Below are 236,076 nucleotides of genomic sequence, written 5' to 3' on the forward strand. Positions count from 1 at the left end.
TGCATATCTGGGTCCGTCTCCACAGCTGTGGCCAGACACAGAGCAGGCCAGCAGACGGCACAGGGCTGTAATGCTCTACTGAAAGGCTATGTAATAATGGTTTATTCTCTCTTGTGCTTAACCCTCAACCCCTCTCTCCTCCCTCTATACCTCTCACATAAATACATTTGTCCCTCACTACCTCTGCTGGTTTGTCCTCTTTAAGGTACTCCTGCCACCTATAGAAGAATGTCCATACCTCTGCACACAGGTTGAGTGCCCCACTGACCTTGAGGACTAATGAAAAAAACCTCACATTCTCCTCCATCCTCACTGCACCCTATTACTTGAAGAAAAGGCCTCACTCTCCTCCCTCCCTCTTGTCTTCTTCCTCCTCTTTTCGTCTTTACTACCCTCCCTCTTTCTTTAGTAGGCCTCCCGCTGCGATGCAGTTGGCTGCTTTGATCTGGCCCAGCGCTCTAATTAGAAGGAAGTGAAGTGTAGGCCAGTGAGGTCACCATTACCCGTGACCCCTCTCATCGACCACTCCAAATGTCGTTAGGGAGCGAGACGTTCTCACGGCGTTGACCCGATGGCCGCAGTGGCGGGGGGATCTGGATCACGTTAGGGACCCACATAAAAATCAGGCACAATTTACATCTAATTTGAGCTTCTGCAGAGGTCAGTGTGCAGCGTCTCGTTAGTGTCCAACTGGGGAGCGCTGGAGGAAGCCATATTCATGCTGGACCAAACTGGCAGGACCTTTGTTAGGCCTGCACGACTGGTTAAGTTTCGAAGTTCATCAAAAACAAAGCTACCAGGACTAAAGTTGACACTATGTCATGAATGTGCAAGCATTTTTATTGAAAAGCCAGACTGAACCTAACTGGAAACATCAGGTCTGGTGTTGAAGATTTATTATAAAAGCAATAAGTTGGATTTTAAGTTTGAAACTTCCCATAAAAGCAAAGATTGCCTTATGTTTGTGGCTAAGAATGATGAAACAAAATGTATGACTACTGTTTTTGATCATGGCTGTAAAGCAGCACGAGCTTACTCTGTGTGTGTTGAGGGATAATGTGTCATTACTTGAGGGATGTGAGTCACCAGAACAGACAAGCACACACTAACAGAATAAATGAAAGAAAATGGATGCTAATCACACTTTGACTCTGCTTGTTAAGGGTATTTCCTCTTGCTCACTCAAACTCCCTGGGCGGTTAAATCTCCCAAAGCCTTATGAATCCCTGTTGTAGAGACACTGGCAAGCAGCACAACCTCAGTCGCTGCATGTCCACGCATACCATCACACATGCGTGGAAACACACACCATTATCCTCATCCATGGCGTGTACATGGCCAGAAACCATGCATGTGTGGACACATGATCACCCATAGCCTCCCACAAGGAAACCAAGAGGGGGGAAGGGTTTTAAGGTAACACATCAAAGCTTGAATTTTACTTTGGATAGGGTAAGAACAGATCAAACGACAAAAGCGCTGCTCCTCTCCTCCCCCCCTCCCTGTATTGTATTATACTAAAATTAAGGGGGTTGGGCAAAGAAATCCATATATCTGGCAAGAAAATGGCTGCTTCCTGACAGTTCAAAGACACTGCCAGGGAGGGAGGGCAATGATTTAATGGGCAGTAAAAATATACATTCACTATATACTCATCCCTAAATTGGAGCTATATTAACAAATTGCTGGGTATCTTTCCACATGCTGTGCTTGCCCAAGGTGGTTAGTGAAGTTTAGGTGTATGCAGGTGTTTTCATATCTTAAAAGAAAGACAGACATGATTTACAACACACTTTAGAAGTGTGAGGGCAGTATGTGTAATTATCATGTCAAAGATTTTCTTGTATAAACTAAGAGGAGGGGAATAGGGGAAGAAAGTATGCATGTATACCGTTTGCTCATAGCACTCAGCGTCTGGCTGTCATCCAGAGAGCTGATTCAGGTGGATAATGTTAATCCATACCTGCAATGTGTTTGTCTCTGGATGATCTCTGAGCCTACTTAGGTCTAGAGCGGGGCCACCCTCATCTGAGAGCGGAAGTCCCCTGAAATCAAGCAACACGGGAGACTAATAGATTTGTGGGAGGCGAGATGATACTTCATAAATGTGTTGTTATTCAAAACCTGCTTGCAAACCCCAAAAAATTCACTATTGGTTAATGTTTTTGTTTTTAATTCATACAAAATAATGTATTGACATTTTGCTCTGGAACATAACCCTGAATAATCCAATAAGACTTTCATTTGATTGCAAAAATATCTACATAAAGTACCTATTGTATTGACACAAGATAACAAAGCTTCTCCTGGATAGGAACAAGCCCTCTTACAGAGAATGCAAAGTTACATTGTTTTGCATGCTCGGCTCACAGCATTGTCTTGTAAAGGTTACTCGACTGTTTCTTTTGCCTACTGCCATGGTTGCCTGGTTATTTTTTGCATCAAATCTGGTGGAGATAGGAAGAGATGGAGTAAAGCAAAGGAGAAAGAAGATGGATGTTACAGGGAGAAATTAATTCATGCAAGGCCTGATGATTAGCAAGTAGGTGTAGATGTGCTGATATCTGATCTCAGCAAAATCTGACTCCCTTTTTTAGCCAGTTTGTTAAAACAAACTAATTAAAATGCCTTACGAAGTGTGTTTATGCCATTTAGTTGCTTTAAAAGTCAAACTGATAACAAAGATGTGTTTTAAACATGAAACTCTTTAGAAACTCGTGAAAATGTTTAGCATGTGGTTATGATAAGTTGAAATGGTTAGAGGTATGATTTTAGTGGCTCATCCTGCAGTTTGGGCACATAAACACTTTTATGAAGATGGAATTCACCGTCGATGTATATAAAAGACACTCTCAGACCAACATGTTGTCTAAACAAACCAAATTTGTAATGTCAACTTCACATTCTCTCTTGGGCACACAAGTTCATTTAAATCAAATCCAGTTTGTCAGGATGTTTTTTTTGGGAGTCTAGTCCTGTGCACTACAACAGTACAGAATGGAAAATAACCAGAGGTTTGAGAGATGTTGGTACCCTGATGGAAAAAAAAGAAAAGAAAAATCAAATCCGAGTGTGAATTTTGAAAAGCTTTTATAAATAGGTTGTGTCTACCGGTGATGACAGTCAAAGTGCTTTTGAGCAAGCAAAGAAGGCAGCTTAGCTTGTTGTAGGTGTAGCGGGAGACTTTGTAGGTGAATTCCCATCATTAAATCCCCGCCTTAAAAGTTTTTCCTTGAACCGCCTATCTCTGCTGCTCCTGCTTTCTCCATGAATAGAATTATTATCCCCAGCAGATAAAAGAGCAGAGTCCTCTGCAGCTAATGCCTAAGCACTTGCTTGATCCTGATAAAACACCCGGGCTAGATAACAAATATACTTACACACCCACTCTCTCAGCAGCAGGAAGTTATTCATTCATTCATTCTCATCTCTCAATCAGGCCAATCCCTGCATCTCCCTTTCTGTGGCATGTGACAATAAGAAAACTAACTGTTAAAGAAAAGGGAAGTGGTATAAATAAATAAAGATTTCTTGATCGATGCAGCTGTTGTTAATTGTTTTATGAAAATCTTCTTGGCTGGTTCATACTTCCCTGACTTTTTACTTTCAGATTTGTGTTAAGATTTCTAAGTTATTGTCTTTTTCACATCAAACATATCTAATCTAATCTGTCAAATAACAAAATCAGAAATAAAAAAAAAAAAGATTATTTTGAACTTGAAGAAGCTGAATCCCTATTGTACTGTGTTTGATAGCTTAATCGATTTCTTTTACAAATTTCTATTTTTTTTAAGCAGGTTTTTTTTTGTGTCTGTGAAAAAAAAGGTTGTTTTTTGGGCTTCTTTTCTATGGCAGCAACGGTTGAAAATGTTCATTGAAATTCTCTTTAAATGTAACCAATTCAAACAGTTTATTTACTCAAGATTCCAATAAAGAACAGATTCAGAAGTCATTCACTGTTTGATAATTGATTTTTTTTCTGTCTCAGTTATAACTCTAACAGGTTGAGCATTCCAGTAACATTCCTTTTAAGGTCGGTATTTATATGTTTAGGGCTGTTTTGATGCTTTGTGTAATTGAATCCTTTGTTTTTCCCCATATAAGACCGCCAGCGACTGTTTTCTGAACTTCGACCCCCACCCCCTCCACCTGTCGCCTACAGGCCTGAGCAGCCTATCAGACCTACCCCCCCTTTCCTGAGATGTGGGTCGTTGCTAGGGGCATCTGTCACCTGACAGAGGTGAAGCCAATCAGCTCTGCAATGATGCCAGAGAGCCTCTCACATTCACTGCCACACACATACACAGCTTCTCACCTCTGATCTCTGCATACGCACATCTGAACATCTGATGCCACTGAGTCAGGGCATCATATTTTTCTCACCTTATCATCTGCTCATTTTCTTTTCCTTTTCTCTTTCTTTCTAAATGTGCAAATTTGCGGAGGCAAATCACAAACAGATTTCTGACGGATCTTTTGGTGTTTTTATATATTTTTTTTATGAGGCATAAACATAAAGACAGGTAGCTGCGTTTGAGAAAGCATGTACACACACACACACATAAATGCACACCCACACATGCGCATGCTTCAAACACACACACACACAAACAAAGCTACAGAGATCAAACACTTCTTGTTGCATCATAAACATTATGGCACCTTTGCAAATGAAGTCTGCTGGTTTCATTTCAAGCAAATAAACACACCTATTCAAACATCCGTTGCTCAGTACACAGGTATAATACAGACACACAAACACACACAAAGAACCAGGGAGACAAAGGAAAGAACTTTAAGCATAACTACAAGTAACTTACACTACTAATGGATCTGTAAGCTCTAACTGGCTCTCAGCTTTTTACTTGTAGCCCAGCTTTATGTAAAGCTTGCAGTATACAAGTAACAAATATCTTAACACACAAGCAGCAGCAAACACAATCCATTTGTGTGTTAATGATTAGAGGAGGGTGACATTTGCTTGCGATGGGAATGTGGGCAGTGGTTTCCTAAGTGGTACTATCTGGGTCACAGGGCCAAGGCTGCGAAGTGTGAATGTGACACTCATCTGCTTCACACGGAAAAGATGCTAACATAGAAGTCCGAATATTAACTTTAGTAAAGGCCTCTTTATTTCTAAGGGTAGCTTAATTCCAAATACCAGTGAATTCGCTCTGAATCGATGTATATCACTATAAATTTGATTTGAGTAAGTAAATTATAATTTGGTTGATTAAAAGATTTTCAAATAAAAATGTGTGCATTGCATGAAAACTAATGGGAAAAAAGTATTGACTTTTATTTATTGATTCTAAATTTGTATTCATTAACTGAATTTAATTTGTTGATATTTATGTGCTTTCACATCTAAGGCCTGCAAAAGGGTTCCCAAAAAATTGGATTGTGGAAAATCTAGGACCAGAAATAAAATAAAAAAATAAAAGAGATAAAAATATAAGAAATATATCATTTATTCATATTCAATTAGTTATAATATTAATTTCAAACAGGTGATTTTAACCATGATTTGGTACAAAAGCTGCGTCCATCAAAGGTTGAGCCTGGGGAGCAAAAATGAGCAGAAAAGTTTGTTTATAAATTTGTGTAAAAAAAGGTTTTTTAAAAACAATATTTCACAAAGAAAGCTTGGAAATAATTAGCATATTTCTCCCTTTACAGTGCATTATATCATTAATCTATTTAAGCAATTAGAGGAATTTCAGCGTGTAAAGGAGCCTAAGATCAGAGATCACATGCACCTGTGATCTTTGAGCCCTCAAGCAGCACCGCATCAAGAACGGTCATTCGTCAATATTTGATATAACCACATGAACAAGGGTTTACTGTGGGAACCTTTGCCAAGCACCACTGTATGCGGTTACATTCACCAATGCCACTTAAAACTCTACTGTGCACAAAAAGAAATCTTATGTTAACCTTGTCCAGGGGCAGCTTTAAATTCTCTGAGCTTGGGGGCATCTGGGATGGACCATCACACAATGGAAATGTGTGGTTTTGTGTCAGTTTTGTTGTTTTTTTTAAAAAAGAAAAAAAAAGAAATGCTGTGTGCTCTTGACAAAAGATGATATAGATCACAGATCAAAAAGCCAGCTCTGTAATGGTATGTGGTTGCATCGGTGCCCTTAGCAAAAGCTAATTTATTTGCTTTAGTGATGGCAGTATTAATGTAGAAAAGTACACTGAGATCTTAAAACAACTCGCAGAGAAATTAATGTAAAAGTAACTGGAAGAGGCAATGCATTTATCCTTTATTTATCCTTAATTTGGTTTGTATCATTCTAGTATGTCAAAAACAGCCTTACAAACCATATGAATATAATGTTTGGATGTGCACTTTGACAAAACAAAAACTAAATGCCTACCATATTCAAACATGTAAAGCTTATTTGGAGTATATAGTCTTTTCAGAAGTCATACTCAGTAAAAAGGCTGCCAGCAGAATGGCAAAGCAAACAACTGCTCTCACAAAGTTCCGATTTTGACCTTCATCTGCATTACCCTGAAACGTAGCCTACATACAGACACTACCTAAAATTCATCAATCAGCACTGTCTCCACTTCATCCTCGGCATAAACTGGAGCTACTTCCCCACCTTGAATTAGTAAGCATAGCTCACAGTGTCAAAGCCACACTGCTGAAGAACCTTACTAAGCTAGGCAGGATGTGTGTAGAACAAGAAATGAATGACAACCACCTGACATTTACCATTCTGTATGGGGACCTGTTGTCTGAACACTGGAACAGAGTGTCATCGAAGAGACCTTAAAATTTTAAAGTAAAACAAGGCCAGGAGGATTTTTCTATCTATTCATTGGATAAAAACTAACCTGCAAATTAAATTCAAATAAACGTAATTAAAATGATGTGTTTTATGTGTTTCATAGATACTACGGCTGCACTGGATTAAAACCTACCATCCAGAGATTGTCCAGAAATCAAACAAAAGTTACACCAAACATTGAATCCAAAGATTGATTTCATCTTAAAAGGTTCCACATATGATTATTAAAAAAAAAACACTGGCTGTCACATTAGATGGCAGAATATTGGTCAAAGACAAAAATAGCCAAAACTGAAATGGAAACCTAACTTGGAGCTTGTTAATCTCTCTATCTCAGATAAAACAGTGTGCACGTTCAGCTGAGTTTTGTGTCACAGGTGGTCAGCAGCAGGATTGGTTTGGCCGCCTCCTTCCATAAAATGATGTGGAGCAATATCAATGTTCTTCAGTAGAGAAAATAGTGACATATTAAACAACTGCCAGATGCAAAAGTGAAGTGGTGTAAACATGCACATTATAATGTTCAAATGAACCACCAAAAACTTATTTAGCTTTTAGTTGATTAGTTGATTCTGTGGCTCCATTCTGAGTAGCTTTAAGCTGAGCACGTCATATAAATTCCTCCACTAAACAGAATTCTCTAACCACCATCTAATACAGGTAAGTACTTAACAAAATCCCAGTAAGAAAAAAAAAATCAATTAGAAAAAATACATAAAATCTGTGTAGGAAAAATTTAAATAATTATTTTCCTTTATCACTGGCTAACGTTAAATTACAAGTAAAATAATTTGATCAATAAATATTCGGTCATTGTGTTTCTTTCAGAGAAAGAATGCAAAAAGAAAAACTGACACTGTCTGACATGCCAGTGATAAAAGTATGCCTCTGCCCGCAAGCATAGTTGTGCATATTCACAAGCACGTGAGTGACAGCTGTGTCAGGGGCGAGTGACAGCGACCCGTGTGAGTGGTGAATCATAGTGACAGTGCACTGGGGAGAAGGAGTGGAACGGCTCCTGTGTATGAGTGACCTCTGACCTGCGATGTTAGAACTGTGGCATCACTAAACAATAGCATGAAGGGACCGAGAGACCACAAAGAAGATAAAAAAAAAAAGAAAACAGCTTGAGGTCTCCTCTGTCTTTCCTGATCCAGCTTTGGAGCCATATCACTGAGTCCATCTCTGACACTAATGCTGTCCTAATGAGGCCACTGATAACATGGGTTTAAGCACAGGGAAGTGTAGGGAGAGGTGAAGTGACAGGGGTTAATCGGGAGGATGGAGGAAGGATTTGGGGAACATCAGAATGACAGACATTTCCGGCAAAGGCAACCACAGGTGTGTTCTACTGGTTTTTTTTACTGAAGCATGTGTCTGTGTGCATCAGGTTTGGGGTTTGAGATGTAAGCTTTGAAATGTTTAAAATATAAGACTCATTTCACAGGAACATGGGTATTTTTTTAAAACTTTAATCTTTTTTTTTTATCTTTTGAATATTTTTTTCTGTTTCATGCAGAAAACATGCAGACATAGTGTCAAGGTTCAAAGCAACTCAGTACAATGCAATAGCAATGTCATGGATATACAAAAGATCTATTGCAGTGATATTGCAGTAAATACGTATGTCAAGACTGGCATACAGCACACACTAATGCTATCACTTTAATACATAGTCTGTGTAGCAGCATATTTCGCACAAGAACTGTGCTCACTTTGTGATATACTGTAGACCGACAAGATTTGGTTTCTCTTGTCACCATACAGAAAGCAGTAATGAGAATGCAATAAGCAGAAACAAACAACCATGCCCACTTACTTCTACAATCAAAACAGAATTTCTAATTAACCTCACATGCATGTTTTTGGTACACTGAGGGAACACAAAGCATGCACGTGGAGAACATGCACCTTCCACACAGAAAGGTCCCAGAGTGAGACTTTCTTGCTATGAGGCGACAGAGCTGACCCCCACACCATCATAGTGCCAACCACAGTAATCCTGTCATGGTTAGTTAGTCATTCTAACCATGTACAGTAATTAGAGCAAAATATTTGCTGTAAGAAGAAGTTTGTATAGGGTTTTCTATATAGCTTCTTTCTCCAACGCTACAATGATTTAGTCTAAAGATGTGTTTGGGAAAAAAAATCAACCCATTCTTACTCACAATTCATCACACATTGATGTTTGATCAGGACTCCCTGACGTCAGCACACATGGTACTTCAAAAGAATTCAGAAACCACAGGTTAAAGTTCTCTGGTTGTGACATCACACTCGTGGCACACATCAAAAGCTTCTTGCTGAAGGACCTAGTTTTTGCTGGATTCCACATTCAAAATGCAATCTCTCATGCTGATTAAATTCACACTGTTTTGGAAGTGCAGCAAATCATCTGCCAGACTATACAAGTTACTTTCACTGGTTTATCCACTGCCTCAAAAATTGGCAGCTTGTGACAAAGCAGGAGAATGTGATGAGTTAGAAGTGAGAATGTGTTGAAAAATCTGTAACAGTGGAGTAAAACAATGATGGGTACATCAGACCTGTGTGACCTGCTGGTCATGTCTGCTTGAAGCTAGAAGCTCTAGTTCCCATTAGCCAATTATATCTTAACATGCTTAAATATTTTAGTGAACCATCTGGTTGAGTTGCATTGTGGGTAGTGGAGGTGTTCTCAGGAGTAACAATGCATGTATTTAGAAATATAAGATCTCTTTACAACTGCATATCATGATCTTGACAGTGTAATATATATGTATATCAGTGATTTACTCTGAAGTGGTGCTGGCATTTCTTTTTTTTTTCTCTCTAAAGCCAGACCAGTAGAGCAAGTAACTACTGAAAACAAATGCTATATGCATGGCTGCCATCATCTGCACAAAACACATTGAAGCCCAGATACCCAACTTCACAAACCAAGGTGAAACTAAAGCAGCATACCCTGTAAACTTTAACATTGTGGAATGACATCCAATAACATTGTGTAAAGGCCAGTTCCACCTGTCTGTCTTGGCCTCTGTGTACCTTAAGCAAACTCATTGCTCAGCCTGGAATCTGCTCTGTCCACACAGCGCCTCTTTAAGCAGGGAGAGGCTCATGAAGACAGACCCGAGGCTGGAGTATTGAGTCACCGTCCGGCACCTTATCACAGTGAGAACCTACACACATGAAATATGGTGAAGCAGATAAGATGGCAGGTAAGCGGAAGGGTCATGGATAGAGAGGGTAGACTGCCTCACTGTAATGGTAATATATAAGCTGAGCATATATATGTGCTTTGTCTCACTTTGGTTTAGACAGGGGTCAGCCAGAATGACTGACAGGAAAGGATGCAGAGAGGAAACTTAAACAGGTTAATCTGCCTTTTAAGAGTATGTTAACCACAAAGAAGCTGTCAAAAACACGTCCGGAGACTTGGTATATGACTGTGTGGAGAAAAAGACATATAAACATGCAAGATTGTGTATGCACAAACACACACACACACACTTTGAGTTCAGAGGGCCACTGAGTGCAGGGCAGTAGGTGTTAGATTACCACAGCAGAGCAATCCAAAGCGCCGCCTGGTCCTATCTTTATTTAACCGCTGATTAGAGCAACTCTTTGAAGGCCCCTTTAATTGCCGAAGTGATAGGGCTCTTAAAAGCGGGAGGGCTTTTCTTTCACCTCGTTTATTGATTTCTCCTCTCATGCAACCAATAAAAAAACGCCCACGCCTTAATCCACAGGGCTGGCAGTTTCTCTGTCATTTGCCTCCTTTCTTTCCCTCTCCCTTTTCTTCTGCTTGTTTCCTTGTGTGTTCTCTCACCACAGATTGTTGTGTTTCTGATTTAGGTTTGGCTGTCAAAAAGCTGAATTACCACTTAATACAAAAACGAGCAATTCAGTGAGGCCTCAGAAACATACTTCTTATTTCTGAGATTGATTTAAGGATTTTGATTAAACCAACTTGTAATGAGATATGCCATCCTTACCTTCCTTGCAAGAAACTTGGACTTAAACACTTTAACGGTTCAAAATTTCTAATTGAGCACTGCCTGCCCTCTCTATCAATACACAGATTTTAATTGGATGAAGTCAAGTCACAATTTTTTAAGCCATTTTGACAACATTCAATCCACTGCACAAATCATCTATTTTTTATTTTTACAGAGAAACAAATACTAAAGATAGAGACCCTGTAAACAATAAAAACAAAAAATAATCACATTGTTGCTAGCAAAGAAACTACAACAAAATGTGGCTGATTCACGTAAAAGTGGAAAAAGAAATCTGTCACGTCTTGAAAACAGTGATGTACAACATATGCTGATATGATCGGGCTCTAAAAGGAGAGGCATGCAAATGTCATATCTGGTCTTAAAGGAATGCAGATGCTCATGTGCATCCAATCATCGAGTTTATACTGTATTTCCTCAAATAAAGGCAGGGATTCAGTTAAAAGCTGGACTTCTTATAAAGGACGGGGGTGGAGCTGATGCAAACAAATAGAGCTTGGCCTCTACATGCAATTTCAAACATGCTGTACTGGATGGCCATTTGATTTCTTAATTCTAAACCATTTTGGATCAGTCCAGTGAGCTGTTACACATGGTCTGGACGCACACCATTCACATTAAAAAATCCCTGTTAATAAATTAAGGATATCTGTCTAGTTGAATTTAGAAGAGACTTTAATTTGATCCAGTGCAGAAAGTGTTAAGTTTGCTGTCCAGCTAATAGTTAATTAGCCCGTTCACTTTCTGGCACACAGCGCAGTCTCTCTTCATTGTTCGCTGCAAATGTCAAACGTACACAAAGCTAATTTTATCAAGGAGAAAAAACGACAGCAAAGTTTTACGTAACTACCGGGAGATTACAGTTTTCCTTAGAAATGAATGGATCTTCTGTTTAATCACAAGTAAACACAAAGTTAATTGGACACAAGGCACAAGTGTTATGTCCTCCGTCCCAGTCTTTGTTTAGAGACATTAAAATAAGGCATTGTAGAAAAATATGACAAATCATACTATTGACAATGCAAATTTGAAATAAAGGCCTGCCTCTAAATAAGGCCTTGCACCCTAAACTGTTGAGGTAAATAAAGACCTCACCCTCTATTTGAGGAAATGATGAGATGAGGTGTCTTTATTGTCATGGCACAGACACCTATCCAACTAGATTGCATTGATTGAACTAAGGCACATTTAAACTAAAACAATAGCTGCATAAAAAGTCATAAACAAACAGATAAGACACTAGAACAGAACACATTCAAAGCAGGGAATAATAAACAGACAGAAAGAAGGGGGTAGACTGGAGAGGGGAGACAGGGCTGTATTGCACATTAGCATGGAATGCACTTAGAATATTGCACTTGTGTATAATAAATAGAAAAATCTAAGTGGTATTGCAGGATAGTGTTGCATACATAGATAAGGAGATATGATAGAGGGAAAGGCAGGTTGTGTATTGCCCAAGTTATTGCACGTTACCTTCATTTAGTGTTCATTAAGAGTGCTGACAGCTCATGGAAAGAAGCTGTTTTTCAGTCCACTTGTTCTGCTTTTTTTTGCACCAGGTACCTCTTACCAGAAGGCAATAGGCTGAACAGGTGATGTACAGGATGGTGGTGATCTTGAATGATCTTTTCTGATCTGGAGAGGCTGCGGGAGCTGGCTATGTCATCTAGGGATGGCAGGTGACAGCCTATTGCTTTTTCTGCCGATTTTATCACCCTTTGGAGCATCTTTTTGTCAGCTGCTGTGCAGCTTGCGAACCACACAGTGATGGAATACACCAGCACACTCTCAATGTTGGCTTGGTAGAATGACACAAGCAGCATTTCCTCAAGTTTTTTCCTTTTTACGACTATGTGCTTCAGATACATGAATACCTAGAAACTTAAGAAAAGGGACCCTCTCTGCAGTCTCCATTGATGTGGAGAGGGGCGGTGCCAGCTTTATGACTCCATCCTCTTGGTTTTCTTAATGTTGAGGCTCAGGTTGTTTATGACACACCACTCTGTCAGCCACTGCACCTCGTCCCTGAAGGCCGACTCATCTTCCCTGATGATGAGACCTAGCATTGATCAGGAAGATGCTGGGCAGTGGGTGATGACCGCTTCCTTAGCCTGGCGAGTAGGCCTGCTATGCAACTCCACTGAAAATCCATTGTGACTGCAATATGACACTGGAACCCAATGCTTAAGAGTGTGTTCTGTGCTGGAGGAAGAGTAAACAACTGTTTGATGCAGAAGCGACAAACTGCAAATATTCGCAATATAGCTCTCACTTGAGCTGCTATAAAATCTTCTAAGTTCATTGAGATGGTAACTTTTACATTTCACTCACCTGACAGGAAAGCTTGATACTCTTCAACTTAGGAGTCCTCTGCTCTGACTTTATCCAGTAAAGTTTCAGAGAAAGTTATGTCAGCCAATGATGTAACTTTTTTTCATTCATGATCCATCAGCCACGTTACATTTTGCTTAAGAAACAGTTCAAATTCTAAGACATTAACATATAACCAATACCACCAAACAAAAAGCTGAAAATAATTTGATTTGAGAAGCTGGGAAATGTATTTTTGTTTGATAATAAAGAGAATGGGGATTTCTGTCACTAAACTAACTGATTACAAATTGCACTTGAACAAGTTCCTTTAGCTTCTGAGACTGTAAAGAAAATATAGGCTGACAGTCACTGCCACTTCACTCCTGTCATGTCCTGTTGTTGACAGTCATAGCCATAATAGGCAATACTGGGATTCTGCTAGAGAAGGACGTAGTAGTTTATGGCTGCCTTTAGATGGAAGAGGCACTGGACAAGGCCTTGATCTTTGACCTCTCACCCTGCCAGTCAAAACCCCCCCCGATTCAGCTGTTCTCTTCTGTCTGGCCAGTATTTCATTTGCCCATGACCTCTGTCACAGCTCAATTCCAAATTCATTAACTTATCCATGTGTCCGTACTCACATAAAATTGATACTAGAGGATTTTATTTGTTCAACTTTTTTTTTTTTTTTTTTTTAAATCGATTTTCCAAACCTGCAATAAAGCTTAGTGTTTGGTGCACCACTAACTGACAGGGAGAATTAAGGCTATGGTGCATCAGCAGGTCTATCTTGAGCTTCAACTCAATCTTTGTTTTTTAAAAATCAGCCAATAGTCCTCTGAGTTAGAGGTGTGTTTCAAAAAATGTTCCAAAGTGTGATATTATAAAATCAAAGACACATGGATTATGACATGAATTGCTACTCCTGAAAGAAAATTTCCCAATTTTGTCAGTCACAAGAGCTATAACCTTGAAGGCTCCAACAACGAATGGTTCTGATCCCATCACAAACTCATTGATCCTTCTCTGGCTCCTGTTCTGCAACATCAGCCCTGAGACTGTATTGATTGCATGTAGAATCAACAGAATCACTGACCTATCATCATTAACTGTCTAGGAGGCTAAATTCTAGGCGGCTGTGATGTTGAGAAAAACTCATTACCAAAGGCAATTTCACACTGTTGATTGCAAGCTAACGCTAATAATGTTATTAGGCCATTGAAAGTAAGTCGATGTAAGTAAGTAAGTGAATGTAACTCAGCAACCAATGCTGGCACTAATCTGTGTTTGGCAAGTGTTAACTGAATGTTTACTATTGCATGGCACAATCAAATAGAAACAAAAAACTCTGGTTTGATTATTTCACTCAAAACAAGCGCATCCCTCAACATGCTTTCCAAATTTTCTGTGTAGTTTTGTTTGCAGATTCCAACTCCTATCAAAATTTGAAATACCTCAACCTTAAAATCATTCTAAACTTCTAATACTCTTGCACTTTTTCCCCCACTCATTCTCCCCTAACTTCAAGGCATGTGGTGTGACAGCTAAGCTGGAGACTGGCACCCTGAAACAGATTAGAGGCATGTAATTAGGGATTCCTCATCAACTTATTTACAACGCAATCCCCTGCACACAGCAAGACCTCTGACCTGACCCAGAAAGCCCCGACATGCTTTTTTCAGCCGAGGACAGCGAGGCTACCTAATTGTGGTGGTCACAGAAAGGAGGGTCTGGGGTAAAAATGGGATATGGGTGGGGATTAGAGGACAGAAGACATACAAACATATTGAAGGGATCAAGAAGATGGTTGGGTTTGAGGAGGAGAAGATGGATGCGAAGAGTCAACCTTTAAAACGGGTCTGAATGAATGCTATGGCAGAAAGTGCTATTTAAGATGCTATAAAATTAGGAATAAAGGGAGGAGTGGCAATTACGTAAAGGTAGCCAACAGGCGGACAGAGAGAGTGAGTAAAAATGATTGGTTTAGTAATCCTTCCAATGACCTGGTTTTATAACAATGTTACAGGAGCTGACTGACTCATTCAAGACACCAACAACCCACCCCCGCCTATTCCTAACCCTGTCAGCTGATTGTCGTGAGCCCCTCCCCCATCCCCTAAATCAGCTGACGGACGCAGCCGCCTGACAGTTGACAAGATTCTTCATCCTCCACCGTCCCAGCCGACCTCAAATGAGTAATCCAATTCAATGCCACTGGCACATTGTGTGAGATTTAGACATTTTCCTAACAACACCACTCTGCCAACATATTTTTCATATACAGGAAGGTTTGTCGTGACGGCAAGACAGTCAACATCAAAATAAACCCCACAGAGTAATCTGCAAGTCGAGCTCAAGTGTTTTACTGTCGTAATCATCTAAGACGTAACCCCACCAAGCTCCAGTGTGAGACATAGCACTCATTTATCCATCTTGTTATCCCCGGCTCAGCCAGGTTAAAATCCGAATAGTCATTTGGCGAGCCACGTCCAGCATGCAATGTGGGCATTCTTGCAGTAGGACAGGATTAGGGGGATAGAATCTAGGTTACAGACACTACACAGTCCATCTGTTGTTTAGGTTTTTCCTTCACAATGACCACATGCAACATCACCCTCCCCCCGCCTTAAGTCATCTTTCATTTCTGCAGTATAAGCAGGCAGAGTAAATACAACAGCAGAGACAGACAAAGGGCATGTAAGCATGTAACTAATGCCATTGGATCGACTCAGTGAAACTGTGATGTAGTTGCAAATTTTGGGAAATAAAATATATATACGTGGCATATTTTTTTACCTAAAGCATTACATAAATCTAAAAGTGAAACATCATTCATTTATTTATCTTTTATTCCTCCTCTTATAACTGAAGAGTACTAATGATTGTTGCAAGAATTCTCTTCTGAGCCCATCTTTCTCTCCCTTTCTGTACCCCCTTGTATTTATCTGTCTTACTGTGTATCTCAGTCTGTTCCAGTTTCCCAGGCTCCTAAACCTGATAACCCAGCTTAGTGAATTCACACACACTTCAGCCCAAATACTGTCCCTCTCTTCACACAGTGACCTAATAACTACAAACACAGAAACACTTCTGTTGACAGGAATGCCATTCATCAGAAAGGCAAGAGCCTATCATTACTAAGCACCTCACTAGAAATAAACAGTCTCTCAAGTATCACCTCTCCTTCCCCCAATACACATTAAAATTCAGCACTTACAATCCATGCACAGTTAATTTTATTAGCCCAGGATTATGACAACACTTTCACCGTGTTTTCATGAATAATCTTATCTGATCTTTGAAATCTCATTTAACTAACTATAACTGATGTAAGCATGACATTAATGACTCATTCAGATGGATGTCACTGCACACAGGCACGTAAAAACATAATCGGATTCCATTCATTGTTTTAAATGTATGCATGTGCTAGAAAGGCCATAGAGTGCAAAACATACAGAGTCGTATTTCTACATAAAACAGCAACTTTGTAAGTAGTCTTGAGCAATCTGAATAATTAGTCATTCATCAATTTTCTATATCCACATTATCCAATTTAGGGTCATGGGGGAACTGGAGCCTGTCCCAGCTGTCATCAGGAGAGAGGTAGGGTACACCCAGGGCAGGTCACCAATACATCACAGGGCAAACACAGAGTCAAACAACATACACACTTTCTCCTACAATCAGTTCAGAATAATCGATTAACCACCGTTCAGCTTGACTTCCGTCCAATCATTTAAATCTGTTAATGATTAAAGATCTTTATAGGCATGTATAAGGCGATTTGTCAGTTATTCATTATTATCTAAACTGTAACTACCTTTTCTATATAAATGAACATCAAAGGCAAATGGTTGAATGCAAAAAAAGTAAAACTAAACTTCTTTTAACATTTCCTCTATAAAAGAAAAATAACTTAATTACAAGAAATACTTGATGCTATTTTTTTGTCTCAATGCTTTGTTTAATCCACACGAGTATGTTCTGTTCTATGGTAATAGTGTTTCACAAAGACAATTATCACCGTCATACCACATCCTTACATGCTGCATTACGTTTGTGTCAGGTTTGATTTTATGGTGCAATCGAAGCCAGAGAAAACATTGAGAATGAAAGTCAAAGAAAAAGACAAAAAATGTCTTAAGTTTGGGACCACATAGTGTCGTTTCTAAAACCGAATTAGATTAACACAAAAGCACAACATTTAAGATACAGCTTCTCGACAGAGAGCACCCAGTTTACTCATCCAGTCCACACATTCATCATATAACGTGAACTCAGTAGGCTTATCTCAAAGATTCCAACTGTTTTTAAGGATGATAAAAAATTTTAAAAGACTAATCCACAGACCAAAGTATCCTGGTTTAGGTCAGTCGATGATATTGATAGTTTTTCGTCTCTATGATTGTTGATTGTTTTTTCTTGAAGTGGAGCTTGATGTCAGTCACTTCTTACTCCTCTTAGTCCTCTTTCTTGTTGTCAAATGGACGCAAGTGACGAATGTCAAGCAGGGCTCTCAGGTGGTCATCCTGCACTAAACTATTTCAGTTCTGTAATAAGAGCATTAGGTTAAGTTAACTTAGATTTTATTGAGGTGGAAGAAAAATCAACCACAACCTCTGCATTTTTTCGAAACACTGAATTCATTCTCAAGCATGAAACAGACTTTACTGCAGGGATTACAATCTACTGTGTACCTATGAGAAACAAAATGTTCCCAGTATACCTTTTCCCATTTAGATTGGATGTAAAACTAGCTATTTCAATTAAGGTGAAAGGTGCAAACTTCGATGAAATGTATATTTAACCCCATAACTCAAGACAGTAATGCTACATCTGTGTCATTTTCAAAGTGAATTGCAGTCATGACACAAGAATGTTAAAGACGATGTAATATAAAAATTACTTACATCTGTGAACGTGTACCATAAAAAGGAATGTGTTTTTAGATATGGTCTTACACAGCAAAGCCACGCGGCCCTTGAAGAACCTTGGCCCTCCAGTGTGTCTGTTCAGGGACTGCCTTCTCAATTTTACACCATGAAGAAAAAAAAAAGAAAAAGAAAAAATATATAAGGAACGAAGGAGCAAGAGAAGGGAAGAAAGGATAAATCAAGCCTGAAGAAAGACAAACGCAACTGGCCAAGGGGGCCCAAAGTGTCATCTTGCCTCCACTTGGGGTGGAAATAAGGGAGGGGAAAAAGAAAAAAGGAAGTCTAGAATTTACCAGAAGAAAGTTCTCTTTCTTTTTCTGGACAGCTGAGTGTCTTATTATGGGATTAGATTTAACCAGTGTCCCTCTCGGAATGTGGAACAGAGGGCTGGTGGTAGTGGGTGGAAGAATTTTGGGGATGATGTGGGTCGGGGCTGCGGTGCCGCTGGGTGGTGGTGATGGGATGGGTCAGGGAGGCAACATGCGGGAGGGCTTGGCAGGGTGCCTCGGGTGGGGAAAAGCCACAGCACAGGGGCCCACATGGCCCCTTGCCAACAGTGCAATTACTGCACATTCTCAACAGCTGGCACATAATGGGTATTCAGGCACTTTAGTCTTTCGATAGAACATTGAGATCTCAGGTCGTCCCCCCCTCGCGTGCCTGAGTACAACATGGCAACCAGAGAGACCCCCCCCGTCAAGGTGCTGCTGTAAATGATGCCATCATGCCCCTTGTGCCAATCAAGGAGCTGTAACTGATCACACAAGGTAAAAGAAAAAAAACTAAAGAAAAGAAAATCAATAGTTTTTTATGCCTCTTTGGGTGTAAATCACCAGTAGGTACCAATCCACTCCAAGCGCAGGCACACACAAGTGCATCAAAGTATAAATATCGTCCTTGCTTGCGTTTGATCCACTGTAATACGCTAGCAGGCTGAGACCCGTGAGTTGAGTGTGGGGGAATTCTTTGTTTATAACTTCAGTCTGTTTGAAACTCGGTCCAAGTTTATAATCCACCCACTGTGTGGCGGCTTTGTGCTTTCCCTCAAAGCGCTCACACAATGTAAACACAGTGTTTAAAAGGGAGATCTTTTTTATATTAGCTCTAAAACAAAGGGAGCACAGGAAATGGACTCTGTCTTGAAGATGAAAACAAACAGACCGCCTGTCTGTCAAACTCATATGGTGCTGTGATGTCATGAGGGACGAGATGTGAGACCGAGGTTAACAGTATCGGTAGCCGAGCACACATGTTGAGTGCATGTGCGGTCGTGATGAATGCTACATCCGTTAGCAATACAGTTAACTTCCTGTGTGCAAATTCCTCCTCTTTGTCAGATGGTGATGAGGATGATTGATATCCTGCGTCTGGTGACGGAACATTGAATCATCCTGGCTCCTGTACTGCAAGGCCACAACCGCTCCAGGAGTCTTTGTGACTTGCAGAAAGCCTCCTCAGTTCCACCCTCAGAAGATCACGCACAGGACGTGTGCAGCCCATCAAAGGGGATGTGTAGGTTGAGCAATAATATCAATACTATTGTGTGCACGCATGTGTGCCTATGCAACTGTGTGGGGTAACAAACAGATGAGTGCCTTATGCTGAACATTATAAAGCACTCAGCCCATCTGATAGAGTTTAACTAGCATGTTCCACTTCACTTAAGGAGCAGCAAACAAGGGGATCTCTATGTGCTCCTAAGTCAACACAGGCTTCAACCCTTTGCTCTTTAAATGTGATTAAAATATTTGTTTGTAGTTTATTTGACTGCCGTTCATTTTAGCTTCTCTGTCATTTGTATATCACTTGTATAATAAACCTACTGTAGTTATTCTGTAGCACAAGTATGTGTTTATCTTTTTTTTTCTTTGTTTATTCAGAGAAGAATATAATTGGCAAAAAGAGGGACTACTTTCCTAAACAGCCACTCATAGCCACTGACAGGTACAGTACATATCGACTTAACTTTTCTCTTTTGGACCAAAATCTCTCAGTAGGTCTTAGCTGTGTAATTTCATCAGTCTGTTAAGATGAGAAGCTACGGTTATATTCTTATATGCAAACTGCCACATATCTAGCTAAAACACTCTTGTACATCAATAAAAAAAAAAAGAATAATATATTCTTGTTAGTCTTCTTGATCCTGTCTTATACCTACCTTTGTTGTACACTGATATCATATGGACGAACTGGAGGAGAGAAAAACTTTACTTTTTCTTCCATTAGGCCTTCTGAACAAAACCAAGGGTGTTTTGACAGACTAATGATTCCCCTTGTTTGTTCCCTTCCAAAAAAGAAAAACTGGTCCACCCAATACTACAAAGAAATCTCCATCCACGGAGAAACACAAAACACAGGCCGATAAAACAGTGACTGCTAACTTATCTATAATCCAAATGTGTTGGTGGTCATACGTGATGTTTCCCCATCTACTAAAAGGTTCAGTGTGCACATAATTTCTACAACAGCACTGACAGGGGATAGCATTACAGTTATCTCAATGTTTGCTGTTGCCACATCAACAAAAGACTCGTGTTTTGATGTCAAATCAAGGAGATTGGTGATGCACAATAAGATGTGGCAAGTCTTCCACCTCATCCACATGACAACACTGTAACTGGAATCTTCACTTTGGCCAGTATTTTTTAAATTATTTGTTTACGAGAGATAAAAACTACACTTGCACGTGGATGATGGGCACAAACGCAAATTAAATATCTATATCTAATATATCTAATATAATGTACATTAAGACAACAAATGTGTTTCTCATTTTAATGCAACTGAACTTCCTCATTCAGACTTGGATCACGCCTATGCCAGCATCAGTGTTGGATTTATTTTATTTTTATTTTTTAAGTCTTTCAGTTCTTGCTGGAAAGAAGACTTTCCATGAACAATCAGCTCTTTGTGTGTAATAAAAAAGGAAAGCAACACTATCATCTCACTAGACTGTAAAACAAAAGAAGATGACAACAATCTTTCACAATTTGATGAGCACCATCCCAATGCAGAGTGTAGGCAGTCCACTGCTGAGGGCTGACTCTAACATGCATATCAGCAGTGAGCGCGCCAAGAACTTCAGCTTACGGCTGAGTGTAATATCATTAGATGCAGACAACATAAGTCACCACCTTCCTGGGAGCATAACCATGACTGACATGCTCATGGGTAGGATTATGATAATATGAGGTAATTTGTATATGTGTGTATATGATAGAGCAGCAGCGAAAAATGCTTGCACCAAAACAAAACAATCATTGTCTTGATGTTTTTTCCACATATCTGGTCCGAACACTATTGTTTTTGTCACCTTCATCCTCTATTGACTTCCCCCCTTCTTTTTCTCTTTTTCTTCCTGTTCTCTTGCTTTACAGACTTTTCCTTCAGTATCAGGTGGCCGGGCCTCAGCATCTGCCCTGTTGGCACAAACCCGTGTGTGAGGCTGCCAGCAGAGGCTCAGCCGCCCGATGATGTCAAAAGCACCTCTTTTATCTAAACCTACCTCATTCACCAACTCCACTTTCTGGCCTGTATTTTATTCTGAGGCTTTTTTTGTGTGTATCCATGTGTGTAGATGAGCAAAGATGTCCTGTCAGAGTAGAAAAACAGGTTTAGAAAGCTACTCAAGTCTCTTAAGAGAGACAGAAGTAGATACAGGAGTAGGACAGATCTACGTAAATGTTAGCTTTTACACATTCTCCTTTTGTGTTTGTTCTTAAATTATACATCTAAAAATGACTATAGGGAGACTTTAATCAAATGGGCTTTGTGCCAAACAACGCTTGCTCATCAATTAGAATTTGATGGATATCCAGATGTGGGATTATTGTTGCAATAAACAGTTATGTTTTGTCAATAAAAACAAAAACAAATAAGTAAATAAATACTTAATATACAGAGAAAGATGTGATAATCTCACTGCCAAATTTATTCTCACAGAGTTGAGAAAAAAATCAATTCAAACTTGAGTGTTTGGAATTATTTCTTATCTGGTAGCTTTTTAATTTGATAATTAATTACCTAATTCTAAGCTGACAGAGTGAAACTCCACAATGACATGACTCAAGAAGCTCATCATTACAATGTTTGTCTGAGTCATTAAGACTCTTTAACTGGGCCAATATTAACATACATCAATGATCATGTAGGATAAAAAAAGCTGAACTCTTAATGACTTACTGCCATTGTCCTTGATTAGTGTTATTCAAGGACATCCCTGTTGTTTAAGGTCCCACTTCTAGATAAGGTTGAGTCAAGGGTGTGTATACACCCAACCATGCCCCAGACATCTGTTATTATTCACAGAGCACGTCTCTGGTCTCGCTGTCAGAAATCGTCATCTAAAACAAAGAGCTGATGCTCTTTAAACACTCGACGTGATACAAACAAAGACTAACCTCAGCAGCTGGAGGGCTAAAAATCGAACTACCCAGGGGTCAGAAAGGCCAAGCTCGACACTGGCTCTTGGTGTCTGGGGACATTTATGACGTCTGGTCTCTGAGCAGCAGTGGCTTCCATGACTTACTGCACTAATCTGAGAGGTTATTCAACCCCTCTGAGCTTACAACGGTATAGGCTTTGATGTCGTATATTGTTATGGCATCTGACCGCATTCCATGGCTCAAAGACGTGATTGGATTGTGTTGTTCGTTGCACATCTGTGTGTTTGCCTGGCAGGATTAATGGCTTGTTGACTGTCGATCAGCTTGGGTGTTTTCTATTTCCAACCCGGTGGATTTCACATTATGTCAGTCAGACTGATATCGATACTGTAGTGACTTTATCATTTGCTATTCTACATCCATATAGATCAAATACTCCCCTCGACAGGCAGACTTGGGTCTGAAGGTGACACCAAGTCTATTTCAGAGCAGACAAACTGAAAGTGTGAGAGTCATTATTACTGTCGTCACAGGTGGCAGGATGCTTCCATCACATGTTCAATGTCAACTGCGTCAGCTGTTGGGATGTCCCTGGGTGTCTTGGTAAGTTTTTTTTCACTTAACTTCTGTGTTGCTCTGTACTGTCAGGCACAGAAACATGGAAGCTCATTTTCAGATCATTCCCCCCAGGAATTGTAATTAAGTTTCATAATTACTTTGGGGATCTTAACTCTCTCACTGTGGCTGAAGCAGTGGGAAAGTAGGCTACTCTGTGCGTGAATAAGACCACTGGAGGTGTTCGGTACACTATTTTCATAGCCAGTACCACCTCTGCTCCCACTTTCTTTTCCTCTCATCTGTTTGCCTTCCCTGTTTTTTCACCAACTTCTCTATTTCTCTCCCCAGCTCATAAACTCTCAGACCTTGGGGAGATCCACTACTTTACCATTTCCCTGGTGTTTCATTGCTTCCCATAGTGCATACACTCTGTAGGTCAAAGGTCACAACAAGAGGTCACAGCACAGTGAAAGTTTCCAGACAGCTCACTTTAACGTTTTTTATTGGAGATCTTCGAGCCTTTACAGGGCTAATGTCTGAAAACGATACGTATCATTTGTAGGATCAAATGGTTTTATTGCAATTACGACTCTAGGAAATTACCACACACTTCCGCAACATAAAAATGATATATCAATGTTGACAAGAGTTTAACAGTGGCAAGTTAAAACCACAAAAAAATGTGCTTAAAAGGATAAAAAGTAGTCTCTCCTTATTGCCTGTTTTAGAGGTGTACTTCAGGAAGACACTTCAGCCTCAAAACCCTCAGAGACCTATAGTCGAAGGTCCAAGAAATGTATATGCACTCTATGGAATCAAAAGATAATGGGCATGGAAAAGAGCAAGTATCCTTAGCAAAACACTCATCAGAACACAAAGATTGTCCATTCTTGCAGATGGGATTTGCCGTTGGATTAAGAATGTATAAACTGCTAACCAGCCAGAATCCCCAGTTGAAGTGCAGCTGGCGGCGCAGAGGTGGAAGCGAAAGGAAGGGGAAGTGCTGGCACAGTTGGGGCTCTGCTAGATTTCCCTGCATTGAAGAAGAAAGCAACAGGGAAGTGATATAATCCGCTACTGGACATCATCCAACATCGTCCATCCTGTGTACTGTGCCTCCAAAACCGTTCTGCAGTGTGCACGTGCATATTGTATGTGTCTGCCTGTGTCTTCCTCTTGCCTGTGATGTGCAGGGATCATAGGTTTATGTGAGAGAGATCATTTCATTTGGGGGATAGTGGGCGACAATGTGTATATGGGGAGGGGGTTAACCTCTAGGGATTGGGCTGCATTCCAGCACTTTTTCCTCCCACTCTTCCCCATCTCCTTCCCTTCACACACACTCACACAGAATCCTGCTTTGGGGCCAGCACGCGACAGGTGCTGACTTAAGAGCCCCTCTCCTTCCTCCTCACACATCCACTTGTGCCCCCTTCACAGCACACTCTGCCACCATCCCACCACTACCCAGACCAGGGGGAGGCACTTCTTCTTGACACACACATTCTTATGAAAAACACCTCCAGATGTAGGTGTGTTTTTACAATCAAACCTGAATAAACCATACACACCACACCCACACTTGCTTATCAAGGACAGCTGTTGTGAGCATTGTGTTATTGTGTTCTGCATTTTAAATTATTATTCATTTCCCAGAAATACAAAACATGGAATTTCAGAATCTATTGGTGACTGATCACATTGTCTCCATCTTTGTTTTCTTTAGCTTTTTTGCTTACTTCTCTTATTTCCTTCCAATGGTGCTCCTAATGTTTCTTTCTGTAAGCCACTTGTCTATGTTTTCCCATTGTAGTCTCTTTGTTCCTTTTTTGTCTCTCCCCATTCCCTTTCCTTTTCTTAAATTATTTTCCTAAACCCCTCAACATCCCAGAGCATCCCATTGTCTTTCTTCATCCTTCTCACTTACTTCATCATTCTATACATTACTTCCTCCTCCTCCTTTCTGCATTAAATTTTCCTTCTCTCCTTTTTCTTTGTCCTTTTTCCCGCAGTCTCTCTCCTTCCCCTCCCTCACTCACACTCCTTCTCTTTCTCTCTCTCTTCCTCCCTTGTGTGTGTTAGTGTTAGCCAGTGCCAGACTGTTGTACAGAGAGACTGCAGGCGGTTGGTCTTTCTGCCAGCCGTTAGACACACACACACACACACACACACACACACACACACACACACACACACACACACACGCTCACAGAGTCAATGAGGACAATGTGTCTGGGTTGAGAAGAGCAAAAAAAAAAAAAAAAATGCATGGCTGGGCTGCCACCCTGAGGCGATGACGGGTATAGCGACGGGGGGAGGAGGGGAGGGGGTGTCAGCGAAGGGGAGACAAGAGAGGATGATGAAATACTGGTAGCTTTTCAGTAACGGTTTAGCCCAGCCGAGGCCGTGTGGGCGGGGCAAGCGGCTGTGAGCTCACTGGTACTAGCTCACAGCAGCTATTATGCAAGAGAAAGAGGGGATGGGAGGGAGAGGGGAGCGACATGAACAACAGAAGGTTCAATAGGGATGGAGCACTCGGTGAGATGATGTACAGAATGTCATCAGCATCTGTGCCATAAATCCCTCAGACCCATGCACAGCCTTGAATTTTCACAGCTCCTTTGTCTCCAAAAGTGGTGGCTTTTTTCTTTTAGGTGGCATTCCAGTGAAGTCCAGTGAGCTTCTCCTTTCCGCCACAAACGGTAATCATCACAAAGACAAATGGTGATGTCCTGAGGCACAGCGGGGACCTTTAGCAGATAAATGGCTTTAATTAATCTCAGTGAACACAACTCCCAGATATGTTAATCAATGAAATATGATGAAAAACATCTTTAGCTGAATACATATGCAAATAGTCAACTGCGAGGCAAATTCATTCAAATTTGTATAATATCTCCAACAGTGTGGGTTCAAAGGGGGACAATTTTCTTGTATGCAAAGGAACACTTAAGAAAACCCAAGGTGACCCAAGCACGGTAACTCACATTTTATTCTAGGCTGTGCTTAACTTACAGCTTCTCACTCAGTATCCATATTCAAAAAGTCATGAGAATGACAGTCAAGTGCAAGCCAAAGCTGTCAGGGTGGGGGTTCCACAGCCTTGCAGAGACACTGATGGTAGGTTGGAGGGCTCAACAATGTCTGTCTCTGTGACAGTTTGTTCTGCCTCAGATGCACATAGGATCACCATGACACTCCTCTCAGGTCAGTATTGTTCTTCAGATTTTATATATCTGACATTACTGACATTCTTCCTCTGGAGAGATGCCATTTGAATTCTAAAACTGATGTGTGGAAAATATATTGACCCTGGAGTTGTTCCTGCAATCCTGTCTCCTTTGTTTGTGCTTACTCTTCATTTCTATCGCATCGCTTTGCTCTTTAGCAACTCCCCAACCTCCACCCCCCCTGAACACACCTGCTTGGATACATAGAATGCTGAGGTGACCTTCAGGAAAAAGAAAGTAGTGCACATGCAAATATATATTTCTTTATTTACATGCAGAAAAGCAAGCGTGAGATGTTTTACATTTTACTTGCAAAACTCGTACTTTACGTAGTAATTCAGTCATTTTCCTTCTTATTTAAGTTGTATTATCTCTTAAGTTGATGTGAAGTAAGTTTAACATTTCTTTGTGTCAGCACCTTCCCAGTGCCCTGTCTGTCCAATCAGCACACAGCCTGTGAGGAGCATGGGAAAATCAGTGATGAATATGAACCTCAAAGGACCATCAATTACAATACAATCAAGGACTGTGAGGACAAAAGGGCAAAGACAAAAAAAGAAGAGACATTTTTCTTTTCACAGCCCTCTGAGAAGACGGTTTAGATGTGTAAAATTTTGTGCAATTGAGGCCGACAGGCCTCTTCAAGCCCAGTGGGGTACTTATAATTTGTTGGGGGAGTAAGGGAGGGAAGGAGTTACAGAACAATGGCATTGTCCCTGTTGCACTAGAAGCCTGAGCTGTCGCCACTGCCTGCCTGCAGATTGTTAGTAGTAATTTGCTTTATGTAGAGTGGAAGTAGGATTAAGGATGAATTGAGGCGTGTATTAATTCCTCTGCGGGGATCACATGCTCTTATCAGTCTCCAATCACAACTCCATCAGTAGGGGTTACATAACCCTTATGGACCATCACGGCGACCACCCAGGGCTGGTTTGCACTTTTGCCAAGTTGTTGAAATCACAAGCAGCTGCCATTATACATGGTAACATGCCAGAAGAAACACAAGATCAATATGTTATGGAGGAACAGATTGGGTCAAATCTAGTCCTGGTTAGATCTCCTGAAATGTTCAAATTACTTATTTGCCTTTACCACAAAAACAGGAGTGCAAGGAATGAGTATGGTTCACTGGGATAAATAGCAGACAAACAACCATCTCAGCCTGAGCAAAGCAAAAACTTGATCCAGCATTCGGTTGGGAAGAGTTTGCACGCATTCCAAATAAATTCCCACAAGATCAATAACTGACGCCATGTCCACATGTGTCCAGTTATCTGACATCCACCAGCTTCATTCAGTACGACAGCAGCAAGGGGAGAAAGAGATCGAGAGAGCAAGCAAAATAAAAATTAGACACAGCTAATGCAGCAGGACAGTAGCTTTGTATCAGTCATTGTGAGGTCCGCTGTGTGATAGCTTCCCTCAGGCCCCTGTGCCCTTCGTTGGCGGTAATTTGCTGTTGTCAAATTCAGTTCATATCAAGACTGTTTTACAGGCCACAACACTGAAAAGACTTCTACAGTTTCCCTATGCTTCCCGTGGCTCCTGGTCAGAGGCCCTGTGGAGGGGCTCAGGATGAGGCAGCCTGGGGTGACAGCTTGGGGAGGGCAGCTTAGAGGAGCCCCCAAAAGGTTCTCAAGCCAGAGCCCTGTGGTACAGACAGCTGTGAGGGGCCTTGAGACAAGAGGGGAAAGGGAGTAGAGGTGCATATTTCGATGAAGGGTGCATTGTCACCACCCATCATTTCTCATTGCCCCGTTGAGAGATAAGGGCTCGACTCACGTTTCTCTTTTCAGTTAGTGAAAATTGGTGTTGTAGACCTGATAATATCTGAAGTAATCTCCCACACACACACAGCAAATGCTCCAATGGACTCATCAACTGCCTCTATTAAGAACATATTTGAGGAATCAGAACCTATGGGGATTTTCTTGTGTCTTGAAACATTAATTCTTCAGGCCAGACACACTTAGACTCAGCTGTCCATTTCCCTTCATCCGGTCAACTTTGATCTTCCATTTTCTCCTCTTCTGGGATAGATATTTACATTGCATTACCAGTGAAACACACACTCATGGGGACCCATATGCGCATATACCCCCCCCCCCATCACAGAGTGGTACTGAGACCTCCCAGTGGGGTCGTAGTGGTGGAAGACATCCTGCACAGCAGACCGCAGGGTCATCGTTATTATGCTCTATGTGGAAAAGAGCAGGCCCCATCACTCAAATTCAACTAACTGCGAGCAGACACAGGAAGATGAGAGTGATGTGTGTGCACAGGAGTAGAGGGATTAAGAGACCAAGGTCGAGGGGGGATATAAAAAAAAGAGGAGATGGTGGGAAATAAATAAAGAAGTGTGACACAAAAAGAAACAAAAGACAAGAGGCCAAGACAGGGTAGCAAAGAAAGGTGAGTTGCAAGAAATTGTCAGAAAGAGAGACGGGGTTAAGACAGTTAAAAGTCAGACAAAGGAAAATGATCCACTACCTATGCAGACTACAGCATAGGGCCCCCTCCCCAAGCAGAGCATGCAAGGCTATGACTGTAATGAGTGCAACTGCCTGAATGACGTCATGCATCTATAGTGCGTGCTGATGTATAGGACAAAGAGTGTGAAAGAGATAAACCAAGGATAGAAAGGGGAGCAGTGAGTGGGGCGTAGAGAAGAGCTGAGAGAGGGGGTGGAAGAACAAGAGAACTCATAACACAAGCATACGAAAGGGTTAAAGACAAAGAAAACAGCAAAGGGAAATTCATTTTTACACAGGCTCCTCCCTTAATTTAGTCTGCTGCTTTGTTACAGCTGCAGGTGGAAAAGTCATCTTTGTAGACCTGAGATGACATTTGTTGTAATTTGGCACTACATAAATAAAACTGAATTGAATTGAATTGAATCTTGAACATGTTCAAAATCAGGACACTTACCGTCCTCCTCCCACCACCCCCTCTCCCTCATCACACACACAATTCCTCTCCACAGTCCAGTTCACAAAAGCAAGAATACTCTTATCACACATATATGCAAGTTGCTGCCTCCTCCACCTGATATGATTAGGATAATGAAGGCAGTGACAAAATGAGACCGCCAATTATCTGTGTCTTTAATCCTAATTGACTGGAGATCAGTATCACTCCCTAATGTGATACACAATATTTCTAAACTGGAGCATAAGCTTCAAATAAAAGCTTGTACTTGAACAATTTGGTGCAGAAACCATGTGGCAATCAAGCTTATCCTGTTTGTACGTATGGGATGTCAATGAAGCAGTCTAATGCACATTCCCATAGTTCTATATGCACTGACAACTGGGACCTGTCCTATGCAAGCAGTCTTAATTTATTGGCCACTGAGCAGCTCTGAACAGCTGGTGGTTAAGGGCCTTGTTCAAGGGCACCTTGATGGCACACTGCAGAAAACATATCATCGCTTCAATTTAGCAAAATATTGTGGAAGTTTAAAATGTACAAAATAAGAGTCAGGATTTGATTGACCTCAAAACTATTTTACAAGTCTTAATTAAAAATATAACTGTTTAAAGACAGATATTCCGTATTTACTTTATCTTGCTAAAAAAAAAAAAGAAAAAAAGTTAAGAATAGCATATATTATTAACCGTATAAATCACTGAAACAGGACTAAAGTCATCTGGCTCATTACATATGAGGGATACATAGGCCCTCAAATAAAAAACAACATGTACGTTTGTCCACACTTTCTGCCGGTAGTGTATTTATACACATAGTTCAGCAAAAACTGCACTGTTGCTACATAGAATGCAACATAGGAATCCTGGCTGAAATACTGAATGTGTTAATTGGCAAGTTAATGGATTTATTCTATTACTTGCACTCTTGATACTTGCTTTTTATTTCTAACGTTGTCATCAAAGCACATAAAAATTATACTATAAGTTGGACACAGTCAGATATTTAAAAATCATCATTTCTTTGGCAAAAATAACTTAATTAATTTGACTGATTGAATAGTCTCTTTATTTAATAGACCGATCAGTTTTCTAATCTGTGCATAATGAATTAACGCTTAACAGTCTAACGTTTGGAATTGTTGTGACAGTCAGTCACAAGAGCAGGCGTGCAATCAGTCAGCAGTGAATTGATTGGCTGCTGCTTGAACTGAATAGCTGAACTGTTACTGAACGGCTTCAATCTTCTCTCTCATTTCCTCTGTTGAAACTATATTGCTCACAAAGAACATTATCAGGGCAAAGCTAGTGACAAAATGGTTCTTTAAACTGGCAACTCTTATCTGAAGTTCTGAGCACAACTTCCTATTAAGCTATCAAGTCGGTTACAGTCTGAAGCATAAATTATCACAATGATCTAGCTAGGTATCAAAAATTATAACCACATGTGCCTGAATTGCCATCCAATATTGATTATTAAGGGATAGTTCATCGATAACTAGAGAATAATAAGAGGCAGGTGACACTAACTCTTCAGGCAGAACTTCATAAGAGGACACTGCAGTGAGATGGCATAATCAAAAGAAATACAACCTGCGAATAAATTCAAATGATGGAAAGACAGGTGACAAACAATACGGCCTAAGGAATTTAGATTTTTGACAAACTAAAATTGCAACCGTGTTTTCTTCAAAGAGTACTCGTAACAGCCCTGTGTGCACATTCTTTATGTCATAATTTACACGCTGAATTTTGGCTGAACCTGTGGTTGATAGACCAACATGTCAATTAAGCTGTTTATGGAAAATATTCATTAAGACTGCTGAATGAAAAGATTGCTATTGACAATCAGATTTAACTCAATACTCTTTTTTTTGCAGTGTAACCCTCTAATAATGAAGAGTTTCACAGGAACATAATGCACCACACAAAACAACATCAGCATCCATTCAATTTTGTTGAGTTTTCTATCACTAGATTTCTGGGTTCATGTAATTATCTTTGAGAACTGCATTTTATTACCTTTGGTTAAAAAAAAAAAATAACGGAATCATAAAAATGAACCATCCAGGGATGTCAAACTCTGGTCCTTGAAGGCCTGCCCTGCAGGTTTTAGATGTTTCCCTGCTTCAACACACCTGATTCACATTAAATGGATCTCTTCAAAAGATTGTAAAGTTCTGCACAAACCAGTCAATGAGGCATCGATCTGAATCAGGTGTGAAACATCTAAAACCTGCCGGACAGCGGCCCTCAACGACCGGAGTTTGACATCTCTGATCCATAGCGTTTCCCTGCTAAAGTAAGTCTCAATATAAAACATGTGTTCAAAATCTATATTGGATAAAAAAAAGGGGTGGGGGGGGATTACACCATCCTGGAAGTCATAAGAGTAGCCTGTTATAAAATGTGCATTTTACGGTGGATACAACATGCTTACAACTATACTCTTAAGAATATTTTTCAGATATCTATTATTTATACAAATAAAAAAAATTTAAATTTGCAGTCAAACTAAAGAACTTTTAAAAACAGAAGCACATCTCTACAATTAAGTCTGTGTTAGCAGACGATACACAAACTACTTGGATGAAGTATATCATTGACATGTCTACAGCACATGGACACCAAAAATCTTCATTTTGGGCAGGCATGGCAGGGGGCGACCTGAAGAGCCATGAAAAAGGGGGCCTCTTCAGTGCGACCACCCCAAAGAAAGCCCCGCTGCCTGCGCTGACACTGTGAGAGCTGCACAGGAATTTACCATGACAGCGGAAACAGCCTCTCCTCAGGTGGACGTTTACAAAGACAGAGCCAGGGCGCACACACGCACAGATGCAGACCTTAGCAGTGAACCCTGCCAAGGCTCACCTCCCTCTAACCTTGATGGCAGGATTCTGTAGAAATGTAAGCCGTTCCTCACCTTTTGATCCTCAGAATGTTCACAGTCTGCCTTGCACAGGACCGCCCTGTCAGCACAGTGTCAAATTAACACACACACATTATCATATTTCTAAAAGGCTGAACATGTACCCTTATTTTTAAATCTGAAGTACGGCTTCTTAAATATTTGAAAATTAATGAAAACATTTTTGCAATGTGTTATATGAAAGCAACTACTTGGTTTCTAGATGCCTTGTTTCTCGCGGGCATAATTAGTGGAGCGGAGACCCTTACTATTGCAAGAGTAAGTATTTTAAGTCAAGGAATGGGACAGCCCCGTGACCCTGAATTGGATGAAGTGGGCAGAGAAAGTGGATGGATGGAATTGGAAAGCTTGGTACGGAACAGGATAGAGTCATTTAAATGCTGCTACCATCGCTTTTAGAGACTCCAAAAAAATGTCACGAAGCATTAGAATATCCAGTTGCTGTTGTCAAACTACAGACGGAGGTAGCAGCAGGGCCCCCTCAGCAGGACTCTAACCAGAGCACACCAGGTTGTATATTAGCCACAAAGTTGATCTGGTGTACATAAGGGTAGGACCACTCTTTGGTTCCAATCCAGACCAATCAGGAAGGCATGTCTGTGAAGAAAGCCTGAACTCCTGTGACCTGGCAGCGCTGGATAAAACAAAATGCATCCCGGCTCCACTTTCAGGTATTTCCGGAGCGTACCTTGCATTTCACAGTGAACCCAAGTATCAGCTTTCAGACTGAACGTAAGTGAATTTGTGTGCGTAAGATCACATGCATCTATACATGTATACATACATGGATGCTTATGCACGATCCTCACATATGCACGCATGTCGCTAACATGTGTTTCTGATGAGTCAATATAGATCTGCATTTCAAATAAAGATAATGGGAAGCAGAGCAGGAGTGAATGAAAGAGAGAGCGGGTAAGGAGGGGGGTAGAGTATGGTATCTATAGGTGGGAGGGGGTACATTCCTCAGGCCTGAAGTAGTAGGTAAATTAAAAATATCCCCGGCTGCTTGGAGGGGGTCCAGGCTGGCTGATACACACCGCTCAGTCAGGGAGCTCGCTGCCGATCCAGTAAGCACTCACTCATGGCCAATTATGCTTCCTGTGATGTGTGTTCAACCCCCCCTACACAGCCCCGCCACTCCACCTTTACCCCTCTAGCAACACCAGCCAGAGAGAGAAAGCTGTCAGAGAGTGGGGATCAAACCTCCAATCAAACACTGGCTGTCACACACCCAGGTGATGATTAATGGCTTATATTCTCTGACCCAGAGAAGAAAGGAGAACAGAGAGCAAGCTACAGATGGGAGTTTTCAACTCATTACAAAGCACAGTAACATGTGTTGAGAAGACCAAGCGTCCTCCCGGTGTTCGTGCAGCTCAGGAACTGGCACTGAATTTGGTGTTGGCAATTATGGTGTTGAGAGATGAAAGTTCAGTCCACTTAGAAAGCGAGGCTGTCAAGGTTTTCTTCGCTTCTGGGCAAATTAACAAATTAGATACATGGGGTTTGCCATTCACCTGTGTTCCGCTTTTTCAAAGAGGACCAGAGGTTCTCACTTCATCCCTCTCAAGCACACTCACACACACACACACACACTCACAGTAAGGGTCTTGCCACTGGCGTCCAACCGTGTTCTGCGGTGGAAACCAAACACTGGCCTGTTTTGACTGGAGGTGATCCTTGTTTCCGGGTAGAACGCAGCCAGAAGCGGATTAATGGCTCTCACCCAGAGGGGGACGTTTACAGGAAAATCCTCCTGGCTGGAATTCTCCTTTTTCTCATATTGGATTTGAAAAGCAGAGTCACAATCATGGCTGAGCCTGGGCAAAGTGTTCCCCAAGTGATAATGAAGAGGATGTGGATGTGCAGATCATCATACACACACACGTTTCACTTTAAAGTGCCTATTCTGGCCTCTAATCTTCACCGTTACATGTATATGCCCAACGCCAATTTGACTATAAGCAACACCTAAACCTGAAGAATAACAGTAGGTCTTTAAAACTTAGTTTTTGCTTTAATAGTTGTGTTGTTGCTGTTTCTTGTAATAGTACTGATAGGGACATTGGGTTTAAAAAAAAGTGAGGTCTATGTCGGAGGACCCGGAAATGTTGTCATTGCATGTAACATCACTATACAATCTATTAACAAAAGAAGCCATTTGGTATGTTTCTAAATAAGTTTGGGAATGGCTGCAGTCGCAGAAACCTATATCCAAAACCACTTTCATGTGAGCAACACAATGTAGGGTTCAGTATCTTGTCCAAGGATATTTTGGCATGTAGACAAGGGAAGTTGAGGATCCAATCAGCAACCTTCCAAATGAAGGACATTCTGTTTGCCTCTAAGCTACAGAGGTACTACTAGCTTTCTTATTGTTGGTATTATCTTGGTTAATCTGCATTCACAGATTGTGTGTAGTCTTCCTGTGATATCGACACGTATTAATCAACTAGAGCCAAAATGTCGATACTCATTCATTTACAAAAATAACAGATAAATCATCCTGTCCAGGGAATATCTCTGTCAGCTGATTAAATCTTTGTTTTCAGTTTATATAACATTAAATGCAAGTCTCCAAGCTCATAATTAATATTTTAACAGTTGTTGTTAATTACTGAGTTGCAACCCAAAACTGACTAACTAAAAAACAGTCAAAAACAGTCGAGATGAGCATTTTCCTGCTGCCTTGAAAATGAGCTTCCATAAATTTGGGAAGAGGAGCGCTGAAGTGAGTAGTGAGTTTGTTTAGCTTTTGCAGACTATTTTGCAGTTCGTATTGCACCCTGCCTTCGCATTATATTTCTTGTGTACCAGTGATATACAAACACACACTAGTTGAATCTGTGTGACAGGTAAAGCTTTTGTGCCACATTCCTCCCCTGTAGCGGGAAGACAGACCAGTTCCCTCAGTAGAAAATCAATAGGGCAGAAACACTGATATTAAAGTTACACAGGATGAAAAGTAGAAAGGGAAAGATGAGAAGAAGAGCGTAGGAAGAGGTGGGGCAGGATGTGGAGAGAACGCTAGACGCAATGAAAGATATTCATATTCATGCATTTTTAATGTGATCTTACACTGTATTATCAAATGCGTTACATAACAACCGCAGCAGCTGATTTAAATTTTTTTATGTTGTAAGTTAAGAGATATTGCCTGTGTTTTTGTGATAACTGTTGGCAGTATCGGGAGAATACTCAGTAGATTCAAAGACTGAAAGAAGGGAGAAGAAACTAGGGAGGGAAACGAGTAAAGAAGCGATATTGAGAGCAGACAGGGAGGAAGAGATGGAGACGGGGAGTGGTGACAATGATAGAGAATGAGCAAGCTCCTGGGACAGCACAAGAGGCGAGTCCATCGATCCAGGACAGTGAGCTGGCTCACATTTCACCTCCTCAGCATTAACACCGGCGCTCTGCCACGGAACTGAGCCCTATATCCCGTCTGGACAGGGTCACCTCCACTCTATATGTGTCTGTTTTGTGTGTATGTCTGCGAATCTGCATCCGTGGGGAGACAGGAAAACAGATATAGATATATCTCTGATCTGATTTCTCTCATTTTTTATCCCAGCAAAGACAAACAGTAAGCAGCCCCTTCTAACTGCACTGCTGTACAACCAAATGGCATCTATTTGTGTCATCCCCCAAGTCACATGCCGACCTCATCAGAGGGAACTGATAGCCTGAATGAATCATATCCATCCGTAAGTGGTGGGCTGTAAGGTTGGGTTTGGCTCAGCTCTCAAAGCCTTCCACTGTCATCTGAGAGGGGTAAACCATGTGACAGACGACCGAGCATGTGGCATCTCCATGACCCCTGACCCGGAAAACCTTTCCCCTATCGGGTCCTGCTGTGGCTAACGGATGGCCCATAACCTCAGTGACCACTGACCACTGGGACTCTTTTGTGTGGGCGGTCAATCACATCAGAAAAGGCCACGCAAGGGTCAGATCACAAACAGGTGAACTTTGACTCTACAGCAAGGGCTCTGGGTTGTGGTATTTGGGTAGGGTGTGTAGGGACACTGATAAGATTGAGACCTGCGGACAGACAACAGATAATGCTGATAGAACAATCGCAATGAGTATATTTATAAAAACAGACCAAACAGACAAGATAAAAGAAAACCAAACTACAAACTTGACAATGCAATTATCTTCTGATAACCTCATATCAAACTCAGCGCTCTGTTGATATGCCAAACTCATGAGCGGCTGCACACTTAGGACCAAAACTGTTTCACCAATGAAAGGCAGAGATTTAACTATAAGACAAACTCTTACCAGTGAGCCTTGAATATTCTAAAACTACTAGGCTGACATTCCTTAAACAATATATAGTTTTAATACAACAATGGCATCTAGTTGAAAGTCTTTTTTATTGATACATTTAACATTAGAGTCCAGAGTCAGGCATTTTAGTCCTTATTTGGTCCAGAGGCTCCAGGCTAAATGTTTGATGTTATTCACACTCCATGTGTTTATTTTGGCTCCCATTTCAAACTGGGCATTTAGTGTTAAAGTCACTAACAGAGAGGTTTTTGACTCCTAGTTTGATCACAAGCACTAGAAACCATTTTCTAAGGCCAATGAAGGGTTCACCAAGTTAGACAGAAGGCTTTTGTTGTATCAAAATCAATTTCACAGCCATGCTGTTAAAAAGATCAAAGATATCGAAGAGTAGAAACTGACCATTATTAGACCACAAACCACATACTCTATCACATCTAAAACAAAGTAAAAAAAAAAAGCAAAAAATAAAGTAAAACGGTTTTACCTACATGTGCAAAACTGTCCTCATAAGAGCAACTGCATGTGAAGTGTAAAAAAGAAGTCCATGTGGGTGATGGTCGTGTTGAAGTGACCCATGAGTGTTTTGGCCCCAACCATGATCGAACCCCAACCACTAAATAATGTTATTAACTAAACCCAACCAGGAAGTTACTAAATTGATTATGTAAAGTGTTGTCGTGTTTTTGACTGAATGTAATGTCCCCATCCTACATCCGCCTTATGAAGATTTGTGGCATCTTAGATAAAATACCTGAGAATGACATCTGCATGGATGGGGTGATATTTGTAGGAGGGATAATTCATAGAGCGCGATTATGGGTTGTACTTAAGTGTATGAACAAACGACCTATATAGGTGTTTTGATTGGAGGACTGTGCTCATCTCCAGTCCTCCTTCAGTGTTTGTCATAATTATCAAACGTTTTCAAGCTTGAATTAAGTCTTTTAAATGTCATCGTAATTAATAATAAAATCATAAATGTAAGCACGACACAGTTTGTTACAGCCAACATACCATATTCTCATGATACAAGAGAGAGAAGCCAGAGGTTTTTTTGTCGGAGCTAGAACTCCGGAGTCATCTGAGAATTTGCTATTTAAGCTACTGTTGAATCGACTTCATGTTTAAATTTGGTTGCTACAATAATCCTTCATATACAATCTATGGTCAGTGCATAAAATTCAATCACATTACAGATAACAGAGGTAAAGCTAGTCAGGACATAATCTAACAGATACAAACAAAAATCGAATAAGAGCAGACCAGTCAAGGGTATTATGGCAGGTTTTGACATAAGCATAAAAATTGCTCACAAGTTAAAATACATATTTTGTACAGTTTATACTGAAAATACATCCACAACATTTTAGCACACACAGGCTTCGTTGAGCATGGCAGGCTATTAACAGAAACACTTTTGAGATATGCAACTAAATATTTAAGACCCTTTTTGGAGGAACATAAAATCAGTGACAGGACGTAACTACCAGTATAACTATAACAACCCAAGATTCTGTTTAAAAATATTCAACTTCAATTCAATTTGCCATCTAAAACTTTTTATTTCACAGCCTTGGAGGAAACAAGAAACGAGATTTAAATTTTTTTTTTAAAAATTCCATGTTAAATCTTTAGCTTTCATTTCAAATGTCTGACTTTGCTTTATGTGTTTAAATATCTGAAAAAAATATCTTGTGTCATGAAAGCGTTGATGTGATACTCACTTTGACAGCTGAATTAGGCTCCAGACCCATGCCACCCTGAGCAGGATTAGTGGGTATAAACGTCGGATGGACAAACTTAAAGACCTGTTTGAGAGGTGTGAGATGAAAAAAAATATCTAAAACTTTTGCTCATCTTAGCTTAAAGGTGTTTGTTTAACATACTGCACCTGGATGTTCTTTAAAACACTCAAATCTGCCACTGCAGTGCCAACGGGCTTACCAAGAGATTAGAGAAAATCTACGTGCCCCTGCCAATCTTTTCATTTCTTTCCAGGAGGAACCTCAGGACCAGCTAAGAACCTCTGGACTTGTCCCAAAACCGTTTGGGTTTATACCACCCCCGACAAACTTGACCACCCAGCCAGCCAGTGACATTTACAGTGAACAGTTTCAGACCATTAGCCTGCATGAGATCCTCAAGCTGCAGCACCTCGTGAGCAACATCAGTAATGGGGTCCAGGATTTAACTGAACCCCAACGCTGGCACCATCACCTCCGCCTTTGCTGAAACAATAAATGCTTGGTACTGTAACAGGAAGAGGAAATATGGTTCCCCAAGGATTCTGTCTTGTTATTATTGCAACTTGTTCACATTATTTGACACATTTCACATCCACTACCTGAGATTCTATGTGTATGAGTGTGCAGTAAACACCCAGATGCCTCAGCATGAAAACACAAACATAAAGTTCATTCCATGTTTGTCTCGAAATGAGGCGCTGATTGAAACATTTAAGAGGAGGGAAAAAAAGGGCTCCTCATGAAATTCAAAAACATCTTCTAAAAAATATCTTAATCCTCGTGACGTTACTTAGTCCTGGACAGCACAGAAGACAGTTTCATGGACTTATTGCTTCCACTCCACAGGCTGAACTTCTGAACTCGCACTGATCCAAAGTTAGAGAGTAAAACCACAAAGGACTCATCACACATGTACCCTAAACCTGCAGTCCTCTTGTACTGGGATGGCCTCAGAGCTCGAGGGACACATATTCAGCACTGCTAAACTAACATCTTACTGGTCTCGGGTCAGAAATTAAACACAAGAGAAAAGAGAAGCCACAGCATGATTTCAGCCTGCGGCAGACGGCTTTCAGGGGCGGTTTATTTTTGCTCCGAGTCGCAGGACTCCCTTACAATCAAAACAACTTTGCACAGAGCTAGACGTGCGCACGTTCAAACATAAACACACACATTAGAAACAAAAAAAAAAGGTCATTCCTCTTTCATACTTGCATTATATACTTCATCTGAGATCATGTGTTTATATTTTTTGTTCTTTTTAAAATGAAAACATGTGCATCCGCTCCCTTCAGTATTCACAATCCAACTTTCTCCTGAGTGTCAAGTGTTTAAAAGTTGTTTCTGTCATTTTCACCAACCATCTGGCTGGTCAAATGGACAGTAGTCTCAAAGGTCACAGTTCGTCTTGACCCTGTCAATACCCCTGCTGCACTTATCTGTAATGGAAGACACTCTGTGAGGCTGACAGTCGCGTGGGGGGTCGTGGAATCAGTGCTCCAAGAGAGTATGTTTTTGTATTTGTCTTTATATGTGGGAGAGGTGACTGTGCTCAAATGACTGAAGTGTGATATGTGAGGATCACAATCAGGACTGTGCCCTTGAAACGCTAACTGGTCAAGGGTGCATCTGTCAGCGGTGTGCTGGTGTGAGTGTTTGAGTGCACAATGAAAGACGATGTAAGTGTGTCACCTGGTTCTGGGAACTATTGCACCCCATGTCTTTGACACACTGACTAATTAACACAATGTATACGGGAGTAGCATATCCTATAAAAAGCTTGCTGGAATGAGAGCAGGGTTGTCCTAGAAGTGATAGCATAGATGTTCCTGCTCTGGAGCCAGATAATAATGAAATGCTGGTGTCAGACAGGAGACGGGGGAAAGAATTGGGCCTGTGGAACAGAGGGCTAATAATAGCAGCTGAAACTGTGCTATTCCCACCACTGACTGGGAAGCCATCATCACACTTTTACACATGTACACACACACAGAGGCTCAGGCAGACACACACCAGCTTGGCAAAGAGTTTGAACAGTAACCTGATCAAGCCACCACAGAAACCAAAGCAATCAGAAATCAAAGCAAATCCAGCATGCGTACAGTATGTGCATGTGTGTGCATGTGCAGAACAAATGTCAACGCGTAAGGATTTGTGTGTGTGTGTGTAGGGTGGAGGGCTAGTGAGCCAAAGATAAATGGAAACAGAGTTTGGTGGAAACCACTTTTCCCTCAATAAAGCGAGGGAGCGCATGTCTCTAATGTGCCCTACCAGAGAGGATAGAGGGCCTTTCATTCAGCATGAGGAGATCTGTCTCTTCTCCTCCAGCCCCTCGTTTCCCCCCTCGTCTTCACTCCTAGAGAGCATCTGAAGCCCATTCTCTCCCTCTGCTCCCCTTTCCATCACCCACAAATATAACAAAATCTTTCTCTCTCCGACAAGACAAAAGGCTTTTTGCTCTTAATTGTACCCAGCTGTCACAGAGACGAAAGAGGTGAGGAGATTGGGAAAGGAGTGAATTTAGGGAAACGGAGTGTAGAGAAGAGGCTAAGAGGAGTAAGACAGGGAAGAGGAGCTGAAGCAGGGGAGAAAAAAGGAAGAAATGAAAGATGTGTTTGTTCAGTACCACAGGCTGACACATCTCTCTTATCTCTTGCCCAGCAAAACCATATGCCCCTTGGCCACAGAGGGAGGGCGGGAGGATAGAAGGATGAGGTGTAAGTGCGTGAGGAGGGAGTGGGGCAGTGAGTTGTGAGCTTATAATATGTCTTTGCAGGATACTGAAAATAATAAAAGAGGCACATGCCATGCGTAATATACAGAAGAGTTATTCAAGGTCAGCCAGGGATTGAGACAGAAATATAAAGATGAAAAGAAATGAAAGCACGAAGAGTGGACAGTGAACAGATACATGGCGAGGCACTGACTTGAACCAAAGGAGCTTCTGCCTCGACCCGCAGCCCTTGCGCTCCCCTACGGCTTCTCAGTTGCCCGTTGACCACACACGCCGCCTGGCACAACCTGGACGCCAACGCCACACGACACAGAGCCACCGTCAAAAAGCCTCAGACACTCCAGCAGCAGGAGCCATCAGGCCCGCCTGCATGAAAGGAGGAAAGAAACTGAATAATTGTGATCATACAGAGGCTTTTACGTCTTAGAAACAAAAGCAGACACAAATTGAGAATGTCAAACACCGTTTTGACTGCTACTGTATTCGGGAACAGTTCTGTTTGGTTAGTTTTGTGTTACTGGCCAGAACCAAAGGCTTGCCAAGGCATTTACATATAGCTAGAGGTTTGATGTGTTAAGTTGAATAGTGAGTTTTATATACACAATAGTATCCTGACTGAGTGACTGGTCCCACATGTTCAACTCTCACTGAACCACACGTACGATCTCCCTTGTTTATTGGCTGGAAACTGATACCTTTAAGGGCTTCATTCATGCTATATTACGTGAGGTAAATTCAATAGCTCAGACATCATGGCTGGGTCGTTCACCTTCCTGCCCTGGGTGATTTTTACATGTCAGCCTCCGTGAGCGTTTTTCCTCACAGAAGACATTGTGTTTCCCAGCACTCTGTTGCTCGGCAAAGTTTATCAGCAACACCTCCAGTTATAAGTGCCCAGAGGGCCAGTGAGGTTGGTTTTATTTAATTCAGTGTGAGTTTTACGTGCTTTTAATAGGGGCAGAAATGTATGCGTGTGGGGATTTTATCTGCTAGATTCCGATGTGTGAGTTCACATTACTGGGGCACCATTAAATGTAAACTCCTGGAAAGTACTCTGCTCCTAGGAATAGATCCAAGTGTGTGTGCATGTGTGTGAGCAGCTATCTGCAGCTCATGGTGTGGATTTACAGCGTGCCCCCTGAGTACACCTCCAACCCATCTCACTCACATACACAAACAAGCACAAACACACACGCTACTCGGTGCGGAAGGTGCGCTCTTTATCACTCTGACATTTCCATTTAACCCGCAGTCCAAGAGCTCTTAGATCCCCATCCATGTTTCCTGCGCCCCATGCTGCGGTACAATACCAGCCACTTAACATTTAGCAATAGCAGATCTGTCCCATATTCTTCCACTTCCCACTGCTTCCATGGGAAAGTTTGTTATTTATCTCTGATTTACAGTGGCAAGAGTTATGAAGGGAACACGGGCTTGCAACCAAGACACAAAGGAGGTGCAGGCCTACTGCTGTTTTACGGTGCATATTTAGGTCGAACTGTATCTTCTATGAGCTGGTGAATGCAGTTTATGAAAGGAACCCAAAAGGAATAAGAGAAGTTCCCAACCTCAAGATCAGGAACCTGCAAGCAAAGAAAAAATGACAGGGTCACAGGATCATAACAGGGTTAATGATGATTAAAAACACTTTGTTTTTCTGGCCTTTGTCTGAATCTACATCTATGCCTGCATGCATCTGAAATGGTTTTACAGCAATCAAGACGAGAGGGAGCAGCCGGCCTTTGCATGGCGTTGAACCATTGTGCACAGTATGGCCACATGGCTTGTGAAAATGAGTGCCAGTGCTCATTACTTTATTACTTCATGTTGACAAAGTATTGGGTACACAAATGCCAGGAAACAGCAAACAGAAAAAGTCAGGAAATCTAAAAAACCTGTCAGATAAAGACATCTTCACATTCTAGAAGCTTTAATCCTGCACCTTTTTTTTTGCTTGAAAAATATCTGACCCAAATGTCAAGGTTGCTTCAGCTGACTCCTCTTCTAACCAACAGTTATTCAGTTCAGTTTAAGATTTGCATTTGCAAATTGGTTAAGAGTGACTCCACAAGACAATCTGTTTCAGATGCCTTCAGGAGGCAAACAAACTTTGCAGAGAGGAGTCAGATTTAAAGTTAAATAGATGGAGCAATAGGACTGCTGGGATGTCGTCAGCATCATGACTTCCAAACCAGGGAAAAGGTTTAACTTCTTTTTTTGGTTGAGGGGCTTATTGAAATTCTTTTATATTAAATTTATGGTCATCATATGTCATTCTAGAGACCTCTTGGCTTAATCTGTCATTCACCACTTCCGTTTCCTAAAAGGAAATATCATGGAAAGTATGATGGACTTCTGTTCGTGACACCGTCTCACCTCTTGCCTAATGTGAACCAGATGGGACGGATGATGACTTTTCTCCACTCTTTCATTTGCTACCGACGGATGCTGACCCGGGGCGTCATGGCTGCCTCGCGGCGTTCCTGCCGCCCTCTCGCCGCCCCGGGGACGCTCAGCTCCAGGGTTTAACACGGTGATTAATCACACGCCGCGGCGGGCGTGCTGTGCTCAACACGGCCAATCACCTCCATTAAGGCGGGGGAGCTCCGGCGGACACAGAGAGCACTTTGTGCCGGGAAACACAGGTCATTGTCTGCCGCGCCGCCCTGGCCCGGTGAGGAGACATGAAGGTGGACTTTGTGCGGCTGTTTTGACAACCTCGGCCTGGTTTCCGAAAACCGCATGTGTGCCACATTTCCTATTTCATATCCTGATTTGGTTAGCAGGATTACATGGGACTTAAATAATATTTTACAGCTTATGCTATCCTTGGTGTCCCTCTGATCAGTTGAGGTTGCCACAAACTTCCATACAATAATAAAATAAGCATATAGGTCAACTTAAGCTCAGTTCACAGATAATTGCAAGCCCAGATTCATCAAGTTGCTCATTCTGCAGATCTCCCTAAGTGGTGTCCATCGCCCCCTATAGATTATCTCTTGTTACTGTCAACAGTTCAACACAATTCACATAAAAAGTCACAAAAAGTCTTAAAAGAGCAACATGTTTACACAACTCACCAGCAAGAGTCAATTATATCTTAATTTATTGCAATACAAAAGGCTCATGAGGCTGAGTTGCATTAGAATTCTGTGTTTTTATCATCCTCAAACTTAACTCCCATCTCCGCCTACGAGTTCCTTTCAAGGGTCTGGGTTGCATGATATACGGATGGCGTCTGCAAGCCGAGTTTCCTTTGTTTTAATAAAAATGGTCAAAACAACGGAGCGATCCAGTGAGTGGAGCTTGGGCTGGGGTCGCTTTTGTCAACTCGTATTTCCAAGGCCAAGAATGAACTGGAAACATGGACGCTTGCAATCACTGAAGGGCAAAGGGTCTTGTTCTCTGACAGCTGAATATATTTCATATACCGATGACGACTGGGTGATATGGTCAGAAGCATTATGTGGGAACAAAGGGGATCAAATAAAATACAGTGTAAAATAGTTCATAACGTAGTTTGTCACGGTCTTACAGCATAGGACAGACATGGTTAGTCTCCATACCAAATCGTGCCGGTAAGCCCTGCTGCTGCCTGACTGTTGACATTTGGATGGATACTGATGTGATCAATGCAGATAAAGTTCATAACCAGCAGACCAAATGCTTCGGGAGCCGAGCCGATCAAGAGAACTGTCAAAGAGGCTTTTCATTTGCCCAGCAGGAAACTGGACAGCAGTGCCCCTGATGGGGACTCTTAAGCCTGGCAGACATACAGGCGAGCAGCGCAGGGTGAGCGACTTGGCACTGGAAACGGAGCCGGCATTCTGGTGGAGCAGTGGCTGGCACCAGGAGCAAGCTGGCCTCTCCAGTGGCAAAGACACAAGGCACAAACAAACACGCACAGACAGACTCTGCCACACTCCTGCTGAGGAGCAAACAGAGGCTGGCAGGGAGGGCTGCTCTTCAAAAGCTGCTGTTGTCTGGAGATGGCTTTCATGTGAATGAGTGCCTTAATAGGCGTTGTGTGATGGCTCTCATCGCACACTGGGCACCCAGTGATCCTCTTCTGTTGGATTTTAATTAATAAACAATGTTTGAAGGGCACAATGCACTTGGAGGGACAACACAGTGACTTCTTGGTGGCCTTGATGCTGTTTGTTTTGGAGATGTACTCTAACTCCCACTGAGTTGACCACATAAGCTGGGAGGTGCAGGCTTTTTTCAAACAATTTTTACTAAACAGGAAAAAAAAAAAAGGTCTACCAGAGTGCTATGGTTTTCAGTTATGACAGAAAGTTCACAGTGATGACAGCATGTTAACATACATGTTTTCTTACTGAAAAAAACAGCAATTACAACCAAATGTGTGTCATAAATCATTCGCACTTGCAACAAAACTGTTAACCATCTAAAGAACAGACCTTTAATTGGAACCTTTCACTTTGGTAGTCCTGTTTCTGGAAGAAAATGCAAGTAAAACTGCAGTTAATGCAGTGATGTACAAGGATTTTTTTAAAAAAAAGGTTTGTTCTCACAGCAGTAATCCAGGACGATTATTAAGATCATCATCTTCCTGTCGACAAACAAAAAAAAAAAAGGTCTTAGGTGGGATAGAAGTGTTAAAACAGCAGCTGTGTGGAGAAGCTATTCAAGAACAACTGACTCAAATGCACAAAACATTATTTAACTCCGATTAAACTGCTTCAAGGTGAAGGTGAAACGACCAAAGTGGAGATGATTCAACTCTACAACAATTCACCTGTGGAGTTAGAGCACCACCTGGTGGATGGCGAGGACATTAGCTGCCATGAGTTTTCAGTGACATCTGCTTTTTTTTTTTTAATGTTACGGCATTTCTTTGTCCCACTCCATGAGGTGGGAGTGAGATAAACCCAAAAAGCACTAAGAGTAAATCAGAGCACAGAGCATGCTGTGTGGTTTCACAAGACAATGTGTTAAAGTTGCAGAAAAAGTTAAACAAACAGTTTGGAAATTGAATACTGATTTATTTTGAAGTCACTACTCAAATGATAGCTGCTGGAATATCAGATCAGTCTTCAGTTTTCAGAGGCATTTGGCTGCCGTAGAGTCTGTGGCATCGTGCTGAACTCAAGAACACCGATTGTGCTACCAAAGTTGGGCCATCTTCTTACGAAGGAAAGGAACCATGATTTATCAATAAGATGTTAGATGGAGCAAAGAAACATAGAAGTTATTAGGACAAAGGTAGTAGGACATCTTACAGCAAAGATCATTTTTAATGGTCCCAAATTTTCCAAACAACTAAGTGTACACTCATGAAAAAAGAAAAAAATGAGAAGATATGACAAAATTCATCACATCTAGAATTCCACTCAATCTTTAATCAAGATGGGATTACAAATTCTCCAAAAAATCTGCAGTTTCAAAGGGCAAAAAGGGTAAAACTAGCTCACCTACTGAGGTCTTTAAAAACCTGTTCAAGTGTGACTGAAAACGTCCTGAACATTTAAAGGCAGGTCTTTTTCTTGTAATTTACAAAAAACAGGTGAAAGATTGAGACAAAGAGAGAACAAAAAGAAAATGAAGAAACTGCTGGCTTTTTTCTCTTCAGAGAAAGAACATCCGCTGAGGAACGACGACAATGATGACATCATCAAACGACAACAAGGACAGCTCTTTGCCACATGCTGCCTCCCATCTGGTCCTATATACTAACTTAAAAGGGGACGAAAAGCAACAGACAAAGAGGGGAACAAGAGCAGAGAAGAAAAGTAGAAAAGAACAGTGGGGAAGTGGACTCTCAGGAGGGGATGGGGTGCGATTGGTGGTTCTGGGTCTGAATTGGCCGACCCATCTGGGCCGCTGTGATGTCCTTCCCTGAGTGGGGGGCAGGGGGAGGGGGCAGTGAGTTATGGTCCAAGCATGTGAGCTCTAAGGGATTTCAGTCTGCATGTACATGTGTATTAGTATGTGGTCTTTTCCCCCAGTTGCAAAATTACCAAACTCCAACCAGCCTCATGCTTTCCGAGTCCACTGAGGATCTTTAAGAGATCTTCTCTTCCCCCAAAACTGTCACTTGTCTGCTTCACTTTTCAGACAGCATTTCCACTCCTGGACTCCTGATTGGCACTTGTATGAATACGATGAGTCTGAGGAGGCTTCATATTCATTAGCAGTCTGCTCCTCCTTTGGCCACCCGCTGACAATGAGGGGTGGCTTTCATTCATTCAATTTGTGTACAAGTTTGATCATTCCTGTGAAAGCCTGTACTCTGAAACTGTTTGAGCAGAGCACAAGCTGCAAAAGTGATTCTTTACGAGCTCAGTTTGGACTTCTTTGAAGGTGGCAGAGGGTCCTCTTTACTCTCCCCATCCTCTTCCTCTTCCTCCTCCTCGTCATCATCAGGATAGTCCACCAGTCCCACTAAACCTCCCTGGGGCAAACAAAAGAAATAACATTAATCCAGTAATCATGAGCAGTTTGTGGAAGTATTGTTTCATTACTTTAATGCCACGTTACATTGGAATACATCTTTGTTATGCTGTTAGTAATCTGTCTATTAAAGATATGCTTTTTTGTCTTATGAACATTGTTTATTCTGACTTTCCACCGTCTAAATAAAAGCGTGCAAGTAAAGAGCGAGTACAGCCAATAACACATCAGCTGTGATGACAACTGTATGCAATGCAAAACAGGCTTGGTGTGAAAATCACAGAATAGTGTGATGTGAGTTTCATGGCTAAAGCTCTGCTTTCACAATTCTTGTTGTTTTTCAACTTGATGCTTAAAACTCAAGTCTCCATGAGAGACTTTGTGGGACTCTAAAGGGAGAGACTTCACTTCAAAAAGCTGACGGGTACCTTTGTGGTTACAGTTGTGGTGGGGGGTGAGCTCCGTGCCCCTGAGCCCGGAGAACCTGGTGACCCTGGAGAACCTGCGTTCAATGAGGCAGAAGGAGGAGGACTGGACAGGCTAGTTTTAGTGGATCCAGAGAAGGAAAGCTTGAAGCTTGGATTCTGCCTGCCTGAAAAGCTCGACTTCCCCATCACTTCTTTATCGTCTGTGTCTTTTACTGTGGGTTGAGATAGAAAGGTGGACAAAATATATATATATATGCGTTCAATAACAATAACGTTTTTTTACAGTAATTAATATTGTCCTCTGTAACCAGGACAGATTCTTGGAAGCCTGTATAAAACAATGCTTTCTGTAGGGAAAAGGGGAACACAGCTCAATTTATCAACATATCTTCATATCTAACCAGCATGTGACAATACTTCATTCAGAGTTCATTCTTAAAATTACAAATACACCGAACAACATCTTTGTACATGCTAGCACAAATCCAGATAAATGTATTTTAAATTATATGAACTTACATATATGGTCTTCAGTGGGGTTGGAGATAAACCACATACACTGGTAATTTATAATGACTAGACCTAGAACACGATCAGGTTTTAAATTCAAACCTAGGGGTGGGCGATATGGCAAAAATATAATTTTTTTATAAGATTTTTAAAAAATTAAATCACGGTTTCGATTTTATCTTAAATTGAAAAGTGAAAAACAGACAGTGTTGCAGGAGTATTTTCGGCTGGGCAGCTCGTACCGCGGGTCAACGACTTGAAGCAGACGTTTGAAACGGTACCATATATTTTGCAAGACAAAAGGTAACTGCTTCTGTTACCTCTTTCTATCACTTGCTTGACTTGTCCTAGGAGTGCCTTTGTCAAATGCCTGTGTTAGTGTTGTCTGTTTTGGTGTTACGCCAGCTGCTGCCTCCGCCTGCGGTGCAGGTGCCGCTCGCTGTTTGGCTCTCAGCATATTGTTTGGGATGATTGAACAGGTTTGTCGTGTTGCCACCCTACATGCAAACCGTTTCTGTGCAAACTTTGCAAATTACATTTGCTTGTGCTTGATCAGTTGTGGAAAATCCAAACCAATTCCATATAATGGAGGTGGAATTTTTTTAGCGACCAACTCCTCCGTTTGGCTTTCAGCCATAGCTCTCTGTGCAGCTACTGCTACACAAAAACAAGGAGGCGGGTAAGAAAGCGCGTCACTGCCCGTAATTCGCTGTGATCGGTCGGTCAGGTTGACGACGTACTACCTCTGGTGCGTCGGTACATCAGCATAGAACTTCAATTTATAGATTGTGCCCTATTCCACGATCTCTGCAGTTTGACAGATCGCTACCGATCGTCTTCACGTTGCAATCGTTCATGATTTAATATCGTTATATCGCCCACCCCTATTCAAACAGACTGTATTTTAGTATAACAGATTTATATACACAAAAACCTGCCATGTCATCACAGACACAAGTACGGACTACTCATTGATAATTGTCTGGTCCTGTAATAACTCCAGCACATGCGTCTCCCCGGCACATCAAACTCACACACTAAAAACAATGTGTCCCAAACGTACATTTCTTTCTCTCCATGAACTTGCTAATAGGCTCCATGAGGTCTTCCTCACTCTTCATCTTGTCAGAAGGCGGAACAACTGCCTCACCGTCTTCAAGGTCATCCTCATCCGTATTAAACCACATCTCCTCTTCGTCCTCTAGCGTCCGTGCATCGCGACGGAAGCGGTGGTTCCGCAGGATAGAGCGCATGCTGCGGAAGATAATGAGCAGCTGAGTGATCAAACAACAAAATATCGTATCTGTACATCATATAAGTCTTCTTAAACCACTTTTACACTTAATGCGTTTGTGTAATGTGATGGGAAACAGCTGGTAGCATGAGCAATGGTGTTTCTCCAACATTTGTGTACCATCAATCAGAGAAGTAACTGCTACATTACACAATCTCAATCATTAGTGAACTCAGTGTGTAAAACTGAGAAACCTGAGGTGCTTGTTTTTATAACAAAACATGTAAAAAAAAACTGTAAAAAAACTGTAAAACTGTAAAAAAAAAATACAGTATGTAACACTGCAAAATTATGTAACATTCCCATTACTTAAACACCTTATCAATGTGAGCTGTAAAACAAATATATCACAGAGATTTTCACTATTTACTGTCAAATTATAATTATTAGAACAATTCTAAGAAAAATAACCTTGCAGAAACTCAAAAATACACACTTACTCACAGAAATGTCCTAATTCTACAAAGTGCAACAAGATGTTTTCATCATTTTCAAACCAATCAATTAGCAAAATTACAATGTAAAAGGTTTTGTTCGTCTAAGTGTATTCCTTTTGCTCTTACTATAACATCACAAAGGTAAAACTGAGACATCTACACACACTTGCAATAAACACGTAATTCCAAATGGTAAATGTTCAGTTATGACAATCAACTAAAGGTTTTTTGCCTTGATGACAGTGAATGCAGCATGTCTGGGCTACTGCTGTGTGCTTCACTGGAACATACAACTTGGTCTATCACTGATTCTGAGGTGAGTTGCAGCTGATTTATTATCAGTGACATATTGAAACATAGCTTCAGGAATAAGTCTCTGTATTGATATGCTAAGTAGTCGTGTGCTAATAACCTCACATTGAAAGCCACTATACTATTGAGGTGTACTCAGTGAACCTGATATTGATCAGTCAATAAACGCCTTGATTGGGATCCGATCCTGTACTTGAGATGACTGAACTCAATGATGACTTCACTAGTGTCAGTGTAATAGAAGTAACAGTACTGTGCTTTGGTGTTCTCACCTATCCAGTTTGGGGTTGTCTTGTCTCTCTCGCTGCTGTTCATATCGTAGCTTTAGGCCCTTGAATGTCTGGACATAGTCCACATCCTCGAGAGCCTTCCAGTAGTTCTCCACTATATGAGCCGTGAGAGACTTCACATCCTCCTGGGGGTAATGGGAGGCGAAAGCAAAGGATAGAAATGCAGTAGGAGTGGGAAAGTGGGAAAAGAGAAACGAGAGATATTTTACAGTATAAGAAAAAGACCATACAGAGGAAGAAATGGAACGTGGTTAACGAACGAGATAAAAAATACAACACGTTTGTGTCATATAAAACTTCAGAAAGACAGTTCTGACAACTAGTAACCGAGTTAAGGAGACACTCACCACACGGATATATTCAAACATCTCAATGATGGCCGAGTTCATGAGATTGTAGCGTGAGCCGTTATTGAGGAAGGCCTTGATAACGGGCTCAAAGAGGAAGTTTCTCATGATGTAGCGATTGTAGAATTCATCCTTCAGACCAATAATCCTCCGCATGAAGCGCAGGGCACCTGTGTATGCAGAAACACAGACGTCCAAATTCCTTCCGTTATGTTCGAAATAACATACACAATAAGTTGTGTTCAAGTTCAAAAGTAATAGATGTCACTTACATAGTGCCAGGAAGGCATGCTGAGAGGCAGTGAGCACCAATACCCTCCTGAGAATGTCCTTGTTGATGATGTAGTTCTTGATGTGATATGTGTGGTGCTCAACACAAAATGTTAGCAGCTCCAAAATCAAGGCAAGCAACTGGGATGTCTGAAAGTCATCTACAGGAGGGAGAAAAGAAAGTAAGCAAAACAAAAAGCCCCCACCAGAAACAGAGCTAACACGTAAACACAGCTCAAGGACATTCAGCACCTTTGCTAGGCTTTTCTTCTGTGGTGTTGGCCAGTAGTGGAGCTGAGAGGACATGCATACAATGCTTGTAGAAAAAGCTCAGGAACTCAGTCTTTTCAGTTTTCTGGAAAAAAAAGAAAAAAGAAAAATAAGGAGGTTTTGCCAAATTGCAACATTTTGAAATGCAATGTGTAAATGGTTTTCCCAGTTCCCATAAAACTAAAAAAACAAGGCCAAAAATAGGGTCATTCAGTCTGTACTAATATCTACTGGAATGATGATATCTCTGTCTCTTTTTATTTAACACACCATTTCCCTGTTTTCTTCTCTTTTACATCCCTATCAAGAGGTATAGGCCCATGGTTGTTGTTTCTGACCAATACCATTCGACTCAACAGAACTGAGCCGGCAACACTGGAAGGATCCTGCTGAAGGTCACGGTCGAAACATCGTCCAAAAACAAAACAAAAAAAATTACTGGAGAAGTGTGCAAACTCACATTTGCAGTAGCCAACATGTTCTCTGGATCCACCAGAGTCCGTAGCAAACCCATTAGCTGCACTGCTCCACCAAGCTCTGGGTCTGTATCACAGATCATGTGTTCTATGATCAGGTTGATCAGAAGGATGTCCTGAAAGGTGAAGAAATATTATTTTAGGCCCACTTCTATGAGAAATTAGTACAACTTCCTTTCATTTCACTTTGTCTCTTTACATACTCACATCATCATTCTGCTGAGATTCCTGCATGACAAACTCTCGTACCATGGAGGGGTTGTACTCCACAAGATAAGAGAATATATCTGTGGCTGCACCACGCACCTGAACATCATCCATTCCCTGTTTGACAAAAATGCATTCTTAAATTCCAGGAATATGTTGAGTTGAATGCTAAAGGTGTCATATTTCCCTGATTTCAAGATGTATCTCAATGCAGAAATGAACTATTCTGCATCAATGCAATGACATAATAATCTCAACAGTTTGCAGCGGACACAAAATCATGGCATGCGACCGCTTACTAGCGATTTTCTAGCATCAACCCAACAATGAAATTGCACTGCAACGTTGCTGAGTTACACAGAACTACTGTAAAACAGACATAAAAGTAGAAGGAAAAGGCACATTATGTAGCTGTAACCGAAAACTAGATTAATTGTACACGGTGTGGAAAATCTTCATTGCAAATAAAATACTTGGGCAAGACAACCAATGCAAGAAACCATATAAGCTGCTTTCACATTTCCCTAATAACTGCAACCTCGGGGGATACAGTCAGCACCACTACTCGCCAACATTTTAAACACTGGAAGACAGTGTAGATTGTAAAAGAAAAAAAGAAACAATGTCATAGAGAGCTGGTCTCTCGTGATTCGTGGTTATCTTTTGGATAGTTTCTTCACTCCTCATGGCCATACTGCAGTGAAAAGTGCCCCTTGTTTTGCAGAAATTAAGATAACAAATGAGAACAGACGATCTGTGTCATGTTCAGTTAGCAGCTTGCTCTCCACAGTGATTCAGCGGGTTGAATCATCTGAAAAAACATCAATGAAATCTGACAGTGCCAATGGTGCATTATAAACAAAAAAAATACAACAGACGTTCACAGAAAGTCCAGACATGCCCAACAGCTGACGGTAAACCAAGTGTGAGGGAGCGAGAAGAGAATAAGAAAGAGAATAACGGTCCATGTACTTGTTCAGTAATGGACAATCCCAGCTTTCCCAAGCTGCTGAAGACCTTGGAGCCACAGTGTTAGCTATGGCTACACCTGTATTCTACAGCCAAACTAAATTCCACGTAAAGAACTGTATAAAGTTTGTCAGCAGCGGGTATATCCCATACTTCTACCCTTTTCGTTTTTTTTTTAATTAATCGACCTGTACAGCAGAGTCTAAACACTCCGTGTTCTAAACATGTAAAAATGATACAACAGCCATATTAAGCTGAGCCAAGACTGGTAGTATTTGCACAACGTCACTACCTTGTGCTGCTTCATATCAGTAAATAAGGAGCGGTGTGAACTTAGAGCCTCAACCTAATCAACCTATGTAAAGAGAGGAAGAGAAGACAAAAGAAAGAGAAAAGAAAAGACTTGCAGCAATCAACTTGGCAGTGGACATACTCCATGATGACTGAGAAATAAGTGGGTACACTCCATATAACCTGCACTAATCCACTCGTATGTAACCTACAGCTTCTAGTGCTGAGGTGGGTCAAAAGTTGCAACTTAGATATTTTAAATAAATATTTTTACAATTTATATAAGCAGATTTTTTTAATGCACTTACAATGGAATTCAGATTGATCTGACTACTTATATCAATGAAAATTAATTATATACGTGGTCTGACACAGGATGTATTAAATTAAATTTAATCGACTTTAAAGGGCAGTATAGACTCCCACCTCTATTGTATGCAGATGTGACAGGAACATGGTGAATAAGTTATCACTGGGTGCTTTTTCTGATAACAAAACGTACAAAATCAGTTCTGAGGGACTGCAAGATAATTCCGTCCGTTTAGGCTTAACTTCACACCACACTGCAGACACACACTGCAGACACATATTCATGCAGCCTGTGTAGCGTGGGACAGCTACACCTCTACTCCGCCATGCTGTTGTGTGTGAAGGGTCACGGACCAAATTTCTTTGGGGGGGGTTCACAAAAATTGCAAAGAGGCCGCTCTAGAGTATTTGGTTCATCCCTTTCAGCTACTGTAGTTACATGTCAGTGAGGCAAGTCACAGTGTTTTAGAATATAAATAACTTGTTCTAAGAGGATGAAAAATGCTATTACTGTTTTCATGCAAATCTACACAAATGAAAATTATTCAAAAAGATGACTAAATGTTACACACTGGAACTTTATCATTGCCGAGAGCTGGTCTTTGTGACAGATAATAAAACCAAGCATTATTAATCACAACAGTTTAAAGGTATCAGACAAGAAATAGGAGGAAAATCAAGCTACTACACAACTAAGCCAGAAAATGCTCCTTCCTATGGTGTCTTTCTCAGCCCTGCAGCAGCAACACTGATGACCATCAGCATCCTTACTCATACTCAGCTACTATAGTCAATACACTTCAAGCCTCTGAGCTTCACGTTGTACAGAGCAAACCAACTTTAGTAATGTTTCATTGTGGAAAAAGTTCTGACAAGTTCAAGAGAACAAATAGCTGAGTCATGGTTTGTAGGTGAAGGATGAAGCATAATCAATATCCAAACACCCAAAAATCTTAAATAACATTCTGTTATAAGAGCTGCACTGAAATAATAAATTAAAATGAAACACTATAAGGATGATATAAGAGTCTGATACTGTTTTACGCGTTGTGGTGTCGTGTGCGTTAACATTTATCGATGTCCATTAGTTCACTTTCAATTTATTATCACATTAGAAGTATATTTCATGATTCCAGTGCAAAAACAGGAGCGTCCAAGCCACTGACACCAAGAGCCAAATTCTTTATGTCTGTGCTGGTAATTAACTTAATTTTCTTGATAATCAATCAAACTACACTCACCAGTATGACCTCTAGTGCAGGTAGAATGCCCATGTTTGACAATGTCTTGAAGAAGGCGTCTCTGTTTTGAGGTTGTAATGTTTGTGAGAATGCACAAAACTCCTTTAGGAAGTTTACCTGTAAGGAATCAAAAGACATGGCTCTATGAAACTAGGGACAATAATAATGGAGTATTGACATATCACTTGGTAAATAATAATAAAATGATGACATACCAGTTCATGTCTTTTGTCATCATCGGTAGCCTCATCTGTTAGCTGTGCAAATAGATCTGTGAGGAACTTCTCATCATCCTGACATCAAAAGGGAAGGAAAAATTATGAAAGGGTTATTACAAAATATATAAAATCAAGACATCAGGGTACAACTGACCCTCACACTTCATTGTGAGCCTGCCAAATTTGTAACACAACAGCTGATTATCTACAATGGAAAGGTCTGATACAACTGAATAGAAAAAAACAACACTAAACAATTAAATAAATAGTTAATTTAATAAATTTCTCTCTTTATATTTAATCCATAAAACAATCTAAAAACATATGCTTTCTGTTTTTAAAAACACTGGCTGTCAATATGAGTACATGTGTGTATAAAACAGTTTATATTTTACACTGAAAACCCAGTGTCACCAGATATTATCAATAAAAAGTTTAAATGACTAAAACACTGGTTTAGTGATATCTGTATGTTAGCTTGACAAGAGCAGTTTGAGGTAAGAGAGGAAGGAAAGGTTCGTGTCAACGGTGCTCGGGTTCAGAGCACCACACAGCACAGTGCATCAGAGTAAACAGTGTGCCCGTTTTGGTTTTCCTCTAGCGCAGCATAACTGATTTGCACAACACTTTTCTATCTCTATGGAGACAGCCAAACATAAACACTGCTGAGTTGACATAGTACAAAAACACACAGGTCACATGACCATAAAAGACTAACAGATCATCTGAGGCTGGGTAAAACAGAATAACCCAAAAATAAAACTTCTGTACAGTCCTCAAATTACTGATATTTTAATCTCTAGATATTTAAACACCATTTAAAAAGGGAATCTCCTTCGCATGGATTTTTGATCTTCCAACAGGTTTGTCAACATCCAAAGACAGTTTGTAATGAGCTTACATACATTTGTATCATCTACTTTGAAATAATCTCTTTCAGTGAGAACATTCTTGGTCACAAACAAAAACACACCCCACCAAAATATTAAAGAACACTAATCAATCATAAAAATCCTTACACCTCACCTGTAGCATGCCCACAATTTCCACCTTGTTGAAGAAGATGAAGGAGTGCAGGGTGGACAGCATGTTCTCCTCAAAAACAGAGGGTGTAGGCAGCACCATGTCCTGAATATACTGCACGCGATACGTCTGGTGTATTTTCTGACGCAGTTCAGGATCAGAGATAGGGATCACCTCCTTAAAGCGGGCTGTCTTAGTGAGAAACTCTCGATGCCGCCGCGGGTTTGGCAATGCTGGGTCAAACTCCAGACAACCAATGACGTCCATGATGCACTCATCTGAGAACATAACCTCAAAGAGTGCAGTGCGATTCAGCAGGAAGATGCCTTTAATTATTTCATAGAGGTGGTGCAGTCCCTCTCTGTTGTCCAAATCCTCACACATATGAAACAGTTCCAGAAGCTTGCGAATGTAGCCTTCATTCTCCACAGCCAATGCCAGCTTCTCTCGTCGCAGTGGAGATGGAAGTGAGGAGTTCATCAGCTCAGCAAGGTCCTCCAAGCGATTCAGTTCACATGGCGGCAACTCCAGACCTGGCGATGACATGTCATCAAAGCGCTCCTCCTCAGACTCGTCCGGCAAATCCTGCGTGATGTCCACTGATGGGTCCCTTCCCTGCACCTTAACAACAAGACAAACAGCAGTGAGGTAGAATAGAGCTAAATATAGGGCATCTTACTAAAATATCTTGAGATCAACGTGATAGATGGCACAGACAAATAAATACATCCACTCAAGAACAGTTACCTGGCATATTTTCTCCCAGATTTCATCACATCCAGCCTTCTCTTGGAAGCTTAGTGCCAGATCATAATTTTCAGCCTCTGACCATACTATTAATGTATCCTTTGCGAAAAAATAAAATAAAAATAAACAATCAGACCGTTTCAAATTAATACACACCAGAAAGCAAGCTATTATTCTATACAAGTATACTTTCTCATACTTGCACCATACTGACCTGTTGTTTCTGGTAGGCTGTGTTTGGGTTGATTTTGGACTCCAACAGTAGTGAACCTGTTAGATTAAAACACAGTTGATGGGTATAGTAGCCATAAGGATAGGTAAAGTAAGAGGATCTGTACATATAGTAAAGCTGGATTGTTTACTTACCATCACTCTCAGCTCGCACCAGCAAAGACATGCCTTTCAATCTCTCCACATAGCCCGAGGAGACGTGTCCGGTCCCACGGTCATCCCACTGTCTGTCCTCATTGAGGGTATAGACTTTGACTCGTCGACGAGTGTCAGTCATCCTGGCAGGTGATTGTATTCGGTATCCCCTCCCGACCTTCTTGGCTCTTATATGGCGTCTGCCTCAACTAATAAAGCCACAACTTCAATTCACTTTTGACACTTGTTCACTTCTTCAATGCAATATTGACAACTTGGGAGGGATCAATCAGAACAGCTCTTTGAAGCAGCTTCAAAGTTAAACACCTGCTGTAAGATTCTCCGATTGACTCTGCACCCACAACTATAATATGTGATTAGATTTGACGGTCAGCCTCAAAACTTATCTAACCAGGGATACGGGAAGAGCGCTGGGCAGAAACAGCACAAAAAACGCTGAAGAAAGCTCACGACAGTGTAATTAACATCGCGGAGGACACGGACGTTCACGTTAATCGACTAAATCAGCGGTTGAAAGACGTGACAAAAGACAAAACACACAGCTGTGAGGCGAATATTCAGGAAAAAAAATCCTCCGTTATGATCACTGGCTTACAAAACAGGCTGCCTGCTTATTAGTACAGTTTGTACGCTTGCAGGTAACGCTAGCCAGATACGTTAGCAACGAAACCTAGCGAGCTAGCGCCTACGCTAAGTGCCTACGCTCCACATATTCAATGTAAAAACTACCAGTTGAAACAAACTGACTACAGTTGTGTATCGTTAACATGATATCATACTTGCGGACCACAGACACCGTTTTAATCAAGAATGTCGTTTATACTTTTCTTTAAATAATACGCCAGCTAACTAGCGTTAGCTGCTATTTCTTCCCCAAGTGTTCCGCCATGTTCTGGCTCGGGGCCGTGGAGAGACCACTCTCTCCTTACTCATATTCAAGCATCCCAAAAAATATACAAATCAATAAAATGTAGTTGTATAATTACTGAAAGTTTACGCTTTACATTATATTGCTATTTGCCATTCATTCCAGACGTCTTGCACAGATAATTGCTAAGTTCCCCCCGTGAGTATTCAGCCATCTTGGGTCCCTTCAGAGTCAATACGGGGTTTCCAGCACGGCAACAACGGGGCAGCCCGCCACATTTAAAGGGACAGTAACATGCCAAAAAAGCAGTCTGGATGACTGCGCTGAGCAGACAATGCTCTTACGTGAGTTGTAGCAATAAATCATATGACCATCAGATTCTGTGACCAAAACCATGTAAAGATTTCAGTGGAACCTGTCGATATTGAATAGATATTTCGTGTCGGTTTTATTGTGTTCTCTTATATAAAAATAGAAACGTCTAAGTAACTTATTTAACAGTTTTCCATATGGTTTTTTAATGCAAAAATTATATATAATATAGTTCTAGTTGAATATCTAACTAAGTAAGAGCATAACAGGTAAGTAAATTTGGAGCTACACAAACCATATTAATCAATACTTTTTAACAGAACTTACCATTCAGTCAGAGTAATTTCAATCATGAGACTAACCAGCAAAACAAAAAAAAGGAACACTTTGTTGTACTAACAATTGTATTTTCAAGAATAAAGGCCAGTCAGAAAACAACAGTTTATTTTGTTTAAATCAAAGATAACAGGGTTAAAAATCAGATGCAACACAAAACAATGGGTTTACAAAAAACAGAATTTCACATCATGACACTAAATCTATATGGTAATAACAACAACAGATGAAATGTGGAAATTTGACCTTCTGGGATGTGTTAGATAAATGGGAGCACAAGTCTCCACCTTGTTCCAAACCTGAAGTAAACCGGCTAGATTAAAAAATCCCACAGCATTTGCACAAATAAAAAAGTTGCAACCAAACTGTGGGGCATTTTCCCCCAGAGGGGCTCTCTTACGATCAAAAAAGTTAGTGCTTGCGGCCATAGTCCCCATTCTCATAACCATGTAACAAATTAGAAACAGATGAATGAGAATAAGAAAAGCTGCCAAGCGCTGAAATTGAAAAGCTATTTCAGTATAAAGCCCCAGATGTTTTCCCCATACCCTACCTTACAAATCTGCCCTTTTCACAATGTATAGTATAACAAATGTATACCATTATATGAAACCCCTCCCTTGTCAGACTGACAATGTTGTCCTAATACACAGATCTAGAAGAGCAGCACCAACTCCGTTCCAGTTTGTGTAGCAGGACAACACATCAAAGATGTCTTTACTTTGCTGCTTGCTGAGCCTGACGCCGCAGCAGGACGTATATCTTCTCCTTAATCCAGTCTTTGTTGTATGGTTGGTATGTTTGAGTGTCAGCTCTGTACCTGCATTAAAAGTTAAATGAATTTTAGAGGAAGTGATCCAACACAGAATGCAAGGCTGGTTGTCAGTCAAATCCATACTTACACAAGACAGCTCAGATCTGCCAGGTCGTCAATGAAGTCAAACAACTGACTAATGTCATAAGTAATGGAGGGACTGTTGGGATTCATCCTCTTCAGATGCTCTTCATACATTTTGCAAACACCTGGAAGAGAAGTGAAAGGTATATCTACTGAGAACAAAACGATTCAGAGCACTTTGATTTAAAAGAAAACAGGTCAAATTCTACAGATGATTGAAAAGAAAGCAGATTGCCTGTAATAATCTTATTAGGAACTTTTCCCAAAAGGGGAAAGCAAGATGAATTGAAAAGGATTACTAAAAGGAATACAATAATGAAACTAAGGTAATTTCTCTAACAATCAAACAATTGTTTTGAAGTCCAAGCATCAAAATAAAAAGTACAAAAAGTTCAACAAAGATCAACAAAACATTAATTAAACATTAGTAAGTAAGTAATCTGATGTGCCCGTTTTGTTTCCCACAACTATCAGGGAAGTGCTTTGTAGAAACCTGCTGAGTAGGCTGCACACCAGGGGTGTGACGATACACTCAGCTCACGAGAACGACATGAGATTTTAAGAAAACTACCATGACAAAATGTATGACTGGACCTACAGACTTTTATTTAACCGACTTGCACATTCATTTTTAAATGATTTATCATAACTCTTTACATGCATGATGTAAGCATGAGCTTTTATTAACTTCTTCTTTCACAAATTTAAACTAAATTGCTTAGGTGTACGGCATTATTTTCATACAATGCTTGCATATTGTCCGTCTTATCAGTCACTCAACTGTCATTTATCATTTCCGCCGGGTACCCAAAATGCTGCCAAACAAACGATTTAAAAGTGACGGGGACATCGTCAATGGTAATACCGGTATTTTCCAACATCATTCTGGCTGCTTGCTGCTTCCCCTCCTTCTCTTTCTCCTCCTCTTCATCTTTTCCTTCTCCTTCTTTAGGTTCTGGTAGGCTAGACGTAGCAAAGGCTCATTACTGCCCCCACAGGTCACAAATAGAAGTTTGGATAGCTCACAAATCTCGCCAGACAGATATTTAACGCGACCAGTGGCACGAGATCTCGTCGCACCCCTACTGCACACACTTCCATATAGCTGATATAAACAACAGATTTTTGATGCAATGTAGTCTTAAGTGGGTGAAAAACAAAAACAAATATGCTGCTTGAATATATTGGATTCTAAACTGCACCAGTGGATGATTGCGAGTGAGTTTTTTCCCCATGTTCGACATTATTTTGACAAGATTAACTAATCTTAATGGCTCTGACGGACCACCCGTCTTGAGGTGATGCTCCCTTTTACACTTTTCAATAAAAGTGTAAGGTTTAACCCATCAATTGCATCTTAACAAAGATGTTAAGTTTCTTTAGGGACTGAAAAATAAACTTTCATATTAGACAAGGAAAATTTCTTTCAAGGATTTCAGGAATACAGTCAGGTTTTGAGAGGTGGTTTTTAAGACATTTTTCTTTTAAAATCTAAAATATTTGAGTCTAATTTTTTTATAAACAATGTACTATTATTCTACGTTTTCGAAGACAGGTCTTGTTCTATCTCCATAAAGCTCACAGACTGAGCCACACTGTGTCATATTGATCAACTGAGTTCTAATGGTTTCAGACCAACAACATCAACAAAACTTGATGTAATTTTTTTTAAATCTACTTCCCATCAACCTGACAGTGACTGCTGTTGTTAGCAAACAAAACCACGTCAATTTAACTTAACCGATTCCTTCAAGAGATGCACTTTTTTTTCCTCGTTAGCTTCAATCTGTTGATGAGAACAGTGGCCTAAAAGAAAAATGGTTCTCTTTAAATTAGAGAAAAGGTGATGAAACATGATGACAAAAACAAAGTTGTCTTCACTCAATATCGTTGTCGCTTCAATTTACAATAAAGATAATAGAGACAAAAAAACCTGGCGTTTTTTTTGGGATTTATGGATAAAAACCTTACCTTCCATGCATTCATTCACTGACTCGTAGTCAGCATATGTGCGTCCCTCTGGTCTCTTGGTCGGTTGGACAAGCAAAATTGTGTGTGACTGTAAAGTACACATTAATAATATTTAAGACAGTAGAATGCAGTTTACTCTCTGGCAAAGCAAGGCATTTTCATGAGTTTTGCTGTCGAGGAGACAGTCTCTTTCAAATAAAGAACAGCGGGAAACCTTTTTCCCTGTCGTTATCAAGCTGGAACAACGTTGGTAATTTAGCAGACCACTGGACTTAAACTAACGTCACTTGCTAATAAAATGCAAATATTGCATTTTATCACAAGCATTCTGTCAGCAGACGTGACTTCAAACAAATAAACCCCTAAAAAACAGAAGTGATGTAGCAAGACGTTAATATTAAAGCAAAATAATACAGCACCAGAAGAAATGGGACAAAATACATCTTGGAAAACAGCAATAAACGTTAGCCCCTACGCTTGTTAGCTTAGCTATGACAGACTGCCCTGAGCTAGTGTGGCTGAGGTTATCTTTTTAAACTCTGAACAAAGCACACCTACCATATTTCTGCACCCCGCGGATCCTCTTTATTTACTGCGGTTGCAAAACTCAAACAAATTGCTCGTTTGTACTTCTCAAATCACCGTGCAAATTTAGTGGCTCCAGAAAAATACAAAGAGGAAATTACGTGGCCACTTTTCCGGTTGGAAAGATATTTGATTTCAAAATAAATGTTTTGATTCAAAATAAAATTTAGAAGGATACGTCGACTTTTTTTTATGTATACGCCACAAAAACAGTATGTTTATTTCTCACTTCAGATGGAGTGGCGAATCATTTAAGTAAAACCTCACGTTGGTAAATTATTCAAATCCTGTCAAAACGGTTAGGATTAGGGTTAGGGTGTTATGTTGTGTTGTCGATAACTATAGTTAGGAAACAGGCTAGGTTTTGTACATAAAATCAAATTTGCAAAATAATATGACAATAAATTTGTGAATAAAAGAACAATATTTGTCTTTGAGATGTAATAAGATATGTGGGTCAAATTGGTGACCATATATATATTCAGTAAGATCATGTCTTGTAGTAGTTGTTGTCGCTATGTTTTTCAAATAAACAAAAAATAATTTGATAAAATCATGTCACATAAAACTACACAATTAAAACATTGAAAGAAACAGATAAATGACAACATAACAGTTGCAAGGTAACCAGATAACAGAAACTTTATTTACTGGATTTCTTATTGAAGTGGGGTAGTCCCTCTGACAGTATTTGATAGAATTCTCACCCATGAGGAAAAATGTTCAAGTTCATATAATGAGCTTCACAAAGACTCCCAAAGACATTAAAAAAAAAGATAATAATGGAAGAATCAGAGCTAAGAGCTGTAACTATGTCAATCCTTTGCAATCAAAATTATTCTAACTGTTAGTCAGGTGTTTGTTTAAAACACAAAATGGCTAGTTTTAAGTCCATATTATTTTCTCAACACTGCACATAACAGACAGGTGTAAAATTAAAGAAAAAATTATCAAAAATGATTTAGTCTTACTAAAACACTTTATGTGCCCTCCAATGCTATCGGAACAGCTTCAGGGCTCAATCATGAACTGCAGAAGTTGGTGAAGCTCCACTTGAGAGGTTGTAAAACCATTTGTCCAAAAGATGTTCCCTAATTTAATGTCTTAAGCTGATTGTCAAACAGGTTAGTCTAAAATCTAAATCTAATCTGGGTTGAGATGTTGTCACAGTTAAAACTTGTGCATATGATTTACATGACTCTTGTACTCAACAAATTATTTGGTCCCCTTCGTGCCCTATGGCCTACAAGGATGGGAAGGATGGGACCCAAACCATACCAATAAAATAACTTCTACAGGATAGCATATATAGTAATAAATTCCTTCCCTGTAGGGGTCAAGCCTACAGGTTGTTCCTTAAATTTGTTATCCATCTATGCATGTGTGTGCAAGTATTGAGTGATTTGCTTCATGGAGGGAGCAGGTTGTCGGCTATGCCCTGTGCTGAAGACGTGATCGCTGAGCCCTTGCTCTCGCCATGCCACCGAGGGACCCTCTCACTGGGGTCGTCCTGCGAGGTGTAGATGCAGGCTCCCTCCTCGCACCTCCACACTCTCTCTGGCATGCTTCCATGGACATAAAGTTATTGGCATTGCCATGGCAGCCTCCATACCAGAACTCTGTACATTTTCCCATGACAGAGTCATAGGTGAACCGCACCATCCAGGTATCACAAGGTCCCTCATCTCGAGGCTGGGAGCATTTGTTACCAGTCAATGAATCTGCAGAGGGTGACGGGTGTTGCTGTTTTAAGAAAAGAAAAAGAAGACAAGTCAATTTTCAGTACTTTTGCTCAGGGAAAGAGATGCCAATTATAGGGTCATCTCTTCTTCACAATTTTTACAATTTACAAAATGTAAATTAACTTGCAAGAAACAGGTTGAACAAAAAATTATTATGAAATTGATAATAATGCAGATAAGGGAATCATGACATCATGAAGTTATTTTTTCCATCTTCCCTAAACCTTTACAGGACCACATAAGGACATTGTTAAAGCTTTTTAAATAGGCTGAGATGCATGTTCTTAAGTGGTTCATTTTAAACTTGTAAAGTCAGTTATTTATTTATGCTATTTAACAACTTGAATTAGTTCAGTATATTAAGTTGAAAAGCCGATTTGCTTCATACCACAGTTGTCTGATACTCAGGACATCCAGTCCTTCCAGCTCCTTGAGCCGGCGTCACTCCATCCAAACAACAGCCATACCTGAGGACAGTTTTGAGTGTGAGAAACCATTCAGGCATTAAGCCATTCATCAGTTTTAATAATGTCGTCTTTTGGTTTAAAGGATGAGATCAAGGAAGACTGTTACCTGCTGTGAATACAGTCATCTTGTGAGCAGCCCTGGTTCCTGGGCCCAGTTGCAGAGGTATGGCCATCAGGACAGCACCCAAATAATGACTGTGCACAGCGAGGACCCGTTACACGAGGGTAGAGATCATGTGATTCTGGCCTTGAAGCTACAGCAAGTAAACCAAGATAAACTCAAAAGTACTGCTGCTGTACACGTTATACACACGTAAAATACTGTGAGCAATTTGTTTATCCCTTTTTTTTTACCATGGTTTAGGAATACTTTTGGTAGAAGTTATGTTAATCTGCACTTATTTTAGAACATGAATATGTCATTTTTATGTAATATTGTAGTCAAGACAAAGAAAGAAAGAATAATGCTTTTAGTTTTTCACTGAAAAACAAGAAAGGAATGAAAATGCAGTGCAATCAACGTCTAGACAGCAACAATTATAACATAGTTTGAGTGTACTTTTCTCTGTTGCCTGCAGAGATATTCAATAAAAAAATAATTGGCCAACACCTACAATAAAATCACTAACTACACATCAATTTTCACATTCTTTGTGCATCCTTTAATGCTGCTTTTGCTACACATAATATACATATGGAATAATTGCACGCTTAAGTTTCATAATTGCAGGCTAGCAGCATTTCCACAAAACACTGCACAGAACAAGGCACTTTACATACCTGAAGATTCTCCTGAAGCATGAGGCACAAATCTCCTCATGGGGCTCCCGTCTGGTCCTGGCTCCTGAACACTTGGAACCACTATAGAGAAAAAGGGTTATAATTTCAAAAAGAGTAAATAATAATTAAACCAAAAGAGAAATGGTCACCAGTTTGGCTCACTTTGTGTTCTATGGCAGGGCTGGGGGTTGCATGTTTCCACAGATGTGGGTTTGATAGATAATCCACACTGGTCTTCAGGGTAGGGGTTAAGATCTGTATCAAAACAACCAACCCTCCTCTCCCTCACCCCACCACCACAGCTTCTAGAGCACTGCAGACACAGAAGGGGATAGTATTATGGATGTACTGCAACAGTAAAAAGTGATTTTGCAGTTCAGGTGACATTTTCTCTTCACTTACAAGTCCATACTCTGTCACATGCCAGGTTATGTGTGTGTGACAGGCAGGTCTGCGGCAGGCCTGCACAGAAGGAGGCCGGGCCAGACCTCTACAGGCATGGTCAGGCAGATGTTCCCCACTTGATCCCACACAGACCACCTCCCTTGTCTGCTGTCCTTCCCCACAAGTTAGTGAACACTGACAATCAAATGCAGCAAGACATTTCAGGTATTAATTCATTTGTTTTCACCAAATCAATTTGGATGCCACATCTTACTGATAAAAGATGAAGGAGCTGAATGCTAGCTGATGGTGTTGTGTTGTGCTGTTGAAAAGAGCTTGTGCCCATTCAAATCACATCAAAAGAGTACACTGATTACAATACCTTTGTTAAATTCTAGGCACTTTAAATGACACCTTTAGTTATATAAAACATAAGTAATAGTGTAACTTTGTCTTCATTCTGTTGAAAACTGCATGCTACTTCAAAAATGAAAGTTCCCTGTTGTAAGATACAAACCACACTGAAGCTGGAGACGCTGTACTCTGCAGCACAGGGATGCGTGTTGCAGGCTTGCTGACTCGCTGGCCTCTGCAGACTCTGGGCGATGCAGTAAGACTCGTCCACCACACGGGGGTTTGATGGGTCCTGAACCATACAATCCACACTGCGATACTGCATGCCTCCACTGCAGGTAGCAGAGCACTCGCCATAGACACCAGTCCTGTAGATGTATGTGAATGTCTGTTTTGGAAGAGGGGCAACAGGAATAGTGGAATAAACAGATATTGTATCATTATATGTGCCCATAAACTCTCTGTGGATTGATACCTTAAAAGGGACAGATGATAGAAATTTGTGTCATTTAGTCATGAAAACACCTTAAAACAAATCTTTGCACAGGAATTAAATAAGTCCTAAAAAATTCCCATGCAAGGGACACATTTACAAATATTCTGAACTGAATTATTTGTGCCCTTTGCAGCCCCTCATGTGCAGTACACTTCGCTAGTAGAGGAGAGTAGGGGGGCAATGAGAGCTGCTGTGTGGAACAAAGAGGGGGATAGTAAATCTATCTATTCACACACACACACACATGCACACACGCACTGGCGCACACTCACACACCCAAAGCCAATTTGTGCAACTAAGGCCCAGTTTTCCTTTTAGTTTTATCAACTGTAACAGTCCAAGACTGCTGGAACATAAACAAGATAATCTCAACTAGAAAATGATCCGAGACTCTCCCATTCTAGGAAAATGCACATCTTTCAAACTGAGCAAGCTTAAATCTATAATCTGGCTTTCTATTAAAATGCAAAACAATATTTTCAAAGCTTAGGCCAACAAAGAAAATCAGATTCCTACCCCAGCTGTTTGGTAATCAGGACATCCAGCCCGTCCAAATCCTCGAGCTGGTGTGACTCCATCCAAACAACAGCCATACCTTAGCAGGAGAGATATTATGTTTTAAGAAACACTTTCATTTAATTTTATGTTATGTCATTCATTGGTTTCAAGGATTTAGGAAGCATGTTACCTGCTGCGAACGCAGTCATCCGGTGTACAGCCCTGGTTCCTGGGTCCAGTTGCAGAAGTTTGGCCATCAGGACAACAGCCGTGTACTGACTGTGAACAGGGAGGAACCGTCACACGGGGGTAGGAGCCATGCACGCTGTTTGGGTCTAACCCTGAAGCTAAAGCAAGAAAACACATCATCATTTCTGCTCATGTTGTAGTCCTGTCAAAGTACTGAATTGAGGGCAATTTACTATAAAACAGATAAATACTCAATTTATTCCCAAAGGGAAATTTCATAGCTGAATTTAATATTCATCTTAAGAAAATCAACATAAAAATGTGCTGTGATTATAAGCTTGATATTTTTGTAAATATTTGTTAGAATATGGATTTAACTTAAGTAAACTGTATGGGCATTGTGTTTATGAATAAGGGATGCGAATGGAATGAAAAAGTGGTGCAGTCATGGTCTTGACAGCAATAATTACAACATATACTTTGTATACATTGTCTTTATTGCCTAAAGATACATTCACTCAAAAATTATTTTTAAGACAAAAGAACCAGGAAGTAGCTGCGCATTCATTTGTCACATTCTCTGTACATTTTTACTGTCTCTTCAGCTGTACATTGCAACGATTGCATGTTCAAGCATGCAAACATGAAAACAAAAAAGTAAATAACATTTCCACCAAACTTTTTTTAATGTACTGTACATACATGTATGTTCTCCAGAAGCATGAGGCACAAATCTCCTCATGGGGCTTCCGTCTGGTCCTGGCTCCTGAACACTTGGAACCACTATAGAGAAAGAGGGTTATAATTTCAAAAAGAGTAAATAATAATTAAACCAAAAGAGAAACGGTCCCCAGTTTGGCTCACTTTGTGTTCTATGGCAGGGCTGGGGGTTGCATGTTTCCACAGATGTGGGTTTGATAGATAATCCACACTGGTCTTCAGGGTAGGGGTTAAGATCTGTATCAAAACAACCAACCCTCCTCTCCCTCACCCCACCACCACAGCTTCTAGAGCACTGCAGACACAAAAGGGGATAGTATTATGGATGTACTGCAACAGTAAAAAGTGATTTTGCACTTCAGGTGACATTTTCTCTTCACTTACAAGTCCATACTCTGTCACATGCCAGGTTATGTGTGTGTGACAGGCAGGTCTGCGGCAGGCCTGCACAGAAGGAGGCCGGGCCAGACCTCTACAGGCATGGTCAGGCAGATGTTCCCCACTTGATCCCACACAGACCACCTCCCTTGTCTGCTGTCCATCCCCACAAGTTACTGAACACTGACAATCAAATGCAAGATATTGCAGGTATTAATTCATTTGTTTTCACCAAATCAATTTGGATGCCACATCTTAATGATTAGAGATGACGGGGCTGCATGCTAGCTGATGGTGTTGTGCAGTAAAAAACATAAGTAATAGTGTAACTTTGTCTTCATTCTGTTGAAAACTGCATGCTACTTCAAATATAAAAGTTCTGTGCTCAAAGATACAAACCACACTGAAGCTGGAGACACTGTACTCTGCAGCACAGGAATGCGTGTTGCAGGCTTGCTGACTCGCTGGCCTCTGCAGACGCTGGGCAATGCAGTAAGACTCGTCCACCACGTGAGGGTTTGATGGGTCCTGAACCATACAATCCACACTGCGATACTGCATGCCTCCACTGCAGGTAGCAGAGCACTCGCCATAGACACCAGTTCTGTAGATGTATGTGAATGTCTCTCTTGGATGAGGGGCAACAGCAACAGGAGTGGTGGAGTGAACAGAGTTTGTATCATTATCCAAGCCCATAAACTCTCCGTGTGTTAATAGCTGTAAAGGGACAAACGATAGAAATGTATGTGATTTAATAGTGAAAACACCTTAAATCAAATCTTTGCACAGGAACTACAAAATAACAGTGTGTGGGATTTAATCTAGAAAACAATGTATCATGAGAGTCTTAAACAACTCCAACCAAGAGGATCACACATGTTGTTATTTAGGATTTATGCAGTGTCTTCTGCTTTAGATGTTTGGAAAATAAAGGATTCCTCAAAACTCATTCATAAGGCAAAAAAGATACAAAACAGTAGTTGTTTAATTGATATGCAACAAGACTAACTTTGAGTGTTTTATCTCCAGATATTCAAAGAGTATCAGTAAAAAAACTAATGTGACAAATCAATTTTCACACACACATGCATTAGTGTGTAAATTTAATGTAAAGAAAATCAGTAAGTGTGGTCAATTTACTGTGTGAATTATAGCTATAATTTCCTAAATAAAATATTAAGGCACACTAATCACACAGTTCTAATTCTTAAAATCCAGTCTCACCCTGCAGATACCATCCACGCAGATATCAGTGCGTCCCACATAGCATGGAGTCCCATCAACCACTGCAGGTCTGTGTCGGTAGAAGAAATTTTGTCCCCTTGGTACACAGTTCAGCTCACATGGGTTGGATGCTAGAATATCACAAAACTTAGTCAGATGCTCTCTGCACACAGTGGATTTTACTGAGTCATGTTTGCAATTACAGCACCATATATCGTGGCAGGGTTTCACATATAGGCTCATGTGCAGTACAAAACTCTTAAGATCAGAAAGAGCGGACACCCTCACTGTCATTCTCTGCTTCAGTTTATAATTCAAATGCAACTTATTCAATTAGTAACTTGGTAAACTTTGAAATTTCCCCTTGATTCAGGTGATGTGGTGAAGAATCTCAAACAGATCGCATACCTCCGTAGTATGGCACCCACACGTGACGTTTTCCTTGAAAATCGATTCTATCAAATTCAGAGCACTGCTCCTCTCGAAAATCCTTTGATCCAACAGGGCATGTCTACCAAAACAGAAAATGTAATGTCATGTCTATTCAATATATGACACATCATTGCTGTGTGCACGTGATTATAAAAAGGATTAAGGATACTAACGTGTGTGTTACAGGTGCGGAAAGACTTGGAGGATCCTACACAGTTGTATCCTCCATCTGTCCTGCAGGCGAGTTTAGAATTCATATAAAATTAATGCTTTGGAAAAATATGAGGATTATCACTTGTAGATTAACTAGAGTGTCAGATGAATAATGCAAATTATATGATATTTATACCATGTGATTTAAAACTATTACATATTATGCCATATTATAGATGGGAGATCAAATCACCAGTGCCAACCACTGATAGTAGATAATATTATGTTTTAGATACATATATATATGTCTATATGTAATGTCCTACCTTGAAGTAATACACTTCCTAGTTCTCATGGCCACTCCTGTGCCACAGGTACGGCTGCAGGGCCCATAGGCCCCAAACTCTCCCCAGTAGTCATTAACAGGCCGTGTCAGCTAAAGAAAACAAAATCAAATGTAAAAGAAAGAAAGGCAATTGTAAAATGCAAAATATTCCCTCTGGAACACAAAGTCCTGTTATGCGCGAAACCATACCATCATCACCAACCACTAAGAAGCAGTAACGGCATACAAGAGACGTTGGAAGCTTGAAGAAGCTGGAACTTGTAGCCACAAACCAACCAACCCCTTTTTGTTGTGTAACATAAAACCAAAACTCCGTCACGTTTGAACAGCTTCTCCTCTGGAACATTAGTAGGGACACTATAAAACTTTAAATATGATCCTGCTTTCATTGTCATGCACAAAGTTCCTTGCAGTTTAGGATGCATGCATTACAGGATTTTTCTGTAAATCCTACTGTGAATACTTAAGCATTTTGCTAATTTGACAATCAATTATGGGATCTAAAAATTCACAAGTGAGCTCACCCAATAGGAATTTTTAAAATGCCTTCAAAAAAGATTATTTTGACATTTATCTCGTTGATCTCAGCAGGGGGGCTTTGATTTGCCTTGTGTGACCAGTGAGTCAGTACCTTGCCTGTCGCTCTTTTTTTTCTCTTTAGAAAAGAAAACACTACGTTGTTTGTGAAATTGTCACTGAATGAATTTAATTAATTTACAGTGAAAAGCTTTGCAGAGCATATATTGCATTTTTGTAGTGTCTACTTAGTGTTTTCTCTTGGCAGAAAAGTGCTGGTGAGGAGCTCAAGTGCCTCATTCAAGTACCGGCTCAAAAAAGCACTTCATCTACATTTGTGTTGATGGCACAGTGCACCACAAGCTTGATATAAGCACAACACTCGGAAGCAACGTTCAGTGTCCAAACAGTCTGTTTCCACAAAATTAGCTTTTTTTTAGCGACCACATTGGCTGCAAAACAAAGGCAAACATGCTGACAAGCTGAGTCTATGTACCTTCTGCTCACTGGGAAAAAAACTGAGAAAAGATGCTGCAGCTCAGAATAAAATGTAAACACAAGTATTCATAGACTGGTTTGACGATAGAAAACTAGAAGTATTGTGGTGTAATTCAGAAGAATACAGCAATAAACAGCACATTTATTTCTAGTGGTTATACAGTAGATATTGAGTCTGAAATGTAGCAGGAAACCCAAAAAGTACTAAACTACTTTGTTGGTGAACTGACATGGATGTGCAATGATGTTAACAATGCTAAAATGATGTTAACAATGCTAAAATAAGACTCACAGTAAAAGCAGGAACAGCCAGCAGATGCAGGAGGCCCAGGACTTCAAGGATGTTCATGTTCACCAAAAGCTGCTGAACTACTGACGATGATCACTATTGAATTACTCAACTTTCAGTGCAAAGAATTCTGTACAACACACACATATAATCAGTTATAATCAGCCCATTAACACGTTCATGTCTATCAGATGACCCCTGGAGTCCTCAGTGATTTCTTTCCTAATGTTTAAATAGATGCAGCAAATATGCAATAATGGATGAAAACATGCAAATAACTAATCTTTTGAAATCTTGATGCTGCCTTACCTTCCTCTTCTTTAAGGGAATCCTGGGCTGGTACCTCAGCAGCTCTGAGGGCTTTGAATCTCAGAGGAGAGAGTAGGCACTGACACCCAGCTTTCTATCTCCTCGCCCTCTCCACTCACCGAAACCACAGCCCAAGAAGTGTCAGATTTCAACCACACATTGAGACGTGGGTTTGCTTTTCCCCAGAAGAATTTTTTTTCTGTTTATCAACAATAGATATAAATTTAGAGAAGGGTATTTTCAGAGTGTTTCAAAGTAATTATCAGGAAAAGAGAAAATGTGATTTTCTGCAGAAATGGAATTAGTAATTAGTAATTGGTGCTCAGTCTGTTGAATAATACAGAAGAAGAGGAGAATCATAGCCTTTCAGGGAAACATATTTAATGGTAACTCTAGTAAGTTGCAAATCTTAAAATAATCATGAAGCATTGCATGAAAAGAATCAAATAAATTGAGATCCAGGGAGAAAGAAAGCCTAAAGCTCTCCATTGATTGTTTTTATTTTTTTCTGTTCTTTATTTTTACAGGCCACTGACCATTGATTGTCCCTGTCACCTTCCCATAACCACTAAATACAGACCAATAAGTCACAGCAGAGGAGCTGGTGGGAGGTAAACACCGCCTTTAGGCTCTGGTTGGGTTAATTTTAGGAAGCAACCGCAGTGGAGCATGCCTGGATGTGAGAAGAGCATGGATGATTTACCAAGGGTAGTCAAGAGGCAAGAGCAACATACTTGTGCCAGAATTACAGCAAGCCAGAGGAGCCATCCAGGCCAACAAGAGAAGAGATTTCTATCGTTGTCTAACTATTAATCCCTGAGTGACAGAAAAAATAATCACACAGCACAAGCTTTTTGGGTTCATTACATCATGTTTAAGATTTGATCACATGGCAAAAGCGGCAGTGCTATTGGTTTAGTTTCTTTGTTGAATTTGCTAAACTTTTTTTTAAAAAATGCATTTCTTTTTTAATTGTATTTCAAAATGACATTTAGTGATACAGAATCAATGATAATACAAACGTCTTTTCAGTAAACGTGGTTGCCAGATAAACATGTCTATAAATAACGATCTGTAAAACAAAAACATTCAAAAATATCACTAAAGCTTTGCTTCAGACCACAACTCCAAAAACTCATCCTGTCAAAATTGTATCTCGCACACCCAAAGCCAAAACCACCACCCCACACAATGCTTCTGTCCACAATTAAAAACAAAGTCTGCCTATTCCTCAGTCTTTCAGAGCTGTCGGTTCAGTTTCTGTGCTTGCTTCTCTTTGGCTTCAAAGGCGCTCTTGGTGCTGAACAGATCCTCCACTGAATCCACTATCTCCTGCATTTCTCGGGACAGTTCAGCGTAACTCTCTTTCAGCTCCTCCTGCTGCTGCCTCAGGCCCACCGCCGCACTCATCAGCTCGTTGGCCTGGTAGCTGCAGTTGCTCCTTAGCTGCTCCACGTCTGACAGCAGCACCTCCATGCTTTTCATCAGCTGCTCCAGACGGTCTGTCGTCACCTCAAACCCTGAAGTGTCTAGATTCTCGTACACGGTGTTGTCTGGTGTCTGTTCTTCAGCTGAAGCTTCAGCTTCGGCTTTAGCTTCTGCTTCTGCTTCTGCCTTTGTAGCTGTCTCCATCATCCTGATTTAGAAAGTCTCAGCCGCCTTATATTGTCGTCAGACTTCAGTGAAACAGAAATCTGAAAGTAAAGGGAAACTTTTAGCTGCGGCCAACGATTGTTAAAGGCCAAAGGAATCGAATATTGAGAAAATTACTGGAAAAAAAAGTCAAAATTGTTGCGCAGCTCCTACTCGTTTAGTCTCTGAGCTAGTGTGTGGTTTAATCCCCCTGCAGGGGGGAAACGCACTTCTGACTAATCTCCTTCACTTGAGCACCTGTGTATATAGTTTATGTGTGCATAGGTGAGTGTGTGTGTGTGTGTATTTGTGTCCAGGTGCCCTTTCACTGGCATGTGCTGTCCTGTAATCCAGTTTTGGCAGCTATCCAAAGGAACACCCTCCTAAATGCAGACCATTGCTGGCTCAGATGAGCAGCAGGCGGGACATCAGATTACGTGGCTCTTCTCTCCTGCCTAACCCGTTCACTGCTCTGGCTGTCTGAGTCGACAGATTAACCCTGTCCTTGGCTTTGACACACGCAAAATACAGGCCTCCCTGTACCATGTCCTGAACTGATGTCAACTGTAAGGGAATTAAATTTACACCAATTAGTCTGAGATAATGCTATTTTTGGGGTGTCGAGGATTTATTTTAATGTAATAACTTTCCCCTCTTTTCTGGAGTCAGAAATGCATTTCAGAAACAGCAGAGTGATAAATAAAGGGGCCTGAAATTATTAGTGCTGCACATAATTCATGAAGAAATGGGATGGCTTTCATCATGTGATATTTAGAATAATAGAGACATCTGGAACATGAATGACAGATGTTTGTTTGTAAGATAGGACTGAAATAATGGCCAGTGTAAATGTTGGGAAAACAGAGATTTAGTTTTGCTTGCAATGACACTGGTATTCAGTTTAAATTGCTCTTGTTTTCTCTTTTTAAACTTGTTTTAAACTTGTTTTGAATCATGCTTTATCTCTCTTATGAAACGTACAGGAAAACTGTCAAAGTTTACATACATATGTCAATTTCACATACTTTCATGGATAATGATGACACTCTGCTACATCTGCCTGAAGTTCAGACACATTTTCTAATATTCAGTAACTATGACGCTAAACAACAAGCATTTCTTACATGTAATGGTAGAATTCATATAGTTAAACTTCCAATCAACCAACATATTTGACAGCTTATTTGTAGTAGTTCAGTCCAATATACATATGTTTAATAATAATATTTTATTTTGTTGAACGAAACGGTAAAATGAGAGAAAAACATTGCAGCGATAACAAAAGTCCACGTGCTGTAAAGTGTGTTAAAGACCCAGCTGGGGCGACTACCCTTTAAATGGCTGTAAAGATAAGGAGTCAACATGATGACCTCATAGCACCAAATGTCTTATCAAAACAAAACAACTTGCTCTGAAGAGGCCAATGTCAAGGGAAGACTCCCTATTCTAAGAGTGGTGCAAAATTTAGCACTGTAAACATTAGCTACATCAGAGGAGACATAAGGAATAGTTAATTTATTTGAACCACTACACAAAAGCCTCAAAGGAAAAGACTTACATAAATAAGATGCAGTAATTCATTTCTTATAATATGAAAATGTAAACCTTAGCAAACAGTAGCCTGTAAATCAAAAAGTCAACACAAAAACAGAAACATCGTCTTTTTTTAAAAACTTTGTAACAATATAACAATACCGAATATCCTGGTATTCGACATCTAATTTGTTGTATGTTTACAACAAGGGTAAAAGTAGCTTTAATACTGAGAAAATCACGAAAAAACAGGTTAAACCTTAATTAAATTAGACATAAAGTTAGGAGTAGGAAAATGCAAAAAAAAAAGATCCACACACGATCTGTTAAGTCAAACATCTGTTAGTATCGGTTCTAAAATAAAATAGTAGTGGTGATAAGTAAAATACATAATAGAAATGCATGTGCTATCATACAAGAAGATTATAGCTGATATACTGCCACACAAACAGAAAAGCTAAGTCTTTGAACTCTTACTTGTTTCTGTGGCTGTTTACTGTGAGCATCCAGGGTGTTTCAACACACAGACTGAAGATAATCTGGAGCGTTTTGGGGCACGGACCCTTTCCACGGTGCAGTGGGTCTGCCCACCTCACCACAATATATACACTCACTGTCCCCGGGGTTGTGATGCTATTTCAGACCCAACCCTGAATGCAGCTTATCAGCAATTAAACAGAGAAGCATTTATTGCTGAAGATGGTTTTACACTCTCTGATTCCCAATTACCAAGTATGGATGGATGGATGGATGGATGGATGGATGGATGGATGGATGGATAGATAGATAGATAGATAGATAGATAGATAGATAGATAGATAGATAGATAGATAGATAGATAGATAGATAGATAGATAGATAGATAGATAGATAGATAGATAGATAGATAGATAGATAGATAGATAGTAATGTTAAAACTCACATTGTGGTCCGTGTTTCAGTTTAAAAAGTTGCGTTTTACATGACGTTTGTGCATTTCTTGAATGTCTCCACATGGGGGCAGCCTAATAACTCCTAACTTTTCTTATTTTTCCTCAGAATCTTGTCAGATTGCTTTCACTTATAAAAATTGTATTACCTGCTGCAGTTATTCCATATGCGTGCTTTGTTTGCTTATTTGTGAGAATGTGACTATCGTATAAAATTACACATTTTTCCAACACCCTTTAATTGTAAATTCTACACGAGGTTGCTTGTATGTTTTCTAAGCGTCAACACGTGTGACCATTTAAGTGCCAACGTGTGGATTCATGAGGGTGTCTATGCATGTGAGTGCTGCGTGGGGGTTCAGGGATATGGATTATTTAGCTCTGGGTCTTATTCAGAACGGCCAATCAAGCGTGAGGCAGAGAGGAGAAAGAGGGTATTGTTGCAGCCTCAAAAAAAAAGATTCACTCTCAGGGGCTTAAGTGAAACACACTTGGAACAACTGCCTGACCCTTTCAACTATATGACCGTAATTGAACCCTTTTATGATATAGTGAATAAATGTATCAGTTCACAGGGTTTGCGTGGAATTTGCGTGTGGTTAATGCTGTTTAGTGTTACGGAACAGTAATTAGAAGGGAGGTCTGTGAGGAGAATAAGCGAAGTGAATAAGCGAAAAGTGTTCTTAGTTTGGCCAGACCAATGAGTTACTTGAAAAAATTTTTTTTCATTCTCCTTGTCTGTGTCATTATACCTTTCTCTCTTTGTTATATACAGTTTCCACTCAGACATGTATTTTTTCTGAGAACGTTTCCAGACTACAACCATCACTGCTAGTGGCAGGAGAAAAACTTCATGATAGTGTTTCTGGTCGATGATTAAAATTAAATATGAAACCATGAAAAAGCTCAGTGTCACTGAAAGAATGGGAGAGTTATGGGCCGGTGGCTCTCATTCTGCCTCAATCCTCGAGACCCTTTGGAGACCAGGGGCTTGCCTGCAGAACTATTTTTGGACTGTCCTGGGCGTGTATGGGCCACTCTCCTTCTGGTGTTGGGTGGGGGTTGGGGCTAGAGTTGTTGTTGATACTTAAAACATGAAGTTACGGATAGAATCTGTCCATAGTGATGGTCCTGGACTAAATAACTGGCAGAGGCATGCAGTTGAAGGGGGTGAATTTCATATGGGATATTTCCATGATATAGAGTTGATGGATGTGCAAAGTGGAGGAAGCTGTCAGATGGTAAAACGCAGACATATTAGTAATTACTTCTGATGAGGGAAAATACTATAAGAGGGTGAACCAAATTCTTTAACTGATAGAACAAGTTACATTTCTACATTTTTACATTTCTTTGTATGCTTTTCTGAGTAAAAGAAGATTTTACAGAGTATGAAAAATTAGATATTGTAAACTTGTATTTTAGCATTCTATACATACACAATCATAAAAGGTGAACAAATCAAATTTTCTATACCAATGCTGGCTCAAATGAGTACAGTATACAGCCACAACACTTTGTCACCTCTTAGCTTGTTTAAGCTTTTTTTAAGTTCTTGACTTTAAGGAGTCTATATTATGATAGTTTATAGGCTCTTAATATTGGGAGTATTGAAGTGGGTAAGATGTTTTAATGTAGAAAAAACATGATGTTGTTATTGCTGTATAATTCAGCACGTTTGTCTGACTGAAACTCTCTGTTTTAGCTGCAGCCACTGTGAAATTCCAATAAACAACATTTTGAATCTTAATAGTTAGAGTTGCAAACAACTGTTTTCTATGTGAAGATAAAGCAGAATATTGATGTTGTTACAAGACCATGAAGCCTTTATACCTCTGCAGGTTTCACCATCAGTTATCAAATACCTAAACTGGCTATGACAGGATTTGTTAATCGCTGGTCCTCTGAGACCAAAACATGGCTGATTTTTATTCTCATCTTCTTATATATTATGTAAATCTGGAAGCTCTTTATGTTCTGAATTTTGAGTCATGCACTTTGGTGTAAAACATACAGTTGCATTCACAGAACAGGTGATTATCTACAACAAAGAGTGGGTTGATAACCAAATACATTACTGGCAAGAAAGAGAGTTCCTTCCTAGCTGTTGAACAACATTAAGTAACTAAAACATCAAATATATATACCTCATAAATTAGACAACAATAATGGAGCAAAAAATTAAATTTGATTTAAAATAGATGCTAGTTTTGGTTTATAGTTCCTGCATGTGTAAAAAGGCTAAATATTAGTAGTATATAAAAAAAGTAGAAAAATGAAAGCAGAGAAACAAAAGCAGACAAGACAGAATAGATGAACTGCCTCAGCTTCTCTGTTTGCCACTTAATCAAACTGTTCCATAATTGTTCAAGTCATCAGTACAAAAAAAATCAAACAATAACAACACTCTGTCAAGTACAACACATCTCTGTCTATATCACTTACATGTATACATTTTCTGGACTGTTTCTTGTCTTGCTGACAGACCAAATGTTGCTGGTTGCTGAAATGTCCTGTATTTCTATTCAAATTGTTATCTGCTGTTTGTCACAAATGTAATTTGCTCTGGAAAGGGATGCTAGCTAAATATTTTAAAGGAAAAGCTTCATTCTTTCTGAGATTATGCTAATGTGTTAATGGTAGATCTGACACACAAAAAAAAAACTAATTGCAAAAAAAACAGCTTAGAAGAGTTCCACCCAAATCCTTCATATCTGGATCAGTTTCCTTGAGACACTGCCTTTTTCTGGTAAATGGGTGGGATTCCCGATCCAGTCCCTCCAGGGGATTACAAGTGCATGAATAGCTAATGTTCCAATCAGACCTCCCCTGCTTTCATTTTGCACCAGAGAATTTCCCCACCACTGTCAGAGAAATAACAGTGCAACACTTCTTATCTGAGTTTGTCTGAACACAGATTTTTACTAAATGTCGTCTGTGTGGGGGAACTTTAAATATTTACTGCCAGAACAGATCCAGATTGTGGAAAATGTGTGATTGACAGAATTCTCTTCTTGGCAGTTGCTGAAAGAAAGTAAAGTGACTAATTTTACTGGTATAATACTGGTTGTGTTACTTGGATGCGTCACCGTAAATACAACCTATTAAACAATCTCTCATTGTGTGACCTGATCAGTGGACCATGCCAGAGAAAATCAGACCAAGGAGTGCTGATCCTAATCAAAGGCCGTGGAGAATAGGCAGGAGAATGTTCGTCCAACTGGAGATCGGAATGCATCAAGTTGACCTTCTCATGACTTGTACCCATTATGAATGTCTAATGTGTCCAGAGTGTGTGTCGAGTGAACCGTTTGGGCCTGCCCATGATAAGTGATACATCAGACATTGATCTGCTCACCAACCCAGAGTGCTCCATTGTTGGATCCCTGCTGCACCTGATGTGAGCTGCTTGCCAGAACTGCACTCCCTTAACAGAGCTTAAATTGTTTTATATTCTTTCCAGATTCTCGGGCTTGCAGTTTCACCTTAGTATGCACTCGCCCTCATGTTCTTGCACACACAGCCACGTATTGTGGGAAAGCTCATCAAACAGCATTCTTTCCAAAAATGTACTCCGTTTGGCTTGTTGTAATAACAAATACAAGAACATGGGAAAGTGGCTTTTACAGGAACTGGCAGGAACTGGCAGTCCAAAAGTGAAACCACATCTCAGTTGACCAAAGAAGGCAAGAGGACACCTGAATCACACTTCTGTAATTCACTGACAACAATTCATAGTCTTATAACACTGTATGCAGTATGTATTGTATTCACTAACTGATCCATGTTGTCCATCAGTTGCATGTATCAGTGAGCTAAATGTCTACGTCTATGACTCATATTTTTCTTGAAACCTATTTTGGCGTCTCAATCTGCATGTCGGGAACCACAGGGTGAAGAAAGAGATGAAGTTACCATAAAATATTTGCTCTTACCACACAAGAGAAGTAAAGTCCCTGTTCTCTACTCTCATAAATAAACCAAACTCTGATGGTTTATTCTGATAAATGCTTTGGTATGATAAGAGATACCATGTTTTTTTTTTTACTTTTGGATATATTCTGCTGTCTCTGCCAGGACCTCATTTACTTAATTCAGGCTGGGAAACGGGTTTTAGACACTGGGGAAATCTGGTGTGCCTCTGCTCCTCTCACAGCTAATTAGTGTGTGAACTAATTGTGCAGCTAACTTTAGCATGGCTACAGCCTAGTTCCATCTGTCCGCTATCTATAAAGTAAGGAGACAAATGGCTAAGAGCCTACTGGTGACATTCTACAGCTCCTTTTACAATTTTCCAACAAGAACTTTTATCTGGGGAGCCTGCAACCAGGTCCAGTCTGATGGCAGTACACTAAAGAAGGTTGTGAACTTTTGCATATGGCCACAATGTCATGATCCTTGTTGTTTTTGTCTTTTTCTGGTTTTGTTTTGTATCCTAGTTTCCTAGTCCATTTAGTTTCCTAAGAGTTTTCATTGTCATTTCCTGTTTCCCTCAGTTCCCTGTCAGTGTCCGGTTCCACCCAAATCTCCCGTGTTAAGTCTCCTCAGGTGTCTCATATCACTAATCATTCTCTCCACAGCATTTAGTCTCCTGTTGTCCTCTCAGTTTTGTCAGATCCTCGCCGTCACCCCTGTAGTCTATACTTTGTCTGTTTCTCTAGTCGCTAGTTTTTCCATGTTTCAAAGTCTCCTCCCGAGTTTTGTAGTGTTTGGTTTTATTATCTCCTTCGTGAATTTCCGAGTACCTTAGTTTCTAGTTTTTCTTCCAGCATTGCTGTGAGTTTATTGAAATAAACCCTTTAAGTTACTCCTGACTCCTAATATCAGTGTTCTTACTGTACAGTGAGCTGAACTCAGCATTTGTTAATCTTCTATTTACATATTAGTATCCACAGTCTGTAGATGGGGATGGTCTCTGGTACCAGAAGCTTCCTGATCTCCTTTTATAGATTGTATATAATTATTTTGTTGTCCAAATGCAACTCAATCTAGTTTGGACTTTGATTATGAAACAAGGAACTTTGTATATATATATATATATATATATATATACACATATATACACATATATATGTGCATATATGTGCATATATATGTGCACATAGATATATGCATTAAATGCAAATAAAACTATTTCAGGGCAATATCAATACAACCTAACCAGGACACAACAAGACAAAATTTGCAACCATCATTGGTTGATGTTATCCTTTCTGCAGATTGACCAGTTGTAGTAAACAAACTGCATATCAGACGACACCAATATTAGGCCAATAAATTTGTGCTTCTCTTTTAAAAGCAAACAATTTCTGTCTCACTTAACAGACTCACGCAGAGATGTTTTGTCTTGTGTTTAGGTTTTGATACATCATTACAGAGTCTATCACATAACATGATATGTTCGTGGTTCTTAGTTATATAGTAATATATTCACGAGTAACATCTTTTATCAGAACCAGTGAGGACTGAGTAAACCTCAGAACTTAGATAGAACAGTTTCACTGGAGAGCAATCCTGATGTAACAAGGTGTTTCAAATGCGTGAGAACTGAAAGCTATTTTTTTTCATCTCTTTTAAATGGAAGCAAATGTTTTAAACACAAAAGGTTAAAAAATCAGCACAAGTAAAACCAGGATTATCTAGATGGTTAGAACCCCTAGATGTAGGAAAGGAAATGCATGAGGGTGGAAAATCGACTCCCCGGTCTCACCAGACACATGTAAAATAGATCAAATAACAACATAAGACAGCAAAGTAAAATAAAAATGAAGTAGTTTAAATAGTTTAAAAATTGTGAGATGACAACCTTTTGGTAGGCAGTTTTGTGGCGGGTTGAACCAAAGGGGGCGAATTTTTTGATGCCACCCTTCAACCTTACTTACCTCTTTAATGGAACTAAATTAGAAACTGTCAACATCATTACAACGTAAGCTTCATCATAGTTATGTCCCGACATGACTTAAGCAGTGATCAGTAGCATGATGGGAGCTGTAGCTCAGCAGTGAACTCACCAAAGAAAACTAGCTGTTGTAAAATTGATTCAACTTTATAGTGAATTTGCTACACATTTTTTGGACCAATGTGTGTATTTTACAGTCTGTTGTAAGATCACGTTGGACTTGACCCCTTTCAGTCCCGCTTCGGAGATAAGTTCTTTGCTCTGCTGTGTTATGGCTCTTGAATCAATGAAACTTTTCTGTAGCTTTTTCCTCCAACAGTGCAGGTTCATAGCACTTGTCAGTCCAGCAGGATAAATGAGAAAAGCACTTGGAGAGGTTTCACACCCGCTCTCGTTTTCACAGTGCTATAATAATAAAGGTGTAAATACTGCTCTCTTTGTGGCAGATGAGACCAAAAGTTTGTCTGAAGTGAGCCAGAGGCTCTTGAGGATTGTTGACCTAGACTTTCATTGATCACTCCCTAAAGGTTGAGGCTAATGAAGAAAACAGATTCACTTCAAGCATACCCCCCCGCCTCCCATCTTCCTGTTGCTCCGATGGTTCTGACATCAAGTGTGTGTGTGTGTGTGTGTGTGTTGAGGTTAAGTGGGTGGACAGAGGTGATCTCTTTTGACTTATGCACAACACATCCAACATTGGGGAGATGACAGGAAAGAGAAGGATGAAGAAAGATTATGAAGGATGGAAAGTCGAGGTTTGCAGAGACGACTGAATCCAGTTTCTGAGAAACTAACTTGCAGGTCATATGAGGTTGGTGGCTGGAAAAAAATATGAAGCACAGCAGGACTTCTACATTACTTATTCATGCTTACGTGGAAAATCATTTTTAAACAATGGTACCTGGCAAACTTTGGTAAAGTGGAGCTTCCTGCTTATACAACAGGTATATATCCATACAAGGTGCAGTTAATGAAGCTGTAATCATTTGATCTTTTGTCAACTATGTCAACAGTTTAAATTCAGTTTGAAGCAAAGTGAGGGGTTACTGTAGAACATTAATGCATCTCTAAATGTTGGGTTTTTATCTTGTCCTGTGGAAAAGGTGGAAAATTAACAACACAGTTGCACGGATGTTTATTGAACTGTTATTGAAATATTTGAGTGCATTTTCTTTTATACTCTTATGTACTTTTGTACATGGACACAATGCTTTTTGCATATTGAAGCACAGCCTCAAAGCATTTTGAGAAACTTTTGTGAGCCCATATTCAGAGTGCAAGATTTCACATGCTGTTTGGTTAGATTTGACCTGGTAAGGTTTAGGACTACCTGGTTTGAGTAGATTTGGGAAAACATTATGGTATATACCTCATATTAGAAATTTCCCTTTAATTTTTTTTTCCTGCTTAATGGAAGAATGGAAGTCCCATTCCACATGAAACGTGTGGCCCCAAATAACTTTCCAAATAACTTTCCAGCTAAAGTACATCATTTGCAATACAACCCTGAAAGTGATAAAGTCATGAAAACAAAATACATAGTTTAGTCTTTATCTATTTGATATCATATACGGATAAGTTGACATTAGTTGGTGATGTAATGAAAAATGTCAAGAATAGAAGAAAAGAAGAGTCTCCATGCACACATAATCTAATTTTCTCCTGTGGACCGACAGGGATCTGTCAAAAAGTTATCTTTTGAAGGTCAGACTTTAATGGATTGTGTGCCTGCAGTCTTTTCACCAATCCTTTTTCAGTACTGGTTACACAACACCTGTGGCCAATACATTTTTAATCTTATATGGAAAACCGACCGTAGAAGACTTATAAAGCATGTTCTAGACATTATCTGGTGCATTTCTTGATATGTACTGTGACACTCTTTCTATCACGAAGTGCATCTGTTATGCTGGCACCTCTTGACTACTTGCTTTGGAGCGCAGTCTAGCTATTCTGAGCATTTCACAGTTAGTATGCCACAAAGAATGGAGTTGTTAATTGGTGAACTCAGTAGAAAAATAAAGCGGAGACTGAGAGTGTTTCCTGAGAGTTTTGTTGGGGCCTGAAGGTGGTGATGACAGACCCACATGAGTTTCTTCCTGTGCTGATTAGATAATCTCTCTTTTACATTCTGCCTGTCTCTGTTTCACTGAGTGTAAATATACATGAGGGCGACTCTGTGTCCAAGCATCTGGGAGATTTAGAAATAACTTTATGACTCATTACACAGCTCTACCCACCAAATTTGCATCTAAGTGAATTTGTTCTTATATGTTGTTACTGCATGTTTATACCACTCTTTTTCTGTCACTGTCACTTTGAATGATGGCAAAAGTGTCAAAAACAATGGCTGCCCACCGCTCCAGTGTATGGCATCTGTCTCCATGAATGTGTGACCCTGTGCATGTACATGTGTGTGTTCAACAGGTGCTTACCTGCGGAGGAGAAATTTGCTGTATTTCCCTGTATGTACATGACAATAAATTTGATCATGATCTTAATCTTAAAAATAAAAATATATGAACACTGAGGAACTTGATTAAAGTAACTTGACATACAGAATAGCGGTGTCACGATATACTGGTACTGATGATAATCACCAAAACCAGCATATCGTGATTATCGTATCGTATACCATGATATTAACAGAATAAAAAAAAGCAATATTCATTTGTGAATATACATGTGATAATAGCAAGAATTTATCTCAATTGATAAAATCAAAACATTTTTCACTGCAGATTGTATTTTGTACAGTTATCTAAATTCCTCACCTCTGATTTTGAATGTAATTTGACGGCAATAAATGGAAACAAAAAAACTCAAAAAAAGATAAATTTGTAATTTTTTTCTATTGATAATGGAACTATATCAGATATTATATATATTATATATCATGTAAATATTGAATATCATACACTGTATTACAGATTATATGAGATAAACATCAGTATCATGAGTGCTTTTGGCCACGATAATCAAGCACTGAAAAAAGACTGAGACAGCCCCAACCCTGGGGGTTTCTTTGTCTATAATAATTTTCTTGGACATGTCTGTGATTCTGACTTAGACAATTGTATGGTGAGCTCTTGACACAAGAATTCAGTGAAGGCAAGGAATAAATAAAAACACAACATAAACATGTTGCTTTTGCAAGAGAAGCTTCTCTTGCATATTTTCGTACATTTAGAATTTGAGTAGCTAGATCAATACAATCTTTGTTAGAGATGTGCCATTATAATAATACATTGACAAAATAAGTAATCAGCGTTTAAAAAAATCAATTCAAGGCTTTGTCATCTTAGTAAATCATATAACTGGTAACGCTTCGTTGTCTGGAATTCTCAAACACTGTCTTTTAAAAGCAATAATTTTTCTGACGCATCTCAGATTTCTGTGTATATTTAACATTCCACTTGTGTGCTAAGAGCACAAAAGTTCCCACTGTTTTCCCCTTACATTAGCATCTCTAATTTGGGTGGCACATGGGTAGTCATCAGAGATGGCATTACACTCCCTCTTTGGCATTTCCTGTGGCGCTTCCTGCTTTCTTCATGAGTTCATGTGCTAATATCCAATAGGCCTGACAAACTGCAACTTTTTTTGTCCCTCACATCACAAAGGCTTTCTCTCTGTCTCACAGTGGGGCTCCCAGTATTTCACAGCTGATGGTGGAGATAAGCTTTCCCTCATGTGTGAAAGTTTACATGCAACCATGGCTTGTGCCTGCATGCAAATGAGGAAAAAACTGTGTGTCGAGCTTGGCCCTTGGGACAAACTGTCTTCGAATTGTAAAACTAAAGCTAAGCTGTCCTAAAGGGGAGTCAAAAGCATCTCTAAGCAAGTGAACCTGCGATCTGTTTTTCCTGCAGTGTTGTGTCTGCATTTCTGATAAAAAGTCTTTCAGAACCTACACTGTATGCATGTGTCATCAAACATAACTACCATGCACAGGCTCAATCAAATGCTTAACAGGTTTTGTTGTGGCTGCCCTCATTTGTCTTTCAGTTACAGCCTCTGTCTGTGGCAGAACAAAATCCCTGAGCCTATTTTTGGCATCTCATCTATCATATTGGCCTTTGACACCATAAACACCAGACATCATTTATCTCCAACTGCATGACTCAGATCAACAGCAGCCCCCACCACGTCTCCTCAGCAGTCTGGCATAGATAAGTTTGCCCTCAACCACATCACGTAGTCCCATACTAGTTGAAACTCTAAAACCGTGCAAACATTTGGAAAAAAACAGTATCAATTTAGAAGTGGATCCTTCATTGGTTCATTTTAAAAGATGTCACTTGTGTTTCTGCATATTTGTCTCCAGTATGGTCCATCCATCACTTTTTTATACCCGCTTTGTCCAACTCAGGGTTGTGCGGGGGCTGGAGCCTATCCCAGCTGTTATTGGGTGAGAGACGGGGTACACCCTGGACAGGTTGCCAGTCCATCACATCTTCTGTCTGCAACTGTTCCCCCTGGTGTTAATCTTGATGAATGTCATCGCCCATCTGCCTAATTTCAACACCAGTTTAGAAACAAAATTGTTTGTTTAAGGTTACTTTCAGTGACTTTTACCGTAGTGTTTCACTTATTTTCATTCAACTGTTAAACATATTAATCAATTTGATAATGAACAACGTTGTGTCCTGTTATTCTCAGCTAAAAGCAGCAGTAGAGTACTTTGGTAGACAGGATTAACGAAAAGTTTATCAGCTACATTTATTTTTTTCAAGAGGAAACAATTTATCACCAGTAAAACGACAACATTAAATCCTAATAGTTAGTCCAACATGGTGAAGATAATCAGCTGGGAGGAAAATTTGAAAAATACTCAAGCGGAGCATTGTATTAGCAGCGCATGTGTGATTACATAATGTCTACTTCAGCATGTCCAAACTAATCTTAACTATTTCCTCGTCCAAGGTGAGAGCCACAGCAGGTAATAATTGTCATTTGTTATTTTGTCAGCATGATCGCAACAAAAAGCAACTGGGATATGATGCGTCACCCAAACGTTCTGATATGCAAACAACGAAATGTACAATGAAAACTAGAAAAAAAAACTCCTAAAAAGGCAGCAAGTACAAATAGATGACTGGGGCTGAAAATGATGTGAAAGCAAAGCGACTCATGTATGCACGCAATCAGACATTGTTAAATGCAGGAAATCTTTATCTGCAGGGCAGGAAGTCATTTTGTGTGTCCCACAGCCTTAGTCATTTGCGATAAATGCCTGTTTAGAGCAGCATATCATTTCCTTGTGTTCCAGTGTCACATGATACATCTGTGCTTTCTGAGGAAACAAAAAACTATCATCAGAAGTTGCTTACTGATATGATATCATAGCAAGGGTACTCAAAAGAGGTGTTGATAAAAAAAATCAATAAAATCAAGTAGGAATCATTAAACGTATCTAAATTTAGGCCTGCACGCTTTTTAAAGTTATACACATTTTACCCGTCACCAAGCAGTTTTCAGGCTGCCCTGTTTGCTGTTATTTGTCTATTCATCGGCTACCTGAGGGGAAATCCTCAGGATTTGTGTGGTTTCGGTTGACAGTGAAGTCATCTTGCTACGAGAAAGATGATAATATACCGAAGGGATAGGCTCTGAGGTTAAACCTTTCCCCTGTGGGATTATCATTCAGGCTGTTAGCTCATCAGGAAACAAGGTATTACTCACCAGACGATAGGAAGCGTGAGACCTTTAAAGCAAGATGTGAAGCAAGGATTATTTTTGTTAACAAAGAAAATATGGTCCTGGCAAAGGAATATGGTTTACTGAGGGAAGAAAAAACTTCAAACACTCGCTAATATTCACATTATATAATCCATTCTCATGGAAAAAGGTTAAAATGAAGCATTAAACCTGAAAAGCTATTGTAAGTGTGGAAGCTGTGAATAGAGGCAGCTCCATCCCCATGGGTCCCTCACTATGACCCAGTATCCATTCAGTCATCATTGACACATAGTAACCCTTCACTCTGTGCACTAATGATAGACTATTAATACAGAAGAAAGAACACGGTTTGGTTTTCAGTTTCCTTTAAATCTAATATGGGAGGTTACATGAATGTGTTGTACAAGCAGTTGAATGACATTTAAAGATATTTATTGGCATTGAACTAACTTGCTTGTGGGCTATTATGCAAAAAGAAGTTGAGCGAGCACACATTTTTTTACTATAAAAAAAGAGCTCTTAAAGTTAAAGTTGGATATGATCAGGCTTGCATCAGCTGTTTTATTAGCTTCCAGAAACCTTCAGCAGAGTACATTATCCATCCACTTTCTATACCCACTCAGTTACACTCAGGGGGCTGAAGCCTATCCCAGCTGTCACTGGGAAACAGGCGGGGTACACCCTGGACAGGCCGCCAGTCCATCACAGGGCCACACAGAGACTCAACAACCATCCACACTCACTCTTAGGGACAATTTAGAGACACCAATTAACCTGTCATGCATGTTTTTGGGCAGAAAGGCCCACAGAAAGGCCCCAGCTTTGAGTCAAACCAGGAACTCTCTTGCTGTGAGGTGACGGTGCTAACCACCACACATCCATGCAGCCCAGAGTACAGGATCCAAACAGGAAATATATTAAGGTCAGATTGATTAACAAAACAAACTACTCAGTGCTTGATTTTCAAACTGTAAGTTGCTCTGCTCTGTGATTATTAAACTGCTTTAATGATTGTTTTTTTCTTTTATTTAAAGCTTAGTGCATATTTCAGTCTGAAGTCACATTTGGGAATTGGAAGACATCAATTAAACAAAACAGTATTCTCCTTTTCAGAAAAAAAACAACTAACTGTATGTCTCTCTAATCTATTAAGCTTGTATTTTAAAAATAAATAATAATGAACAGCAAAGCAGTAGATTACACACACTGTTTCCCACAAGGTAAAACTTGAGACCTTATGGTTAGAAACCAAAAGAATGTGACCTCATGCTACTATCTGTAAATCCTACAATTAACTTTGGGGACTTTTGAATTCCACACAGGTTGTCGAGTTCACCTCGAGCAAACTAGTGTTTTCCAGCCTGAGAGAAACTGTAAAGCTGAAAGGATAAAACAGCTTGCTGGAGGCTCAGTGCAAAGACTTGAACACACAGGTGTAGCTTATTAAATTATACGTGTGTGTTTTAAATGGGCAGGGGGAAAAAAAGAAAAGAAAATGTTTGTTTTTTTGGAAGCATTGTGAGAGGGAAATCCATTTAAGTCCATCTGTATCTTTTATTTCTTGTTACAATCAAACTAATTCACCAGACAGAATTTTATTTTTCATTTCTATCTTCATGGACTGTGCTGAGCAAAGAGAGCAAAAATTTTTGGAAATAAACAAATACAATATTAAAAAAAATTAGATATGATGTAAACTTTAAGCACTAATTGTAAAAAACAATCAATTCGAGGTTATTTCTACTCTTTGGATGAATAACTTTACAATTATACATCGATCTGAAAGAGCCCTGTTCTTGCTTGTCAGCCACTTGAGACGCATTGCTGTTTTACGTTGGTTTATCTGTGCCGATGTAATATAATTGTGGAATATCATCTCTAATCAGGTGAGTGACGCCACGCAAGATACATGCGTAACGTCAACATATCGCTGATCAAACGAGGACGTAATGTTGTCAAAGCTGCCAACTGGGCTTGGGCACTACGGTGAAGTTCTGTGACGTGTCAATGAGGACTTTTGGACGCTCTCCATGGCGAACGATTTGACTGTGACGGTCGCAGGGAGCCGGAGATATGTCCATGTGCTCTCTGCAAAGATGTCTTCAAAGAAATGCTGTGAGTGAGAGCTCTCAAAAATGGACATCCTGAGCAGGAGTGGAGTGCGTTGTGAACTGCCCGAAGGCAACGTAGTAACACGGATCCCGTGTTATCTGATCCCAGAAACAGGTGTGCAGGGCAGGTAGAGCCCGCTATGACAGAGGTAAAGCTGACAGATGCATGGAAGGCAGTGGAGAGATTGATGGTTGCATGAGGAGTTCTGGAGCAGTGGCACTCACTCTTTATTAAGAGATGGTGTATGTTTGGTGGTGTGTGTGATGGACAGGAAGAACACAAAGTTCTGTAATATGGATCAGTGATGAGATATGATTAACCATGACACTTGGATCTTATATAACGGGAACATCAAGTTACAGAAGAAATGTCTATGTATGAATATTAGAAAAGGCAGTTTCAGTTCAACCAGTTATTTTTTTTCAAAAAATATCTCTCTTTGGTAATTTTCACACTGAATAATATTAGACCGCCTACGCAGTGATGACTGCTGAACATCACCTCAGATCACATGTAACTTTGTTTATCTGTGATTGACAAGCCCCTCTTGCCATGAACTGCGTTGGATAATGAATTAAAGAGCTTGTTCGACATATTTCATATCTTTTTTTTTCCCCCCAATCAGTTTCCAAGAGTTTCATGAGAAGACTGATACATCTGTTGCGTATGTGCACTTTATGAAGCTGCAGCCGGTTAGTTTAGAATAAAAACTGACAACTCCTGTAACAGGTAGTCCCATTGCCCTTCATAGCAATGTTTTTTTTTAGTGTACTGAATGGTTGCTCCCCCATTTCGGACAACCTAACACATCTTAAGGTCTGCAATATTACCAGGTCGCTGATGTTGCATTTTTATATTTCAAGTTCTCCAAACATTCTTTTGACTTTTAATAACATTTAAAAACATTTAATCCTTTAAATCATCTTTTTTTTTACTTAGATCACATCAGTGCAATTTAAAAATACATATCATGCACCATCAACTTTCATGTTGTAAGTGACCAAATGATCCAAATAATGTCACATTATCACCCAGTTTTCAACTAGAAACTGATGCTGAAAGAATCTCTTTACACTGTAATGTGTGTTCTACAGTTAATAGTGACATGATACAAGCAACAAGTCAGGCTTTAAAACTGAACGAAGCTGAGTTTGTTGACCCGTCCTCGCAGTGAGTGATGACAGGTGCCGTTTGTTCTATTCTAAATCTCGTGAGAATGTAATGTGAGATTTGATGACCTTACCACCTTCGCTCCCCAAAGTGCCGCCATGTAATGTTAAACCCAGGACAGACCCCTTCCGCTCATGTGCTGTCAGTAGTTTGGTCCCGGTGATTTACTGTCTTCCGCTTGGCTTCGGATGACATTTTGTTCCCCGAATTATATAGCTGTGGCTGTAGGGGCTTTTTCAAAGCGCAGCTCTAGGAAAATCAGTCAGATTGAAATATCATAACAACTGCTGAATGGATACCAATGAAATTTTGTACACGTGCCCAAAGGGTTTCATTCCAGTGAATTACAGCTGAACAAACACAAACTAAACCAGAAGGAGGAACCTGGTGAACATTTTACGTCCTCTTTTATAAATGTCTGGTTCTATATGTAATTTAGTATTTAAATGTTCTAAAATCTTCTCCGGGCATGTTAGCGCTTGCTGGCTAGGTGCAGAAATAGAAGAAACAGCTTTGGGTAGATTTGGCTGTCCACGTCTTTTGTCACATGGAAACAAAATCAAAGTGCGGGTCAAATTTTTTGAGCTGCACCTGTCAAAGCCACCTACTCTCTGTATCTGCTGATGGATGTTTTATTGGACAACTTCCAGACTGAAAGGCTCCGTGGGATGCATTTGGTCCCACGCTGTATCACGTTTCTCTTTCCTAAAGATGAGCTTAAATCCCAATCTGCTATATTTATATGGAGGTGTGTGGTTGTAGTGTGCTATCTGATGATTGTTTTTATGTAGAAACAGTTATGTTTGAATGTGTGTGCCTGTGTGTGATAATAATAATATACCTGCCTTCCTTATATCCAACGGCACTTTTATCTCTGTTCTGCCTGAAGGAGATCCAGATAGCATGTGGAGTTCAAACACTCTGCAGGCGGAGGAAACTCAACTGTGGCACATACTGCATGTGGAGTATTTTGGACGAGTAGAATAGTTGCAGTACATTTTTGGAAACTAATACTAAAACAACGGAACTGAGTTGATAAAATAAAAAAAAAAATCATAAATAGATATTTTTATATGTAGAGAAGAAGAAAATAGCTTTTATTTCATGATCTAGCAGCCATGGATTTGATGAAACTCCATATTCAAACATAGACACCTTCGTTAGCGCTTTGAAATCTTTTCTGCTTAATTGTCAGTGCTGTTTTCTTTTTTCTGCTTTACGCCTGAGCTGAGGAGTAGGGTAGAGAGTCTTTGTGTTTGGGGATGGGGGGGGTCATGATCTTTCACCTGCTGCTGTCAGCCTTCCCTGCTGGGAGGTCACATGCAAGAGCTGAGGCGTGAAGGACTCGACAAAACAGGAGGGAGCAAAGGCGGCTGGGAGGAAAAGGCAAAGAAAAAGATGACGCAAAAGATATACTTCAATCACTCACCACTTTGAGGACTTGAGTTGTTTATGTTTTGGTGACCAGATCGTGCCAAATTAAAATAACTGAGGACTTTTCTGCATAGATATCCCCCAAATTGTAAACATATGAAGATAGGAATGCTAGCGAGACGAGCAGAAATGCCACGAGAGGCTTCCAGCTTCCATCAACACCTACATTTGTCTCAGGCAGACAACAGGGGCTTCAGCTGCACAGCTGAGTGACCTTTCTTTTTTGCCATACAGGAAAAGGAAGTAAGCTGTGCTAACAAGCAGCTTTAAATTTAGCTTCTCCGTAGATACACACAAAAATGATCCCACTGAGCTGAGACTTACAAGGAATGTTGGTAACCTCGAGAGAAATATTGGTGGAGGTTTAGCAACACCCTCCTTTCAAACATTTTTCATCCAAAGGTGTTTGATGATGGGTAGCGCACTCACTTTCAGAAAAGAAACAATACCTGTAATTTTGTCTCTACCTGTCGTGAGTGAAGATGCAAACAATTCTGCTGGCCTGGACTGACATGCAAAGCATGGCCTTTCACATGCAAAGCTGGGTGGCAGACACACAGTGTGCTGTCTGGCACAGATAGAAATGTCAGTGTAAAGGAAAGGTCACAGTGATTTAGCATCATGTGGTTTCAGATTGTTCCCTAAAACTAAAAACTAAAAGTTTTTAGTTACGCGCACATGTTGGTTGAGTTGGGGAGGTTCTGATTATCTCCATGCATGCTTATGTGTTTTAAAAGTGTCGTCCTGTTGCCTTGATGGATGAGCTTGTACTGCTCTGGCCGCTGCTTCCTGTTATAATTTCCAAATCGTCTGTCATTTTGTGTGCATATGTCTATGTGCGTGCATGTCAAAGCACAAAAGGCTGATGGATATCACCATGTGTTTCCTGTTGGCCTCAGGTGTGTTTGTGTGTGCATGTGGTTGCTTGTGTATCTTCATGTCCAGCCCATGTTTCCGTGGTCCATACTGGAGCAGCAGTGGGACATGCAGGGACCTGCTTTGTACTGAGCTGGGATATTTCTGGACTTCAAGACAAGCTGCTGAAGGAACTTCCTTTTCGAAAGCCTTTTTAAAAAAAAAAAAAAATTCTATTTTTTATCTCTTGGTCTGGGTGGCTTGATTTTTGGTTTAGCACCACGCTGCTGCCTTTCTATTCATATTGTGGAAGTATGAATGCAGTGTTTATAGTAGTAGATTCTGGCAGGGACAAAACAATTAGGTGATTACATCCAACACCTGCAGAAAAATGGTTCCGTGCACACTCGAGATTAGAGGATGAAAGATTCTCTAGAAGTAAAGAAAAAAACACTGTCCTCTGTTAAGACTTGTTCTTGATATAAAAAGTGACCCAACTTCCTTCCTTATTTAGAGCTAAATACAGACATAACCCATAAAGACAGCCTTGAACTAATATGTACCAGGTAGAGACTTGACTGTGCATACTAACACGAACACACACAATCACCAGAATAAAACTGGTCAAGCATTAGGTTTCCTGAGGTGACCTTTTGGACAGGAAAACAGCCATCCTACTTTTGAGATGCAATAAGAGGTATTTCCACGGTTACAACTTTCAGCTCACTATTTATTTACCAAATAAAAGTTTCCTTCCATCCAGTATCTTCAAGCCAGTTTAGCTCTCCTGCAAACCTCCTCCTGTTTGGGTCATTCTTTTGGAAAATTCATGTTTGTCTGCACCCCTTCCTGTGCTTTAACATGTCATTATGTCTTTGACGTTATTGTTGACTGCAAGTAACATAACACTGTAATGACTACCCTGAATACATCGAATAGTTGAATCAATGGTCCAAATCTGAAGAACCTTTATCTGGCCAACCATACTTAAATATCTCAAACTGTCAAAAATCAGATGGACTGTACCTGGCAGACCCATGACCACTTTATGGAAGCATTTCAGATCCTAAAAGAATGCGTGAGCTTATTTTAACTAACACACGGTATGTCACAAGACATTCTGTACATTTGATAACACAGATGGTTCACTATATTTGTTCAGCAGGGAAAGACATTCATGGGCACATACCTATAGGATATGATTTACATACTTGTTTCTGCTTGAGTCTTTAGATTAGAGATCAGCTGTAAAAACACGTACCTAATTACAAGGTTTGTGACGAGGAAAGAGAGAGAGTGTCCCACTGTATAACATTTGGTATGAATAGTAATACTTTTTTCAGTTTGATGTGTTGTAGAAAAATAGCTTTAATTACGACCTGGTTGAACTAAAGCTGTAAAAATGACCAGTAATGTAGTAGAGAGCGCAGGCATTGCTAACTACACTTACATGGTTTGCTTTTTGTTGTGTTGGAATGTACCAAATGGAATAATGCTTGCATAGATGTTTTGTCTTTCTGTGGGATTTTCTGCATAATGATGTTGTTGCATGTCAGAAGAATCCAAGGAATAGCAATGCTGGTCTGTCATTTTGGTCCCCTATTGTCCTGAAATATCTCAAAATCTATGGCATGGATCACAAATGGATTGTATACAGACATTCATGGTCCCCAAGGAATGAATCCTAAACACTTGTGGTGTTTATGATTCATCACGCACTAAAGCATCACTTGTTTGTTCACATTTGTGGACCAGAGAGAAATGTTATGGATGTAACAAGATACACTTTGGTAGTTTCATTTCAAGAACTCAGTTTACGACTAAATACCATTCAAATGAATTATGGTCCTATTCTCGGCTGGACCTTTTGGACCATTTTACTGTATATTTTGTAAATCTTGTTTGTTTGACAAGTGGCAATTCATGGTTTCTATATCTGTATTGGCAAACTCATTGGGACTCAGATTCTCCTGCAAAGTGTCGCCTCAAAACAAGCATCCGTGCTGTTCTCCAGCTCCTTGTCCTCCCTGTCTGATATGGAGTTTTTCTTGATAAAGACTGACCCAGGTGCATGTGCTCAGTCCATGCAGTCACAGATATGGGCAGCGAGGGTCTGCCGGACCCTCGAGGACTGTTCATAATGATGAGCGGACATGTAAAGCATGACTTTATGATTTTATATATACTATATTGCCACAGTTATGAGACTTGGGTTAGTAAGTTACCAACATCTTTTTCAGGCTTACTGTCACATTCAGTTAATCATTGCTCATATGTTTTGGACCTTAAATTTCCTCTATCTCATACTTAATTTCCTTTATGCTTGGCACAGATCCGCTCTGTGGCAATAGCTTGGCTAGACAATCTGTCTTGTCCTGTTTTATGTTTCAGAGGTACAGCATTCAGACTTTACAGAGGCTTTGCCGAAGTAGAAGTGCGTCTGGGTAAACTAGAGGCGAAAGGGTTGGAGGTCAGGGGCAGGTTGAGACTGAAATACTTCTCCTCTGAATGTTAATTCCGGGTTGTATGAGGGGAATTCTAATAGAGGTGTCTATATTAATGAAATGGAGCTCTGTTGACACACTCACTTATTGACTGTAGACTATAATTTCCAGCTATGGGTCTATAAACGTTATCAGGGCCTGAATGTGGTGCCTTGTGTCTTTGCTCCTCTACTCAGCAGCCTTCATTCAGTGTGTTGGGAGCTAACTGCTTTTGATAAGACAACACGCATATCTGCCAAGGAGCACTTTGTTCGTTAACATGTGGTTATGTGTGCACTGGCTTCACCCTGTTGGTGGTTCAAGGTCCAATTTATGCACTCATTAAATTGTGTTAATTACAGCAGTACCATTTAATCAATTCTGATTCCTTAACAAAAGATGCTGTGTACTCTTTAAGATTTTGATGGGGGGGAATGGAAAACTTCCATATCCACAAGTATATGTGCACTTGTATTGTGTAAGGTGCTGTGGTGATTTCAGCTCAACTATACTTCATCTTATCTCATCTCGTTTAAAAAAAATAAAAAATAAATGTGTTACAGTACGAATATTTTATGGTAGATTAAAGAACCAAAAAATGATAAATTATCCCACTTTTGGAGTGTCTAGACAGCATCTAACAGGGAAAGCAATAATGTGATGCTCTTTATCCTTTTCTATGTATTGTAGGCACATTGGAAATAAAAACAAAAGGAAGACTAATATTAGATATTATCATATGCAAAATATATATTTTTTGCAAATGAAGGTGAATTTTGCATTTTTGAATAACAAAACTGTCTTACATACACTGAATGTCCAATTACTGTACTTAACTGCTTAACTACAGCTTCAGATTTGTCATCGGCTTATTTCACGACAACTTTACTGATGTAACTTGCCAACTAAAATGGCTACATTGCCAAAATTGTTCTCCTTGTTTTGTAGAGCAGCATAAAGTCGAGTTCCCATGCTTCATAGATTGAGAACAAACCCTCATGGGGCTTTTGTTTTCACACTGAATCATGTTCATTCGTAGAAAAAGCCCTGCCATGATCCATCGGATGTTGCCTACTGAGGGAGACGGAGAAGAGGGAGAATGCCCGGATGGGTCAGGGGTCACAAAGTCGCCATACCCGAAGACTGTCCCTTGACAACCAGAGACATTTTTATGGCAGTCCGGCAGATTCCTTGCTAAGTTTATCAGTTTGATGGACTCTGAAGTTGGAGGCTGAAATAAGTTCCTAACATGCACAATTGACAGTGGGAATCAACTAGTGCACAGTGTGAGGACAAGGAGGTTGTGAAGAATGGCCCCAGGTGACTGATGTACTGTCCTGAAGGTAATTAATAATGGCTGACATTATCAACTTAATGTTTAAGCCTAGACAGACATGACACTAAATCCCTGTATAATTATATAAACCTGGCTTTTTCAGAGCTTGAGTACCTTTTTTTTTTTTAAAATATCTGACTTGAACAATGTCATTGAGTCTTCTTTTAAGATTGTGCTCAGACATCATACTTTTTGTGAATTCCCCTGATTTTCTCTGAGCAGAAAGCAAGTCAGTCAGTGGTTTTCCTCAAATCTGGAATGTCATCAAGTGTGAATAAAAGAAGATTAAAGTCTGATGACTGAAGATAAAACTATGCAAGTGAACAAGGGAGGGTTTTGGGGTAGATTAAACTTTGTTGAACTGGCTTGCAAAACCAATAGCAAGTTAGCTTGTAATGCATGATATTCCACATTAGATGCATTTCCCTGTAGGCTGTAATACATTATCCGAGGTGTTTTTCTTGATCTCAGATCGGAAGTGCATTCAAAGAAGTGAACAAAATGATCCTGAAATCAGTAAAATTAGTGTATGACTGGCAGATAAGAGAATTCTGACTGACTGAAATGCAGCTTTAGCTACTAGATTGTTCTACACAATGTTAACAGTTTTGAGTTGCCAAACGGGTATGACTCCACTTCACCCAACACTTTATCACCCATCTGTTGTTTATGGAGTCCTTCGTGATACAAATAATCTCATCAGAACTTGCTGCTGGAGTTTTTAATTTTCACAGCAGTGTTTATTGTTCATTTGAATATCAGATTAGAATTTTTACTCCACACTGTGATCAACTTATATCTGCAAAATAACGAGGCCAGCAGAAACTTTATGGTTGAACCAGAATGTGAATATGTGCTATTGTTGCCCTCAGTGCCTCCCTCCCTTCTCACCAGTGTACTCCCCAAGGCCCCTTCTATGCGGCTGGCTTCTTTCCTCTCTGATTTTGTTATGTCTGCAGTCTCTCCACATACCCTGCACTATTTCTGGCATCCATTCATTTTAATGTACATGTGAAAAGTGCTGCCAAGTGAGAGAGGCAGAGGGCAAAAGAAGGAGCATTAAATAGGATAAGAGCAGATGAGTCAGGCACGTTGCTAAAAGCCAACAAAGACCCGGTCCAAATCGGTCCAAATCTGCATCTTCTGATCTGTTAACTTGTGTCAATTTGTCCCTGTGTACTGGGTGAAGTGAGAAGCTGCATTTGAAAGTCATAAGGGTCGTACGAGTTGAAACATCAGGCCTGTGACCTAGAGGTCAAACTGACTGTCTGTGTCAAGAAGGGTGTCCAAAGTGCACCTTACCCACATATTTGTAAGCCACCTCATTGGTTTGTGTCTTAGAAACGGTCAGGTAACCAACAACAGGCTTTCAAAGGCTTTGCAAAATTTACGATGGCTGTTGAATGAGGTTATGCTGTTGCATTTGTTGATATATAGAGCAATAAAACAATAATCATAATGCTATAAATTTATGAGGTAACCAGCTCCTGAGACTTGCCCTTGAGCGCTGACGTGTGTCTGCAGTCGTAAACGGCTGAAGAAATGTATCCGTTTTGATGATCAAATCAGTGAAAGAAGACTCCTTAACTTTATATGTTTATTCCGATTAGTTTAAGTGTCACTTATGAATTTGATTACTGGGTAAATAGAATATGTACAGGAGCAATCTTGCAGTGGAGCACCAAGCTAACAACCCAGTATGACATTAAACTGTGGAACGGTTATGTGTATCCACAGCACAAACCAATTATTTTCTCAATAACCGCTATAAGAATTGTGAAATACCTAAAAATAGATTTCTGTCCCCATTCATATTACTAGCATAGATCCTCTTTGTCTCTGGCACATTTCTTTCTTTGCAGACATAATAGTCAAATTCTGTCCTTAAGAGGCAACAGAAGAAGAAGTATCAGTAAAAGGAAAATACTGGACTTCCAGCCAGGTGAACGGGGTTTATGCCACATCTGGCAACATTGTGTTTTTTTGTTTTTTGTATTACTTTTAGGTATAGATTAGTTTTCCTGTGTGGTGATGCTCATTTTCTGGACGTTTGTTTTCTGTGTGACTTTTCTTTTGTTTCCATACACTATTTGGTCATGTTTAGGGAATGAAACTAGCTGGTTGGTTTTAGAAAAAGCTTACAGTTGAGCTCAAATAGACCCTTTTTCATTTTACTTGGTTGCCAAGTTGTCAAACCCAGTCCCAAAAACACCCCTCGAAAATCTAAACATCTCAGTGCCATATGCCTGTATTGTGAAACGAAGCCACTTGAACCGCTTTCAGATCTTTTTCATTGTGTTTACATTCCACTTACAAGCACAACAGTTCACAGCCATGTTTACAATTTATTTATTTACATGGTCTATAAATGGCCTTTGCAAGTCAGTGATGGAGAAAATAATTTGCTCAAAAGACAAAACACGAGATTAGCCACATCCACCTACAGAGAATAAACATGGCCGATTTATTTATTCATTTATTTTTTCACTGACATGAAAGGAAAAATTCCAGCAAACCCATTGGTTGAAGACTTCTCTACAGCATTTCTCTCATCATACCAGACATGTTTTGTAGCTGGCAGTTCTGAAGCATTGCATGATTTCCAGAGCATTACTGTCAACCATTGTTTATAGCAGGCAACAAACAAGAATGGGGGGTCTGGTTACCGCTACATTGCTTCATGGAACCAGTGGTCAAAATTCCAATTTGGTACCTTTTGGTCCTGCAATTACATTTTTATTTATTGTAAAGGGTTAAGTCTGACTTGTAGAAGTTATATAATGTACACCTCATGGTATCATGGTCCACCTCCAGCTCTTAATAAGAAGCTTCTAGTTTTCATCTCCATACCTGTGTTTAGCATGCGTATCAACATGAAGCAAGTGGAACCACAGAGTAACATGTTGACTGTGATTAGAATTTTTCACTGACTGATATAATAATCTGTAGAATTATCTGTAAAGAAGAATTTCAGGCTAAATGCTGTTAATCAGCGTATGCACACGTCACAGTAAGTTGGCCATCCTGGACTTTCCACCCTGATCAGGTATTGAGTAGTGTACAATGTAGCTATTAGCTGTGTCTTTGTGCACTTGTCAATTTGTGTACATCTAAAGAGGCCAGAGGGTGGGCCAAGAGTGGAGTTTGGGAGGGAGCTCACACCACTGATAGCCTGAATGGGCTGCAAACATAAAAGTAATTTATTTCACTGACAGAGAAAAGAGCGAAGCGCCACCCCCCACCCCATTACTCCAGCTTTCTTTTTCTCCAGCGCTCCCCCTTCATCCAACGTTCCCACTCAGCAGCTGTTCCTCTCACTTTCCGCCTTCCCACCCGGCGCCCCTGCATGCTCACCCACCCCACCCCACCCCGCTGGCCCATCATGATGGCTTTGTTTTATTGTAGTGCTGCATTTGGCAGGGACCCCCCCCCCCCCCTTCAATCTGGAGAGGCATGGGTCCGGCTTGCTGAATGCTGGGGTGTAGCAATGAGGGCGCCCAGATAAGCAGAGGATTACTGAAATTACTGAAGGCTGTCGGACATTTGGTTTCTAAATGAGCGTTAAGATGGTTTCAAGTTGTTAGTTTTGGCTCTCAACACTCCAACCACTGTTAACACCTTAAGATTTTTAGGTACTCTCTGCTTTAGTGCTGTACAGTGGAAAAAAACCTCCTCTGATTTTTTTTTTTATTTCAAAAATATAAAGTGTGTGTTTCTCAATATTTTCTTCTCTTTTTATTACCCAGCCCTGAATTTTCTGGCACAGATGGAAACGGCAAACACAGAGAGGCATGATGCCATATTTATGGTTTTGCTTGGCAAAGAAAAATAACCACGTATCACATGTCCTATCGACACCGGAGTCCAACATATTTTATGTTGCTTTCAAATGGGCCGGAAAAAAATCCCCAGTCAAGGACAGGAAATAAACATTTATTTGCAGTGTTGACAGGTGACTGTTTCCTTTACAGAGGAGAAAATATGTAGCTGGAGAATAAAATCAGGAGCAGCTTCTATTCCTGCAGTGACAGCCAAACAGTACACCCCCCTCATGAAAACAGAGGATGTGTGTTTATAACTGCCTCTCAGCATGAATGTTGTCCAATAGAGAGAGCCCCGGGGTGCATTTGTGTGCATGCATATATTGAGGTGATGCTTTAGTGTTGTTCTGTCATGTCAGATGGCTTGTGGCACATTTTGGTGGAGTTAATATAGCTACACATATCATTTCTTGTATGAAATGTCTCACATTTTTTTTCTTTTTGAGTAATTATTTTACTTTTTGGAAAGTATTCTAGAAAAAGCCTGTTAGTGAAGTTACATTTGCTGTCTGTTTTAAGTAATGTCATTGAAGGTGTGACGCACTGCAGATTGTAAGCTTTTACTATGTATTGCCTTGTATCTGTATCTCATTTACAGATGTCTGTGGTGGGATGGTTGGTCAGTGCTTTGAAAATGAAACCATGCTGGTTTCCTGTACCTCCGCTCGGTCCCACCACTTTGCCCTTGTGGCCTGCTGAGTTGTGAAGATAATGATCTGAACTGTTTACCCTGTAGAGGTCATTTTGGGCTACTCAGATCCCCGAAGGAAATGTCTCACTGGTCTGCAAAGATTATAAAATTACAGGAATCTAAGTTCATCAACAATTTGCACAGACTTGCTATACAGTGCCTATAAAATGTTTCAAACTAAGCTTAGCAAGGATCCCAAAGTTGTAGGACTAAACTGATTCTCCCTAGAACTTTCTTTCATTTACTGAAACTCAAAGATGGAAATGTCATGTTAAGTTTTAAAAGCTTTTGCATTAAGTCCTGCAGAAGAGCTCTGGTGCCGTCCATCAGTTCTCCCAACAGAGTATCTACAACTGAAATCTGCTGGTGCCTAATGGAAACAAACCATTTTCCATTACCATTGTAAAATGGTTTGAAATGATCTAAACTTAGACATCAGGGACAAACGCATTTTGGTAATACAGGTAATCAAAGGCCAATGGTCACCGTTGTTTTGTATGGCTCTCCTCACTCGAAAAAGGTAATCTGCTTCTCATTCATTGTAAGGGAAACCTTCAGCGCAGCATAATAACATTAATGTCTTTACTGTAGTTTTGCCAGACAGAAGATACTCCTCATTAAAAGTCTTATGTTTAGTTACAGTCTTAAGTTTACTGATTGGCGTGGATATTTATTCCATTGAGAAATTTTGGTCTTTTGTTTTTAATAGATCAAATTCTTAAATGTTATTGCTTCGAAAAAGTGGAGAGTTGTGTGTAGACTGATAAGAAACTGAATGTTTTCAGTCCATTTGAAGGTGAGTCTGAAACATTAAAACTGGTAAACAGCCATGCATTTTGTTTCGGAGCCTCTGTATCAGTCTTCAACTAAATCCTACAGCATGTAGAAACTTTCTTTGTGTCTATTCATGATCGTGCGGTTGCGGCTTGAATCTTAAGCAGCCGCTGTGAGCCAACTGCCTCTTGGCCATGAAGGTTATGAGCTGTCCAGTGGGTTCTTAAAGCCTCTGACTTCCTGTTATATTAAAGCTGACATGAAACAGACTGATACTGTATTGAGCTGTCATCTCCACCACTTATCTGAATGTCCAACTGTGCCAGTTGAACTCACATGCTGCATCTGTTACGATTTGTGTGTAGGCGTATGTGTATTAATAAATGTTTTGGGGGAGTGAGTTAATGAGAGCTTGTTTGTGAGGGGGAGTGGGAGGGGTTGCATGAATGAGAGTGGAAGAATGTCAGTCTGTGTAACAGGTGGCATCAGTTTGAGGATTTTGTCAGTCAGATGCAGAACAAAAGATATTTCTGAATGCTGCCTTATGTCTGGTTGCTACCTAATACTCTTTGTACTGCATGCTTGTGGTGTGTTTGTGTGTGTGTGTGCGTGCGTGCGTGCGTGCATATGAGAGTGTGTGGTCAGCTACATATGTGGACCAGCCATTGTGCCCTTGGCCCTCAGCAGATGTGGTCTGAACAATGAACTGGGTAAATAAAAGGAAGTGGAGTATAAATAGCCTCTTACGTCTGCTTGAGTGGAGTTCATAAGGGCGTGTGTGTGTGTGTGTGTGTATGTATGTATGTATGTGAGAGTGATCCTGTTTGATGTGAATGAATTGTACTTCAGGAAGTTACTGTGTTGAACGCTCTACAGGTGGTGTTTGCTAAACTATCAAACTGTTGTAAATTCCCAGCACTCCAGTATTTTACACTTTGATCTTGTCAGTTTTTTTTAGAATATTGGTACTCTAAGGCTTTTAGAAATTCCATCTTTGTTTTCATAGGCACCTACTGTACTTGCAGCTCTTAATGATTTGGAAATCTCAGTTAGAAGTTCGTCTCTAAATCACATCTCAGTGATAAGTGTGCTTGGGGATCAATGCTAAAAATATATGACCCTCCTCCATCCAGCTCTCTCCTTGGCTCTGTTGTATCCAGGCCACTTATAGACTGGTGTCATACTGTGGCTCAACTCACTTCTCATACACATTCAAATTCTACCTTTGCTGTCGCTGTTTCTCACAGAGCCTCTTTGTCAGTACTACTGTACCTTTTAGTAAGAGGTGCAGAGAGTTTATGGTTGACTAATCATCCAACTTTCCCAAGAACCAATAATGTGGTAATTTACGGCTTTACTTTACTGATTTATTTTTTTTAATTAAATTATATTTTGGCAGTATAACAAAGGAGACTTGCGTCAATGAGATTTACGTCATTGTCACACCTCTTGTCACCTTCTGTTAGAAAAGCTCTGTTTAACCTCCCATCTCTTTAAATCATTCCTTCTGTTTGCTCTGATTGGTTCTTAAAAAATGTTTTCCAAGGCATGCCAAACTACCCATTATGCATGGACAGGTATGACATTCTGATGGTGTGAAACCGGGAGCAACAATATGATGGAATGCAGTGATGAGTAGGAGTCTCTTCTTTTATAAATGTTTATACTCTGAATCATAGCTCGGTAAAATGGAGAAGGTTACATGCTTTTACAAAATATGATGCTAAACTTAACCAAGAAAAAAGAGTTAGTGGTGTTGTTACCGTTGGTTTGACACATCACCATGGTAACTTGGAAAATAATTCATCAAAACAAATAAGACAACAACATAAATCTACTGAAAACAGGAACATTTAAATGTCCTACACTGGACATGAGCCCTAGTTTTCTTGGTAGAAGTCTTGTTTTTTGCATTATGCTTGCACAGTATCCTCTACCTCCGAACTCTGAATGACTCAGACTCTGATTACAGACAGCAGAGTAATCAATACTTAAAGTAATCAGTTGTGCAGGGTATTACTGTTTGATCAGTACTTCAAAACACTGTTAAATTCTGAAAATTACCATGTACAAATAATTTCTTCTTAAGATGATTTCAGTTTCAAGACAGTTCCATGTATCTCTCCCTTTACATCTATCTCTGGTGTCCTAGATCCTGAGTTCTGTTACGGCTCCATGGGGACGTGTGTGCGTGCGCACTTGTGTGTTTGCAGGTTTGGGCTCTGGCGGCTGCGTGTTGTCATTGAAGTCACTGATGGCCTATATCAGCAGCACACTTTGCTGAAACATGACACAGGTGGCCAACACTGCAGTGAACCTAAAGGCAGATAACAACAGAGGGATGGAGATAATTAAAGGTAGAGTTACAGTGAAGAAAATGCGTGTTCTTCAGCTTGGGCTTGAATTTTTTTTTATCCTTGTGTTGAGATGTGTTTTCCCTTTTTAATGCAGCACAGACATATCAGCTTTATCTCTTCCAGCAGATAGACAATACTTGTTTAAGTCAGTTTCAGCAGCTTATTTTGACGTCAGGATAACGTCTTCCTGATTCTACTTATTGTAATACAGTCTAAAAGCTATTTTTCTCTTGCTGTTCTCCACTTAGAGACACTGCTGGTGTTACCAGTTACACCTTTTAATTCTATTCATTGAAAAGGTGCAATTAAACACTCTTCTCTTTAGTAGATGCAATATTCCCTTTATCTTTTCATGATTGCTGGTAACAAGAGGGTTCCTGGTCTTAATCCCAGCTGGGGCTTTTCTGTGTGAGTTTGCATGTTCTTCCCATGTTTGCATGGGTTCTTTCTGGGTATTCCAGCTTCCTCCCACTGCCCAAAAATATGCATGTTGAGTTTTATTGGTGAAGGGAGCTGTGTAAGGGCAAGCTAGAATCACGGAACTCGCTGCTCTAACCAACAATGCTGTCGTCACTCAGCTAGTTCTGCAACGCTGGCTTGATGGTTAAATACAGGCAGTCTGTGTCTGTTGTGTGTGAATTATCAAAGAGGAACACTGGTGGGTTATTAAGGACATCTTTAATAATTTTTTTATTCATCTTTTTATGATAACGATGAGACTCAACTAACATGTGACGTGGGTCTATTGTCAATCATTAATACTGACCTCCGCTTGACTGATGAAGTTCTGAGAGCTGAAACATAGTAAATAAAGTTCTTACAAGTGTTCACTTTATGCAGACACTTTGGTTCTTTGACCTTGTTAGGAAACCACTAACACACTCAGTCACTCCTCATTAAAATGTGTATTTTTTACTGTTTAACTGCAGAAAACCAGATGATAAAGTTCTTCAAATTTGTCTCATTTGCTAGCGTTGAAATGTTTCAAACCCTCACATCTGTTTACCTCAAACATATTTTAAGTCGTAAACTGTAGCTGCTTTGCACATTATCTTCCTCTTCATTTCCTCAGGGTGTAGAAAGTGCTGTGTCAGGAGGTCGGCGGGTGCTGCAGCATTTATGGGGCCCATCTTCCTCTTGATCACATCTGGGTCGAGTTTAACATGTCGCTAACATCTGTACTTACAGTAAGGGTAAAAAGTTTTTCTAGCTCCACAGCCCTTTGAAGACATTATTTTGTTGGACTGTGAGGCATGTTTGTAGCATTGGTGTCTAGATATTATTACAGTAACACGTGACCTCATATTTCTTTCTGTCAGCACAACCAGCAGTAACCCTAAACCATCAGCTTGACCACAGTTTACTCTTCAGACTGCAGAATCCAATCAACAAGCTGGAGCAATGCAATTATAGAAACTGAATATCATTATTATCTTTTTACTCACTCACTCACAAACATATCTTTGTAGAAAAGACTTTAAAGGAGACTGTGTGAAGATTCCCCAGCGGGAGATTATCAGGGCTTAAGTTCACTTTATCAGCTGTTTCTCTTGTGACTAACACATTTTGTCAAGAAATCAAAATGCAGGGAAGACAATATTTGCTTTAGTATAGAATGAAGCAAATCGAATGCATCCAACACCTGCGTACATAGAGAACAGATACTTTTAAGTTTGTAATTATCCTAATAGACTTTTAGTTTCATGCTCATTCTTAAGTACCTGAGAGCACAAATTCAGAGCTGTGGTAAAAGGCTTATGTTTGTTTTTAACTAAGTTTGGAGGTTTAGAGTTTCTCCTCCTAGAGGTACTTATATGATCAGCATAGATCTTTCTGCATGTTTTCAATGGCTCATTGAAGATTGGCAAAGCCTGACTTTGGGACTTACACCTAATCTTTGGCTTACTGGTTACAAAACCTATAGTTTACTTTATTATTCTTAGGAGGGTGGGGGGTTGAAAGAGGAGAGACACGATGGAGGGAATGTGAGGGCAGAGAAAACTGAAGGGAGATGAAGGAAGGAACAAAATGGGGAAGCACTGGAATGAGCCAGACTGCTGATGCTATGAGGGGAGTTAGTGTTTGGGAGGAGAGTGATTTTCTTTTGGTACTGTAAATAATGGCCCCTGCTTGAGTTGGACGGCTTTCATGGCTCCTTTTGTGTGGAATGACATCTTAGGTTCCCAAAGAGAAGTGAGGAGGGCTCTGCTTCCTGGGTTTACACTGGCCTGGGAAAGGCAGAGTATTAGCCCAATATGAATATGAAGGAAAACAAATCCTCCACAGGTCAAAGGGAACCTGCCAACACGCGCTCCTGGCTCTTTATCCTGCTCAAACCCACATAAGCAGGCATGCACTCACACAGCTGTACGCAGTGTGTCACCCGCACACACATCAACAATTCCCCATCAGCTGCAGATGCTTTCATTCTCTGCTGCTTTACCTTAGTCCTAACAATCATGTGCGTTGGTTCCTGCTTCAGACAAAGCTGCTGAGGTTCCGCCTCTTCTCTGTTTTAATCTTAATTCCAAACACACGCACCCACTAAGATGTCCCTAAGAGGTTTATGCTTGGATCTGTTACAAGTTTTGAAACCACACCTGGAACTAGTGCTTTAATATGATTATGTTTGTAGTTCAGAGCTGCTAATTCAAAGAGGTGATTACTTATTAAATAAGTCACTTTTAATGCTTCAGAAAAGGGGTTTTCAAAATCACAGCAATAGCTGGAATAAGATGAACCCCTTCATTTAGCTCAATCTATAGGTTTTTATGGAATGCTAATTCTGATTTTATTTGATCTCATACACATATACACACACACACACCAAGTACACTTCAGATTAAAGTAACACTTGAAAAAATAAGTGTGTCCAAAAGTATTAATCAGTTTCTAACTCTTGCAAAGTGGCCATTTTGAGTGTCTTGGTTGTCTATTTTTTTTTTTTTTGTCTCATTGTGGGCTTGTTTTGACTCTTTATGGTCTGACCATGTGGTGAGTCTTTGTAGTCTTTAAGTAGTTTTGAGCATTTTTTCAGATGTTCTGCAATCCTTTTCACTTGATAATTTCCCTTTTTGATTATTTCATGGAATTCATGTAGTTATTTCATTGTCCCTGGTAGATAAGCTCAATGAAACCTGAACCACATTGTTGGTCCAAAAATGGACTAGTTTAGTTTTGATAGGTTTATTTCCTTTTTCTTTTTTTAAGGCTAATATTAAGAGCAGATGTTTACATGGCAAATGTGGCATGACAACATTTTTACACCATTTTCTTTGTAATAGTCGGGGCCACTGTTGGAGTGGACCAGTCAAAGCACACTTGCACTGTTTGTAGTCATCACCGTACAGTTGCGACGGTGATGGTTCGTCATGTGCTGCGAGGGTATCTCCTTTGAACAAGGAGCTATTAGATGGTACAGACACAAAGAGGTAGCTAGACTCTCCAGGGTTATGATGTCAAAGATGACTAACAAACAAGTCAAACGCTTTACTCATTAACATTTCCTCCGATGACGCTGGAATGACGAAGCCATCACATGAGTATGATTCACCTGCAGAACAAATGTCAAATCCTGTTTGACTCTCACTTGTAAACAAGCCACTGACAAGAGGCGGGAAATGGGAGGGGAAGGTGGGAGTCCTTCCTGTTGTTATGGTATTTTCTCTGCAAACTTTTATTTCCCTGTTGTAGAAAACAACCTGTCAACAAGTGAATGATCCCATGGTGTCCACGAGTCAAAAATAATTTAACATTTTCTATGACAATGAAAGCTATTTTGTTGGGGTTTTTGGCTTTTTATGGACAGACCCTGTTATCTATTTGAAATAGGGGATATGACTGGTTTCCTTTCAATAATGACTTAGCCGATGACATCGTTGTGGACTTTGTTTTTGGCTTTGTTCTCTAATCATTTTGTGAGAGTCCAGGTAGTTGATTTTCATCACTGATTGTTCTTCCACATTTTTGCTCTGTTGAATCACAGACATTCAGAAAATGTCGAAATGTGATGAGACTTTTTTCTCTCCCAAAGTACTGTATAAGCTAAATTTTGAAGTGATCATCTAATTTTCTGCTAATTTATTTTCTGACTTTTATATACCAAACATTTTAGTTTAACTTTTAATAATTATTCTTTTAAATATGAAAGAAATGACTCATATCCATGAAGCACAACAAAAAAGCAAACACTAATACTAGTTTTAGATCTTCTCTTCTGGGTTTTATGTGTTACTTCACTCCTCCAGCGAACATTTTGTCATGCAAGTGGATGAGAGCAAGCATTTGGCAGCAGGTTGCCAGTTTGTTTTTCCTCAGACACAATGCGGGGATCTGTCATTGTCTCTGAATGTTTTAAAGTGCAAGGTGTGGTGTTCTGTTACAAAGGCTTGGCACAGTTTCATGGGTTTCCTAGGTTAGCATAATAACAGCCAGTTGCTGACCCGTATCGGTGCTGTTTGTGGGGTCACTTTACACAGATAGCTGCTGTTAAAACCCTCTCTATGAAAAGTCATTGCACACTACTGTTATTACTCATAAATCTTATATTTTAAAAAAAGATTTAGGTCACAAGGGTTAAGTGTGTTAGTTGGCTGCTTATCAAAGGCCAGTATTTGCCACCATCTGCGATTGCTGCAGAATCACGTGCATTTTTGTTTTGCCTGGAAAATCCTCAGACTGGTGAAAACGTGGAAGTGAGAAAGTGTGTGTGCTGACAAGGCTCAGAGTTGCTTTATCAATCCCAGGAAGCCTCGCTACCAGGAGGCAGGAACAACAGCCACTGGCTCCTGGAGAAGGGACTTTCCTCCATCCTGTTCAGTTAGGATGCAGAACAATGACCAAATGACTCACACACACACACAATCACCACGAGATTGGACATTTTCTGTTTGTACTCATACAGATTGGTTCAGATCAGGCTGTACTTTGAGTTTCAAAGCCATCAACAAATCTCTTTTTAGTTTCTATTTCTGGGGTAACATAGGCTTTTCTCCTTAAGTCTACCTCTTGCACTCCAGAAACTCTGTTATTGAACTAAAACTTGGATGGAGTTACATGGAGGCTCTTAACTGCTGCTGCATGCAATGTGACCTACTTGTTGGTGTATTTTCAGGGTTAGACAAGACAGCTCATCCTTGTGTTGCCCTCTTTTTCCTTTCCTCCTTCCCCTCAGCTTGTCTCTCTTTTTTTTTTGTCACCCCACTCTCATGCTGATCCCTGTTACTTCACGTCAACTCTCCATCGCTGTTTGCACGTCTTCCATTCATTCTGGAGGCGTGATATCACAGTTTCAGTGACGGCTCCTCTTGCTTTTTCCAGTGTCACTTATGTCGCCTGCAGTGCTGGCTGCTCTCCAGTTCTTGCAACGATCACACACCGCAAAGTGAGGGAGTGAAGAAAGACTGACCGTTTGGAAAGGGGGAGAGAGACTAGTCTTGCAGCAGTAATTGGTCAGGAAGTGGGCTGCTTGGATGTGCGAGCTCTTCGCTCCCTGTCTCTCCCCCTCCCCTCCCAGTGGGCAGTCAGTTTCGTTGCGTTTTGCTTCCATCTGTTCCCCCTTGCTTTCTCATAGTGTCTCTCTTTTTCTCTGAACTGACCTCATACTGTAGAGGTGAGGAACGCGGACCGTACTGCGTTGCACTGGCTGTAACTATCTCTGAAAGCCATTCAGCATTTCTGAAACTTTTCAAATGCTTGGACATGGATCTAACCTGTGAAAGGATACTCGGATACGAGCAGCTGAGGAAAGGCTAATCGTGGGAATGGTCTCTCTGAGGTGAGTGACAGGTTGTCTATGTGTGACACTCTAATGTAACAGGACACAGGGCACGCTTTTAAGAAATGCTCTAAATGTGATTGTATCTCAGTGTATCTGCTCTCAGAACATGCCCAGACATTACAAGTTTTTCTCTGTTTTTTTTTTTTCCTTTTTAAAAAGCCAGGTCTTTATTTAATCACAATTGCAGAGGCTGGTCCCACCAAACCCTGTCTGGCCACCAATTATACAAACCAAAGTTTCAATTTAGCAGGACTCTAATGCCACCTTTGCCTACTTGTCTAATTAGACAGCATGGTAGGCTGCTGTAGTTTCTGACCACTGCCTTTCATACAGTGTGACTGTTTGTGATGGATGGTGGATGTGACAATAATAGTAGTTTTACCTGTGTCTACCTGAGAGAATGCTCAAAGTGATGTTTGTTTTGTAATATCTTTTGGTCTAACTTTACCTTTAACCCAGTTTAGAAGCACTTAGAGTATGTTTTTTTTAATTATTTCAGAGAACGGAAGTCATTGTTTTCCCTGCCGATGTTTGATTTAAAAAAAATTGGATCAATTATAAATCATATCTGTCATGTTATACCTAAAATGTAGTTAAGTTTTAGTGTAAAGTCACTGTAATAACACCACACTCTTACCTGCGGTGTTTGGTGTGAGTTTGTGTACACGTACGTGTGTGTTCTCCTTTGTGGTGTGTCCTCATTTAAGGAGTTCTAACTGGAGCACCCATCTTCTGAGGCACACAGATTTAGAGACGATGTGGGACAGGCACATTTGTGTTTTTAGCAAGAAAGTGGAAAACTCTTCATTTTTTAACCAGTCAGTCAACACAGAGATTTGATTGTGTTAGAAACGGTTGCTATGCTATGTTTGCTAATGTGCGATTCAAAATCAGATTTGCAAATGAGTGATTGAGAACACAAGTGTTCCTATTCAACTTCACCTTCAGACACTTTCAAGCAAAATCATACGTTCTTAGTGCTGCATATATTATTTAGATATACGTCATATGTTTCCCTAATGGGGGAAAAGTCCCTGTGTCTGGTCTTTTTTCCTGAAATGAGACCCCCGTCCTGCATTTTAATCTGAGGCCAAACACAGCTTCCTCCATATATCCGTCACACATGCTATTGTACACACTAAACACACAATAGTTACTGATACACACATACACACATTGTGCAGCCATTAACACACTAAGAACATAAGCTAAATGTAAAAAAAATAGTTTTGGTTTAAAAAAGGAAGGTGGAGATCAACAGATGTTGTCAGTGCATAAAGAAATATTAGTGTTTACCTCCGACAGCCCAATTATTGTTATTTACAGAAAATTATATTCCAGTGTTCCACCAGTTTTTCTTCCCATCCTGGTGGTCAACTTGATCTCATTTATCTGCCTCTGTTGATACCATCTCTCAGCAGAGAAACCATCTCCTATCGTAAATTCTTTTTCCTGGGTTCTGCTTCAGCCACGGTTCCACCCTTCTTTGTCATTAGCTGCGGCTGTCGCTGTTCACGTTGTTGTTGTTGTTGTCGACGTAGCAGCTGCTGTTATTTCTGTGTCGCTGTTGTTGTTTAGTCTGCTGGAATGGCGAAGACGCTCCCTCTTTTCCTTGATCCTCTCTCCAGTTCTGAGAGAGTCCTGCTCTTACATAAGCTCTAACTGGTGCCTCAGTTAGATTTTTTTGGCCTGTAAGAGCTTGAAATTCCTGGACTTGTTCTGGCACTGCAAGTGTACTGCTGCAGCCAGAGGGAATACCGTCCAGAAACCTGGAAGCTACGAAAAGGGTGAAAATCAAATCAAATTAATCAGGATTGTAGATTAAACTTGACCACTTTTTGAAAATAGCAGCTCTCCTGTTGGCTAAGACGGGCAGGTTTAGTTGCAACAGGTGCTGCACTGTATTCTACATTCACCAATATTCTCCAATCAGGTGGTGTGATGCAATTTTTTATTTGGGAACCTGGGAAAAAGGGCATGCATTTTGGTTATTAGTCAGCAATAGACAATTGGATCAACAAACCAATCGTATTGGTGATTTACGTATGTTCAGGAAGTTGAAGTTTGGGAAAAAAATAACTAAAGAAAGAGCTGGTTTTCCATTTTTGTCCTCGGAACTAAATTTTTCTCTTTTTCTTTTTTGTTCCTTTGCATAAAGTGCAAAAACACAGGCACACACAGACGGAAGCAAATATATCAAAAGTCCAAAGGAACATACTTGCCTTACTATTCTATAAAGGCACACAAGCATCTGGATAACTTTCAGAAATGGAACAACAAGTCAACGCACTGTGAATAATCCTATGAATAAGCTACACAAGCTAAATTGTATACGTAAATGGTCTGTTGGTGTCTTTATTTGCTCTTCTTTCAATGAGGAAACGTTTTCTAGATCTGAAATAACTGACAGAGTAGCAGTAATTATTCCATCCTCCTTGTGGTTGTTTTAAAATAAAAAGTTGTGTACCGCTGTCGTTATGAACTGTCCTTACTCCAAATTACATAATTGTAGTTTTCAGCCATTTATTACAGAATGTTGATTGGTTTGAATCAAGCCTGGCTTTCCTGACATATGATCGAAAATCAAACTGATTGATATGTTCCTGTTCCTTTGAGTTATAGCCAACATGTCAGATTTGTTTCAAATTTTGTACAACTTGTGTTATGCAGGATGTCAGTTGCAGTCACATGTTGAAGATGGAGTTGACTATTAAAACCTATTTCAAAGGTGCAGTAAAGAACAGTTGTACCTCAACACAACTAGTTTGCCACTTAGCTTAAAAACAGCAAGATGAGATCGATAAGACTGATTTGGCTTCACAAGCTGGTAAATATTAACTTGAAATTTTAAAGTTGTCCTTTGATGACAATAGACCGAAAGGGCCTTAAAGTGCACCACTGAAGCATGTTCTTCTTGTTTAAATCTTACATATTCTCCCATTATTTTGGTCAGAAAGCTAAAGAACACATAGAGCACTTTATAAGCAATACCTATTAAGTCAGAAGAATTCAGTCCAACACCTCTGCCAAAAGTTTTCCGTCTTCACAAGGCTTAAACATTTTTCATTGTTGACGTCTGAAAGGTAATAATCCTCCTTCATGCATGTTGTTGACGTTGTAGTGGGTGGTTTTTGATCAAACTGCATTATATTGGAAAATGCTCTTAATCTTTTGCCCCATTCAACATAAGTTGATGGAGTGCACAAAACTCCCAATGCGGTGCTTTAAATCCCAAAACACTGAGCCCTAAATGTCTGCTTTTTGCAATCACAGCGTCAGTGCTAACTGCAAATGACATCAGCAGAATATAGGCCTGTGTCACTTTGAACAAGAAACTGGCTCCCAACTTTATGTGGGTTATCAACTCTTGAGTAGCTACCATTGCAGAGGGAGGAAGTTTGAATTTGACCCATGTGCAAACAGTCTGGGGGCCTTTGTGAGAGCCTCAAAATAACATTTATTTACAGTACATTCAAGCAGAACAGGCCTCTAGCAGGAGGACTGCAGAAAGAACTGCTTTCATGTTTATATAAAGAACAAAAGACACACAAGATACAACTGTTCGTTTCCTTCATATCCACCCTTGAGTCAATGTTTATTTTTTTTCAATCATGATCACTGTTCTCACGTGGTTAATACTTTAATCACTGTGATAAAGGCCGTAATCGTTTTGTAGCCTAACCAAACCTTAGTCACAGCTTTGGCTCCTAAAACAACTCAAGCATTTCTATACTGTTATTTTCAACCATTTTGGAAAGCATTGATAAAGGATCTTACTTGGCAGCGTCAGATGAGAAAGCGCCTCCGTGTGTTGTTTCAGAAGGTGTGGACGGTGCTGTTGTTTACTTTGTTGGATACAGAATGATGGCCTGTTGTCAGAGAGTGAGGAATGATTTTTCAACCTTAAGAGGAGAAAAGGACAAGTGTCTTTTAAGTGGTTAATGAAGATCTCAGGCAGTGAGAAAAAAGCCTTAAGTGTATCTGTGTTAGAATAAAGAAGGAGTGTGTGTTTGTGTCTGAAGATGATCCAGCTCAACAATGACAAAGACAGACAGTGTCACACAGGGAGCTGGAAACTGTATATGAATGAGCCCTCCACCCACAAACTGCTGTAATTAGTCACAGTCTCCCTCACGCTTTGGGTCAGTTTCTCTCAATGTTCTCACTTAACTCCTCCATGTTACCACAGAAACACTCTTCACTTTAAGCGGTGGACAGCTGAGAAAATGAATAAGTTCTCACTTTGAGCTGGAGATCGACCTGATTTCACACACACACACACACACACACACACACACTGTTAGTTCCACACCTCTTTTTTTTTTCTTTGGCCTGCAGAGCATCTGTTTGGGAATAGTTTTTATTTGTGATCACACACACTAAATAATTTTGCAATTTAAAAAAAGAAAATAATAAATTCTGCTGCTTTTATTTTTCTAAGTGAAGAGTTTACAATGCTGTTGGAAAACAAACAGTTGTGTGTGTACCACACCACAGAAAATTGAAGAGTTTGCGCTGGCCAAGTGTAACGAAGAATGGAGTTTGGTTTATTGACAATACGCATTTTCTTCCTCCTTTTCCTGCCTTTTTTTCACTCCCTCACCACCACTCGAACATGGAGACGGATGCCACACAGTTGTCACAGCGACCACTACTGCAGCATGTTCCACCATCTCAAACCAATAGTTCTCACTTTGGATGCATGACAGGAGTTTTAAAGACTGTTTCAGCTCGTTGTCAGCCCTTAACAGGAGGAGAGCTTGTTGAGCAGAGTGAGAAACAAAGTAGGTCAGATGAGGATGCTGCCTTCATTGTGAATTGAAGAAATTCACATAATTTTTGTATTTAACTGAATGCAGTCCCAGAAGTGATGAGTTCATTTAGAAAAAAAAGAATCAATAATCATGTGAGAGAGAGAGCAGAAAAAGATGGGTGTAGCTCTCCTGACTGTCCTAAGGTTGAGTCAAACTCCAAAAAGGCTTCATTCTCCGTAACGCAACTCTATAGAAACTTGAATTTAGGACAACATATCAAAGACATTGTAGGTAAAAACACTCAATTGTATAATTATATGTATAAAAGTACAGAGCCAAGGGAGGAAGATATGCTTTATAGCAGTATAGAATTATAAATTTGAAGTCCAAACTAAAAATTTTTTTTTTTTTGCAGAACCACTTTAATAACAAGAGTTTTTAATGAAGTACTCTAACTTTATTTGGAGCTTGTTTTTACATATGTTGATGTATGTATTCAACAGAAGAATCACAGATCTTTAAATGTGCTTTAAAGATTCTCCTGGCTGTGGCTTCATGCTTACAGGACAGATCTGACTGTAAACAAGGAAGAGAATCCAGATTTCACCATCTAAGTGACTAATCTTTATGATTTGTTTGTACGGTAGAATCTGTCCGAAATGATCTCATTTCATTTAACAAGAAGAAACATTCAATCCCACAAATGTGAAAGATTTGCTGGTTTTGTTGATTTGATATTAACGTAAATCGAATACGTTGGAATGTTAGCGACTGACATTTTTCTAAGACTACAAATAATCAGTAATGGAAATAATTATTACTGTCCTAAGTTTTCTTTTGCTGGGTGAAAATATTTAACTAAAACATGAATAAATCGTACTCTTTTCTTTCCAGTATCCTCAGCCATACTGCATTGTATTATAGGTGTAGTGTTGTTTCTCTTGTGGTCTGTTGCAGAGTGGGGTTGAGGCTGTGGGAGCACACAGAGGGCATCAGATAAGGCGGCCTGCCGCTGTAAGTTTATGTCATCAGCAGGTTTTGCTTGGCTGAACTGAGGAGTTTAGAAGCTCCCTCTTTATGTTTGTTAAGCTGGAGGTGCTCATTAAGGAAGGCCTCTTAATAAGTGTGTGTGTGCGTGCGTTAGGGGTGGAAGGTGGCAGAGGGGGGAATGTCAGGTAAACAGTAAAGATTCATAGTGGAGGTTTAGGGGCTTCGTGGGTCAATGGACCCTCAGACCATTAGAGAGTGGGGTCATGCTTCTTGGGGTCTGTTCTGTTTGTGTGTGTTAGTGAGGGTAGTCCAGGGGGTCTCTGTTATTGCTTTGGTTAAGAGAAGGGGGGTGTTAGCAGGACCCCATGCTGCTGAGACCAGTTCTTGTCTTTAAAAAAAAAAAAGGACAACAAATAGTTGACACATTTGCTTTACAGCGAGCGACTGAAGGTTCATTGTCTCACGTGTGTTAACCTGACTGGACACATGGCTTGTCCTGAATTATGAGTGCTTTGTGAAGTTAAACACAGACGGTACACCTCAGAGCAGTATATGATACCCATTAAGGGTCACAAGATTAATCGGTTGAGCAGAATGAAGTAATTTTTGTTCTCAGACCCCTCAAAGTTCAACAAAGTTGTTTATTTTGCCAGAAATATCTTAAACTTCTGGTCATATATTGTGGGTTGTTTGAGCTAAGTAGTCACAGTCATGTGCACATATGCAACTGGTGCGTACAAATAAACCCAACTACTTGTTCATTAGATTTCTGTTGACATAAGATGAAATTGGCATGTGAGATAACCGTTTAGTTGTCTTTAACTTTAAAATGTTCTGCTGTCTTAAACAAAACACACGTTCACAAGCACAATGGAAGGAAAAAGGAGCAGAAAACAGAAAAGCAGCAATGGGTATGGTGTAAACTAAGCATTGCATCTATCCAACAATTATAAAAGTATTTGGATTTAATAATGTACAGTTAACAGGAGACAAGCCGATTAGATAGATAGAAAAAGTACGGGGTTTAGAGAGATTTTTTTTTGTTTTTATTTAGCTAATTTAACGGTTTGACCACTTAAGAATTTAGCTCTGTTGATAAATTCGCTATTTTTTTTTGTTTTTTGTTGCTGTTGTACAGCAGCAATATCCGTAATGAGACATGTGGTGTGAGAGTGTGTGAATCTCACATGTAGTGTGTGAGAATTAGAACTCCTGTATTAAATGTTATAACATAAGTTTACTTGAGACCCAAGTGTATATGTTTGCATATATGGTAAATAGCTTAATTTGGGGGTTTCTTGTCCCAAATAGATCTTGTTTTTCTTTTCTTTAAATCTTCCACAATTGCGTTCATTGAAAATGGCAAACAAACACTAAAATTTCATAATTCCAGCTTTAGTCCCTTTACAAATATTTCAGATTCATAACTTTGCTAAATTTAAACCGTCTGTTAATCAGAGAGAGTTCTTGTTTGGCTGCTTGTTTTAAGAAGGCATTGATAGGATTTTCTAGTGATTTAAAATTGCAATAAAACGAAAATTGGAGAGCTTATCAGAGACGAGTTAAAGAGACAAATGGTATCAGTCAAAATGGTAAAAGCGTTTACCTCTGCTTTAATCTCTTTGGATGAATGAAGCTCCCACAAAAATCCCGCAGTAAGCCTTTCCACAGCAGTTTGTCTTTAGAACCTTCACAAATCCAAAGTACCCAAAACCTCTTATCTGTTATGCAGTCTTTCTGGGAAGATTTTATTGTCAGACTAACCACAAATGAACCCTGATGGTCAGCAGAGGTCTTTTTTTTTTTTAATGGATGTCATAGAGGATTTGACAAAGACAATAAAAACTGAGCTTGATAGGTTTTGTTCATGGAAACAAAAGTGAAACTGAAAAACAACCTGTTTCTCAATAGGTGAAGGTACTGAAACTCGGTTGTCATCGATATATAGAAAATTAGATGTTAGCATGGCTGTACTTTAAGATATCATGGGCCCAACAGTCTGGGAACCACTGTCATATTTTCCCATTTTCTCTGGTTGAAAAAGTGGCACCCTTTTTCTCCCATTCTTCCACTTCTGGCATGTTTTGTGCTCACTCTGTCCAGCCTTTCTTTAATCTGCGTCACAATGAGCGGTGCATGTCTCGCAGCAAACGAGAGGCTTTTGTCTGAGTCGGCCCGCAGCCTATTGATCAGCCATAACCCCCTCTGCTTCTCGTAAAGTGTGCGTCTGTGTGTGTGATCTCTGGTGCTGTGCGCGAACAGCAGCAGTTCAGCTGCCTGCTGAGCGTGCAGGAGACGCACCCGCACAAAAGGCGTGAAGCAAAAGAGGAGCAAGTTAAAGTTAGGTTTTAAGGTGGAAAAGTAAAAAGGAGGGAGAAATAAAGTAGGGGAAAGATAAAGATGGAAAAGAAGGAGAAGAAAAAGGAGCAGAGGCACTTAGTGTGAAACTCCCGGCTCCTTGTAATTTGCTGTGGGAGAGCAGGAGGAGGAGTCAGGGGGAGGGGAATACCCAGCAGGGAGAGAGCAGAGGCCATTCACTTTGACACACACACACACACTCTCGTGCAAACACACACATGGACACTTCTGAACACACATGCACACAGTGGATGTAGCTGAGTGGAAGGGAGAGAAGCATTCAGAAAGAGAAGCAGACGGAGGAGATCTTCAGTAAATTGAAGTGAGGAAAAGAAAAGAGCCAGAGGAGTGTGTTCAGGAGAAACCACAGCCTCAGAGTGTGCGCTCCTGTGTGTGTTGTGGAGCAGCGAACTGCACATTAGCTCACTGGAGAGAGGATTCACAATGACTGGGAGAATTTGGGAAATCTGAAGATTTTTTTCCAGGCTTTGCCAGGAATACTGTTTGGAATACTCCGGATATGTAACCCTCTCTGGAAGTCCTGTTTCCCTTTGATGAACCTGCTTGTTGTCACTTTAAAAAACTCTTTTGCTCACATTTCTGTTGAAGCAGGGCCAAGCCGCAATGCCTACCGGTAAGCAGGAGCTGTTTTAAGTTAAGTTCTCTCTCAAATTTTCAGCAGCACTTCCCGGCAAGTCCAAATTACAGACACAAGTTTTCCTCCAGGTGAAGTGATCGCTTGATGTGGTGGGTGTAAGATGTATGTCTTCACTGGGGTATAAACCATAATCACTAAAATAATATTTGACTTTTTGGTTTCTGTTTGGTAAAATATGCATAATAGTCTAAATGTCGCCCTTCAAGTGGCCACTTGTCAAACATCAGAGAGCAATGCCAGACCTGCTTGCTAGTCTGTGATGGTTTGGTTATTTAGCTTGTTGCCTCTTTTGTGTGGCGTGTGTGATATTTTTCCTCAGCTGACAGTGCCGTGTGAAGTGTCTTTGCAGGGTTCGTCTAGGGGCAGAGCTGTTGTATGAACAGCGTCTTTCTTGTTTTCTCACCCCTTGTGTTGACTTTCTCGCAGTTAAATTGCTGGTGACGCTGAGAAGATGTTGCACACAGCCTCTGCTCTTTGTTTACTCTCCCATTGGTTATGAATTCTTGCTTTGTCGGCAGGTGTAGGGATAATCAAATCTACAATATTAATTTTGATATAGTGCATAATCCATGACTACTTTTTATTTGTTTTCTAACTCTTGCTTTCTCTCAACTCATACGTCCCTTTCCTCGTGCTGGTTGTTGGTGTTGAGTGTTGAGATGCCATTCTGCAGGCTGTGACCCAAATTAGAGCCTTGAGGGCAGCAGCTAGGGGGTGGCTTCATGTGGGGATAGAACGAAGAAGAGAGGAGGGGGAATAATTACTTAGTGCAAACTCTTTGGTTTAGAGGTGCAGGACACAATGGGCTCCTCCATCCTCCTCCTCCCACCCTGCTTGTCCAGTCCTCTGGGAGCGAGGGCATCAGCTTCCCATCTCAAACGCATAGGTGCAAAGAACTGTAGCTCTACAGCAGATTGGTGGGTTGAAGGGCTGCTTAGAAGACATCGGGGGGTAGAAGTTTCACCGACTATTGCCTCAGTGTCTGTGGAGCTATAGGATATGTATAGGATATGTCGGACGGTGGTCTTTTGCAGAAAGGGACTGAGTTAGTTGCAGTGAGTTTCTTTTTTTTCTCTCTCTCTCTGGGCTGGAATCCAGTCAGGTCAGAGAATGAGGCTAGCATGTCACACTCAGAGGGAGGGCGAGGGTGTGTGCAGCAAGGGTCGCATGGGTGTCCCAAGGGTGAGTGTGAAACTGTGTGTGTCTGAAAATAGGGACGGCTTGTGGCTGGATGCTTTTCCCACAGCTACGCACCGGTGCTGTCAGCTAAAAGTACCCTGCGCATTCCTCACTGATGTCCACAGTGTCAATAACAAAGACTCTCGACTTCAGACTGCTTTAACTCTCTTAAACATAATTTGGAGATGAGAGGTGTTAACCTGTACACATGAAATAAAATGTGGAAACGTTTGGTTGCTGGGTAATCATTTAAGAGGTTTTACATTTAAGAGGTCATATAAAAGAAACCATTTGTTGTTAATTATCCTGCCAGCTGTGTGTGAGGGTGTGTGTGTGTTTACTTTAGCCATACATTGTGAGGCCATGAAAGCCTGGAGTCTGTTAAGTCATACATAAAGTTTAAACATCACATTTTACCAGCGAAGAGGTGTGTTAACACATTTAAAATACTTTTAGGAGATTGTTTGAGCAAGTGTAGCCTCCTCTATTTCAACACAATACAGAGGGAATGCCTGTTTTCTCTTCTTACTCCTCTTGTTTAACTCCATCCATCCTCTGAAATGTCTGGATTATAACATATGCCTTGGCCCGTGCGGCTATTTGTTGGTGCAGTGGTAAGTTCAGTGGAAACCCCGCCCCGTCTTCCAATCCTACCCTTCGCCTCTGTCTGTCTCCAACCTCTGCCCCCTCTCTTCTTCTGCTTCTGCTGCCTTCATTTTGTTTGGCTGCAGTGTGAAATCCAGAACGACACTCTAAGGTCCTTAGCGTCAGTTGAGATCAAGCCTATATCTCTATCAGTAATGGGGATTGACCACATGTGAATATGGTGGAAGATTGGAAACAGATTGAGAGAAATGGTGTTCTTTCTTTGTCTCAATTTGCAGGAAAAGGTTTGTCCACAAAGAACTGGATGGAGTGCTTTGTGAATGCTATCTTCAGGGGTAAAGCATTACAAAATGTAGAATTCCAAATGAGACGTAGTGAGTGGGGAAATGGAAAAAACAAGGGAGTGGGTGGTGGTTGACCTTTGACCTTCCTTCTCATCTTTTCTTCCTACTTTCATTCCTCTGAGACATCTCCTCCTCATTCCTCACTCTCTCGCAGTCACTCATGTCCCTTTGCTTAAAGACGCTGCCAAAGTGAAGACAAAGACAACTGGGTTGCGACGCACAGAATGCTCTCTCTTCTAACTTGGTTTCTCACATCAAAACATCCCTTGGATTCAGTTACATTTGCAGAGCGCTTTGGTGTATAGTTGGCATGGGCTGCATGGCCTCGAATCCAGATGCCATCTGGTCGGCCTGCTGCCGTATAAACAAGAACATACACATACAAACGATTCTGATTTAATGATATATGAGCTGTGTGAAGTGTGGGGTCAAGTCTTGCCTTGTGCACTTACTCTTCTCTGGTTGAAAGCCTCTATTGCTTTCTCTGAATTTCAGTTCTTTCCAGCTGAATGTTTAAGCTTCTTTACCATTCAGTGTTTTAATTAAGATGAAATCGGACAGCAGAGGTTATTACCATTTGATTTTTCTTAATAGGGCTTTTAAAGTGCAAATATCTCACAAAAGTGTGCTGTGTTTCACAATCATCATGCATTGACCGAAAATAAAAATGATTACACTCCTACTGCTACCTTTAGTTTTTTCATGTTTTTATTTGTTTAATATCAATTGGTTTACACACGCTGGAATAAAGACATATTGGAACAAGTAGTGATTTCTTTAGTGAATTATCCTATTTATTTAACTTTCTATAAGGCAAACGTCAACACTGTACAAATTTGTGAAAATGAGTCCAGAGCTTTTTGCTTTTACGCAACAATTAATGCAAATCAAATGGTTTAAAACTCTGTTTTTATGTAGCCTACTAAAAACAAATGATCCAGAACAGCTGTTGGACATACTCATAATGGGAAATTAAAGGTTTTAAATGTAGAAGTGAGCTATGGTGGTCTGTAGCCATATGATGCATACAGGCTGGCAAATGTGTATTTTTACACAGAAAAGTATATGCTGGGAGAGGCATGGTCTGAGACCATAGGAATGTCCTGTGGAGCTCATGTAGCAAAGTTGGCAAAGTTGCCTCATTACATGCCAAACGGATTCTGAGTTTCAGTGTAAAATGCAAGGAGGGAAGAGAAGAATGACAGGAAGGGAGAAAAGAAAATGGTCGGAAACAAGATGACTGGAGGTATTTTATGTAACTTATAAAAATGAAAGATTAGTGCGTGAGGAAGAGGATGCAAGATAGAATGAGGGTGGAAAAGCGATGCTATAATGTGTTCATATCCCCACTGATTTCAAGCTGTAAATTGTGATACAAATGTCTTTTTGTATTTTGCCATAAAATTAGTGGTTTTGAGACAATGTGGTAACTAATGAAGGAATAGCTGGTTTTTATGCAGGGCTTTTTGTCTCTTCCAATCTGTGGAGGGATATGAGAGCATCTGCATTTGTAGAACAGCTTCATATGAATGTTCTCTCTGAAAAGGCTAGTGATTGGCCAAACTTCAATATCTCCTTCGAGTCTGAAGATGTAGCCAAACCAAGTGGGTATTTTCCACTTGTTTTGAAATCCTGCCTATTCCGGATGAAGTAAACCTCTTTGATATTCCATCACTGTGTTTTATTACTGAGGGATACTCCCTGGATGTTGCATAAAATCTCCGTTGCTGGAACCACCATTGTACAAATTGTCAGTTAAGCTGTCCTGTTCAAACCCAGTAATTAGGGAAACCACTCGGGTTAAAATAAGCACTGGGAAATAGCTTTACTATGGCTCTGTGTAAAACATCTGCATATGACGTAATGTTTTGACGAGATAGTTTGCTTTATAATTTAAACGGCTACATGAGATGTTCACATGTCCATTACAAAGCACTCTCAGGGCTGTTTGAGCTACTTGTGAGGCTCATCAAAGCTGTAAAGACACAGCAGTACTCCCAGCTGTTTGCTGACCACTCCACAACAAAGAGTACTTCAGGTGACCATAAAGTGTGTGACCAAAGTGCACCAGTTAAGTTTAGCATGAGTCATTAAACTTGGCTGGGCTGGAAGTGAGGCTTGTCAGACTGACTTGCATCAGTGGAGATCATGGAGCTTCTGTTGCAGCAGCTACATGTCAGTGCACTGTTTCTCTGTGGGTGTTATAGTGGCAGCCGTAGATTACATGGTTGGTCAAATTTAAACAATATATGGAAAAGAAGACATTTTGTGAAACTATATGCAGGTTCTAGAGTTCTGATTAATAGTATTGTACTGTAGAGTTAGAAAAAGCTCCAATTACAACTGCAACTTCATCTCTTCAGGTGCATTACCTCATGCAAGTAAAGGCACAAAAGTAACTAAATCGCCAAGATCTGAGGTTGGCTGTTTGAGCCTTTGTTTTTTTTTTTTCAATCTCAACCAATCTGAATAATTTCACTCTGTTTTGTGTAAATTTGTAGCTAAAAGTTGTTTTGTACCCCTGCAGCTTATTATGACGAGGCTCTAAAATGTCTTTAACAGTACTTTTTTTTTTCCTAAGTTCCTGTAATAAATACATATACGCAACTCTACAAAAGTGTTAAGCGACCCCTCTTCTCTTTATGTTTTGCTCTCAAGTAGCTAAGTTTTCTTTAAAGTGGTTTTATTAAACCACTTAACGCTGACCTTTGAATCATTCAGGCATGAATAAGGTACCCAACTCAAGTGATGAATCACTGTTTTGTCAAAATGTAACAGAGAACCTATGAAAAAGGCTATTTTTAAATTAAAGACACATTATTTGTTCACATTTCTTTAGTTGCATCTGTGAAAAATCCCAAAAATCACACACTTTGACAACAAACAATTTTATGTAAATTGTTTTAAAGTGTGTCTTTAAAAAGAAGTGGCAGGCATAAAAAAATATCTACAGCTAAATTAACAGGATCTGAAAGTGAAAGAAATACAACGAAGACCTGACACCAAACCTAAAAGATGCATCTGACCCTTCAGCTGATTCATCTACTGTTGGTCTCATCAGAAATGGTCTTCATGGAAGGGTGGCTGAAGCCCTTCTTAAGGAAGGGAAATGGGGAGAAAAGGCTGAGCTATGCCAAGTCGCAAGAAGTGGACTGAAAATCAGTGGCAACAGGTCTTATGGAGGGATGAATCCTCCCCAGAGCCAGGATCTCAACATTATTGAAGCAGTGTGGGATCATTTTGACAGAGAATGGTACAAAAAGCTTTGGAATGTCCATCAAGAAGCCTGGAGAAACTATTCCTGAAGATTACTTAATAAAAACTACAAGAAAGCTTGTTTAAGAGGGTTCAGGTGTTGAAGAATAAAGGTGCTCGTAACAAATGTTAGCTTTCAAAATGGCTTGCACAATTGTACAAACTCTGTTTCTGCCTCATATCTTGTGTTTCACTTATGTTTGCATGTGATTTCCATAAATCACTGCGCCTATTTCCTGTTTGTTTTTTGGCAATTTATAAAGAAATGAGGGTTGGCTTGAGATTTTTTCATGGTACTGTATGTGTTAACCCATTTCAACCTTTATAAATATTCAAAGTAAATACATTTGGTTCAGTGTTTCATTCATTTTCTGCCCCGTCTTCCGTCTTGTTTCTCCTGCTGGTGACTGCTTGCCGTCCAGCTGAGCCTGATGTTGAATATAATAAATCGCTACTCTTTGTCTGTTCAAGTTCAATGAAAGCCAGAGACTGAGGCCAGGTTGCTCAGACAGTCGCTATATTCACTCTCTCCCTCCTCTGGCAGGAAACACAGGCCTCACACACTATCCTTAATCCTTGTGTGCACGCGCAGAGACAAACGCAGACATGCACATGCACACACACACACACAGGAGAAACAGTCCAAGCCAGCATGCTCAGGACCATAATTAGAGATCATTTACAAGGATCAAGTTGAACATAATCTGGACAGGAGGTAACTAAAGCTTGGTCATCTTTGCTTTCTGTCTGATTTTGTGTGTGTGAAAGAGAGAGAAAAGAGTCAGTTCACCCAGGAAACGGACAGGGTGTGCCCCAAACATGAAGCTAGAAGGTGGGAAGGAGGGGCTGGGCAAACACAAGATGGGGCAATCTCTCTGATGTTTGGGTTTTTTGTTTGCTCTCCTTGTATGTTTGTGTGTGTGTGTGTGTATGCTGCATGTGTGTACACTCTGCCCTCCTCTAACTAGCTGCAATAGCTGGTGTGGAGACCATTAAGTAATTAGCTTGGTTAGTCTTATCTTTTGAGTGATAAACATAGTGCATTTTGTGTGAAATATGCGCACACACTTTTAACTATTGTGATAAGGAAGATTTGTCAAAGGGCAAAGAAAATGGTCAGTTACCTATTAATGTTATAGTGTTTAATGTATACAGCCTTTTGTTCATTGTATATTCGAAGCGGCATGTTGCTTATCCAAAAGCCAAGACTGTTGGTGTGTGTGTGTTGTTTTTGCCCAATAGATTATTTATCCTTTCTAATCTTTAATTGTTGAAAAGTGGGTCAGTTCTGGGAGTGCAAACATTCGGATGGACATACGCGCGTGCGTTCGTGCACGCACAATGAATCGGTTCTAAATTGGTCTGAGGAAAATACAGTTTCATGCCACTTCAGTTTTTGGAAACTTCACGTACTTCCTGCTTTTCTTGGCATCAGTGAAGCAAAATTCAAACTAAAGAAAGATGCAGTGTTCCAGACTCTCCCTTCACTGTTGAAATGAGACATGATTGCAAAACACTTATTTCCCTATGAAGAGAAATGCAATAGAGAATTGGCTCCGTTTTATAGTCCTCTTCCAAACATTGTATAGTGAAGGGTGACCAGATTGAAATGGCCACCAGTGTTAAAGCTGATTCTGGGATTTAAAGCTTATACAGATTATTATTAATTTTGCATTTAAAAAAATGATCAACTAATCGTGTAACTTAACAAACCTGAGTTTGTACTTCTCTTTTTTTTCAGTTCCAAACAGCAGACAGAAAAATTTAGTGAACATTTGAGCCTCTCCACAAACAGTACATCCTTGATTCTGAAACATTTTGGTGTGCTGTGTAAAATAGTAGAAAGTAAAAACAGAAAGTGATGATTTGCCAGTCGGTGAACTTTTTTTAAAATTTGAAATGAGCAGCACATTTTTAAAAAGCTGAGATGTGGGCAATGATGGAGTGGAAGATTTGTGAGACAAGTTATGCTTTTCAGCTTGTTCTTCTTGTCTCAGGCAGCAACAAAATCTGGATTTTGGCTCAGAGAACTGAAATGCAGGCTCAGTTTCTTTATGTGGTATTGGTGCAGTAGAAGTCGCCAGAATCTAACCTGTGATCCTCTTATTACAGACCAGTTCAACTAGTGTGCCAGCTCTCAAAAGAGGTGTTGCCGCAGCAAAAAGATCTCCTAGGTGCCTAATTGAAAGGGGATAGAGTGGGTTTGTACCTGGATTCTTTGAGCTTGTTCTCAGTTTCACGTTTCATGTTTTTTTAACATGAACCTGTGATCTCTGATGCTTTGAAGTGAGACAGGTTTGGAGCGAGCTGTTGCTGCTGCATGCAGCGACAGAGTCTCGGTGTTCTATTGGCTACTGGATATCAGTGTTGCCACAACATGGAAGCTGCCGGTTCACCAGTGCATCTTGCTTTGATGATAAAGACTGGTGTCAAACTCCCACTGAGCTGGTATGAGGCTCTCTGTTGTTGTTCTTCCCGTGCTTCATCGCTGTCTGTTTGCTCTCTGTTGTTCCGATCAAAGCCTCTCTGTGAAGCAGACCTTGGAAATTGTTGATTGAAACTTGGAAGGCTTCTGTTTGATATACTGCATGTGTGGTTTCATTTCAGCTGGCCTGACTGAGGGACCTTGAAGGCGGGTAATCATATCTTAACGGATTTCTAAGCGTAGACAAGGTTGTTTGGCAGTTTGGCACAGGCTGGACGCCAAAGAGACTACTGTTGGTGCTCACAAACTGGTCTGTCGTCCATGGAAATAGGGCTTTCATTCATAACTCAGAGTGGAGTGAAGTATTTTCATTTAACTGCCTATTTGCATTGAAGTGGAACAGTTCACAAACACACATTCACCATTTGCACAAATAAAGTATACTTAAAAAGTTTGTTTTTTCGCATGGAGCGATGCATTTTGTGAGGAAAGCCCTTCGGGTAGAACTGAGGACAAATCTGTTAGAGCAAGTTGCTCTCACATGGCGGGTGGTCAGTCAGACTTTGGTCAGCAGGAATGCCAGGAATCGGGATGCTAAACAGACGGACACTGTAAGAATATGAAAGTGGTATTGACAGTGTTTGCAGTAACATACAGGAAGTCTTTTTAGTGTTTAAGCTTGGTGCCTGCCAAATGTGGGAATGCTAAGTTAACTTAAACATTAAGTTAACTTAATCTAAGCTCTACCAGGCAGTCCACATTTTTCCACACTGTTTAGGCTAAATGCAATGCAGCAAAATTTCAGCCATGTGCACTTTTTTTGTAGCTAGACTCCATGGAGCCAACTGCAGTCTTCCAAGCTAAAGGTTTTATTGTAATTAATGTGGAAGTTAGTGTGAGTATGTTTATTTTTTTTTTTTGCTATCATTTGTCTCACAAGGCTCTTACAAGTCAGCAATTTCAGGGAAGAATAAACTCAGTTGGGGTATGAGCGGACTTTAAAATAAAATTAGTTAATAAGAATCTCCTCCTCTCTTTTATTCTGTCTAGACGATTACAGCTACCTGCCTGATGTGTTACCCCCTCTTCCTGAAGTCCCGGACTCTGGCTCAGCCCTGAGCTCCATTGACATCCCAGCACGCTGTCTCCGCAACCCGGCCTTCCATCACGCCTCCTCACGCTACTGCTCTGCCATCAGCATGGACTCCTCTCCCGACAGCGCTGAAAGGCCGATCAGCTACAGCTCCACCTCCTCTTCCGCCTCCTCCCGGGACAGTCACTGCTCACTGGGCAGCCGCTCCACTCTTGTCACTGCCCCTCACTGTAACACGGTCACCTCGGACCATGACTCCGGGGCAATTCGGCTGGAGCTGGTTCCTGCCAGGCAGCTGGGATGTGGAGAGGAAGATGACAAAAATGACGGAGAAGGCAGACAGGGCAGCAGACAGACTGCAACAGAACATTCAGAGCCTGAGCTGAGCCCAGATGGACCAGAGAGGACGAGCCAGGTGCAGGGACCCAGGACATATGTGGACCGGGTGGTGCAGGAGATACTGGACACAGAGAGAACCTATGTTCAGGACCTGCGCAGCATCGTGGAGGTAAGGAACAAAGATCCCAAATTGTATAACTTCATGACTGAGCACAACATGTGTAAGAAATCATGAGCGGATGTATCGGTAGGACCTCAAAGACTCATTTGCACTTTTGGCGGAACATCAGATACAGTATGAGGAGTTGACGAAATGTATGCCCTGTGAGGTCCAACTGAGAGGTCATCTGCAAAAATGTACATTCAAAAGAAAAAAATAGTCTTATCCACCTTTGGCTGAAACATTATGGCACTATTGGATCAAAAGGCTTTATCCAGAATGGTTGTGAAGCATGTCTTGTATCTTTTCTCAGCTCATAAGAATTGATATTGAGAATCTTGATCTAAAAAAGTATCTGATGTCAACACAAAGCCTACATTTTTTTATATGTGCTTAAATCAGTGCAGTGTTATCCTAAATCATAGATGTCGTTGTGAAGGAAAAAGGGCAAGTATCTCCACTGGAATAGAGATAAAATAAGAAATGTACAGGTTTTTGTGTCATCTTTTACAATTCCTACAAAGTCCCTCAATACCACTTGAGAAGCCTATGCCACAGCAATGATTGATCATACAAAATGCTGACCAAAGACAAAAATCATAGACTTGTGCCTATAGCTCATTCATATGCACTAGCATGCTCAAGGTACACAGGACCAGCTGACACGACACAAAAGACACCAAGTCACCCCTGCGAACAGAAGGTATAGACCAAGCTTATCAAAACTTTGGGACAAATGTAATGCAGTAAAATGTATACTATTTCCCCCTGAAATGGTAAATGATAAAGATAGAAGTGAAATAGGCAGTATTAAAGTAAAGTACAAGAACGTTTGAACCTGAATACAACACTGACCAACTCTGCTTGTTATTGCTTTCCTATGACCACTGGTCGTTGCCTTTTAACAAAAAATATATATACTTTTTCCGAAAATCCTTCACCGTTAATTATCTCATGACTCCAGGCTGGGAGCCACTTTTTAATTCATTAAAGAGAGAAGGAAGCTGAAATTGGAGTATGTAGTTTACCCTTTCAGAAATCCAATTTTTCACTTAGACGAAAAAGAAAAAAATTGCAGTGAAACAATTCTTAGCTGACCTCAAATTATCATTAAAGGTGTGTCAGTCCATGGACTGCCTGGCCTTGGTCTTTTAAGGGAGGGAAATCATTCTAAATCACAAAATAACACACATCCTTTGGGTTTTGTGTGGTTTTTCCTCTCACATGTGACATGAACTACTTCTTACCCGCTGGGAACCTTTAATACAATAAGGTCAACTGCGCTTAGAGGAGAAGTTTGGTCGAGTTACACGACACCAGTGCCTTTGTATTGCATGCACAGACACACACACACACGCTGTATACATACACACTCAAACAAATGTGCTTGTGTGTGATGATGGCTTTGAACTGCAAAGATATACATTGCCTCCAGTCAGCGCTTGAGTGGCTTTGTGAGGGACTGGGTGTAGTGGTTTGCATCAAAGCTTGCTCTCTTCTCTATTTCTCCTCTCTTAGTTTCTTTCACTTCTTTTTCTGTAAAATGTATAATCAGTTGTGCCAAAATTACCTGTGTTCTACCTATGCATCCCACAGTTTAATTTGAATCGGCAGTAATGAAAAATTATAAAATGTTTGAGTGGGAACTATTGTATTTGGATGTGGTGTTAGTGCTTTGCCTTCATTTTCCTACATCCTCCTTCTTAGCCATACTTTTTTTTTAGTTATTTGGGTTAAAAAACATTCATTTAAAGAACAGCAGTAGAAAAGAGAAGGAAATGAATATATTTAGAATATGTGATGAGGAAGAAGAAGCATTGTTTTTGTTATGCGGTTTTGGGTTTCGACTCCTGATTGATGTTCCTCCTTTGCCTCCCTCCTTCAGGACACAGAGGTGAGGAAATGGGATGGATAGAGGAAAGTAGGAAGAGGGATTTAGCTCTAAGATAACAATGTCCAAAGTAGGCTAGGAAAACATTGAACAGAGCTTAGGAGCTGCACTTAATAACCCGTTACTGCCTCTGCTCTGCAGACCACCTATTGCCATTAGTAGATCAGACCACCCAGTCCCTGGACAGCAACACTTACATGGCAGGACAGCAAATTCTTCACCAGCACTTTAGAAAAGACATGCATTGTGTTTTTCTTCACTCTTGAAATGACAGTTTCAGTCAGTGTGTCAGAGATAGATTGCGCTGATTGTATCTATGAATAGGGCTTTTAACTTGACAGTTGGGCTATGTGAAGAGAATCTACAGCAAATGCACAGCATCAACCTATTTAGTATCAGCACTGTCCTACATGAGCTGTCCTCTAACGCCTGCTTTAGTAATCCCTCTGACCAGGCTGCTTCCTGCAAGAGTAGAGGGTGTGACAGCCTCGACACAAATATTTACCCAGGCTCTTCTGGGCTCACCTGTGTTTCATCTGTCAGTACCACTGTTGTTAGGCTCTCTTGCTTTGCATGGCTTTTTTCTAATTACTGTACTGACAGTTTGCTTGACTTTTTGCTATTTCAATTTTGTTAATGTATTTTCTTAACTTGCAATACACTGAGCTCTTTAGGCCAGTGTATTATTGCATCTGCAGGACCAGCCTTCCTTGACTCAACCAGTGTGTGTGTGTGTGTGTGTAATGAGCTTGATCCATCATCCACAAACAACATTAAAGAGATGGCTCTGATCTTGCTTTCTCTTCTCTTCTCCTCTTTTCCAATCTTAGATCTGGAACACATGACCAGACTATTTGAAGTTGAGCAGGAATTTGGAAATAATTTGGGAACATCACTTGGCCAGTGGAAATACTGAATCACATAGATGTGGTTGTTTACACTCTGCATTGTCTGGAGTAATAGCTTAGTAATAGCTACTGCAAGGTTATGTTTGGTGTTTGGAAAAAGATTGCTCTAGGACACTAATGGTTAACACATGAAAGTTTCAAGATTGTACATGTCTGATGCTTAAGAGGGAGTGAACCTTCGTGTGTGCTGATCTGAACACTATTGTTGAGCTCCCTGAGGCTGTGTGATGAGTGAAGAGGTCAGAGCAGGTCAGATCTTTGACCCTGTGGCTAATAAAGCCTCAACTTACATATTACTGCCAATAGTCAACAAATTCTGAACATGACCAACTCATGCCCCTCCCCGCTAACATTTGTTCCTCAATTGTTTCTTTGACATCCCATCAATGTTGATTTCCAATGAAAATCAACATTGATGGGATGTCTCATATTGAGTCTCTGAAACTTATGAGATCACTGAGCTGGAGCTGAAGCTACGCAGCAAATAATTTTTGTCAGAATTCCCTCAGTACATCTAAACAGTTTAACAGACTGTTGGTCAGTCTTAACTGTTATAACAACAATGTTAATGGATGAATAAAATGTTTCCAGGAACAGAAACTGAAGCAGCAGAGTGGAAATACAGTCAACGGACTGAATAGAGCGAATAGGCACAGTCTACCTCTTTCTCCCTCCTTTGTATCTTGAGAGGTGTTGTACGTGATGAAATAATCACTGGGTGTGTTTGTGCATGTCGAGGGCAGCCTGTTGGTGTAACATCTTCATGGCCCAGTTGTTGTCTGTGATCTGCTTTTAAAAGCTGTAACTTAGCTGCCATCAGAACACTTTCTCCTTCTGAACAGATATCCCATACGTGTGCATGACACAACATTTGAATCAGTTGTGTGTTTGTGTTCTCACTGTGTAATTGTATTTCAGGGATAGACTGAGGTTGGCAGCTTTTAGTCGCCTGCAGGATCCAATACTATCTGAGCTTAACTCATCTGAGTGAAACAGACAAACAGGAGACACTTAATAGAAGGGAGCAGAGAGACTGACTGTGGTGTGACTACACACCATCATTTTACCAGTATCACAAGACTTTGACAAGCAGTAGTGAGAGACTAGGATGGATTTTATATTGGTGATCCGTTTGCTGATTTAGTTCATGACGAATTTTGTTTTGACCAGCCATCAGTCCAAAATCTGGGGGCATTTGTGCTCATACTGACTTATTCTTCCTTGTGTCCTGTCTCCTTCACTGACCAAGAAATTCTTTCTATCGCTGCTATTGTGGAGGATCTTCCAATTCTGTAAATGTACTATGAGGAATGAGTAGGCTTAGAGGGCATAAACACAGGTGTTTCCGACAGAGAAGATGCATAATTTGTAAAGGCTGCCCGTCCATATGTAACGTACAGTCTCTTATGTGGACACCATTTAACATAGGATTTCCCATTTAACAGCTCCAGCTTCTCAATCTTTTATTAAACAAGTCAATAGGTTGAACTCTTATTCTCTAACTCTTATTCTGGTCATTTGCAGAATAACATAAAAGAAAGATGCAAATCTAATCCAAATGCAACTCGCACAGAAAGAACAAACACAATCCCCTACTGTTTCCTCCAGCTGCTGGTTCACCTGTCTCTGTCTCTCCACCTCTCACTTTCTTCCTGCAGGGTGGAGGGAGGCCTGAGGCTAGTGTTTAGTCCCCATCCTATCAGCACTCATCACTAACGGCAGTGATGGAGGCAGTGATAAGACCCACAGAGTTGAATCCTCCTGAGTAGACATATACCTGTTTTGCAGCACGGACTCGTGTTAAACCTGTGTTTCCCAGCAACAGTCTGACTATTGAAGGATTACTTTACAAACACAATGGCTTGCGTTATCTCCTCATCAAGATATTTACACAAAACAGCAAGACAGGGATCAGGCTATCCGGTTTTAAAAAGGGCTAATAGAGCATTTAAATTGCTGTCCAAGGCTTGTTTTGGCTTTTAGTTTTCTCACACACTTTAATTTGACGACAACAAACTCTACAACAATAAGTTGGTGTGCTTGGAGGAAGAAGCTCAGGGGTTTACAAGAAATGAACGGTTAAACCCCTAATTAATATTTACCCCTTCACTACTAATTAAAGTGGGAATTTGACCTAATTTGAATTGGCAGAACTTTACACTTCAGTGATGTGGCTCATCGAGTCCTCACTTTGTTGATGAGCCGCTGTGACTAATTTTGTATAATAAGCTCCAACAATAATGTGTTCGTTACTGAAGGAAATCCATGATTATCCACTTCTGGATTGGAGAATCTTTTTCCTTAACAGGTGGATTTTTTTGATAGAATATCCTGCTCTCGGTTGCAACTCTTTGAATGTTATTCTTTCTGTGCAAAACGGTGTAAAGTAGAGCTAAAGGGAGTTTGAAAGCTGCTATGGTAAAATGAGCAAAAGTATAATGCAATGTGTGTCAAAGGAGTTGTTTTTTTAAGATGTCAGCTTTTCTGTTTATACTCCCTCTAACTTGGTCATTCTCTATCTTTGTTTCTGCAGGATTACTTGGAGTGTATCAGCAACCAGTCTCGACTGGCCTTGAGCTCAGAGGATAAAGGTTCGCTGTTTGGAAACATCCGGGACATCTACCACTTTAACAGGTACAACATACACACTCACACACACACACACACACACTGGAGAACAAAGATGATCTCGAGTCAGAATTAGTTCACAAAAGTGAGAGCTGTGATATTGGTCTTGACATGAGACAAGATTATTTTGTCATGAAATGAAACTTTGTTGAATGTTGAAACTTTTCAGTTGATTCCTGGATTTTCCGTCAAATTAAACAGTCATATGATTGTTACTTTGTTAGGCCTTTTAATTTCACTTCGCACTTAGTTTAGCTAAATGACTGTTGTTTGACTAGCCACATTCAGAAGAACGTCCTGGTTGGACTGCCTTAACGTTCTGGTGTATGGGGAAAAAAAGCGTATCTGTATTTTGTTATACTATTCCAAAGGTAAATGTAGTATACAGGGATGCTGCCCCTGCAAAATAGTGTCAGACTCTTTTCTTCAGAGTTTAGGTTGCAGTTTCTTATTTCCTTCAGTAAAATACAAGTTGAAGAGTCTGAATGTGAGAGGAATGCCACTTGAAATGAGTGGTGAATGTTCAAGCTTCTAAAGGTAGGATGCAGTTACTCATCAATACTTTCCCAAAGTGTTCTTGGTCATGTTGCTCATAAATCCACAAATGCTGTTTCAGTTTCACACATTACCAAGCACGTGTGAGAGAGATCCTGCCTGCTGCTATTTGCTCTTATTATGTGGATTATCTCTAAAGCAAGTTTAATGAATTATATTATTTTGAATGAAACTGTGTGAGTTCCATCACAACACCTTTAATATTAGACTCAGTCAAAAATAACCCATCATTAACACATCCCAAGCATTACACAAGTCTGTAAAAGTTAGTCTTTTTTCCCCCCTCAGCTTTGAAACTTCCTTCAGCTGCACAGAAACCCGGTTTTAGCTGACATGTGAATCGGCAATTAACAAGGTTTCTATTGCACAAAAATACACCGACAGACTCTCGTCTCCCTCTGGCTCCACAATGTCCAGCTAACAGTGAAACTGGGCTGAGCCACCTGTTTATTTCCGGTTAAAGCTTTGTTGCAGCAGTCAGGTGTGTGCGTTTGTCACGTCCTACACACAGCTGAAACCTGTGTGCTTGTGAGTTAAGCATCATCTGCGGTGGTCTGCAGACATTCTTCTCCAACCTATTCATTTCTCAGCTGCTGCGCACAGACAAACTGGCTGGTAAATGGAAGCATGAAAGCAGTTTAAAGCGGTCACCATGACCTCATGCTTTAGCCATGAAACAATAACTTCAACAGTAGCCGATTTCCACAGTGTGTATTCAAACAGGCACACACAGCTACACATGGGAGCTGGCTGTTTGAATTCATGGAAGTTTCTAATTTTGTGCAGCACCAGGTGACCTAAGACCTCATTTTGTGCTCAAGGTGACTCTTCGTCCTGAAATGCACAGCAATTGTTTGGAAGAGCAAGTCATATTCACATAACCAGGAAATGGGAGAAAGAAGTTGCACTTTTATGTGAAAATCCTACAAATATGTGAGCATATTTCATATCAAATGACTTATTTCTGTAACCTCTGTTTCAGAAACCTCCTTCATGATCTTGAGAAGTGCCATGCAGACCCTGTGGCCATTGCAGAGTGCTTTGTGTCCAAGGTAAAGATGGTTTTGTCTTTTCCTTTACTTACCCCCCCGCCCTTATCCATTTCACTGTTTCACTGAAAACTAATCAGATATATTTATTCAAGTTCTGTACTTCAAATACTTTTAATTCTGTTATGACTTGTTCTAATAAGGTTTTACTTGCTAATTGAGTACCTTTGTATTGTTATATTGGTTCAAGCAAAGGTTCTGAGTAATTTCTCTGCCTCATGCACCTTCTTCTTCTGCTTGTTGAAACCTGTCCATACAGCTGCTTTGGACTCACGCACACAGACACGAAGGCATACAAGAGATAAAAAAAAATGATAAAGTAATACTATTAGAAAGATAGCCTCCTCAGTTCAGAAGACACTGAACGTTTCTGGAGAATGGTACCTTTTTTTAATTTGGATAGTGAGAATGAAGTAAGTTTCATGTGCAACAAAAATGAAGGTAGGAACAGTAAATCTAAAAGAGTTTTAAGCTTCATCAAGAAAAACTGTGCTCAGCAACTTCAAGTATCCCTGGTAAATATGTTTGTGTGTTTCAGATGCAATTCCTCTCCCGCTCTTCGTTCGTCCATACCCACAAAATAATTGCGTGTGATCATGTCCCATGATAACGTGTTGCATTCCAGCACTTCCTCCTAAACACTTTACATTCCCGCCCTACCCGTACTGCAATTACATCCAAAACCACAGAGCAACTGTCTTACCACGTCCCAAGAAAAAAAGGTCACAGTCAGCGTCATGGACTTCCTAAATAAAGCAGCTGTTGTTGAGACAGACTGGTTTTATGGCAGCCCACATCACTACTGCATAATTAACAGAGATTCGTAAACAAACAAGCACACTGACATCTTGTAAGCAGCTAATTATTGTTAAAAGAAATATTAAAGAGGTTGTCACATGGGGGGAAAACCTGATTTACTTCATAGGCTGTTTGCTGGTTCTCTGCAGTGTATTATTGATCATTTAAACAGTGGAATATCCTTGTGGTAATTGCTTAATACTCCGGCCAGGGGTCTGATTGGGTCGAAGCCAGCTGAAAGTAAGTCTCACCATATGAAAACCACCACACTCTAAAAGCTGATGGCTTTAGCTAAATGTACCTGTTCTCCTATATCTGGGATTGAAAACTTCCAGTCTTTACACTCCAATCAAACAGATGCAGACCCCTCCGATTACAGAAGAAGTCTGTCCTGACAGCTCAGTGATAAGTTTTGGACGTTTTCCTTCCCAGATACATTAAAACAGGCACTCTTTCTTTTCGACAGCATGGTGCTTTAACAGGGAACACCAAGCTTTTCATCCAGCGGTCCCGTCTCGAGATTCCGTCTTATGATAACCTCTCTCCTGTGTGACTCTACTCTTACTGCAGATGTCCATTTCAAGTATTTCTGTTGTCTTCTTTTTAGCGCAGTCATCTTCCCCTGCAGATTATGGAGCACTTTTTCACACCAGCATCTAGGTGCAGCAGGTATTATGGGTTACAAATGGTTGGACCTTCATGGTTGAGGGGATTTCTGAGGATAAAAACTTGTTGTTTTACAGCTAGGGTTAGAATTGATTTAAAGTTATGTTTAGACTAAAGTTGGGGTTAGACATCCAGCTGTTAGGGTTAGACATCCAGCTGTTAGGGTGATGGTATAAGCCAGGGCAATTCAGTATGTCAATGGACATTACCACTAAGATAGAAAAGGAAGTTTGTGTGTGGATTCTGATTTCACAGGCTGACACTTGGTAGCAGGATGCTCACCTTTGTATTACTTAACATAAGTCCTGGTTGCTAAGAACCTGACCAATACAAAACCTCTCCTTTTCTATTTGCAGCTAAATCTGCACACTCACACTCAATTCTAATACCCCTCTAGTCTCAGCAGGCAAGAATAACAATCCAACAAAGTGTCTGAAGAAGAGACAAGTCTAGTTGTTAATCTCTGCCTCTGAGATAATTGGCTATTTATCCTCATGTTCTCCTCTGTGTGCCTATATCCTTACTGCACTGTGCTTCGAGTAAGCCTTTAAAGTGTTTTATGAGTTGCTACATGCTGACTGAAGCACAGAGTGCAATTACACTAAGAGCTAAAACTTTTTTTCTCTCGTCCGTATGATTTACTACTTTTAGTACTTACCTGCTGACTCATTGTGACCAGTCCGGTCTCGACAAATCGCGCACCAGCAACGTCTGCTGCTTTATTACTTTGTTATTAAACTGATGGCTCTGATCCAGCTTGAACTTTTTCTTTTGTTTCCCTCTGTCGTGATTAGTGGCCACAGCTCCAACAAGTAGATATTTTTCCATATTTTTTGCATCTTGGTCTCCTATAGGAGGATCATTTTTATGTGTAGCAGCTGCTCAGAGTTAAAAACTCTAACATGCAGAATCAGGATATGATGATTATATGATTTAGCATAAATTGCATATATTTCTAAAAGACAGTGTATTATAGATGTGAGTTATTTCAAGGTCTGCTGGTTTCCTGGTCAGGTTCAAAGAGTGTGTGTAGACATGTGAGTGTGTGCACACATGCATGCTCTGCAAAATCTGTATCCCATTGGTCCAGTTTTGTTCTTTGTGGTCTTGTGTTTGTGTTTTTGGTGCGGAGGAATATTAGGAGTGTGTATTAAGACTGCGTGTCATCAGAGATCAATGGTGGCACATCTGGTAGTGCTTAGGCTTGGTCTGTGGTGGCAGACTGCTGGAGACGATGAGGAGGAGGAGGAGGAGAGCTCTGCTCTTCAATTTAAGAAGGTTCCCACGGAGCACCTCAGGCTGACAATTCGTGAGAGTCTGTGTGTTTGTGTGCTTCTGTGTTCGTTAGTATGTTTTAGTGAGATACATTGTTTGTCTGAGGTTTATTTGGGGGTATGTTCTATTTACTTTGATAAAACCAAACATTTACACATATTCTATACGTGCATACTGTGCATTTACTGTGGGTCAGACATTACAGTTTCTGAATGTCCTTTTGCTCTGTATGTTTGTATGTCTACTGTACATGTACTAGGACAGACCTCAGTCATTTGTCTTGCGTGTTTATGATGTCGCTTCCTGAAAGCTGTCTGCATCCTGCATCCCACCACCCCAAATCCTCCCCCCTACCGTTTATGAACACAAATAGAGTTCAATTAGACTCTCACGTTATGCAACAGCAAGGGGTTCATCTTGAGGCCTCCAAGAAACAGAGAGGAAAGCTTGAAAATCCATGAAAGAACAATGAAGATAGGATTAAAAAAATGTGTTGCAGAAATATAAATAAGCAGAAATCTGGACTGATATGAGGGATGAGACCAAAGAGGTTAATTCCAGCTTTGATAAGTCATGCTGCCTTTGATGCTAAGAGAGGTATGCAAGGTGGGAAAATGTGTCAGTTAAAGGGGCGGCGATGAGGAATGAGGGGGTGTTTAATCCATGCTCTCAGGGCTGTAGAGATAAACGCAGAATTAAAGGCTACAACTCAGCTAATCATAAGCTGTGGGGATGAGGTTCAATTAGGATCAGTGAGCTGAGGAGAGTGGATGCCTTGTCTGTGGGCTCAGACTGTATAGAGCAGTAAACATGTAATAACCAGCCAGTCATCAAAGCTGACATGAGCAGTAACTGCAGATACAGTGAGATCTGCGATACACAGGACAATATGATGTAGATCAATCTTGGAGAGTATGGCACCAGAAGTTTTGACCAATTTGATATAAGGCATGCAAGTTTAAAAACCTCTTTACTTGTTGTTTATGGTTCCAGCGGTTCCCTGTTTTTAAACTACCTCCAATGATACAAAAATCTATTAGCAGACTCTTGTTTGTGTATTTCAACATAAACCTGTGTTAGATTTTGTCATAGAAACATTGCTGTTGTGAGGAAATGCAGCTGATCTCTCGAATAAGCCTCCAAATAAACTGCATACCAGACAAGATCATAACAAAGAGTAATGCAGAACTCATGTTCGCTGCGACTGCTGTGAGACAGTTTTTCTTTTAAGACCTTGAATGTGTAAGTACAATTTAATGGGCCATTTCCAATTGTTGTAAACCAACAATTGGAACCAAAATCAATCTTTTATTTATGGATATTCTCACCCCAAGTGTAAGAGTCATGTAAGAATTATAACTCTTTTATATCCAGAACCCTCATTTTAGTGGGAAAAAATCTAATTGGACAGTGAACCCGTAAGTATTGTCATAGGGAGCTGTGAGTCATTCATTTGTTATTTCTTCATTATCTAAGCAGATGAACAGTCTGATTGAAGCAGGCTTTTTAAGTTAGAAGCTGTTGCTGGGAACCCACAACATTTAGTCAAAGAGGCTGTTCAGACCTGCTGCTAACATGCGTTCTAGGTGATCAGATCACAAGTGAACAGCGCTAAATAAAGGGGTGAATGCAGTCAGGATGGATTGAGAACATATTCATATATTTTTGTTCAGGTTCGGACAAATGTATCTACATTTAAATGTGTGTAGTCTCAATTGGTTAATGTGTGTTTTGGGTGTCGTTGGCACTGATCATGAGGGCTACAGTCAGAAAAGGAAACACATGAATCTCAGATTTCCAACGGTATGTGGCATGTGTACCCATTATATGCAGCACACAGCAAAGTTCAAAGTTGAGCCTTCAGCGGCTGTGGGTTCATCAGCAGAGGTTGGGTGACACTGAACCCTGTAAGATTTATTCTCTTTTACTTCTCTCTTATCATATCTGTTAGATAACACACCTGGCATCGTAGTGCCAGATACAAACACAGAAGGAGAAACAGGTGACAAACATAACAAAGGATATTGTTATGCAAGTTTACCCTGAAGAGAAGAGTTTACTAGGTGCAAACCATTCAAAAGCTTTAAGATTATGAAGGTCAGATTGGACACTGTCAAAAGATGAATAAATAATGAAGAGTGCTTTGAACGGCCCATGATACAAATTATAAAACAACGTAAGTAAGATACTTTGAAGGCAGTGTGATGACATCAAGCCAGGGCTTGCTCAGCATCCGATGGCGCCATGTCACGAAAATTTACGGGTGATGTGACAGAAGACAAAAGAAACCAGATGGATTCTGAAGTGTACAGCGATAAACAGTACTGTTAACCGGTTACAGATGAATGAATCCAATAACACGCTGTGCAAGAAAAACGGGAATTTTTGAAGATAAAGATCTGGCAGACTCTTTAATAGCTGATTCCAACACCCGATCTCGACTCGATTGACGCACATTTTCACGCAATGAAGACACGACTAAAAGCAGAAGCTGCTGTACAGATTTGGACTGCATCACAAAGAAGGAAAGCCATCTTTGTGGTGATGTCCACGGCTTTCAAAAGTAATGCAGATATCGGCTGCAAAGGTGTCATGACAAAAAGATCGTTATATTTATGGTTATGTTAATGATTTCACAAACATTTGCTTCCTGAGGGAAACTCCACATCTCTCTTCAGTCATTGTGGTCCTGTTTCCTGTTGCGTAACTGCATTAACTCATTTGTTTTTGTTGTGTTTTTTCGCAGAGCGAAGAGTTCCACATTTATACCCAGTACTGCACCAACTACCCACGGTAAGACAGCCGCTGCGGGTGTTTATGTCTGGGTCACTGACTATTCTATTCAGCAGCCTACTGTACAGTTGTTATCCCAACCCAATCTCACCTCAACCTGTCGCCTTCCCAGCGTCTCACATGGCTTCATTGTGCCTTACCTTTTTCTCCCTTCCTGACGAGCTGACATGCTCTATGGAGCTCTCCTCAGCAGGAGTCAAAATGTCTACCGTCAGTTGTGCCTCAGGGTCTCTCTTCCTCCCCTCATGCTTCTTGTTCCAGTTTTTTCCCTCCATTCTTTTATCCCCACAGCTTTCATGCTGACAGATGGGGTATTAAAGTTGTCACCTTATCATACCTAACACTGTTAATGTTTTATTCTACTTTGTGTGAGTGCCGCGGTGCCATGGGACACCTGTGTAGAATAATGTGGGGGGGATTTTTTTTGTCAGGGTGTACATTGTGCATGATTAAATCTAGCTGAAACGTGAGGCTTTTCTTCATGCTGAGATGTCCTGCACCTGCCTTACACACCTTCTCCTTGGGCAACCATTGTTCGATGAGAAAAGCATCCCCAATTTTTACATCCTAATGGTGACTAATTGAATGCTGATTGTGTGGGTGTGACAGGGCTATCATCAGCTGTTTGCAATAGACCTTCTCCCACATCCACACCACAGCTGGTGACCCCTACAGAGGTCACACACGACACACATACAAGGAGACGATTGCACATAAACGAACACTCACAGAGGCTGTAGATGCATCATGGTCATACTGAGCTCTAAGGTCGGGTTTCCTCCAGAACAATGTGAGGCCTGTGTGAAGCCGCACTGGAATTTAGACATCCAGACATGCACATGTGCACACACAGACACACACACAAGACACAGAAGAATGAAACAAGTTCACAACTGTCTTTTTCTGTCTTTTTCCAGTGTGCAGACATGCACACGACACACACAGACACACATGCAGCCTCCATTGCTGGTGAAAAAGCTCTTTATTCTTCAGTAGGTCACACAGCAAACAAGCTCCACTGAGCAGTAATTCTGCCTCATACAAGCTTGTAAAGTGCTACTGTTTTACTATAACGTGTTGCAAAGTTTATTTAGCATTGGCTCAGCTAGAAATGCAGCATCAATCGATCTATCATGCAGTTGGGGGACTGAGTCTGATTTTTGGCTTGATGACCTTTGTTGTCATAATGTGTTTTACAAACTTTCTGTTGTCTAAGTTCTTAATACAGAATCAAGTAGCAGCTAAACACTTTTTAAATTAGAATTAGATTTAATTCTGTGTTTGAAAGGTGTTTTATAATATAACACAATGCTGGAGCCACATTTCATAAGCTGAAAATTAAAACATTATGACATTATTATTAAATATTATTCTCTATATTATTGAATTTAGATATTAAAATCTCTGTTTATAACCTTGTTAACAAGAACTGAAGAAGTGTTTATTGTTACAAGACATGTCACGAGTAAAATGGCTGAGGATTCCTGCATTGAACCTGCAGAACCCCAGCTACAATCTCAGAAATGCTAGATCAGGGAGACTTTGGTATAAATTGAGTGGAGAAATCTCTTGGTCCCTACTATGTCATTTTTTTTTCATTAGAGTGTGAATCTTTTGCCTTTTTAGAACAGTAACTCAGAGGCTCTATAACATTTAACTTTCCCATTTCATTGCTGTCAAATGATGATTCATGACACATCCCTAACGTCTTATTTGCTGGGTTTTGTCTCCACAGGTCAGTGGCTGTGCTCACAGAATGCATGAGGAATAAGGCGTTGGCCAAGTTTTTCCGCGAGCGCCAGGAATCTCTGAGGCACTCCCTGCCCTTGGGCTCCTACCTGCTCAAGCCAGTGCAGCGAATTCTCAAGTACCACCTCCTGTTACATGTACGATTGTCTGCCTGCCGTCTTGCAAATACACTCACGCTGACATACATAGAGATTACCCTTCACTCACAGGAAAGTATAAGTGCAAGCACACGTTTGTAAGTGTATGGTAATGATTTTATCTATATTGGTGCAAAGACACATGTAGAGTCAACTCAGCTTCCACCTCTGCTCTGTTGGAGGAGCCAAATGTCCAGACATATGGCACTCAGTATGAATGTTCCTGTGCATGTCCATATATATATATTCTTGCATTAGTGCATTTAAAAAAAAAACAAAAAAAAACCAATATGTTTGTATGCATGCAAGCAAATAAGGTCATGCACATGCTTGAGTGTGTGTGTTTAGATTTTGTGCAAATGATAACATAATTGGTTTGCACGTGTTACTGTGCAGGAGATAGCCAACCACATGGAGAAGGACACAGAGACTTATGAGGTCGTGCAGGAAGCCATAGACACCATGCAGCGAGTGGCCTGGCACATAAACGACATGAAGAGGAAACACGAGCATGCTGTTAGGCTGCAGGTACAACAAGCGCTCTCACACACGCTTTCCAAGTCTCTCATTAACTAAAACAGACACTGCAGGCTTTTCAAGGAGCCAATTGTTTTATTGTTCTGCAGAGCAGTTATGTGAACTCTGTAGCGTTTGGATGAGCCAAGGCTGTAATCTTCCCCATATATTACGCAAGTCACTGCATTTTCCACAGGCTAATGATGGCCTTGCATTAAGAAGACAGATGAAAGGGAAGGTTGCCTCTTTTATCAGCTGGGAGACAGGATGGTCAGACGAATGGAGGGATGTGTGGAAGCATTTACTCTAATAGTCTAGACAAAGTATTGACACAAGAGAAAATCTCACTTTTTGTTATTTTATTGCCTTGATTATATATATTTTCCTGTACTTATCATTGTGCTTTTTAAAATGGGTCTTTCTTTTTTTTTCATTGTAATATTTAGTCTGTTTTCTCCCCCTTTTAAATGATCTACATTTCTGTTTTAATAGTTTTGAATTGTCAAAATCACAGTTGTTCCACTCACTATTTCACTTAAGTTCAGCTTTTTCTGAATTATTTGTTTTGTTTTGTGAAAGAACGGATTAGTTCCATTCAATTTTGATGTACAGCAGCAGGTCAAAAGGGTCTTTTTCTGACGCAAACTAGAAATCTCTGATTTCCATTGCAATTGCATAATTGTTTTTCCTGTTTCGTGTCAAAACAAACAGGGTTATCTAACTCCCCTCACTCTGTAACTCTGCTCACTGCAGGAAATCCAGAGCCTCCTCACCAACTGGAAGGGCCCTGATCTGATCGGCTACGGAGAGTTGGTTCTTGAAGGAACGTTTCGCCTGCAGCGTGCCAAAAATGAAAGAACCCTCTTCTTGTTTGACAAGCTCCTGCTAGTTACCAAAAAACGAGAAGAAACCTACACATACAAGGCTCACATCCTGGTTAGTCATGCTAATTGAAGAACTACATGCCCTAAAGAGATGCCGAGTATTTAAATGTTTCTGTTCCTACAGCGTTTTTCAATGCAACTTATTCATCTGTTGTAGTGCTGCAACCTGATGCTGGTGGAGGTTATTCCTAAAGAACCCCTGAGTTTCAGCGTGTTTCATTACAAGAATCCCAAACTCCAGCACACTGTCCAGGTATAGCAGCATTGCTCTAAAAGTCACACAGCATCACATCCCAGCATGACGTCAAACACTTTTTAAACATAATTATATGTTTGACAATGTTCTGTTGTTACTAGTTACATTGTGCAAGAGTCAGAAAGTGTGATGATTATTTGCAGGTGTCTCATTGATTTGTAGATAGTTTAGGCTCATCTCTCTGAGCTGCTCAGACATGTTGAGCATTTAAAAGATAAAGGCAGTCATTGTTGTTACCTAACCACCATGTTTTGGGCATGCACTGAAAAAGAAAATCTAATGTGTGTGATGTAGGGAAGCCATATTTTGAAGGATTTATCCCAATCCTCTGAGCTGCATTTAAAGTGCCTGTATGACATAATCCTCTCTGTGATGTTTTGTGCTCTGACCCCAGGCCAAATCGCAGCAAGACAAGCGCATGTGGATCTTACACCTCAAAAGACTCATACTTGAAAACCATCCTGCAAAAATTCCTGCCAAGGTATGAGGAGCTCATCACAGACTTTGAAATGTGCCTCCACTTAAAATACTTCCCTTTTCTGTCTTTACTTTCATGTGCTCTTAATTCTTCCATTCATGTTCCGTAATTCTACCACAACTGTCACTTTTTTTACTCCCCATTTGCCTTCAGTCTTGTGCGAGTAGAAACTAACAATTACTGTCCTCAGATGACAATCACGGAGTAGATAGCAAGTTATTACTGTCATCTAAATGCAGTGGTGTACAAACTGTAATATTTCCCTCTGAAATGTAGTAGAGTGGAATAATAAATGGAAATAGTCAGTATAAGTGCCTCAAAAGTGTACTTAGGTGCTGTAGATGTAAGTTAACATCCTTTGTTTCTCTCCACCACTGGCTGCTTGTTAAAAGTCTAACTTGAACCTATCAAGACTGTAGTATGGCTCCACCTAGTGGCAAAATGTTTTCTAATCTAAATCTAAATCTAAACCTTCTAAACCCCCAATTATTTTATTGAATTCCAGGCCAAACAAGCCATTTTGGAGATGGATGCGATACGTAAGTGCCAATTTGTATTACATTTATATGGAGTTAATGAGTTTAGTTTAATCTAGTTCAATTTTTTTAATTTGATCTTCCTTCTATCCATGTGCTGCCAGATTTAACAATGTTTAATTAGTAATAATGTTGTGCAATTCTGTTGTTTTCCCAGATCATCCTGGGTTTCATTACAGTCCTGACGGTGACAAGAAGGACTCCCCTCAAACCAAGGAAGGCCCCACTCCTCGCAGAGGACGCAGAAAAGGTGAGAAATACAAAATTTGCTGAATCTCAGCCAAACATCGGGTAAACTTTGTGTTTATTTAAGACTAGATGAGGAGGAGTTGAACTAAAAACAACATCTATGTTATTATTACAGTGCTCATTTCCATATGTACCTTTCCAATTTCCCAGAACCCCTCAGCAAATTATTGAAGACTGCAAAGCAGAATGCTGCCAACTCTGACGGTGAAAAAGTGAGTCATACCCAAAGATGATGAACAGTTCCAGCACAATCACAAACACTGATTTTATTTACCCCAAAACTCTTCTTCTGCTTCTTCTCTTCCCCAGCGAACGAGTCTGGGTGCTAGCCTGCTCTCTCCGGTGTCCCAGCTGGCTCTGGGCACTATAGGCCGCAGCCGCAGCCTTATCAACCAATCACAGGAGTCCCTGGATCCCGGAGATCACTATGACCACAGTGACAGGGAGGAAGGAGAAGAACCGCATCAGCAGGATGCTGATGATGAGGATGACAGTGGTCTGGTGAGTTTATGCTGGTCTTAGAATCATACGTTAAAAATGCACAACATGAAATATTACAAATATATTTGTGTGATCAACTTGTTCTTTAGACATATTGTTGATGCGAAAAACTGTATTTAGGGAAGTGGAAAGAGGCTGCGAGTTCCTGGCAAAAGCAGCAGAAAGAAGCTGAACCCTCAAGCATCTGTTGACAGCATAGAACAGTGGAAAACGTTCAACATGAGTTCCTCAGACCTGCAGGTATGGCATTGATTCATAGCTGGACTTTGGTAATTCAGGAATGTAATCAACTATCTGGACTGTCTCAACCACATGCAATATTAATTATTTCTGCTGTCTTTTAACCTAGAGAGCCAGAGAATCCTTAGTAAGGGAAGGAAGTCATCACCCGCCACTCCTCAGAACACCTCGCGTGACAGAGGAACCTCCAGAATCCCCCATTCCCTCTGTAATAGTCACAGAAAGTGACCATTCGGTGCGGAACATCTGGGCAGATCACCGGGCTCGCAGAGCCATGTTCCCCACCCGTCAGAGGACGATGCAGCCTGACGACGAGGATGAGGACATCTACCAGATGTTTGTTCCCACAGAGCCAAGTGCACCAGAGCCAGAGGTGCCCTCAGAGAGGTCAGACGCTACATCATCGCCAAGGACAGCTCGGCCTTGCAGCTGGCATGTTGAACAGGTCCCCACAGTGCAGGTTGAGCCTCCATCCGATGGTAGCAGAGTCCTGCGGAGGGCAAGCAGTGCAGGAGAGAAGGCTACCGAGGCTCGAGAGAGCCCTGAAGACCAGTCCGGCCACAGCAATTTGGAAGTGATTCACACTGAATCATCCAGCAATGACATATCTGGGTCCTCTTCAGCAGAACAGCTGACAATAGATGACATTGAAAATGTATACGATAATATCAGCTATGAGGACCTGAGGAACATGGGCTTAATCAGAAGGGGCCTCGATGAAAGCCAGACGCAGAAAGAGACACACACAAATGCACAGGGTTCCCAGGGACAGGCAGCAAGAGCACAAAGTACACCAGAAGTCACAGAGTCATTGATCGAACCAGACGGTTCGTCAGAGAGCAACCGGTCCTCCACACAGGAGGTGAAGCCAAATGGGACTTTTGAGCTCAAGATAGTGGAGGAGAATATCTATGACACCATCTGTTTTAAGGAGCCACCATCGACAGAGCCCAAGGGAATGAATAAAGACAGTAAAACAAAACAAGAAAGGGATCGTCTGTTGACCTCGGAGCAAGACCTGACTCTAAGCCTTGAAGGATTTGTTTCAGAGGAGAGCCTCCACATCAGAGAGGGTGAAGGTTCAGGGGTCTCCCATTCTGTCTCGTGTTCCTCTGAGCCAGATAACTCCTCTTACTCTGCTTTGGAAACCTCTTTCCAGCGCTCACAGAAAGGAGACAAGATGTCTGAGAAGGTAGATGAGATCTGGAATGATTTAGAAAACTACATCAAGAACAATGAGAAAAAAGCGGATCGGCTTCCTGCTGCATTCCCTGTGAGCGCCAGCGAGTCGCCTAAGAAGGTTCCATCTGTCAAAAACAGCCCTACAAAGAGTCTTCCTGTTGTTGGTCCTCAAGCAAGCAGCCCCCCAGCCAAGAGTCCCTCAGCACATCAGCCTAAACATCCACCTGTCACCTCCACATCATCATTCACCATCCCACTTATCAGCCTACCTGACCTTCAAAGTGAAGGCATCACTGAAGAAGACCACCACAGCCCTACTCCTGCATCACGCCCCCTTCCCAACACCCCAGAGCCTCTACCAGGCACAGTGAAGAACATCCGGAACAGACTGGCTCGTCTCAGCAGCGGCAGCTTCCGCCTAGAAGACGATGATCTTGTGGAGCTTCCGCAGCGAAACACCTCTCCGAGAGAAAACACTGTCAAGGACCTCCATAGCTTGTTTCCAGGGGAGCTAGCAGGTCTAGACTCACCGCTGGCGTCCTCCTCTCTCCTGCTGGGCGAGTCTGTGGACTTTCCCCTTGACCTGATGGACAAAAGCAAGAGCCGTGTGTTCCTGATGGCACGACAGTATAGCCAGAAGATAAAGAAAGCCAACCAGCTACTGCGTATGAGGAGCATGGATCCCGGAGACCCGTGTAGTCGGTCCAGAACTGAGAAAAAGCAGAAAGACCTCGCCGCCATCTTAGAAGAGAAGAAACAAGGAGGTGCAGCCATAGGTAACACGACACATTTCTCTCCTATTAATAACAGATGTGACAAAGTCTAGTCCCAGTATCTATTAATACACATCTCTTATAAGTTTATTACCAAAGAAACTAGGTCAGGTCACATGTGGCCTATAATGAGGTCAGAATCTGTGTCAGTATTCAGGCTGGTACTTCTAAAAAATGAGGGTAGCTGGACCTAATATGGCTATTTTTTTTGCTGCTGAAACTTATGTTTATGCATCAAAAACAAAAAAAGTGTGGTGCTAAAATTCTAAAACTTAAGATATCAAATTTATTGTCATATATGATCCATTTAAAATTATTTTCAGCGTTTAGCAACAGCAAATTAAAACAGCTACTAAAAGCTGGGTTTTCAGTTTTTTTGAGACTTTCTGTTTTTTCTTCTTACTGTTTTGGTGATGTTATTGTGTTTTGCACCTCGTCATGGTTTCCAAGCGGTTATGAGTGAGCCTGAAAAATGCAAACGTGCCCTACTCACATTCCTTTTTACATCCTCTGCGTTTCCTCCACAGGTGCACGGATAGCCGAGTACTCCCATCTCTACGACCAGGTGATGTTTAAGGATTCCCCTGGTCCTGCCGGTCAGATTTCTTCTACCCCACATCACAGCCACCCGGGGCTGCCGTCTTCTCCATCCATGCCCGAGACCTCCCTGGAAGAGGACTGGCTCCACTCCACCTACAGCAATGGAGAGCTGGCGAACTTCATGTCCTCATCCTGTGAGGGGATGAATTCTCAAGTCGCTTCCAACCCTCAGCGCAAACTTACCACCGCTTGCTCCATTCCTTCTTTTAAGACCACCCCCTCCTCTCCAACAGCTCCAACATCACAAAGGTGGAGCTCGTGCATATCAGCACCAAGTGAGAAAGAAGAGCACGTGTACAGTTCCATTAAGAGACATCCTTCCTTTAATGCACCGTCTTCGCCCTCCTCAAAGTCTTCCCCATCCAGTCACTGTCAGTCAGGCAGTTCTTTGGGCAGCCAGCAACACGACAACCATCACCAGTCTGGACTTAAATGTAACGGACCCAATGTGGATCAAACCACAGAGAGACTTCGCGGCCCCAGTCTCGGTCGTGCCGGTCGGCAAAGCAGCCTCCCAGAGTGGTCTACCCTGGGACACTCAGACCTCACGTTACACGATGGGCAACAGGTGGTGGTCCTGAATCGGGCTTCTGCTCTGAGCTTTCTCACTGCCACCCAGAACTATCTGGCAAACTTTAAGGACAATGGCGAAGACGATGATGACTACGTAGAGATCCGCTCGGAGGATGAGAGCGAAACAGAGCGGGACAGGTTGGTGCAGGGAAGCAGCAGCTCGGCAGTCGTTTCTGGTCAGAATCGGGGCCTTGTTCAGTCTCAGAGTCTTCCGTGCACTCCGGTCCACTCCTGCAACCAGGTGAGGCCTCTGGACCGTGAGAATCTGGAAAAGTACCTGTGGAGCGAGCCGCAACAGAACCAACCCAACATCGTCCAGTCTCTGAGGGAGAAGTTTCAGTGTCTGAGCTCCAGCAGCTTTGCATGAGGCTGCAAGACAACAAAAAGCCAAACACATTAACATACAGCAAGAACGGGGACACTGCTGCTTTGCCTCGAATGCCCTGAATCTACATCACAACACAGAAAAGAAATATTACACAAATATAACACATTATCTAAGCAGTTCTTTGATTGCAGCCATATTTGTAGTCATGTTTTTAGTGACAAAACTTGATGTTACGGGGCTTCAAAGAAAACATTAGAGGTTACTGTTAATGGTCAAAATGTCACATCAAAAACCTGCATGTGGGCTTCCTTAGCACTTCCAGGGAACTGATGGGAGAGTTAGCAAGAGTTTGTCAAAGCAAAGTTGGTATTCAGTGTGACTGAAAGGATTTTAATATTCATGGATTTTTTAAATTCTAAAATTGCTATATGTGTGAGCCTTCGGGATATCTGTCACCGATTGAATAACAGTGTTCCCTGTGCTCAGCGCCTCACACGCAGAAGCGTCCCGCATTGGTAATGGCTCTTCAGCAGATTTGAAACTCTGTGTCAGTAGTGGCTCTTCAATCAAGAAGTTTTGTTCTTAAGGTTATTTCAACTGCATCTGCTTCTCTCGTTAAATATTAACCTGGATAGAGGAGCGAACCACAGTCGTGGCTTGTGTTTTTAACCGTGCTTTACACATTGTGAACAAGCAGCTTTACAGACCTCCAGTTCAAAATCTGCAAACTCCAGATGTGCTGCTCAGGCTGATTTTGTCACCTTTAGGAGCTTTTAACAAACAGGCTGCAACTATACAGAAAATATTTTGGCTATTACAAGATCCTATAAGTTAAATATAACTAGGCATAGACTTGTAAGTCTAGTTGAAGTTGATGCGTCACTCTTCCATCACCTTTGTCACCGGTAGGGTGTCGTGCTTTAAAAAGACAATACGCTGATATTTTAGATAAATCTGTAAGAAATGATAGGTCCTTATTTATTTTGAATGCAGTAGTCTGTGGGCAGAACATTCATCTCAACAAGTAGATGACTTGTTTTTGTTTTGTCTTTAATTTTTTTAAATGATGCTAACTTCGACATTTGTTTTTAAGCGGGACCACAACACAGAGCATCTAGGAGAGTTACTTAAAAGACTACAGTACTGTATTTGGTGTAGTTCTCTTTTTCTTTACTCAAATGTTTTAACTTGTTTACGTCATCAGACGCTATCACACTACTGATTTCACATCCTCACTCACACAATGAGTCACGTGGACATAGCCAACACTTTATCAGGGTTCACATTAGTTTTCTTCCCCACGAAGCAAATGAGGAATCAGTTACCAAACACTCGATTATTTAAGAAAAAAAATCACTGCACGTGAGCTATTTATTTGGAAGCAACTCCACGTTACTGCCTTGTCACTATTACTCCGAGCCACAGACTGGTTGTAAATGAAAGTAAAACCTATTTATTAAATGGTGGCTGTGTAATGATTTGGGGACTCACGGAAAAATTGGAATCAAATACTGTGAATATTATTGAAAAACACTCGTTTTTCTGACGCGCACTGCTTAATGCTTCAATAATGACTCACAAAAACACGTGAAAAAAAGCACACCGTGGTTGGCTGCTCACATTAGGAGAATTGCATCAAACCCAAGATAGGAATATGAAGTATGTTTTTTTTTTCTTTTTTGTACATTTTTGTTTCACTGGTGGGGATTATTTCTCAGTCTTCATGGACTCTTTTGTTGCACTTTTCTTTCATTTTTGCATTCTATTTGTAAACACGTTGTAAAGATGTACATTTTAGGAGAGTTATTCTTGTATGCCATAGATATGCCATACATGCTTTATAATGCTTTGACTTGTAAGTTAAGTGTACTGTATTTTTTTAACTGGCTTGTAGTCATTGCTCAACAAAATGATGTATTGGAGGTAATAAATTCTTATTCATCTCCCCTTTCTGTTTTTGTGCTCATCAATTATTTGAGATCTCACTCTACAGACTTACTACAGAGCTTCAGTCGATGAGTATTCATCAGTGTACTTTTAGATTTGTAAAAAGCTGCATATGGAGACTCTTCAGATTATTGTGAATACCAAAGTCTGAAACTTTGAATTCCTGCACTGAAAATGTCACCCAAGTAGAAATTAGGCCTAAGTACAATCAGCTGCAATCACATGCAAAAGGGGTGGGAACCCTGGTCAAATGTATGTTACTTTTGATAGTAAAGTGAATAAGCCATGAACAGATCTATGAGAGGTTTACAAGATTAAACAAATTGAGTATTTGACATCCACACAGCAGGAAAAGACTGTAAAGCTGTTTTTATGTGGCCGTTTCCTTCGTTCATGATTTTTTTTTACAGAAGTTCAGGGGTTGTAGATAACGTTTCACAGTTTGAAGACCAAGAAACCTTTTCAGCAGAGCTGGCCATTGGATTGCAAGAAAAAAAATGTTAAAAAGCCTTGGGTGACTGCAGAAGCACTTCAGGAAGATTAAGTAAACTCAAAGCTGTGATTGGAGAAAGAGGAGTGATGTCCACATCCGGTCCTCGAAGGCCGCTGTCCTGCAGGTTTTAGATGTTTCTCTGCTTCAACACACCTGAGTCTTACGTTCTTTGCAAGCCTGCATCCTGCTAATGATGCATTGATTTGAATCAGGTGAAGAAGGAGAAACATCCAAAACCTGCAGGACAGCGGCACCCGAGGATCAGATGTGGACATCCCTGATTTAAGTGGTACAAGAAATGTTTGATTCAATTCAATACCACAGGTCATGAAGGAAAGATGAATGTGTTTTATTTTCATTTTAATTTATATTAATGATAACTTATCACTCCCTGGAGGGGAATATTATATTGTTTCAGTATAATAATAAAAAATAATGACAAAATATTGGTCATTAGTCCTTAAAAATAATCATTGTGTTGTATTGCTATGGGTAGGAATGACATGCTTTGGCTAGCGAAGCTGAAGCACCCTCTGACTGAACATACTTCCTCTTCCATTATTTTAGCAACTTGTGCAACATTCTTCTTTGCATAATCCACTTAAACGGCTCCAGAGTAGTCCTCAGCACTGAGTCAGCTTTCTTTATCAGTTTGTTCAGTTTCCTATCACTGGTTCTTATGCTGCTGCTGTATGAACAAGAGGCTGAAAAGCAAATTGCTCTCTCTGCCACAGACTTTTAGAAGATATCCAACTTATGCTGCTACATGTAAAGTATTTGGCTGTCAGCATCTTGGACTTTATAGCCAGAAGTGACATGCATGGCACAGATCTCATCGGCATCCTGTGTCCACCATGCACATCTACTAGGTAACTCAACTGTCATTCATAGAAACCGATAATATTAAATCTTACAGTTTTATGGAGGGAAATATTAGCTGTTTAACATATTTACTTCAGGGAATTTAATTTTTTTCATTATTTAGCAGTCAGTGGCCATTGATGCAGATGGAGACAGCCTCAAGAGACCATTCAAAGAACTGCTGTTTTTAGCACTTGCGTGCAGACTTCAGTTTTTTAGACAGCCACTATCAGTTGCCATCAAGTGGAGCAGAGTGAGGGCTTCATTGGGCTTCATTCACTCACATAGTCCCCTCATCAAAAGATCATTGAATATCTGCGGACACACCACAAGAGGGTACTTCATTAATGAAATTCCAATAATCTGACAGCACTAGAAGCCTTTTGCAGTAAGAGATACTGAAAATTCCCTAAAGCAAAACTAAAGGACTTCCAGACAACGAAGAACAGTTCCAAACTGGGAAATTTGTAAAGCAGATATTAGTAGGAGGATACCATGCAGATTCTTTTGCTTTATTGCTTTTTTAAAACTTTTAAAGACAAGCATGAGGTTTAAAGTATTGTTAAATCTGTTTTATGAGAGTGTTTTTTTTTTTGTTCTGATTGCTGTTTGTATAATTTTCCTTTTGCTGCAGCCTCTTGGCCAGATTGTCAATAAGAATTGGTACTCAACCAACTTACCTGGTTAAATAAAGGTTGAATTGATCAAATAAATCAAATAAAACATCAGAAAATGATGAGAAATAAGCATAAAAATGGCTGAGAGCCAAATGGGCAACTTGAAATTCAGATATTTTGAAAATGTTTTCATTGTACTTGATTTTGGAATAAAAGAAGAGAGACAAACGTGTTCTTAAATGATAAATCACTGATCTGAATACTTTTGAATGACTGTCAATGAAAATATACACTTTTAAAATTAGAATTAAACCTGAAAAAACACTGCATTCTCTTGTTACAAATGAGAACATGATCAAATAGGAGCAATGATGAAAACTTTGCGATCAAGAACTTAAGTATCATCAACAGAGGGCGTAATAAGCGCATACTGAACTTGAGAACAAAGAAGAAGAATGATGGGCGGAGTAGAGGATTTGGGAATGCTGGGAAATGAAGTGTCTAGAGATTAACCAGGCAAAACCGCCTTTCTAATTTAACAATGTAATTCTTTTGACGTGTATCTTCGAAGCAAATTTAAATTTGATATCTACAACATAAATAAAAGCTGTCATACTGTGAAAGCTTGAATTTGGTTCTTCTCGAACCTTCTGCTTAGTACCGGTTTACCCATAGTGCACCGCGACACTTCCTTTCTTCTTGGTTGTGCAGTGGTCCAAAATGTCGCTCTTAGATGGTCCGTTAAACGTGCTCGGCCAGAGAACAACTGGCGAATCGGTTCGTACTCAAAATGGTGAGTATATTTGCTGCTTAACTTTGTGCGTGAATTCAAGTTTTTTAGCATTTATTACGAGCCAAACGAACACACATAGCGCGTCTACATGTAACACACGTGTGATGCGTGCTAATGCTAACTAAGTTTTAACTTTCAGGATTTGCTCAATCTCTGCTGTCTGCATCTTCAAGTCACGGTGATAAATTAAATGGCAGAGGCTTAAATTGTCGTTATGTATCCCATTGTTGTTCCCTCCAACATCATTTCACTGAATGGTGGGCTTTAGGGTAATGGGGAAGAAAAACACTGTCATGGTCTGAAGGTGTGGCTAGCTAATTTTGCGCCCTTCTGAATAAAATGAGTCAATGTGAGAAACACTGAGATGCTGTTTCAGGGATCAGTCCATCATGTAAAAGCTGTCTGTTGTACTGTACAGATACGATTATATCCTTCTTCTTGTCTTTACAGTCATGGCCGCTTCATCCATCGCCAACATCGTTAAGAGCTCCCTCGGACCCGTTGGCCTCGACAAGATGTTGGTGGACGACATTGGGGTCCGTGTCACATACTGAGTTATACCTAATAAGGCTAATTTAACTGTTTTATGATATATGTCGATATTTTTATTTTTCAATTACTCTCGCGATTCTTATTACCCTTAATCTAACTAGTTTAATAGCTAAAATAATAGTTCTGATTATCTTGGTATTATTTTCTTATTTATTATTTAACTCAATTTGACTTTCAAAACAACTTTCATTTGATTTTTATTTTGTTGTTGAAACATCAGATTTTCTTGAACTTTAAATGGGATATGATGCAAATGTAAAATGCCAACAAAAATGGATGCTTGGATAAGAAAGTAATGCTAAGGTGCGTTGGTGGTGGGAAACGCACAATCTGGTCATGAGTTACTCGACCCTTTGGGACTTGCACTGATGTTGCAGGGAGTTACCCCTCCGCCATCTGGGAACCATCCGGGAAAAGTTAACTTCTGTGAAAGTTTCCTTCCATCTTGAATTTTTTCCAAACAGCTTGTTAACAAACTCTCTGGCTTGACTCAGACAAAACGGGACCATTGTTATTAGATGGAATTCAGCACAACGATTATTTAATGCTCAATGTCTTGTTTGAAAGCTTTGTTGAGGGTTGATGTAATTGATGCAGTGCATTGATGTACGTCTTGTCGGGATTGTTCATGCAGGACGTGACCATCACCAATGATGGAGCAACCATCCTAAAGCTGCTGGAAGTGGAGCACCCAGCTGCCAAAGTCCTGTGTGAACTGGCTGACCTGCAGGACAAGGAGGTCGGGGATGGGACCACGTCTGTGGTGAGTAGCTGCTTGGTCATTCCTCAGCTTAAATAAATTGATGGAATATCCTGTTTTAGTACCATGCATCTGCCTTTCATTACAGATGTGTGGCTATGCTAACAGGAAAGAGTGACTGTTCATCATTGTCTGAAGGGGTGAAGCAGTCTCATTTCTGCCACTCCTAATAAAATGATGACACAGAACACAAATCAGAACTTGGACTAGTGGTTTGGAAAATGAAATTGGTCCCATATTGTTTTTTTTACTTTGTGTATCCATCTTCAAGGTAATTCTTGCTGCAGAGTTGCTGAAGAGTGCAGATGAGCTGGTAAAGCAGAAGATTCACCCCACATCAGTCATTGGTGGATATCGTCTGGCTTGCAAGTAAGACTTTCCCAACAATGAGTGTTATTGAAATATCATTACGATCTTTACATTTTCTGCTGGGCCTTATTTTTGTTTTCCTTTTCTTCCCATAGAGAAGCAGTGCGCTACATTAATGAGAATCTGACTATTGGGACAGATGACCTGGGCAGAGAGTGTCTAATCAATGCAGCCAAGACCTCCATGTCTTCCAAAATCATTGGATGGTATCCTGAAAATGTGACTGATTTTTGCAGAAATGTTTTTCTTGGTGCTAACTACATTTTGTGTCTGTGCAGAAGTCATTCTCTTGCATTTATCTGCCTTGACCCCTAAGCCTTCAGTGACGCAGACTTCTTTGCTAACATGGTGGTGGATGCCGCCATAGCTGTGAAATTTGTGGACGGCAAAGGAGTGGCCAAATATCCCATTAATTCTGTGAACGTGCTGAAAGCCCACGGCCGCAGCCAGAAGGAGAGTTTCTTGGTCAACGGATATGCATTAAACTGCACAGTGGGTTCACAGGGTGTGTTGGATTTTCACTACCACATGATCCAGGTGTCGCGGATGACACTCCCATTTAAATTTGCTGCTATGTCTTGTTTGATGGCGTATGCAGTGATACGCGTGGGAGACAGTGAACTGGCTTTGACAGAAGCATAGTCGCAGTAGTGTGTAAACTGTGGCATTTCTTCTGGCCAGACAATAAAATAATCAGTTTAATTGTAAAAATGTGTCTCATAACGTGATGTCTGTTTTTGTTGCCTGTCGAGTCTTTCCGGTGATGAATATACACTGTTTTGACCCAAAGGAATGGTGAAGCGGGTCGTAAATCCTAAGATTGCTTGCCTGGACTTCAGCCTGCAGAAGACCAAAATGAAGATGGGGGTCCAAGTCATCATTAACGACCCAGCGAAGCTCGACCAGATCAGACAAAGGTGGGTCCTGCTCACTCACATGCTCACATATTAGAATCTTCACATTTTAATTTGCTGTGGCTCTGAACTAATAGTTCACATAGTGATACGTGTGGGAGAAAACATAAGCAGCTACACATGTGAAGGCTGCAGGATCACTGCTGGGAGCTGAACGCACTTTTTGTATTTGCAGTATATGAAGACATTTGTAAGCATGTAGTTTGTAATGTGGAGACTGATGGTATCATACTGGTTAGTGTATCTATCATACCTGTTAGTGGCTGCAGTTGCACTGCTTTGAATGGTTTGTTCTCATTTCTGATGCGGCATTTGAGAGGAGAAGTGGAAACTATGTAGATTTTGTTTGTTCGGTTCAGGGAATCTGATATCACCAAAGAGAGGATCCAGAAGATTTTGGCAGCGGGAGCAAATGTTATACTGACCACTGGTGGCATTGATGACATGTGTCTGAAGTACTTTGTGGATGCTGGAGCCATGGCAGTAAGAAGAGTTCTCAAGAAGGATCTCAAACGAATTGCCAAGGCAACAGGAGGTAAGAAGGAAATATGCTGCAGCTTGTGCTGATAAGCTTTTGAGTTTAGATGTCTTTGGACATGTTTCAATGTCATGGTAAAGCTTGTAAGTTCAGAGTATTTTACCCTTTTTGTCCCTTTTCAGCCACCATCTGCCCCTCTCTCACCAATCTGGAAGGAGAGGAATCATTTGAGGCCACTATGCTCGGCCAGGCAGAGGAGGTTGTGCAGGAGCGTATCTGTGATGACGAGCTCATCCTTGTCAAGAAGTAAGAACTACAACTATTTAACTATTCGTTTCTGCGTGCTGCTGGTACGTTTGATATAAAACGGTGCCAAGCAGTCAGATAATTAACTCAGCACCGCAAATTCCAGTAAATGCGCCTTCTTTAGTGTTTTTCCTTTTTTAAACACTGGAGTTTGTAGATATGTGGTGAATTTCATGACTGCTGAAACATACTGTCTGAAATTAGAATGATTCAGGTTCATTATCTTTGAATTAATCCCATAATCACTTTCTGTACAGGACAAGTTTCAGTGCTGTCTTTCCTTATTTTGAGTAGTTGGACATTCTGTATGTGGACTCATATAGTACAATAAATGGCATTTAATGTGGTTGTTAGCAGATGTCAGAATGTATATTGTGTTGTTGCTAAAGCATCAAACTTTTCATCTCCTCAGCACCAAAGCTCGAACATCAGCCTCCATCATTCTGCGTGGAGCTAACGACTTCATGTGTGATGAGATGGAGCGCTCTCTGCACGATGCTCTCTGTGTAGTCAAGAGGGTGCTCGAGTCTAAGTCTGTAGTACCTGGAGGAGGTGCTGTGGAGGCAGCGTTGTCCATTTACCTGGAGAACTATGCTACCAGCATGGTGAGTTCTTACTGAGAAAATGTCAGGGTTTCACTCGTTGGTCTTCCCTTCTGAAGTAAACTCTTATATTTAACACCTTGTAACTTTTCAGGGTTCCAGGGAGCAGCTGGCCATTGCTGAATTTGCTCGGTCTCTTCTCATCATCCCCAAAACGTTGGCTGTGAATGCAGCACAGGACTCCACTGACCTGGTGGCCAAGCTGCGGGCCTTCCACAATGAGGCTCAGGTCAACCCTGAACGCAAGAATCTCAAGTGGTGAGTTTCACTGTGAATTAGTCATGAGCCTGAACGGTCCATTCATAAATTTCTCAAGTCTTTCCAAAAGTACACGGCAACTGGATGTTATGTTAATCTTTTCATCGGGAAGTTGTCTGACGCTGGATAAAACCTTTTTCTCCTTTAGGATTGGTCTGGATTTGGTGAATGGCAAACCCAGAGACAACCGTCAGGCTGGTGTTTACGAGCCTACAATGGTTAAGACAAAAAGTCTCAAGTTTGCCACTGAGGCCGCGATCACCATCCTCCGCATTGATGACCTCATCAAACTGTTCCCAGAGCCGAAAGAGGGCGGGCAGTCATACAGGGATGCTGTGGCATCTGGTGCTCTGGACGGTTGAAAGGCTTGTTGGTTCTAGTAGGTTCAATGTCTGTATTTATAACACGACAAGCTCGTCATGGCTGTTGCTCTAGTGTAGGCTGTACACTTTGCCTGTTTACTGTTCTCCCACTCCCTCCCCATTGGGGCTTTCTGCTTCCAGAAAAACTGTATGTGACAAATAATAAAGCTCCAATGGGTGCAAAAGACTGAATTGTTAAACTGTCTCGCTGTTATTGTTCAATGTTATCTGCATGTTTTCAAAAGGAAAAGTTTTAAGACTCAGTGGCTCCTAATTCTTTAATAAAATGACAGATTGTTGGATTACAGGAACATGGTGTACAGGAAGCACTAGATTACAGAAGGCAAGCTCATTAATTATTATGGCACTTGCATGTGATTCAAGGCTGTCGGCACAGCTTGTTACAGAAGTTTAATTTACTCCATGAGACAGGACTGGAATGTTTCAGTTTAACCTTCATTTTAGAACAATCAAACGACCGTTTTAAAATGGTGCAAGACGGTAGCATGTTCTCCAAAGCATTCCTAAAACGGTAGTGTTAGTATTTTACCTTTTTCAGAGGAATAGGTAACTAGAAGCAGTCTTAAAATGTCTTGCCAACAGTTACTGCCTGCATTATTGTGCCAATTTAGCACATCTATGACCAGCATATGAGAATTAAGTTTCAATAGGCTGCAAATACAGAAGATTTAAATCATTTGCACTGATGACACATTTAAGATCCAGCTTTAAGTCACATGCACAGCTAAAATCTGAGGAATTTAAACAAAGTTCACAGTGAGCATGGCTGTCTCTGCGTAAGATCACGACGTAATCCTTTAGCCTTAAGAACGGAGACAAAATAGGAAAATCTCATCTTTCATATATTCCTATTCCGTGTAAACATTGGATTTCATTGTCCCTTATTTGTCCTCAACAAAAAAAAAAAAAAAAGATCAAGTGCAATCTATTGAGCAGCATGAAGTATTCGTCTCAAGGCCTCTCCACACACATGGCGATACCCATCCCTCCTCCAATGCAGAGGGATGCGACTCCCTTACGGCCTCCGGTCCTGTGGAGAGCGTGGAGCAAGGTCACCAGCACCCTGCAGCCAGACATGCCAATTGGATGGCCCAGAGAAATGGCACCGCCGCCCACATTCACCTGAGGAAGACAAGGTTGCCATAAACATTAATTACACAGAAATTTCACAAGGTGAAAAATGCAAAATTGTACATTTAGGCTTTTTATTATTATAATTTAGGCGTAACACACTATTGCCAAAATGTATGCACAAAAAAGAAAGAAATCTTTTTTTATTTTGACATTGATGGCAGCCATGATGCTTTCATAAGACTTTTGTGACATAAAACTCGAGACTTAAACTACCTTATCTTCATTTAGGCCAAGCTCTTTGACCACAGCAACTGACTGAGCAGCGAACGCTTCGTTGATCTCAAATAAATCAACCTGGTCCAGCTGCCAGCCTGCTTTCTCAACCTACAACAGTAAAAGACAGTTGAAAAAAAAAAAAAAAAAACAGCAACAAACAAGTGTTTTCACATCGAATCCCAGCTGACTTCTCACCGCTTTCCTGATAGCTGGTATCGGCCCAGTTCCCATGACGGAGGGGTCCAGGCCGGCTTGAGCCGACGATACGATCTTTGCCATGGGTTTGATGCCTCGCCTCACAGCCTCTGATTGGCTCATTAGGACAGTTGCTGCTGCTCCATCATTTATACCTGCAAAAAAATTTAACGATATCCTTTCTTAAAGGGATATTACTTCTTTTTCTTTTTTTTTTTTTTTAAAGTACGGTTGTGTATTTATAAGTACTCCGTGTCGCTCTTGTAGCAGACTGCAGTCAAAGCGCTCTCAGATTGGGGAATCAGATAGTTTTCTGGTGGGTGAGCTCAAGTTATTCAGAATTATTCACATTTGTTGCCATGTTAAACAACTCAGCTGTTGAAGTGAACACAGTTTTGTCATCTCATTGGAAATAAGCAGCTACAGCAACTAGGATTGAATTGGCCACCCTCTAAGTAGCTTTTAGATTTAGCTCGCCCATCAGGAAACTGAAGGTAAGATATTGACTGCTCACGTAAAACCCCATTTAAAAAAATAAATAAAAAATCCTTTTCGCAGTCAGTCTCAGTCGACCGACGGACATCTGACCAGAGAGATAATAAACCATCTCGGAGTATGACATGTTTCACGAGGAGCATAAGCAACTCTTGAACCTGATGCGTTTCCAGCGGTGACGGTGCCACTGCCGTCTTTGATGAAGCACGGTCTGAGTTTGGACATGCTGTCCATACTGCTGCCATGTCGAGGAAACTCATCAACCTTCACCTCCACTGGACCTGCAGGACAGAGAAACGTGAGATCACTTGCAGACAGAGGGGCAAACTACCCTAAAGTGGTCCTTACCTTTTCTGGATGGCACCATGATGGGGACGATCTCCTGATCGAAGTATCCCGCTTTTTGTGCGGCCTCTGTTTTGTTCTGAGACTTGACAGCAAACTGGTCCTGCTCCTCTCGACTGACGCTCCACTGTTTCGCCACATTCTCAGCTGATAAGTATTGATTACAACAAAACACACTGGCTGATACACGAGAACGCACAACAAGGCCTACGTTGGCAAACTGCTACGGATTCAGACCTGTGATTCCCATGTGGTAGCCATGGAAGGCATCCGTTAAGCCGTCGGCCACCATGGAGTCCTGCAGGGAGGCATCGCCCATCTTCACTCCTGCTCTCATTTGCACTGTGTGAGGAGCCTGAGTAGACACAAAGGAAACTTATTAAGACTTCCATCTGATCCCAAATTCAAGTTGTCACCCAGTGCTCCTCTTAGTACCTACCATGCTCATGCTCTCCATCCCCCCTGCCACTACTACAGTGGACTCCCCAGCCTGGATTGACTGAGCTCCCAGACACACAGCTTTAAGCCCAGAGCCACACACCATCTGGCAGCTCCACGCAGGGACAAGGTAGGGGATACCTGCCCCTACACTGGCCCGTCGTGCTGGGTTCTGTCCTTGGCCTAACAGAGAGAAAAGGAAAAATGTAACGCAAGAATCTATATGGTTATATGAGATTAATTAATCCTTAGAGAGTACAGATCAAGCTGTTACTGTGTCACATGAATACAGAGATTTTTCAACCTTTTACCTGCTGTTAGGACATGTCCCATGATAACCTCAGAGATCTCCTCTGGCTTCACCCCAGCCCGCTTCAGAACATCCTTGATCACTGCTGAACTCAGGTCATGCAGAGGCACCGTGGAAAGAGCACCGTTCAAGGACCCTGTGTGAAATCGGTAAGTTACAACAATATAATCAGAGGAGTTGAGGCCATTTGAAACCGTTACCACTTTTACATGATGTGCACACTTTTTTCAGGCCAACACAACCTGCAAGAGTGTATCAAACTCAAAGAGAGAAAATGTTCTCCAAAATTGTTATTTTGTTGCTGTTGGTTTTAGTGCTGACAAACTAAGAACTGACACTATCTGTAACTGTTTCGGACAACATGCTGCCTCTCAAGGCATTTGTTACATTCTGTTGAAATAAAATTACATATAAATAATACAAAAAAAGAAATCTGCTGTTGTTACACTTTAAATAATACTGTCTTTTAAACAGATTAGATGTTCATAAAGATAAGAAATATATATTATTTTAAATTCTGTAAGGTGGGTGAGAACATCGGACTGTAAATGTTAACTATTCTAACCCTGTTTTGAACTGAAATGTGTCAGGTACTCATAATGATGATTAATGTTCCTCTGTTTTATTAGGTTAGTATTTGTAATGTTTCTATCAACATCAAAAACTTTTACTTGTCCCTGTACTAACAAATTACTTTTTAATGGAGAAAACAAGGGCCCATGTGCGAAATTAAGTCAAGTACAAATCGTAAACGAAACACGCCCAATTAGATCCAGTCATACAGGACATGTTGCAGGTAGCAAATCAAACCAGGCTCGTGAACCGTGGTACTATAACCATCAGCCAATCGGTGGCCAGACAGTGGACCGGACACAGGAGCGAACCAATCACAGCTCCGTGAGAATTCTGCATGATTAACTGAAGGGCATGGCCACTTAACCTGATTAAAGACCACAAATTAATCAGAAAAAGTAGCAGTGTTACTATAAATCTATATGTGGTGCACATTTTCATCATTACAGAGAGAAGTCATTTTCTGCACAGCCAAATTGAAAGCAGCAGCGGCAAGCTACAGCGTTGCCAAACTGCAGTAGTAAGGTAAGAAAACCCTCGTTTAATGGATAATTATGGGAACTTCAGGCATATTTACCAATTGGAGTCCGTGCGGCAGAAACGATGACAACTGGTTCGGTGTTCATCTTGATCGAGGGAAGGTTGGAGATGAAGTCCCGGCTTCACTGTGCTGTTCCTTACTGTCACACACTGCTCTGTTGACACTATGAACGCTTGGATGGTATTTATACAAGTGTACGTGGTGGGATAAACAGCGCCACCCTGTGTTTGGGAGGATGACGTACATCTTATCTTATGATATGAGAGGGCACACACACATGCATTAAGAACTTGATCTAATCACATTTCACATAATTGAACACGGGCAGCTTTTTATTTTGTCATGTCCATATTATTAGTCAAATTTCATAGTTCTCATTTGTCGAAATCAATTTTTTTTAACCACACAATTTCAATGTGGATTATCAAAAAAATGCATTTATGCTGCTTGAGATGTAATACTTTACATTACCTTGTTATTTTATGTTCTCAAATGTTCAGTTTATAGTTTATAGTATCATTTAAACTAAGATACATTTACAATATTTAGTTTTTCCTCAGCCAGCAGATCATGCTTTAACAAAGTGAGTTTAAAAATTAAGTTGTAGATGACCAGGAATAATGGATTTCGTTCCATAGTATTAAAAATCTTTATTGGTATTTGGTCAGTACATGAAAAGGGCTGGAGTCAGAATAATATGAATGTCGCATTATGAACTATTCACATTTCAGCAGAATATTTCAAACAGATTTTTTCTTTTGCCAATGAAAAATAAGAAATGTACTTTAAAAAAAAAGAAAGAAGAAAAACCCACAGGCCAACATCTAAAAAAATGACCTCCTCGAATATTGTGAAGCAACTATAATTCTGTGATCTTACTGACTTGACAATGAGTTACAACACCAGATGTCCGATTTAAGTGTCAAGAGTTCAAACAAACAGCATAGACGTGTTCAAATAAGCAACAAAGTGAAAGGTACTAGTTTTAAATCATACATCCACACAATTCAAATCTAACATTAACCCTTTTCTGTTACATCCCCATTAAGCAACACAAATGTGACAAAGGCATCACGATAGGCAAGGGGACAAGAGTGAAAACAAAACTTCTTGGACAGCGGTGCTGTGTTACAGACTATGCATTTGTTGCCTTGTTTGTAAATTGTATATAAAAAACAAAAAAGGAAAAAAACGGAACATGTCTAAGTACATTACAAAACTGCCCCTTCACTCGTGCTGGAGTCCAGGCCGTTCTGAGCATGCCGTGACCCTGCAGTCCTGGTGCCCTTGGTCACCAGGGCAGCCTTGTCCTCGTGGGGATCGGTGGTGGAGTCTGTGTCATTCGAATGCTGAGTTAATGATGTCTCGCTGCCGGTTGGAGAGTCCACGCTCTCATACCCTGCACTCAGCTGGCTCCCGAAACCTGCAGGTCCTCCAGCTCTCCCAGAAGCAGTCTGACTCCCTGGCGCCTCCTCTGAGTGATTGGAGAGTTTTGTCTCAGCTTCACCGGGACTGGAGACCATGGGGGACATTGGAAAATCTTCCTCAGTGCTGCTGACCTCCCTGTATAGGCTGGGTGTGGTGGTCTCGCTCCTTTGGGACGAGTTTCCATTGCTTGGACCGTTGGCGACCCTCCCGTAGTCTTTGCCCATTGGTTCAGAGGGAGCACCGGCCTGCTCTGGCAGAGTGGATGGTTCAGCAGACGAGTTAGAAGCACTCGGTGAAGTCCTGCTGGGTCCCGCTCCAGCCAAGGCTCCTTGAGACTGAGAGAGCTGCTGACGGGAGTCTTTCAGCTGCTGCTGCAAAACAAGGATGGTGCTCTGCATCCCCTCCACCTCCTCGTCAAGCTGGATGATGAAGTCATTCAGCTCTGGGGGTGAGAATCCCAGAATACAGGAAAGAGTTAAGAATTAACTAGAAATCTAACAAGAACAACGGTGGCATGCAGGTGTAGATGCTTCTCGTGCGCTCACCATCCTGACTGCTCTTGAGCTCTTCACTGTACTTCTTTTGCAGGGCCAGCTCAGCCTCCAGCTGGGCGATGCGTCCCTGGGACAGCTGCCGTCCCAGCTCCTGGTTTTCCTGAATCAGCATTCGACATTTGGCCATCAGTTTCTTCCCTGTTTGGCTGTAAAGGAAACGAGTCTCACATCACACAGTGAACCAAGAGACAAACGCAACAGGCAGAGAGATGCTATTGACCTGTTCCTGTTGCCCGACCCACTACCCATCCTTTTGGAGGGGGTCAACAGAACCTCTTCCACCTGGTCGTTACCAAATGACTATTTGAATTTCCTTCAATCTGATCGGCTTCCGTGTAATGTAAGTATGAGCAGGAACACGTCCTCCACAAACATGTAAACCATTTCCTGTAAATGATCTTCGGTACATAAATATATATTTTTTCCTTCACACGATTAAAAGGTTTAAATGAGTCTATGAGTTTAAATAAGAACTGCTGTCCTCATTCTGGCTGAAACACTTGACAAACATTTCTATAGAGGCAATGCATTCACCGTCGTGCTCCGACTTAATTGACCATGTCACACATGGAAGACAAAGGGAACATTGTAAAAACATAACAGAAGCAATTCTGTTGCTACCAAAATGTCACTCTGAAACACCTGTGCAACGATAACATCACTGGTTGTGGAGAAAACTTTCACAGAGCAGAGAAATATTCTGATGAAAACACAAGAGACCTAAATATGCACTGGAGGGCCAGGCACAGTTTTTTTTTGTTTTTTGTAGTCCTCACTAAGTACATAGAGAGCAAGTGTTTTAATAGTACAAACTGCTCAAGACGCTGCTTGCTCAACTTTACAAAATGTCAGAAAGTGCAACAGTCAGGCCCACTTGTGATGGAACATTACCAATTGTTGTGGCAATGCTTTCAAAAAGCCCTCACCAAGAAGCCAAAATTGCAAACGAGTGACATAATCATTATTAAAACCATATTTAACCGCCATCCATTTTGTTTGTAAATGCCTATAGAAGGCACCTGTTTAGAAAACACTGAAATGATACACATTATGGCAGCAACTGCATCTAACAAAACAAACAGTCATTAAAGTGATGATCAAGAATGTGTTGAATCATTGTCATTAAAACGTAATAAATAATGCCTTTATATAAATAGGTTAATATCCTTTGCTGCATTTCTCCATTCTGCATGTTATTTTAACCATTAACTTCTTCAGTGCTGGGAAAAAATGTTCTTTAAGCCCTCCTTAATTTACTGCCCCCTAACAATCTCCCTTTGCCGCTGAGGTGTGAGAGAGTATAAATCTGTGAAAAACAAAACAAACTCCAGGGCTGATTCATTATATTTTTCAACAGCGGCTAAATATCTGTGCCACACAGGTGGGAAAGAAAAGTCTTAGTGTTTAAGCTTTTAGGCTGCGGGAGAGATTGTTTGGTCAATCACAGAAATACACAGAGTACAGTAAATACATCCTCATCAACTCATGACATGACTTGTTAAGGACATTTGCATTCACAACGTCATAACAGGCATCAGTACACCTACGGCAGTGTGTTTCAGTATCAGCGAAATCAAGTCACGGTGAATTCATCACTAAAGCCGTGTAAACAGTTCCACAAAAGTGAATAACGGAGGCCAATCGTGCATCTTGGTTCACACTGCAGTAAGTGTTTCAGAGAAACAAGAGAGATCAAATTAAATGCCAATATAAATAAACAATTCACAGAATAAGACATGTAAATACACTCTACCGTGTGTAGGCCCATGTTCAAAGACACAGGCGAATGGACCCTCATGCCTGAACCATTGTCCGTTTGTGGACCGAGGATCTGGCTCCGCTCACAGTCTTAAATGTCATTTCTAGTGGCTCTTCCCCCAAAAGTCTTACTTTTAAATCCTAGAAACTTTCCTCAAGTTAATGTGTCTAGACTTTCCAAAGAGTCTTTACATTTCTTAAGAAGACTAGCAGGTATTTGTGTGGTGGGAGCCACAGTTAAATGTCTTTATAAAGCAAGTGTGGGAATTGTCTTTAGAATGTTCAATAGATGTTTTAGGCTAGGGATGCTCCCTGCCTGACACAACCTTCCCCATAACCCCCTATTTAATATGTGAACTGTCTGGTTTGAGCTGAGGGGGCGGGGAGGGCATATCCATGGCTGGAAGTGAGTGACCACCTCTTCAGAACAGTCCGGACTCCTTCAGGCCCTTGGACGGTGAGGGGATACGAGGGGAGAGCTGAAACACAAGTGTCACCTGACCATACTGTCTTTTCTCTTTAGGTTATGTGATATGTAGCTGGCACTGTACAAGAGTACAAAAGCAGTTTTGTTTTGCAGTGACTGGCTTTCTGTAAAGTCTGAGTCTCGTGGTGAGTACAGCATTTGTCAGCCTTCCCCCCCACCATTGTTCCTGCATGCCTGCAGTGAGAGTGAGGGTGGGGGGCGTGAGGAAGTCTTGACTTTTTTTGAGGGGGGAGTTATTTTGATTGTCTTTACCTATCAGGTGTAAATTTCCAGGCACTCAGTTCATTTTGGGCCTGCTCCAGTTTGTCTTTAGTCTGTTCCAGTTCAGCCTTCATTTTGAGGAAAAACAAGTTGATGGCTGGGTCCACCATGGACGACCGCAGTTGGGCCACGCTCGGCTGCTGGACTTGCTTGAGGTACTGAATCTGGGTCTGTAGGATATAACAAACAAGTGTTAGTGACAGGAAAAAAATAAGCATTTTGGGGGTTCAAATCATTAAGTTTCACCTCATTTGCCCCGAGCCAAGAATTTCCCCTAAAAATCTGTAATCATATTTCAATACAGTTGGGATTTAAAACCATCTAATGTGATTTACTGATTAAAAGGCTGAAGTGATTTCTAATTGAGCAGTGCCTACATCTTAATTTTGTGATGATTATCACAACAAACATCTCACTTGTAAGCAGCTTCTAAACAAATCAAACTCACCTGCCAAACTCAGTGTTATACTGACCTCAGGAGAGCAGACTTGATAAGAACCCATTTACATAAGAGACCAAAAGACAACTAAAGTGCCTTGAAAATAACCGGCTTTGCTTTTAGGCAGTTTGGTTTCTTTAAAGTTCCACTTCCAGTTTAAAAGTTTAAAACCGGCCCGACCTTCACCTGGCCGTGTGTTTGGAGGTCTGCTGCTCTTTAAGAACGGCATGTGCTTCCATAAAGCTACTGGCTGATCCACTAAGCTGTCAGTGTGATAAGAGCAAAGGATGCCCTTCTCAACAAAACTCACCTTTAGCCTACTTTTAAACCCCAAATGAACACACGGTAAAGCACTGTTTGTCACTTATTCTGCTAACAGATAACTAGAGGCACACAGATTTCACACACAAATATTTGCTCTTATTGGATTTCATGCCAAATTTATAGTATTAAATTGATGATACAGGGCTTATTTAGAGTTTGTGTGTTTCAACAAGCAAATTTACCGGTTGTAATCGTCAATAATATAAAATAACACTGATGAGACTGCTGCATGCACTGGAGATGTATTCACTCATTTAACTGTTTCCCAGACAGATCAACCCATCATGAGTCGGTATAGATTTAAAAAGTGTTATTATTCCTTCATAAAGAATTATTAACTAAAGAAACGCCTGTAACTATAGAGGAAATAGCTCAATCATCCTTTAAAGGGTTCCCTTAGCAACAATGATTGTGTTAAAAGCATTACAAAGTTAAGCGGAGGACTACTTCAAGCACTCATATGTTGGGTCAAAGAAAAACTGTCCCAAAAAACAAAAACAAAAAAATCACTTCAAAAGCATTAGGAAATGAGAAGGAAAAGATACACACCGTGCACTCCTGCATTTCCTGCTCCTTTGTGGCAAGTCGCATGACCAAGATGTTCTCCCGGCGCGCAGACTCCTGCTGCTGCTGCTTGAGCTTTTCCTCCGACTCCTTCAGTCCTGGAACATCATTGGCTAAGACCCCGAAGAAGGGAAGAGAAACGAACGTGTCACAAGAAAATCATATGTCACAGGCTGCTCAAAGTACTGAAATAATGCGCTCAATAGTGTGATAACTTGCATCTGCGATGCTACATCTATGCAACTCAATGTACTTACAACACAGCTCTGCATATTTTGCCTCCAGGATCTGGACATATGCTTCGTGCTGCTTCCACCTGAGAAGAGCAGAACACGTTGTAGCAGCTCATCTTAAACAGATAACACACAATGTCAGCAATCATCAGCAAGAGAGGGGCTAGCTACCTTGTACACAACTCTTCTCTGGTCAAGGTCTTCATGTCAGATTCACTGAGGCGAACCTGTGTGAAAAGAAATCCAAGAACCGGTTAGATGGAGAGGCCCGTTATCATTTGAATACGCAAAGGAGCTAATAAAAGAAATGATCGTATAAATAGCTTTTACTAGAACAGACACTGACCTTCTTGGGCAAAGGTTCCTCGTTGGTCATTGTGAACTCTAAAAGTAAAAACACGACAGAAAAACATCAGTAAATGCAGCTTAGTGCAGTGTGCTGAATCCGCTGCATCGTTTTTTCATCTGGACCGCGTTGGCTGCCCGCACGCAGTAATGCATGCCATGTATGACTTACTGTTAACCTGCTAAATGGGATATGGTTACCGACAAACAAATGAGGCTGAGGGTGTGTGACTACAACGTAAACTAAGGGGTCAACCCAGTCAATGGCCCACCGTGTCAAAGTTAATAAAAGCAGTTATTAAGAGCTGTGGAACCTTATGTTGGTTGGTGTTGCAGCCTACGGCGGTGGACAGCGAGCAACAGTAAAGAAGCTAACCAAGGTTAACTCACTTCTGCTAATAACATTTAGCATCCCCGCGCAAAGACTTTAATTTATAGACCTTAAGTGTTAAGCAACAACATCTTTTTAATGTTGGGCCAGACAGCGTGTAATTCTTGGCTCTATTTCGCCTCCTTGTTATCACAAAATGGCGGTGAAGGAAATGACTCCCTCCCTTGCGCTCCTTTTCCTGAAACTAGCGGGCTCTTGGCCGCTGTTGCCAGGCCTAATGTCATCAAAACACTCACCGGGCCCGTTTCTTTCGATGTTTCGAGAACCCTCACAGCTTCACAGATTCTTAGTGAGACGGAATACAACAAATAGGTTAAAATATAGTGAGGATTTATAAGCTGCTATCTTGCTTCGGCGCAGTCACTATCATCTTCCTTGCCGAGGGCAGAAATGGCTCTGGATGAACTGCTGCTCTGCACTCGAGTTGCTGCGGAGTAATATTAGAGATCGGGAAATGAAGGAAGACTTCTCACTTCACGTGTATTTTCGGATCCTAAAGTGCGGCTACAACTAAGGAAAAATAATAATGGTTATAGTTACGACACACGTTACTATGTCGCAAAGCTGCAGTTATTGGATTTGTTAATAATAGAAGAAAGACGAACAAGTATAAATGTGTTATGCACATATATTTTCTAACATAACTGACTGGCTGTGGCCCCTAACTTGCAAAAAGCTGGCTGTAAATACCTAAGTAAATGAATTAATAAACATATAACTAACAAACAAAATAAAATAAAGAAATCTGCAATGTGGTGTGGAAGTTGGCACTCTCCCAACTTGGGCCCTTCTGTGTGGAGTTATCAGGTTTTTTTGTGCATGTGTGGATTGGGGGTTCTCTAGGGGTCCACTTGCTTTCTCCCATTGTCCAAAAACAAGCATGTTAGGTTAATTGGAGTGTACACTGCCTCACGCCCAATCGCCAAGTGACATATTGGACTAATTGGACAAATGGATGGATGGATGAGTGAATAAAGAGGGATAGTGTTCCTTTTGCACCACTGGTTGGATAAATCCAGAAGGTTTGAAGACATCATCTTGGGCCATAGGAAAATATGCTTGTTGTTTCATTAATTTAAATAACAAAATATAGACAAAAATATTTTGCTGAGAAAGGAACGGGGAGGTTGATCCATTATGAAAACCACTAGTTGCAGGTTTGTAGCCTCGTGTGTGGTTACAAATTATTTGTAGATTATCCAGAGTGATTCATTAGCATTATTATAGACGATCTTTGGCGTTGCCGCTGACATCATGAAGGAAAGATCCACGTGACTCCGTGCTTTTAACTTTTGTTATTGTGGAGTGTAAAAATTAATATTTTTTTGGTTATCTTTTTATTTTCATTTTTTAGAAATCAACATTACTTTATAAATGTAATAGCTCACATCTTTTCATGCATATATCTTCTAATGTATTTATTTTTAGTTTCTTTGGCTCGATTGATAATTCTAATCTAACAGTATAATAAGTGAACATATTGTAAATTGAGCATAGGATATATAAAACTACAGTATGCAAATACCCATCAGAGCTCACATGATATCATACATTTTAAGTAAGGCCCTGGAAAAGTTGCACAGAAAAATGTTAGAGAAGGGTAAAAAAAAATGTTCACATTCCACATATTATGATAATACTGCTTTTGTAGCATGTATCATTTGTCTATCATTGTTAATTTTAATGAGTATTGTTTCCAGGTGTCGTCATTATTTAAGTTAACCTCCGGTGAGGCTTATTTAAGTCCTGCACACCCCCGAGAACACCCCTATCTGCTTGTAATGGTACAGTCGACTGCTCCGTCAACTTGAAATTGAACATTTCAAGGGCAGTTACTAACCAGCGTGTCTGCCTTGTCCTGTCCACACACTAAGAACTGTCAGAAACATGCTTTGCAGAGTTGGTCAAATACGCAGGTAAGACGCATGTCAGTTTTTTTTTTTTCCACCAGGATATAACATGTTTAGAGGTGCACAAAGACAAAGGAGAGCTGATAGCTTCAAACGGCGGATTGACATGAACTTGAAACTGCTGTTTATTGTGAGCTAACAGTTAGCAAGTTAGGATGCTAACTTAGTTTAGCTTCTCAGTTAGCTTATGGCGCAGCAGAAGAGGCGATTTGTTTATGTCCTGTGTTTTACAGGCCTTTACGTGAAGCTGTAAACTAAATGTTGTAAAATATGGGCACTTTTTAAACAATTCATAGCTAACACCACTCGCTCGTTGAGCTAATATCACTCCACACAGTGTAACAGCTACGAAAATCCTGGATGAGCACCAGAAATTAAGGTTAGCAGGTCATTTGCTCAAAGCTACTCAGCCTGTTGTAACTCAATCTGATAAATTTACATCTTCCAATCTCCTGCAGTTCAGTTTGAAACTCCTGCCACTGGCTGCTGTGCTAAAATATAACTGCCAAGAGGGAGATTTTTGTTTAATTGCATGCCATCTGGTTGATATACCTGACAGTTTTGTGTTTGCTTCTTCTTAGGTGTGCAGCAAACCTCAGCCAAGCCATAAATCAAATAGCTGCATCACGGCAGAAGCACACGCTTCCTGACCTGACATACGACTATGGTGCGCTGGAGCCCCACGTCAGTGCAGAGATAATGCAGCTGCATCACAGCAAGCATCATGCCACATATGTCAACAACCTCAACGTTACAGAGGAGAAATATCAGGAGGCACTTGCAAAGGGTACAAACTTTCAGTTGAATGGCGTCAGCCATTTTAGTTGCAGTTATTGACGTGAACTCTGTAATCTTTGACATTTGCCTGCATAAAGTTTTGCACTTATTTAGCACTCTTTTTACTGTAATCTCATGTTGAATGTATCATTCAGAATGTTTATCTGTAATTATTATGTTCCTCAAACACTGATATTTGCCTGGGTGCATCTGACTTGTGTTTTAGGAGATGTGACTGCACAGGTTGCCCTCCAGCCTGCTCTGAAGTTTAATGGGGGAGGCCACATTAACCACACCATCTTCTGGACAAACCTTTCTCCAAGTAGTGGAGGCGAGCCACAAGGTGGGGCAGAAACACTCGCAGCTTGACTGTTGATTGGATTTTAAATGAAGTTTTGACTGGATTTGTTACACCTAGTCTAAAATGCTAGTGGATATTTACCTAAACTGCACCAAGAGGGTAGAAGCTGTGTTAAGAGGCCTGGATCTGATGTCTTAACAGTTTTTCTCCAACAACTTGGAAAGCTCCTGGGATCTTAGGGGTTCCGTGCCTCAGTATTGTTTTGATCTTACTGTCTCCCAGTGGTAGACAACCGTCAGCTGTCTCAAATTACAACATGGTGCAAGTTGATTGCTGTGGATGGCTTTACCTGTAGATATATAAAAAAAAAATTGTAGACCATTTGAGTGAAAAGCTTTTCACTTCAGACTGTCAGGGCAGCTCTCTTTGTGTTAATTGATCATCAGTTCTTTTACCAGAGATTGATTTGATTGCTGTTGATGGCTGCCATTGCACTGAAGTAACACCCTCCCGTTTGCCATTTTGTAGGGGAGCTAATGGAGGCCATTAAACGGGACTTTGGCTCCTTTCAGAAGATGAAGGAGAAGATGTCTGCTGCCACAGTGGCAGTGCAGGGTTCAGGCTGGGGTTGGCTGGGTTACGACAAGGAGAATGGAAGACTTCGTATTGCTGCTTGTGCTAACCAGGATCCTCTACAGGGTACAACAGGTCAGTTTAAAATGGCTTTAGAAGAAAAGCTGGAGTCCGACCCTCCTATTTTGGTCTCGTATAGTTTTCTTCACTATACTTTTTTTTGTTTTTGTCCCTAAGGTCTCATCCCCCTTCTTGGCATTGACGTATGGGAGCATGCGTACTATCTTCAGTACAAAAATGTGCGACCCGACTACGTTAAGGCTATCTGGAATGTAGTCAACTGGGAGAATGTGAGCGAGCGTCTTCAGACTGCCAAAAAGTAGAAGCTGACAATGAAATATCCTCTAGAGCACCTTGTCATGACCTGGATCAAATGGTGGTTGCAAATAATTTTTGGTTAAATAAGATCTAAAGCTCAAACCTTCAGATGGTCTGTTTGAAACGCTTCTTTGTGATGCATATTATATTGTTTGTGGAGGACATACTTGCACAGGTTGAAGGAAATGGAAGTTATTTGCAAATGCTTTTTTATCTTGGGTCTGCTCCCAACCACCAGACTTCTGTCAAAGCGCACAAAAAATGGCCACCTTTAAAACGAAGCTGTTTTTCCTCATCCACACCCAATCAATGGGTGCCATAGTTGGAGTGTATATTCGGTGAGCTGTCTGATTAAATTACACTAAAATCAGATATTGTCATTGCAGTACATGTTTTTGATGTAATATAATAAAATGATTGTTTAAGCTTGATCTTTTGTTGTTTTGCTTCTCTTAGCAACCGATACTCCAAGCTGCTGTTGGAAAGCTGTATTACAGAAAATGACTGTTCAAACTTTTCCAATAGAACTTATTGCCGGGGTGAAACATTGAACAGACACACCCTCTCAAAGCACCTTCCTAATATGTTGCAGGTCTCTCATGTGTTAATGAAAGCTCTCTGACAGATTAGGGCATGAACATAGAACTTCAGATCATTTGTGTCCTGTGGGTTGATCATGGCAGCACAACCTGGGGATGTCTAATCATATGTGCAATTTTCAAATTTTTTATTTTTTTTTTTAACCGTTCCAAAGCAGCTGTCTGTAACATTCTGGCAGAGAGTGCATTGTCCTGCATTTGGGAGGCTTATAGCCATGTCACAGGGCTTTTTTTGTTGTTGTTGGTTAAACTGCCTTCTACTTCAATGCAAGGACCCATGACTTCCCTTCACAACACTGCATTGTCCCAAGATCAATATTTAACTCAAACTGTTAATGGGTTTTAATGGCCAAATAATCAGTTGTCTCTATGATTCTTAGCTTTCATTTCCCCACAGTACCAACTAATGGCCATTAGCAGTCAAAGGAAAAACATTTTCTTTGCTAAATCTTGAGGAATCTGGTCTTGATCCCATGAAAAGAAAGCCTGAGAAAACATTCTTGTTCAGTGATTCAACTCTAATTGACAAGCTGTGTGCAATTGTGTCAGGGGGACATGAAATGCTGAAGCTTTACTTGGTGCTCTATTTTATTTTATAAAATATTGCCAAAAGAGGGCAGTATTCCCTAAGATTTTCTGCTATTGTTCATAAGCAAGTGCATTCAAATGATCAAGTGCAGAGAAAACGACATTTAAAGCAGTGACTCATATTAGGACTGTCAAACACATCTTGTAGTTTATTGTAAATGTTCAGTAAACATTACATTTAACATAATATGAAGGCCATGTTGACTATCTACACAAACTGCCTCCAGCTGGTTCATGTCAAGTGCTGCCTGAATCTTGTTCAGTGATTAGGACTGACCACTTTGTTAAGGAAGCTGGATTTTAGCAGGTTTTCTGAGGCTATCCTGATAATGCATATGTGGCTGAACTACAGTGAGTTCTGTGCATAGTTCAAAGTGCTTCAGTGAGTGAAGTAGCTTAGTAAGAAATGTGAACCCTGAAACTATTTCAATTGAAATGACGAATGCGTCCCTGAACAGTTGCATATTGACGTAGCATGAATGGTTACATAGACGTTAGCTAAATCTGAGTCAGAGGTTTTTTGGAATTTGTCATTAAAATATGACAGATTTATGACTGAATTGCTTCAGATGCAGTGAACTTAAGCAAACAAACTTAAGGAGTTTCTAATGTGAGAAGTTGCCAGCCTTAAAGAAAATAAACAGAAGTCTCCAAATTTACAAGATGATGGCTTGTCTGAGTGTGGCGTAGTTTTTCCCTGTAAAAGCCGGGGTGTGCCAAAAAGTTTTTCTAATACTCATAAAAAAGATTTCAGTTGCGCGGGATATAGTTTCTTTAACCTCTGGAAGGGAAGAGTGGAAAATATTGGACAAATGCCTGTCTTATTCAAATCTGACCTCCTTTGTCCCTCCACATCTCCCATTTTTTGTTGAGTCTTTTTAAAACACACACACACACATTTAATTTGTAACACAACTTCCACTGTTGGTGCAGTTTCTTCATGACTACACACAAATGTGCAATGAGATTCGCAGGTGGCTTTGTTTTGCTTCCTCAGGCATCGTGTTGGTGGCGCATCCCCCAACATGTACAGTAGATATTGCTTTTTCTCCTGAAACACTTTTAATGTCATACATTTGAAGCTTATTTGCTTGGTTGCTAAGAGTGAAATGCGTAGCAACATTTAAAATAACAACGTAAAACTAAGCCAAAGTTAGCCTATTTTTACTTGGAGCTATGCGTGCTTGTCAGCTGACTCCCTCCTAAATGGAGATGAACTTCTTCAGTGAAATCTCTGTCTTCCCAATACTTTTAGCTTTGTCATCAAATTACTCTCTACCCTCTAAAGCTGTCCTATATTGTTCCTTAATGTGAACTGCCTGTGCTGTTTGCCCTACACAAGCCTACATTGTGCTATTTGGCCTGGAAAAGCGTATTAAGAAGGTAAAACTTTCCAGGATTCGTTGTCCACTGTTCCTGGCAGAGAGGGCGATGGAGCTAAATTCAGGGCACCCGTTTGGGTCTGTGCCTGAGTTTGAGTGCTCTACCAGGCGCTGAGTGCCAGAAAGCAGACATGTCAGCGGGTCTGACGAAGCGGGACTTTGATACCTCGGCCTGTGGGTGATTGATTCATTACAGCTGCTGCAAAAAAATAAGCAGGCGGACAGAAGCACATCATCAAAAGTAAAGGTGTGCCCAGCAAATTTACGAGAATCTCTCTGAGAAAGACCGTGCTCCAAAGAAAAGAGAGGAAAAGATTGCTTAAGTAAGAGGGTGTGACTGTCTGTTAAATTCTTTGCAGTTATGTAACAGTCAGTCTTTGCTCCAGTGAGTCTAAAGGCTCGTGGACATCCTTAAGGCAGGAGAGGGTGATAAATCTCTGCAGGGCTGGGGTCATTTGGGTTCATGTTGGATTGATTCAGGTTTTACAAATCCACATGGAAATGACTTCTTCTTTTTTGAAAATTGAAAAGCTCCTCTCAGTGCCATATGTGTTTCACACAAGGAAACAAACTGTAGACCCATGTGCCTCGTATTCATGAAGTGAACAATAATTTCAGCAGTTTATGGATGATTTTACAAGCATATGAATCAATGATGCTCAAGGAGCCTTCTTTGAAAACTTAAAAGCTTTATAACCCAGATATCCTGTTCAAAGTTTTTTGGAAATTATTTCTTTGCATGCATTTTCTCTTTCCATACTCATCTGAAGCTGTTTCCTCTGTTTCTGTATTGTACGTCTTGGCAATTAAGCCCATTGGATTTTGATTCAATAATATTATTCCTCTTGGATTTAGTCATGAGAGTGGAGAAGTTTTTCTGTCAAAATCTGGCTGCCTTGTCTCTTGCTTTGCTGAGAGTCAGCACTTAGCAAATCCTTTTTGGCTGCCTTTTCAGGATGTCAGCGATGAAGAGATGAGAAAGAAGCACATAGAAACTGGATTGTACCCAAAGACCAGAATATTATAATACAATAATGTGCCTTCGTGCTCAGAAGACTTGATCTCGTCCTGAGATGGAACTGTTCCTGGTCCGGAGTGCTCACACTAAAATTGATAAATATCAGTCTCACCAGGTGGTCTCTTTCAATAGCAAATGAAGAAGATTTCATAGACACACTGGCAACTTCTCGATTGCCATGTGGACCGAGCATTTAGCTATGTACTAGTGCAGAAGAAAGAGGTAGAACATTTTCTAATGAGAGATGTGTGCCTCCTTATGAGGGTGGACAAATGTCCCGTAGAAAACCTATGAACTAAAGCTTGTTTTTAAATGTGCTTCACTTTGATTTTGCTTAGTATGTGAGTTTACAGTACATCTGTTTCTGTGTGAGTCTGTAAAAAATAAACTGTTTGATACCGTTTTTATTCCAGTAGCATGTTGACCTCTAAGAAATGAACTCATATGACTGCTTTGGTACAGGTCAGCAAAAGATGAGGCATCTGGGAAAGATGCCTGGAAGCTGAGGGAGATAAAGGGTAAAATCACATCTTTATTTTGAAAAACTGGCTTGACTTCTTGAATTCTGTTTTCAGGCGTGGTCAGTCAGGGAACACCTCATGTAATAGATTGCAAAGGACCACCCCTGAAGTTGAAAGGGGACCTTTGTGTAGAACCTGACACCATATTCTTTGTGTGGTGGTATATGACATACCACCACACAAAGAATATGTCTGAAAGTCATCAAACTGTGATGAACTAAAGCCTGCATTCTTAGATTATATGAAGAAGCAGACAATGTCATTACCCTTTTATAGGTAGACTGTTGTTTGTTGCCAGATAAATGCACATTTTTTTACATTTATCTTAAATGTTATAGATATCCATATGCTGTATTTATCTATGGAAATTAGTGTAGCAATTAACTATTGTAGTTTGGTCAAGTTAACATTACTTTGAACCTGACCATAAGCATCATGATCAAAACTCTGTGTTTATTCATGCAAGACGTGTTATATGAGCGGTTCCAGTAGGCTGAGCCCTGTCTGCATTTTTTCCTCCTTAACCTTTAGTAATGCACTGTGGAAATCTGGCTGTGCTAACAGCTGCAGCACACAGCTTTAGTCCCAGGAGGTAGAATTAATGATAATCTCCTTTTAATAAATTGGTTGAAAGACAGACCCTGTGACAGATGAGCATAAAGGAGAATTAAGAAGGGAGCTCACCACACATCTTCTGACTAAAAATATGATCAGATTGATCTCTGTTCTAGTGATACAAGAGCGTTCACTTACTTCAGTGTCTTCACTCTGTTTTCTACATGGATACTGATGGGAATTCCTAAGAAAATATGTATACCCACAGAGGACAAAATGCAAAAATCAACGGTCTCACAAAATACAATTTCTTACTTTAGAAACGTCATTTATTCAAGAGGTTTCATTGATTTCTGTGGGTTGTTAGTGTCATTTGGTGGTTGCTGAGGTCTAACTTTCGCTCTCCCAAATAGCCTTTGAAAGCATTTAAGTGTATTAATTCTAACTCTGCTCATGTCTCCATTCAAAATGTAGAGTAACATTAAAATTGATATAGATATGATAGATATTTTAAACTTTGATTCATGAAGTGGGGCTGCACAGTGATGTGGTGGTTAGCAGCATCACCTCACAGCAAGAGGGTTCCTGGTTCGAATCCCATCTGGAGCCTTTTTGTGTGGCGTTAGCACGTTCTAACGTGGATTCTCTCTGGGTATTCGGCTTTCTCCCGCCGTCCAAAAACATGCATGTTAGGTCAATTGGTGATTCTAAATTAAACCGAAAAGTGAGTGTGCATGCTTGTTTGTCTCTTTTGTCTCTATGTGTCCCTGTGATGGACTGGTGATCTGTCCAGAATGTACCCCGCCTCTCACCCAATGACAGCTGGGGGAAAAAACAGTATTAAGGCATTCTCTAAGGCAGCAATCACAGAACTGCTGCAATGCAATCCAAGAGCAATTGTCCGTGTCAAATTAAAAGTGGAGTTTCGGCTGTTATCCTGCATGCTTTTGTGAGTACTGATGCCAGGTCAAAAAAATTACTTCAACTAATGAAATTTTACTCCGCAGAAGGAGCTGTTTGCTGTATTTTCCTTCAGGAAAATGTGATTGGGTGTAGAATTTCTTCTCCTATTTGAGTGACAAGGTCATCAACAACGTTTTCTGCAGAGTTCAGCGTATTGATGGAACTGTTTTTGTCCTTTTGTGGCACAATTAACTGCAACGTCCATATGTCTATTCCTCCAATGTTGGCCTGTGAAAGCTTAAGTTAGGTGTTCAGTGTGGTGAACAATTTTTTATATATGATTTGTAAAGATGCAAACACAAACCATCAAACACGTTCTGTTTAACACAGACAACTGACCTCTGAATGATGTTGCAGCTGTTTTGTAGTCCTGGAGAATGCTCATCATCCACTGGCCCATATTTTTTCCCAACCAATCATTTAGACTGAATGTGATGTCAAAACAGGATCCAAGTCCAAAAAGGTAACAATGTTTGACATGATGCATTGTTACCTTCTGCCTTCCAGTGCTGGCAGCTGGAAGAGTTTGTCCATGTGTACGTCATACACGCTAAATTAATTGGAAGCACACGAGGTAAAAGTTGCAATAAATCACTTGGATGGTGGCGAGTGGTAAAACATTAATTCCAGTTTGATTTCACACCCAATGACTTTGACAATAGAGAATCCTATCAGAAAACCTTAAATGATCGACTCAGCATATAAAACCTTGATGAATGGGGGATTTGACAATCACAACAAACCAATCCCTGCTGACTTCGTATGTCAAACATAATGAGATGATGCTGGACTGAAGAGGCAATTGTCTGTAATTTATTGCAAGAATCCATCAGAATTCATTCATCATTCTGGTCTGTTAGATTTCTTTGTCTGTCCAAACATATCTCCACATGGAAAACTAGGAACAGAGAGCAGCATGGAAAGAATGACTGGGTCACAACAGAAGGTATTTTGAAAGAAGAAGAAAAAATAATTATGTCAAGGACACTTCAATTGTGATAATGAATGTTTATTTCACCTCCTGTCCCGGGTGTTTGAAAAACACAATTTTCCAATGAAGGCTTTTCCATTCCTCGTCTTCTCCTGCCATAGACCTTAACAACTTTGAGTCCTGTTGAAATGGTGACTAATGACAAAAAAGAAGTAACAAAATCTGGACTGCAGCTCTGTGAGAAAATACAGCCTGTGTCTGTCCATCAAATTGAAACCCTTGAAGAGTTGTTTGGTTGTGGAGGAAGGAAAAAGATATGAGCCCAAGGAGGATCTGGCGGAAAATTAGGCCTGGCTGAACTGATGTTACATGAAGGGGCTAATCTAAGATGCAAAGGTCAAAGTTGGCAGCTGTTCAAGATAGCAGAGGGCAAATGGTGGATACAGTGAGGTTAGAGAAACAGAGATAATGTCCGTGTTTTTGTTCATGTATGTGTCTCTGTGTGTGTGATGGAGATTCTCCCTGCCAGGGGATTTTCCATAGCCGTTGCTGTATTCAGAAACAGATGCAGTACTGGCAGTCAAACCTAGCTGGGTAGAAAGGCGTAGAAAAAGAGGCCCTCAAAGCATTCTTCCCTCTGTCCCAGCTAATTTCACACTCATCTGCTTTCTCACTGGTATGTCTTTTAAAATACCTCCAATGAGTCAACTTCATTTCAGGAACACCGCCATTTCTGTTCACATTCTTTCAATTTTTCTTTACTAATGCTGAATAAAGATGAATTTGCAATGATGCAGCCAGCTTAAAAAAGGAACACTCGCCCACTGTTTGAGAGTTAGTTCTTGCATGCTGTTTGACGGAATTGCACAAACTCTCACTTTGGCAGAATGAACGATATAACAACTAACTCTTGTTTCCTATGCTCTGATTATCTGTTTCTCTCTCTGTTCCTCTCTCAACTGTGCCTCTGCTGCTCTCTGTACATGTGAAGTGAAAGTCTTTTAGGCAGCACGTGAGTGACCTCATCCTCGCACATCTGTCTAAGTCTTTTACCAACCAGGGCTCAATGAAAGGCTTCTGTACTCTGCAGGGGTTATAATCAGCACATGTGCACACGCATGCAAACACACATGCCCGATAGCCCATTAATGTAAAGTATAGACATATCCATATGACTTACTTGACAATGTGCAGGCTGTGCTAATACACCTTATTACACAAAGGCAGGCTCTCAAACAAGAAATAACTTTTTAACTGAAAAGAACCAAGATTTTTTTTGTCAACTTCAGTTCAATTCAGTTTTATTTATATAGCGCCAAATTACAATAAATGTTATCTCAAGGCACTTAAATGATATGGTCCATTTCAAGCCAGTTGGAGTTCAATTCATTGTAATCATAATCCAAACTTCAACAGCCAAGTTCTGCATGTGACTGTTTATATAAAAAGTATAATGACTACATAATGTACTACTAATATATTAGTTTTAAATAGAAAGTTGACTTTGGACTATATCCTAAAGCAAAATGTTTGCAAATAAAAGGGACTGTTATTCATACCTATGATTTGACATGTGCCAATCAGCCTGATATCTGTTTTTTTTTAATTGAATTTGTGTTCTGTCATTCCCCCTACAAACAGTCTCTCGACAACCCTCTGCCGCTAAATTTAGTTCTATTCTTTCAATTGATCTTCTTCTCTTCTTATTGAGATCACTGGATTATAAGCCTATATCATGTAAATGTAAATGCATTAAATGGAAATTTTCTCTCAAGAAAGGTGCTCCTATTGAAACTTAAACCACTCATTTCCTACTGATGAACTTCAAAGCTATTTTGATCACTTGGTGGCTGTGAAACAAGTGCATTAAATCAGAATTGATAGATCGCCACCCTGTACAAGGATGAAAAAGGTAACAAATAACTTCCTTTTATAGAGCAGACAGACACGTCTCCCTGGTGTCTTTTATCTAAACTGTAACTACTGTAACTCTGGTGTCTTCTAGAGGCTCCGCTTTGCTCACCCAACCTGCTTTCACACCCTTGGAATCTCTTCAGCTTCAGTGCCCTAATGGACCAATTTACATCAGGATGTAGGATAGCTTGCTGCTGATACTGGTTGATAAGGGTGACGTAAATACTTAGTTGAGAAGAAAGGTTATCACATGGACCAGTGATGATTTATATAGGTTCATCGCTACAAGTGAGCCTTTTGGCATCACAAATATCATATTTATTTCTTAATGTAAAGCTAAAATATAACTGACGCTTGAAATGAACTGGGACTCTCATTGTTACGGTTGCTTTCTCATGTATTAATGCATACATTTAAATATGTGGTAGGAGTCACTAACCCTCAGAATCCATAAAGATCATATGTTGTGTTTCCTGGTCCCTCCCATGTGCTTCCGTTTGTTGGCTGTCGTCTCGCCTCAGCCAGCCAGCTCAGGCAGCTCCTGTTGTGATGTGACTTTTCCATTCAGAACTGTGGCCAATCAGTCTGAGACGAAATCACCCTGCTCTTTCACAACATCTCCTGGCACTGCTGTTGAGGATGTTTTTTAATGCAGAATGATTAATAAGACATAGAGTAAAATATTGCCCTGGATGCCTCAAGAGGAAGCAGCATTCAAACTTTTCCATGTATGAGTTCTCTTTGCTATGAAATGGCTTTTCAAGATGTGATATTTGTCTTTCTCTTTTTTCAAAAATCAGGATTTAGTGGTAAAGTTCACAAGCTAAGAGAGGAGGAGAGCAGTGCATTATTGTCAATCTCTAGTTTTAGATTTTTATGACATTCAACAACAATGATTTATGAGTCAAGCTTCACTTCAGATTTACGACTTAGTGAGTGTTTATATGTTAATCTTTGTATTTCTGTTGTTGGAAATGATCTCTTTGCATATGAAGAGCATTTGCCTGCACACACAGTAGGAGCTTTGTCTCTGTTTATTCCACAGCTGTCAGTGTTCCTTTGTGAATAAACTAATATGGTTCCAGAACGGCTTTCCGTTGCCAGTTTAATGAAAATAACAACACTCGTGAGCTCAAAAACCAGACTGATTATCTCTATGGTCAAAAACTTCTGCCTGTGAATTTAGATTCTATGTGGGTGCAGTTGTTGTGCTTTCTTTCTGTTTCTTCAATCTCTGGCACAAGGCTGAAACATTTAAACCTCAAAAGTCAGACAAAGTGGGAGTGCGTACAAGACACATGGAAATTCAGACAAGACGAATATGTTCAATTTGCTAAAAGTGTTCGCCAGTGAAGGTCAAGCATTTTTCACAATTCATTTTGTGTTGAGCTGTGTTTGACATGTTCAGTACAATTTGTCATGAGTTAAGACAGTTTAGCCAGCTTTTTGGTTGCTGATTTATTGTACACTGCCTGAGCTGGGCTTTTCCACCTGTGTGGCTCTCCAGCAGGTTCAAACAAATGTTAATAATCATTGGCAATTATACTGTGTTTGCCATTGTCAAGCATCCAAGTCTGCCTGGGTTTGAAGGATCATGGCAGCTGAGCACTCTTCAATAACTCAGAAATATGTGGTGACAAATTCCAACAGAATGATGCACATATTCCACCTTTTTCCAACAGAGAGAGCAAAGCAAAATAAGTAAATTGGTCTAATTTTCTCAGGTCCATAAATGAGCTGACAGAAAAACATAATGAACCCAAACAGTTTCTATGACACACTTGCGTACTGAGGGATGTCTGCTTTATGTTAAGTAACAGCTTTCCATGCCTTATTTCATGGTGTGTTTACAATTTAAGCTATTACGATGACTTCATTTCTCCTTACTATATGCACAATATTTAATGTAACTTCTGCTCAAATTACCAAGCACCAATTTAACAGTTTTGGCCCAACAAATACATGTACGTAACTTAACGTATGTTCCAGGTGGAATACTATGTAGTTCTTACAGTGAACTATTGCTATTTAAGGCAGGAGTGAAATAACTGGTTCATACAGTTTGTCATCTAACTATGTTTGAAGGCACAGTTGTTATGGTTGATGACAACAGCTACACTCACGCGAAGGACGAAGACCTGGCTTGAGCGGGATTGAAGGGGATTGAAGGCATGCAGTTTCAGAAAATGATCTCTCGAAAGCACTTGTTGCTCTCAGTTTTACTACAAATTTCAGGTAGTTCTTTTTTTTTTTTTACAAACTGACTCAGGAACAGTGATTTTTTTCCAAACAATCAGTACTTGTGCATTATTTCTACTGTCTTCAGATGAAATAGGAATTAAAATATTTCAACATTTTAAAGCCTTATAGATTGGCAAGAAAGTGTAAAGGTATGTAAAGGTGTAAAGGAATGCAAACCATGACTGACACAGTGTAACAATAAATTAACAAATTAACTTGCAAATTAATCTAAATTACACTTTTATTATATGTTATGTCTGGACCTTGTTTGTTGCAGCTGATCAGAGGAACATTTTTATTGTGTTTGTGAGTAATAGAGAGTAATATTAGATTTATTTTACTACCATTAATGACGAAATCATATCTTTGAAGTTAACAGGGGCCTCAATGTCTGAAAGTTAACATGGAAAGAAATTACTTCCAGAGCAATAAACTTGTCAAATGTGAGATACCCCTGCTGACTTTCTGTTTTGATTATCAAGACAAGCTACTCCTGGCACTGACTTCCACTGGCACAGATTTTCCGATGATGTATTTGTATCTGCTGCAGAGGTGGAGAGTAATAATGATGTAATAGAAAATTTGAGCAACTTGGCATTAAACAAGAGCAGTTTAGGTGATTTAATGAAACTAAAATGCCTCAAGGTATGAGCTCACTTTCAGATAGTGGAAAACTATCTATAATCATGTACATGTCAAACGTTTCTAACACTTTGGATTTGTACAGATTAAATGAACAAATTAAAGGATGTAATTTGGAGAGCTTGAGAGATACTCATAAGCATATTGTCTCACATTATTTCAACTTGTGAACCTCAGTGGGGGTGTTCCACAATGGCCTGTTATCAGTTCCCATGTAATTCAATGGCTTTACACACCAAACACCTCAAACACATGTCAAAAAGATTTAAGGACACAAATTATTTCAATAGAATTGGACTCAGTACTGGCAAGAGGTAAATTGCATTGTACAATGACACAGCAACCGCAGAAGAGCAAATATCTGGGAGCTAACAAGCTTCCACTGTGTGCCTCAGTAGTTTATGATGGCCAGCTACAACGGACCAAATTAGTGACAACCAACATGAACTTGAAGCTTCAGAACAGAGGTTCACAAACCACTGGGTGAAGTTTCTATATGGATAGACAGAGAGATGCTGAACTATTGGCTGTGAGTTTCTGTCCATGTTGTCAACTCACATTCTCCTATGTTACATGCAGACATGGCGTGTGCTACAAAACCAACACCCCATCGACTGACCGCGATATCTGAAGATTTTTACACCTTTCTCTGATGTATCTCAGCTTTCCAAATATTTCTCAGTTGTTTTTTTAATTTAATTTTATTTTGTTATCCATCTGCAATAATAGCATATCTTCAATGATAAATGCATGCAGCAATATAATTTGCCTTAGTTAAGGAGATTAGAAAAGTATTAATGAACTGAACTGAATTGAAAAAGTTGTTATTTTTCTTTATTATATGGTAAAGGTCATGCAAAGTGATAGAAATCATATAGTTCAGGAATGCACCAGAAAGTTTGTCTGAGTACAATCATCGAAGTCTGTCAAAAGTTTCACTGTGGACTAATAATAGGATTCGGATGCTATCATTTTTGGCCCTTGGGTGTACTCAGCAATTGAATTGCTGAGCAATTGAGTGAATTGAATTCTTTGTTCATGCTTGAACTAATTTTGGGAACAGAAACTTTCTTCCCTTAACCTACAGTTTCTATCCTGTTTCTGTTTCCCCTTCTTTTAATCAAGATCTTCATTCTCTAGTTATCTAATCAAAGGAAAGGAGAAAATCCTACGGATAAAATGAGTCATTCTACTGTGGCTAAACTGGATTTTCAAAGGCACAAAAGCTGTTACTTTCATTACAACAGCTGAAATACTTCTCAGTGTTAGTTGTCAGGAAGTAGGGAGTCCTTTTGATGTGTCTGTCAGATCTCTTTGTTATCGGTACATAAACTAGGATGTGATAATTGGTGCAATTATACGAAGACTTGAACGTTGTTTTTGTAATTTGTGATCCAATAGAAGCGAAAATGATCTGGAAGCAGCTGGATTTGGGAGGATTTGCTCACATAACTGAGTTAACTGTTCTACGATGAGGGTGTGCTGCACACATTTGTTTATTCACCAATATGTGTTTATGAACATTATATTGGTATGTGTTGTTGCTGGTGGACATGCTGTAATGACACATGGGAAAAGTGGGAAATGCACATCAGACCTCACAAACATTCAAAGAAGAATGTCAGTGGTAATCAACGTCAATACAAAACGGTAAGCAAATACCCTGCTGTCCTCGAGTTAATGATCTCTGAAACCGTCCCTGCTTTTCCAGCTCTTTGTCATGAAATGATTTTAGCTGCTGACAGAATTGGGATGTGGAGCAGGACTTGAGCAGCCTGACCTGATTACCTGGGAAATTAGTTCGCCTTAAAATATATCCTTATTTTACCACTCTACATTATGGTGTGTGTAACACATGAAACAATAGACCTTTGCTGTGAGCATGAGTACCCTTTATAAAAGGAGGTCAGTTCAATGACAGCAATAGGAGCTGAGTTGAAAGACTTCCAAAGTATTTCATGACATTCTGAAGTTTCTCATTTCTAAAGCTTCTTTTCACCATATTGTGTCGGCCTTTTTTTTGCCCTTCTTGATTTTCTCGTAGAAGGAAATGAAACACTGAGATTTGTATTTTACATGGCTCTAATGTCCTCTGTGAAACACAAGCCATAGACAACAAAAGTCTAGCCACACACAGTTGCAAAGAAAAACAAGGATTTTTGACTCCCTCACTCTGACCTCCACTTCCCTCCTGCAGAGCTTTCTCGGGTTAATGTGTGTCACCCTTCGTCGTGCCAGCAGTATGATACAATTGCGAAACACAGCAGGCAAGGTTCATAACTTACTTTTATAATGAGCTCAGAGAAGTGAATAAAACGGGCCTCTACTCTTATCCAAACCTAATTAAAAAAACAGTGATCTGCGAGCAAAACAACAGAGTCTCTGTCATTGCAGACGGGATATTATGTCGTCTTGGAGTTTGGTAAATATTATGTCTCTGAGCAGCTGAAAATTCTCACATCTTATTTTCTCATTTCCAGAGTGCATTTTTGATAAACAGCTTTTTCCGGGAGAACAGGGCAGGCTCTTGTTCATACAGTCTGCAATCCCTGCTTATACTTATACTCCTGCTTAGGATAGATGATATTGGCCTGTGTTCTATCCTCACTCCAGCTAGTATGGATTTTCTTCTTAATCTGTAACATTTTCTATAATTCCAACTACCTTGTCCATCATGTGCAGTATTTGCACAAACCAAAACAGTAACGGAAAGTGACAGATTTAGTTTTTAAATCAGCAAAAACAATATCTTTATATTGCCTCTATATGTTCAAATGTAACTCTTTGAGAAAAGACTGCTATGTTTTTCCAGACAGTTCATGTTGCCATATGCTGGTGCTATGGAAAACTGATCTAACATTGTTGTTACTAAGTAATTACACAGGAATATTTGTAATGCATATCAAGCATGTTTTAGTGCTTAAATGGCTTAACTTACACTATATTTAGAAAACTGGACTACCTCTCCGACTGGCCTGTGGAACCAAAGATCCTGTGGCCAAAGTGACCAACTGAAGAGCAAATAATGAAAGGAAAATATAGAAACATTTTTATGGGACACTAACACGAGATCTGTTATTTAAATTTCTCTCCTTAGAAGAACTTAACAAGAACTGTCCAGTGCATCTTTAAACAACGTAGAATTAGCCACTTTAATCTGAATTTAGCTTCAACATCATTTCCATGCAGAGCCTACAGCAGAGCCTGTGTATGTGACATACACCCATGCTATGTGGTGTGTCTGCATCAGTTTGCAATTTAGACCCACAAAGCCCTAGTGGGCGGCACTGTATCTGACAACGCTTCCAACAATGGTGACTGAGAAGAAAAGTCACTGGATCTAACTCCAATTTTATGAGTATGTGGGGAGCTAATAAATGTTAAACAACAGCCACTTTTCCTGAAACTGCTGAAACACAGAAAAGACAGAAGATGTTAGAGGAAACTATAAGTATGAGCGCTGAGTTTTCACACAGACACAGAAGCGCTTTAGAAATAAGACAAAGCTTCAAGCAATGTCCTGCTTATTGCATTAGAATATGAGCAAACTTAATTCATTTACAGCCTGTTACTCTTGCATAGGTGCTCCACTACAGTGACGTTATATTCGTGCAAATTATTGTGTCAGTTAAGTCTTCAAAAGCAAACATCTGTTTTCTCAACAACAGCAACCTTCCAGACACTACTTGTTCAGTGTGGCAGGACAAAATATCCAAGATAAGCTCCTGAACAGATGGAGGATTCATAAAAAAATCATTTAGCTCTTTTTTCTTCTTCTTTAACATATGACCCATAATAGTGTCCTGTAAAGTACTGCCACTACAAGTTGGAGAAGGGAATTATGACACACATGAGTCTCATTTGAGCAGAAGTCATTCTCAACTTTTTCTTTAACAACTCACAAAAGCCCCATCAGGAGGGGTGGCCAACTGGGAGGTGGAGGGGCTAGATGGCGCAGTAACGTACAGCGCTTTCAGGACAAACGTTCGAGACCAACATAAGACTACAGCTTTTTTTTTTTTGAGTTATATTCAGTTAATAACATGACAAGAATTTACTAAAAACTTTTGTGTTACTTCCTGGTTGGGTTAGGGCAAAAACATTAGTTGGTTGGAGTTAGAAGACAAACATGGTTTGGGCTGAAATACATCCATCAATGTGACCGTCACTCTCATGGAAGCCATTTTGCCAGTAAACACAACATATAACTCCCTGGTTGGTTTTAGTCAATAACTTAACTGTGTTAGGGTTAAAGCTCAAAACTACTTGGTTAAGGTAATAGAACAGATATGGTTTGGACTGGCTACCTTTTTTCTATCATTTTCATGTTGTTGCTCTCACAACCACTTGAGGTAGAATATTCTACAAAGATAAATATAGACCGTTTCGACTTGCAAGAGCAAACATCCCATGGGAACGTATTGGAGTGTAGGATAGTGTCATTAGAGAGAGCTTCTCCTCTCTAGAGTTACAACAGGCCACAAACAGTTAAGCTTTATAGGCGTTGAACTTTTTGGCATCTGACTCATAAACTGAAAGAGATTTTTCCGACACTATCCATTTGGCTTTGATGTGCAGCAATCATATAGCTAGAAATAGAATTACAGAACAGGCACATGCCACCTACTTCACACTACAGTGCAGCTACATTCTCAATCCTGTGCTTTTTAACACAGTCCCAAGAAATACCAGATGAATACAAGCTTCAAAGTATAAGTGATACAAATCTGTTGTGGTAATCTACAATGGGAAATAGGGAGAATCTGATGGTGCAGACTGAATGAAAAGGATTCAAAGAAAAACTGTTTGTCAAATTTTTCAGCCCTCTGTGTTTTTCTCCCTTGAAAGTTCAACTGATTTTTGTGATGATTTCAGCTCTCTAGAATGAAGTCTAAGTTTTTCCAGCCCAAATAGTGTGTGACCCACTTATATCGAGAAGAACAAAAAACAAAAAAAAACAAGCTGTATGTGGAAAACAGTGAGCAGACTTTCATTCTTTCAAAACCACACTTGTTTTTTCCCCTGTATTCCTACAATTAGTAATTTAGTGTTATATTCAAATGTATGGAAATGATCTCTTTCTTAATCTATAGAAAAAAGCCAGTAGCTGTCTGGCAGTGGAAGGCCAGTTTGAGAAGTAGCTGAATTTAACATTTCGGATCCAAGTGTGGAAAGTCAGCTGAGCCTGGACTCAATCAAGCAAGCGTGGCCTTTTGCCCTTTTTTATATAAATGATCAGCAGTTTTCTCTGTGCACAGACCTTGACTGAAGAACGATTACAGATGCTGCGGAAAAGCTCACATGTGAGGTTTCATTATAAGGGGATGTCATAGTGTTGACTGGAAAAAATATATAAATTCTAACTTTAGGACTGCATTTATGCACGTGATGGTTTTGATAGCCTGATCACGACCACATCATTTCTTTCTCTTCTTCCTCGCTTTAAAACCGCATCACAATCCACCTTTGAATTTAAAGTCTAAAAATTCTAGACTAAAAACAGTTTAAAAATAAATTCTCAATGAAAACAGACAGCCACATTTTGGTTAGGCTAAGCTGGCTAATCTTATTTGTCTGCATAGTGAGTAACAAAACAACGACAGAGATGAAAGACGTTGATGGAAGACAGACACAAACTAAAAGAGAGAAGCTCGTGTCCTAGAACATAATGTTTCATTGCAGTTTCACAAACTGCTCAAGACCGCGTTTGGAATATCCTCTGACTCAACCTTCCCCTCCAAGCATCTAGTAGAAACTGTGATGGCTGACTGACGAAATGCAAATGGCTCTAGAGCCAGTTTCTGGTTTGTCCTCTGTAGAAACATGGCAAAGCAACATAGCTGACTGTGAGGAGGATGAACAGCACTGCTTGCAGATGTGAGTAATGAAAGGACCATTCTTATTTTCATGAGATTCTGCACATTTCTGCCAACAGGTTCACCAAACTCTTGTCTCACCAAAGTAGCAGCGATCAAATAAAGTACTGTATTAATTCTAGAACTTGTAAGAAAATATGAGAAAATATACATTTGTTTTACAATCTAGCCAATGATTATTATTTTTCATTGGTATCTTGATGTTGAGATGTTAATGCTGAATTAATTATCTATCTGTCATAAGACTACAGCGCAATCTCAATGTTACAACAACTTTTTGGGCTCCAGATAATCACTTTAAGCCATTAGTGAGAAGTGATATTGGTCATTTTTTGGCCGCTGTAGAAACATGGCAACTTTGTCACAAAAAAATCAGCACACAGAAGAGTTAAAGACAACAGCTGTGCTGTGATTTGTAGGGGTCATTTCCAAAAGTTTTGTTCATGTTTGAAATAGTTGACATGCAAAGTGAAGCTGTAGCAGTCATCTTAAGAAACACATGTATTTAGTGACAGTGTACCAAAGTCAAAAATCTAATAATGGAAAACTGAATTTACAACTGGCAGCTAATCAGTAAGAGAGTCCTGACAGCTTTCCATTGTTGCTTGTTTTGCTGGCATTTTAGATGGAAAACACTGAAAGGCTGATAGCAATGACTTGATGTCAGTTTGTTTTGGCTGTTGTGGTGAACTTTCCTGACCACATCAAGTGACAACGAAGCCCCTGCATGTTTGCAGTAATCAGATTTTTTTTTTCTTCCTGAAAGCAGAGTGTGGTTTCTACATTTAAATTCTCAGCAGTGGGAGGTTCTTTAAGTTTTCTAAGGTTACTGTTCATGTTAGAAGCATTGTTTCTTCCTTATTATGAATTGTCTGTCAGGATGGATCACTTATGAGTTTTAGTTTCACGTCACTCTTAATTCTGTGTTTCAGGCCCTTCCAGTATGCAGTGTCTTGAAGAAAGCAATGATGCAGATTTTAAATCTTGGATCACAGCCTTCCTTTCTTGCTTGTAGTCCGGAGTCGTCCTGTTATATTGGTTATGGTTTTTCAATTGTTGTCATTCCCCCGACAGCATTCATGATTTCTGACTGGGACACAGATACACATAGTGACTTTATCCTCTTTAACATCTGTAGCAGATGTGATAGCCCTCATGTACACATGTTTATGAAGTATTTTTCTTCTTCTGTCATGCTTTTCAAGCTTATCTGACTTCTCGTACCCCTGCTTCTCTGCTCATGTTCTCAATCAAAGAACACTTTCATGAATAAAGATTTATTTTGGCCATTCTACAGGTCTCAGAACAGGGTTTCACTTTATGTTAAGAAGTAAGTGTCATTATCTGTCACTCAGATGAAATGTACAGCCAATATAAATATTTTAGAGCAGACAGAGGCTCATCACTCACTGAAAAAAAACCTGTTAGCAGAGGCTTTCATCCACTCACAGTATACCTGGAAAATATGCTTGAAATATGACGAGACACCAAAGCGTTGACAAATTGGTCTGCTTTAGCCCCAAAAATAACCACTATCTCTCAACCATTGCTCAGAGGAAATAAGTTCTAACCTTTCAGAACTCTGTCTTTTTAATCCATTCAGACCTGAAACAACCTCTAAGCAGAACCCTCTGCAGTGCCTATATGTTGCAAATAGTTGTAATGGGTTAAATCTGATTTCTTAAACCCTTTGAAGTCTATGATCACGCCTGCATGATCATATCGCATGACGTCATTGCATCTCAGACCCCAGAGGGTTAGCATCAGAACCAACAAATTAGACGATATTTTATCAATTCCCAGAATAAGACTGTAAGTTGTACCTTTTGATACAGGAGTTTGAGTAAACATAAGAGGAAAAGCATTGGCTCTGCTTAATGCACTAAGTGTATTATTGGGCTGTCCAACAAATTCTCTGAAAAGCCTTTTGCTGATCCAAAATGCTGCAGCCAGAGTTCTGATGAGATCTAAGAGGAGAGATCATGTTTATCCAGTTTAGCCTCTCTTCATTGGCTCCCTGTTATATTCAGAATAGAATTTAAGATTCTTCTCCTAACATATAAAGCTCTTAATGACAAAGCTCCATCCTATCTTAAAGATCTCATTGTTAGATATTTTCCCAACAGAGCACTTCACACCTAAACTTCAGGTTTACTTGTGGTTCCCGGAGTCTCTAAAAGTAGAATGGGAGGCAGAGCCTTCAGTTATCGGGCCCCTCTCTGTGGAACCAGCTGCCAGTATATGTCTGGGAGGCAGACACCCTCTCTATCTCTCTATAAGACTAGGCTTAAAACTTTCCTTTTTGATAAAGCGTATAGTTAGGGATGGCTCAGGTGACCCTGAAACATCCCATAGTTAAGCTACTATAGGCCTAGCCTGTTGGGAGGCCTCTTATATCACACCTTTCCTCACTTTGCTTTTATTTTCCCCCATTGAATTTCTCATGACATTAAGTACATTTGGCATTACTGTTGTCATTAACTTGTGTTTCCCTGTCTCAACAGGTATCCTTTGAATGGTGTTACAGTGTTTGTTGTCTTCTCTTTTCTGTCCTCTCAAACATCAGCTGGTTGAGGCGGATGGCCACCCTTCCCGAGTCTGGTTCTGCCAGAGGTTTATTCCTGTTAAAAGGAAGTCGTTTCTCTCTACAGTCGCCTCATGCACGCTCAGGATGGGAGATTGGACCTAAGAGAAGTATCGGTGCAATCTGTTGATTTCCTTGTTTTTAAACTGGCTCTGTATGTATGAATTGGACTCATTTTGAATTTAATTAGTTGGATTTGATTGAACTATGATTACAATATATAAATAAAACTGAAGTGAATTGAATTGAAGTGACCGCAAAAAAAGTGATGCTTTTTCCAAGCTATTTCACAACGTCTGCAATATGTCTTGCAGTAACATGAATGACATTTATGTATTAGCAATGAGTTATGAACCCAAGCTATAATAGTGATTAATGGGCAGCATGACAAAGTCTCTCCCCTCCTGCAGGTTATAAAGAGTTATTTCAATTCACTGAGGAATGATTGGAGATCAATATGAGGCAGAGTTATGCTGTATGTGTTAGAAATGAGTGGCTTGCCTGCTGCTGGATATCATAATCATTGCACACAGAGTTAGAATTGACAGAAAAAATGCTTGTAATTACTTTTAGGAAAGTTCTGAAAAGAGCAGTGCAGATTTAGCTTTTGCTCTGTGGAGAAAGAACAATCAATTTCATCATGGCTGAGAAACTTTTTCAAAATTCTTTAAACGCAGTAATGATTAACTGGCAAGAAATACAAAGTAGAGTTCTCCAGTCCTTTGGCCTTATTGGGGAGAGCTTTTTCACTTGGTTTATTTTGCTGCAGTTAAACGCATATTTATGCATTTAACTGGTGCTGCAAACCCTAAGAGCCTCAGCAGGTTATGATACAAAAATGAAAGCATATTCCTTGGGAAAGATTTTTTCTGAATATTGCAGTAATAACAGCAAATTCTAAGATACTTGGTAGGTAACAGGCTTTTTATTCAGTCTCATACAACCTGGAAATTACCAGCTACAACTAGTTCAGCAAACTTCCACAGCCATTCTGCCCCAATCCAACACTGCAGATGTGGATCGATTTCATGCAGTAGTGAAAAAAGTATTTAGTGGGAATATAACAGTGTTGAAATATTTAGTTACAAAAAAAAGTTGTACTGTCAATACTTTGATAAATAGAAGTAGGAAAGTAGACATCATCAGATTAAATCTTGTGCTATATTTCACCAAAAGGAAAGTCCCCAGTCGGCTGTAATTACAAATGTTCACGAAATCTAAACTCCTGTTACTTATATATGTTTTATTTTTGCATTTTATAGCTTCCAGTTATTTTGTTTTAATCAAACATCTACAAAAACATAACATTATTATTTTTCCTATTAACATTTAGATCTTCCTCCACTCCCATAAAACAATGAAATGACACCCCCCACTGCTGGATAAAAGCAATGATTTGGCACATGATATGTGCTGTTTAGCATTGGAATAAAAGAGTAAAAAGTAGAATAGAAATGCTCAAGAAAAGTACAAATATACTAAGATTTTAATCCATGTGAGATATATTTTTAACACAAAGTCTTAAAATATAAGACTTTCAGTACTGACTAAATGTTACCTTTCAACATTGATTTTACATTAAGTTTCTGTGTCTGCATTACAAAAAACAATTAGGATATTTATGGGCTTTATTTTTTTTTACACACAAGTGATGGTTTAGTCAGTTTTTGCCAGCATAATGCTGATCCAGTAGAGTTTAACAAGTTTCTCTGTGTATTTCTCACATGCCTATGTCTACAATCTAAGGAAACATTCATTGTACCTCAGAAAAGGGAAATAAACTTGAAATTCTGTCTTTCTCAATCTCTGTGTGTTTGATGCTTGACGATGCTTGACGTGGGAAAAACACAACAAATTACCAGCAGCGGTGGTCATCACAAGACGTGTATCACTTATAACAAAAGAAACTGAAAAAAACATTAAATGTTCTGTAAAATTTTGAAAAACACAAGTAAGATGCTGTTTTACTGTAGTTACCATCATGGGGAACTTGACTGAATGAGTGGATGTCAGGAATGAGAAACCTTACAGAGGGGGTATTCTCTTTGATGTTTCCTGGTTGAACATCAGAAATTTCCCAACTGCCAGAAACACACTGTATATAAAGAATTATTTCGACATGGCCACTGGGACTTCGCTCAGGGGTTTACAGTAGCTTGTTGAGTGCTGTTTTCAAGGTTTGGAGCAAGACTGGATCAGCTCTTACCTTGAGAGTCAGCCAGGGTTTTTTTTTTCTGAGATTTATGACGTTAAAATCAGAGAATCAATCTAGACAGGTTCCAAGCTGTTTGTTTGTGGCCAAAACACTAAAGTCTAGACAGATCAGCCTCCTACATAAGCAGTGATGTGTGAGTACCTAATGACAGCTTCTGTCCACTGACTAGTTCTCTGTGTTTCCACTTGATTAATCTGACTGGTTGACAATTCCTTGGGTTTACCTGCCCATCCCATAACCTTCACGCCAACCACCAGTTAACTGTTAACATGTTAATCTATGCTCTAAGAACGTGGCAGCAGGGTGAAGCATGATACGATTCATGTTTTGGGATTGCTGAGGTTTTCATAGCACCTTTATTCAATCTCCCACAGTTCCTGAGCAAATATTTTTGTCTTTTATTCTTTGTCTGTATACATATAAAACTTACACAGTAACTTTTAAGGGATTCTGGTGAATACCAAAAAGGTGTAAAAAAAAAATAGTATTATGGTTTCATAACACAAAGAGACAAATTAAAAGTAGCCATCAGAAGCTATTACATTATGTAATACAAATAATACGAGTGAAAAACAACAGACCTGTACACAACGTAAGTACCCATTTGTACAGTGAGCTTTGCAGCTTGTATTTTGGTCCAATGTCACTTATTTGACTAGATTTGTGTGCATTATTGATGAGATAAATAACACTGGGTGAGGACCTCTATTTGGGATAGTTAGATAGATACAAGGACACTTTGAGATAGGAGTTAAGCTAACCAAGAGTACACATGCTTCTTTTTCCCTAATATACAGACTGCTTTATATAAAAAGTGCAATGTAACGATATACACTGAGTTGTTTAAAAGTACTATATTCTCTTTTTCTGAAGCTGTAATAAATTCATAGTGGTGTCTTTTTGTGCTCACAGGCAAAAGTCTGTTTTTAAGGGCAGGACCAGTAAAGGTGAGAGCCTGCAGCAGGATGCAGAGAGAGCTGCTGCCCATAGTGATGATGTCTTCTCTTCCCCTGATGTTACCACTTCCCAGGGATAGTCACCCCGCACTCATACCAGCCAACAAATGGATTAGGTGTACGTCGACCAATCACCCCAAATTGAACTGGCTCCTGTCTGTAGGCACGGTAAAATCCTGCAACACAGAGAATACATCAGAACATACACATATATAGCTTAGAACCAGGATTCTATTAATATTTACAGGATATTTTAGGCAAAAGATCAAATTAATGCTGCTCCACCTACTCCTGCTAAATGACAGGATTTAGATACATAGAGGTAAAAGTTAAATGTTGCTGATTCTTCAATCAGGTGCTTTTAAAGCTTTTCAGAGAAAGATAACAACATAACAAGAGTGCTCAGAGAGCACACTGTCCACTAAGACAAATGTTATATTCTGCAACTTTAACAAATATCACTCCAACATAAACCAAATAAATTGTCTCTTATTTTGCTCTTAATAACCCCACAGCGTTTTTATTTCATTTTATTGTTCTTAAATATGACCACACTTACAAACAGCAAATGGCAACAACCATATCTTCTGCCAAGGCGTGGGAATTAATTAGGAATAAAAAGAGGGATAAGTGTGTTGGTTGAATGCTAAACAAATAAAATCAGGAAAGGAGAATTGAAATGTATGTATTGAAAAGTAATGAAGCACTTATAGTTCAGCCATTCAGTCAGTTTATTTACCAAATAACAAATCCCACAAAAAAGCCACATCATTAAACTGGGTGACAAAAGTGTTTCATGGGTGAAAACCCAAATTTAAGAAGAGTATACTTTTGTATGAAAATTTCTTTTTATTTTTGGAAATTATCATGTTTTTTTTTTTTATAATAAATCTATGACCTGTTCTATATATTTAATACATTATACATTTAATATTTTATATTTATACATTCAATAATCAGACAATTTCCCCAGCATAAGATATTTTTAAAGTAATGAGAAACAGATTTGCTCTCTTTTTTTTAATGGGATTTATCAATCATAGAAAAACCTGATCCTTTTATTACAGCCCAACACAGAGAAGCTGCTACATGGGAGATTTGAAAGCCTGTTAACAAAAATAAATGAATGTGACTGAAAACCAAAGCAAAAGGCATAATTAAACAAGTATTTTAAGTTATAAGAAATTCTGGTTTGAATTTGGTCATTTCATGCTTCTAATGCAGATGTTTTGTCATGTCTTTGTCATGTTACCTTGAACAACTTGAAAAATAACATGAAAAATGTCCTACAGCATTGCCCATTTGCCGAAATTGTGTAGATTACCTGTCTGAAACAAGTTTCAAGAATTCCCATTATGTGCCAATATGACCTGACAACGATAACTGCCAGGAAGTTATAGCAGTAATCTGATCGGTTATGGTATAATTAAAAACTGGTTTGGGGTAATGTAGTCATGAAAAGCATGTGACTTTTGGTCAAAAACATATAAATCCTTTCAAAAAGTATTCATTTAAACATTATTCTGCATCTGTGTTTAATGCATAGATAAAATCAATTCAGTGATGCACCTCAGACCTATTTAGAGCCAGACTGCATGGAAAAAAGTCATGAATCTGCAAAGTGTACATTTGGTTTTGTTTACCTTGCGCTGAGGGCAGATTATTTGAGAGGTAAGCTGGGCCTGTTCTTCCATCCATGTAGGAGTCCACAAACTGGCAATGGTCCTCTCCCTGGCCAACTGTGTCTCCTATACTATAAAAAGGCTCTGTGGGGACGCAGGGGGAACAATACTGGAAATGTTTAGTTGCTTAAGGTTGATTATTTCCAAAAAAGCATAATACTGAGGTGGAGAGAAATCTAAACATAGCACTGATGTACCTCTTAGACCATCTCCCATGAAGATCTTGTATCGAAGGGAATTACACAGAACCACACCCACAAACTTCTTGTACCACGTTCGCTTCACATACTGGCTGCCTGTACAGCTGCTGTGCACTGAATTATACTTGAAGGTAAATGGGATCCAGATTGGTTCTCCACCTGAGGAGCAGAGGAGTAATATGTAGCATTAAAACATGTTATCTACATAGAAACATAATGAATGTAGAGGGAGATTAGAGCATATAGCTTCTGCAACAGCTCAGTTAAAATGAAATGATCAGCTCAAGATTGCCAGAATGTATCTTATTTTTCACTCTTATAAAAATTCCACCAGTGTTTCTACATATTACATTGCCCTTTCTTGATGCCCTCTTATGTTTTGTAGATAGATTATATATCAAAGATAGACATAGCTTTCAAAAATCTGAGCCAATATAAAAGTGCCTTAAACCTCTAATCCTTCTTTCAAATGAGTGATCATGTGTAAAGTCTTAAAACTATAGGTTTAAAATAGTATCTGGAGGTCTACACTATTTTTTTTGTACTTTACTAAAGCACCCGTTGTTGCTGTGTCAACTAAGCAATCAGTGGGAATATAGCATGAAGTGATTCGTGTTTCAACCCAACTCTGGTGCCTTTGTGAAAAAAACCAAACAAACTCTGACAGTTCAGATGGAAGTCAGACGAGATAAACACACATTTTGGAATTCAAACAAAGAGTTTGTGTTTGTTTTTTTGTGGCAGCAAAGACAGTTGAGTCTTGTCTTTATTATGTGTCCTCAAGCTCATACCATGGCTGCGCAAAGAGGGATGCAGCATGGAGAGAAATAGTGGAGAAATTGTAGTGAGTAGCAAGCCAGCAAACTTTGTCATTGTCATTGTATAGTCTGCATACATCTAACATGACGTCTTAGCCAAGTTCATCAGATGCCTGTCGCACATTGTGACTTGCTGTGAACTTGATGGCAACAATAGTACAATGTATGGTCACCTTAAGTTGCTCATTGTTTGCGTGCGACATGCAAAAATAATCTCTATGCAGGCAGCATGCAAAAATGTTTCAGGGTCATGTAATAAATGAATGGTAGAGAAGCCTGGACAACAAATGTTGTTTCAAGCAGTTTAGGAGCAGTGACGTCTGTGGGAGACAACAACTCCCTTTGTCCCAGAAGTTTTATAACTTTGTAGACAGACCCAAAAAGCTATGTATTATACTGAATATAAGTAAAAGCATAATATAACCTCTTTCAGACTCAAATAAAAATGTTTCGTATAGTTTCTGATAAGATTACCAGAAACTTTATTCTCAAAGAACGATGATGAAGACACGCCACATGGTACATTTCACAATTGAAAAAACAGAACAAAACCTGTTGTATCTTTTTTTGTGAACAAACTACAACTTTAATTTGTTAAACTTGTTAATTTGTTAAATTTGTTAATTTGTTGAACTAAATTCATCTAATTAATTGATCTGCAATTTCTGCACTGCAGTGCCCTGATTCCTTTATTTCTAATATATAAACTAATATTGGCAGATATTCTATATTGTCTTGGCAGATTCACCTTCTATGCCCTGAGCCCCCCTTTAGGTTATTATCTGGTCATTTCAGTGCTTCCCCAGTGCAATGTAGTGCTTAAAAGCTTTACTGATATTATTGAAAGAACGAGAGAAAAGCTTGGAAAGAGAAAATCCATCGAGAGTTTGGTCCACTAATGTTGTTTAAGAAAATAATCACTGTTTCTTTACAAGTCTAGTGTTGCTTCAGTGAGACATAGTGTTGACCTTGAATTAGAGTTGTGCTTTCAGTGGAAATACTTACCAGGTGGCCTTTCGATGAGCAGAGGATCATCTGAAAGAAGGAATGCAAACATATCACTGAGAATGAAAGGGCAGCAGTGCAAGTTTATTGCATTCACCCGATTTCATTATGGGAATGAAAAACCAATTGACCACCTAATGCAGTGTGCACCTGGTATGAATACCATGCGTTATAAGAAAAAAACGTGTGTTGAGTGTTTGGACACTGCACACATTTACATGCAGCTAAAGAGCCTGTCTCATTAAGGGTTGAGCTCTGATTAGTAGTTCACGTATGCAGACACACCTGATTCAGTGACATAGGTGAGTGTTTCGCTGACTGGTCCCAAACCAAACACATTCTTGGCCTGCACTTTGAAGTAGTATCTACATGAAAGGAAAAGACCACAATATCAAGATTTAATAAGACATTTGCTAGTTTAAGTGTCATTCTGTAAGCTTAGTTGTAACTGGAAAAGATAATGAGTACAGCAGATAACTTGGCATGCTTTAGTCAGCCTGATTCAACAGTCATCCTGTTTATACCCAAAGTGCTCCAGTGCAATAAAATGGCTATTTGTTGAAGGGAGTCAGAGAGAGGGAAAGCCAGAAAAGAGGGACTGACAGTGAAAAGACTAATAGAAAGGCAGAGGAGAGAAGAAGAAGGAATGACACCAAAAGGGACAAATATGGAAAAAGCAAAGCATAGAAATAAATAGATAAATGCCAAGAGAGAATGAAAAATGGGAGAGTATACAAAAGAGAAAGCTCTAATCAAGAGCGTTACTGCATGTCACAAACTTTCTTACCAAAAGGCAAAACAAAGTCATGCAGCAAGTGCGATTTAGTCTATGGTCTTATCATGCTAAAACACCAGTGAAAACTTCAGGAGTCCGTAAACTTTTCCACTGTAAGTGACTGATGAATGCACACTGGTGTTTTTCCACACTGAAAGGTCGCATACAGTAAGTTTATGGTCCAGTGCTTTCAACCCAAAGATTTTCATCACATGCAGCCCCAAAACCTGGATCTAATCACCACAGCCACGTGACAACACTGACCAATACATGTCAGAGAAATAGACAAGAAAGCAGTGCAGCTGCATAAAGATGATGTAATGAAAGGGGAGGCAAGGGGAGAAACAGTAAATGTGAGCCAGAATGTAAAAACAGAGTGCAAAATGCTGGATCAAGACATCAAGTCATTTGAAACGTTTAATATAAGTAAATCTCTTCATTTAGAGCGATAAATTATGAGGAAACTGCACAACTAAATCCAGCCTGGCCTTATGCTTCTCAGTGTACAACGCACCTGAGATACATTGAGAGGAAAAATGTTGCAACTAATCTTCTTAATTTCTGATTTCTTAACTGTCAAACAGTGATTTCCTCGCTAAAGTGTTTGATATATGGAAAAAAAAGCAACAAAAAATGTTCATCTCATTTATCTGAAGCACAAGCTGATGTCATTAAATGTCTTCTCTTGTCCAATCAAATTGAAAGGAAAATCCCCTTAATGTAAAGTCCCATCTGAGAAACTAAAACCATCAAGTTTTTTTTTTTCTATCAAAAATTACTTTAAATCCCTTTCGATCGTCTGTATATAGTTCCAGATGTTACAGTTGTTAGGTCCAACAATTCCTTTTTCACCTCTTCAATGTCTGTGCCAAATACCAAATGTATCAAAGGTTCATTTTCTGTTATTGTGGTTGGATTGATCACAGCTACCGGCTCTGGAGCCTATCCCAGCAGCCATTGGGGGTGAACGAGTTTGCCAGTCCAACACAGGGAGTGTATAAATTCAGGATGGTGTAATATGACCGTTGTTGGGTAGTTCTGGTAACCAGAGGAAACCAACACTGTCCCATAAACCATCTCATGACCCATGTTACTAACATAATGCCAGGGAGGCAAACCTGTTTGCAAAGCACCGAAAATACTCAACAACATACAGTCACAACAACAAAATAAATTCATGCTTCCATTGTCCAAAAAAGGTATTTATGTTTCTGATAAATTCTTTTTTTCAGGGAATAGATTTAGTTTACTACATGAAAAACACCAAAAGTGTATTGTTCAAAACTACCTGCTTGGGTAAAGGTATCGAATGGCAAGTAATCTTCAAATGATTTTTTATCATGAGGTAAGTCAGCAGATTTTACAGATTTTACTTATATTGTTCTCTGATTGAAGCTAATATGTCACAATGTCTGACTATGTCGATCCACTTTACACCTCCTCTTCCCCTCCAGAGTCCACGTTTCCATTAATGTACTTTGAAAATCTTGAAAACCTTGACCTGTGTCTCGTAGGACATAGCTGTGGAAATTGTAATAACTGAAACAGAGGGAGATAGCTGTACCTGTTAGTCAATGTCAGATAATATGTGCTGTATTTAGGTTTCACTTTTTCCAAGGCCTCAACAGAATTTTACAGCATGTCACATCTGAATCAAAGCTGTTTCTTAGCTGACTCGGTTTAGCTGAACTGATTTATTTCACTCTGTGGGAGCCTTTCTAAACTTTGCAGCATCCAACGCACACTCTGCGCTGATCAGTGCCAGCCAGGTTTGATATACATGCATGCTATAAATTCACACACAAACATGCAGGACAAATCCAGACTCTGTCACACACAGCTCAAAGTAAATCTTATATCCAAGCAAATCTCTGTAAAACCAGGTTCTTGCTTTTTATGACTCCCATGTGTGAGATAATACTGTAAATTTCTTGGAAATGCACACATCAAGCTTCTCTCCAAGCATACAACTACGCATGTAGTGCACAGGGACATAAACATACACAATCATATGTGCTACCTTGAGTTGGGCTTGAGATTCTCCACAGGCAGGTGTGTCCCACTGGAGGGTCTGGTGGACCACCTATTGTTAAGGACGTCATCATATGAAGCACTGTGCACCAAGTAGCCTATGGGGAACAATGCAAAATAAATCGCAAAGTCTATTAGTTTTATTTAAAAAAGAATGGAACTCAGGTTCTCCGTAGCAGAAGCAGCTAGAAACGGAGAAAGGGTCTACATTTATCGAAAGTTTTCAGCCCGAAATAGCAACATGCACAGGTCCAGTACAGTAGTATTATAGCTTTACATTTGAGAAATACAGTCGTCTGCTTTTTTTGTGTGTTTTTGCCTAACGTTTTCCTCTCTCACAGCAAAGCAGAAAACAGTAACTAAAAACTTTATGTACTGATTTGTGTCCAGAGATTTGTCAGTTTTTTAATGCTACTGGATATGAAAATAACTCCACAGAGAAATACAGTTTCACTGTATTTTGTGACAGAGTCATAAAAAGTGCATCAAATTTATCAGGTCAAAGTCTGATTTAGTGGTTGTATGAGTCAGACAGAGAACGTACCTACAGGAAATGTCAAGCTGAGGTTCCCAGGCCAAGTCCTGTACACAGCACTGATGTTTTAACCTAACTTTATTTGAAATGTCACTTTATTGGACTTTCAGTCATTGTTTCCTTGCTGTTTTACATGTCAAAAATCCCTTGTTTGAGGTTATGTTTAAAAACAACATGTCATTTTCAAAAATGTAAATAGTGATGATATGAAAGACTAGAATGAAAACATTCTGAAAAACCTGGACTCACATGACTGTTTACAGATGATTTATAAAGTAACAGCAGTTATTCACAGAGGGTGGTCTCCCACACATTTAACCCTGCAGGAAAAATAGCATTTTCTTTTCCGGAGATCAAGCTAAATGTCCTCCAACTGCTCTGTCTCTGTCTGTTTTTTCATTCTCTTCAGCCACGCAGACAAATCATCAGATTCCAGTGAGCAGCCTGGGAGCACACAGGCCTCGATCATTCACTTTAAAACTACAGAGACCAGCTCTGTCACATATCAGACTACTTACCGTTTCGATTGGACTTCTGAGTTTGCTTTCTGTTTTCACTGGAGCTGCACCAACGCAGCTGGCTGCTCACAGAAGAGAAGGGAAGTACTAGCTAACTTTGTTTTCTCCTTTTGGATTTTCATTCTCTCTCCATTTCAAGCAGTTAAACTACAGGTCTCCTAAAGCTTTCGCCATCTGCCTCTGTAATCTGCACAGAATCTTTCCTAATTTGGATAGAAAATGTGTTAGTTATTTCCCTGGAAGTTAAGAAGTAGGACACCTATAATGCCCAATGAATGATTTTGCCCAAAACTTTTAAGAAAAAATTCCTCACACGTCACAGTAAATGGAACCAGAAGTTGGTTTCAGGTGAAAGCCATTTGCTAACAGCTGTTTCCATCCACTTGTTTTGAAAGCTGTGACCCAAAAATTGTAAAGCACGGTTGTGGAAACACACTCTAAACACTAAAACAGCACTTTGTAATTGGATCTGCATATGTCAACCTGCATATGTGTGTTAGATAATGTATACTAGATATCTTTAGAAATTAACATTGATTCACAGATGGGGTTCATATGCAATGAAGAATCATTGTGAAAAATATGGGCACAATAGTTGACTTAGAAATACTGTTGCCTCTGGGAATCAGTTTCTGGAAAGAAAAAGGTTTTTGGCATGAAGTAGTATACCCAGTATGGCTCAGTGATTTTTTAATAGTTGTTGGACATGAGAGAAACTCTATGGCCCAGAGAAGTAAGTTAAATCAGGCTTTGGACACACTTGTTTTTATATCTTTGACAGGATTTGTTGACAGTAAGATTTGTATGGTGAATTCTCCCAAGTTTTCCTTAAAGTCATCAAAATTTCACAAAGTAATTGCCAAGTGATGAATGTAGTACAACAGAATTTGTCAGCAGTCTGTGAGATGAGAATAAATACAAAGTAGAACAGATGAGAAGAAGTAGAAGAGGAAAATGCCTGTGACAACACACCATCTATCTGTTTTACAAATCAGAGGACTAACCTGTCCATAACTCGACCAGGAGCTTGTGTTTGTCTGCCAAAGGAAACACACTGCTTTTCTATCTGGCCTGACTGCTACCTCTGTTAGTTCACAAAGCATCATACAGTAAGCCATTATCTCCAGTGTCTTTCTTTTTTATTACCTATTTTCCGAATGTCAGTTTCTAGGTCAGAGGATTTTTGATTTTCCACTTGAAACAGCAGTTTTTTTCTTGTATAACCATACACAGTCATGGTACCCTTGGGGGATGGTTTGAACAACTTACAGTTTACTCCTAACCTGGGATTTTGAGCACTTGTTAACTATTGACGACTGCATTTTGACTCAAACAAAACAAACAATTTTCCTGATTAACTCTAGAGGCCGAGATAATATTTTCAAACACCTTGTTCTGTCATTTCAGCAGTCCCTCAGCAATATTCAGTGAAGAAAAGAGGAACCAGAGACCTTTTTTTTCTTAAAAGACCTTTTAATTATCTGTTTATATCTCAGCTGCTAGAAGAATAGTTTTTTTCCCTTAATAAATTTTACTTGTGGCACAAGATCTGCACCCAGACACATTAATACATAAACATTATTAATATTATTACATATTAATGTTGTAATGTAATGCTAAAGCATTACTAATGTAATTCTTATGTTAGCACTATGAGTCCCACTAGACTTTTTTGTTCATATCATTTTAACACCTGTGAGTTACATTTCCATTATTTTCATTGCAAGTTAGTAAAAGTAAGCCTCAAATTATGCATTTGTGAGTACAGTTGTGTCTGCAGTTTTACTTCTGGAGAAACATTACTTACCTGACACCATATCATCCTTCAAGGGACGGGCCCAGTCCAGGATGATAAACGAATGGCAGCCTTCCATGGCAACCACTGTGAAGTTATGAGGTTTGTTTTTAGGAGGCTGCTTCTGATTGGCTGCCTCACTGTCCTTCTCTATCAAGTTTTCCAGGATGTCTACCTGAAGGTACTCCAGAGCCTCTGTTAAAGAGCAAGGGGCACCTGGGTCCTTCCGGATGTAGTTCACATAAGGAGCTGAGGGCAGGAATTCAGTTATGTCAGTTATGTGCATGTGAGGATGACATTTCTTGATATTGTCAATTCATAAAACAAAATAAATAGCTGATCTTAAAAGTATAAACAGGAATAATCTGAAATATACCACTAATTTCAAGGTTATTACATTTGAATTTTGTTAGGATCTGCTGCATTCTTCCTACTAAAAGACATTCCCAGACATATACAATATTAGGCATGGGGTTTTAATTCTGAGGCCAATCGACAGCCATATGGCTATTCTGTACTATGCAGTCATAAACTAAAGTATATCATCTGCTGAGCAGATTTATGTCTCTCCATTTTCAAGGTCGATGTAAGGGTGTATTCCTGTACAATTTTTCATGCCCAGGGTCTCTTCAGGCTCCTACACATGGAAGATCCACATGTTTTGCCTTGGTCATGTGTTTTTAAAAAAAACTGAAAGAAAACTTTGAATGATAACTGCACTTTCTGACGGAGGCAAACTGCTTTCTTCTGCTGTTGAAAATTTGGATCCAAAAAACTGGTGAGTGCAAGATTGATACAGATCACTGGGAAGTATTATAACAGTTTATATAATGTCAACTCTAGTAGAAGACTACTATGACATGCCTCTGCAATTCATATCATGGCTCAAACATCATGCTACTTGTGTTTTTGTCTTATGGCAAAGACCCTCTATTTGGAAGTTACTGTAAAGCATATTCACACAACTGTTAACAATGATCACTTGATATTTTTTATCATGCATGTGTTTTTGGTTAAGATACTTTCTAACACATAAAGTTTAGACGGATAATGAGGTGATACCTCTCTGTTTGGTGCTTCATTCAAAGAAAGTCGATACACTGTTAAGCTGACGAATTTACATGAAATATATTAAACCAATGAACAGGGAAGAGAGAGTCTCCACGTCGAGCCAACAGACTCGTTTCTATCTCCTGACGTCAGGACTTTTAAGATAGCAAGATAACCGTTGTGTACCGAGACAGATTGAGCTATGTTCTTGTTGCTTCTGGAGCAGATGATGTTAGTTCTGATACCATACTGATAAAGACAAACCAAGATTGAAATAAATAGTGACAAGCTGCATTTAATTAGTCTATAATCAAAAAGTAAAGCCATTACTCAAGGATCGTATACTGAAGAAGAATGTCACAGCACAGTGGGCTCATCCACATCCGGAGTGATAAACCTTGACTGTGATGGGCCGGAATCTGTGAGATATTTTACGATAAGCATATGGTTCTGAAGGAGCTGCGTCATCAGCATTCTGAATAAAAGGGGCACTCCAGTAATTTCAAATATCAAAGTCAATTTATTCAACATGGGGAGTATAACACAGCAATCTTACATTGTGTAGTTTTTAGAGGGTTGGGGTAATATCTTTTAGTCTATTTGTACAACTGGATGAGATGATAAGAGTACGAGAGGCCAAAGTAAGCACACAGGGCGAGTAAAAAGATAGCGGGAGGCAGAAGTTGAACAAGGAACAAGTTAAACAACGTGTTTGGCTCAACTCTGTTATTAAGACCCAATTAGGGTGTGTTTGTAGACGTTTCCTTTTTTTTTTTTTTTTTACAACAAGTTGTTTGTGTTTGTAGATTGTACAGTCTGAGAATGTCTTATATTTATGATGTATCGCTAAGAATGTCAACGTCACGGCTGAAATGTATTAGCCAAAACAGAGCTATCAGTCTGTTAGTATTTACAGCCCTGAGAAACCCTCATCAATCACATGAGAATACACACAACATGTAACTCTGTATGGTCAATCATGCGCTTTAACTTTTTTAGCTAGAAATACATGTTATACATTAAAATATAATGTGAGTTATTCTGATTATTTTTTGAATAAACACAAAAACTATACAAGAACACTGTTCTGCTAACAGCAAATGTTGGATGAAAGATGACTTTCTCCTATCTCAGTTTTAGTTCCATATGGAAATAATCCAGTCTGGGGAATATTGAGGCATAAATGGCTTAAAGATCCTATGAAATAATGATCCATCATACATAGTAGAAACTTAGCTAACTTCTGAAAGTGATTACTTCAAACCAACAATATCAGGTCCTTTTGGTTGTGGATGCAGAAAATTGCTGTACACAGGATTTCAAGTTCATTCACTTTCTATTTTTGTAGAACGATAAATGCAGCATAAGTCAAGGATGCAGAAACCATCCTGAGTAGAAAAGTCTCAAGTGGGAACATATTTCGATGGAAAGGTTGGGAAAACGATCAACTAATTCTGTACGTAGCTGTTTATTTTTTACAAAAACAAATGGCCAGTTTAGGCTGAAAATAACACTCTGAGAGCCAAAATAGTAAATCTGTATTACATGCCCTGGAAAACTACAACGCATCATAAAGTTGGGCAAGAATTCTGGGCTGGTTCATCACAATGTGTGACTCTATCTTGTACAACTACAAAAGTCATGTGATATGAATGTGTGCTATTTTTTCTTTAGTTTACAGCAACCTTTTGCGTGTAGTTTATTAAGATACAAAGAGCACAAAGACTATGTAGGGGTAGATTTGCTGATATAAACACACTTAAATAATTGAATACCTGTGAAGCGCTTCTTTCTACCAAGATCAAACTCAGATGAAGGACTCTTGTTGAGCCGTCTGATGGGAGCCTCTGGAGCTGGAATCGCTGTGGTAGTGGTAGACATTGTGGACGGTGGCAAGGTGGTCTGGGCAAACATCTCATCTAAGAACCATATGCATAGATGAGCTTTTGATTAATAGATTTACAGTATTTACTTCATTTTGTGCTGCAGAGTTTCTATAATCCTTTGTAATGGTCACAATGAGTGAAGCATGACTGTCAGACTGGTTTAATTAATTGTGGACAGATGTGTGAGCTTACTTCCAAAGGATCCAACATCCAAAGCTATATTTTTGCAGCCCATATTTTCCATGTCTGTGACAACGACTATTTCACAAGTCTCCAAAGTTAACAAATGTGTACAGTTACAGGGGTTGAAATTCAGTTAGGTTTTTGCTTTGCTTTCATCACAGTTTTTGTCTGTGCTGCACCAGTGGACCTTGCCATTACATCATGGTCCACACACAAGCAACCAGCCATGGCAGGAAAATGCTAAGAAAATATTTTCACACTCAATGTGACTTTTCTTGCAAACCCAAAACAGAAATTAAATGTCACATGCAACTGATTCCTTCAGGCACTCAAAAGCATCCAGTAAAATAAAAATTAAATTCTAAAACCAAGCGTAGCTCTGCAGTTTTTCATTCAGCTAGTGTTAGTCTGAAACTACGATTGACCTATTACATTAAAAAGCAAATACATTGCATAAAATGAATAGCCAGGGCATTCTCTTAAGCTTAGTAATGCGGCAGGGCTTTTGGAATACAGATTATGAAAAACAGCCTATAATGGAAAATGTCCAAAGTTTGAGTAATGAACTGAGACCAACCAAAACAAATATACAAGAAGAGAAACAAAGTGAAGATCACAGACAAGATAAGGAGGAAGAGAAGGGAATAACTTGCAAGCAGCTCCAATCAAAAACTAAAAAGACACCAAGCAAACAGCCAGGGTAACAGTCACCAAACAATGAGCATACAATGCAATTTAGTCCATCCCAGCTCTGTGGCAGTATGCAGGTCCTAAGCCAAACTCAGCCAGTACCTTTCTCAAGAGCTAAAGCATCAGGCACCATGGACACTGTAAGCATGTGGTCCATTTCCATTCCTGAGGAGTCCTCTGTCAGAGAGGTGGAACAAGCTGTAGCATCAATCTTACAGGACTTTGAACACATCTCTGTACTCACAACGAATCTAATGTCAATACAACAAATAGATTTTTTTAAATGCTATTTTTATTTGTTTGTATGTGGGATGCTTGTATGAATTGCAATTAAAGTAATGTAAGTACTACTCTTATCTTACAATTCACACGTGTTCAGTGCTATTAGTAGTGTTCTTGTGTGTTCGTTCCTGTATGTTTTGGTTTACAGAAACAGAATGACAATGTGCAGCTGACAGCTTGTGGAGTGTTCAAACCAGCAGTGCTCTGACCACAGCCAGCTACCACATGCACAGGCTTATATGTGGTTCTCTTGGCCTCGCACACACACACAGACACATCTACTGCACACACACAGATCACACAGTTATACACACAGTAATAGGACTCCTGTACAGACAGGAAGCGCTCATGGCCTTGGCCTCAATGGAAACAAATATTACTGAGAGATTCAATGAGGTCACATTTATTTCTGTGCATTATTCTTTCTCTTGAAATAACTTTATCTCTATGTAAAACCTACAAAGTAAACAAATTTGTAAGTGGGGGCACTACAATATATTTTTCACATATCTAGCACATATCTTTATTTTGATTAATCTTTTCTATGGTAAAGGCAGTGTCTCGACTCACCTTCTGGATAGCAGTCCAAAATCCCATCTGGGTCCAGAACAGGATATCCATGTTCATCTGTTTTGGAGAAGGTTCCAGGTGGACAGGTTGGGTATGGCATTTCAGTGGTAGACTCCTCTGTCATCCATTCAGTAGTGGTGGGTTCAGGTGTGGTAGTCGGAGCCATGGTGGTGGTGGTAATAATCCTGGGGCGAATAATGTCCAAACCAAGAACAGGTTTTCCTCCAACCATGAGGACCTTGTCTTTGGGGTTGATCACAGGCTGGCTATCTCTGCCGTGACCAAACAGAGCAATCCCTTCTTGGCTTACCAGGGGACTGCCTCTGTGGTCTGTTGATAAGTGAGTGGGTTGTCAGATGAAAGGAAGTTGAATATTTATGACTTTGTCTTAAACAGTTCAAGGCACGCACATTTTGTAACACATTCTTAAAAGAATCATAAAAAAGCAATTTACCTTTCCTCAATCGTGATTCTTAAATGTACATTTAAACTTGCATGATCCAGTTCATTAATTGAAGAATGATTACCAAATTGAAACAAATGTAAGTTACAGCAACTTTATGAATATACTTTTTGTTGGTTAGGTTTCATGAAACCAATAGTCTATATCTGATCAAGTACAGTTTTACAAACATGTCTGAGCTTTATTTGTTCAAAATACAAATCAATGACCATATTACCAAAAATAGTGCGTCCATCTTCTCCGAGTACTACTCTCTTGGGTTTGCCCTGGGAGTCCTGGAGAACTTGTCCGTCCTGGTTCAAAAGAACCCCTTGCTCCAAGTCAACCACCTAGACAGACAAAAATATTAACAAAATCTATATGGCAATCTGCTCTAGCTACAAATGTCTCAGTAGATATTCTTTCAGTCAATAATTTTGATTGAAACCCTGGCTGATTTCAGATTGATGAAGCATTACCAATTTCTATAAATGTTTTACAATCTCTTATTTTTTGTAAACAAACAACTATTTAATGGGATTCACAGCTATGCATTGTACATAATTCAGGAACTGACAAAACTATAACCGGGTCATTAAACTTTTTACCCATTTGGTTCCATCGGGTCCTGTGATAAACTTTTGACTGGGAGCCTTGCTGGTGCCATGAGAAGAAGTAGATTCTTTTTCACTGGCTGCCGTCAGATTGGGTCGTCCATTCTTACCTACTAATTAAAGATTTGAAGCAGCTGTGTTATAAAAGTATAAAATAGTGTTACTCAACTATCAAAGTATCAAACTGTATAATTTTAACAACATTTTAGCTCAAGGACGTACTTGTGCCTTTTGAATGAAACTGTATCTGTCAACAACTTTTCATCACATGCACATACCACATGACTTTACCATTTCCACTGCCAGGTTTGAATCCACCCTCATTGCTTGGTTTCCTTGTACCGATGGGATAACGAAGCCTACCCCCATGATTCCTTAAACTATCTCTTGACGAAGATGAAGACAGTGTCGACTGAGAGTTGCCTCCCATCAGTACGCCTGTTTTTGACATAGTAGTGCCACTGCCAACATCACGATCTGAGGTTAACACTGGCTGAGGGGAGTTTGAGGAAGAAGAGGAATCAGATGAGGAGGAGGAGGAGGAGGATGAATCAGACGCTGAAGCATCTAGCCTGGAGTTCTGTGCTGGTTGTAGTCTGATGGAGGGCCTTGACCCAACGACCTGCCTGTTCACCATGACAGAACGCGTCCTTCCATTCATTCCTACACCAGGATGACGATGATTTGAAGTGGCTCCAGCGGATGTGCCAGACCTGGTCCTGGAAGAAGTTTCCCTTGTACTCATGCTCTCATTTTCTTCTACATTTCTCTGGACAGCAGAGGTTATAATAGGCTTCTTTTGGGCTGCTGCAGGGACAACAACTTTCCCTGTACTGTGTCCACTCCTTTCAGTGAGATAGTCCTTATAATTATCATTACTGTTTACATTAGAGATTTCCCTGTGGATGGGCTCACCGGAGCCTCTGCGTCCACTTGAGGACTGATGAGAATCAGAATTTGAGGAAGTGGAGGCTGAGGATGTAGATGAGGTAGATGGATTTCTCGACTCACTTGATGCTGTATTTTGATTGGTCAAAGAAGGCTTAACTGAACCCGCACCAATCCCATCTTTTAGTGTATGACGTGTTGAGGCAGTCCTGACACCCACAGTGGTATCTTGCATTGAGGACACTCCTGTTGCACCAACAGCACCTGAGACCCTGGTTTGCGCTCCCCTTAAAAGTGGTCCTCCAGCCCCTATAGATGATGACACCCTGGTCCAAGGAGTCTTACTATTCTGCCTAGAAGATGTTGCCCTTGTTTTTGGGCCAAATCTACCTGGGTAACGACTCGCTAGCAAAGGGAATCTTTCAGCAAATGAAGGGCTGACTCTGGTCCGTGAAACTACAGCTTTTCCATTGGTGCTTTCATCCTTCCTTTCTTCCTCCCTTACCTCCTTCTCCGTAGGTTGTGTTATAGTGCTTGAAGTTGGTTCCTTAACTTTGTTTTTTTCATCTTCTGCATTGTTGTGATTATAGTCATAATTTCTTTCTCCGTAAGAAGCATCTTGATCCGGTGATGGACGTGAACCCTGTGAATTGTGTGTATCATGTGAGGCTGCAGAGCTGTGAGAACCGCTTCGTGAAGCTGACTGAGAGGAACCTGATGTGGCAGCAGTCGAAGGTTGAATTACACTACTTTGTGAGGTGGATGGTTTAGTTCCTTGCAAAATTGTTGATCCCTGAGACCTAGACTCTGATGTGAACGGTGATTTGTCAAAAGCAAATGAATCTGATGAAGTCTGACTGTCTGAAGTGCTTGCTGAAAATGACCTTGATTCTTTGGGATTGAAAGTATTTAATGTTTCGTGGTTTTGAGTTCTTTGTTGTAAAGTGGTCTGAGATTTTGCTGAATCACGTGTGTTTAATGTGACTTGGCTCTGGGATCTGCTTGGTAAATTCAACTTAGTAGTGATGGCAGGTTTGTAGCCATTTAGCATTCGGGTTGAATTTCCAGGAACGAGTTGAACTCCAGGATGTCTTCTGCCAAAACCGTATCTCGAACCAAAACCGGAACTGCTGCTGCGCCCTGCTGAAGAGGAACTTCTGCCTGTTTTTGTGGTGTCTGTCTGTTGTGAATTGATTTCTTTTACACCTGTAGTGGAGGGTTTTGATTGTGCTATGTTGGGTTTATTGTACTTATTTTGGGTCTCTGGATCTGTAGAGGCTACAAAGTCCTTTCTACCAGCTGTAGACTCTTGGATATGTGAGGAAGATGATGAAGAAGTTGCAGAAGAGGATGCAGAGGAGGATGAAGAGGAAGAAGAAGGCAAAGATTGTGAGGTATCCACAGAGGATGAAGAAGCAGAGGAGGTGGAAGATGAAGATGAATCACTGGATGAGGAAGAAGAAGTTACCTTTGATTCAACTTTTTTATGGACCCTGATCTGAATTGGCCTTCTGTTTGGTCGATTAGGACTAATATGCACAGGTTTAGTTGGGGAGGGAGTCAAAACTTTTAGGCTAGGGGTTTCAGTGGTCAGATGATCTTCATCATAGCCCACTTCATCCTCAGATACAAGGGAAACATCATTGTCTGTTTTTTTTGTCTCTGGCACTACTTCCGTAGTTGTTGTGTCTTCTACTGGAGGTGGTGTTGTTGGTGCTTTCTCTTCCTCTTGTTCTTCATCCTTTCTAGCTTTTCCTCTTGTTGAGCCTCTGTTCACCACATTCCTCATTGAGCCTCTGACAGAGGAGATAATACTGTGATAGGAGCGTGACTGAGAAAGATGTAGACGCCTCTTTGAAGGCATGGCAGGGCGTGGCTGAGAGGTTGTGGCTGGTTTCTCTGGCGCCTCTGTTGGCTGGAGGTTGAATTCGTCGAGGTCGGTGTCCTGTTTGGAGGAAGAGCTGGTCTGTAGGCTGTTCTTGTTTTTTGATGAGACAGCACTGCTGGCTGACAGGAGACATGATGACAATGATCATAAGGGTTATGATGTGTGATATTTAAGCTCACATGTGTGTATATACAGTCCAATGTGCTTACACTGTGGCATGGCAACGCTGAAGACCTTGCTCTGTGGTCCCATTCCCTTCCTGTTGGTAGCTCTAATCTTGAAAATGTAACGTTCTCCTGGTGTGAGGCCATCTATGGTGGCTGTGGTGATGCTACCAAGGTATGTCAGGCTTTTCATTCCAAATGGTTTCATAGCAGGAGCATAAGACAATATAAACTCTGTAAAGATGAAAAGTACAAACATTTAGGAGGAAATGTTAACTAGTAGCGCTCAGTTCGAAAAATACTTATTTTTTTACATGTCCCTTCATCATATTCAACATTTCTAAACTAAAACAGCAGTCTTTGATATAAACACATTGAATTTTATTCACATGTACATTAAGTCCATGTCCATACAGATTTTACACCAACTGTATTACACAAGTAACTTCAATATTGATTTTTAGTTTAAAGCTAGATGATAGGCAGTCTAAACACAGACTGTGAGACCTCTTTTCATCCTCTTTTCAGCCAGCTATATAGCTACTACATTGTATCAAAAACCCAAATGTCTCCATCATTTTGTTATTAATTAATTTGTGTGTTTAAAGAGGGACAATGCTGATTAGTTGAAAGAAATTTCTCCAAATTCATTTTTCACTGATTGGTTAAAAGCTGTAAAAATCTCCTTATGTAAATGTAATATTAACTCACCTAATGTGTTATATAAAATGTAATAGGTACGGAACTGTATTGGCTTTGTGGTGCAAATAAGAAGATTTCAATGGGAGCTGTTGTTTATGTCCATGTAAGATTTAGAAAAACTGTGCTGACAACTGTAACCCAAAAAGCAAAAAAATATAAAGTATATACTCAATATGGGCTCTGCTCTTCAAATTTTAGTGATATAATAATACTGCACAATGGATGAAGATCTGTGGGTCTCGATTTTGGTTGGCATGTACTGTTTGCATGTCACTAGAATAATTATATTTTTCAGTGTCTGCAACACTGGAGAACATTATTGTGGGATACGCTATCATGGCAGAAATATAAATATTCCTTAGCTTTCCTCTTTTTGGTTAATAAAAACGTCATAATTGAAGTACAGTGTGCACTGATTTCTTAACAAAAATGATTCTATTTAAGTTTAGTTTGAATCTTCGTGGCTTCACCTCTTATCCTCCCATTGGGTTCTTCAGGAGGATCCCATGTTGCAATGACAGCAGTTCCTTTTCCTCGTAGTGGCTTGACCTCAAAGTTTTCAGGTGGCCCAGACGGTGCTATCAAGAGAGGAGAGGGATTCAATGGAAAGACAGGTATGAAAAGAAAATAGGGAAGAAACCAAAGGCTGCATAAAGTACAGAAGGTTGAGAAAATTACTGCTTAAACATATAAAAACAGTAAGGATACTTGTGTCTTCAACTGAACAAAATACAGCTGCCATATGTTGACAGGAACCACCCCTTGAGAGCCTGTATGAGGCTGCAGATGGAGATCTGAACTTTGAGCCAGGCAGTAAATACTGACATTCCAATGAACCACCGCTCAGGAGCTCCTGTGACACAATATAAAAGCTGCAGCCATAACGGAGCTGCAGCCAAACTAAAAAATCAGATGGGAGTTTCATAGGTGGTGAATGTAATGAGGTGTGGCATGAGGAAATAAGTGGAAAAGAGCTAAACGGAAGGGTTACGCAAGAGCAAATTACTTTCTTTAAGAATAAGTGCTCCTTTCATATTGTAAGGGAAATTAAGTGTTATGGCTTTTGTACTGGATTACTATGTGACTTGCAATCATTATCCTTCAGCTGCATCATACAAATTATAAACAGCATATATTGGCAATACATACCTGACTCAGGAGTCCTCTGAAAGACTGAGACACTCCACTTGCCATGTTTTTCTCCCTGAGAGATTCTGACAGAGAACTCATACATGCCGTCAGCAGACAGGGTGTCTATCATCAATCTCCTCTGGGTGCTGTCCTTGTACTCCCACCGCGCTGACTCACCCTTCTCTCTGAACCTAACTGTGTAGGATCTGTATTAAAATGAAATGGAAATCTTTTATTCAAGGAGTGGTATTCTCCGCTCATTCTCTCTTTATCCATTTTTTCCATCCTGTTAACAGTTACAGTACATGTACCAACATACATTTTCAATTTTCAATTTTGAAAATCCCACCTGGATGCCTCAGGGGCAACTTTCCCCATTTCAACAGCAGGGTCAACCCAGGAGATGAGGACTGACTTTGGAGACATGACCCTAACACTGATGTCCCGGGCCTCATACTCAGGTGGCTCTGGATAACATACATACATGCAAACATTGAGAAGTGTTTTTAGGTCCAAACTAACTTTATGAACATTGAATCTGGTTGTAGGTTAGCTTGTAGTTTCTTCAAGATTTTTGGATTTGTACCTGGTGTGAATGTTTTGGCTGAGACGGCTCTGCTGGCAGGTGTGCTCTGACCTTGGGCCTTCTGTGCCTGCAGTGACACCACATGAACGGACTCAGATGCTATGAACAGAAAGGGATACCAGGCACGGCCAGGGTTTACACTATGGAAACTTAAGATACTCCAAACAAAATGTATAAACTTTTCTCAATTATCATGACAAAAAAACGGCAAAAACTAATAAATAAGAACATAAGCTCAAAATTCTACCTACATGTTGACATTAATGGTTTGTTTGCAGTTATCATAATACAGTAATACATTTAAAGCCATGTGTCATGTAGTGCCTAGCAGCTTGTGTAGATGTGCCTCTGATGCTTTTTTACACACATGCAGCTCTACCTCAGTATCATCTTTCACTTAGTCCATTTAATCATGTGATTAGGGATAAAAGATGCCGGTCTTCTTACTTAGTTTTGGTGTGTGTCTTTTTCTCTGGTCAGCCTGAGGCTTGATGTGGTGTTGGCGTCTCCTTTCTAAGAGTGGTATTCCTGGCACAGCTCTTTCAGGCTGCCTGGGACCTGAGGACGACTGAGGTGCCCTCCTGTGTGTTCTGGTGTAGGTCACACCTACTGACTGAGCTGTCCTGTCCACTCTGGCTGTCCGCTCTGCAGTGGAGTGATTTTTAGGTGCAGTTTGTGAAGACCTGACTGAACCTGTTGGTGGATGATAATGAATGGCAAAAGTCAAATTTGCAAAAGTCAGTGCAGACAAGTTTGTCTTGCCTTTGTGACCCCATAATTCATTCATCATCTGTGCTCTGTGCTGGAATTCCCTCTGGGTCCTGTTGAAACTCAAACTTCCATGGAAAATTTTGGTGCATACGGTAACTTTTCCACTCTAGGCATATCCGCTCATTGATAAATTCATAATTACATATCACATTCATCCAACGGTGACTGTAAACATGGCCAGTTATCACAAAAAGGAAATACTTTAGAACTGAAATATGTCTCCTGTCATTTTCTCCAATCTCTGGTGCTCTGTCTCCCACTATATTATAATCCTAGTAGTGACTCTACTGACTCAGACAGCCAGACAATCCCCTCATCTGGCTGCAGTGCTGAGCGATAGCATTGCCAATTTCACAAATAAAAAAATCAAAACCCTCATGTCCGTCCAATGCCTTTGTCTTGTTTTTCCTTTTCTCTCTTTATTCCTTCCATATCTTTTCTCATAATCACTGTCGGATGAAAAGTCTGATCAGCGCACATCTGGGTAAGCACTGAAAAATCAGATAATTTAAGAAGGTGATTTTGATTAAATTCAGTTGGTGTTATGCAGGGTTCCGTCTTCCAGTGAACAGACAGAGGGATCTAACTGTGATCAGATGTCTATTAGAGCCAAAAATGTCTTCTTTAGTCATGATTTAAAAAACTCAATGGTGCAAGGATGTGATGAGGATTATAAACACAACTCTAATTAAAAAAAGAGGTGGTGTGTTTCAGTTTTACTCAGAACACTGTATTTCTGTCTTTAAGTGAGTGTCTCATCTCAGTCCTGCCAGCACAGCTGAGTGAGCTGTTCCCTTTGGATCGAGAGAGCATTGTTCGGGGATGCACGAATTTCCCTCAGTGAATCCCTGTCTCCTGATCTTTTCCTCTCAGCACTTTTACGTAATGGAACTGCACATCAAAAATAAAGACTTAGTATCACATTAACATAAGTGTGGTTCAAGTCATATTTCAACTGGTGTATTTTGTCTGTCCTTCCCACAAGAATTTTGTAGACTTTTATTAAATTTTGAAAAATATACTAGCTGTCGTTATCGTTAAAATATCGTTAGCTGTGCATGGTAGCTGAAAGTATAATTATAAAGCATAACATAACCTCAACATCCATGGTTTTACCTCTGTATCATGTCTGAATCCTTGTTTACACAATCAAAAAAGCAAAACTACAAAAAATACAATACTTTTAACTGTTTTCTTCATACTTTGATTTAATTTCCTTCCTTTGGAAATTAGATTGTTAGTCATATCAATCTTATGGTGACCAACTAATGAGGTGACTCTATAAATCCAGTCACAGACTTTACTATTTCTTCTGACACAAGCTATAAACTTTAAACAGAAATAGCCCCATTTGGTTTTAATAAGTGAACTCCTCAGAATTCCTTCCTTTCTCGTGTCTTGCTCTTTGTGGAAAACTGTCACAGTGCATAGTTTGGCCCAGGTCACCCAGCCACGAACCACAATATCATTGACTCCAAAGTACTCTTAATGCCAAATCCTTGTCTTTTAGTAGAATTTCGATGGTCCGAGATCCTGAGAGGCTGTCCTGCAGACAGATGAACATACCACTGGTGCTATGCGGGAAGACCCAGTTGAGTTTGCTCAGGAAAGGATGCTGACAAATATCACTGTTTTGTGTCCCTAATGGTTGCTCAAAAACTAACTGGCTTTAACGACTGTCTTTGGCATTTCCCCACCTCCAAAAACCCATACAAACTTTGGATAAAATTAAAATGGCAGGTTTGGCTCTTATGACAGAGTGCATTGCTCACTTTATCCGCAGTTTAATTTCCACAAACATTTCTCTGTGGCAGACTTTTCCTGCATGCAAAGACAATCAATTCAGCCTCAAATGCTGACTTATCTCACTGACAAACATGGACAGTGAGAAATCAGCTCCATTCAAAATATATAACACTAATGTTTATATCTTTGCCATAATTCATTCACTTTGGCTTTCAAGCTAACAAAGACCTTTGAAGTTAATAATGTTGAGATGGCTGAATCAGTGCTGGCTAGTCACGGTTTCCTTTGCTTACTCGACGATTGAGATGAGCTAACTGTAAAGAAATGTCTTTGTTGTCAGCTAATGTTTATTTCAGACAAACAAATCTTGGAACCAGAGGTAAGCCAAGCAAACCTTATCAAATGACATAACTGCCAATTTTTTGGTTGACTACTCAGTACATTAGTTTCATATATAGGTACACTGCATATATATTTAGCTTTGAAATATGTTTTTCAAATGATTTAAGTGAACTGCTGCTACAGTGACATTCTCCAATTTTATGATACCCAGCTTTATTCCATTATATATAGATAGAGACTGTTTTTGTTTCATTCAGTTTTTCCCCCACTGTTACTGCGCAACAATGAAATCATTCACAGCTTATGTCCCCAAACGATTATTCGCTTTTACAATGAAGCATGGAACAGATAGCGGACCTACTGATGCTGATTGTTTACCCCACAATCTGACAATGACTCATTGTGGTGACAGCAGTGCATTAGCTAACAAGTTATATGAAAAAAAGGTCACTGTGAGCATGTCAGCATGCTCATGATCTGATTTGTAGCCACTTCAGAAACCTTAACTGATAAGCTTTGAAAATAATGCGAAGATTGTTGCTCAATGAATAGTTGTTATTGAGTGGTACAAGTGGCAGATATTTTCCAGGTGCATAAATTGTAAGAGAGTCTATATAAGAAAAAACAACCGCAAAGCTTTTCTGGGAGATAATGACGTATACATTATTTTATTTGCTTGCAGATTATATGAGTTGCTGGGCCATGTATTCTGCTTTGATCATATTGTTTTAAAGGCTTAAAGGAATTCTTGAAGCTTTGAAGAGAACCTAGATGGAACAACCTTAGCGTACACCAAAACAATGGTATTTTTACATGGACCTGTTTTACAGTTGGTGGTTAAAATATGTTTAGCTGCAGTATATTTTTAAGATTCTGCGTCTCTCCTTTTGCCCCTCCAAATTGGGGCTAAGTTGTTTGTATTGTGGACCAATTTTCTTAAACATTCAATGTGTTTTGGTATAAGGTGCAAGTTGATGTTAGTGGACTTAAAGTCTCATGAAAGTAAAGCACAAAGTTATGATCCTGGCTTATATATGGTATGATCTTATGGTTAAAGCACTTATGACAACAGGTTCAAATACATATCATTGCTATTTTTTCCCTCTGTAAGAAAATGGATGTGTTGCGTGACGTGGCATAACAGTGAGAGAAGTGAGAATTGCATGAGTCTCGTGCTCAGTCTGTGGGATCTGAGAGCCCTCAGAATGAGCTCATTTAGCTATCAACTGGTACACTTGGTAAGAGACCTACTACTAGTACGAGTGGTACTAGTGGTACTTAATCATACTGAGCCCACCAAGTACTAGTACCAAGTGGGCTAATAAGGATTTATATCATTTGCTACAGCTTCGTTTCCTCCTTCATTTTCACATTCAGTCTAACATTCCTTTGCCAGAATCATAGTGGTTATCTGGTTCTACTTACTAAAGTGAAACTGAAAAATTATGATTAGCTTTGTTTCCACAGCAGCTCTGCCTCAAACAAAACAAAACTGAGACTAAGAGCAGTATGATGGTTAGCACTTCTGCCTCAAAACAAAAAGGCTCTGGGTCTCAACTATTGATCCTCATCTTAACAGTCAGGAATTTGACTGGGTCTTCTCCATGTACCCTTCTCTGATGCCAAGAAAATAAGATTTGGAAGGACATAACTGTCCACAGAAACAGTGTTAAACATATCCGTTCAAGTTAGCAAGTTAGTTTACAGAACATACTGAATGCTCAGATTTTCCAAGATGCTGCATGTAAATGACATTTTCATTTAACCCTAAGTGCCTCATGCTCACGTATTTTCAAATAATGAAACATGCTAATCTCTAATTTACACCAAAGAACTATATCTTTAAAGTGCTTATAGGTTGTTGTTCAGCCAACAGGTAATATTCCAAAGTCTTTCAATTTACAGTGATACAAAACAAACATTTGTACTTCTTAGAATTAGGTAACAGCAATGTAATGCCTTTTGCTGCATAAAACTGAATATCATTAGACTGTTAAAATGGTAATTACCGATAACTATCAATCAACTAATGACTGCACACTTAAAACATTAACTCTGTGGTGCAATAAATGACTAAAATGTCAAGAGGAATTTGTTGTTAGGGTGAACTTGCCTGTTTCCATTCCTCTAACTAAGAGGACATTTGTCTGGCTTGGAAACAACGTCCACCTTTCACATGTGTAACAATTATGCATTATATTATGACATTCTACTCTACAGGAGCTCTTGTTTTTCCTGAGAATCATCATAAAAGTGCCCATAATCATTCGCATTAATATCATGCTCCAAAAACTGCGTAATGGTGACAGGATCAAAGAGCATTTCTTCTAGACTTTGACAAATGTAAGCAACCTATTTGTCTGCCACAAATTTTGCCATCATTTTACATTCTATTGAGATCACTGGCAGGTAAATATGTGGCAATTAATCTGGCATATACCATTAAACGTAACATACTCTCACACAGATTTTAAACTTGGATCTTGTGCAAGAAAAACATGCCTGTCTGAATAGATGGGAATTTATGAGTCACAGATTGAGAGGGTTTTCTGTACCGCTCCTGTACAAACAGAACAAGTGGGGAGAATGAAAGATGCCTCACAGTGAAATTGAAGGCTCCTTCACAGCTATGATTTCACTACTTTCAAAGAACTTAACCACATCATTTCACATAAGTAATACGCATTTAGCCATTAAATGAGATGCACTTCTTGCATGTAAAGTTGTAATAAATGTTGAGGTCAGTTTTACCTGTTGATGAGTTGCTGACAGGTGCACTGCCCAACACAGCAAAGCCATCCAGGTTAACCCAGTCAGGGTCTAAAAATCAAACAAACAAAAAAACAAAAACAGGATGTCTGTTATGTTGACTGCTACAAAAAGGGAATCTTTTAAATTTATGTTCTATGATATAATGTTTTATATTATAGGACATTACATTATATAATTATGTAATGTATAATCATATTAAGTCCTCCGGTTTGTCTTCATCATTTGTCAGATCCTCATTGTCACACCTCATGTTTCCTTGGTCTGTTCAGCTGCTTGGGCTTCGTGGGCTTCAGGTCTGTTTGGTCTCCAGTTTTTATTTGATCAGTTTTGTTGTTTGGTATTCTGGCTTTTATTACAATAAATTTTTTCTTTGTAAATAAAGTTTTCATTTGCAATCTGGGTCTGCATTCAGGTCCTCACTTCTCACCTTGTCGCTACGACGACAATCTGTGACCCTTATTTTAGTGAGAAAAGCGTGATTCCATTCCAAATCTCCACTTGTCATTACTCTCCATTTCTCTCCCTCTTGTTCATGATAGGTCAACATTTTGTCTGTGCTGCTCCAACGGCAGCTGGCCAGACACATTAATGATTTGGAGACAAAGAACGTGGTGTTATTTATGATGTCTGATGCAACTCTCATGCTGCTGGGGGAACAACACACAAACTGTGAGGAATTTCTGGAAAGGCCGCACTGAGACTCAACTCAGTTGCTAGAGATTTATGGCAAACCTCACCGGAGCTGGGGAGACCACAAGGGCTGGGCAGCACTTACAAAGCCAAAAGTATCTATACAGTAGATGTGTATTTTGACCCACCAAGACACAATACATGATAATGCATGACATCATCTCTCTACACCAACCCAGCTTCAACCACAACCACTACCACAGACACACAACAAGTGACCACAACAGAGGACTCGGTTATAGGAGCAGGGCTGAGTTTAGAAAATGGCTGGCTGCAGACTTTTATTCGCTGATGAAGCTTGGCTCTAAAATGTAGAGGACAGAGGAAAATGGAATAATGACAAAAGCAGGCTAGACTGTCTCAACAATGCAGGCTATATCTGTATGGTGACATAAAAATCTAAATTATGCTTTACAAGACAAGATTCTGAATTACTAGCCACTAAAAGCTACTAATATCTAAATATAAAGTCCTCTAAAGCCTAAAGTATCCTCTGTAGGCTTGGCTGATGACTGCTGGTCATGAAACGCCACCCTTGGGTCTCTTTCTTTCTGGCTTACTTGGATGATAGTAAATCCAATTGTGAACTAATCCAATAATAGATTACTCACAAATGCAATTATGTATTTACCTTCTTCCCCCTTGTTTCCACTTTGAACACAGCTTCACTCATCTGTCACTCTTGGCCCTTGTCTTGAGAAACAGCAGAACTCTGAGATTTGAAAGCTCACTCCGTAGGTTGAGCCAAACCTTATTTTCCTTTCATCAAATTCCTTTTTTTGCTTTTACTTGCCTTCATGTTTGTTCCCATTTGGTTTTTCTAGTATCACCAAAGCATGGTCAGAAAAACACATCAACCTGATCTTTACTTCTCTCATTTGCATCAAGCTCTCATCATCTCATTTGGACTTTTTCTCAGTTTCTGCCTTACCTACATCCTCCAGCAGATGAGAGCGACTCTCCTTGTTCACTTTAGTGAAGCGGTTAGACCTGGCGGGTTTGTTGGAACTGATGATGAAGCGGTCCACTGGCCTTCCATCCAGATGAATAGAAGGCTCCCAGCTTTCCCTTAAGACCTTGTCCACAGATGTCTGTTTCCCATTTTGTGGCCGCAGGGGTTTCTCAGCTGCAAAACAAATGTCAGAATAACAGAATAACTGGCTGTATAAAGTTTACCTAAACAGTATTAATTTTGTATTCTCGCCCTGTACAAAATTTGAATTCCTACTAATTCTGGCTGCCTTAAGGGATATTTAATCAGCTCTTTGAGGTGTTACTCTGCCCATATTTTATTGCCAATAGAACCGTTTCCACTGTATTCATCATCTTTGTCTTCTCTGCAACTTTATTTCTGATGAGGTGTAAACTTACATACCTTACATAAAAATGCTAACAAATCTGACAGTTAAATTAATAGTTGAGGAGTTGGCAGAATGCTAAAGACGAATGACAATAAGCAATCTTTTATGGACAGTAAATTGCACTTTGCTCTTGCAGGAAATGGGAATATAGCTTGAGTGAAAGAAATATCTTCACAAGGACCCCAGAGAGGACTGAATGCATAAAATAAACAATAAATAAGCACTTAAAATTTTCACAAAAGCTGATTTGTATTTGTCAAGCTTAAAAATATGGTTACATGCATGTTAGCTTACATGGATGCTTAAAACTCAGCTGAGTCCACAAATGACACCCTTTGGAATTATGAAACATGCACAAAATTTCCCTCAAACTTACACTTCAGCTCTCTTTAATACAACTGATTACCATAAATGTATTTCAATGGTTGCCTCTATTTAATCATAAAAAGATGATAAAGTACACACTCACTGCTCTCTTAATATTGACATTACTTACTTAATATTGTGATATTCCCTACTTAACAGAGGTTGGGAAGGACGTCAGGTTCAGCGTGTCCAGATAGGAGATAATCAAACATAGACATTTGGAGAGTAACACATTCCTTGGTTAAGTGCGTCCAGGATAGGCTCACCACATATATATGCATTATTTCCTGACTATCTGCCTGGTTACGGGGATGCAAAGCATCTACAGGGTTACCAAATATGGGAAGGTTTAACCCTACATAAGGGGAGAAGCACCCACAGTGCGGGAAAGATTGCAGTGGACTCTGGGGCTTTGAAGATCTCTCCAGATTTGATGCAGCAACCTGTGATAATGATACAGACCTGGTGGCTGATAAAGTGTTTCTGTTTTCGACCAAGTCTGTGTCAGCAGAGTTCTTCCTGTGCCATCTACACATCAGCTGTTTGAAGGTGACCATCCCTCATGCACCACAAAGTTCTTTCTTTTGCCTAAGTTCCAGAAAAGTTTCATGAAATTCAGCTTGATGGTTGTTGAGAAATGTTTCTGAACACAGAGGCTCTCCACCACTCTTCTCCAGCTTGGCAGAGGAATAAAAATTATCCTTACTGCTAAATCTGCAGGGAATCTTCTGGATAGCATAGAACTGACAAATTAATCTGGTCTAAGTATGTATGGCAATGTGATAGCAAACTGTTTCCTATATACACAACAAACCTATACATTTGTACTTGAAGCAATGTTTTAGTCCAACTGATGAATATTCTATGGCTGGTCTGGTTTCCACTAGATCCTTAGGAAAACTCTAGCTTTAAATTTTCCACTATGTAGACAAGCTAGCTGCTGACTTCATCTGTCTGTCGTTTGATACAGCGCAGGTGGGATACATTGAGGTTTTAGAGTGAAATCAGCTGCCTGTTCCTGCTGCTGGAAACTACACTGATGAGAGCAGTAAAAATGAGCCAAAGCAGTAGAATGATGTGATGTTATTCTCTCAAATATTCTACTGATGATAAAAAAAAAAAATAACAGCAGCTTTAAATATGGAGATAAAATAGTTTTCAAACATTAGCTATATGAACCGGTCATAAATGTCTGTGTTGTCAGCCTTGATTTAGCATTCTCACTAAGTCACTTTTCATTTCTCTCTGTCTGCAGGTGTGCTCCCAGTTGGATCTTTACACTCATATCTAGTAATAACTGCCACCCGGGTCCTTCTGAGCTCTAGTTAACACATGGTCACAGCTCCTTAGAGTTTTATCATGTGCTGAAGGATTGTCTCATCATTGTGTCTGCTGACTAGATATTATCACTCTAATCTATAGTACCTGACATTGTGCATTGGTGCATGAAGGAGTTTAAGTGTATTGTACTTGTTAACAAATAAAACACAGCTTCCAAATATCCTCCTCATTACTGCTGGCTTATAGTGGAGTTAGTTTCATTGGCTGTCTGAGGCAAACCCAACTAAACACACATCTGGATACACTTGCAATCACTTGCAACTATTTCTTAATAAGGTGGTGTTATTGCACAGGAAAGGATATCCTCTTCTGTACAGACATCATTCTGTGTTTTGGTCCCTTTGGAAATTTGTAAACCAAGGAAACACCAGATATTTCTGATTAAATCAAGACTTTATAAAGCACAGCAAATTTACATTTGCCGTCCGGGAAATTGGCAGTCTGGCAAGCAATTATGCATTTGAGTAGTTGTAACTACATAATCCTACAGTGGGAGGCTCCATTTCAGGGTGTTGCCAAAATAGACCAGAGCAACAATATAAATTTTTTTTGTGCTGTGTTTGTGAATGTGAGATGGAAAGACAAATAGAGAATGACTGGGTTAGACAGTGAAAAAAATGTAAGTATGGGAAGAATGCAGGCAAGGCCTGAGGCTAATTATGTCAATGCCACGTTTTTTTCTGATTGATAAAAGTAAAAGTATAGGTTACATAAATACAGGATGTGCAATACACATGCATACCTGATGACCCTAAGAAAGATAGGCACACACACAAACACATGTATGTGCATGCATAGTTTGGTACAAGAAGCAGGTAAGCCCTGAGGTCAAATGACAGCTATAAAACTGTTCTAGAAAATACTGGTGCTCATGCACCTGCAGTGCTCTCCACTTTTATGAAAGAACCCTCTCAACTCGCCACAAAATTGCATACACTGACCTTTCATTCTCTCTTGAAGAGTTTGCCACTAAACCCCTAATAACGTTCTTCTTCCACAAGCTTCCATGAATAATCAGGGTTTCTAGTGAATCTGTGTGTGTGTCTCTTTGAGTGACTGCCCACAGTGTGATCTTTTTGAGTGAGATGATCAAACTTATACAAAGTTGCAGCTATTAGATTGGAGACTTCTGCTGTGCTAATTTAGAGATATATGTCAGTCATAGAGCAAATATTCCAAGTTTTCTATGTTATTTCTCTGCTTAATGGTAGTTTAGGAGTTCTAGCTTCTTGTTGTAAACACAGTTAAAACATATGAGTACACGCACATATATATACAAAATCAACACCAACATGTTTCTCCAGAAGTGTTTCTCAGTTACTGTGGACGATCAACAGAACATGGTGTTTTCATTGAAACCTTTTTCTGTTGACAGCATGTTCTGTGTATTATCCACATAAATGGGGCTTTGCATCTGGAAAGCTGCTGTTTGATGTAATTTTAAATCATGATTGAGCACCAAATCAAAAATCCATTCACAATATTTTTTTTTTGGCAAAATGGCAAATAAGTTGTCTTCTCACTCAAAATGAGCATTCATTCTGTTATTGTCACTTTTAAAAGAACAGTTTAGCATGGCCGTTAATAATGAAACTGCAATTAGAAAATGATCAAACTCAGCTTTGCACAAAAACAGGACACCGCTTTTGACAAGTGTTTAGATAACAGATCAATTTAAAGACTTGGGTGTTTTCACAGAATCATATCTTATATACACTGTGTTCATAAGTTGAAAAGCCCTGGGGGTTTCAGGTGTGTCCTGACCTCCTCCACCTCGTAATAATGCAGCTTTACCCATGCTAATACACCTTTACCTGTGGCTATAAGTTTTAAAAACCAGCCATGAACAGCTCTCAATCTCATAAAAGACTGGGCTCCGGTAAAAGTCTTTTTAGCCAATGATACGGTACAACAAATGAAGTATCTCACGGGTTTCTTCACTTCTACCTCTCAGTGGTGTATAATATGTATATAATTCTAACAAGACTTTATTTTGCTCAGTTTCCACAGCTGTTTTTTCCCAGTACATGTAGGTCTTGGGAGGGTAAGGGAACCCAGTGTGTTTCTAACACTGGATATTTCAGTTTTCATGCAAAAATACTTACATGCATCTTTTGATATATCTTTTAATCTATTACCCACATTTTTGTGTCACCAAAGTTTCCATGCAGTATAAACCTTTTTGCAGAATCAGTTGTCTCATCTCCACATCTTCATATTAGTAAAAAGATTTTTTTCCAAAATTCACATTATTAGAGCAGATTGTTTTTACTTTTAAATTGACTTTTATGATTAAAAACATTTGAGCTCCCTCTGTGAACATACAGTAGATTAGTCTGAAGTATGTTTCACACTTACCAGGCGCAACAGAATTCCCTTTAGCACCTCTGGATGTTTAAATTCAGCTCTCAGTTCTTGTAGTAATCAAATTAAGACAACACACCAGACCATGATCATGGCCCAAGACTGTCACTGCCCTCTAACTACAGTCAGACCAGTCAGCAAACTGACAGACTCAGTGCTCTCATATCATTTTACAGACTTAAGCCTTATTCAACATGGAATTGTGACTGAGAGTTTTTTTCATTCAAAGCAACAACCTGAATGAGTAACCATTTAACTTTGGAGGGTTACATGAATACATGAACAATATTAACGGCATCTACAAACAGACAAATTGTTGGTCACAAGTCAGTTTGCTTTCACCAGAACACTTTCATGAATTTCATAAATGACTCTAATGTCCAGCCACTGATGACAGTGTTAGTTTGTGCTGTATCGCCCTGTAGCACTCTTGGTATGCTGACCTCCACTTTGCTGTGACAGGTGTGTTGGTAATCCAGGTGGTGCTTGTTTGAACAACTGGAATGGTGCCCAGAGATGACATCTTAACCAAATACACTCATGTCATTGCTGGCAGTTTTGACAAGCAGCCAAGCTGCAAGTGGGTGGGGTTACAGGGTCAAAGTATGCCAGCGATTAGACATACCAAACAGTGAAAATAATTAGAAATATGGACATGTGTAGGTGCAGAAAGTATGACAATAACTCTGTTTTCCCAAGACAAACAGTCCGAAGTCATGATATTCTTCAATCGTAAAGCCTTAATTGTTGTACCTGCGGAATCTTGACACATTAATTGCAGCAGAGAAATTAAATTCCACTGGCCTGCAAGGACATGATTCCCTCTTTCCCCTCACTCTCTGTCTAACTAACTCCCAACACACTTTCCACAAGCTGAGAGACTGTGGCTGCATGAAAAGGTTGACATGATTTTATTTCTATTCTATTGTTTCTATTCACTATTTGCAGAGCTTCCACCAATGTGTCCAGATATTCCCATTTGTCCTGTTTCATCTACTGTTGTGGTGAAAAATTTTAGTGTGACAAGCTGATGACATGTGCATGGACAAAGCGCTACACTCTCCTCTCAGTTAACAGCTGCTCTCGAAATGCCCAAGAGAAAGGCATTTAAATCTAAACTGCTTCAATACGCTGTTCACTGGTCAGCGGGGGTGAACAGTGATTGCACTAAGTAGCTTCCAGGTGCGAATGCATGGCAGCAGAGTTGCAGAAAAAGTGCATTAATACTCTCGGGAGGCTTCCTTGACAATGGAAAAGAAAATAACTCGAGAAAAAGACTACAACAAACAGCAGCTGTCTACATTCAGTTAAAGCAGTGATCTCATCTCTAAGTACAGTTGAGATGGAGGAATATAGGAATTTACAGATTGGCTGACATAATACATACTCTTGAGGAGAAAGGGTAAATAGGGAAGTCTGGCTATGGCCTTTTAACTCAGCCAAAATGATTTGCCTCTTCCTCTCCAAGACTCTTCAATCTTTATGGCTTTTTTTCTCTCTCTTTTTTCTTTGGCTATTTTCTCTGTCTAGAGAATGTGGGATTATTTCACTGAAAATGGATTTTACAAACAGCACTTCAGAAACATTAAAACATCTGTGCTGAAGTGGTTTGCAGCCTGTTTGTCAAAAGATATGCTTAACATGATAAATCACTATGCTAAAATGGAGTGCCCTCTGTTAAAACCCTGTCTGTCTGAGCACCACCAAAACTATCGTGTGAGTTCAAATCTTTTGGCTCAGTTTTGCTGTAAAGCACATTCCACCCATTCCTGATGAATGGGCCATGGATGATGGGAAAGTTGACAGACCAAAAAGTGTGGCTGAGAAAAGCATCTTCCACTTCCTAATTTTTACAGGGAGATCATTTATCAACACTTTCAGCCAGATTAGTCACCAATCTGGAATAAAAGCACCCAGAGGAAGCTTTTTCCATTTTCACAGTATTTCATTATGAAGGCTGACATTTTGTCATGATCTCCTTACCATGGTGGCCAATCGCAATTACTCCAGGATGTGAATGAAGTAAGAACTGCTCAGTCCTGCATCAGATTTTCCCCCATAAAGCAACAAGGTTGAGAATACTTTGAGAATACCGTCAAAGTCCATATTTTCTACAGCTGCTCTAATTTAAACTCTTTCACACCTGCTAATGAAGTCAACTTCACACTTTCCTTTAAATAGCAAATTTCTACCGAAATCTAAATAGTGGATATATTTCAACTGCGTGCAGCAGATGGTGGTAGTTGTATAGAGATTGATGTGCACACGCGAAAAAAAAAACATTTCCAAACAACTGAACTTCTATTTGCAGTAGCAAAACTGCAAACTTTATAAATGCACAGGCTGCAGCAACACACAAGACGCAAATTATTGGAATAATCACAAACTGCAACTGGACTGGTAATCTCTTCAGTTCAAAACCTGCACCTGCAGAATAAAAGTCAAATATCACGTTTACCTGTCCATCCGCCTCCAGGAGCGCAAAACGTAATGAATAGCGCCAAGAGCGTCCTGCTTGCGGCTAAAGCCATCGTGAATGTGGCGCACTACTGCTGTGGAGCGGCTCAACAGCTGGATACAGAGGGCTGGGACGCACCAGCCCTCCTCCCCTCTGCAGATGGGGATCCTGCTGTTCGTTCTGTACTGCGGTTTATCTATCAGCGACGACAAATATGTTGATAAATCCATACACTTCCCAAGTCAACTATTGAAGGACACGCTGCATTTTACAGAGACAAAAACAGACTATTTAAAATGTTTGTTACATTTCAAATACTTAAAAATTGATCAATTAGGAACTTTACTGTTTCTCAGCTCTGCTTGCAGGTGCTGCAAGGTTTCGTTGATTACTTTTAAATGATAACTGAACCTCTTCAGTTACCGCACTATTTTCACTCAGTAGTGCCATCTACGCAGCTGGTAAAGTGGGGGAAAACTGTCAGTGATCAGTACCAGGACTGCCAATTTGAATAGGGGGTGTGCTCCGTCTTTGCTTCTTCCTTTTTTCCTTAAAAACAAACACCGTGTACCTTCTTTGTTAATAGCCTTAATAGTGTGTAACTGCAAAGCTTTAATTTGTATATAATCTTCTTACAACCATCTAAATGGTATTTTTACGGCAGGTAAATTCCTGAGGTCTCACCTGTCCTACCTGTTCCTTCCAGTCCCACTCCAGCGGACACGGTCCACTCCATAAAACCTTTCCATGACAGCATCACGGACCACATGTGAAGCAATCGAGCAGAGGACCAAGAAAAAATCAAGTTCACCACAAGATGGCGCTAGAAAGCCATGCTTTTACTCTATATTCCAAACTGGCGTTTTTGATAGACTGAGCAAAAATTATGTGCTGGATATAGTAATATTGTGTAAAAGTGTCCATGGTGTTTTTGTAAAAGCTTGCCATATAGTCTGTAACCCTGAATATCATCTGTATATTTTTGCGTGTTAAGACCAGTTTATGTTGTGTAGTTGTGTAGAAAGATGTTTTCTCTCATGTGCAGGCTACACTTCAGGTTCATGGCACTAGATGAATGGCATTTATCACAATCCATGGATTCAAAATTGACCGTTGCCGTCTTTTTGGATGATATCTTTAACACTAAAGTCATATGGTTTACTTCCTGAGTCTGGCAGTTTTTCATGTGAGAGCTTTTAAGATTTCTCAGACATCCTTTGGGTTTTGCTGCAGAACCATTTGACACTTTTCTTATAACGGCAGATCTCCCACAAGACCTGCACTGATCTGACAGATGTGCATGTCTCTTCATAGTTTGGAGAGTATTATGAAAATATTATGCAATCATCCATATGAGTACCCAAATATATAGTGAAACAACTGTACTTCCCTGGTTTGTAGGTGGTTTTACTCCTATACAACATCTCCCTCTGTTGGTGAAAGTCTTTACTGGATAACAGATCCATTCATGACTTCATGGCAACTAATAAATCAGTCTGATGTCATAGTCTGAGAAAATTAGGTTATTAAGGACTAAAATGAAGGGAACAATGGCACAAAATCCAAAGTGATAAATGTAATCCTAACATGATTTTGCTGCTGGCTCGTATTTAGATCAGTTTCAGTTTTTGCCTGACTTTAGTAGTCATTTGCTGAGGTACATATGTCCAGTGGTACTGAAATTCTCATGCAGATCTGACAGTCAAGTATACCGCCTTTTAAGTGTGTGAAGCTGTGGATGGTGCACTAAATGTCCCAACGTTTTCAGTCTCCATTTTATTTTGCAGCTCAACAGCTACAATGATTAAAGGTACATAATGAGAAAAAATGAATTTGTACATTGAGTTAAAAAGAGTTATGTTACATGTGTTGTTACCTTTGCTTTAATGCTACACAGACACAGACAAAGCTTAAACTTTACCCTCATCAGGATGTTGAATTATTCCCAGTACCAGTGTTCCGAAGTACACACGTGCTCACACACACTGGTGCAGTAGAAATAATGCGTGTGTCAGCACAAAAAACGTTATGTATTTTTAAACCAAAACCTCTCATTGAAGCAGATGGTTGTTTCCCAGCCTCCCTGCAAGCCAGCAAAAGCTCCCTCTCGGTCTCAGATTCAGACACACATGCACACATACACACACACAAACTAAAAGACAGACAGAGCAAAAGGGTTGGATTGCTCCTCCAGTAACGCTTCAGTCAGCTCGGTATACAGAGGTATACAGAGTTACAAGGTGCTCCGTCTTGTTATACACATGCCTGAGGTTGTTTACGACAGTCCTGCTGACAGCTAAAAGTGAAGAGGCAAGATTATGATGAAATCAACCATCTCTACTCATTTACTGTATGAGGAGATATTCACTGTCCCACAGGATTTATGTGAATCAGTGTTTAAGCGACATCAGTGCTCCAGTTCTAGCACCATTTTTCTTTTAGGTTTTTGGTTTGTTTGTTTGTACTGCATTGTGTTGTCAGGAAAATGATTGGTCAACATCTAATACTGTTTTGAAACAAGTGTCTTTTTATTATATGAAAAAAAAAGGGTTGATTTGTTTGGTGGTGGTTCTCTTTTGGGTGTCTGTAGCTCTCCTCTGCAGAGATGATGTAGCAGTGAAGCAGCTCTTTCAGTCTGCTGTTGTCTTTGTTTTCTCCCTGAGTCTGTTCTAGGGCTGAGGGGGTAAAACATTAATTAGCTCTTTGACTGTGCCTAAAATAGGGAATTTCAGAAAACAGAAACATCATGACCAGGGGAAAAGCTTGTTCATTTTGGTAAGCTCTTTCATTATCTAACATTAACTCAGGAAGGCGGAACTACTATACATACATTTTGACAGTTTTGTCAAAATGTCACATTATCACAGTATTTACTTGTTTGGAACTCTTTCATCCTGATCTTCCATTATATTTTCAGACCTATAGACTGTGGTTATAGCCGGAGTGTGTCACTATATTACTGATGTTGAACTAGAAAAGGAGCCCTTTATATTCTAGCTTGATTTAAACACACAACCATTTGACTTCTGTATTCAACCAGTCTTTAAGTCATGAACAGACACTGGGACCAACTAGCAATTTGAGCAGGCATGAACCAGAAGCAATGAACATTGTGCACTCGCAGGTGCAGTGCCCAGGGAGAAGATATGTACCTTGCTCAAGGGCACTGCCTCTGTGAATGACAATGGAACGCTGATCAGTCATTGCCCACTTTTTCCTGCAGAGTGGCATTTCTAGTCGCTGTAAACCAATGTTGCCCCAGTTTGAAGAGTTTTGAGAAATACCACGATCACAGTGCTGCCACAGCGACTCTTGCTGCCATCAGTGAAGCTTTGATACTCCCAGAGATAGTGGCATTTCTTATGAAATACACAGCCTTTTCTTTCTTTATTTTTCTGTTTTTACTTGTTATCTAACTGAACACAAAAGCTTTATCAAAAATTCATGGCCAATATGTCAAAATCTTTCATGACAGTGACTTCTAGACATCAAAACACAAATTCTCATCCCCAGAGGGAAGCTTTGTCTTTCACTTTTCTTGGCAGCCTCAAGTGAATCCGTTAACTATTCTTTGGGTTCATGCAGGTATGTGAATTTGGAGTTTTGAAATCCTTTGATGCTACCAACCTGCTGGTCTCTTCTTGTAACAAACATGTGGACTTCAGCCTGTTATCCTTGATGAAAAAGATCTCATATCACTTAAGCAGACCACAGCTGTCCATTAGCCATAGAAGGGCAATGGTCATATCTGACCCCCGATATTTACTGAACTCACTTATAGCCATAGGCTTACTAAGGGCAAAATTAGTTGCTTGGCAACAGTACCAAGTGTTTAATCTTACAATTGGTAAATAGACTAGAGCCATTATAAAATATA

General features: G+C 40.1%; 9 protein-coding genes and 1 non-coding gene across 16 annotated transcripts; 4 read left to right on the plus strand and 6 right to left on the minus strand.

The window, feature by feature from the left end:
* Nucleotides 1-45,852: 45,852 nt before the first annotated feature.
* Nucleotides 45,853-58,410, minus strand: smek1 (SMEK homolog 1, suppressor of mek1 (Dictyostelium)). 3 transcript variants are annotated; one of them, XM_072361677.1, is made up of 15 exons: nucleotides 57,287-58,410; nucleotides 57,135-57,190; nucleotides 56,921-57,019; nucleotides 56,177-56,794; nucleotides 55,148-55,225; nucleotides 54,933-55,049; nucleotides 52,123-52,239; nucleotides 51,900-52,031; nucleotides 51,422-51,524; nucleotides 51,172-51,330; nucleotides 50,900-51,069; nucleotides 50,535-50,674; nucleotides 49,283-49,473; nucleotides 47,710-47,921; nucleotides 45,853-47,282 (listed from the first exon to the last, which is right to left on the minus strand). In XM_072361677.1, exons 1-15 carry the CDS (start codon nucleotides 57,426-57,428, stop codon nucleotides 47,163-47,165), a joined length of 2,454 nt encoding a protein of 817 aa, XP_072217778.1. In that variant the 5' UTR covers nucleotides 57,429-58,410; the 3' UTR covers nucleotides 45,853-47,162. The 3 variants fall into 3 exon arrangements, with proteins under 3 accessions (XP_072217778.1, XP_072217779.1, XP_072217777.1); XM_072361678.1 differs by having other exon boundaries at nucleotides 49,370-49,473; nucleotides 50,535-50,677; XM_072361676.1 differs by having other exon boundaries at nucleotides 50,535-50,677.
* A 504-nt stretch (nucleotides 58,411-58,914) lies between these two features.
* Nucleotides 58,915-62,386, minus strand: erh (ERH mRNA splicing and mitosis factor). Its single transcript, XM_072362646.1, has 4 exons — nucleotides 62,251-62,386; nucleotides 61,693-61,780; nucleotides 59,726-59,846; nucleotides 58,915-59,643 (listed from the first exon to the last, which is right to left on the minus strand). Exons 1-4 carry the CDS (start codon nucleotides 62,251-62,253, stop codon nucleotides 59,541-59,543), a joined length of 315 nt encoding a protein of 104 aa, XP_072218747.1. The 5' UTR covers nucleotides 62,254-62,386; the 3' UTR covers nucleotides 58,915-59,540.
* Nucleotides 62,387-62,901: 515 nt separating this feature from the next.
* paplnb (papilin b, proteoglycan-like sulfated glycoprotein) lies at nucleotides 62,902-72,148 on the minus strand. Its single transcript, XM_072362686.1, has 18 exons — nucleotides 71,747-72,148; nucleotides 70,421-70,530; nucleotides 70,115-70,175; nucleotides 69,918-70,020; nucleotides 69,510-69,640; nucleotides 68,685-69,002; nucleotides 68,292-68,468; nucleotides 68,052-68,202; nucleotides 67,890-67,970; nucleotides 67,189-67,345; nucleotides 67,017-67,095; nucleotides 66,168-66,392; nucleotides 65,669-65,845; nucleotides 65,429-65,579; nucleotides 65,267-65,347; nucleotides 64,593-64,740; nucleotides 64,408-64,486; nucleotides 62,902-64,020 (listed from the first exon to the last, which is right to left on the minus strand). Exons 1-18 carry the CDS (start codon nucleotides 71,801-71,803, stop codon nucleotides 63,709-63,711), a joined length of 2,598 nt encoding a protein of 865 aa, XP_072218787.1. The 5' UTR covers nucleotides 71,804-72,148; the 3' UTR covers nucleotides 62,902-63,708.
* A 37,879-nt stretch (nucleotides 72,149-110,027) lies between these two features.
* LOC140266654 (pleckstrin homology domain-containing family G member 1) lies at nucleotides 110,028-152,212 on the plus strand. Of its 3 annotated transcripts, none has more exons than XM_072361698.1 (17): nucleotides 110,028-110,536; nucleotides 128,159-128,709; nucleotides 134,033-134,133; nucleotides 135,665-135,734; nucleotides 141,217-141,263; nucleotides 142,999-143,149; nucleotides 143,546-143,677; nucleotides 144,419-144,601; nucleotides 144,707-144,802; nucleotides 145,200-145,286; nucleotides 145,789-145,822; nucleotides 145,977-146,069; nucleotides 146,219-146,280; nucleotides 146,378-146,569; nucleotides 146,690-146,809; nucleotides 146,919-148,767; nucleotides 149,292-152,212. In XM_072361698.1, exons 2-17 carry the CDS (start codon nucleotides 128,308-128,310, stop codon nucleotides 150,302-150,304), a joined length of 4,632 nt encoding a protein of 1,543 aa, XP_072217799.1. In that variant the 5' UTR covers nucleotides 110,028-110,536; nucleotides 128,159-128,307; the 3' UTR covers nucleotides 150,305-152,212. The 3 variants fall into 3 exon arrangements, with proteins under 3 accessions (XP_072217799.1, XP_072217798.1, XP_072217800.1); XM_072361697.1 differs by lacking the exon at nucleotides 110,028-110,536 and adding an exon at nucleotides 118,825-119,275; XM_072361699.1 differs by lacking the exon at nucleotides 110,028-110,536 and adding an exon at nucleotides 127,616-127,719.
* Nucleotides 152,213-154,861: 2,649 nt separating this feature from the next.
* On the plus strand, nucleotides 154,862-159,777 carry tcp1 (t-complex 1). The gene is made up of 12 exons (XM_072361679.1): nucleotides 154,862-154,976; nucleotides 155,427-155,512; nucleotides 156,163-156,291; nucleotides 156,560-156,657; nucleotides 156,753-156,863; nucleotides 156,981-157,162; nucleotides 157,448-157,574; nucleotides 157,931-158,106; nucleotides 158,232-158,355; nucleotides 158,768-158,960; nucleotides 159,052-159,215; nucleotides 159,364-159,777. Exons 1-12 carry the CDS (start codon nucleotides 154,904-154,906, stop codon nucleotides 159,575-159,577), a joined length of 1,677 nt encoding a protein of 558 aa, XP_072217780.1. The 5' UTR covers nucleotides 154,862-154,903; the 3' UTR covers nucleotides 159,578-159,777.
* On the plus strand, nucleotides 156,338-156,480 carry LOC140267974 (small nucleolar RNA SNORA29). Its single transcript, XR_011907498.1, has one exon. It is a non-coding gene; the product is annotated as a small nucleolar RNA SNORA29 (small nucleolar RNA).
* A 60-nt stretch (nucleotides 159,778-159,837) lies between the features above and the next one.
* On the minus strand, nucleotides 159,838-164,022 carry acat2 (acetyl-CoA acetyltransferase 2). 3 transcript variants are annotated; one of them, XM_072361680.1, is made up of 9 exons: nucleotides 163,882-164,022; nucleotides 162,733-162,867; nucleotides 162,423-162,604; nucleotides 162,221-162,338; nucleotides 161,987-162,130; nucleotides 161,797-161,919; nucleotides 161,144-161,298; nucleotides 160,946-161,056; nucleotides 159,838-160,720 (listed from the first exon to the last, which is right to left on the minus strand). In XM_072361680.1, exons 1-9 carry the CDS (start codon nucleotides 163,928-163,930, stop codon nucleotides 160,550-160,552), a joined length of 1,188 nt encoding a protein of 395 aa, XP_072217781.1. In that variant the 5' UTR covers nucleotides 163,931-164,022; the 3' UTR covers nucleotides 159,838-160,549. The 3 variants fall into 3 exon arrangements, with proteins under 3 accessions (XP_072217781.1, XP_072217782.1, XP_072217783.1); XM_072361682.1 differs by having other exon boundaries at nucleotides 160,561-160,720; nucleotides 160,946-161,043; XM_072361681.1 differs by lacking the exon at nucleotides 161,987-162,130.
* Nucleotides 164,023-164,480: 458 nt separating this feature from the next.
* On the minus strand, nucleotides 164,481-171,056 carry wtap (WT1 associated protein). Its single transcript, XM_072361683.1, has 8 exons — nucleotides 170,866-171,056; nucleotides 170,240-170,277; nucleotides 170,065-170,120; nucleotides 169,918-169,976; nucleotides 169,646-169,773; nucleotides 168,325-168,503; nucleotides 165,819-165,973; nucleotides 164,481-165,715 (listed from the first exon to the last, which is right to left on the minus strand). The coding sequence occupies exons 2-8, from the start codon at nucleotides 170,267-170,269 to the stop codon at nucleotides 165,057-165,059; spliced, it is 1,266 nt and encodes a 421-aa protein (XP_072217784.1). The 5' UTR covers nucleotides 170,270-170,277; nucleotides 170,866-171,056; the 3' UTR covers nucleotides 164,481-165,056.
* Nucleotides 171,057-172,432: 1,376 nt separating this feature from the next.
* sod2 (superoxide dismutase 2, mitochondrial) lies at nucleotides 172,433-174,999 on the plus strand. Its single transcript, XM_072362443.1, has 5 exons — nucleotides 172,433-172,545; nucleotides 173,121-173,326; nucleotides 173,543-173,659; nucleotides 174,146-174,325; nucleotides 174,428-174,999. The coding sequence occupies exons 1-5, from the start codon at nucleotides 172,517-172,519 to the stop codon at nucleotides 174,571-174,573; spliced, it is 678 nt and encodes a 225-aa protein (XP_072218544.1). The 5' UTR covers nucleotides 172,433-172,516; the 3' UTR covers nucleotides 174,574-174,999.
* Nucleotides 175,000-196,934: 21,935 nt separating this feature from the next.
* On the minus strand, nucleotides 196,935-232,272 carry fndc1 (fibronectin type III domain containing 1). Its single transcript, XM_072362467.1, has 22 exons — nucleotides 232,200-232,272; nucleotides 225,241-225,435; nucleotides 223,599-223,667; nucleotides 218,436-218,681; nucleotides 217,989-218,087; nucleotides 217,752-217,869; nucleotides 217,421-217,608; nucleotides 216,742-216,849; nucleotides 215,615-215,803; nucleotides 212,921-215,524; nucleotides 212,624-212,742; nucleotides 212,254-212,365; nucleotides 211,574-211,903; nucleotides 210,824-210,898; nucleotides 209,738-209,881; nucleotides 206,925-207,161; nucleotides 204,054-204,162; nucleotides 201,544-201,623; nucleotides 201,259-201,288; nucleotides 199,433-199,594; nucleotides 199,197-199,319; nucleotides 196,935-197,729 (listed from the first exon to the last, which is right to left on the minus strand). The coding sequence occupies exons 1-22, from the start codon at nucleotides 232,270-232,272 to the stop codon at nucleotides 197,614-197,616; spliced, it is 5,526 nt and encodes a 1,841-aa protein (XP_072218568.1). The 3' UTR covers nucleotides 196,935-197,613.
* Nucleotides 232,273-236,076: the final 3,804 nt, after the last annotated feature.

The sequence above is a fragment of the Leuresthes tenuis genome, unplaced genomic scaffold (assembly GCF_036924035.1).
Source record: "Leuresthes tenuis unplaced genomic scaffold, fLeuTen1.0.hap1 SCAF_13, whole genome shotgun sequence".
NCBI classification, from domain to species: Eukaryota; Metazoa; Chordata; class Actinopteri; order Atheriniformes; family Atherinopsidae; genus Leuresthes; species Leuresthes tenuis.

Excerpts from the sequence above, each read along its gene's own strand:
- acat2 (XM_072361680.1), bottom strand. The coding sequence starts at position 163,930 with ATGAACACCGAACCAGTTGTCATCGTTTCTGCCGCACGGACTCCAATT. Across the intron at positions 162,868-163,881 it reads TGCCGCACGGACTCCAATTG|GGTCCTTGAACGGTGCTCTT; the intron begins GTAAATATGCCT and ends GATTTCACACAG. Across the intron at positions 162,131-162,220 it reads CTACCACATGGGAATCACAG|CTGAGAATGTGGCGAAACAG; the intron begins GTCTGAATCCGT and ends AATACTTATCAG.
- erh (XM_072362646.1), bottom strand. Across the intron at positions 59,847-61,692 it reads AGTGAATGAATGCATGGAAG|GTGTTTGCAAAATGTATGAA; the intron begins GTAAGGTTTTTA and ends CTTCTCTTCCAG. Across the intron at positions 59,644-59,725 it reads GCAGATCTGAGCTGTCTTGT|GTACAGAGCTGACACTCAAA; the intron begins GTAAGTATGGAT and ends CTTTTAATGCAG.
- smek1 (XM_072361676.1), bottom strand. The coding sequence starts at position 57,428 with ATGACTGACACTCGTCGACGAGTCAAAGTCTATACCCTCAATGAGGAC. Across the intron at positions 56,795-56,920 it reads TCTGGGAGAAAATATGCCAG|GTGCAGGGAAGGGACCCATC; the intron begins GTAACTGTTCTT and ends CTTGTTGTTAAG. Across the intron at positions 47,922-49,282 it reads GTTCATGGAGAGAAAGAAAT|TAAAAGACACAGACGATAAA; the intron begins GTACGTTTGGGA and ends CTCAACCCACAG.
- fndc1 (XM_072362467.1), bottom strand. The coding sequence starts at position 232,272 with ATGGCTTTAGCCGCAAGCAGGACGCTCTTGGCGCTATTCATTACGTTT. Across the intron at positions 215,525-215,614 it reads CAGCGTTGCCATGCCACAGT|CCAGCAGTGCTGTCTCATCA; the intron begins GTAAGCACATTG and ends GTCTCCTGTCAG. Across the intron at positions 210,899-211,573 it reads TTTGGACTGCTATCCAGAAG|AGGACTCCTCAGGAATGGAA; the intron begins GTGAGTCGAGAC and ends CCTCTCTGACAG.
- sod2 (XM_072362443.1), top strand. The coding sequence starts at position 172,517 with ATGCTTTGCAGAGTTGGTCAAATACGCAG. Across the intron at positions 172,546-173,120 it reads AGAGTTGGTCAAATACGCAG|GTGTGCAGCAAACCTCAGCC; the intron begins GTAAGACGCATG and ends GCTTCTTCTTAG. Across the intron at positions 174,326-174,427 it reads TCCTCTACAGGGTACAACAG|GTCTCATCCCCCTTCTTGGC; the intron begins GTCAGTTTAAAA and ends TTTGTCCCTAAG.
- tcp1 (XM_072361679.1), top strand. The coding sequence starts at position 154,904 with ATGTCGCTCTTAGATGGTCCGTTAAACGTGCTCGGCCAGAGAACAACT. Across the intron at positions 154,977-155,426 it reads ATCGGTTCGTACTCAAAATG|TCATGGCCGCTTCATCCATC; the intron begins GTGAGTATATTT and ends TTGTCTTTACAG. Across the intron at positions 156,864-156,980 it reads TCTTCCAAAATCATTGGATG|TGACGCAGACTTCTTTGCTA; the intron begins GTATCCTGAAAA and ends CTAAGCCTTCAG.
- paplnb (XM_072362686.1), bottom strand. The coding sequence starts at position 71,803 with ATGAACATCCTTGAAGTCCTGGGCCTCCTGCATCTGCTGGCTGTTCCT. Across the intron at positions 70,021-70,114 it reads TCCGCACCTGTAACACACAC|ACATGCCCTGTTGGATCAAA; the intron begins GTTAGTATCCTT and ends CTGTTTTGGTAG. Across the intron at positions 67,971-68,051 it reads GCCCTGCCATAGAACACAAA|TGGTTCCAAGTGTTCAGGAG; the intron begins GTGAGCCAAACT and ends CTTTCTCTATAG.
- wtap (XM_072361683.1), bottom strand. The coding sequence starts at position 170,269 with ATGACCAACGAGGAACCTTTGCCCAAGAAG. Across the intron at positions 169,977-170,064 it reads AGAGAAGAGTTGTGTACAAG|GTGGAAGCAGCACGAAGCAT; the intron begins GTAGCTAGCCCC and ends TGCTCTTCTCAG. Across the intron at positions 168,504-169,645 it reads AGGAAATGCAGGAGTGCACG|ACCCAGATTCAGTACCTCAA; the intron begins GTGTGTATCTTT and ends TATATCCTACAG.
- LOC140266654 (XM_072361697.1), top strand. Across the intron at positions 145,287-145,788 it reads CTGCAAAAATTCCTGCCAAG|GCCAAACAAGCCATTTTGGA; the intron begins GTATGAGGAGCT and ends ATTGAATTCCAG. Across the intron at positions 146,570-146,689 it reads ATGAGGATGACAGTGGTCTG|GGAAGTGGAAAGAGGCTGCG; the intron begins GTGAGTTTATGC and ends AACTGTATTTAG.